The sequence below is a fragment of the Gobio gobio genome (genome assembly GCF_949357685.1).
Source record: "Gobio gobio genome assembly, chromosome: 16".
Taxonomy (NCBI): Eukaryota; Metazoa; Chordata; class Actinopteri; order Cypriniformes; family Gobionidae; genus Gobio; species Gobio gobio.
In genome coordinates, this window is record NC_137109.1 from 43,221,393 (window position 1) to 43,460,128 (window position 238,736).

The 238,736-nt window shown below is 38.9% G+C and overlaps 9 protein-coding genes across 12 annotated transcripts; 2 read left to right on the plus strand and 7 right to left on the minus strand.

Annotated features, from left to right (window-relative positions):
- Positions 1–7,793: 7,793 nt before the first annotated feature.
- atoh1b (atonal bHLH transcription factor 1b) lies at positions 7,794–8,492 on the plus strand (the record flags this gene model as incomplete). Its single annotated transcript, XM_079839272.1, has 1 exon — positions 7,794–8,492. The coding sequence occupies one exon, from the start codon at positions 7,794–7,796 to the stop codon at positions 8,490–8,492; it is 699 nt and encodes a 232-aa protein (XP_079695398.1).
- Positions 8,493–14,450: 5,958 nt separating this feature from the next.
- dok3 (docking protein 3) lies at positions 14,451–27,347 on the minus strand. Its single transcript, XM_079838748.1, has 5 exons — positions 27,127–27,347; positions 24,823–25,131; positions 23,306–23,396; positions 17,756–17,925; positions 14,451–16,180 (listed from the first exon to the last, which is right to left on the minus strand). The coding sequence occupies exons 1-5, from the start codon at positions 27,181–27,183 to the stop codon at positions 14,567–14,569; spliced, it is 2,241 nt and encodes a 746-aa protein (XP_079694874.1). The 5' UTR covers positions 27,184–27,347; the 3' UTR covers positions 14,451–14,566.
- ddx41 (DEAD (Asp-Glu-Ala-Asp) box polypeptide 41) lies at positions 26,805–42,660 on the minus strand. The gene is made up of 17 exons (XM_079838749.1): positions 42,492–42,660; positions 42,036–42,125; positions 41,783–41,936; positions 40,328–40,402; positions 40,170–40,230; positions 39,943–40,079; positions 39,782–39,854; positions 39,404–39,557; positions 37,655–37,791; positions 37,405–37,567; positions 37,086–37,217; positions 33,536–33,607; positions 33,348–33,444; positions 32,845–32,994; positions 30,267–30,338; positions 28,059–28,169; positions 26,805–27,911 (listed from the first exon to the last, which is right to left on the minus strand). The coding sequence occupies exons 1-17, from the start codon at positions 42,516–42,518 to the stop codon at positions 27,775–27,777; spliced, it is 1,842 nt and encodes a 613-aa protein (XP_079694875.1). The 5' UTR covers positions 42,519–42,660; the 3' UTR covers positions 26,805–27,774.
- A 1,405-nt stretch (positions 42,661–44,065) lies between these two features.
- fam193b (family with sequence similarity 193 member B) lies at positions 44,066–63,571 on the minus strand. The gene is made up of 10 exons (XM_079839904.1): positions 63,236–63,571; positions 60,973–61,248; positions 59,488–59,671; positions 58,867–59,082; positions 55,761–56,169; positions 52,780–52,966; positions 52,440–52,673; positions 47,576–48,596; positions 47,386–47,461; positions 44,066–45,861 (listed from the first exon to the last, which is right to left on the minus strand). The coding sequence occupies exons 1-10, from the start codon at positions 63,410–63,412 to the stop codon at positions 45,765–45,767; spliced, it is 2,877 nt and encodes a 958-aa protein (XP_079696030.1). The 5' UTR covers positions 63,413–63,571; the 3' UTR covers positions 44,066–45,764.
- Positions 63,572–66,345: 2,774 nt separating this feature from the next.
- abhd18 (abhydrolase domain containing 18) lies at positions 66,346–87,668 on the minus strand. 2 transcript variants are annotated; one of them, XM_079838751.1, is made up of 13 exons: positions 87,608–87,668; positions 79,577–79,783; positions 77,865–77,974; positions 74,309–74,393; positions 74,075–74,175; positions 73,857–73,932; positions 72,873–72,991; positions 72,528–72,666; positions 72,298–72,387; positions 68,796–68,897; positions 68,264–68,642; positions 68,015–68,177; positions 66,346–67,257 (listed from the first exon to the last, which is right to left on the minus strand). In XM_079838751.1, the coding sequence occupies exons 3-13, from the start codon at positions 77,954–77,956 to the stop codon at positions 67,203–67,205; spliced, it is 1,401 nt and encodes a 466-aa protein (XP_079694877.1). In that variant the 5' UTR covers positions 77,957–77,974; positions 79,577–79,783; positions 87,608–87,668; the 3' UTR covers positions 66,346–67,202. The 2 variants fall into 2 exon arrangements, with proteins under 2 accessions (XP_079694877.1, XP_079694878.1); XM_079838752.1 differs by lacking the exon at positions 87,608–87,668 and adding an exon at positions 72,773–72,798 and having other exon boundaries at positions 72,905–72,991; positions 79,577–79,705.
- On the plus strand, positions 80,537–111,615 carry LOC307139694 (metal cation symporter ZIP8). Its single transcript, XM_079838753.1, has 8 exons — positions 80,537–81,227; positions 81,404–81,566; positions 95,901–96,070; positions 101,158–101,280; positions 101,613–101,747; positions 107,162–107,351; positions 107,530–107,714; positions 111,129–111,615. Exons 1-8 carry the CDS (start codon positions 81,009–81,011, stop codon positions 111,276–111,278), a joined length of 1,335 nt encoding a protein of 444 aa, XP_079694879.1. The 5' UTR covers positions 80,537–81,008; the 3' UTR covers positions 111,279–111,615.
- dgkq (diacylglycerol kinase theta) lies at positions 111,602–166,836 on the minus strand. The gene is made up of 23 exons (XM_079838750.1): positions 166,519–166,836; positions 159,536–159,615; positions 142,491–142,590; positions 140,152–140,237; positions 137,675–137,800; positions 134,791–134,947; positions 129,685–129,759; positions 129,501–129,601; positions 127,881–128,095; positions 124,782–124,872; positions 124,376–124,430; positions 123,127–123,188; positions 122,868–123,018; positions 122,536–122,574; positions 119,982–120,097; positions 118,838–118,989; positions 118,571–118,719; positions 118,285–118,463; positions 117,175–117,275; positions 116,949–117,095; positions 116,729–116,840; positions 115,974–116,126; positions 111,602–113,965 (listed from the first exon to the last, which is right to left on the minus strand). Exons 1-23 carry the CDS (start codon positions 166,724–166,726, stop codon positions 113,864–113,866), a joined length of 2,757 nt encoding a protein of 918 aa, XP_079694876.1. The 5' UTR covers positions 166,727–166,836; the 3' UTR covers positions 111,602–113,863.
- Positions 166,837–174,314: 7,478 nt separating this feature from the next.
- Positions 174,315–219,649, minus strand: nfkb1 (nuclear factor of kappa light polypeptide gene enhancer in B-cells 1). 2 transcript variants are annotated; one of them, XM_079838768.1, is made up of 25 exons: positions 219,275–219,649; positions 219,115–219,164; positions 217,069–217,103; positions 216,069–216,165; positions 206,181–206,221; positions 205,875–205,973; positions 198,626–198,774; positions 198,339–198,502; positions 197,514–197,672; positions 195,591–195,695; positions 193,706–193,797; positions 192,838–192,976; positions 192,357–192,503; positions 192,128–192,223; positions 188,627–188,800; positions 188,412–188,538; positions 188,173–188,287; positions 185,753–185,954; positions 185,501–185,670; positions 182,573–182,675; positions 182,244–182,377; positions 182,085–182,145; positions 179,739–179,905; positions 178,825–178,951; positions 174,315–175,952 (listed from the first exon to the last, which is right to left on the minus strand). In XM_079838768.1, the coding sequence occupies exons 3-25, from the start codon at positions 217,096–217,098 to the stop codon at positions 175,858–175,860; spliced, it is 2,793 nt and encodes a 930-aa protein (XP_079694894.1). In that variant the 5' UTR covers positions 217,099–217,103; positions 219,115–219,164; positions 219,275–219,649; the 3' UTR covers positions 174,315–175,857. The 2 variants fall into 2 exon arrangements, with proteins under 2 accessions (XP_079694894.1, XP_079694893.1); XM_079838767.1 differs by lacking the exon at positions 219,115–219,164 and having other exon boundaries at positions 219,275–219,622.
- An 865-nt stretch (positions 219,650–220,514) lies between these two features.
- On the minus strand, positions 220,515–234,587 carry ube2d2l (ubiquitin-conjugating enzyme E2D 2, like). 2 transcript variants are annotated; one of them, XM_079838584.1, is made up of 8 exons: positions 234,133–234,584; positions 225,592–225,655; positions 225,471–225,502; positions 225,249–225,326; positions 224,957–225,062; positions 224,723–224,816; positions 222,678–222,734; positions 220,515–221,408 (listed from the first exon to the last, which is right to left on the minus strand). In XM_079838584.1, exons 1-7 carry the CDS (start codon positions 234,154–234,156, stop codon positions 222,686–222,688), a joined length of 447 nt encoding a protein of 148 aa, XP_079694710.1. In that variant the 5' UTR covers positions 234,157–234,584; the 3' UTR covers positions 220,515–221,408; positions 222,678–222,685. The 2 variants fall into 2 exon arrangements, with proteins under 2 accessions (XP_079694710.1, XP_079694711.1); XM_079838585.1 differs by lacking the exon at positions 222,678–222,734 and having other exon boundaries at positions 234,133–234,587.
- Between the last annotated feature and the right edge of the window lie 4,149 nt (positions 234,588–238,736).

Here is a 238,736-nt window from a genome sequence, read left to right on the forward strand (position 1 = left end):
ACTGTCAGCGAACTAAACATAGAATCAAGCTTCATTTGATATTCAATTAGTTTGCATTACAGATAATTGCACCTCCTGTTAAATTCCACAGCAAAACAGGTGATGTAATGAGGTTACTAAATAAACCGACGGCGGACAGAAATGAAGACAAATTCAGGGAGAATTGAACAGACAGGGACATGTTTGAAACACAAAAGGGGCATGACACGAGGGCATTTTTGAGAGTCTTCACTGATCAGGAATCCAAGTTTGAAACACCAGGACGCCATGACATTTCTCCCACCATGAATTTAATTACTGGGGTTACTAAGGGCAATAGGAAAAAGACAGAAAAAGAAAGAAATTGACACACAATAACTACAAAGTGGAGCACTACTGCCCTCTGTTGATTTCGTCAGCAAATAAATTTCTTTGAATAGGCCAATAAAACAAACTGAAACTGCACTTGAAAAAAAAAAAATCTGTATGTTTTAATCCTGTAACATAGATGGATTTTAGAAAGTTAATCATATTTGGGGGTCCTTGGCATCATAAAGTTTGATTAGGTAGGTGGTGTGTGTCAAAGTAACATCCACATGGATGGCAGGACCCAAGGTTTCCCAGCAGAACATTGAACATTAGAAAATGTTCAATTGGAGAGTCCGGAATTTTTTTACAGTGCAGCGTTTTGTTTTGACACAACACAAAATTAGATCAAAACTGTTTTGACTGACTAAATCTCACAAATGTTGATATTAAGATGAAATGACAAAATTAAAAATAGTATATTCATTCATCAAAAGTGCTGAGATGAGATTTTGTGTCGTCTATGGTCAGGAGAAAAAATTAGGGCTCAGAGAGTGAGGGAGAGCCCACTGAGCATCAGCCAAATCACACAGTTACATGCTGTCAGTAAAGGTAAGAGTAAGAGTAAGAAAGATGGATAATTTGTATGGACAAGCACCCTGTCCTCGCCCCCAATGCCACCCCACCCCAGTGCCCCTTTCTTTGGTTTGGGCCACTGCCCCTCAAAATGTCTGTGCACGGCCCTGTCCCATAGTGTATGCTGGTGCCATGTGTTCCCCCAGGTAAGGTACCCGGCCATCCACGTGTCGTAAAAGAAAACCTGATTCATCAGACCAGGCCACCTTCTTCCATTGCTCCGTGGTCCAGTTCTGCTTTCGGCGGTGGACAAGGATCAGCATGGGCAGCCTGACTGGTCTGCGGCTATGCAGCCCCATTCAAACTGTGATGCACTGTGTAGCCTGAACAGCCTTTGCTCCCCACTTGCATCAATGAGTTATACAGGAATAAAGCATACTGTAAAAAAATTTAACATTTTTAAACGTGCAGTTATATATATATATTTATAAGAGACCACTTAACATTGATTTCTTGAAGTGGCCTCTTAATTTTTTCCATATGCTATTTTAGAATGTAAATTGATTGATGTGATTGATTACTTACTCAAAATGTGTTAACTAAATAATTAGATGGTTTACCAGACAAAGGGTTGTCAATCTGATTTCTGAAGGCAGAGAGTAAACAGTGTACGGTGTTCATGATTTTTCTCGCAAGCTAGAAGCGAACACGACTGTTTTTTTCTGTCTCAGGCAGTCTCAAGCACGCGCACGCACGGGTGATTGTTTTACGCATGCGTGTTGCTCAAATAGATGATGTCATTGAAGGCACCGAGACCACTTATAGGCCTGTTAATGTCTCTTTTCTGCGAAAAACGAGTGGGTACAGTTTAAAGAAATACCAGCTGTTCTGACTTTTTTCGGATTTTATAATCCTCTGAATAAATGGGTCTGCCTTTTGAGTGTCTTCTGATTGGTAGGCTACATGTTGGGTTTATTAATAAACAACTTTGAGGCAGAATGTTAGGTCTAGGGCCTAGGCTATATCTTTTCTAATAGGCTAAATTAATAAAGAAAACAGAAAACAGTTGATGCAGCAGGAATATAAATTGTACGTGCTGGATACATTGTGGCTCGAATATTGTTTCTTTCGTAATGGCCCTGGTGTTTGGTTAAATCAAATATGTTAAAGGTCTTTGCATGTTCGCAATGTAAAGTTCATCATCATGTCCAAACACTTCGGGAGTTCCGCTATTTTCTCCTCTCTCTGGTAAAGTCTCTAGACGGTACATTACTGCCATCTGTCGGAATGTAGAGAAAACGCCACGGCCATTTGAACTCCTCTACACCAGAGGCATTTCATCCATATTAGTTTTTAAAGAAAACAGATTTGACAAAAAACAGCACAGGTAGGTGTTTTCTTCCTGGTCGAGAATGGTGATGTAGTTTATTATAAGCCACATTCTTATTAGCCTCATTATTAGTCAGTATACAGTCAATGTGTAAGAGAAGACTTGCCTGCTCTTATTACCACCTCTGTTGTTTGCAGCCACATCTTTATTTAAAAAGGACTCATTCATTACCTAAAACTCTACAGGTGTGGATTGTATGCAGGCCTCTCTGGCAATCACATGACAAAGAATGTGTTGTGAAAGCAAAGTTATTTGGAGTTATTGAATTATGGGTGCCACTGCTGAATTGTTTGCCTAGGGTCATGAATGTGCCACGCGCCTCTCGGTGTCCATATGCCATTATGACACGTCAGGTTGAGTTTTACTGATGATCACATATATAATTATAGTTGACTTTCAGTCTAACATAACACTTACTAACTTTCAGTAATCCAACTTTTAAGTCAACATCTACACCACCTTCTTTTTTTTGTCTTACTGTTCTTTTAAGAAATGAATACTTTTTTGAGCAAAGATGCATCAGACTGTTCAAAAGTGAAAGTATAAAGGCATTTTGTTTAAGAAATGTTCTATTTCAAATGAATGCTGTTCTTTTGAAAATGTTATTCATCAAAGAAGCCAAAAAACATATATCACAAGTTTCACAAAAATATTAAAAATATATTATTATGCTGTTTTCAGCATTGATAATAATCAGAAATGAGCTTGTTAGAATCATGTGACACTGAAGACTGGAGTAATGATTCTGAAAATTCCGCTCTGCCATCTCAGAATTACTTTAAATTACATTTTAAAATGTATTAAATTAAAATGAAACAAAAATGCTATTTTAACCATATTTCACAATATTAGGTCTACTGTTTTGCTCTATTTTTTATTCATTTTGAAATGTCAGCCTATAAGAGACTTATCAACCCCAAACTTTAAAAAAAAAAAAATAAATAAAAGAATAATAATATATATATATATATATATGTGATGCAAATTACAGATGCTAATACCTACAATTCCACATTTGCTATGCAAACGTTTGAACGGCATACCTTCCTTGACAACATTTTTATTTTATTTTTTAAACACTGATAGAGAAGAAAACCTTTACATAATCCACCTTTTCACAGAGATATAGCCAAACCCCTGGTGAAAACATTTTATGAAAATATCAATGTTTCAAACTTGCAGTAAAAATTTAAAAGCACTGGATATATATTTGAAAGTGCTCTAGCCTATTAACCCTACTTTACTGCACATATCTGTGTTAATATTGACTGTAGGCAATACAGTGAGTATTGCTAACTTGCACTCCCAAAGTACATATTGTAATAACTGACTTCAGCTGAACAATGTAGAGACGAATTTAACTCTGTTTGCATCCTTGAATCATTTTCCTGTCTGAGAAAAAAGTGTTAGTTTTGTGTTCTAATGATTTTGGTAGCTCATCTGAGCAAAAGTGGCCGCTGTTCTTTAACATCAAAGATCTGAACAATTGAACAATTGCATTGAAAATATGCTTAGGCTACTATTGATCGCATTGATCCATCATAATATAATGTGAATTTTAATGAGCCCTTGGGCTCAACAGAATATTACTTCCCTTCCTAAAAAATAATGAGTCGCTAATTTGCTTAATTTGCGGGTAACCCCCTAAATTAGACTCAGAGTGACAAGTCAGTATCTAAAGGAGCACGTCCGTACCTCGGGCTGAATTGGAATAATTACATGGGGCTGAGATCAAGGGCGGTGTTGAGATAGGCCGAGCGATTTTCACTGTTTCTCTGTGATATTGTCTATTGTGTGAAAAGTGGAAGCGTTCGATCTCGGCGGGTCTTTAATTAACTAAAGAAAAAACAGGCGATGCACGCGCACCCCCGGTCAGACGCGGATCATTCACCCGCGCTTGACTGAGCTCTGAAGAAAGGGTCCATCGTTTCAGGCTCTGCCACCACTACTGGAGTTTATCGGCGTATATTATTATTTATTTATTTCTACATTGGCCTAAACACGAGCCAATGTTCTATTTACAAGCTTTCAAGTTTGTCGTGTCGCGTATTTTCATGTGCGATTTCAACTGCTTAGACCTCAATGAATGACTGACTTTTTAAAGTTAGTTAGCCTACATAAAAAGGCATTATATAAATAGGAAAAGTCAGACGTATTACCTCTTGTCTAGTTGGTCTAACTTCTTAAGACATAGTTAACTATAGCAACTGTTAGGTATAGCTACTCTGGTCTTTTAAATAGGCTACTACACATTCACAAAATCGCGTGTCTGAGGAGGATGCTAGACCTTATTCAGAGCAGCGCCATATGAATTGTATATCACTCCACATGGTGGCAACTGTAGCATAAAGCTTTCAGTGGCAATGTGGATCGGCAAACAGGCAAAACAACAAATTAATATTATTCAACATATCCTAGCTTTTTACAGAACATATTTAGATGTAGGCCTATAGGCTAACCCCCTTTGTAATAGTTAACATTTTCATAGGGTAACTGTAGGCTAATGTAATTACAAATTTTTTATCTCAGTAACTGTAGGCTAACTGATTACATAGTGATAGTAGCCTACAATTATTGTAGTTAAATTATGTAACTCCGTTACATGTAACTATTACGCTACCTACAACATCCAACCCGCATCATGGCAAGACGTGAAACAGTTGGTCCACTTTTGTAAAACGTGTAGATGTCACGGTTTAACCCCTCAAACGTGAAACTTACACGTTTGCGTTAACATGGCTAATGGAGACACGTAATAGCCGTGACATTTCATAAAATTTACAGGTACATCCCACTGAAGAGCTGTCTGTCCCTCACAACCTCGCTTTCGGTTAAAAATCAAAAAGTTGTGAATAAGGTCGGCTATAGCCTAATGTTCGAGCACGTGACACAATATATAAAGCGCTTATTTACTTACTTAATTAACAAACAAATATGTGAAATAAGCTGACATTTGGCGAAGTGTGAGTGGGAGTTTGTGTTGCGCTTGCGCCCTTCCACCGTTCTGGCTGCATGTCTGTCTATCAGGATGACCAGAATTAATCATTTTAGTTGTAGCCTAGTCATACTTCTGTATAGCATACTTTTTTTCTTCATTAACCACTCATTACTATTGCCCCTTTTCTGCCAAAACCTGACTAAACACTGTGCATCAATAACCATGACGCCATGGGGGCTCATAAATTGACCTTTGATATGCTCCCAACACCTTCCGCGGTCCTCCACCGCCACCCCCGTCTCAAGGCCTATACAGCAGATGGGGAGTGTGTCCCTGTCTGCTCAGGGCTGCAGGCTGTTGCGCTGGCAGTAGGGTAGCGAGAATTAAATATTCATGTAAAAAAATGAATGGAGAACCCCTGCACGGAGAGCGTGCCCATTTATTCAGCTCGCGCAAGCCTCATTAACCCGATGACTGGCTAGCAGGTCACGCTGATTTCCTTACCAACATTTAACATCTACCGCCTGTCTCCAAACACATTCACCAACAGAGCGACAGAGAGGAATGTCAGACCTTCCCTTTAGAGTTTCGGAAAATAATTGCATGGCCTATTCAAATAAAACAGGGTAGTGTATCATGTTTTGACTGTGCCTGTTTTGATGTGCAGCACAAATATACAAATATTTAAGCACAGTTATGCCAATACCATTACCATTAAAGAACGATATTAAACAACAAATTACAGAAAGTAAGCAAAATAGAATATTTTCAAAATTAAATTTAAAACTCGTTTAAATTCAGATGCTGCCCATGAGGTAGCCTATAGGTTATTTCACAAAACATTCAGTGCGCTGAAATGGAAAATTCTTTACTATGATTTTAAGGAAGTATAGCCATATTTTGTAAGAACTGCGCGTGAGGCTCAAGAAGAAGAGCTGGCCCCTGTAAATTAAAATGATGATGTTGTAGTGCTCAGTGATTAACACAGTCATGGATGAGGGGGGGAAAGTGTGAAAGTTAAGCGATCCCTGGACGCGTCGCGGCATATGGGAGACGTTAGGGTCGGCCTCTGACTGTGAGACGGGTGCCAGGGGACAACAGCTGACTGGGCTGAAGTTTGCTACTCTATTCAACCATCACGAAGAGCAGCCTCAGAGGGGCCACTGTCATCATGCTCTCTCTCTCTCTCTCTCTCTCTCTCTCTCTCTCTCTCTCTCTCTCTCTCTCTCTCTCTCTCTCTCTCTCTCTCTCTCTCTCTCTCTCTCTCTCTCTCTCTCTCTCTCTCTCTCTCTCTCTCTCTCTCTCTAAAAACAGTCTCGTGTTAAAAGACGTTGTCTTGGACGTTAAAGAAGTTTTTAAAAACAAATGGACAAGAAATAGACCTATAGACAACATCAGTGACTCCCTAGCCCTGCCGTTTACACAACGTTGACATCGTATTTTAGAAAGGATAATAGGATAATACAAACAAAACAAATAAAAACTATAGCCCATAATATAGCCTATAATAACACAATGAAATAAAGAGGTAGCCATATAGGCGACCTTTCAACGACGTTATAAAATGTTTCAGTAGGCCTAATCACAAAGTTAAGTTATAAATACACTCGCGAACTGAAGTCCCCTTCGCCTGCGTTGAGCAGTTTCCGCTCAGACATCGCCACATTCAGTCCCTGTTTATGGCTTATTGTACTAATAAAAACGAAGAAAAAGAAGAATCAATAATTGCATACAATTATTTTTCTTTAAATATGGTCGTTTCGTCTGTTGTTGCTCACTGACCGTCTCCACCTATGATTTGTCCAAATATTGTTTTGCTTCATTGCTATAAATGATTTATGACGAGACTGAAGACACTTATCAGTTTCCCTGGACTTCGCTGACGACAGGTGCGACTCACGACGTGCTTTCCACCTGCTCGTTTTATTGCTGGAGATTTTACAGTTTATTTGAGAAGAAATATGACGCTGCTATGCAAGTTTCTTGTTGGATTTTATTGGATACCAATTCCGTTGCTTATCTTGAATGAAGTGGATAAGGATGTTAGATCAAGACGTCCTCTGAGGTTTGAGATTTGAGTTCTTCGATCTTTTAAGAATCGATGCATAATTCAAAACTCTGGTTAGACTGTTTTTTATTATTTATTTATTTATTATTATAAAACAGCAGACATCACAAAATATGTCACGACTGTTTTAGATAAAAAATAAAATAAATAAGTAAAATATATTAGCCTAGGCTATTTAAATCCACAGTAGCCTAATTTAATTAGGTTATAAAACAAATGTTAAAATGCCAGTTGTGTAAAGTCTAATCTGTGTTGTGATCATTCTTTGGAAACGATCTTCCATCACTCCAGGACGTGTGAGGAAGAGATAAAAAAAAAACTCTTTATTCTATGGAAGTTTGAGGAGCATTTTCTATTGGCTGTGAGCATTCAACAGGAGCTTTGAGGGGAGGAGGGAGGAAGGTGATGCCGCTATAAGGCCGACAAGGATCCTGTCTGAAGGTAAAGGGCCCACTCAAGACAGCAAGATTGAATTCTGTATTCTCCATACTTGATTTTTATTTTTTATTTTTTTTGCAGCCTACGTTATATCAGCAATGACGTCAAAAACCAAACTTTTGCACTGGTCGGATGGAAAATTTCGAGGACGAGCGGATGAGTTTTCTCTCTCTGAACATCCGAGGTTGACCCGCAGTGACCCACGGGCCTGGATTACCTCCACGACCCCCGCGTACTCATCCGCGGGTGACCACTACGCTCACACGTCGGTGGATGCCGCGATGGACAAGTACATGTCTGGAGCCAACAGTCCTTTGACAGCGGAATCTGATCTGGGAGGATCTAAAGCACATGGGGGGACCCAGCAAACTCTCCCCGGACCTCAAAAACACAGACGCGTGGCCGCTAATGCGAGAGAAAGACGGAGGATGCACGGACTGAACCGAGCATTTGACAAACTGAGGAGCGTCATTCCGTCCCTGGAGAACGAGAAAAAACTCTCTAAATATGACACTCTTCAGATGGCGCAGATTTACATCACAGAACTGTCCGAGTTGTTGGATGGTGTTGTGCAGTCGGATTGCCGAGGTCTGAGGGACGGATGCAGCGCATCTGGCAACCATGGTAACCTCGGTCAGAGGAGTTCAGCTCAGTCTCTGAGGACCAGCATCCCTTACGCAATTGACGCGCCTTCTTCGAATTTTGTTCCGGAGAAAAATGATGGCACGTCAAATGCGAGTGATGGCGAATCGTCCCATTTCAGCGACATGGAAGAAGGACAGACTGGAGGACGCTGACGGCTTGCACTCTGATTAATCCTAATTTATTTGTCTGTGTTTTAGTAGACACTGAAGGAACCAAATAGATAGGCCCTGAGGATAATGGTTAGTTATTCTAGACAATGCTTCATTACTTGATTGACAACATTTATAAAAACTCACAAAAAGGGACGGGCGGGGTTGGGGTTGGGGTTGGGGTTGGGGGGGGGGGGGGGGGCATACAAGCCCTTTAGTTGCACTTTAAGACAGATAATTGCCTACATTTTGGGGATTTTTTTTCCATGTGTACAAAACCTCCATCAGTAATGACAAAAAATGCTATTTATGTCTCTTTGTGATTTTTTTATTACCTCAAAAGTTTAATAAAGATTTGTTTTCATATATTTATTGGGATTGCTTCGATTCATACATTGGTTACTGCAATCTGAATGGCAGAAAACGTTTCGTGCAGCCTATTTAAATAGCGGTTGTTTCATCCAATAGCCATATTTTATATTTCATTGATTAACCAGCACTAGCCTACTATTTTTATACAGGTTTGATACAGTTCATGCTATCCCTAATGAGGAAATGAAATTGCATTTGAGCATGATTTATTATTTAATAATTTGAGCATTTGATTTATCATTTGAGCAGCCGTTTTGAGTTTGATTTATTATTTAATAATTTGAGCATTTGATTTATCATTTGAGCAGCTGTTTCGAGAGTTTGATTGATTATTTAATAATTTGAGCATTTGATTTATCATTTGAGTAGCTGTTTTGAGACTTTGATTTATTATTTTATCTTTTTAAGCATTTTAATTTTGTCAGGAAAAACATAGCTATAGCCTACTAGCTTTTCAACCCGTTTACCAAAAAAAAAGTAATTCAGACTCGCTCTTTAATTCTTTAGGTTAGGCTTCATCAGTAGCCTACTAGTTCGCGACAAAGTGCCTTTTTTGTTGTCGTTTAAATTATTCACTCATATTCACGACTGCAACAAGTCATCGTTTAAAATGTCACATGCGTTACCCAAATGTCAACAAAGGCAGTTCATAATTCTCCCTCCCTTTTGGAAGGAAGTATGACTTTTGTTGAACAATACCCCAAGTTTCAGTAGGCTAAATACCACCCTTTCGCCATTTCAATTGAGTTAACACATCCATAATCATTCCGAACCAATCTCTTCGAATGTTTAAATCTCGACTGACTCACATGATGAGCCTCGTTCAGTCGGTCAGCACAGCAGCAGCTCCTCTTCACGAACGAGACTTCATTCAATCAGGTCCCAAATGAGTTTAAAGCCCGCAAGGGGGCGTGTTCGTTCAGTATTAGTCCAATCAATGAAAAATTTATACAAGGCACTGAATTCTTGTGGCTCTTGCTGCTGTGTAGTCAGGGTTTAAAGGCACAGTATGTAAGATTTTTGGATTAAAGTATCCAAAAACCACAAGAACAATGTTACATATTTTGTTAACTTGTGTGCTTCCCAAATGTTTCCAAGAATGTTTAAATCCAGAGAAATAAGCAATTTTAACCAGGACATGGACAGAGTCCGTGTGTCGCCTATCAATGACATCATACCCAAATTGAGTTACTCTCAATTTCCGTTTTATTCTGTAGAAACACCAAAGACACTTTAATATATTATGTGTTTTATTAGACAGGTGAGCAACTGTTTGTTTGCATTAAATCGACAGAAAAATAATCATTGTCTTATTGTCTTGTACATAGTCTTATTGTTTAAATCTCGTTGGGTCTGGGAACACACCATTGGCAAGTCTCAATCCGAGGGGCGGGATCAGGCCCGGTTCTACGTGCTAAGCACCCTCAAACGCAAGCAAAAGCACCATCAGATACTGTAAGAATATTGGCAAAACAGATTTGGCAGATTTGCAAATTTGTGTCCGAGCTCTGGAGAGCATCAAATGCATCTCTTTAGGCTACAGTGTGTTTTTGCAAAGGCGAGTAATGTGGCCAATCGCAGTTGACCTCTTGAACGCGATTAGAGGTGTTTAAGATAAGCCAGAATCTCACCGCTCAAAACGGCAGAGTTTTTATTTAGCGTTGAGTTAATGCAGGCTCGTGAAACCTCACATTATCAAACAAATATGTAAGTAAGAGATTTATTGTTGACATTTTTATAACGTAACTTTGTGAGATTGCGAGATGAACTGACAAAGCAACAGCATTTTAGTGATCGAAGCGATGCTCACTTTCAAGGCTACAGTCTATAAAATTAATTGAATAAAACTATTGCTAAGAGGACCGACGGCCAATTGCATGCTGGAAAGAAATATCCTCCTGACCCAGAATAGAGGTTTTGACATTATTTAAGCAAATTTCTCTGACAACAAACACAGTTTTAAGTCAGGATATTCTTATGCAATATGAGACTTTTTTAATGAAAATATTATTACACGTCTTTTTACATGACATATTGTCCCAAAACACATTAATATGCAGATTAGACACAGTGTCGAGATGCATTGCCTAGAATGGGAATGGCATTTATGGCCATGTTTACACACACGTTGGATAAAGTAAAATTGTATATCAAATTATTCTGTTATCTTTCATTACATTAAGAATCATGTTTTTTACATGGTTTGGATAGAAAAAGAAGAAGCTTGAAGCATAAAAATTGATTGGTGAATGAAAAAGAAAAATCCCACTACAGTGTATCAACAAGAGTCGGAAATGCGTAACAATGAATCAATGTAACAGAATGTCTAAACGTCCCTAATCAAAGCGTGTGTTAGTTACTGTGAGAGCTTCACTACTTGACCATCTAACCAGACACCAAACTCAATAAATATGCCAGTCTGCCTTTACCGACGACAACCAGCAGTCTGCAAATGCAGGGGGAAAAAATAAAGCCACCGCGTCCGCATATATGATGCCCTGAGGTTTTAATTGTCATAAATCGCCTGCTGCTTATCATTTACGATGATTTTCACTTACACAAGCGCCTATATCTTCAGCCTGTAGTAGAGCTCCGGCCAGAGAGAGAAACACACATTCACACGAGCTTCACACCAGCAACCTCAGCGATGGCAAGCCATTTTAATAAGTATACCTTTGACATTTTTTATATATTGGTTAGAAATACACATTTTTGGGGGGGGTGGGTGGGGGTGTTCTAAATTAAAGCAGTAAGTACATAGTTTAGTGTACTGCTTAGGAAGTTTGAGTTATTTATCCTGTATAGTTTCTGGTTTTGGTGTTTTCGTGTGTGTTGTCTTAAGAAAAAAAAAGAAAAAAAAAAGAAATGCACATTTTTACAAAGACTTTAGCATTCATATCATGCAGTTTTCTTTATATTTAATCATTAGCCTATCTCAGTCTGTACATTATACAGTCCCTCCAGAAAAACGTGATTATGCGATCACATGATTTAAAGCATAATCAGCCAAAGTCCGCATATTTATGCAGGGGCCGCATTTTTTTAAATATGCCGCACTTTCGTCGCATAAATTGCCTATTTCCGCGTGCAAAATATGCGGGGCTAGCATGATTTCATAATCCCCGCATTTTCGTGGCAAAAAAAGTCATATATTAGCAGAAAGTTGAAATTTTTTTGTTTACTTCACACAAGAGCCACCATTTCCTCCTATTGCCATGGGAACGTTTTGAAGTGACGTAATTACCCGACGTGAACGTCATCGAAAAGCTGCAAACCCCGTGGTGAAACCATAGATATTGGTGAAACCATGATCAGAGCTGCCAACTTTTCAAAAAAACTTAGAGTGAGATTTGGTGGGGCCAACCAAAATTTTGCCGCGAACAAAGCAAAAATTGCAACAAAAAATAAAATAAATAATAATATTATAATAATAGCTATATATATATATATATATATATATATATATATATATATATATATATATATATATATATATATATATATATATATATATATATATATATATATATATATATATATATATATATATATATATTATATATATATATATATATATATATATATATAAAAAATAGCTATATAGCTACACACACATCACAGAAAACACTCTCTCTGCATCAGCATTTGAATGGGGTAGTATTGGTTTTTGTTGTTGATTTCTTTTTTGCCTTTGATAGATAAGGTTGATAATTAATTATTTCTATTAAGACAAAATGCATCTATATGACGCTTTGTATACAGTATATCCTATAGACACACACACACACACACACACAATTTTAAAGCACTATGTAGAGGCATGGTTTTGTCTAAATAGAACAAATTGATTATACATCAACCTACAGCATAGCCTACTTTTACAGGGAAGAAAAAGGAAAATAACTGTCTGTCCTGTCTGTTGCTCTTCTGTCTGTTGTGTGGTTCTTTTTTGCTGTGGCTGATCTAAAAAAACAGTGTTGTAGTAAAAACTACTTTGAGTAGTTAAGTTATTTTCAAGCTACCCTTTTGAAAATAGCTACACTACAAGTTACTATCAAAAAGTAGCTGGCTACATTGAAACCATGTTTCTTTTTCTTCTTTTTTACAATGAGATTGTTACAAATAACTGAATAATTGTTCATGAAGAATGTTATAATATTTGGGGTTTCAAGCTTCATAATGCAGTGTAATTATGATTTCAAAGAGTATAGGCATTCAGGGTTATTGGGACACTTTTCCCCAGTCATTTCAATGGAAAAAACTGTCAGAATCATTACACACAATACTCAAATATAGCCTATAGGCTATCTCAAACTGGCAGCCCAAGTGCAAAATGGCTACAAATTTAACATCAGTGCAAGAAAAAAATGTATGAAAATCAACTTTGCGATGCTGTTTGCGAACGTTCGTTGGAACTATGGTTTCGGGAAACACGACTCGTTTAACTATGCTTTTAATGATGACGGAACTTGTGTGACCATAGTTAGCGAACGACGCTTTCGGGAAACGCACCCCTGAGCGTCACAGCGCTCCACTTCGCTCATTACAGGCTCGTTCTCGTCAGAACCCAAAACGGAATGTAGCTTTAGGTCGCGCAACACCGTATTTATTTGCCCATTTATCTTGAACCCCCTCACCGAAAGCATGATCGGCTCAACATGTAGATATAGATATATAGATAGATATATAGATATAGATTTGACAGACCGGGTTGGCACTTCAGCGTGAGAAATCGGGGGTGTGGCGTGTGAGCGTGTGAAACCAATCAAATGCGTGTGTCTCACGGCCAATGCGTGAGAGTTGGCAGCTCTGCATGATGAAGCACGCAAATTCCCATTTGCCAACAAAAATAACAGCAAAAGACCGCGCAAAGCAGTTTCCCGGTGTGTTGACCGATTTAAAAACACAGCATCATGAAGCTTCGAAGCGGTATGAATCAGTGAGTCGATTCAGCGGTTTGGATCGCCAAAGTCACGTATTTCAGCGGTTTGACATGCGCTCCGAATCATGAATCGACTCACTGATTCATAACGCTTCGAAGCTTCATGATGCCGTGTTTTGAAATCGGTCATCACTATATAAGTTGTTATTTATTTGCGCACAAAAACTATTCTTGTTGCTTCATAAAGTTATTGTAGAACCACTGTAGTGAGATGGACTTTGTAACAGCGTCTTTAGTGCCTTTTAAGGGTCTTGAGAGTGCACAGTGCATTGTGCCAATGGAGGCCTTTCTGAGCCATCAGATTTCAACTAAAATATCTTCATTTGTATTCCGAAGATGAACGGAGGTCTTACGGGTGTCCAACGACATGAGGGGAACAGAATTTTCATTTTTGGGTGAACTAACCCTTTAAGAGATTGCACTTAGTGCATTGGAAGCACTCAAATGTCTGTTTTGTATAGCTACCTCTGTAAAACAGGAAGTTATTTATTAATTTTTTACAGAAGTTGTAGCATATTCCTTTTGTGAAGCTGTAAAGTTGTAATTGCATAAAATTGCATAAATATCCCGCATTTTTTAAGAAAACGTGCTGCATAATCAAGGATTTTCGCCCGCAACAATCACAAAAAAAGCTGCATTTTCCTGGAAGAACTGATTATTATTAAAAAAAGCTATGTTAAAACTTCATAATCACACAGTATAACACATATCACTTACATTATCAGGCTAGCAGTGACCTCAACTGTAGACACGCACAGAAACCTTAATCAGTCATCTGCTCATCTATACTGTCTAACTGTTCGCAACTTCCTCCATGTGACCTGGAAGGAAACGGGGGTGGCATTTTGGACAGCTCTTTAAACAGAATACTAGAAAGGGCCTGTTTGAAGTCGGCAGGGATTTCGTTTGAAGTGATCCCAGGAGTTTGTTGGTCAGCGCTTGGCTGCTCCTGACGTTCATTGTCCTCAGTTTGTCTGTTCTTAAACTTAGAGGCAAAATTCACTTTGCTATACAGATCCTCGATATTTGGTTGATCCTGCTCGGCAGTAGTCTTAGCAGTCCAGTTAGTGTAGGGAGCCTCCTCATTGCTGCTCTCAGAAGGTTCTTGTGATATTTTCCATTCCCTCTCTTTCTCCGCAATTACATCTGCATCCGGATGAATGTGAAATCCAAAGTGTTGCGGTAGACTGGGAAGTGTTGCAACTTCTGGGAGATTCATTTTTGCTCTTGGTTTTGGTTGTAGAGATACTGTTGAATACAAAACATCATCTGGGCTACTCACAGGGCTTTTGACACAAGAAGGTGGATCCGGTAAGGATATGTTTCTGCGTGGTAGAGCAGGACAGGGTCTTTCTTGAATCAAGTTGGCCGGAGGATGCCAGTCCCGTGGTTTGGTTTTAGGCAAGGGCGACGGCAGTGGAGGGGCTTGTCGAGCAGGTTTGGATGGTGCCAGCAGCTCTTGGACATTGTGGCGTGTGAGAGCTCCTTCCATGACCCTGTGTATTGGCGGCCCATATTTCTGCAGTGGAGGTGGACAAGGTCTTTCCTGATTCTTGTTGACCGGAAAATGCTTATTGCCTTTAGTTTTGTGTTTTGGTGAAATTGGTGGGGTTGGAATGGTTTGTTTAGAGGGTGTGGATGGTGGCAGCAGGTTTTGGGGACTCTGGTGTGCGAGTGCCTCCTCAATGGCTTTGTTTATTGGCTGTCCATATTTCTGCAGTGGAGGTGGACAAGGTCTTTCCTGATTCTTGTTGACCGGAAAATGCTTATTGCCTTTAGTTTTGTGTTTTGGTGAAATTGGTGGGGTTGGAATGGTTTGTTTAGAGGGTGTGGATGGTGGCAGCAGGTTTTGGGGACTCTGGTGTGCGAGTGCCTCCTCAATGGCTTTGTTTATTGGCTGTCCATATTTCTGCAGTGGAGGTGGACAAGGTCTTTCCTGATTCTTGTTGACCGGAAAATGCTTATTGCCTTTAGTTTTGTGTTTTGGTGAAATTGGTGGGGGTGGAATGGTTTGTTTAGAGGGTGTGGATGGTGGCAGCAGGTTTTGGGGACTCTTGTGTGCGAGTACCTCCTCAATGGCTTTGTGTATTGGCTGTCCATATTTGCATTTTAATGCTGGGCGCGGTTGCTCTTGAGTCCTGCTGATTGGAGGAAGCATTTTCACCTTAGGCCTGTCCTGTGGTTTGCTTTTAGGCGAGGGGGGCTTCGGTGCAAACTCTTGCGGAAGAGCAGTAGCTTGTGCCAGCAGGTCTTGGACACTCTGATGCATGATAGCCTCCTCAATGGCCCTGTGTATTTGCGACCCCTGTTTTGACAAGAAAATGAACTGGCCCTCCCCAGTGTGACAGCGACGACCAGCCTCGATCATAATTCCCCCCTGAAAAAAACAGCAACACCATAAATAAATAAATACCATAATTCAATATAATTTTACAATATATATATATATATATATATATATATATATATATATATATATATATATATATATATATATATATATATATATATATATATATATATATATATATATAGTAAGTGGGTATGTAATCTGGATTACACAATCAGTTTCCAAAAACTTTTTAAAATACTTGTAATGAGACTACAGTTACTTTTTTTATTGATTACAAGATTGCAATTCACACAATTATAAATAATTAATAATTGATTGATTCTCCCTAATTCTTCTTTTACATATTTTCCTTTCTAAAAAAATATTATCGCTTAGAAAGATTCAGAAAGGCCTCTAGCTTTGTGAAATTGCACACACACACACACACACACACACACACACACACACACACACACACACACACACACACACACACACACACACACACACACACACACACACACACACACACACACACACACACACACACACACACACACACACACACACACACACACACACACACACACACACACACACACACACACACACACACACACACACACACACACACACACACACACACAAGCCACTAGTCAGCTGGCTATAATTACATGAAAAATTGAGAGGCCACAAAGCATTTGATCACTGGATTTACAGAAATCATTTCACTTTTAAGGAGTATTTTCTCAACTTCGCAACATTGCATATCGATTCAACTCCTGACAAACACTTTCATTATTATAATAAAAAAAGCAGTTCAACTGTTTTCATCATTGTTAACAAAAATAAATGTTTCTTGAGCACTAAATTAGCATATTGTGACACGGAATGCTGAAAATTCAGCTTTGACATCAGATATAAATAATAAAATTTATTTTTATTTTAATATTTCACAATATTACCTTAAACTGTATTTTTGTTCAACAACTAAATGCAACCTTGGTGAGCATAATGCCTTTCAATGGTCCTTTAGGGACCCACCACTCTGCACATTTTATGTCTTCCTTATTTAACACACCTGATTCAGATCATCAGCTCATTAGGTAAAAGTTCTATAAAAGAGAGATATGCAAAATGTGCAGAGTTGTCACATTTGAAAACCACTTCCATAAGACACTTCTTTCAAAAACATTTAAAAAATCTTATTTTTCATACTCAACATTTTTGCTTAAAGCTGCAGTCCATTACATTTTGCGCTCTAGCAGTTAATAAACAGAACTGCATGCGTCTTGCGGAAGAACATTGCAGCCGGAGCTACTTCCCTCTGTTTATGTCTATGGTGAGTCACGCAGGGACTGTGCTCCTCCCTACCAGTCTGTTCTGAAATAGTCCCAATATAAACACTTATTATAAGTGTACCATAATGATTCAAGGACAAAAACACGGTTTGGAAAATGGATTCATGTTGTACATTCTCATTATATATTTTTTGTAAATCTTGAACACAAAAAAAGTTACGGACAGCAGAAGTAAATGATAAAACATAATATGGTTGGTTTGATATAAATCAAACCATCAGTTTAAGGGGTACATATCTCTTTATTCCTCATGAAGCACCTTGACTTGGCCAAATCTCCGGAGCAGCCTGTAGGGCCAGCGGTAGATGGCCTCTCCGGTCTTGAGGTCCAGAAGGGAAATAGTCTCTTTCTCAGAAGACAGCAGGTATGACCCAGATATCCTGCACCTTTGAGACGCATCTGTGCTCTGCACTGTCACCTGGAACTGGCCTGTGGGGTGTAATTCATAAAAACATTAGACCAAAGTCTCTCTGGACAAACCCTGTCAGGTCAGACCACTGGAATGAAAGACTTGAAGTAGTAGTTGTGAAGTAGTAACATTGATTACATGAATGTTTGGTCTAAAAGCAATCTTGCCTCTTGAACAATAGGGAAAAAATTACCTTGGAGGACCTCAGTATATATGTATGTATGTATACAACTATAATAACTAATATACACCAATCAGGCATAACATTATGACCGGGGAAGTGAATAACAATGATTATCTCTTTAACCTGTTAGTTGGTGGGAGACAGTGGGGCAAAAAAGTATTTAGTCAGCCACCAATTGTGCAAGTTCTCCCACTTAAAAAGTTGAAAGAGGCCTGTAATTTTCATCATAGGTACACTTCAACTATGAGAGACAGAATGAGGGAGAACAAATCCAGAAAAGCACATTGTCTGATTTTTAAAGAATTTATTTACAAATTATGGTGGAAAATAAGTATTTGGTCAATAAGGTCAACAAAAGTTCACCTCAATACTTTGTTATATACCCTTTGTTGGCAATGACAGAGGTCAAACGTTTTCTGTAAGTCTCCACAAGATTTTTACACACTGTTGCTGGTAGTTTGGCCCATTCCTCCATGCAGATCTCCTCTAGAGCAGTGATGTTTTGGGGCTGTCGCTGGGCAACACGGATTTTCAACTCCCTCCAAAGATTTTCTAAGGGGTTGCAATCTGGAGACTGGCTAGGCCAGGGGTTTTCAAACTGGGGTCCGGGGACCCCCAGGGGTCATCCAGAAGGTGTAACGCTGTCACAATTCGTCCTGTGTGAGTGCCCATGAGAACCACCTGAGGTCACTCCACTCCAGACTGTCACTCCATCAAGGACTACATCTCCCATAATCCTTTGCCCGGACTCTTCAACACCCATTGATTACATCCACCTGCACCCCATTACCTAGTTAGCTCACCCTATATAAGCCTGTTCATTCTGTCAATCAGTGCTAAGTCTTGTTTGTTTGTCTATACTTCATTTCTGAGCAATCTCCCTAGTTTCATGTCTCTTGGTTTTGGATTTCTTGCCTGTTCCGTGGATTACCCGTTTGCCTGTCTCTCCTGTCTTGTTTGCCTGTTTGCACTTCTTACCTGTTATGACCTCTTGCCTGTTTTTGACTACGAGTGTGGATTACCCCTCCAATAAAGCTGCATTTGGATCTTCTACCTTCTGTCTCAGAGCAGTACATTACAGAAGACTTAGCCAACAATGGATCCAGCAGCAGTCACCCTTGTTCGACTATGCCAAGGGACTCACTCACTCGAGGACCACATCAGAGACTTTCTGAACATCTCAAACACCACCAACCTCCCGGACTTTATGTTGATTGACTTTTTTTGCTATGGACTCAACCAACACATACAAACCAAACTGATCCGTGATGGTCCTCGAGAGTCCTTGAGTGAGTTCCTTGATTATGCCCTTCAGGTGAGCGGTTCTGCATTCACTGTGGGAGTTTCAGATGAGGAACACTGCACTCCCGCAGTACCCACCAGTCCAGAGTCTCATCCAGCTACGTCTCCAATCACTGTCCAGAGCCCAGTGACGTTCCCTGTCTCCATCCAGCGTTCAGAGATGGCTCCAGCCACTGACCAGCATCCAGAGATGGCTCCAGCCACTGACCGACGTCCAGAGTTGGCTCCGGCCACTGACCAGCGTCCAGAGATGGCCCCAGCCACTGACCAGCATCCAGAGATGGCTCCAGCCACTGACCGACGTCCAGAGTTGGCTCCGGCCACTGACCGACGTCCAGAGTTGGCTCCGGCCACTGACCGACGTCCAGAGAGGGCTCCGGCCCGTGTCCCGAGTCCAGAGAGGGCTCCGGCCCGTGTCCCGAGTCCAGAGAGGGCTCCGGCCCGTGTCCCGAGTCCAGAGAGGGCTCCGGCCCGTGTCCCGAGTCCAGAGAGGGCTCCGCCTCCTGTCACGAGTCCAGAGAGGACTCCTACCGGGCCACCTGCTCTGCTGTGGTGGTCGTCTGCTCCGCCGTGGGGGTCTTCAACCTCGTCTGCGCTGCTGTGGTGGTCGTCTGCTCCGCCATGGGGGTCTTCAACCTTGTCTGCGCTGATGTGGTGGTCGTCTGCTCCACCATGGGGGTCTTTAACCTCGTCTGCGCTGATGTGGTGGTCGTCTGCTCCACCATGGGGGTCTTCAACCTCGTCTGCGCTGCTGTGGTTGTCTGCTCCACCATGGGGGTCTTCAACCTCGTCTGCGCTGCTGTGGTGGTCGTCTGCTCCACCGTGGCGGTCTTCAACCTCGTCTGCGCTGATGTGGTGGTCGTCTGCTCCACCGTGGGGGGCTTCAAGACCGTCTGCGCTGCTGTGGTGGTCGTCTGCTCCACCCTGGCTGCCTGCTCTGCCTACGCCAGCCTGGTCATCTGTCCCGCCTACACCACCCTGGCCATCTGTTCAGCCTGCTCCTTTCTGGTCTTCTGCTCTGTCTCCAGGCCCTCTTCCGCTCCATGGGCCTGGCCCTCCATCCCACCCCCGGGTCCGCCTCCGCTCCACCTCCCTCCGGGATTATTATTATAGGAGTGTCTGGAAGCCACTCATTAGGAGGGGGGCTATGTCACAATTTGTCCTGTGTGAGTGCCCATGAGAACCACCTGAGGGCACTCCACTCCAGACTGTCACCCCATCAAGGACTACATCTCCCATAATCCTTTGCCCGGACTCTTCAACACCCATTGATTACATCCACCTGCACCCCATTACCTAGTTAGCTCACCCTATATAAGCCTGTTCATTCTGTCAATCAGTGCTAAGTCTTGTTTGTTTGTCTATACTGCATTTCTGAGCATTCTCCCTGGTTTCATGTCTCTTGGTTTTGGATTTCTTGCCTTTTCCGTGGATTACCCGTTTGCCTGTCTCTCCTGTCTTGTTTGCCTGTTTTGACTGCTTACCTGTTATGACCTCTTGCCTGTTTTTGACTACGAGTGTGGATTACCCCTCCAATAAAGCTGCATTTGGATCTTCTACCTTCTGTCTCAGAGCAGTACATTACAAACGCGCAGCTGACACTCATCATCCAATCACTCACCGGCCTCGCGTCACTCTCTCGCGGCTCTCGCTCGCCCTGCTCGTCACATATAAGTTTGCTGTGTATCTTTCTAGTGAGTTTTCCTCACTATAGTCCCCTTTATTTCACTCACTGGGGTTGTAAGGCGTTATTCTTAACGCAGTACGCAAGCTGCTTGCATACATTTATTGTGAAAATTGCTTATACAAATAATTTTTAATTGAAAATGTCTGCTTCAGGTTTATACATCCAACATTAAGTATAGCCAATTTAAGTTTGGAAACTTACTATTTATCTAACAGTTTGAATGTTTTTTCCATACATACAAAATATAGAGATGGATTTTAGGAAGGGGGTCCCTCATAAAAGGTTCATCATGTTTGGGGGTCCTTGGCATCATAAAGTTTGAAAACCCATGGGCTAGGCCACTCCAGGACCTTGAAATGCTTCTTACGAAGCCAATACTTAGTTGCCCGGGTGGTGTGTTAGGGATCACTGTCATGCTGAAAGACCCAGCCACGTTTCATCTTCAATGTCCTTGCTGATAGAGGAAGGTTTTTACTCAAAATCTCATGATACATGGCCCCATTCATTCTTTCCTTTACACGGATCAGTCGTCCTGGGCCTTTTGCAGAAAAACAGCCCCAAAGCATGTTTCCACCCCTATGAGTTTTTACCAAAAAGTTATATTTTGGTTTCATCTGACCATATGACATTCTCCCAATCCTCTTCTGGATCATCCAAATGCTCTCTAGCAAACTTCAGACGGGCCCGGACATGTACTGGCTTAAGCAGGGGGACACGTCTGGCACTGCAGGATTTGAGTCCCTGGCGGCGTAGTGTGTTACTGATGGTAGCCTTTGTTACTTTGGTCCCAGCTCTCTGCAGGTCATTCACTAGGTGGTTCTGGGATTTTTGCTCACTGTTCTTGTGATCATTTTGACCCCACGGGGTGAGATCTTGCGTGGAGCCCCAGATAGAGGGAGATTATCAGTGGTCTTGTATGTCTTCCATTTTCTAATAATTGCTCCCACAGTTGATTTCTTCACACCAAGCTGCTTACCTATTGCAGATTCAGTCTTTCCAGCCTGGTGCAGGTCTACAATTTTGTTTCTGGTGTCCTTTGACAGCTCTGTGGTCTTGGCCATAGTGGAGTTTGGAGTCTGACTGTTTGAGGTTGTGGACAGGTGTCTTTTATACTGATAACGAGTTCAAACAGGTGACATTAATACAGGTAACGAGTGGAGGTCCGAGGAGCCTCTTAAAAAAGAAGTTACAGGTCTGTGAGACCCAGAAATCTTGCTTTTTTTGTTATTGACCGAATACTTATTTTCCACCATAATTTGCAAATAAATTCTTTAAAACTCAGACATTTCTGGAGTTTTTTTCTCATTCTGTCTCTCATAGTTGAAGTGTACCTATGATGAAAAGCACAGGCCTCTCTCATCTTTTTAAGTGGGAGAACTTGCACAATTGGTGGCTGACTAAATACTTTTTTGCCCCACTGTATATTAGGCAGCAAGTGAACATTTTGTCCTCTAAATTGATGTGTTAGAAGCAGGAAAAATGGTAAGTGTAAGCATTTGAGTGAGTTTGAGAAAGGCCAAATTGTGATGGCTAGACAGCTGGGTCAGAGCATCTCCAGAACTGCAGCTCTTGTGGGTTGTTCCTGCATTAGTGTTATCAGTGTTGCAATTCAGCTTGCGACACACCATCAATTTCTCTGAGACTAAACTAGACTCATCATTCACTAAAGAAAAAAGGAACTTTTTAAAGACCATCCGTTATTTAACGCACCTCTGGGTGAGCATAAGAATATGAAAAACTAGGCATGCACAGCCACAGCGTAATGTTTTAAATACATTTTACAAGTTAATAAAATAAGACCTGTAACAGCTTTCTCACCAGAATACTTCTAAATAAGACAGAAATATGTCAAGATGCTGAAACGAACAGCAAGATATGATGCAACACCAAAGGTGGCCATCTACACAAGTACATAAAACCAACAACAAAACAAAATATAAGACAGATAACAAAAAGAAAAACTGGAACCTGAACACTTTTAGACTTAATGTTCAAAGATACGGAAATAAAACTATATATTTTGACACTTTACATAGATAAAGGACCACTGACCTCAATAAAAGCCCCACGTAATGGAAATAGAAGTACATCTGCATCATTAAAAAAAACACCCTCTTGCTCAACTGCAGCAAACAGTTGGTAACACCCAGATTAACAGATAATCGTTATCGTGGTTCTGGATCAGGCTTCGCTTGTAGCGAAGTGGATTTTCAGAGCCCATTCTCACCTGCTCCCCAGGTGGAGTACAGTTGATTGTCACCCAGTGGCATGAATTTATCTGCCTGGACTTTCCTGGCATCTTCGGTTCCTTTGGTCTTCTAAAAAAATATAAGACAGTTGATAGCAATGTACATTAGTAATTCCTCTTTTTTTTATGCTATCATTCTTTGAAAAGAACTTTTGCACAATCATAAACTCAAAGGTCTCATCAACACTTCCTCTGTGACAGACGAGCTGTTATGTGAAGCTGTAGCTCAAAAACTGAAGTTTGTCATAGATGTGTTTAGTCGTGAGAAAATGTACTTCCATCTAATTATGACTTGCTTTATGAGCTAGGGCTTTCAAAAAAGGTGCAACTAAAATTATTTTAAAAACAGCTTGTTTTACCAGCGCTTCGTCTTTTGCTCCTGGCGAAGAGTTGGTTGATGACTGGCTTGGATATGAGACTAAATGTAGTGTCAACTATTTTAGGGTATCAGACAAACTTTCGGCCCCACTTAATATTAGGTGGCCTTAACTACTATGTACTTACATCAAAAAGTAAGTACTTTGTACTTACTGTGTTCAAAATGTATTGCAAATCACCTTTGCTGATATTGAGGTGGGGTACGGGTAGAGTTAGAGACAGGTGTGGTGGTACGGGTAAGTTTAAGGGTAGGGTTAGGTATAAGGGAAGTGTCATCAGTGTAATTATAAATGTAACTACATAAATTATTTACAGATGTAATTACATGCAGGTATTTTTCAAAATGTAAGTATAATGTAAAAACATGTATGTACACAATAAGTGCAATGTATCAAATGATTAATTAAAATGTTAGTACATAGTAGTTAAGGACACCTAATATAAAGTGGGTCCAAACTTTCTGTAGACTGGTTTTGGGTGTCAGACAAAACTGGTTTTGGATATATGAATGGATCAAAACCGATAACTTCTGAGAGGAGACTGGATCCAACAATATGTTCCTAGATAAACATCCTTGTTCTTAGTTTTTTTAAAAATTGATAATAACAATTTACAATAATATAATGGATTGGTAATTTCCATTTGATTAAAGCAGTAGCTCATAACTTAACAAAATAAGGCAACCACCTATCACACTCAACTTTTTAAAGTGAACTCAACTGGCTCCAATTAAAGTCAACTTAAATACTTTTGTTCATCTAATGAGTAATAGGTAGTCTTTTGAACTTAAAAATTCTTGTCAAGGTAACTATAGAATGTTTAGCATTTAGCAATGCAAGCAGCTACAATCCCTTTTCATCTCCATGTTTGATTTTCAAAGATAACTGCATAACAAGAACATTGTTTGCCTCTTTAAACTAGAAGCACGTTTTTTTTTAAATAGCTCAAACAGTAGAGAATGGGTTTGATTCTCATGGAATGCAATGCAAGTCACAGAATAAAAGCATTAGCCAAATATGTAAATGAAATGTAATTGTTAAAGTTATGGTTAATGATAGAGTTTGTTTGACAGGGATGTTTGATCCAAAGACACATTGTACTTTGCAAAATCACCATACCTGAAATGCTAGCTTACACAGAACAGAGATCCAGTCCTCCCGGGTGGGAGCAGCGACGGTGTAGGTGCATGAGGTGGTGTTTAAAAAGAAGGCAGAGCAATCCGTGGGACAGCTCTCGCCTGGAGCCGGGGTGATGCTCAGACAGTCTGTCAGGCGGATCACCCGTTTGTCCATCTTCCTGATCCCTGCAGGCCTCCCTTTGACGAACCCCTTCAGACCCCCTCCATCACGCATGTCGTACAGCTCCATACGACCAATCCCTGCAGGGCTAGGCTCAAACAGAACCATCCAGGATTTCCGCCATATTTTCTGCAGGAACAAAGGGGGATGTTTTAATTCATGCAAAGGCAGAGTAAGGAAAATAAATGATTTTGTGGCATAACTCAGAAGGGTTTAACATCAGACTGTCTAGTTCAGTACTCCTCCACTGGGACTGGTTAGTATCTGGGAGAACATGCCAGAGGCGGAAGCAGAAGTTCTGAAAAGTTCCTTCATTTTATCTCCTATGCATGATTCATAGCCTTTAAACGCTACCATGAAGATGGAAGCACCTCAGGTGGTTAACCAGCTGCCGTTTCCCTTCTGTTTTAATAATGTACATTTGAAGATATTTGACCACCTATAATTCCCAAAGCTGGTTGTAAATAATTAAAGGGATGCTTTAATGCTGTTATAACTATGATTAGCAATGATTTTCCATTACATCCTACCTAATAAATTGTAATTACATTAAAGACGCAGTTCACCTGAAAATGGAAATTCTGTCGTCATCATTTACTCAAACCTGTATGACCTTTTCTTCTCTAGAACACAAAATATGATATTTTGAAGAACATTAGGAACCAAACAATCTAACTGCAAATATAAAACATTATTAACTACTGAGAACACACACAAAAAATGTATTTGTTACATGTCCCCGGTATCTAAATCTAAACTTTATCATGAAATATAATCATTAAAATCATTCAGAAATCGTACTTTTTTTGCATTGTTGTGTGACTCCATATACCATCTATGCTTAAATAATATATTTTTATTAAAAAATCCATAATATGTAATAAAAATACACATTTGAGTCGTGTCCCCAGGTTTTCACTCAGTCCTGTTATATCCTCACACATTGCCCCCTCTAAAAACTTGGAACATGCCACTTGACAAAAGGATGTTGCATCATCTGAATCTTATGTAAGCCATGGGAAGAACAAAAGTAAGTCCTCTCATTTTTATTTCTGTATATTTGATGAAATTGTAACTTTGACTAAGAAGGTCATAACTCAACGCACTGACCTGTTACCTAAAATATTTCTTAGAGGTTATTTGTTTATTTAAAAATATTAACTTTAGGTAAGTCACTACAATTTTCTCAGTGTCCTCATGCTATTAGCTACTTAGCCAAGTGGCAATTTGGCATGTATTTGCTAATGTTTTGCTTAAAAACCCAATCTTGTTACTCATTTGCAAAATAACAGGACTGAGTGGAGTCCTCTGTTTTGTTTGTGAATATTAGTTGATATAATATTCACCTGATTTATGAGTTTTACAGTTGAAATTACGCAAAAAATTTAGACATTTAGCACACACAGCTATGTACACTCACTCTCTCTCTCTCTCTCTCTCTCTCTCTCTCTCTCTCTCTCTCTCACACACACACACACACACACACACACACACACACACACACACACACATATATATATATAAATATGTATATATATATACACTCATTCCTATTACACAGTCTTCATTCCTGTTACAAAAATTTACTTTAAAAAATAAATAAATAAATAAAAACAATGAGTTTGAGTTATGAGTTTTGGTAACAGGACATCCATCTTCTGCTTAGAAACCTTGTAAATAACTAAATGAACTTACCTGAGATTGACCAATACACATTTTGAAGAGTTAAATATGTGTAGTATTAGATTCAGTGTTGAAAAAAAATAAATAATAAAGTTAAATTTTTAAGAGTTACAACAAGCCAATGTCATCCATTCGATGGAATGGCTCTTTAATATCCTAAAAACATCATATTTATGCATTTGCGTGACATTTTTAATCACAGTGATCACATTTTTTATTAGTATGTGTGTCTCCTGCAAGTTTAACCTGCGACCTCGTCCTGGCTGACTTCACGCTAGTTGAGCAATAAACTATTAATATAAGCAATATAAATACATCAAACTTAAGGCATCAAATATAATAGTAGTACCGGTACTATAATTAAAATAATGAATCAATCAAATTAAAGCCTCACAATTTCCACCTTGAAGTGTCAAATGATACTTTTCAATGAGCCCTTACCTTTCCAAACTTGACACCCTGCAAAAAGAATGGCCCCTCTTTAGAGATTGCATCCATTGTGCTTGTTTGCCTCTAAGTGCTCCAGTTCCTTTATTTTCTACAGAAGGTGACAAAAGAGAAAGAAAGAGAGAGACGGTGTGCTAAATTTGATAGTAATCAAGCTTCTGTGAGGGTGGGGGCCGCGTCATTCACCACCAAGAGGTCTAAAAATGGTCCACACTGGTTTCCTACACGCGCTGAGAGCGTTACATTGACATGCTTCTTTATTAATAATCAGCCAAAGTTGATCATAAACCGGACGTTTGCAAAGAGATGTAATCAGATATTCAAAATACTACGAATTTTATTGCAGTTTGCAAACAAAAAGGGTGCATGAAATGACATTCATATATTTACATGCCCGAGCGGAATTCAGATACATACTGTAACACTTTATCACATAACAAACATCAATATAGAGCTTAAAACTCTAGAGACATTTTATGTATTTTTACTTATACAAAGCTGTATTTTTGACTGTATTTTGCAACAAACAAAAGGTTCATTGAAATGAATAAAAAAACAAAAAATGTGCAGTTCCACGAATAATACATTTGTACAAAATGCCATAAAACATGACACAGATGAAAGATGTGACGGCAAACAGCATTAAAAATCCATGGAGCTGTTGGCCAGGTAGTCTTTGCGGCCGATATTGGTGACCTGTTTTGTCTGCATGGCCTCCAACTTTGGACAGTCTGTGATCCTGTGGCCCAAACCGCCACAAAATGTACAGCCTCTCTCTCCTAGAAATGAAAAGCAGAAGATAAAAATGCCTTTATCTTGTATTTTTGAGCACAGCAGAGCCTCTTTGCACAATCAAGCAAATGTTGCAACAATGCTGGGTACTGTATAAGCACGTTTCAGCAATAATGTGTGTATGTCATTTGTACCTCCGATATCCAGCATGGTCTCGTCTCCCGTTTGGAGGACCTGCAGTACAGGAGGAACCTTCTGTTTGGCTTCAACCAACAGAGCTTTCAGATCCATCAGCACAGACTCATCTATGACACAAAACAAGGGTTTCAGCAAGTCAAATTTAAGACTTTTTAAGACCATTATGAATTAAATTTAAGACCTATATCACGCAATAAAAAAACGTACAAAGGAAATGCAGAATCACAAAATGATTTGCAAAGCAAATTAATTAATTTATTAGTAAACATTCACATCCTCATAGCTCAATCCCACCAGGATAAAAAAAGCCACATTTTTATATTTATATGGTGGTCATTTCCAGAAATGTGCAAGTTCACATTTACCATATTATTATGTTAGATGCACAATAGTCACACGACAAAATGCATGAATCTTGTTTAGTATTACAAAAAAAGGCTAGTCCGGTGGCGTGCTATCTAGCTTTAATAACACTATCGCTTAGGGTGGGAAATATCACCAACATCTTACAAGTAAACCACAGCAATAAGCAATTGTAAGTAAAGTAAACGGTCAGTAATAAAATAAGAACTTATAAACAAATAATAATAATAGGACAAATACAGTGGCATGAAAAAGTATGTGAACCGCTTGCAGAATCTGTGAAAATGGGAATAATTTTAATTAAATAAGAGGGATCATACAAAATGCATGTTATTTTTTATTTAGTACTGTCCTGAATAAGATATTTTACATATAGTCCACAAGACAAAAAAATAGCTGAAAAAACCCTGATAAAAAGTTTATGAACAGGACCTGGAGATAAAATCATACAGTCACTGCTGGAGCGGGTTCAAATATGAAAAAGATGCTGGAAAACTGAAGAATGTGCAGGACCTGGAGGATTTTTCTGAAGAACGTTGGGCAGTTTAACTGCTCAGGACAAACAAGGGACTCGTGAACAACCATCACAAAACAAAAAAACAGCCGTGGATCATCCAGGGAACGACACAGCACTGAGAATCAATGGTTCATAAACTTTTTATCAGGGTTATTTTAATAAATTCGGCTATTTTTTTGTCTTGTGGACTATATGTAAAAAAAATGTTATGTAAAATATCTTATTCAGGACAGTACTAAATAAAAAATAACGTGCATTTTGTATGATCCCTCTTATTTGGTTAAAATTATTCCCATTTTCACAGATTCTGCAAGCGGTTCACATACTTTTTCATGCCACAGTAAAAAACAACATAAATATACAGATACAAACACTGCTTAAAGTTTAGATATGCTACTGATTGTTGTTTTTTTTTTTTAACATTAACACACAGACGGGAGCGGGTATAGGCTATATTAGGTTGCTTTCACTTTAAAACCTGCAGTAAAGCGCCGATCCAATACTGACACACGTCGCACACTTTTTTACGCACAACAGAACCACCAATATGGACATAGGCATAATAATGTGTGTATTTGATCGTTCAAGAGATATGGAACACATTCGGTATACTCGCGCGAGCGCCGACAGGCAGCAAACGTGTGCACAGAATCCACAGCCAGTCTGACACATCGCTCTGTGTCAGTAACGAACTGAGTTCGGGGTTTACATCGCTTTTATTAACTCTTTTTTAGTGCTATCAGGCATATGATACTTTTATTTGGTCATTATGCGAGATTGCAGGTGAAAGAAAGAACTACAACACCCCGAAATAAACACACACACTCACGCGCTGCGGGAGCATTTCAATGAGAATAGAGGTAACGTAGTGTAGGAAAATTAAGACCTGTTTAAAATGATTTAAGACCTAGAACTCAATACTTCAGAGGCCAGTTGCATAAACTTAGCCATTATGTTAAGACTGTGTCTTAAGAACTAATTTGACACACTAGCAATTAGTCAAGAGGTAATCAGTCTAACTTTTCTGATTCAAATTAGGCCAATCTAACTTTAAATGTAACTGACTTTAAAAAGTTAAGAACAGTCTTGAAGAAAAAAAAATAGACGACTAACTTTTAAGACTAGTCTAAGCAGTTTATGCAACCGGCCCCAGCTCATTTAAGACTTTTTAAGACCTAACATTTTTATTTTGAAATTGTAGACTTTTTAAGACCCCGTGGGAACCATATATGCTTTGAAATAAGTATTCACTGGTTGTGGTCATTTAACAAGAAATTAAAATGGAAAGAGAGAAATTAAAGATCAGTCTTTAAAAATAACTTACCACATCCTTTGTTGATAAATGTTGTGGCTATTCCAGTCTTTCCAGATCGACCTGTTCTGCCTATTCTGTGGACTGTGGAATAAACATGTTACATACATTTTAAACAAGTTAACATTCAAAAAACTACAGTTATATTATGCTGGAGATATAATCAGAAATAACTTCACTTTTCTCAATGACATGTAATCAGCTGCTCCAAGGCTGTTTTTAATAATTGTGTAAAAGAGTTTGTACAACCATTATTTCAAATAAAATGCCCCTTTGTTTTGATATCGAAAACATATTCCTGCATGTGTGGCTTCTAAATACTTTTTGAACTGTATGAACCATATTAAACACTTTGTTCAAATGTTTGTGGTTGGTACGAGGGGAGACTGACAGCACATCAACGGCTTCTGATTCAGACCATTTTATTTCACTCTCATTAAAGGGTTAGTTCACCCAAAAATGAAAATTCTGTCATTAATTACTCACCCTCATGTCGTTGGACACCCGTAAGACCTCCGTTCATATTCGGAACACAAATGAAGATATTTTAGTTGAAAGCTGATGGCTGAGAAAGGCTTCAGACAGGCCTCCATTGGCATTCAGTACATTGACACTTCCAAGATCCATGAAAGGCACTTAAAACGTCGTTATAAAGTCCATCTCACCACAGTGGCTCTACAATAATTTTACGATGCGACGACAATAGTTTTTGTGCGCAAAAAAAAAATCAAAATAACACCTTTATCCAACTTGTTCTCGACTTCCGTGTGTGCCTCCAGGACGCATGCGCGAGAATATGACGTAGCGCCAGCGTTCGGGAATCCATGAAATACACACTTTAACCCCATTTTGAGAACTACGCCGAGACGTAAAGCACGATCAATGTAGAATCCAACAGCTTAGACACGCGCGTCTTCCTCTGCTCGTAAACAAATCGCTTCTGGGTCATGTGTCCGAACGCCGGATCTGCGTCATATTCTCGCGCATGCGTCGTGGAGGCATACACGGAAGTCGAGAACAAGTTGGATAAAGGTGTTATTTTGATTTTTTTTGCGCACAAAAACTATTGTCGTCGCATCGTAAAATTATTGTAGAGCCACTGTGGTGAGATAGACTTTGTAACGACGTTTTAAGTGCCTTTTATGGATATTGGAAGTGTCAATGTACTGAATGCCAATGGAGGTCTGTCAGAAGCCTTTCTCAGCCATCAGCTGAAAATATCTTAATTTCTGTTCCGAATATGAACGGAGGTCTTACAGGTGTCCAACGACATGAGGGTGAGTAATTAATGACAGAATTTTCATTTTTGGGTGAACTAACCCTTTAAAAGCATCAAAGCTTCCCACAAATGCACGCTGCAAATGACCATTAAGTTACACGCAACACAATATACACATGGATTTGTAAGCTCACGGTTACACAAATACATATATATCCTGTGACATCCTGTGACCTGTGAATCTGAGAAAACGTCACATCCTATGACGTTGACATCTGCGTTCACACTACAGGGCTTAATGCTCAATTCCGATTTTTTTGAAAAAATTCGATTTTTTTGCAAGGCCGTTCACATTTCCAATTAAATGCGACCTTTTGTGATCTCCTGTGTGAACGTGAAATAACCCAGAAGTGACCCGCATGCGCAGAAGAGTACTCAATGGTCAACGACGTCACTTGTTGTTTACGGAAGTAGCCAAATATGGGTGTCAGCATTGGAGTTCGTTTAGCTTTATTAAAGTTATTTTCGCAACAGAGCCAGCACCATTACAACCTTCTCATGTTCAGAAGAAAATTAAAAAAGAGGAGGAGAGCAAGGTTTTTGGCCATGGCGTTTTGTGGAGCAGTGGTAGCAACGTCAGTACATAGTTGTTTATCTTCTCATTCCCGCTTACTTCAACGTACAATGATGACGTTTGTCGCGTATCAACGACGTGCGGGTCGGATACATGTGACCAGGCAGTTCAGACTGAAGACGCATTTCAAAAGATCGGATATGTATCGGATTTGGACCACATACCCAAGTGGCCTGGGTCGCATTTGAAAAGATTGGATCTGTGTCGTTCAGACTGTCATGAAAAGATCAGATACAGGTCGCATAAGGGCAAAAAAATCGGAATTGGGTCGTTTCAGCCTGCAGTGTGAACGCAGCCATAAAGACGAATTTAAACCGGGAAGTTGAAAATAGAGAAAAAAGGTTTAAAATTAACTCGTTTTCTCCCACATTCAAAACTAACAGATGGTAACATTGTCTTTCACGATTTTCAACACACATACTTCTGTTAAAATCTCAGAAAAATTGGTTTAGGGTTTCATGACCCTTTAAAAAAGTGTCTTATGCTCAACAAGGCTGATCAAAAACACTGTAAAAACAGCTTAAATATTATTACAACATAAAATAAATGGTCTGCTTTAATATATTTTCAAATGAACATATCAATGTTGAAAACAGATGTGTTGCGTCACATTTTTGATTGAATAGAAAGATTAAAAGAATTATAAATGTCTTTGCATGTCTCTTTCTATGTTCATTCATAAAAATCATTTTAATTTATATATATATATAAAAAATCTAAATCATCTGAACACCTACCGTAGTTCTCAATCTCCTCTGGCATGTCATAATTGACTACATGCTGGATAGCTGGGAAATCCAGACCCTTGGAAGCAACATCAGTAGCCACCAAGACGTCTTTCTTTCCCTCTTTGAATGCTTCAATGGCTTTCGTTCTCTCTTCTTGGTCTAAAAAAGCACAAATGGTGTTAATTGAGGAGTGTGTGGCTGAACTGTACGACTTGTTTACTTTTGTGCTGAGCAGTCACATTCATAACAGACTATTGGACATTTTAGGTAACGTGAACAGCATAAGCTAATGCGTATGAGTAGTGTCCAGTGAAGCCACAGAAACTGCAGCGTTCATCGCTCCTTTGAGGTCAAGTGAGATCAACAGTTCTGGTTTAGTATGTTATGATAGAGCCACACCGCAGCAGAAACTGACACCCGGTGGAGAGCGTCTGTAGCTGCAGGAGCCAGCATGCATACAGCTGATTGATGGTGTGTGCTTTACGAGCAGATTGAGATGGATGATGTGGTACCTTTTCCTCCGTGAATAGCCACCGCCTCTACACCTTTCAGCAGAAGATACTCGTGTATGGCATCTACATCTGCTTTCTTCTCCGCAAAGATTAATACCTAAGACACAATGTAAGAATTATGACCTTTAGACGAGGTAATGTAGGGTTCTCAGATGTGGTTTAAAGAGAACAAGAGGCAGGCTACGTACCGGAGGTGGGGTCTTCTGAAGACACTCCAGGAGATAAACCATTTTGGCTTCCTCTTTGACATATTCCACTTCCTAAAACACAGAAATTAAAGTGAGGATGTATATAAGAAAAACGTTCTTTTTTGATGTATTATCATATGCTACTGCTCAAAAGTTTAGGGTTGGTAAGATTTGTTTAATGTTTTTGAAAGAAATCTCTTATGCTCTCCCAAGCTGCATTTATTTGATCAAAATAGAGTAACAACCATTAAAAATCACTGCAAAATATCAGTAACACTTTAAAATAAGGTCTCATTTGTTAACAATTAATGTATTAACTAAGATGAACTAACAATGAGCAATACATTTATAACTATTTATTAATCTTTGATCATTTTAGTTAATACAAATCCAGCTGTTTACTGTTTGTTCATGTTAGTGCATTAACAAATGTAGTAACACTTTACATTAAGGTTCATTAGTTAACTACATTAGTTAACATGAACTAATAATGAACTGCACTTATAAAGCATTTATTTATCTTTGTTAATGTTAATTTCAACATTTACTAATACATTATTAAAATCTGGCAAAGATTAGTTAATGCACTGCGAACTAACCTGAACAGCTGGATTTTTACTAACTAACGTTAACAAAGATTTACAAATACAGTAACAAATGTATTGCTCATGGTTAGTTCATGTTAGTTAATACATTAACTAATGTTAACTAAAGAGACCTTATTGTAAAGCGGTACCTCTAATGTTAACAAATGAAGAGTTCAGATACAAACACTTCTAAGTCCGCCTGACGTTTTTCTTTAAAATAAGTATTTTTGTCAGGCTTCTGTGTATAGGTTTCTACCTAAGCAACGGTCCTTCTGAATGGGCTGAGGCTGGGATTTATTGGGTTTGAAGTGAAAGTATTTTGTGAACGTACACTATATGCGCAGAACATTCACTCAGTATCGTTATCTCATTTTTGAAAGAAGTGGCTTTTAGATAGCCTAAGCCAGACCCACATCAAGATGTTGGGTCTGGGAACACACCATTGGCAGGGCTCAATCCGAGGGGCGGGATAAACGGTTGTCTTTCAAATTCACTCTGCACGCAATAGGATAGCGCTACAACCAACCAGAGCAACGAAGAAGGTGAAGCGGAGCTAGTTGATAGATTAAACTTTTGACGTATCCGGTCGGCAAAACTCCGAACACATCTTCCTTTTTTAAGAATGACTTCAGTGCCGTTCTTTGTTCTTTCTTCAAAGAAAAGCTTAACTCAAGTCTTCCAGAGTCGCGGCCAAAGCCAAAGGCCGCTGTTCGCCAGCTTCTTTGTTTACGAGTAGCACATGGAAACACTGCAACTCTGCCGTCATTATGTTAAGCCCGCCAACTGACTCTATACATGATGTGATTGGCCTGATCAGAGTTTGGTTTTTCCAGCTCGCAAGCCAACAGAGAGTTGCTAGACGACCCTGGCTGCAAATTATATTTGCTGCCTCTAGGGTGCGTCTAGGTTTCTAGGCTAGCTTTTAGAGGCTTGTGCATCTGAACTCTTCAAATACAACTTTGGATTTTAATAATGTATTAGATTAAGATTAATAAATGCTGAAGAAGTATCGTTAATTATTAGTTCATGTTTTCTAAAGTAGTTAACTAATGAAACCTTATTTTTAAGTGTTACCAAAATATGTGTTTTCCATTTTAATATTTAAAAATGTTTTAATTAATTTCTTGTGATGGCAGGAGTTTTCAGCACCATTACTCCAGTCGTCAGTAGGTGCGTTTACATGGAGCACTGTAATCGGTTTAAAAGTCCAATCCGAATGAAAATGCTCCATTATAAACACCTCAATCAGAATAAAAATGGCCAAACCGAATTAAATTGTAATCGGTTTGAGAAGGGGTGGGATAAACCTTTTCATGAACCGATCAAACGAAAAATTCCACCATGTAAAAGATCTGATCTGATTACTTTGAGTGCACGTCTTTCTGTGACGTGATATATAGCGCGCGCCTCCACAACTGAAGAGCGTGCGCCGCGCTCACACCAGGCTAATGTTGACAAGAGAGGAAAGTAAATTTTTCTTAGGTATTAAACTTTTTATTTCGTAACATGTTATGAACATGATGTTGGAATAATGACACAGACATAGCCTGGCTACACCATCTCATCTTGACAGCGTTTGTCCTAGGCTTCAACTGCGCCTGACAGAAGAATTCATTTTTCTGAGGTGATTCTTACACTTTACAACAAATAATGAATAGCTTTTATAAAACTGTATAAGTCCTGGTGGCCGTTGAGAGTTTCCATTGCAACGGGGAACATTCAAGCTGCTGGAGAGGTCGCGTGTCGATATTTTGTTTCTCGTAAGTTAGATATAAAAAAAAGTTAAACAACTGCTTCAAATTGGTTAAGTAACATTACCCACAGTCTACTTTAATTACTTTTGTTAATATTTATACCTTTGTGATTATGGTATCTTTCCTTAATCATCTGAAATATCTATGCGTTTAGTAATGATGCGGAGCACGTCTTGAATGCTTTCATTCTTGTTTCACCGTACATCCTATGTTTTTATTAATAATTTGGGTGCATTATAGTTTATTTTGTGTTTTTCAAAATAAATTAATTGAATTAATTTTGATTCCGCATTCATCACTCACAGCTGTTGAAATAGCCATTGTATAGGACATAAATTAGTTTAAACTACTGCATGTCCGCCCACAGAAAAATAAATAAATATAAAAATTACCAACACAGAACTATTGATCCACGATACTAACGTTACGAATCTGATGTGGCACACAAACTGTGTGTGCATGTCACAAAATTATTCCGACTGAAAGTCCACACATGTAAACACCAGATCGGTTTAGATAACGTCTCATGTAAACAATCCACCGAATCTTTCAATCGGAATGATTTTAATCGGAAGGACAAAAAAGTGCGCATGTAAACGTGGCTAGTGTCACATGATCCTTCAGAAATCATAATATGCTGATTTGTTGCTCAAGAAACATTACGTATTATTATCAAGGTCAAAAAGAGTTGCTTGTTATTTTTGTGTAAACCATAATTCTTAATTTTTTTCTCAGGATATTTGATGAATAGAAAGATCAAAAGAACAGACATTTATTTGAAATAGTAACATCTTAAATGTCGTTATTGTTACATTGAATTGAATGCATTTTTGCTCAATAAAATAACGAACTTCTTCCAAAAGCCCTTTTGAACAGTAGTGTATGATTCACATTAGTCATACTCACCCTCTTGTCATTCCAAATCTGTATTCTTTATGTATTTCTTTCTTCTGCAGAACATAAAGGAAGATGTTTCGAAGAATGTTGGTTACCAAACAGTTTTAGTTCCCAACATTCTTTGAAATATCTTCTCTTTCATACAGGTTTGGAATGACATGAGGCTGAGAAAATGATGATAGAATTCAAATTTTTTGGCTGGAGTATTCCTCTAACAATTCAACTTGGCAAAGCACACAAAACAAGTGAAAGAATCGAATGGAACACGAGGAAAGAATGATGCTGGGCCTTGCATGAAACTTAATGTCTTACCTGGATGACGTCCAAGCTTGCAGCTCCAGCTCTGCCCACATTAATGGTGATGGGTTTCACTAAAGCACTTTTGGCAAAGTTCTGGATCTTCTTGGGCATAGTGGCACTAAAGAGCAGTGTTTGTCTCTGACCCTAAAGCAGACCATAATATTGTGCAAAAAGCATTTGGTGAAATTACCTTTCATTACCCTCGATGATAAAATGATAAAACCACTACATATTCAGGACAACATTGAAAAGGGGGGTGACATTTCAATAAATGTACTGATTAAATGTTCTATGATTGAGTTGTTTAATCATGAGACGTGCAGAAAAGTACCTTAAAGTAAGAGAAGATGGTCCTAATGTCCTCCTCAAAACCCATGTCAATCATCCTGTCGGCCTCGTCCAGAGCCAGATAGCGGCAGATATCCAGACTCACCATCTTCTTGTTCAGCAGGTCCATCAGTCTGCCAGGAGTGGCCACCATCATGTGCACCCCACTTCAATCACACCATCATTCATTAGTTTATAAGGGTTTTCTAAATCAATAAATGTCATGAGGTGCAAATGTAAACAATTTGACTTACTGCTTTACCACCTCCATCTGGTCTTTGACGGACATGCCCCCAATACACAGTGCACAACGCAACTGAGGAGCCCCTTCATCCTCTAGGAGTTTACAGTAGTATTCAATGATACTGTGTGTCTGCCTCGCCAGCTCCCTCTACAGACGAAAAGACATACAATATAAACATACTGCTGCCATCTGACTAAATCTGAATTAAAAAGCTGAATTTTCAGCATCATTACTCCAGTCTTCAGTGTCACATGATCCTCCAGAAATCATTCTAATATGCTGATTTGCTCAATAAACTAATTATTATTATGTTGAAAACAGTTGTGTACATTTTTTCAGGATTCTTTGATGAATAGAAAGCTCAAAAGAACAGGATTTATCTGAAATAGAAAGCTTTTGTAACATCATACACTATCGTTCAAAAGTTTGGGGTCAGTAAACATTTTTTTGGGGAACAGAAATAAACTAAACAAATACTTTTATTCAGCAAGGATGCATTAAATTGGTCAGAAATGACAGTAAAGACATTTTTAATGTTACAGAAGATTATATTTCAAATAAATGCTGTTCTTTTGAACTTTCTATTCATCAAAGAATCCTGAAAGAAAATTGTACACAACTGTTTTCAATATTGATCATTTGTTGAGCACCAAATCAGCATATTAGAATGATTTCTGAAGGATCATGTGACACTGACACTAATGGAAATTCAGATTTGCCATCACAGGATTAAAATACATTTTAAACTATATTCAAATAGTAAATAATAGTAAATTCTAATAATATTTCACAATATTACAGTTTTTTAATCAAATAAATGCAGCCTTGTTGAGCATAAGAAACTTCTTTTAAAAACATTAAAGGATTAGTTCACTTCAAAATGAAAATTTCCTGATAATTTACTCACCCCCATCTCATCCAAGATGTTCATGTCATTCTTCCTTCAGTCGAATTTTTTTTTTTTTTTTTTTGAGGAAAACATTCCAGGATTTTTCTTCACATAATGGTTTTCAATTGCAACCAAAATGTTGAAGGTCCAAATCACATAGAAAATGTCACACTAGACGTCGTAGGTGGAAGCACCGCCCCCATATTTACAAAGCACACATGCGAAGACTAATACAAATGCCCTTTAACAAAAAAAAAAGGTAAAACAACGATGTCGGACGATTTTGAAGTTGAAGATGGATTTTTTTGGGGTAAAGGGAGTTTGTATTAGTCCTTGCACATTTGGTTGGGGCGGTACTTTCGCCTAACTCTAGTGTGACGTCTCAACGTGATTGCGCAATCACTGGCGGCAGTAGAGCAGATGAGCAATTTAGGTGAAAAAGTATATTAATTTGTAATTTTCTTTTTAAATGACCGATCGTTTGGCTAGATAAGACCCTGTTCCTCGCCTGAGATCGCACAGAGCCTCGGAAGCCCTTCGAAGTGCTTTGAAACTGCATTGATTTGGACCTTCAGCATTTTGGTTGCAATTGAAAACCATTATGTGAAGAAAAATCCTGGAATGCTTTCCTCAAAAAACGTATTTTCTTTTCGACTGAAGAAAGAAAGACATGAACTTCTTGGATAAAATAGGGCTGAGTAAATTATCAGGACATTTTCATTTTGAAGTGAACTAATCCTTTAAACATCTTACTGATCCCTAACGGCAGTGTATATGATGAAATATTGTTACATATAGGTAATCTGCTTCTCATTTTCCTGCCGTATTTCTAGCAGATGAGGCAGGATGTGTGAGACAGAGTGGGCTTACAGAAGGGCAAATGATGAGGCCATAGGGTCCCTCTCTCTTACAGAAGGGTAGCCGTTTCTCCTGCTCCAGGCAAAACATAATGATGGGCAGCGTGAAAACCAGGGTTTTCCCTGAGCCGGTGAAGGCAATGCCAATCATGTCCCTGCCATAGAGACTAAACAAAAACAAACATTTCAGTATTAGCTTATAAAAACAATAGAATTGATATTTTGAAATGTTTATAATGTGTTGGTAATCCAGAGCTGTATACATAAATGTTTTACATTTATTTGCACTTTTTTAAATGAACAAAAAGCTAAAAGCATCTAAAGCCCCCCTGACACTGTATGATAATGATTGAATATCGCCCCAAGCAAAACAGCCCCACATGCGACTCACATGGTTGGTATTCCTTGAATCTGAATGGGTGTTGGGTGAACGATTCCTTTCTTCTTCAGTCCTTTCAGGATGGCTGCAAAGACCATTAAAGTTAAGAGCGGGCCATTAGCGTGAAGCTGTGAGTGAGGTGCTGCATGTAAAATAGGTGTGATAGATCTTACCCTGAGGAAGCTTCATCTCTCTGAAGCTCTTAATGGGTGGTGGAATGCCTTCACCTTCAACAAGAATATGGAACTTCTTTCTTACACGCTCATGCCGTGCTGGCGGCATGCCGAGAATGTAACGTGGCGCATTCCAGCTGTAGAGAATATCAGAAGTTATTTGGTGTTGTCTTTATTGCAAACAACACATGATCTGACAATTGAATGGAGAGTGAAAGGCAGCTCACCTTGTTTTTATTGGGTCTTCGTATGTGATTCCTTTGGCCATTTCCTTTACAGACATTAGAGCTGATAAAGATATTGAAAGATGCAGGTTTATGATGATAAATAAATACTTCTTACCAATAAATTTAAAAATCTGGCAAATGATTCTATTTTAGCTTACCTCTGCCTTCAGCCACACTTTCCAGAATTTTTTCTTCCTCTTTCAACTGTTTCTCCTTGGCAGACTCCTTTCGAGCTAGAATTATTCAATTTAAGAATTGAGAATAAATAACAATTATAAAAATAAAAATAAAAGAATTTTCCTTTTGAAATTATACTAAAAGTATAATTTAAGTGAATAAAAAAAAAAAGTGTCCTACTTTCAAAATCCTAGATCTTTTTTTATTTCCAGGTTAAAACTACATTTAGAATCCTCACATTTTACACACAGGTTAAAAAATCTAAAAATTGCGATAAAAATAAAAATTTCTGAAGGTAACTCACAAAAAACTAAATTTAACTATTTAATACCTCAAACACTAAATACCTCAACCAAAAGTTTGAAATGACGGATGGGCCAAAGACAAAGTTGTTTCCGTACATACACATACATATACAGTGCGTGTGTATGTATGTATGTGTATATATATAAATATATTAATATAATATAATATATATATTAAAAAAGTAGGCCTTCTACACTGTAAACAATTAATCATGGGTCTTGTCATTTCACAAAATAAATTGTGTATATTGTCTTAATAAAATTGTGGTTCAGTGTTGTGTAGAAAATATTGAGAACAATTCACTGATAAAACCAAGAGATACATTTTCCTAATTTTTTTTAAAGGAAATGTAAACAATTTTGAGGACTTGATTAAGCTGATACAATTAAGAGAAAAAGGCTACTTCTTTATTTGAAGAGAATTAGTTAAAATTATGCAGTTTTATTTAGAGACACCATTGTTAGTTCCCAGCATGCTTTGCATATGGCTATAGAAATGGAGCATTAATATAGAAAGAAAGTGTTATTGTATGTGTTTTTGAGTGAAGGGAAACAACTGTTAATGTGTAATGTTCAGTTATGTTTGACTTTTGAAAGAGTTTCTGTTATGTTGAAGTTTTGATCGTTGTGCAGAAGAGTACATCTTATGGTTAGGTTGTGGATAACGGCATGCATACTAATATTATAACGCATGTTGCTTTGTCCATTGAGCAATAGTTTTGCCAATGTCAGTGCAGTAATAAGTTTGTTTCTGCTTGTGCTGTGCTAGCATGCAGTCTATTAATTGTATAACGTAATAAGGTAATTTCCATTCACTCTAATTTATACCCTTTTTTAAAAAAAAGTCAACTTAAAATAAATAAGCACATTTCACTAAAAATATTAAATTAATGGTTTCATAGTCTAAATAATCTAGGAGATTTTTCATGATTTATTCAGGTAGGTAGGCCAAAATTACTCAAAAATATTAAGTGTAATATTGTTACCATCATTTTTTTAAGTAAATAGCACATAACATTTTTTACAGTGTAATATTGTGTTAAACAGTGGGACGCCTTCAAGTTAAAAAGGTTGAGAATCACAGCATTAGACTGTAAACAAGTAATGAAGCACAGGGGAGGATGTAAAGACCTTCAGCTTTCTCCTTGAGGTGTTGGTGCTGGTCCAGTAGACTGACATTGGATCGGGGTCCCAGGCCCTCATCCTCATCTTTCTGCTCTCCACCACTGTCTTTCTGTTCCTCTTCCGTGAGCCCTTTCCCACGCAGACGCATCACCTTGTGGAGCTGAGGGTCCCAGCAAAAGAGTTTGACATAGCAAATAGAGAAAACAAAAACACATTTCTCATGACAATTAATGACCGGGCTGTAGTAGAGATTACTTACCATCTGCTGTTTTCTAATCTTAACAGGAACATACGGCACATAGTCGTCATCCTCAGAGCCCTCTGATCCAGACTTCTCCGAGTAGTTTCTCTGACAATTACAGAAGTCACACAGCATTACATATAATAGAAACTGCATACATTACATGTCACACAGCATCACATAACGTTATAAGGCAGTTCAGGAGCACACATTCTCTTCTTATAAGTGCTTATTTACACTGTAAAGCAGTGATTAAATAATCACAGATCTTTTAAAACATAAGCACACACACATTTGCTTAATTTTGACACATTTAACTCGTTATTTAAACTGCTGAAACGTCCTTTTATAATAGATAAATATAGTATCCAGAAGGGGGGGACGAAACGAAATACAATTAATCACGTTTAATACTGTGGATGTGGGTGAACCTGTTAACTTTATCAAGACGCATTTATTTACACAAGTACTCACCTTTTTGGGTCTGTTTTCTGTTTCCATGATGCTCGACGTTATTGGCTTTAGTATAACAATTTAGCGATGATATTTAGAATAAAAATGTAAGATAATGGTTACATTACATCCGATCAAGCATTGTTTATACTCGCTAGCATGCTATGCTGCTACTGCGCAGCAGAAGGGTGACGTACAGGTTACGTACACTACGGTGGCCCAAAGGGACTAAACGAAACGAAAGCATATCGGATCGTCCATATTTTTCACCATAATCTGTGGAACACACAACGAAATGCAAGGCAGAAGGACAATCTCGGTCATCATTAATCATTCCTATGACAAATATTCTGCCTAAAATGTCTTTAAAGTCACACGGTTTTAAAAGAAACGAGTGGAAACATTTTCTTTTTAATTTGACCTTGAAAACAAAACCAAGGTGAATAACTTTCATTTGGAACTGCAATTTTCCAAGTTATCTATATCTATCTATATATATATATATATCTATATATATCTAATAGGAACGCAATAATTCTGACTAAAATATACATATTTCTAAAATATTTGTTGTTGGACAGTAAATGTGCCATATGTGGAATTTTAAACCCACAAGTAAATATATTTTTATGAAAGTGACCATTATGGGGTAATCAAGTATTCTAATAGCCTATGCTTTTTCAAAATTATTAATTTAGTTTTTGGCCACCGTATAAACCCCTTTTTGCACAATGTATTGCATAGCCTACATTACATTCACTGTATTTCAATATCAACATTGCTTTTAGGACATCCGTGGGCAGGATGTGAGATAAAATTATTAAAATAAGTAGATTCGTTTTTTTCCAAATAGAAAAACTTTAAAAAAAAACGGGATATATATCTATATATATTATATACCAGGCTATATACCGTTTTATCACCATTCAGCCAAAAAAGTATTGGGTTTACAAAATCGAATGATTCTGACAGTTTTTGCCATTGAAATGACTGGGGAAAAAGTGTCCCAATAACCCTGAATTCACCCCATACTCTTTGAAATCATAATTGCATTGCATTATGTTGCTTGAAACCCCAAATATTACAACATTCTTCATTAACAATTGTTCAGTTATTTGTAACAATGCCATTGTAAAAATGCTTTTTGATAGTAACTTAGCTATATTTTCAAAAGGGTAGCTTGAATGTAACAACTAGTTTAACGTACAAGTAGCTTGTAAGTTAAAGTAGTTCTATTTAGACAAAATCATGCATCTACATAGTACTTTAAAATTGTGTCTTATAGATGCATTTTGTCTTAATTGACAAAGAAATCAACAACAAAAAAACAATACTACCCCATTCAAATACTGATGCAGAGAGAATGTTTTCTGTGGTGAACCACTGAAGTGTGTGTGTGTGTGTGTGTGTGTATATATTTATGCTGAATGAGGCAAAAAAAAATTAGCTTCGTACCGCGACAAAATTTTGGTTGGCCCCACCAAACCTCACTCCAAGATTATTCGAAAAGTTGGCAGCTCTGTGTGTATATATTAACAGATTTGCAAGATACCAACACAAGCTTAGAAAGCAAACACAACACATTTTTTTGTTTTCTCAAAACTGTCATGTTTTAATCTTTCGGCATGAAAGATTTTCACAGTATCAAAAGTGAATAATAATAATAATTATAATAATAAAAAACAACAAAATAAAACAGAAAGCCAACATACACTTGGCCATTAATGGTATAGTATAAATCTACATTCCAAATGTTTAAGATAATGTTTTCTAGTTGAATATAACCTGGATAGAGTCAAAGATGTCAGAAAAATATGAAAACAAAAACTCGAAACATTTCTTAAGAGATCTCGATCCACCAAAGGAGATTCGGACTATCATAAACCCAGAGACCCTAATTTTCAACATAATGTCATATGTCTGTAGTTGGGATTTTTTTCCAGAAGGGGGTCAGCAAAAAAAAAATATGATGCAGACATACAAAGCTATGGAAAGGGAAGCCAGCCGTACCACTGAGAGGAGACTTAAATCATCATGAAATGATCTTGATTGCGAATATAACGGGCGAAAACAGGTCCGAACTTGTAGCAGAGCTACTGCAAGTGTCTGGGATGAACAAAATGAGGTCATGCAGCCAAAACAAGGGTGCACTGCTGGAGAACCAACTACAAACTGAAACTCACAACAAGAACGTGGTCACAGCACAGAACTATATCCAAACCACCACATGGGAGGATCAGCAGGGACACTACCATAAGATTTTGCTCTGGGAATCAGGGAATTTTGCCAGTCTAAAAGTCAGTTTTGAACAGCATTCCATACAGTGGTGAAGGAGATGGGAGAGGTTTGTAGTAGCCTATACGCGTCAGTTTTACTCATCATCATGCAAAGGAAACGTAGCTCATCTGCTCAACCTTCCAATTTGTGTATAAAAGGGACAGTCAACGGATACAGGTCTTTAAAATCAGGTTCTTTTTAGTGTTTGATACCTTTTTCTTTTCTTGAAAATGTCCAAAGTAATAAAACAAAAGTTCCACACGTCATACATTGTAAGCAAAGGTACTGATAATCTAGTTGTTGTTCTAAAGGACAACAAAGTCCATGTGCACGGCTTTACAAAGTCGACTGTGAAACGACACAGGTGCGGTATAGTCTATCCAGATCTTTGCATTTCACATGGACAAACTACAAACTAAAACACATCAGTGAACACAACAGTCTTTGCTGCCTTTTCACCTCCATTATGACAATCAGACATGATACAGCAATTTGAATTTTGTATTAAAAACCCACATTTTTTGCATCTATTCTAAGACTACAGTATATTTGCAGGGCGAGTGGCGTCTGCAAAATGCATGATGGTGATCTGCAAGCGGAGAAGTACCTTTTAAAATGACCAGCTGAAAAAGGCTTGATGGGTCAAACAGTGCCATTGTTGCAAATTTAAAACATTTTATTGTAAAATAACTGTGTACATACAACATATAGCATAAAGATGAACTGGATCAGTACCCAGACGCACGCGTTTTAGCGACTGTTTTGCAATAACAAGATGCAGGTTTTCGGACTGAGGTCAGGGTGCAGTGTGATCCCCCACGAACAACAGGTATAACGAAAACGTGTTTGATGACTGGTGGTCAAAAATCAAGGTCCCGTGGCATAGAGGCAGAAAGGGCTGTGAGAGGGAGCAACCTTAGGCCGATTGAGTGTTAAGTACAGTAACCAAAGGCCAAACTGGTTTTTAGTACAGTCTTGCTGGGAGGGGAGGGGGGTCTGTTTACCATCACCCATCTGTTACTGAGCTGCATTTGAGGGCATCTTTTTGAGGCTGAAGTTGGACCAGTTCACAGCCACCTTCTGTCGGGTTTGTTTAGCAGAGTCAAGGCAAAACCTACAGGAAAAAAATGGGGATATTAAAAGAATGTCAAGCAACAAGTGGGACATTTACATTCTGGCTCCGAGAATGACATTTTCCTTGTAAATATGACTTCGTGTGAATATGTAAACATGTTCCTTGTTAACATGACTAGCAATGAGCAGCAGGAAGTTTTGGTTACCCTATCTAGATCTTAGTTACTATATCTGCACTTGGTTCATTAACATGAAATCTAATAGGAAAAATGGCAAAATCCCATTTTGCATAACTGTATATAAAGCATCAGATATGTTCTAATTGGCATTAAACAGTAATACTGTGAAATATTATTACCATTAAAAATAACTTTTCTCTTTTAATGTTTGTGATGCAAAGCTACATTTTCAGCACCATTACGTCAGTCTTCAGTGTCACATGACCCTTCAGAAATAATTCTAATATGCTCAAGAAACATTTATTTTTATCAATGTTGAAAACATTTGTGGTGCTTGATATTTTTGTTGACTGATGTATTTTTTTCAGGATTCTTTGATGAATAGGAAGTTGAACAATTTATATGAAATATAGATCTTTTGTAACATTATAAAATGTTTTACTGTCACTTTTGATCAATTTAATGCATCCTTATTGAGTAAAATTATTCATTTCTTTAAAAGAACCTTTGAACTGTAGTGTACCAACAGTTGTCTGTGATCACCATATTAGAGCAGATTTATATTTATACAAATATTTATAAAAAATGTAACTCAACTAAACTTCTGTATTGTATCCTTAATATATATAATAGTGATGCTTGTCTTAAAGGATTAGTTCACTTTAAAATGAAAATTAGCCCATGATTTACTCACCCGCAAGCCATTCTAGGTCTATATGGCTTTCTTCTTTTTGATGAAGACGATAAGAGTTATATTAATAAATATCCTGACGCTTCCACGCTTTATAATGGCAGTGAAGGGGGCTCACGAGTTTGAAGCTCAAAAAAGTGCATAGGGGAGAGATATCCATATCCATATTTAAAACTTTATGAAGTAATATCTAGCTTCCACCAGATCGCCTTCCGTATTCAACTTATGCAGAAAGTGTTATGCAACTCACAGTTCAAAACGCTTGCACTACGTTCTAGCCATATGTCGTGCCAGTAACATAAGTTGAATACGGAAGGCAGCCTGGCGGAAGCTAGACTTTACTTTATAAAGGTTTAAATGTGGATACTTTTCTTACAAAACTTGATTGATTCGCTTTAGAAGGCCTTTATTAACCCCCCGGAGCCGTGTGGAGCACTTTTATAATGGATGGAGGCCCTTTTTTGAGCTTCAAACTCAATGGACCCTGTCACTGCCATTATAAAGCGTGGAAGCGTCAGGATATTTATTAATATAACTCCGACTGTGTTCATCAGAAAGAAGAAAGTCATATAATCCTAGGATGACTTGAGGGTGAGTAACTCATGGGCTAATTTTAATTTTAAATGGAGCTAATCCTTTAAGAAACACAGCTAAGAAACAGAGCAGTTTGTCTTTGGTAATGACTGGGCTTTACCTCTTGAAATATTCAACCTCACGATCGATCTCATCCATTTCCGTAGGGTCAACATCTTTGGGAAGGAACACATCATCTATCAGGGATAAAGAGGGTGAAAAGTAATGAGGACCTGAAAATTGTCAAGATAAAGATGATTAAACAGATCTACAAGATCAGACCAATTTGCTACTTCCCAAAGGTCACTTACCGATTGCATTATTTGACTTTTCTGTCTTGTTTTTGTTCTTATTTTTAGTCTTTCCCTTCGGTTGCTGTACTTGCTGCTGTGAACTGGGAGTGTTGGAGGTGGTTTTAGTGTCTACGTCCCGCGTGTCCGATAGTTCGTTCTTCCCCCTCTGCGTGTTAGACCCTGTATTATGGTGCCCGTTTGAGGCTCCGTTGGATGACTGCTTGCACGCTTTAACCTCTTCTGCTCTCTTATTTCCTGTTTTCTGCGATTCTGCCTGCTGCTGAGTCTGGTGGTTCTGTTTGGATCCACCTTTGGTGCTCTTATCTGAATCAGCTGCCCTCGTTTCCTGCGCTTTGTGCATCTCAGTTTTTGCTGCTTTCGTACTGGTCACCTGCTCCTGAGTCGCCTGGTCCTGCTGCCGCTGATTCTGCTGTTTCTTACCCTTCTTCGTCTTGGGTCCGGCTGCAGTTGAGGTCTTGGTTTCAGGAACTGAATCGTTGGGTTTGCCAGCAGACGTGGTGCCAGGCTGGATGGACTCTGAACCCATGGCTGGGCTTCGTTCTGGTGACCGAACACGGATGAGCTTGGAAAGACTGGGTGTGGAGTTGAGCCTTTGGATGTCTTTGGCTGCAGTTGTGGTGTCCTCCCAACCGTTTACTATGTCTAGGTCTCTCTTGAAGTTCCTCAGCGAGAGCGGTGCCAGATCCAAGTCTATCTGCTGCAGATCAGAAGATCCGTTGAGGTGAGACAGCAGATGGTTTCCTTCCAGTGTCGCCGCCTTCTTTGGGAAGTCGTTGACGTCCAGGTTGAGGTCGTACATGCTGAAGGAGGCACGGATGGAGTCTTTTATGGTGTTTTTGATCTCCTCCAGACGGCTGGTCAGGAAACTGTTAACTCGCTCCAGCTCCAGCTGAGGCCACTCCAACAGTCTGTTCGCCTCCCCATCTCGAGTCGAATCTTCTATGGGGTCGGGGGGAGATGCCGAGCGGGGTTCACTGCTAGATGCCTCAACGCTGCCCTGAAGAGCCCTTTCCTTCTCCTGTTCAAGGTTGAGAATTTTTTTTAAAGAAAGTTGGAAGAGCAAAAGATGCATTTGCATAAAGACTACAACTGGCAAGTTGGCTTCAAAAAAACTATTTCTGGAAATCAAAAAAGCCAGAGCTTCAAAAGGTACAATACAACAGAAGCCTGTTAGAAATCAGTGGCTTATCAGTAACAGAAATTAAAAATAGTAATATTTTTAAGCACATTATTCAAGCGCACATATATACATACACACACACACACACACACAACAACACCATTCAAACATTTTTAAAAGAAAAAAATATTACAATTTTGTAAAAAAATACAGAAATTATTTTAGTTTTAAAAGGCACAATATGTAAGATTTTTTAGATTTAAATATCCAAAAACCACTAGAACAACATCATACATTTTATTAACCTGGGTACTTCCATTATCCCAAATGTTTCCAACAATCCAGAGAAATCAGCTATTTTAACCAGCGTTACGGACCATGTCCTTGTGTCTCCTGTCAATGACGTTATATCCACGCTACTCTTGATTTCCGTAGAAACCATGGAAACACCAAAGACGCTTTAATAGGGCTGGACAATAATTCAATATCAATATATATCGCGATATAAACAGTGATATGATTTTTAAACACATTTCCGATATTTCGATAATATACATTGCAGCATTTCTCATTGACTGACTTTCAGGGCGCAGCCGTCAGAAAGAGCAGAACACGATTGGCTACTTGCGTGATGACGTACACCACAGACACGCAGACCCAAATTTTAGCTACAAAATGATTAGGCCTACCCCTGACCGCAAATGTGACTGAACGAGCCTTCCACAAGTAAGGAGAAACAACCCTCTTAATGGGAGTACACCTTCACTTCTGGGCGACTAAATAATATCTATCATAAATGCTTTGATTTTACTCACCAGTGCGTGTCTAAGAGGCTAAGAGTAAGTTTAGCATAGATATATTTTCACTCGCTGAACACAGTGTTTCGTTCTCCGTCAAGCGATCTGTCTATTTCAGGTCAGCTCCACGGACCGTAAATTCTAGTGTGAAGGCGCACAATTCGCCGTCGCTTTGCTGAGAGCGCTGTTTCTCTCTCTCTCTCTCTCTCACACACACACACACGGGCGCACGTGCACAAAGACAGAGAGTCTTACATACCATGCAGAATCAACGCGCTACATGTGAACGATATTCTTTGTTGTATTTTCCTGTCAAAATAACGGAGTTCATTTGGAATTATTCAGCTTTTAAGAACAAGCGGTTTCTCTGGTAGTGGGCGGTAGAAGTTTGTAGGTACAGACATCCGTTGTGGGTGTTCTTGGTAGTTTTTCTGAAGCTTTTATATAGTTCATATCGATATCGGAATTATATCGTATCGACCGAAATTAAGAAATAAATTGTGATATAAATTTTGGCCATATCGTCCAGCCCTACGCTTTAATATAGTATGTATTTATACAGGCGAGCAACTGTCATCATAAATCGAATCATTGTTATACAGTGCAACACGGTTCGTTTTATTGTTTGAATCGCTTGTTTTCTTATATCACCGCAAGTAACATTTTTACCATGCCTCGGAGACAACACTATTTTGTCAAGTAGCTAACACAGCATAATCAGAGAGAGCTTTCTTCATCATACAATATATTTTACAATTAATTGCATGTCATTTAGTCATCCTGTGTTCATTAATATGATATTCTAATATCGATATAGATTACCGTAGTGTGTAGTCTCTCTTACCAGCCACCGAGTGAATGCACAGAGTAACGTTATAACATAACTTTCAACACACTGAAATGTATTTAGTATGATGTAAAACAGCGCTGCGTTACCCCACATACACGACAAAAGGAGTGTGGAAGCGACTGCAGCATAAGCATAATAAAAGCTCAGAGACCAGTCTTAAGCATTTGCTCCTCCCACGGCTCTCTGCGCGTCCTGCTTCATACCACAGTAGGGCTGGGCGATATGGCTGAAAACTGTATCACGATATAAGGGTTTCATATCGGTCGATATCGATAATTATTTATATGTTTTATGACCTATTCAAAATAAGGACCAGGAGAAAAATATATTACATTTAAACATTTCTATTTTAAACTTAACCTTCTTCGGATTATAATCCCCTCAGTTATAAAGGCAGAAATGTCAACACAACCATGGAAAACACTCAAATAATTAAAATATAAACACAAGTCTAAAATCACAATGAACACTTAACAATTATCTCTTAACATTAAGGTGCAGTGCCTCCGTTATTTATTTGTAACTGTTACTGTTTAGATACTTTGTCATAAGGCACTGATGCAGAGTACCTCTCCATGTAGTTTCAATCGCCCCCTATACCCTTAAATAGGGCACTATTTGAGGGGACAGCCATTTGTAGTGATGTCCAAAACGATAGTGGATGTTATTGAGTGCATTCATTCTATCCCACTTTGCACCGTAATAACAAGTGTACAGCCGATGTACACACAGCGGCTGTCTGAATTCACTCACTTGTTTTCCTTCACTCCTTCAAGTGAACTGTATCAGTGGACTAAAGTAGGGAGTAGTGATTGAGGGTTTAGGGGGCGATTTCGGATTCAGCCAAAGAAGTGAAGTGAAGTGTGGCCAAGTATGGTGACCCATACTTGGAATTTGTGCTCTGCATTTAACCCATCCAAGTGCACACACACAGTGGTGAACACACACACACACCGTGAACACACACCCGGAGCAGTGGGCAGCCATAATGCTGCGGCGCCCGGGGAGCAGTTGGGCGTTCGGTGCCTTGCTCAAGGGTCTCACCTCAGTCGTGGTATTGATGGTGGTGGAGGGTGCTGGTTATTCACTCCCCCCACCAACAATTCCTGCCGGACCTGAGACTTGAACTTGCAACCTTCCGGTTCCAAGTCCGACTCTCTAACCTTTAGGCCACGGCTGCCCCAAAGACAAGAATAGCACAATGGCGAGCGAGTCGAGTATAAACACGTCCCCTTCGCGTGCACGCTGTCAGCGAAGGCTCGCGCTGCAGAGCCAGACGAAAGAATAATCAAGGCATAAGGTGGCAAAACAAGTTCGTGGTATTACCAGTCTTGGTGGGGACGAGTCTTGCAGACGACATTGGTCTGACTACGGTTAGACTTATACAATCCAAAAAACTGCCATACTGGCGAGCTGATTTGTTTTCCTGTTTTACCAACAATTTCCTCGCTCGCTGCAGCACTCATTTTCTACTTATCACTCCACGCCGGTTCTGTTTACTGAAGAATGAATCCAACACGAGAGACAACGATATGGCGCAACCAAACTGGATACAGTTACCAGAGAGTGAGTGCCTTTGTTCATGCAACCAAACTTGCTTCGCAACGTTTTATCGAACACATTTTTTATTGATATCGATTACGTGTCTATCGCGATACATATCGTTATCGTTTTATCGCCCAGCCCAATACCACAGTAACATTAGTAAAACTTGAATCCATTAGCTCATCCATGAACATGATTTCTGCTCAAGTCCATTGGATTCCATTCCTTTACATCGGCTGTGGAGGTGAAGAATCAAGACAACAACTCCCATGATTCCACGCTCATTCACAGTGTCATCAAGCTACGTCTTTGTTCTGAATAAGCGACCTCTAGTGGTGAAACTTACATACTGTGCCTTTAATATATTTCAAAAAGCAAATTTATTTCTGTGATAGCAAAACTGAATTTTTAACAGAAAAAGGTGTAATTTACTTACAATTAGTTATATTCATGTAGCATATTTTGGAATAGCATAGCAACATACTACTCTAACTATTTTTGTAGTTTAAAGTGTCTATATTGCGCACAGTGAACTGGAAAACACAGTACCTTTTTCTTCTGTTTGTGCCGTGCCCGTTTTGCAGCCTTGGCACTGTTGATGGGCTTGGGCTCTGTGCTGTTGATGAAGTCCAGGAGTTCATCCACATCTCGATGGTCTATGGCACTCGGTGCTGCCGGGTCTAGATCCTGCCTCTGAGGAATTTCCTCTTTACGGCGGGTCAGTCTGGACCGAAGCTTCTCCCTGATCTCAGCATAGTTCCGACTGGTGGGGGCAGCCGGAGGCTGTAAAGGGGAATACCAATACTTTTATTTATGGTAGACAGAGCACAAACATAATGTGTCAGAACAATGTCTAAACATTAAAGATGGAGCATTAGTAAAACAGTACCGCGTTGTGGCCGAAGAACTCGCAGTAGCAACAGTCACAGTATTTCCCGTCCTTCTGATTGTTGGAAGAGGAAGCACAGGAGCTGCGCTCTGAGCTGCTGTCCTCATCATCTCCTTCTTCAAGCTCACAGGGCGGAGCGTGACACAACGACCCGTTGGGCAACTTGTGCCCTTTACACGCCTGGTCCCTGTTCAAAACAGAACAACACAACTTAACACAAATTTTCTTGATTCGATTTCAATTCGATTAAATTACGATCGCTATTCAATTTAATTTGATATAGATTCATTTGAAATGGATATATATCAAGTACAGTACATGTCAATTCTTCTCAAGGAAAACAAATGTCTTTCAACTAAAGCTGTGAAATATACGGGGAACCTTGTCAGTTGGTACATGACTGTAATATTTAGGGCTGCAACAACTAGTCGATAAAATCGATAATAATCTTTAATGAAAATCATTGACAATGATTCTCATTATCGATTAATCAGGTCTGCCCTTACACCTGGCTTCCACCAGTCGTGCCAAATTACAGCACTGAATAACGCATTTTGCTTGAAAGCGCGTCCTGACAGTCTGTGTTAAACTTCAAACTTCACTGAAAGAGCGCCGGCGCTGCGGGCGCGCGCATGTGCGTCAAACAGACTATGAACAGAACGGAGTCGAGAGGGAGACGATTAATATTCAGCGCAAAAACACTAATTTAGCTGAAATATCTGCTGTTGGACGCTAAATTTAGGTTTAAAAGTCAACATGTAATTCAAGAATTTTATGAGAGTAGTAACTGTCAAGGGATAACAACGCGTAATTGAATATAAATGCAAGACGTTTCTTATAGCCGGTTAACAGGATAAAGAAATGACAGTAACAGTTTACTGTGTCCATAAATTTACCATGGTTTTATTATAGTAAAACCATTTGTATAACCACACAGATACCATAGTTTAACTATGGATTTGAAGCAAAACCAGGGTTAATTTGAGGTTACCATTGAATAACTACAATAACCCTGTTATTATTATTTTTGTTTGTTTGTTCCTAATCATCCCCATATATATATACAATTGGTATCATCACTCTGTCTCCTCTCCACCATAAGCTGGTGTGTGGTGGGCGTACTGGCGCAATATGGTCATCCAGGTGGATGCTGCACATTGGTGGTGGTTGAGGAGATTCCCCCCTTCTATGTAAAGCGCTTTAAGTGCCTAGAAAAAGCGCTATACAAATGTAACAAATTATTATTATAAATAATTTTTTGTTCATTGTAAAACCATGGTTAATTTTTGTAAGGGTAGATATATTCACTATGTGTGTTTTCATAGCACTCAGTTGACACGTTTGTTTGAAGGACAGCATTGGGCAGGATGTGGAATAGTGTGTTTTATAAATAAAATAAAATAAAAATTGGCTTTTTATCCAATTAATCGAAAAAGTAATCGGCCAACTGATCGATTATCAAAATAATCGTTAGTTGCAGCCCTAGTAATATTATAGGGATAGTTCACCCAAAAATTCACCCTCAAGTTGTTCCAAACCAGTATAAATCTCTTTGTTCTGCTATGTTTGGAAGAATGTTTGTAACCAAGCAGTAAAAATGCAATGAATATGTAATATAGTGCATACATTTATCAAAATTACATTTACATTTATGCATTTGGCAGGCGCTTTTATCCAATGCGACTTACATTGCATTCAAGGTACACATTTTACATTTTGTCAGTTCTTGCTTTTCCCTGGGAATCGAACCCATGACCTTGGCGTTGTTAGCGCCACGCTCTCATGTTTGAGCTACAGGAAAGCCTGTTAGTTCATATTAGTTCATTTTTGCAATCTAACAATTGAGCTGTGGACACTAAATCGCTTTTCTGAGGTAAATATGACGTTACGTGACTGAAATATATTTTATTGACATCCTTCTGCGGTTGAAAGACTTATTGCGTGATTGACACGTGATCCGAATCATGATTCGACACTGATTCATAACGCTCCAAAGCTTCATGAAGCAGTGTTTTGAAATGGGTTATCACTATACAAGTCGTTATTTGGGTTTTTTTAGGCGAAGCAAAAATATTCTCATTGCTTTATAATATTAATATTGAACCACTGTACTCACATGAACTGATTTAAATATGTTTTTAGTACATTAATGGATATTGAGAGAGGAAATGTCATTGCTGGCTATGCAGGCCTCACTGAGCCATCAGATTTCAACAAAAAATTTCTTAATTTGTGTTCCAAAGATGAACAGAGGTTTTACGGGTGTGGAACGGCATGAGGGTGAGGAATAAATTACATTATTTTCATTTTTGGGTGAACTAACCCTTTAACAATCAAGATGTGCATTTATTATTTAAAAATAGCGATGTAACCCCATTGTTGCTGAGAAATATAATGTAGTGATCCAGTAGCGAAGCTATTTTATGACTAAAAGTCGCGGGGCGGCATTAATAACAAGTGTCTGTGCGCGCAGCGCAATCTCCGCGCTCTGCATGCGAGTGACGTGTGTGTGTGCACAGCGCGATCTCCGCGCTCTGTATGTGAGTGACGAAGGCCTATGTGTGTCAGCGCATTAATATAGAACAGTGATTCAACTGACTTGGAACTATCTGTCCTTTAAATTATTTTATTGCGCATCTTCCAACCAATCAGACTCGAGTATTCAGACAGACCATGGCATAAATTACTTCGTTATTGTTACATCACAATGTTAAGGAGTTATGTTATACTTTTACTTTAGATTTTACACCCCTTTATTGAAGGGGAGGCACGCTACAAATAATGTTAGGTGAAGTTTTGTTCATGCATCAACTGAAAACAGCATAGACTAAAAGATCGATTCCTGGGATTTAAGAATAGAATCTATTAAAGAGAACGAGAATCAATAAATCGATATTTTCAACAAAGCCCTACTACTTAACATACAGAAATGTTAAGTAATAAAAACAGCTAATGACCAATGCACGCCCACCGATGCTCACCTGCATGCTCCAGATGTCAGATGGCCAGCATTAGAGGAGGCTACAGGGCTGCCGTTACTGTGTCCATTGCAGGGGTGACTGCAGCCTATGAGTGAGTTGCCGAGTTTGCCGTGTTGCGTGCTAACAGCGGGAATGTGGGAATTCTTGCAGGCGCTGGGCTTGTGCAGGGCCACCGGACTGTCTGCCCCACTCGAGTGCTTGGTTGCGGGAGCGTGAATGTTTGGTACCAACGGAGAGAACGGAGCATGCGAAGGCAGCCCCGGACTAGTGGAGTTGACGTGAACATGCTGACTGGAGTTTTGTTTGGGAGGCAGCAGCGAGGAATGCTGGGATGAGAGACCCGTTGGACTGTTGGGCGGCACTGACAGGTCTGCAGCTTGGTGGTGATCGTTTGGGTGGAACGCTTCACCTGAAGAGAAACACATATTTCATATTTTTATTTAGTTGTCTTTAGGGGACGTACAATTAGTTTGCATCCAGACACAAGTGATAAATCAACTCTTTCATGCTAATTTGAGTGATAGCAACAAGCAATGGGACACTTTATCGGTTGCTTAGTTTCTATTTTTTGCTGCGTCCAGTGGTACTGCCCAGTGAATCTTCATTGGTTCATAATCCCACCTTATGCGGTTTAACAAACATCAAAATGTGCTTGTAATTGTGACACATTGCAGCTACATTTCCTTTCCAGTGATGTGTCTGACACATTCTTGTCACGTTGGGTATGGTTACGAGATGGTGTGAATTTGAACGATTTGCGGCTGGCACCCATTACATAATGCAGTGCAATATGAACAACTGAAAAAGTAAATGGTAAAAGTATATAAATTAATGTATATAATGTATATAAATGTTGTATACATTAAAGCTGAAGTGATTCATACATATGCACCCACACAATCCCCTTTACTCTTTCTACTGCAACACTGCACTAAAATTAGAACAAGCACTTCGATCTGCAATCTATTATCTTCTATCCCTAAACACAACGTCAATACAACCATTGAGATAAAAAAAAACATCTGATATTAACAGATTCCATATGTAAATAAATACACATTAAATGATATGACATTCTAGTAACACTTTAATTTGATTAAGTTAATTAATGCATAAGGTATCATGAACTAACAGTGAACGATACTTTTACAGCCTTTATTAAAGGGTTAGTTCACCCAAAAATGAAAATAATGTCATTTATTACTCACCCTCATGCTGTTCCACACCAGTAAGACCTAAAAAATCTTCGGAACGCAAATTAATATATTTTAGTTGAAATCTGATGGCTCAGTGAGGCCAGCATAGCCAGCAATGACATTTCCTCTCTCAAGATCCATCAATGTACTAAAAACATATTTAAATCAGTTCATGTGAGTCCAGTGGTTTAATATTAATATTGTAAAGCGACGAGAATATTTTTGGTGCACCAAAAAAAAACTAAATAAAGACTTATATAGTGATAACCGATTTCAAAACACTGCTTCATGAAGATTCGGAGTGTTATGAATAAGCGCATCGAATCATGATTCGGATCACGTGTCAAACTGATGAAATCACGTGACTTTGGCGGTCCGATACGCTGATTCATAACAGTTCGAATCTTCATGAATCAGTGTTTTGAAATCGGTTATCACTATATAAGTCGTTATTTTGGGAGGGTTTTCGACACACAAAAAATATTCTCGCCGCTTTATAATATTATTATTGAACCACTGGACTCACATGAACTGATTTAAATATGTTTTTAGAACATTAATGGATCTCGAGAGAGGAAATGTCATTGCTAGCTATGCAGGCCTCACTGAGCCATCAGATTTCAACAAAAATATCGTCATTTGTGTTCCGAAGATGAACGAAGGTCTAATGGGTGTGGAACGGCATGAGGGTGAGTAATAAATGACATTATTTTCATTTTGGGGTGAACTAACCCTTTAATCATGGTTAATATTAATTTCTACAGTCAGTAAATGTTTTCAAAAGAAGAATGTACTGAACTGATCAAACGTGACAGTAAAGCTTTTTATAATGTTCCAAAAGATTTCTATTTTTAAATAAATGCTGCTCTTTTGAACAAATTTATTACGGTTTGCACAAAAATATTAATCAGCACAACTGTTTTCAACACTGATAATGATAAAAAAAAATGTTTCTTAAATCAGTATATTAGAATGATTTCTGAATAATCATATGACTCTGAATACTGGAGTAATGATGCTGAAAATTCAACTTTGTCAAGAATACATAGGAATACATTACATTCTATTAAAACAGAAAACAGTTATTTAGGGTGCTTTCACGCTTGGTTCGTGTGCCTGGACCGAACCGGAGTTTGATTGCTCCCCCCTCCCCCTGCACCCGCTGGACTGTGTTCATATTATATTATTTGTATCATATCAATAATATTATTATTATATTATAATATTTATTCTAAAGCTTCAGTACGTAATGGCACTTGCGTCTATATGCCGCAAATGTACTGAAAATGCTCTAAAGAACGCTGAAGACGAGCAGAAATGAGATCTACAGCTCTCTGCTTGCAGTATGCCAGTCACGCTCGTCAGGAAAATGAGTGACACACACACAAACACACATTTTGATCAAATCATACGTCATTAATAGCGGTTCACTTCCGTGATTTAGTACGATTGAGTTCACATCAGCAGCGAACCGTACCGGAGTTCACATGAACCGTACCCAATACCACCCTTTTTAAGCGGACTCTGGTACGGTTCGCGAGTTCTGAAGACCGCGTTCACATCATCCAAACGTACCGAACTCTGACGTCAATCGAACCCAGGTGCGCACCAAAACTGCTAGTGTGAAAGCACCCTTAAAATGTTCATAATATTTCTCAATATTTCAGTATTATTGATCAAATAAATGCAGCCTTTGTGAGCGACCTTTTGAAAGATACATTTTAACATGAAAAGTAAATTAACATTGGTTAATGTATTATGAATGCACATGAATTAACAATGAACAATATCATATTTATAAATGAATTTATTACAAATGCTGCAAAAAAAGTGTTGCTTGTTGTTAGCTCATGATCCCTACTGCTATAACCAATTCAAACTTTTACCTATATTTCATATTGTGTTCTCACCTGGAGGAGTTGGTCGTCGACACATTGTCTTGAAGTGCTTGGGGTTGGTCTTACATAGATCAGTGGAGGCAGACAGTGTCCCAGGAGAAGCTGCATTGGAATTCTGGGATGAGGGATGACTGTAGGGACAGACTTTAGTCCCGAATGTTTTGGCAGCCTTCCCCGGAGCATCATGAGAAGATCTCTTCTCATGACAAGCTGGTCCCAACGTTCCGCCTACCAGGACAAGAAATAATATAGTTGGTCGGTCTTATTTCTTCAGCCAAATTCTATTTAATACTTAAGAAAACCACTCAGCAGACTACACGAAAAGTTTGATCAGGTCTTATCGACCCTGAAGCGGTTTATTTTGTCACAATGCCCGTCTGACTGTACATTATCCTGCTTATTACACAGCTAAGTACCAAATAAATCAATTAATGAGCATGACATATTGATTTGAGTTTATCATCTGTGAACAAAGACGAAATTACAGAGTGATATGAAACCCGAAACTTGCACAGTTATGCAGAAAATTGGCTGTCTGAGACCATTCAGTGGTACAAAAAATGCTGCATTGACCAATCAGAATCAAGTGTTCCAGAGTGCCATGTAATGAAGTAAAAGAGCAGGGAGACGTACCCTGTGAAAGTGTAGGTGTGCTGTGGTTGCAGTGAGACCCTCCGTTAGAATGAGCCGAATTCCACAGGCCAGACAGTTTGCGCGCAGAGAGGAAGGAGCTGGGGTCCCAATCCACCGAGCTATGCTCCGGATAACCATTCCCGCAGCTCTGAGACTTACATGAGGACGAGTGGGACAGCGGCACCTGGACAACAACACATCCATCTTTTAGACAAGTGACAGAAAGCAAAATGTGAGTCTGCAAAATCTGTTAGGGCTCTATGAAGTGCATGGAAAACTATGTCGCACTAGACATGCGAGCGCTTTTTTTGCCTGTTTTATGTACACAGGATTGTCCTCAATGACCCACTGAGCTTTCCTGTCTAAAGAAGGAACAGTGTCGGTCACACCAGCTATGTTTCCATCTACCTAGTTTTATGCGCATTTTGGGATATCGCATAAAAAGCTGGATGGAAATGCCAAGATACCCATAAAAATGTGCATAAAAAAACGTATGCGCTCAATTGAGGAGGATACATTTTTTATCTGATAAGAAGATATGCACATAAACTATGATGGAAACACATTTACCCAAAAAATCCCTCGATGCACAACAACAACAAAAAAAACGCATGTGACTTTGCCTCAACAGTGGATGTGATTTGATAACTGGACTAAACAGACGACAAATTAGCATCTCATAATTTATCATTCCGAAATGCCTGAGCCAAAGTCTGTCATCAGAATGATTTGGTATAGTGACCTCCCAGAAGTGTCTTGCACGATTGCGTTCCCAAAAACCAGGCATCCCAACCCAAGATAGCATGACAGTGTTTATTGCGTGTCATCTGCGCATTTATGATTAATTACAGATATTTTGCGCCAATTTCCCAGGAAGGGATGATTTTGTTCTCTTGAACACATGGGATGAAAATGATGCTTTATCCAATGTTTTAGCCCATATTAAAATTTTACGCAATTAAGTTAACTTCATGGAAACATAACTACTGTTCTGCATGCAATCAAAGGATAGAAGCAACTTAACATCAGCAAATCTTTATGAACACTGCACAATCAGCTAGTGCAATCTTCCAATAAAAATAAGACAGACAAAATTAACCACTTTATACAGTACAGACTTACACCTCAATGCCTAAACGCATTTGGACACTTAACACACGCGTACTATATGAATGCCACTGAAATAAAATATTACAGTGCATTATATATTTATTTAAATGTAATTTTTCATTATTTTAGACACATTTGGACACTTTCTGGATGTCAAATGTTTGTTAAACACGTGTGTGAACTTAAAGGGAACCGACTTCATGTAGCTACTAATAATCACTACAATACTGAATGATTAAAAATCACAACCAAGAATGGTTTAGAACAGTGAAGTTAGTTTTCAGAAAGGCTTTATCATGATTTGTTTACCACTTGGTCTGTTTTGCCATTCTATAGTCTGTATACAGACCATGTAATATATTCGGCCTCAATTACCTGCGTAGTTTGCTCCTGAACCGTTCTCCTCTCCTCCTCTTCCACACTCTTCCTGCAGCTCTGGCAGATCCACAGTGGCACCTCACCCAACAGCGACTGGGAGAGCGAAGGCACGGCGTCTGCCAGCTTGCGGCCCGGAACCTCCCTCAGCAGGGCCTGGGACAGCGCGGGTACAGCCTCCGCCAGTTTGGACCCGTGACTGGGGAGCCCGTTCACCTGGCCTGCCCCCCAGTCTTTAAACTCCCGATGGCACAGCAAGCAGCACGTGTGCATGGACTGTGTGACCAGAGCAAATGAGTTAACAAGAAGTCGTAATGAGCTCTCCATCTGAAACCATTCAATTATATTCATTCAAATATCTATGACTTATCTAAGACTTTTTCATGCCTGGATTTTTTTGTTTAAAAAAGGCATCCAATGGTTAAACGGGTTCATAAATTTATATATTTTTCAAATATTACGATTAATTTTCTGCAAGGAAATAAGCGCTGCAGTGCAGACATTAAATATTTGCTTGGTTATATCTCAAGCTCGTTTTAATTTGTTCTAGATCTTTAGAGATAATGTTATAGTGTTTAGGAAAGCCTGTCTGAAACCAGTTCATAAAAAATATTCATACAAAAAAGCTGTCTGTCAAGTCAATGCCACTGGTCAACGGGAACAGCTTTTTATAGCAGGAACTAAATAATTAAATTAATTATTCTAGTTATTAAAATGTAAAACAGACCTGTGCACATAAATCAAATGATAAATATTCGTTTTTGAACTGGTTACACAATTATTACAGAAATGTGAAAGGGTTCAGCAAGACTACTGTAACCCACCAAAACAAATACCAACTCCACTGTAAGACAATCCAACCATGGCAAAAGCAGTGTTATATGCATAAGCTCAAAGATTTTAACGTTATTAATATTTTTGTTCATTGCAAGTGTAACGTTTACAGTGTTGCAGATGTCATGTTTGCAGGTTGGTGGTAACGTTAACCATGAAAGGCAGCCAGAATTTAATCGTATGGCAATAATATAACCCTTGACACATAGTAAATACGCCTCTTAAGTCATTTAATGCACAAACACATGGTAATTTATGTCAGCGCATAAAGTGAGACTGTGGCTGGGTTAGTAGTGCCGTTTTAGCTTGAGCTCTAACGTTACAGAAATAATTTAGTAGCCACAGCAATAGACGACAGCAACACTGTTAGCTTTGTGCTTCACGGACTTTCGTTTAGCTTTCTTGAACCAGCTATATCTAAACAATCAGTGTCGTATAAAACATTCAGGTGTAAGGTGCTGCACTGCTTGGGGTTATTCAAAACGCTGTGAAGGCAACACATTTATTTATTTATATCGTTGTATAGGTGGCGAGCGAGCTAGTGCTGCTCCGCCCGTACAGCGCGAGAGCAAGCGTAGTGATGGGAAATTTGACTCGTTTCCGTGAAACGGTTCTTTCGAACAGTTCGTTTCAAAGAACCGGTTCAACAACAGATTCAGAGTTTATTTTACGTCGGGACGTAATTGCGTCATCAAATGGTCCCTCATTGACATTCATAAACAGATAAATATGTCGCTGACATCCCGTTGTGGTATATTATAAGCAAACAGCACATTACTGTTTAATCGATTTTTGTTTAATGGTTTTATTTTTTACGTTTTACTAATAACATAAAAAAAAATCCAAGTGTACTAGCTCAGTTTGTTTTGACATGATTCAGTTAATTAAAACAAATTAATTGTATAATATAAATATAATTTACATGAAACAATAATATATTTAAGTCAAATGTTGTTTAGAGGATGTAATTTAATCATGTTGTAAACATGTTTCCATTACGTTTTTGTAACATTTCTGTTATTGGGCTATACTAAAATAAATAAATGTTCACCCCATCACTCTATCACATTACTTACCGGCTTCAGCTCGAATCGTGCATTTCTGAAAACGAAAGTCAGTCAGTTGTTTTGACCCGAGAACTGATCTGACAGATTCCGTCCGATTCGCGAATGAATCGTTTAAACCGATTTTGAGAATCGGTTCAACCGATTAATAAAAGATCCGACTCCAAAGAACGAGTCGTTCATGAATTGGACATCGCTAATCAGGCGCTACAAAACGTAAAATAAGCGCGAAAACACAAATAACTGCACGTGCAATAAAGCCCTAGATAAAGAGCCCGTTAAAATAGTTTAAAAAATCAAGTCGCTAACAGCGCGAACCGGCTCGAGGTGGTGTGCTGTTGGATGGACGTGTTAGCATTAGCTACCTGATTGGTCCTGCTCGCTCCTGCATCTCCTCCACCGCCAGCGTCGCCGCCTGCCGCCGCTGCTGCTGCTGCTACTCCCGCATCGCCGGGCTTCTTCGACAGGCTCTGCTGCTGCTGCTGTCCCGACACTAAATCCTTGGCCCCGACTCCCTGCTGCTTGCTTTTTTTTCTCGCCATCGCTTTAGTCCGTATTATGCCCGTCGGCTGGTCTCCAAGTTCGGTGTATAAACACAGTTTCGGTTCTTGTGGGCAGTCGCGAATGCTCCCTGTTCTTTCTCAAGGCAAGACAACAGTGAATATGGCGGAGGGCTGGCACGCACACACTCACACACACTCACACACAAACTCACACACTCGAGCAGGTTCAGGGGTCACACGTACTGATGGCAAACGGCTTCAGTAGGGTTGGGGAAAACTGACGACTCCATGTTTAATGAGGGCAAGATTTCCAGGTGACAGACTACACTACAGTGAGTCAAACTACAGTAGTGCAGGATTGAAGGAGAAATATCAACATAGTAGTCACGTGCAGCTTTAATACGTACATGCAAATATGTTCTTTAATGGGAGGTAACGCCAGTAAAATGATTAATAAAACAACAATTTTTATTCGTTTATGTTGTGTTAAGAATATTTTTATGAAAATTTAAATAACTTTATCATTTATATTGTATTAATAGATGCACCATTGTGTTTTTCATACGCTTTATTCATAAAATGTATATATATACACAGTGAGGAAAATAAGTATTTGAACACCCTGCTATTTTGCAAGTTCTCCCACTTAGAAATCATGGAGGGGTCTGAAATTGTCATCATAGGTGCATGTCCACTATGAGAGACATAATCTAAAAAAAAAAAATCCAGAAATCACAATGTATGATTTTTTTTACTATTTATTTGTACGAAACATACAGCTGCAAATAAGTATTTGACCCCCTGAGAAAATCAATGTTAATATTTGGTACAGTAGCCTTTGTTTGCAATTACAGAGGTCAAACGTTTCCTGTAGTTTTTCACCAGGTTTGCACACACTACAGGAGGGATTTTGGCCCACTCCTCCACACAGATCTGCTTTAGATCAGTCAGGTTTCTGGCCTGTCGCTGAGAAACACAGAGTTTGAGCTCCCTCCAAATATTCTCTATTGGGTTTAGGTCTGGAGACTGGCTAGGCCACGCCAGAACCTTGATATGCTTCTTACAGAGCCACTCCTTGGTTATCCTGGCTGTGTGCTTCAGGTCATTGTCATGTTGGAAGACCCTGCCTTGACCCATCTTCAATGCTCTAACTGAGGGAAGGAGGTTGTTCCCCAAAATCTCGCAATACATGGCCCCGGTCATCCTCTCCTTAATGCAGTGCAGTTAGTCGCCCTGTCCCATGTGCAGAAAAACACCCCCAAAGCATGATGCTACCACCCCCATGCTTCACAGAAGGGATGGTGTTCTTGGGATGGTACTCATCATTCTTCTTCCTCCAAACACGTTTAGTGGAATTATGACCAAAAAGTTATATTTTGGTCTCATCTGACCACATGACTTTCTCCCATGACTCCTCTGGATCATCCAAATGGTCATTGGCAAACTTAAGACGGGCCTGGACATGTGCTGGTTTAAGCAGGGGAACCTTCCGTGCCATGCATGATTTCAAACCATGACGTCTTAGTGTATTACCAACAGTAACCTTGGAAACGGTGCTCCCAGCTCTTTTCAGGTCATTGACCAGCTCCTCCCGTGTAGTTCTGGGCTGATTTCTCACCTTTCTTAGGCTCATTGAGACCCCATGAGGTGAGATCTTGCATGGAGCCCCAGTCCGAGGGAGATTGACAGTCATGTTTAGCTTCTTCCATTTTCTAATGATTGCTCCAACAGTGGACCTTTTTTCACCAAGCTCCTTGGCAATTTCCCCGTAGCTTTTTCCAGCCTTGTGGAGGTGTACAATTTTGTCTCTAGTGTCTTTGGACAGCTCTTTGGTCTTGGCCATGTTAGTAGTTGGATTCTTACTGATTGTAGGGGGTGGACAGGTGTCTTTATGCAGCTAACGACCTCAAACAGGTGCATCTAATGCCGCGTTCCAGGCAACCCGTAACCCGTGTTTTTCCAACCTTCTACCCGTGAAAGTGGACTGGAACGGCAGCCAAACCCGTGACTTCCCACCCGTGAACTCGTACTAGATCGATGTACTCCCAGTTACGAGTTTTGACGTCACATAGCCCGCGAAGCAACAATGGCAGCCTCCTACGGATGCAGTGTTTATGAAACAAGTACCGTATACAAATAACGTAAAATAAAAGGTATAACAGCTTTTCTTGCCGTCTGCGCTGTTTTCCTCCTCCGTTTCCCTCAAATAAGCAAGGAGTAAGCACCTTTGGCGAAAGAAATGATTGTCAATGAGCATACACCCCGTACGGTCCGCCATGCTTTGTTTACATCTAACTACCACACAATTCCTTGCACTCAGGCAGTTTGGCGTGACTTTGCCTGGAACGCTATAAAGTCGTGAGTCGTGGTTTGAAGTTGTAATTTACGGGCTCAAAAACCTGCCTGGAACGCAGCATAATTTAGGATAATAAATGGAGTGGAGGTGGACATTTTAAAGGCAGACTAACAGGTCTTTGAGGGTCAGAATTCTAGCTGATAGACAGGTGTTCAAATACTTATTTGCAGCTGTATCATACAAACAAATAGTTTAAAAAATCATACATTGTGATTTCTGGATTTTTTTTTAGATTATGTCTCTCACAGTGGACATGCACCTACGATGACAATTTCTAAGTGGGAGAACTTGCAAAATAGCAAGGTGTTCAAATACTTATTTTCCTCACTGTATATATAGCCTATATATATTATACAGTATACTAATGATTTTCACTCTTCATTTCCCTTTGTCAAACATGACATTTAAAGGCCCCCATATTGTTTCTCCTGTAGTTCTGCATATGTAAAGTTAAAACTTACCATGTCCATTTTGTTTACCATTTTATGTTGTTTGCTGCAGAAAAAAAATATCTGAGAATTCCTGATACTTGACATAATATTGTCTTCCATATTTCACTGTCAGCATTTGTGACTTAGTTTATAAGTTTCATTTTGAAGAAAACAATTACACTCAATACTTAGGATTTCCTTTTTATTTTAGAGTGGAGAAACAAATGGCCCATGATGAATACACGACAGATCAGATCAAGTGACAGTAGTAATATACAAAACATTTAAATCTGTTGAAACACTAGGATTGTTAGTTGTTACTGTAGTATTGGCAGTGATTAGGATTTAAGAGATTGAAATACATGTAGCACTGATTTTTAAGAATGCAGTTCACAGAAAATGTGTATTTTGAATCAAGTCTCAAATGAGCACCAGTCATTGCAAAAGATCTGTTTAAGTACAACTCACTTAAATTTGTTAAACATTATTTCTTTCTTTTCTAAGATTAAAACAATGGTCTGCCCATGCCATGGCCGTTTTCCCGAAGCATTATTTTATAAAAACATGCAAACATTTGCTCTAAAAATGAGGATATTCTATGTAGGTGAAACAAAAATATAGATTGCTAGTTCATTTATTTGCATTACAATTCAAAATACAATATTTTCAGAGATCTGCTCATTAATTAATTGCTCTGTTCATTAATAGTTTTAAAGACACCTTGATGTGTGAGAGAATTATGGTTTGGAGGCACGTCTGTCTCAGTTGGTAAATAATGGCATGATTATATATATGATTAAAGGCAGTGAGGTCACAAAGACAAGGTTTTGTATGGGTTGAGCACATGTAGGTTAGCTTCAGGTCACTGTGAGTTTTTAGGGAAGACAGAGTAACACACTTCTGTCAATCCAACCGCTGCACACTGCCTCCCCTTCCACCAGGTTTGTAGTTCCAGTAACACAGTCTTCGGTAAGAATCACATTCAGTGTTCTAAATCTTCATCCTTTCAAAATGCAATTCTTGTCCCAAAAAAAATCCATGGCTATAAGCTGGAATACTTGTGAAGAAACCGGTCGTAGGCGTCGTAAATTGCTTGCCTGGAAGTCAACAAACATGCATGAAATTCAAAAGTTAATGCATGTATTTAAAAATATTGGGCATACGGTTCATTCACTTGACTACAAGCAATATATGCTATAGTTTAACCACATGATTAACATTGATCACTATTAAAGGAATAATTCACTGAAAAACATGATATACTATATCCCAATGTTCAAATGTTTATGGTCGGTAGATTTTTTTTAAATTTAATGTATTCCTGTGATGTCAAAGCTGAATTTTCAGCATCATTAAGGCTTGTCCTAACCAGCGGATGATATAGTTCTGTTTATTCTGTATTCATTTATTTACTTATATGAATGGTAGTGTAAATAGTAATAACATCCATGTTCTTTTCAATGCAATTACAAAACAAGGACTGAAAAAAAGTTGAAAATGATGCAAAACATAAAAGAATCATGAATGTAGTGCATATGATTTGTGTATATTCAAGTTTTCTGAAGTCAAGCTGTTGTTATTCACTAATAATCTTGACTTCCACACTAGAGAAGCTGGGATTTGTGGACCATTTCTTTGAATTAGGCCTTTTCAATGAATCTGTTGATGTAGTTTATAAAACTACTCTGAATGATTTGTACACTGACTAAAAGCTTAATTTTTTGAAGCTTGAACGCTTCTGCTTCATGTTCTCATTTTGTGTTCCGCAGAAGAAAGAACTCATTCAGGTGTAGGGTAAAATATCTATTTAAACTCCATGGATATTTCCCTTTTCTAACATTCGACTGTGCTTACCGAAACAGTCTTTGTTTGAAAAGGTAGGCGCTGATGTGGCCTCCTTTGAGGTAGCGAACCTCGCAGCCAGGCCAGATTTCCTGTAAGCTGCGAACTCCAGTGCGGGGAATATAAGCGTCTTCCTTTGCCTGGACTATAATGATCAGACTGGGATCCACAGGCACTGGAGACAAAGCATGCAAAAAAAGATACATGATCAAACACAGGAACACAAGCCAAACCATGTCCAAAACCAAACAGATTTAGTACCTGAAAAATTGGCGATGTGTGTGCATTCGTCCATCACGCCCTTCATGAAGCAGAGAGACTCCCGCTGCAGCGACTGCCGCGGGCCAGCCCCGTAGGTAATGTTCTTAGCATGTAGCATGTCCAAATGAGGCCCGCTGCTGCTCACAGCGGATAGCATCTGATCCAGTCCGTCTCTCTCTCTTCGCCCCAACAGCAGGGCTGAGTCTGATGTGTGACCTCCAGTCCCGGGCTGAGAACACGAGGAGTGCAGCCCCATCTGCTGGTCCCTCTCTGGCGAGTGGAGGTCAAGAAGGTCATGGGCAAGATCCAGGTCAGAGAGACTGTCAAAGCTGCCTGGGGCATTTTTTACGAATTCCTGGCCCATCCGGAAAGAGTCTGTCTGAAAATCAAGGGTGTGTCAGTGAGTGATTTGTCAAAAATGTTGCACCTTCAACATCAGTCATGTGATACACAACGCAAGGAACAAATGGTATCTTCCTTTGTGATCTAAAATAAATCACTGCAAAACTCCACCACAGAATAACACACCTACCCCACAATACTCCAGCATACTGATGATTTCTTCCTCATAGACTGTGTGCGCTGCATACTGCTTTTCCAGTTCTCTCCAGTTCACGGCTCGACTTAAAACTCCCTGCAGAATAAAAGATCATATTAATAAATCTGATGTTAAGAAAGACACCCAACGGAGTTATTCATGAATGAGTAATTGTGAATGGGAATGAGTGACACTTGGTGACGTCTGCATTACCATGTTCTGATGCTATCAATTCACTGACACAAGCATGAAGATGTAATGATATTCACAGCTACAAAGTTCAATAGCTAAGTGACTTATACTGCCTTTACGGCCCGGGAAGTCCCTACATACCAGGGTTATTACAGTTAACTAAAACTAAAACCATTAACATAAAACCATTTCATTACTTACAAAATAAAACCTAATTGAAATTAAAAAAAAATATAAGAAAACTGATAGTATATAACAAAGGGATAGTTCACGCTAAAATGTTGTCATCGTTTACAAGTTGTTCCAAACCTGTATGAGTTTCTTTCTTCTGTTGAACACAAAAGAAGATATTTGAATCAATGTTGGTAACCAGACAGTATTCATTGTCTTCCATAGTATTTTTTTTTCCTACTATGGAAGTCAATGGCCACTGTCAACTGTTTGATTACCAACATTCATTTTTGGGTAACCTATCCCTATAAAACTTTAAAAGTGAAATAAAAACAATATAAAGATACAAAAAACCTAATCCCCCCCACAAAATTACTAAAATTAGAATGGAAATTAAAAAATAAAAAGTAATTTACAATATGTCTGAAACTTGGAAGTTTTTCCTTTGCGTTTTTCACGAACAGATGACAACAAAGCGATCCCTGTTCACACGGATCGGTAAAGCGATTAAAATGCTGTATTATGCTGCCAGGCTAGTAGTTGTGTCACTTTGTAAAGAAACCCTATGTGCCCTATAGACTGAACACTTTGGGCCCTATCATACACCCGGCGCAATGCAAGGTGTGACGCAAGTGTTTTTTGCTAGTTTCAGCCCAACGCAGTTATCATTTTCACGTCCAGTGCCAAGTTGTTTAAATAGCACTCGTGCCCATCTGTTCACCCATGGTCTGGTCTGAAAACGAGGTTCAAGTGCATTGTTGGCGCATTGCTATTTTGAGGTATACTGAAATCGCAGTATTTTTTGTGTTATTTAAAGGGTGTGTTAGTAATATTTGCCTATATGCCGATGCATAACGCACGTACACTCTGCTTATTACACACACAGGGATGCGCAGCAGCACACAAACATTTTTAAATATAAAAAAATTAAAGGATTCCTCTCTGGAGAAGTGTTCAGTCTTTCCGCTCGCAAATTCCGCCATGTAAATGGCGAATCCACCATGGTACAAGCGCAACTGTCATTTAAAAGGAATGAGAGATGAGTTGGTTGGTTTATTGCACACACAACACACCCATGACTCATTAAGAGACTAGGTACAACCCTTTTGGACCATGCGTCTGTCGCGCCGACCATTTTTTCCCGACGTTAAACTAGTACAAGTGGATTTCGGACACGCCCTAAGTGCTTCAGCGTTTCAGACCCTGCACTCAGATCGTTAAAATAGGGCCCTTAAAGGGTTAGTTCACCCAGAGTTACTCACCCTCATGCCGTTCCACACCCGAAAGTTCCCATCTTCGGAACGCAAATGAAGATATTTTTGTTGAAATCCGATGGCTCAGTGAGGCCTGCATAGGCATCAATGTAATTTACACTCTCAAGATCCATTAATGTACTAAAAACATATTTAAATCAGTTCATGTGAGTACAGTGGTTCAATATTAATATTATAAAGCGACGAGAATTAAAAAAAAAAACTAAACTAAATAATGACTTATATAGTGGTAACCGATTTCAAAACACTGCTTCATGAAGCTTCGGAGCGGAAACAAATTAGCGAGTCGATTCAGCGAAGTCACGTGGTTTCAGCAGTTTGGCGGTTTGACACGCGATCCAAATCAGGATTCGCTTCACTGATTTGTTTCCGCTCCGAAGCTTCATGAAGCAGTGTTTTGAAATCGGTTCTCACTATACAAGTCATTATTTAGTTTTTTTTTGGCGCACAAAAAATATTCTTGTCGCTTTATAATATTAATATTGAACCACTGTACTCACATGAACTGATTTAAATATGTTTTTAGTACATTAATGGATCTTGAGAGTGTAAATTGCTTTGGTCTCTATGGAGGCCTCACTGAGCCATCGGATTTCAACAAAAATATCTTAATTTGTGTTCCGAAGATGAACGGAGGTCTTACGGGTGTGGAACGGCATGAGGGTGAGTAATAATTTTTTTTAAATGTTTGTGATTTTAGGCCCCCAAAATGCCATTGTCGTGTAAATGAACGACCAATATTCAATATGTAAATGACCCCTAATACTTAAAAATAATAGTATTTTTAAAAACTATTATTACACGGCTCTGTGGAATACTTGATTCTGACTGGTCAATCGCGCATTCCAGTGATATGTTATTCCCAGAGAACAACCGCCAAAGTGAATAACACATCGCTCCTCCAGGTACTACGGCCAGAACCTTACTTTATAAATATGGATATTCTTCTTACACAAACGCATCGATTCTCTTCAGAAGGCCTTTATTAACCCCCCAGAGCCGTGTGGAGCACGTTATTTGATGGACAGGTGCATTTTTTATGGACTTCAAAAACAGAGCAACAACTACTGCTATTATAAAGCTTGGATTAGCCAGGACTTTTTTAATACAACTCCAATTTTATTCGTCTGAAAGAAGAATGTCATATACACCTAGGCTGACTTGAGGGTGAGTAAATCATGGGCTGATTTTCATTTTTGGGTGAACTATCCCTTTCAGCAATAATTTCAACATATATGGTAAAAACAAATCTCTTCAGCAATAGATAAAGGCTTAAAGCAGTTTGGAACTGTTTTTCTTCACGGAAGCTTTGCGTAAAAACTAATAAAATATTTAAACTCAAGACAATATTGTGTGTCTAATTTACTTGAGACAAGTAGCCGTGTAATAAGAGGGATAATGCTTCGCGTCGGGGTCCTGATCACTCTGTCGGGGTTTATTCTGCGATAACAACCGGCTGGAAGTACATTATCCCTTACATAACAGTTTCCGGTGTTGCTAAAATAACACTGATACATACAATCATACTTTCTTTCACTTTTCTATTTTCGTTTTCTTGCACAGATGCTTTATCTATGTGTTTTATCATCACTTACATTCTTGTCCTGCCACATTTCATAAACCTGAGGAATAAGCAGTATTTTCTGGGAGCATTTATAGTTACTGATCATTAAAAGATCAGAAATTGCATTCAAATTAAAAAGTAGATTTTTTAATATTGAGAAATAACAACTGACTTGGTAAATCAGTTTGAGTTTCTCACTGGAAATTATGATTTTGTGGCATCTTATAAACACAGCCAATACAAAATGACTGGTAGGCAGCATTAATATGTTGAAGCATAGTTGTTTAAATCTTACTGTGGTAAAAACACTTGAAGCAGTCGTCCAGGATAAACAAGGTATGAGCGGAATTGGTTTGGGCCAGTTTGTCACAGCTAATGATGCCATCTAGGAAGAAAATGAGTCAACAAACCAAAAATAGATTTTGGATATGTTATGTATAGGATATGGAACAGGTTCTTCTGAACACAATTGATTGGAAACAAAATAAAGTAATCAAAAATGTTAATGAGGAATGCAGAACCTACATGTCCACCCATAGAAATGCCAGTCATGCCCAGAGGCCAGAAACCCTCTCGCTCCAGCCAGTGTAACAGCACAGCAGACTCCAGGATCAGTGCTCCACCCATCACAAACAGGTCCGATACGTTCTTCAGGCTGGAGCGACTGCATTAAACGCAAATCATATACACTGTAAACATGCATTGTTCATACTTACCCTCCATGTATCAAAGACATCCATCACAGCTGCTGCCAATAAACAAACACTCACAGTTGGTCTTTAGGTTTCCTGTATCCATGTATGGCTCAGAGTCAAGGAGGTATCAGATGAGATCTAGTAATATTTGATACCAGGGATCTACATGGCAAACTAGTATGTCTGTAGTTTAGCATTTCCAAGGATATAATAAGGATTCTCCAACAGAAGAGACGCCATCCCTGATTCTTTAACCATCGGACGGGCCATTAGTGTTCGCCTTCTCCAGAAAAACTGTGAAAGATAGAGATGCATCAAATTCAAATAAAATTCTAGCTGACACTGATAAGTCAATAATTATTGCTATAATGGCTGATAATTAATATTAAATACTAAATACTATTTAATAGTTTTAAATTTTTTTTTTAAAGAAATGAAAATAAAAAAGATGAAAAATAAAACATCAAATGCTAGAGATGTACATTATGAAAAATGTATATTTTTTATTTTGCTAAACCGTTAAATGACAGCAAATATAATCAAAATTTAAAAATAAGGAAAATATGCATAACAAGCTATTTAAAATCCAATATTAATTAAAAAAGGGTTACACTTTATTTTAAGGTTTCCTTGTTACAGTGTTATTATACAATGAAGTACTGAATAATATTAAGCAACTAAACTATGCATAATTGACTGTTATTACTATAGTAACTGCATGTGAAATGTGTAACAGTGTTACCATTTTTTTTATAATTTTGAAAGAAGTCTCTTATGCTTACCAAAGCTGCATTTATTAGATCAAAAATATAGTAAAACTGTAATATTATCAAATGTTATTACAATTTAAATGTACTGTTTTCTATTTGAATATATTTTAAAATGTAATGTATTTCTGTGAGGCAAAGTCTCCAGTGTCACATGATCCTTAAATAAATCTAATATGCCGATTTGCTGCTCAAGAAAGATTTCTTATTATTATCAATGTTGAAAACAGTTGTGATGCTTAATATTTTGGAATAGAAATCTTTATTGTCACTTCTAATCAATTTAATGCAACCTTGATGAAAAACAAATCTTACTGACCCCAACTTTTGAAGTTTAAAGCATATTGTGCATCCCAAAAATTCACAAACACAGGCAGTTTTTGCACACTCACATGGTCTCCTGTTCCAGCCAGGTGAATACAGACTGGTCTGTGCCTCTTCCATTTCTTAGGTACAATGAACTGGAATCTGGTTGTAAAGGTGAAACAAAACGTCTTTATTTGAAGGAACTTTGCATAAAAAATGTCATCATTTGAAAGAACTTTGAATACAAGTCACATTAATCCTTCTCATTTGCATTCAGCATTTGTGGGTGATTTGTTTTGGTTACCGGGCTTTGACGGACTCGGCTGGCAAGATGCCCGGGACAAAGTGCTCTAGTGGTGATATGAAATGACCGTTGTGAATTTTGCAGTCAGTTTGATCTTCTACCTTTGGACACAGCAGTAACACAAAGGTTAATGGGTCATTATGCAATTTTCAATAGTGCTGAATAATATACAGTATATTCCTCTACTACAGGTACTATTACTAACAATAAAGAGTTTTAACAAGTGTCTCTTACTTTGTCAATAAATATTGGGTAGTCCCTCTGTACCAGATCTTTGCACCTCTCCCTGTTGCCAATAATCTTCCGGAACTCGAATATTCTGTAATACCCATAAAGCAATTCAAATTAAATTAATTAATATCATTAAAGGTGCACTCAGTGTTTTTTGTTCATTGTCAAGCTGGTTCACAATGTGGATCATCCAAATGCAAAACCGTTCAGAAACTGATGCAATTGTAAAATTGTAGCATTCACGATAAGCCATGATTCATATTTTCTTCCACTAGTGAAAGCTTTCAATAGAAGAAAGAGAAAAAAAATTTCTTAAAGGGATAGTTCACCCAAAAATGAAAATTCTGTCATCATTTACTCACCCTCAGGGGCGGTACTAGACCCTTTTTAGGGGGGCTTCAGCCCTTAACTTCTGCCCAGCCCCCCTAAAAAATGTGTGATTTAACCTTTAAAGCATATGAAACTGGCGGGAGGCTTCAGCTTCGTCCCGTCTTTTAGTCAGCATGTGCTGGGCACAGCGCACGTCAGAAGCAGAGGTGTGTGCGTTCATCTGAGCCTCATTGGTCTGTCATCGCTCGTCAATGTCAAAATATTCGAGAAAACCAATCAAATCAGAGTAGGCGGGCTTTATGTTCACACAGAATCTGCTGAGGCTAAACGCAAATTTTAGCCGCACAACTCGACATCAAGTGAGAGAAATGTAAGATAAGACTCTTTAAGTCAGAAATGTTAACTTCTTAACCCGCACCGGTTCGTGGACGGGGGGGTTGACGGAAGTGGGGGGGTGTGTACTTTTATTTACTTTTGTTTTATACAAAATATTCAATCAACTATCACAAACTATGCATCATTTGAAAGCTAAAACACTCAAGATTCATGTTCTGAACTTGTTTTTGCAATAAATACACCAGAGAGGAAAGGGTTAAATGAAACGCTAAAGGACCGTCCATGTAAACATTAGCATAATATCAGCGTTACTCATCTTTCATCTCCTGTCGTTCAGATCAGATCGGACGAATCCAATAAACACCCGCATACATCTCTGTGTAAGAGTCCATTCTTCAAAATGCATCCCACTTTTTAATCCAAAACAACGAAAAAATAGGGAAAAAACTAAAAATCCTCCGTTGTTTGCAAGAGAGTTTTGAGTTAGCGTGATCAATCATGTCCATTTTCAATGAAATATCGATTCTATTCCGTGTCTGGCAAACTCCCCCTGCTAGAATAGCTTCTCCCACGTATTTTAAACCCTCCCCCGTCTCTCTCCTTCAATCAGAGTCTCTTCTGGGATGCATCATATAGAGGAAGTGCCTTACAGGCTTGGTGAGCTGTCAATCATTGCGCCCATGGTTTTCGTTGGATAAAGGCACTCGGTGCCCAGCCAATGCCTTTCCAACAAAGGTTTGATTGATGGACTTAGTAACCAATCAAAAGGCATTATCTTGCGCAGTTTGCGTAAGTAGGCTTTGGTGAATACTTTTTGTGCACTGGCTGCGCGTTCTCCATGGCGCAACTGCAGTGGAGCGCGCTGTCTCTCACTGACGCTTCCCATCAGCTAAATGAGTTTTTTACACTTTGTAATCTCTGTAAATAGTTGCTTTAGTTTTTCAGTAACTGTTTATCCATTATAATTAGTAGTATATTGCAGTTTATTGCAGATTTATTTGAATGAAAAACTACTCTTTACAATAGCAAATGTTCAGAAATAAATGGCCTTTTTGAAATGACGCCTAGACTTTTCTTGACATAAAAGCTCACAGAAGCTACATTACTGAGAGAATCATCCTCATATTTGAATCATGACATGATTAGACATTCAGTTTTATATTTAAGTTATTTTCAGGCTCTTAACATTAAATTATAATATTTTTTTCCCTAAGTGAAAACAAAAAACAAAAAACGTTAGTCACTTACATGTATATTACTCTGTTCCCATATTACTTTGAGTTATTATGACTCTTGGGTAGCAATATTTCAAGTGTCTAGTTTAAAATAAGACCAGGTTTATGAATATAGACCATAGGGTTTAAGAGCTGCAGACATTTTCATTTGGGTATATCGTTTTCAAAGAATTCCTAAAAAATGGGGCGCTTGTTAAGAGGTTAAACAAAGACAAAAATATTCAGGCAAATGAATAGCCTACACTTTTGTCTAATTTCGCCAATTTGAATTGAAAATAGGCCAATATGTAATTCATAATGTAATTAACAAACAAGAAATATTAACAAAACCGTTTTCTTCAGATTAGGCATAAGATTAATAATGAATGTGTACATATTGTAAATTAATATTATTCCATTTGTAGCCTTCAGTAAATAAATAAAAAAGCTCAGGTATTTCAGCCTGTATTGGGCATAAGATTAGTAATGAATGTGTTTATTTTGTGAATTAATTTAATAAACTTAACTTTAATAAACAGTAAATTAACGTGTCTAAGAAAAGTATTCATAAAACATATAAATATCAGTATGTTAATATGTAAACCATATTTACTTTCTTCTCTGACGAAAATGGAAAAACTATATCAGTTAAAGCTCAGCGTTAGGAGGGGAAGAGACTGGGCATGATAAAAACAGAGAAAAAAGAGATGTGGAGATAAAAAAGACCAGATAAGAGATAATCTACTGCCCAGTGACATGGTTTTCAAGCTACTGTTATCAAATTTTTTGGCCTTCAAAACATCTTAAAATGCACATATGTAGATCAGAGAAATAAACATTTTCTCGGGTGAGCTTTATAAGTATTACTTTATAAGTATTAATAAACAGCCATCCTATGGATATGCATGTTATTAAGCTACTAGTTCATAGCGCAATTTGGACCCTAAAATACCCTCACTGGCGGCTAAGCCCCCCTAAAATGAAAATCCTAGAACCGCCCCTGCTCACCCTCATATTGTTCCAAACCTGTATGAGTTTCTTTCTTCTGCTGAACACAAAAGAAGATATTTAGAAGAATGTTTGTAACCAAGCAGATAGAGCAACTATTGACTACCAAAGTATTTTTCCCCTACTATGGTAGTCAATGGTTGCTCTATATGCTTAGTTACAAACATTTGTCTAAATATCTTCTTTTGTGTTCAGGAGAACAAAGAAACTCATACAGGTTTGGAACAACATGAGGGTGAGTAAATTATGACAGAATTTTCATTTTTGGGTGAACTATCCCTTTAATACAAATTGCAATAAATATTTCCTCAATAAATAATGCTTTTTTATATACAAATGTTGTTTTTCCCCCACTACTATTCATTACCATGTGACTGATCATGTAATATTCCACTGCCTGTACGCAAGACTACATGCTCAAAATGTATTTTTAAGTGTGCTTTTTGGCACATATCCGTTTCTTTTTGTTACAACTATAACTGAGTGCATCTATGCACATTCTATAAGTAAAATATTAACAAATATAATGTTCATTCATACCACTGCTAATTATTATTTTAGCATCAATTACTAATTAGTAATTATCAAAAGTTTCTATACAAGCTTCACCCCACTACCATAAGTGATGAAGTCATACGATGCAATGTGTTTTTATTGTGTCTAGTTTTTACCTTTTCAGGTCCTCTGGCTTCCCCCATCCTTGGATGAAGAGTTTGGTGAGGAGAAGCCTTCTATACAGCACATCAAGCCGACTCACACCCATTGACAAAAAAACATTCTTCTGCAGAGAACAAAATAAACGTAACCAGCACTTGTCACAAGTCATAATCCGTCAGTCAGCTTTATGGCTTTACACATTCCAATATATAAGAACTGAGCAGCTGAGAGGGGTTAACAACAACAACACACACTTAACAGAACACCGGATAGACTGGGGCTTTCCAATCGTTTAGATATCAGGGACCCCCAAATGATCATCCTCGAGTCAGGGACCCCCAACCCTAAAATTTTAAAGTATCTTTCCTTTATGAACACCCAATTTATACAGATAAAATATTATATTATAAGTTACATTATTATATATTTTTTTGTACTCACTATAGTAATGTATGGTTAGGCTTTTCGCAATAATCAATACATCGATATATCGCACAATATATGTACATGACCTCAATAATGTTTTTGTGATGCAATATATCGCCCATTATGTTTACATGATAAAGAATGTCACCAACATTTTACTTGTTTGTGCTGTCATCTTGTATGTTTTCCGTGACAGAGGCTGTTCCTTCATACACAGAGCGGTTCTCGACAGGTGAAAAAAGGCGCCATTTGAGGCGTTCTAGTGTTTTCCTGACAACTACTGACAGTTTGGAAGAATAAGCCCAAATGGACTCGATTTCAAAGCCGCAATCCCCTGTTCCGGTGCACATATAAATGTCAACGCAGAATGACGAGATTAAAAGCCGTTTCACAAGGGAAAATGTTTATTTACTATTTATTCAATTTATTTTATTTTTATTTAGGATATATTTTTTTTACCCTTAATTTCCATGATCTAAAGAATTAAAAGGTTGTCATTTGAAAGTGTGTATGTCTACTTGCATTATTATGCTGTTATATTTGGATTATATATTCAGTGGCATAAAATAGTCTTAAAATGACAATAATATCGTTTATCGCAATTATTTCTGGGACGATATATCGCGAAACAAAAAGTAGTTATCGTGACAGGCCAATGTACGGTTGAATGTATTATTTATTTATTGAATTGTAATCTATTTTTATTTATTTACATTAATCAATGTTTATTTTGATTTAATCTTATCTATTTTAATCACATTTTTATTCATTTATTTGAATCAAATCTATTTAAATTTACTGATTTTAATCGTATTATTTGTTTTTTTTTTACAGTTTTTCTCTAGTCTAGACTTTTCCACAGACCCCCTGTTACTCCTATGGAGCCCAGTTTAAAAAAAAAAAAACCTGTGCTAGACGATATAAAAATGAACCATCTCTGGTCATCAAACTTCACTGGATACTTTCTGAAACAGATCAAGTTAGATATTGGACATGTCAACCTCTCATGCTTAATGAATGACTATTGAGTAACCACAGACAACTGGGCAATAACACTTCAGAAGGTTTGTGTGAAATCTAGTATCTTAAAATGACTATCGGGTTTCTTACATTGTCCCTAAAAGATGAAGTTTTTGAACATCCTACACTGACTGTCTGTTGTGAAAGTAACGTTACTCAGCTGTCAGCGGTGAAGCTGCAGTAGAGTTGTATACAAAGTTACTACCTGCTTGTCTCTTCAAACCCACACATACTTTAAAACAAAGCGCGAATGAATGAACGTAAATAAATAAGTTCATACCTCGAGCTAAAAGGACGGAGATTTGGATTTCTTTGAAGAAACTGGATCAGTGCACATGACAGAGGGCGAATTCCAGTTGATGGTGCAGCGCCATCCCAGCGTTCAACTCACTGCCGGAAGTAACTCTTCTTCTACGCTCATGATCGGTAGTGATGCATTCTTTGGTTGCACCACTAGATGGCGGAGTTGCACAGGTACAGTCGAGCTCTACAAACAACCAATACTAACTATACATCATATTTTTTATAGGATTAGATTCCTATATTAAAATACATTTTTACACAAATTACAGTAGCATTATGATTTCTTATGCCCTGTTGGACATCCAAACGATAATTTTTTTTTTAAAGTCTATTGTTCCAGATGCAGTTTCCTACCCAATCTCATATAATCTAAGAATTATATTTCCTATATATTTATGGTTATAAAGCAGTTTCTATAAGGAATAGTACATTTACGTCACCATTTTGTAAGCTTAATTAAAAGTTTGAACTGAAAATAAGATGAGCGTCACTCTGTATGATAAGCAGATTTAACTTTGGTTTTAGAAATACTGTCAAACATTGAAACAATGCCACTTTTTAAATTATGATAACTTTTCTGTCCTCTCGGCTGATCTTAAAGACACATGCTTTAAAAAAAAATTGTGTTAAAGGATATAACATTTTAATTGTGTCTCCTTAATAACATTTTGACTTTTCAAGCACATGTTGATATGGCATAGTTTTTTTTTTCTTCTTCAAGATTTCAAGTATAAAAGTGCCTCTATCGGCTAATTAATAATGGAAACATATTTGAGTATCTGTTACATGTGGATCCATAAATATTTGAAAATATCCAAATATTGTCATTGAAATTGAAAATGAATTAAATAAATAAATGCACAACGAAAAGCGTTTTAATTACATGCAGGCTCCGCCCACGCCCCGCCCACAAACAATATGCAAAATGTTTGTTAGTGATGAATTTAGCTCTGCGTTTTCATTCGCATGCAGTTTACTGTAGGCTATAAAAAAATTTTTTTTAATTTATTTATTTATTTATTTTTACCCGTGCCAGTGTCTATCTAACGTAAAAGTTAATTAGCCTAAATTATTTTGATGGAGCCACTTCTGGTTGAATTACAGTCAAGATATTTTGACCACAGCAGGTTTGAGAACTAGTTTATTAGTGGGTGAAACATGGTGGGCTGAGTGCCAAATGGAGGCGCGACATATCGGTCAGGTCACCGAGGAGACTATTGGGGAAGAAATAATTAACCCTTGCTTTTAATAGTTCTTATCTTTATTCTTAAGATGCAGCTTTCTTCGTTAGATTCAGCCCCGTGGAGTCGCGCGCCGCTCGTGGGATAATCTCCTGACGGGACCTTTAAAACTCTCGCTGCTGTTGCTTCATTCGGGTCGCTTCAGACTGAAAAGTGTGGTCTGTAAGCATGGCAGGCATTCCCAAAGCCTTTACTCATGTGTTCATAGGCTTTCTAATAACTGTAATCTCAGGATTAAGAGCCAACTCTCTGCATCAGGTTTTCTTGAAGGATATTGTAGCTGTTTACGGAGAAAACGGTTCACTGGATCTCAATGGCATTCGCAGTTTATTGGACACAATTGTGCAAGGCAAGCCCTTGGATCCGAACATTCCTCTGCATGCTCAGGTAATATGGTTAGGCCTACCAAACTATTTACTAAACTTGATAAGAACATTTGACCTTTTATTGTCAGGCATTTGATTATGTCATTTATTTTGAAAACAAGTGAAACACTGATATTCTTACTGTTTAAAAGGACTCGTCATTGTCTTGTTTCATTGACTTGTGGCCCTGTTTATCAGTGTTTGTCTGGAGAAGATATTCTGGTGCATTTTGGGCTACAGAACCTATCTCATCTAACAGAGGAACATCTGGTCACTGTCTGTCCGGCTCTGCTCAACCAAGCCGTGCTTCCACCCTGTTCAACAGAACCTCCAGTCCTCGCTGACCCCACAGAACTTCATAGTGAGTCTTCATACATATGATGAATTTGTCATATCTGAACTTCTGATGATCTTCTTTAGTTGTCAAAGACCTTTCTCCTAAATAAACCAACATATTGTAGATTTTGTATCCTAAAGGCAGAGAATGAATGGAACTGTGCCACGTGATATTAAATTGTACACTTTATATTAAATTATAGTCATGTCAGTTAAAGTAATTCTCTATTTTATTTGTATTAGTACTATTTTTTCTATCTTCTCATGCTATTATAAAATATATTATAAACAAAACACTGCATAGGTTTACCTACAATACATTAAAATGTACTATATGAAAATCAGAGTTGAAAATACATTAGACATAAAATAATTATTTAAAGTAGTATTTTTTATTAGTTCTATTTTGTACTGCTTTTATGCTTTGTTTAAATACAAGAATGATGTATAATAATAGTTTTTACTATCATAGATTAAAAATGCACTGTATCACTGTAATGAAAATCGCTGTTGAGAACGATGTCAATTACAGACAACTGTGTTTGTCTTAAAAAGGAACGAAAACACAACTTTCTTAGTTTATTTAACCTCAGAAGACAAAAAAGAAAGAATTGCTTAACACTTTACAGTAAGGTCCCATTACACATTAACTAATAATGAACTATACATTTGTTACAGTATTTTATTATTCTTTGTTAATGTTAAGCATTAGTGCTGAAAAGCTCATGCATTTTAGCTTATAACTATTTGTCATAAAATGTATGTAGCAGTGTTATTTTAGTAACTCTGGAAACTGTTATTAGTTTTTAAAAAATACTATAATTTTTTAATATAATGATAATTTAATAATACAATGATGGTGTTTTGGGGGCCTGAAAACGTAAACTTTTGAAAACGGGTTTCAATATGCACGTTTTTAAAAAAAAAACGATACCGTTATTGTCTCAGTGTAAACTACAAAAACGCAAATTTGTGACGTCTTGCGCACGTGAATTACATGTTCAGACTATAGGCGTGTATTTTTTCTTCGTTTTCGATGATCCGAGGGAACGGTGATCGTTTTGACTACATTGTCGTCTGTAGGCAAAAAAAATGCAGACGGTCTCCATGTATTTAGGACATTGTTGTTGTGTAAACTAGGGATGCCACAATTCTCAATATAATATTGAAACGTTCGGTACGGCATTCACGGTTCAATACGCGCTTGTGAATTGCGTTTTTGTCGGTTTTGCATTTAATTAATTATTTGTCTACAAATTCTATCATTTGCCTCCATCCCAATACTAAACAATGGACATACATTCACATCACAGGTAAGTGGTAGAGTTATACTCACGGAACGCTATAGTTATTCACAATCAGGAAAGTTCATTATTTGCATGTATTTTAAAATCTTGCCGGTAAACATTTAATTTGCGTGCAATGCACATACGCTTTTCCGAGCACGCGCACTAAACGCCTGTCAAACACGTGATTACTGGACTAAGTAGTCTTAAGGCCTGTACACACCGGGACGAATATCGCGCGCGCTTATTGCCAGCGTTTTTCGTGATGTTTTTCAGCGCGTCTTGAGTGTTCACACCCAAGCGATTTCCACTGCCGATGCGCCGAGTGAACGTGCACATTCAGTAGATAGCGCTCCCGGTACACAAGGTGGTGCTGCGGCACTTTACGCTTCTGGCACTCGCTTGTCACACAGAAAAAGAAGAGAGACAGTATTTACGTGCTTGCCAAAACCATAGATATATTGGCCCTCATTTATCAAAAGTGCGTACACCAAATTTCCAGCGTACACCTGGCGTACACCCAAAACCACGGTGACTTTGAGATTTATCAATATGGACGTTGGCGTACGGCACGCTCAAATCCTACGCCAGCTCAGGAGGTGGTGTACGCACGTTTTGAGTTAGTGCGAAAATGTGCAGAAAAACAATTCCTAACACCACAAAACGCACTGACAAAGATATGCTATATTATGACCCACTGTAAAAAACAACAAAAAAACAACAACAACAAATAAAGCCCTATTCGCACGGGATAAGTAGGCTATTATCTGGGGATTTAGAAATTACTCCCCCACATCTGAATTTTGCTTGGCGCATTCGCACGGGATAAGCTGTGATTTTACTCGAATTTACTGACTTATCTCCCGGATATGATGTTGCTTGAAAATGTTTTTTTCGTTATATAGCTGATAAACAGAATGATATCGATAAACAGTCGTATCGATATCATTTTGATTGTTTTATAGTAATACAAATAATTTCGTTCAGTTAGAGAACAGACGCAATTAAAAACGTAAATAAGCAATATAATAACAATATACGACGGAAGATTCAGTTTCAAAGCTAAATGTAAAAGTGCCCATTAAAGCGAGTTGTCGTTGTACTGTTCTGTTTTTGTGTTTTTCATTAAGAATAATATTAAACACACCATTCAAGCAATTTACTCCCAAATTGTGCTCATTCTAAAGTGAAAGTAGTAGCCTATAATCCTAGCCTGGGAAAACCCAGACAACTTCCGGCAAATTTAGATTTGCTCTGCAAGTAGTCTGGCAAAGAGCACATTCAAACCCATTTCTAATCCCTAGAAATCACGGCACCAATCAGAAACGTTGGGGCGGGCTTTAGACGATGACGACAGCGCAGCGACATTGAAGTAGATTTGTGGAGCATCACTCGTTCGAATCAGCTATCGCGTCTGTTTAAAGCGATTTAAACTTTTCCTTTTCGTTAAAACCCGAGCAAAGAACAACACTCGAAGCCTTCATATCTAAAAAAGATGTTATCGCTGTCTTACCGACTGGATTCGGCAAAAGTCTGATACCAGCTTGGCCCTTTGGTGGCTAAACGAATGGGTCTTAGCGAGAGCCCTCTGGTAGTGTTAATGCTTTACAAAATATAGTTTTAAGTCCTTTTCAGGCGTGAATGTAGTTGTTTAAAGCTCAAATCTGTGGTTTATTTATAAAGAGAGCGCCTTTTTTAAAATTTGATCTGCCGTTAGTTGTGAGTTCCAGTGGTTCAGCGGCGCTCAATCGATCATTGAGCCCGCCGAGAGACGCCTTTCCTCGGCCAGTCCTTCTGCCGTCTGACGCTGGCTCTGATGTCTCTGTAGTGGTTAAACCGTCTCGTCTTGTGTAGATCTAGGCTCGTCTAGGCTGATCTTTGCTCTCATTAATCTATAATTTGTTCCTAGACAGATCGTTTTGTCTGAGGGCAAAGTGAAGTTTCATAACTTTATATTTTTAAGATATTAAACTTTACCGTTGTAGTCTCCTAGCGCTGACTTTGACTGAATTGCTTTATTTATTGTATAGCTTATACCTTTTACTTATACTTTTATAATTGCTATTGATGATCACACATAAACTGACATTTAACAAAAAGAGACTGGGTTGTGTTTTGTGTCATATTTAATTTATTACAGTGATAATCATAGCCTATATTATGTGTGTGTGTTTTTTTAAATGTAAACGAAAAGAGGCTGGGTTTTTTATATTTCGTTTTGTTATAAACATGCATTGAAGATAATATGCATTGCCTGCACTACATATACAAATATATACTGAGTGATACTGTCAGCATTGTAGGCGGACTAGTGTCCTCCCGTCCTCGGGAGTTCGTTCTCCGGAGTCAAACTTGGCAAGTCACGGACGCAAGTCAGAAGTTCGCGTACGAAATATGTCATAAAACACCACTGCCTCATTTCATTAAATTAAAAAAAAAAAAAAAAAACATAAAAGCCACACGAATGTGGTTCAGGCAACGCGTAGCTAGGCCTACATTGATTTTCTTATATATTTATAATAAAACGAAGTATAAAACACGTTGCCTCTTTTCGTTTACATTTAAAAAAATAATTAAACATTAACATGTGGTTTAGGTAAGGTGACCAGATTTCTGAAATGGAAACCGGGGACATTTCCTATTTGAGAACACAAGTACAGACAAGAACGCATATTGAGAAACGGCCAGTCAGATGTTTCTCCGTCGCTCTGCATACATCATCTCCCTCATCGCTCTGATTGGTTTGAGGTCTATCCAATTGCGCCGAGAGGCATTTGAGCGACGCCCGTTGGTGACGCCCCTTTGGAAATGATTTGTCTATGAAGCTTTGCCAGACCATAACTCAGTTACTACTGAGAATGGTCTGGTTTTAACCAGGCTACTATAATCCGCGCGGCCGCACGGGAATTCATAACGGTGCACATATGCAGCCAGCGCCATTCTTCGTGAAAGATAAAGATAGAAATGCTCACAGGACACAAAAACCTTGCAAAAATTATATACGATCTGCCTAATCCCGGCCAAATAGATGCAGATTCGCACGGGACTAATATTATCACCTCGGTGTTCGGCGAAATATGGTAGGTATTTGCGGGGGAATTTTTTACTTTACATATTACAGACATGGCCGATTCGCACGGGATTAAGATCACAGACATTCTCTGCAATTATTAAAAATCACCAGAGCTCCCCGCATATCTGTGCGAATAAGTAATTATAAACTTCAGTGTTTATTTTTGTGCAACATGGACTTCAATGTTTAATTTGTGTGACTTTACCAAAGCATTTGATTTGTAGGCATATGTATTCCTCCAGTTGCGAGCCTGTGCGCTTTACCTGACGGTTCAAGGTTAGGCCCGGCAGCTGCGCACGGACTGGGACTGAAAATAATTCAGACTGACAAAATAATAAAAATGACATTCTTCTTCTTTTAAATAATAATAAAATAAATAATAATAATAAGGACATTCTTCGTCTAAATAGCAATAAGCGTCATTAATAATACAAATCATAATAATAATAATAAGAATCTTACAAATTGTCATGCAATTATATTAATATGAATGAATGGTACTCCACATCACATCATCATCACTATTGTACACCCCAATACATGTGATGTGATACGAAATTAAATGCATATTATTTCAAAACACGTGCTGTAAAATAATGAATTGTGATAGGTAATTTCTCATCCAAACAGCTATTTAAACTGGATTTCCACCGTACACCTTTTTGTGGGCGCCTTTAATCCCACTCTTTAAACTCCCAAATAAAACAATTTAGTTTTTTTTCCACTTCCCTGGTGATGGTCTCGATCTCCACGTCAGAGAAGTTTCGCTTCTTTGCCGTCTTCCGAGTGTCCATGGCGTAAAATGAGGGCGTGGGGGAGGCAGAGACTTGAATATATAGGGGCGTGTTATTCTAATGACGATCATTTTCAGCCGCGGCATTTATCAAGGGCAGGTTTTGCGTACGCCTGGATTTCAGAGGTGCGCACAGCTTCATAAATCAGGCGGTGAGAGGAGTGTAAGCATAATCTTACGCCAACATATACGCCCGTTTCTACGCAAGATTGATAAATGAGGGCCATTATGTCTATGGCCAAAACCATTCGCACACTTTTTGCTAACTGGCAAGCAGCATTAGCAGCTCAACTTCTTCTTTGTCTACTTACTACTTTCTTCATCGTATCAATGTGTGCTCGGCAAGACCGATTTTGTGGTCCAACTTTATTCAGGTGCAAAAAACAACTTGAGCGCGAGTAATAGATGACAGAATTTTCATTTTTGAGTGAACTATCCCTTTAATGTTAATACAACAAGAAAAGACAAAGAGAAAATCACTCACTGCTCTTGACCGAAAAAAACTTTAATACAGTATGTAATGGGGCTCTACTGGTTATGAAAATTAGTCACCAATATGGGGTGTCTAGTCAGGACACGGAAGGCAGGGATATTCATTGAAGGGTTTAATATATATAATTTGAAATACAGATGCACAGGCACTATTCTCTTTGGTGCTTTACAGTGTAAGTATGGTTCTAAAGGAAAGGAATAAACATAGATATTAACTATCATAAGCACAATTGAGGCTAATAACTCTCCCTAGTTACTTAAATAAACAGTGCTAAACATGTCCTGAAATGTAAACTACAATAAGAATAGCATACAAGCTACACATACAGTACAACAGAGATAAAGGCTGTCACTGACTGCAAAACTCAACCATAAATTACTTATATTAACTTATCTATATATGTGATATAATTATAACTTACTTGTGGTCACTGACGCACACGAACACAACCTGAAGCTTAACTTATAAAGTGAAACTAAACTGACAGCCGTTCTCTGCAAGCCAGGACATGTCGCAACATGTCTGAAAGGGGGCGTGGTCTGAGCGAACACTCGCTGTACATGCTCCGTACCGATTCACATCACTTGAGCCTTTTGCACAGCCGCCCCATAATTCACGATGTGAATTATCTTCTAGAAAGGCTCAACTATCCACAGGAACTGTTGTCGAGGCATCATCCGGGATGGCCGGCAGCTCAATGAGCTTGGCCACTGGTCTGGTGTAGGTCCTCTTGTCCACCTGCACCTCAGCAGTCCTTACTTTACCATCAACACTCCTAATGGTCTTGGTGACCCGTCCCACGGGCCACAACGCACGAGGTAACCTTTGGTCAATTACCATCACCACTGTACCTACAGTGAGGTTCCTTGTATCCTTTACCCATTTCTGCCTTGACTGCAAGAAAGGTAAGTAGTTCCGTATGAAATGGGTCCAAAACTGGTCAGCCAACACCTGACTGTGCCGCCATCTTCTCCGACTGAGAATCTCAGACTCAGGGTACACCACTTGAGGAAGTGAAGAGTCGGGCCGCCCCATGAGGAGGTAGTTAGGGGTTACGGGATCCACATCGGCTACATCTGTCGACACATAGCCCAGTGGCTTGGAGTTGAGGATTCCCTCTACCTCAATCAGAACTGTCTGCAAGACTTCTTCGGTCACTGTCTGTGCTCCAAGAGTAACGTAGAGTGCAGCCTTAATGGATCTGACTTCCCGCTCCCAGGCTCCACCAAAGTGAGGTGCATTTGGTGGGTTGAACTGGAAACGGATCTGGTGCTTAGACAACTTGGTCTGCAGCTCTTTGCACATGACCTCAAAACTTGCTTTGATCTCACTCTCCCCTCCACGGAAGTTGGTCCCACAGTCAGAGAGAAGCTCGAAGGGAGTTCCCCGTCTAGCTATGAACCTTCTGAGTGACATAAGGAACGAGTCGGTATCCATGTTGGGCAGCACATCCAAGTGAATGCACCTGGTGGTCATACACTTAAAAACTATTCCCCATCTCTTTTCGGTACTCCGACCTCGCTTGACCTGGAACGGGCCAAAGCAATCTACTCCTGTTGAATAAAATGGAGGCTTCAGGAGGCGGAGACGACAAGGGGGCAGATCTGCCATCTTGGGAATAACAGGCTTTGCTCTCCATTTCTGGCACTCCGGGCAGGATCTCTGATGACGACGCACAGCTTTGCGGCCTTGGAGGATCCAAAACTTGCGTCGGAGTTCTGCAAAGACCCTCTCAGATCCAGAATAGAGTAACTTGTTGTCATACTGTCGTATGATAAGTTTGGTAATATGGTGCTTAGGTTCTAGCACAATTGGGTGTACAACATCTTCTTCCAGACTGGTAGAACGGCGCAACCTACCACCTACTCGTATAAGGCCCCTAGAGACGTCGTACTCTGGAGCAAGTGACAAGAGCCGACTGCTGGATGGAAGTGCTTTCCCTGTTTTTAAGCACTTGACTTTGTCTGGAAAGCTATCATACTGTGCTCTCTGAAGGATTTGGAGTTCTGCTTCTGCATAGTCATCTGCACTGAGGGCGCTTGACTGGGAGGCCGCCCCATGCAGTGACCTACTCGTTGCCTCAAGGAGATCTTCAAAGGTAGAGTGGTCTTCAGCGGCTGGGATCTCTGAAGCAGTAATGACTGACATAATGCCACAGAATGCAGACCTCTTCATTTCTGTCTCACCTTGGACCTCCACGAAAGAAGTTGTGGCTGGCCAACTCTCACGTGGTAGCCGAAGGAAGGCAGGACCTTGGCTGAATTGGTTTGGCTTGGCTAGGTTGGAGAGTGTCATCCCTCTGGTGATAGCGTCGGCAGGGTTATTCTGTGTGTCCACATACCTCCATGACCGGTGATCCGTCAGCTCCTGAATCTCAGATACACGAGTTCCTACAAACACCTTGTATCTGCAGGACTCTGACTGTATCCAGGTAAGTACTGTGGTGGAGTCAGACCACAACACTGTGTCTCTCAACTGAAGGGTGAGCTCTCTCTGGATCATCTGGGCAAGCTGAGCTCCGGTAAGGGCAGCACAGAGCTCAAGGCGTGGTATTGACTGTTGTTTCTTCGGTGCCACTCTTGAGCGTGCTAGCACAAAGGCTACTTGGACTTGGCCATGAGGATCCTCACCTCGTAGGTAAGCAACTGACCCATAAGCAGACTCTGATGCATCACAAAAGACGTGAAGCTCGAGGGTGATGGCACTTACATCCACGGCCTGTGGGAAGTAACTCCGGGAGAGACTGACCATCGGGAGCTGAGGGAGCTCTTCTTCCCATGTAGTCCAAGCTTGCAGGAGGTTGACCGGTAAGTTTGGGTCATCCCAGTCGCGGTCTTTGGTCCACAGTCTCTGGACCAAAACTTTGGCCCTTGTGGTGAAGGGCAGGATATGACCTAGGGGATCATACTGGCTCGCTAATATCTTATAGATATTTCGCATGGTCGTCTTGCTTGGGGCAACCGGGCGATGCCTGTAATGGAGTGTGTCCTGCATGAAGTGCCAACTGAGTCCTAGAGTCATCTCTTGAGCTTCACCATGCCTCTGAGAAACCCATCTTTCGCTGCTGTCAGACTTGGCCTCCTTAGGAAGGTTGCGAATCACCTCTGGCTGGTTACTGGCCCACTGACGAATATTGAAGCCACCTGCAGCTAGAAGGTAAAAATTCTCCCCATGATAAGAATTTGACTTCCCGCGATTATAACGATAAAGCCTAGTTGATAGCGCGACCCATCCGCACCGTGCCACCGCTGGCCGCCTCTTGATGCTTAAAGTGTTTACTTTATGATGGCCACGGTGGCTGCATTCGTCAATTTGTATAGCTGAACGGGGGTTGGAGAGAGAATTTTCTTGTGGTGCCCCCACAGCACTCGGTGCCCTAAGCGCCGCGCAATGGGAGCGGCGGAACTGAATCCGCATCTCACGTGCAGAGCGAAAACAACTATGGTGGAAGCTGCGGAAGAGTTCATAGCTAAACGAGGGGCACCTGAGGGCAATCTGAATCTGTACATACATATGTATTTTCACTCGCTGAGCACTTGGACTGAGCGCTTAAGAGATTCGCTCTGTCTCAATCGATCGGTAAAGCACACTATTTCAGTTCATCTCAATGAATGCGCAGTGCATTTGACGCACATTAAACACTAGTGTGAGGCGCGCGACTGAGAGCGCTCAGTGTTTCACACACACACTCAAAGAGAGAGCGAGAGAGTCTTATACCACACAGAATTGACGTGCTACATGTAAACAATATCCTTTGTTGTATTTTCCTGTAAAATAATGGCGTTTATTTGGAATTATTCAGCCTTTCGTGAACAGGAAGAAACGAATGCACAAACGGGAATCTCATTGGCTGGCGTGCACCTATTACGGTGCCTGTTTTGATTTCAGCAAATCAGTTTGAATGAGCGCTGACAACGTGATTAATATTCATGAACCCAGAAGCTCATTATTCCTTAGTGCAGTTTATTTTTATTAATAGAAGAATTTGGGGTATTATTATCTTATCAACTCAAATTACTAAAAAAGTTCTACTTAAAGTTCTATCATTAAATCATTATTTTCAACTTTTTTGTAATCTGAAGACATTTTTGGGATAATTACTTTTGCTGTTTCTGCTATTTTTACCACTGTTTGCACCATGTATGAATAAATACAGAATCGGTTTACATGTAAAACTTGTCATTGATTTCAAAATTATTATTGTTTGTATTGTGTGATGTTTTTTTAGCACAGTTGCACTATTTAAACATTACCTGCACCTTTACAGAAGACAATTATATCTGCAACTTTTCCATTTCTGAAAAGGCTGATGTGGAATTTTACATAAAAAAAAATGTATTAATGAAATATATATATATATATATATATATATATATATATATATATATATATATATATATATATATATATATATATTTTTTTTTTTTATGTTTTTTTATGTTTTTTATGTATTATAGGAGCCTATTTGATGACATGTACATTTTACTTTAGATCATTGTTTGTTTTTCTGAAACTCGCAAGAATGCATGCAGCTTTCACTTGTATCCAAAAACATGGGGAATGATACTACATTTATCGTCATTGATATCGTTATCGCAATAAATACTAGAAAATATCGGGATACATTTTTAAGTCCATATCGCCCATCCCTACTCTGTGGTGGATATTTTCCCCTGGTTGACTCGTCTCATTGACGTGTTTCTGAAGCGCAAAGATCGCGCAGCAAGGACTGCACGTCGTCCCGAATGGCAGGACCTCCCACTGGTAAACTGATGGTTGTTCGTCCGTCTTTAGATCTCTCCAAAGGAACCTCAACAAGGGCTTGTCTCTATCCAGCAGGTGGACCTGGTGAAACATCCCTTTAATGTCTCCACTTACTGTGACTCGATGCTCTCTGAAGCGCAGGAGGACTCCAAGGAGTGAGGGACCTAAGGCTGGACCAGGAAGTAGGTAATCATTCAGACTTTGTCTGCCAAGCTGGAAGCTGCAGTTGAAAACAATCCGTTCCTTCCCATTGTGTCTGACCATGTGGTGGGGCAGAACCCACGACTCCTCTGATGAGTCCGCCTCGCAGGAGTCAATCTTGGTGACATACCCAGCAATCTCCAGTTTCTTGATCTCCTCTTGGTAGGTAGATGCACGCAGTGGGTCTTGTACTAACCTCTTCTCTGTGTTTCGCAGGTTCTTCATCACAACTTCCTTTGAAACTTGCAGCTTGGGCATGTTTGGGACTCGTAGAAGGGGTGTAGCGTACCGATGCACTCCGTTTACCTCTACACGGATGGTCTCAGACTCTAAAAGGTCCACTGAGTACTTGTCCTGTCTGGATCTAGTCACCAATCTCTCACTTTTGAAAGGCAGTGTATCTATCTGCCACAACCGTTCAACTTGACTGAACAGCTCAAAAGAAGGGGAGGTGGTGAACAAGCACCGTGTGGAGGGAAGCTGTTGCTGTAGGTATTTTGCTGGACCCTGAAGTGTCCATCCGAGCTTAGTCTTGACTGCTGCAGGACCACCAGGGGGACCGAGATGCACTGGCTCAATCGGAACGATCAGATCAGCATTATCCGATCCAATCAGGAGGGTTGGTTGAGCTCCATCGATAGCTGGGATTGCCAGACCTCGTAGATGTCGATATCTTCTCTGGAGCTGGGTAACTGGGTAGCTGTACTGTGAGAGGCCTAGGTGTTCACCTGTGAATGCGCCTTGAATGGAGAACCTCTTTGTTGGTTGGGAAGCTGGAGTGATCGTAAAGGACACACGTGAGCCTGACAGTATCTTGATGTCTTGTCGGATAGTACGGAGTGTGAGGTCTTCTGCTTGACCCTGTACTCCCAGGCGGCGTGCTGCAGACGAAAGCAGGATGGTTCTCTCAGAGCCATCGTCCAGCACTGCATACGTATCGAGCACTTTATCCTGGTATTGCAAATTGACTCTTACAATCTTTAACAGCACATGGCTATCTCTATTTGGCTGATCCAGGTAGTGAGTCTCTGCTGTCGATGTGATGGTGGGCTCGTTCTCACTCCTCTGGTTGACCTTGTGAAGAATGGAAAGGTGTTTCGACTTACAAAGGCGACACGGCTTCTTGAGGTCACAGGCAGAGGTTAGGTGAGATCGTCCGAGATGGATCCGCAGTGGAGTTCCTCATGGCCTTCGCCTCTGAGAGCTTTCAGCATCCCAACAAGCGACTGCACTCTGATGGAGAACTCATCAAGAGCTCTATCATCACGGATGGGGGGTAGGCGTTCCATGTCCTCTATCTCCTTCAGCACAAACTGATATGGTCGTCCATAGCGTTCATCCAGTGATTTCAGAGCTTCAGAGTAGGGCATATTAGATTCTGCATGAGCTAGCACAAGGCGATGTGCAGGTGGCACCTTGACATGCTTCAGCAAGATGGCATACTTGTAATGCTCGGACTGAGAAGGATGAAGGAGTGTGTTAAGGGAAAGGCGTAGCTCCACATATTGAGCTCTATCTTCCTTGTTGAAGTCAGGAAATGTTGGGCCTTCTATATTGGGGGGTGCATGCTGATACCCGTAGGAGGGATAATGGGCCAACATGGCTGGGTTCCCTTGGTAGAAGGGTTGGGGTACATAAGGAGGCTGATGTATTGACTGGTGCACAGGTGAAGGCATAATCTGATCGAGAGCTGGATTTACATGTAGCGATCTGGGAGGGGCAACATGTGTAAGATAGATTTGAGGCTCAGGTGGCACCAGATGTGTATTTCCCAACTGAGATTCCCTAACTTTCTCATGTTGGCTGCCGAGTGTGGCTGCATTGGGCTTACAATTACCTGATATGGGATAGGATGAGAGTGAGCCATATGATGCGGCACCTGCTGACTGCTGTAGGCCCTGGGATGGCCCTTTGGGTGGTTCATGTTCAGTATCTTGCTTGATAGCTTGAACATCATAGCGTGGATCGAGCGTGTGCGGAGGGGGTTGAATGACTCGGCTGAGAGGTGGAGGAAGTGTCATTTGTTCTAGCTGGTGGGTTAACTCTGCAGCTACACTTGGGTGATCCTCAGTTCTGTGGTGGTGAGGAGGAGTAAGGACTGGGAAAGGCTGTGGTTCACCTCCTCTGTCTGTATAGAGTTGGCGTACAGGGGTCTGATGCCGTGATGACCTCCTTGACCACTGAGCTGAGGTCTGAGGGGAATGGTGCTGCAGGAAAAGCTCCAGAAGCTCTGTTTGTTTCTTGGCCGTTTCACTCTGTTGCCGCGCTGTCTCCAAAGCCTGATGAACAATGGCTTCATTTGCAGTCTGCATTGGTGGCATTGAGGATATGCTTTTAGCAGGACTGAGTAGCTCCCTCTCCTCTTCGTGCCTGTGCATCTGCGCTAAGCTATTCTGATCTGTATATTCAACTAAAAAATCATCCAGATATCTTGGGCGTTGCACTGAGCGTTTGGGGCGCACAGGTGAAACAGGTAGGCTGATTCCTTCCTTTCTGGTTGCCATATCATTGACTCTATCCGGCTCGAAGGACCATAAATTGTAATGGGGCTCTACTGTTTATGAAAATTAGTCACCAATATGGGGTGTCTAGTCAGGACACGGAAGGCAGGGATATTCATTGAAGGGTTTAATATATATTTGAAATACAGATGCACAGGCACTATTCTCTTTGGTGCTTTACAGTGTAAGTATGGTTCTAAAGGAAAGGAATAAACATAGATATTAACTATCATAAGCACAATTGAGGCTAATAACTCTCCCTAGTTACTTAAATAAACAGTGCTAAACATGTCCTGAAATGTAAACTACAATAAGAATAGCATACAAGCTACACATACAGTACAACAGAGATAAAGGCTGTCACTGACTGCAAAACTCAACCATAAATTACTTATATTAACTTATCTATATATGTGATATAATTATAACTTACTTGTGGTCACTGACGCACACAAACACAACCTGAAGCTTAACTTATAAAGTGAAACTAAACTGACGGCCGTTCTCTGCAAGCCAGGACATGTCGCAACATGTCTGAAAGGGGGCGTGGTCTGAGCGAACACTCGCTGTACATGCTCCGTACCGATTCACATCACATGAGCCTTTTGCACACAGTAGCTTTAATAAGAATCAATGTATATTTTAGAGTATTGCAATAAAATTTTTTATCTTTTAACTTGCTGTTCCTGTCGCCTAAGAATAGAATAGTAAAAAACTGATGTGACAAGTCTTCAGAACCGAACCGAACCGAAAACCGTGGTTAAAAACCGAGATATGTATTGAACCGTGGACTAACTGTATTGTAGCATCCCTAGTGTAAACGTTCCCTGAGGGTTTAAATACATAGGCCTAAAACATGAAGACTTAAATGAGGAACCAAACAAGACTCAGGTGAACATAATCAATAAGGTATGAGTAACCATAGAAACCAACTAGCAATGGTAACAAAGGGAACAGGAACTAAACACAGGAAGGAAACATAGGAAACAAGGGGAAAATAACATAAGAGTCCACACATAGAACATAACCATTACAATGCTCATACTGCTTTTAATACACCAAACATGCACTGTATTACAGTAATGAAAATCACCATTGAGAATAATTACAGACAATTGTTTAAATGTCTTGAAAATAATGTCACAAAGCAAAAATCTTTCTTTATGCCAATCATTTTGGGGTGAAATATGATTTACCCTTCTGTATAACTTTAACTGTGTGACCTCTCACCTTTCCTTCTGCGTAAAGTATGGGGATATGGCTTCTTGGCTGTTACCATCATTAATCTGGCTTCACTGCTGGGTCTGGCTCTCGTTCCTGTCACTAAAAAGCCCTACTTCCCCAAAGTTCTCACCTTCTTCATTGGTCTGGCTGTTGGCACACTCTTCTCCAACGCTGCTCTCCAACTTATACCTGAGGTGAAATGCTTTTCCATGTTTCAGTTTATTTAATTTACGTTGAAAGTTTTCTTCATGTCATATCCTCTAGGAGGTATACAACACTGGTGGTATAGCAGGCACCCAATAACCTATAATCAACCTACGTTCTTTCTAGTTCATTCTTGCTTCATAGAAGCCCTGAAATCAAACCTCCAACTGATAAGCTACCATTTCATATCTTTAATTGCTTGTCTTATTTATGCTTAGCCTATAGTGATTACATAATAATGAAATGCTTTTTTATTGTTAAAGAAAAGCACATAAACATGTCAAGGCACAGTGCAGATATCGAATTGTATGTATGCATAATACATAAAACATGCATAATAAATGCCCACATACATATGAAAATATAATCACAATAATAAACTGTATGCATATTCATATAAACATCTAAAACACAGTCTCCTTAAAGTAATCTAAAAATGGCCTCCAAGATTTTAAGAAAAGATCAGGTTTCAATCTAACCCCAAATTTAATCTTTTCCAGTTTGGGGGCAAAAAGTAGGTCACAACCCCACTGACGGTAGGTTGGAGGAGATGACAGCTTCCAGTTAATTGGTATAATTTGTCTAGCCAGCAGTGTGCAAAGTGCAATATTATCCATCTCTAAGGCTGTCAGTTTAACATTTTCCGGAAGAACCTAATGAAATGCTCTTTCAACTGGACTTAAATCCAGACATTTTTATTTTCCCGAAGAGTGCAGATGTTTCTTGATATGTGATGGCATGATCTTTGCGTGACGTGATATTTGTTTTGCACTGATTACATGTTTTAATACAGTGCATAGGGAAAGTATTCACAGTGCTTCACTTTTTCCACATTTTGTTATGTTACAGCCTTATTCCAAAATGGATTAAATTCATATTTTTTCTACAAATTCTACAAACAATGAAAGAAGTTTGTTTGAAATCTTTGCAAATTTATTAAAAATAAAAAAACTTTTAAATTAAAAATCACATGTACAGTAAGTATTCACAGCCTTTGTCATGACACTCAAAATTGAGACCAGGTGCATCCTGTTTCCTCTGATCATCCTTGAGATGTTTCTACAACTTGATGGGAGTCCATCTGTGGGAAATTCAGTTGATTGGACATGATTTGGAAAGGCACACACCTGTCTATATAAGGTCCCACAGTTAACAGTGCATGTCAGAGCACAAACCAAGCCATGAAGTCCAAGGAATTGTCTGTAGACCTCTGAGACAGGATTGTATCGAGGCACAGATCTGGGGAAGGGTACAGAAAAAAATTCTGCAGCATTGAATATGCCAATGAACATAGTGGCCTCCATCATCCGTAAATGAAAGAAGTTTGGAACCACCAGGACTCTTCCTAGAGTTGGTCGCCCGGCCAAACTGACTGAGGGGGAGAGAAGGGTCCTAAGCCCCGTTTCCACCGAAATTACCCAGAACAATTTGTACCAGGAACTTTTTTACATGAACCTACTACTGTCTGCGTTTCCACTGTGGTCTAAAGTACCGTGAAGATTAGGCAAATTAGTCCGGTGATGTAGGACTGCGCGCGACTGCTGCTCCCAGTCAGCGATGGACAATAATAATTTTTGCGTGAAACTGTCTGCAACAATAGCAAGTATGGAGGAGATTCAGGCAGCGCTGCTTTTGCTGGTTATGTATTGGTTTACTAAAGAGGGGATTAACAAAACGGCCGAAAAGAGACAAGCACTGATACTAAAGCATAGATTTAAAATAAGACAACATATGTTATTATCAGCCATTATGGACATTGACCGTGAGATGGCTGAGACGAACGCGCGCCATCGGACAGAAAGAGCAAGACTGATATTTACTGAACGCAGAACGAACCTCGCAAAATACTTTTAAAAATGGCAGTTGAAATGAAATGCTGCGTGAGCTCAACAAAACAGCATGTTCAGCGCCCAAGTCCCACCCCCGAAAGTTCCTGAACTTTGAAAAAGTACTACCTCGCGAGCAGGGCCGTTTGGAGGGGGAAATATTTACACGGAACTTCATTTAGACCCTGGTTCCTGCGGTCGAAACACACCGAGTACCACCCCAAAGTTCCTAGTTCCTGGGTAAAGTTCCTGCGGTGGAAACGCGGCTTTAGTCAGGGAAGTAACCAAGAACCCAATGGTCACTCTGACAGAGCTCAAGCGTTTCTCTGTGGAGAGAGGAGAAATTTCCAGAAGAACAACTATCTCTGCGGCACTCCATCAATCAGGCCTGTATGCCAGAGTGGCCAGACGGCACATGACAGCCCGTCTGGAGTTTGCCAAAAGGCACTTGAAGGACTCTCAGACCATGAGAAACAAAATTCTCTGGTCTGATGAAAAAAAGATTGAACTCTGAATGGCTCACCTGAATGGCAAGCATCATGTCGGGAGAAAAACAGGCACCGCTCATCACCTGGCCAATACCATCCCTATAGTGAAGCATTTTGGTGGCAGCATCATGCTGTGGGGATGTTTTTCAGCAGCAGGAATTGGGAGACTAGTCAGGATTGAGGGAAAGATGAACGCAGCAATGTACAGAGACATCCTTGATGAAAACCTGCCTCTGGACTCTGGACCTCTGACTGGGGCGAAGGTTCATCTTCCAACAGGACCACGACCCTAAACACACAGCCAAGATAACAAAGGAGTGGCTACGGGACAACTCTGTTAATGTCCCTGAGTGGCCCAGCCATAGCCCAGACTTGAACCCGATTGAACATCCCTGGAGAGATCTGAAAATGGCTGTGCACCGACGCTCCCCATCCAACCTGATGGAGCTTGAGAGGTCCTGCAAAGAAGAATGAGAGAAACTGCCCAAAAATAGGTGTGCCAAGCTTGTAGCATCATACTCAAAAAGACTTGAGGCTGGTCAAAATGGCTTTGTAAAAGGTAGACAAGCCTTTCATAATATACATTGTGTGTTAAATATCATTCATGCTAAAAAGAAGGAGTCTCATATACAGACTTACTTTCCCTAGATGCCGATAAGGCTTTTGATAGGGGGGATCTCTTTGACACCCTTTCCCGCTTTGGTATCGGCCCTTATTTTAGAAAATGGATTAAAAATGTATATTCAAATTCCACAGCAGAGATATTGACTAATAATATAATCTCGAAACCATTTCTGCTTTATCGAGGTACACGTCAGGGCTGCTCTCTCTCGCCGCTTCTTTTTAAATTGGCTATTAAACCTTTAGCTATCGCAATACGAAGAAATAAGGAAATATCAGGGATTACAATTGGCAGTCTTGAAAATAAACTGGCATGTTATGCAGATGATATTATATTATTTTGATCTAATTTAAGCACATCCGTCCCCTCTTTACTGAGCCTAATTAAAATGTTCTGGATTTTTTTCAGGTTATAAAGTGAATGAGTCAAAATCCATGATCTTATTTCTTAAAGAATCTGAACAGCTCACATCAGTCCCCCTTTAAAAATGCTAAGGAAAGTTTTAAATATCTTGGCATGAATATAACCCCAGATCTAAGCAATTCGGTTTCCTGCAATTATAACTATACAACTAAATTAATCACAGAATCAATTAATAAATGGTCATTCTTACCAATTCCTTAGATTGGACGTATCAATAAATAAAAAATTTATGTTCTCCCAAAATTTTTACACTTATTTCAGTCAATTCCCCTACCCCCACCACATAGTTTTTTCAGTAATATGAGGAAGATTTTTTAAGAATTTAATTTGGGCAAATCGGCGTCCTAAAACTGAGGCTGTCTCTTTTGTATTTGCCATATGAAAGGGAAGGGTTGCAGTTGCCTTAAGTGGTGGGACTACTGGGCAGCTCAACTTAGAGCAGCAATGTTCTGGTTTACAAATGAAAATTCTACCCCTTGGTTATGGGTTGAGGCAAATACCTTTACCTCTAATTTGTATTTGTACTCCGCTCCTCTGACAAATTTAAAAAAGGCCACTTACAATCCCTTTGTTAAAAATACTATTGTGGTATGGTGTGAAGTTTTGAAACATCTTGGAGAGATTCCACAATTATCACAGTTTACCCTTATTTGGGGAAACACTTCTTTTACACCAGGTACACATGATGCTGGTTTTAAAATTTGGGCACTAAAAGGATTGAATAAGGTGGTAGATTTATTCAGCAATAAATCTATGCTCAGTTTTCAGGATTTAAGACAAAAGTTTGATTTACCTAAAACTAAATCTTCAAATTAGGAAGTTTATAAGGATATAATGAGGCACAGCATCACTCTCTTGTCTTACCAGATCTGTCCCCTTTAGAAAAAACAACTTTAAACCACCTCAATTGTGGTAAGCAAATTTCTGTGTTTTATAAACTACTGTCCTCTAACTTTAAGGACAATTCAGAGAACAAGCGTCTGGCATGGTGCCAAGACATAAATGAGAATATAACAGAGGATTTGCCTAAAGGCCCAGACCCAGACAGTTAATACGAGGTTTAAACTTCTACAATACAAATGGATTATGAGAGTATACAGAACTCCAGAATTAATACATAATAGTAATCCCAACATTCCCGATCAATGTATAAAATGCAACCTAGAGAAAGGAACTTTATATCATTGCTTATGGAACTACTTACTTTATCCAGTTCTGGTTAAAAAATGTTGACTTTCTGTTTATTACAAGCAAAACTCACAGTAGCATGTCATTGGGAAAGTACAGAAAGCCCTAATTTTAAACAGTGGTTACAGGAATTGTCATGTCTTGTTTGGCTTTGGAAAAACACAAATACTGTATATGGTTAAAGGTAAATCTGAAAAGTTTTTCAAAGTATGGAATCCTTTTATGTTTTTTTTTTTAAATTTGCAAAGATTTCAAACAAACTTCTTTCAAATTTTCATTATTCGGTATTGTTTGTAGAATTGAGGGAAAAAAAATTATGCATTTAATCCATTTCGTAATAAGGCTGTAACAACAAAATGTGGAAAAAGTGAAGCGCTGTGAAAACTTTCAGGACGCACTTTATTTATTTTGGGTTTGCAATTTAACTTTGAACTAATAAGATGCATGTTTACATGGGAAAATCTGAATATCTGGTGGTTTAACTCGTTTAAAGACTCATGATTACATGATTGATTCCTCTGATTGAACAGGCCTTTGGGTTCGACCCAAAAGCAGATGGTTACGTTCTCCAAGCTGTTGGGATCTTTGGTGGATTCTATGCGCTCTACTTCACTGAAAAAATCCTGAGGATAGTCCTCAAACCAAAAGATGAGGTAGGTTCATCTCAGTATTATGACGACTCAACATTCGAATGAAAAAAAAAAACCCTCAATTGGTTCATTTTGTAATGAGCAGGATAGAGGACAGTCAGTTGGTCATTATCGCTGAATCAACTCCCTCAGGGTGATATATAAAGTTTATTTTGTCATAATGATCTGTTGACTATATTATCTCATACTTAATATGCATATCATATAATTGCATGAAAATGGAAGAGTGGCTGAGCTTCATTGATGGTCAATGTTTTATATCAGCATGTATGTTCTTTAAAATCATATACGGTAATCATACAATCAATTGAATCCTATCCACTTCCATACATCAGCACGGCCACGGACACAGTCACTCCCACCCCTCAGAGAGCATCCAAAAGAACGGCGTCATCATTGCGGCCGATACGGACTGCAACTTTGCCAGCAGCGACAAAGTCAGCATAACCACTGAACCCCCAGTGGAACAGGTACAACTGGTCAGATATCACAGAGAAATATAAATAGTCCGAAGAGATATGCGGATTGGCCTAAATATAGCTGCAAGTTACATAAATGGTTTACAGCTTTATAGCTAATGGTTTGGGGGGAAAACAACAATACTGATTCATTCCCACATGAAATGGAGTAAATGTACTATAGTAAAACTACATTTTTACATTTTGTAAGTGGTACTTGCACATGTAAAACTCGCTAATGGGATGCCAGGATTAGGCCTGTCACGATAACAAATTTTGCTGGACGATAAATTGGCCAAGAAATTATTGCGATAAGCGATAATATTGTCGTTCTGAGACCATTTTCATCTAAAATAATGATAATGGCATAATAATGCAGGTACACCTTTTCAAAGATCAATAAACTTTTATTTCTAAAGACTATTTAACACTGAAAATGGAAATCATTTTAAAAATCCACAATAAATGAACAAAACAACCAAAACAAAAAGCAATGGACTCTCAGTCTATTAACAAAAAAATGCACTTGAATAAACAGCTGGGAAAACTGCAATGGATGATTGTGTTTTAGGTAGTGCTGGGAATCAATAAAAAATTGTTTTACGAATTAATCAAATTTTTTTCTGTAATTAATCACGATTAATACGTTTTTAATGTTTTGATATTGTAATAATTTCAGTTACTCTCCAAATTAACGTAGAAACAATTTATTGACAGCATATTTTAAATATGTGTTGAATGGTCATGTTTTTATGAATGAAGGCCAGTATCACTGATACTAATGTCTCTATGAAACATTAATGTCGTTACATTACAGTATAACTGAAGGCTACCAATTTCAACATTTATTAGGCTTTAAAAAAAAACTTTTAATTTAAGTGAACTTGAAACAATCTTTACATAAATCCATTATAATAAATGTTATTTTTACCTGTGCCTTCCCTGTTAGACATATACAGAAATGCAATAGTTATCAAACACCTTTCTTAACTGCATAAATAATAAATGAAATATAGATTAATCATCATTAAAGCTACAATTTTCTCTGTTCCCGTTGTTCTTTGATGAACATTAATGACAGGCATCATCAGTGCTCCTGTCACTTTAAGAACAGCCGCTGACGAACATGATGCGGATCTCACGCGCTGTCCCGCGCATCTCATTTCCTCACAACTTTTTAAGTTCATTTAAGACGTTATTGAACTATTTTAAGACTCCTAATATGAGAATAAAAAATTATCTGTGTTGTTGTTATTGTTTGTTCATGAGCAAAAGAGAACTCGATACGAGCAGGAGACTGACACGAGTCTGTCTGTGCGTCGAGTGTTTGTGTGTGTGTGTGTCTGTCAGAGTGTCCCTCGATTAGCTGACATGAGACGCAGCCACACAGACAGGACATTGACACACACACACACACACACGCACACACACATAGACAGGACATTGACATACAGCGCGTTCTCTTGTGTCTTGTCACGCTTAGAAGCATTTACATGTATAAGAGCGTGATCATATGATGTAACTCTCGGCAAAAATGGATATAAAAACGGACGCTGGAAATTATCGTGGCCTGAAAAATTATCGAGCTCATTTTTTTTATTGTGCAATTAATTGATTTATTGACTATCCCGACAGGCCTAGCCAGGATGTAGCTTTGTGGTTGCTAGGGTGTTGCTTACTGATCCAAGTAAACAAGGTATAAGTATAATATAAGATATAGGTATAATATAAAATATAGGTATAATAAAAAAAGGATATAATATATACACTACCATTCAAAAGTTTGAGGTCAGTAAAAAAATGTTGTGTTACACTTTTTTCTGATGTTCCCCTTTAGACATTCTGTTGACTATTAGTACCTATGAGTCAACTCTCAGAGTATTTGTAGACTGTAAAGCCAGGGACACACCAAGCCGACGATCGGCCGTCGGGCAATGTCGGGCCAGTTAGTTTTGAACGTCGGTCGACTTAGTTTTTCGGTGTGGTCCGCACATTTGGCTCTAGTCGGACGGCGTCTGTTTTTCTTTTGGCCGATTCACCTCGTAGAATCGGCGTTGAGCCGTCGAAGAGTTTCGCTTTCCCTTTTTGAATGACAAATATAGATGAATATCTGCTTGAAGGTGCACTGTGTACATTTTAGCGGCATCTAGTGTTGAGGCCGCCCACTGCTCACCCCTCTCTTTTGAAGCACATAGACAAGCTACTGTGGCCGACACAGGACATAGATGTCATCGTCTTAGACAGCAGAGAGTAGCTAACGCCCTGTAGAGCATTTCGTCCGTTCAGTGCTACTGTAGAAACATGGCGGCACAAAATGGTGACTTCACTGTAAGGGGACCCGAGGTGTATGTAGATAGAAATAGCTCATTCTAAGTTAATAAAAATAACGGTTCATTATGTAAGGTCTTTATACACCACTGAAGACTGCATTTCTGTCAACAGATCCTCATAAATACTACACACTGTACCTTTAAATAGACAGTTATCTCCTTCACGTGCAGGTGCAGAATGCGTGTGCTAGTTGACAGTCGCCTGTCGTCCTTTTGGGGTGTTCAGGTGCTGTTTTTTGTTTTTTTTGACAGGTGGATAGCCATTTATCTGCTGTCTGTTAGTCATTGCGTCACCTCAGCTCCACCCACGTCCCGCCTCTTTGCCCATTTTCTATTATCCGGGAGTGACGCGCTGACAAGATGGCAACAAAATTCCGTTTAGGAGATATAAGCATTTAAAACTTACAGTCTCCCCTTTCCGTTAAAATGAATCACAGATTTTGATGACATCATCGCAGACTTCATCTTCTCATCACATCTTCTGTCCAGTCAAATGGACTCTAGAATCTGAAGCGCCCACCCCCTACACCATAAATAGACGCTGAAGCTAGAGACACGAGAGCGCAGCGCGGATCATATGCGGCGCAGACAACAAAACATATCGGACCCATTTAAATTCTGCACAGAATGCTGTTTTTCAAAGCGACATGGAGGAGATTATGATGATAAACGGTTAGAGATTAGGAGGAAACTCTGGCTTTACCAAACAGAAAGACTCAAGTCAAACTGTGGTATTGACAAAACGCTATTGGCTGTTTCAAAAAAGGGGAGGAGCTGCTAGTGGTACTCAGGCTCCCTCTTGTGATATGCAGAGGAATCACTAAATTAAAGTCGCTGTAAAGGCGATTCTAAAATTAGTTTCTAAAAGCTTTATAATGTCATTATAAAAGTATTGCTGAAACACGTTACAAAGACTGTGAACTGTGTTGTACTAAAATGTGGCTCGATGACACACTGGAGCCACTGAGCCTGGCCCCTCCCCAAACACGATCATAACTAGAGCACATTCGCATCAGTTCACCCATTCAATCGCGAGTTACTTTCACTGCCGTTAGTTACTACAGAGTTAGCTAGCTAGTTATGCCTTCATCACGTAAATGTATGTTACCTAGTTGTAAAATCGATGATATCAAGAAGAGGTGGATTTTAATTTTGTGAACAGCTACCTTGATCACCACCAACACCTGCCTCTGCAGGGATCGTTTTACACCGGATAGTTTTACAAACGTTCATCGGAGACAACTGGGATACGCAGATAATCCACTGCAGAATGGGGCCTTCATCTGCCGGTCCCGCCAACATCTGGTGCCATCGTTGCAGTGTGCTTACTGCAGCTTTCCCGCTAGTGGGCGTGGTTTCAGCGCAGAGAGCGGACACGCCCCCAGCGTTTGAGAGCAGATAATGCTGCTTATTTTTTCAAGATTTTGTTTGGCTTTTTTTTTATTGTTCAAATTTGGCTGGGTGGTTAATAACGCATTTTTCTGTGGTGTAACAAACTCGGGACAAATATTTAATTTTGACTTTACAGGGACTTTAAATATAAATTAATGTCAAAACAACACATTTTAATTGAATCATTATTTAATTATTTTATTTACCTGTATGTAAGCACAGTGCAGTGTTAATGTACAATCTGTGTATTTACAATGTTAAATTGGCTGACAACAATAAATATTCCTATTAGGAATAAACTGCCTCGTTTTTGAACTGTGCAGAGCTGTAGCTGAATAGTTAGGCCTACAACGCTACTGTATTTTAATGTTGGTCATTATGGTGGTACTTGGAGAGCCAAATATCTTCTGAGGTGGTACTTGGTATAAATAGTTTGAGAACCACTGGCTTAGGGCATCAAGACGGCCAGCAGCGGGACTGATAACAGTTTGTACTGTATTTCTGATCAAAAAAATGCAGCCATGATGAGCATAAAAGACTTCTTTCAAAAACATAATCTTACCAACCTAAAACTTTGGAATGGTATTGTATGACAGAAATATAAAATATCATATATATATAGGCCAGCCATTCCCATGAAAAATAAATCTAGTTAAAGAAACTACATTTTTAAATGTTCTGTGATGCAAAAACAGGATGCCAAAGTGTTGCTTTGTGGTTGCTAAGGTGTTCAGAGTAGTTGTTAGCACATTGTTATGCATTGCATACTCTATAAAGGGTTCAGGAACCTCCTTCAGTGTAAGTCTGTGTGATTTTGTGCCAACCTTAGTGCAACAGTCTCTTCAACAAGCCGTATGATTTGAGGTAACGAACCATTATGTCTGCAGCACAAAGTTACAGGACAAGTTACTGTTTGTTCAAGTTGAGTGATGCTTGGCTTAGCAAACACCTCTAATTACATGTCATCTATAAAGATTATCGCAGCGGTAAGCAATTTATCATTGCACGAATGTGTCTGCAATTATCAAATTAAGATAAATGCTAATTATTTGTCATGACAATCGGGCTATTACATTATTAAGTGTAACATCAGACTGTAGTCAATGGTTAAACCAGATTCCTGGGTCATGTGATAACAGTTGTCCTTGATCCAATAGAGTTATTTGAATGCCTTCAATCAGCTGTTAAAGACTCATTAGCATGTAACACCACACACACACACACACACACACACACACACACACACACACAGACACAGAAAACATCCTCAAAACTGCAAGGTTTTTGATTCGAGTGTTTTGAGTTTTAAAAAGCAGTTTTCGGTACAGAATTAAGAAGTACATAGTGTACGGGTCAGTGCAATTTACAGTACAGGCGTAGACACACACACACACACACACACACACACACACACACACACACACACACACACACACACACACACACACACACACACACACACACACACACACACACACACACACACACACACAGCTGTGTTTACTTTCATCCGTCACAGCTGCCAGCAGAAACAAGATTGTCCTCTGACCTTTGACCCTAAATCGACCCTGTAACAATACAAAAAGTTAGACCTCGGGGCTAAAAGCAAATAGCATTTGAAATATGAACCCAAGCTCAAGAGGGTACAGTCATGTTGTTTGAGAAGAAAGTGAGGTTTTCATTTAAATGTGAATGTGGTCGCAGGGGTCTTGCAGATGGCTCAGAGGAAGACGGCTGTCCAGCGTGAAGACGGTGGCATGGATGATTTCCCTGAGCGATGCTCTACACAACTTCATTGACGGACTGGCCATCGGCGCCTCGTTCACGGTGTCCGTTCTCAGTGGCTTTAGCACCTCTATCGCTATCGTTTGTGAGGAATTCCCTCACGAGCTGGGTAAGAGAAATGCACCTAGTTTTATCCACCTAGAAAACCTTTCAGTTGTCAGCTCTGACCTTTAACCCCTACGCCACACCACCTCTGTGAATACTGCCCTTTGAATGTTGACCTTCACTAAAAGTTTATAGGGAAAAAAAACATGTGAGGCACATTTGCGCTCTGTCTCCCCCTGCAGGCGACTTCATTATCCTGCTGAACTCAGGGTTGAGCGTTCCGCAGGCCATCTTCTTCAACCTGCTGTCTGCGATGACCTGCTACGTGGGCCTGGTCCTGGGCATCTTGTTGGGCAACGCTTTTGCTCCTAACATCATCTTTGCCTTCGCTGGTGGCATGTTCCTTTACATATCCTTGGCTGACATGGTAAGAGCAGACAACGTATAACATTTCACCACATTTTATGTTTGGATTGTCTTCTTGGCGCATGAAAATACACACTATTGTTCATAGGTTTGGGGTCAGTAAGGTTTTTTTATTTTTAAGAAAATAGTTTTATTCAGCAAGACACATTGGATTAAAAGTCACAGAAAAGACAAGTCTTGTTTTCTGGGGGGAAAATCTATCAATCTAACAAGATTTTTCTTACCTCGTTGGCAGATATAATTTCTTGTTTCAAGCAAAACTCACTTAATTTAGATCATTTTGGTCAGAAAACAAGACTTATTAAAGTAAATGCATCTCAATTTAAATTGTTTGAGATATTTGTACTGGAAAACAAGACAAAAACTGAGTAAGAAAAACATTTTTGCAGTAAAACAAATGCTCTTCCTGTAAAATTCTGTTCTTCAAATAATCCAGAAAAAGGTTCAACAAAAATATTCAGCAGCACAGCTGTTTTCAACACTGAGAATAATAATAATAAATGTTTCTTGAGCAGCAAATCAGCATATTAGAATGATTTCTGAAGGATCATGTGATACTAAAGAGCAGAGCAATTATGCTTAAAATTCAGCTTTGCTAATATTTTATAGTCTTGCAGTTTTGATCAAATAAGTGCAGCCTTAGACTGCTTTAAAAACATTTTTAAAAACTTTTGAACAGTAGAATATTTCAATGCTAACATTTTTACTGAGCATATAGGTTTTTGGTGCATGGTTTGAGCTTATACTGACACCTAGAGGTGGGGAGGCAACATAAAAAAGTGTTTTTTTGGTTACAGATTGGAAGTGGGAAGTTCGGATCATTTTACTGACCCGGATCTTTGAATCGCGTTCAGCAAAATGAACAAATCTTTTTTCAAGTCATTTAGTTCTTTTCAGCAGAATCTAATTAAAATGTTACATGCTAAATTTTTCAACACATTTTGTACTTTTGGAATAAAAAATAAACTATAAGCTAATACAGCCAGGGCCAAATTTTGAGAAAGAAATTATTAATGAATTGCTTAGCTTGCTTCAGTCAATGTATGCAGTCTGTTATTTCACCTCACCTCCCGATCCAAATCGTTCTTTCTTTTGTCACTTCACATTTAATCACGTCTGTTCCCTGGAAAGTTTAGTTCACCTCTCGTGTCTTCGGGTATGAGCCGTTAGTTCGGTCATCAAGTCATCTAGGCCGTGACAGCCTCATATGCAATACATGCGTCCGGAAACAGAATTGATTAGTTCACCAGTCTCGAGTCTTCGAGTTTGAGTCATTCGTTCATCAAGTCCCAGACCCATATGCAAGGCTATACAGTCTCCGGAAACAGAAAAGATTAGTTCATCTCTCGAGTCGTTCGTTTAGGTCCTCATAGGCTGAATGCAGAAACACAAATGATTAGTTCTTCTCTCGAGTCTTTTAGTTCAAGTCGTTCGTTCTTTTTTCACATGACCGCTTCCCTAGTGTCTCGCAACATATACAACAAATACAGTCGTATTATTGACCGCATGTTGTAATATATTTATTATTATAAAATCATCAGAAGATATGCGCAATAAACATTTGTTATGCCTATCCGTTCTGAACAACTCAGTGTCTCCAGGCTTCATAGGAAAATCAATTAAAATAGCTAAAAAAACTGAACTAAACAAACATAAAAAAAACTACTCACTTGTTTGTAAGGAATTGACCTATCGGTAAGCCCCGCCCCCCTTAGTTACTGTAGCTAACTCGGACAAACAAACAGAGTTGCTATATCTTACAATGTACAGCTGTCAGTGTGAAAACCTTATCCCAAGATGTTTTTGGACACAAGAATGTAGCGTATACCCCGTCCGAATGATGGCCAAACTTTACTGATGGTTTATCAAGTTTATCATGTCCTTTTCACTCCAAAAAATCATCGTAAGAGCTGAACAAACAAAGCATAAGAAGTCCGCATTAACGTCTCATTCACAAACTCTCTCTCTCTAGCCCTCTCTCCGTGGCATTACCATTAACATACACAGCAAATTACACAAAAACTCTCACAGTAAACAAACATATACACAGACCTTATGCCTTTTCGGGGGTGCAGATAATAACTGGTGAACTTTGTATCTGCAAAACAACTCCGATAAACTGCGTGCGAGCTCTCCCTTTCACTACGCGGAGACTATAATACCCATCAAAATAAGAGTCCTCCTTATAAGACAGATAATGCAGACCTTTAAACATATCTAAACTCACAGAAATCAAATGGGAATAAAATAAATATGGTGAGAGATTCATTTGGAAGCGATGGTTTACATATCTCAATGCAAACGGGAGAAGCCTCTTGTTACGATCGCAGATGATAATAACATACAGGACCAACACTGTTCATGTACTGCAGGGTAAGATTACATAACTAGTGCGTGTTTACAATGGAATAGTAGCGCATTTGAATGAACGAGTCGATAGCTAACAACACAAAGACATTTGAAGCAGTTTTACTCAACGCCTGCTTCCAACACACGAGTCACGACCGTGAACCTTAATCGCTGGAACCGCTCCATCTTTCTGCATTAGACGAGCTACAAATCCGGCGTCGAACTGGGCCCTGTTTATAAAACAATCGTTGCCGAAATGCAGGGAACAAACAAAACCCTTGCACAACTCCGTTGCTGCTCCGGAAAAATAAACTCCATCCACCCCATCTCCTCCGTCCCATTAACGCTGGGTTCTTTGGAAAGCTGTACAGGGTTGTCTTGCCCTGACAACCAAAAACACACTTCCTTGGTGACATTGTTGATGTCGTGTAGTCCTGTGACTGAGCAAAGCGCTTTGATGGGCGTACTGCTTTCGCTCTCTCGCTCTGGTCTATGGGTGCGCGCGCACCCTTCCGGGAGAAGTGCTCTTAGCACCCGTATAAGGAAATTCCGCCCCATTTGACGTCACACAGACCTGTACTCAGAAAAAAAATTCAGAAACTTGTGAGAAACCTGAAGGAGTATTTTTGGCACAGAAATACTCCATCAAATGTCCAACGTAATTTTTGAAACTTTGTCCATCCAAGTCTTTAACAGTGTAAAAAACTCAGTATGCATGAAACAGAATTTCACCCCCCCCCATATTTGGGGGTCCTTGGCATCATAAAGATTGAAAACCCCTGTATTAGAGAAACTCACTGTTCACAGTCTGACACAGATGATGCATTTTCTGTGACCAATAATAGGAGTGTTAACAAGCTGTGTCAGATTGCTATGTCTAAAAATGGCCGCCCCCATGATGTGACCTGCTCCATGTAAAGACTTGATTACATTATTTTAAACCTATACGTATTCATTTATTTAGGGGCATGTGTAAAAAAGAGTTTGACTTCGGCTCCACTTCCCACTGACAAAACATAAACATGTTTTTGTAGAGCAAATACTGAATCCTCTTTCCCTCTCCTAGTTGCCTGAAATGAACATGATTGCCAGTGAACAAGCGCATAGCACGAAGGCCGATGTCATTTTTTTCGCAATCCAGAATGCTGGACTGCTGACAGGATTTACCTTGATTCTTCTCATCACATTGTATGGTGGGAACATTAGCCTGGGCTGATGCATCTTTCATTCTGTGCATGTCCCATTCCTGATACTCTCATTTAAACTATTTATTTGAGAAAAAAAACTACTTCATACTCTTTTTAAAATCATTTGTACTGAGAAAACTTGAAAATCATTAGGTGTAAAGTAATTTGATGATTTGTGTAAGCTGATTATTCTCAATATGTAGCCATTTTATACTGTTGTAAATAAACTGTACTGATCTACTAATCACGGTTTTTTTTTTGATGCATTTGGTGTTAACTGAATGATCAAGTTTGTTACTTTGTACAATAGGAACTTCTAATATCATGCAAAATAAAAACACAGAACAGAACTGTATTAAAAAGTCCAAATTTATGTCTTTTTTCGTCATCGGACACATCCATCTGTTATACAGCCGATTGATATATCTATACATTTAGTTATTTAATATTCATTAAACACAATGTACACTTAAAAACATCTTTAAAACAGTACAATCAGTGCAATATCTTTACAGACCAAATTACTACATTACATTTTCTCTCCAAAAATATACATCTATATAGATCTCAGAACATTAATTCTAACCCATTTTACAAGAAGTAAGAATAAAAGCCAAATCACGCAAAACTTTTGACCGAACAAAGTTATCGGGCGAATCTACATGTCTGGGTCATATTTCATCCCAAAATCAAAAGAGATATTTTGATGTTATTTTCATGATGCTGTCAAGTTTTACAGAATTGTAGTCGTTGTACTGCCTTTAAATAACACAAATAAAAATGGCATAAAAATAAGTCTACGTTAAGGAGAATCTAATCAGTGGGAATTACAAAAAAAAGAAAGAAAAAGTCAAAATGCCAAAAACGTTAATGGTCCTAATAATTTAATATATTTTTTTCTTTTGATTTTTGGGGTAAAATGTGACTCATTTTCGTGAGATTTACCCTATTAGGAGGCACATCAGCTCTAAAAGACCTAGAATAGCACGGTTCTACTTCATAGTCACTGAACCAGCAGAACAAACAGAATGGCATGGAGTTAAACGCACACGTACGGCAATACTGCAGAAGTTCTTGAAGCACTTATATGAGGCACTATACGCAAAGCTCGGGCCAAACCACACCACGGAACAGCACGTTAACCCGAGGGCTTGTCATGGGCGAGAGGCACAACTAATGCAGAAATCACCACTGCACACACTGCTGGCAAATGAACGACACGAGAATTGGCGAATCGGCGAGATCAGATCCAATCAGAGGATTCAATCTTAAAAAAAATGACAGCGAGTCATACTATATATATATATATACCTATATATATATAGGCGCAAGACTTTGGAAGAGCTTGGCGGAACTTGATTCTTGGAGTGATGTGTGCCGGTGAGACGAGGTAGATGATGTCAGACAGCCTGATGGGAAGTGGAGCGTCCAACTGATCATACATACAAAATCTAAGGCCAACCTCACGACTCCATACCGCTGGAGCAGGGCTGACCAGTCACTGTACAGAAACACGCCACTTACTAGCAAAATATTACAGCACTGCGCTCGCCTCTAGCTTTAGCTTTAAAACAGGACGAGTAGCTTTACACAACTGTCTACTATGTCAGAAAACAGTAACATCTTTATTTCCTTGCGCTCGGCTTAAAGGTTCGTATGACCAAACTTGCTACGTGATCTTGCGTGGGAATGTTTCATCAAGTATCGTACAGCGTTATATTACTAATAACACCAAAAGTGGTGCACACGTCCACAAACGTCGCAAGGAATTTACAAACATTCATCGTTCGTAAAATCCACGACTCTTAGAGTCACAGTTTTTTTCGGTACCGCTCCTGTTCGAAAAGCTATTGACGTCTTTTACAAAACGGCTGTGACGACACCAGATTGTTCACTCACGTTTTTGGTGAGGCATGATTGTGCCTCCGGTCTCACAGCTAAGAAAACTACAAAACTCATATACAAAGACGATTATCTCTCCACACTTACACATTCAAACGTGCTCTTAATGAACAAGAACTAGAGTTGTTTGTACATACAGTGTATACTGCATCGTTTTGGTTTGGATACTTGTTGAAAGCTACTTTTGCAAATAAACTTCAAGTAAGACATTAATGATAATCATCGTAAAGACAAAAAAATGACCAGTCACAGTTTTTACCATAAACCAAAAAGGCCGCCGTCATATGCACGATGCGAGTATTAAGTGATAGTCTTAACTTGGCGATGCGATTAAATACTGGTTTCTTACTCATATGTGCCATAGCATTTCAGTGATGGACTACTACAATGTTCCCTTTTTAAAAGAAGATGCAGATTGGCAATCGAAATCAACAAAACCATCTACACCAGCATGAATCTAAGGCAAAAACGGGCCGGAAACAGGCCGAGGGGAAGCTAAAATCCTGAGAAACAGACTGCAGTGCTATCATCTGATGGGGCGTTTTAACACTACAGACTATGAGATGTTAGAGATGTCCGGGTAATACATTCTAGCTCAGCTAAAGTCAATGTCGATACCCACCCAAAGTGAAACAAAGAACAGAGCAAAGACTCAAATAAAAGTTGTCAAGGCGACAGTAAAGGGCTGTCGATGAAGTGTTTGTGCGGGTTGTCACTGCCCACCGTCACTGGGAGCTGGACTGTCGGAACGGCCTTCCTTCAAACTGCCGCTTTGTTTCTTCTGCTTGGTTTTGGACTTTCTTAGCATGCACACCTAGAACAGAAACTTGATATTAGAAGTGAAGGATAACAGATGGTGAGAAAATGTAACACTTGAACCAAATGATGTTTTGGTTACATTAACGAATCTGGAATGTTGAATGCCTGCATTCTTCCGCCGGTGCGCAATCATTTTGTACTCGCCCAATTATTTGTGTACGACAAATAGAGGCCGGGATGGGAATTATGAAAAGTTTTGAATGCCTTGCTCGTATATTGAATGTTAATGTGGTCATAGCTTACTTACAGACGTTTCATGAGTATTCAGTGACAACACACATTTTAGACATATACATATACACATGTGTGTTGGAGGGACACCCCTCCAAATCATTGAATTTAGGTGTTCCAATCACTTCCATGGCCACAGGTGTATCAAATGAAGCACCTAGGCATGCAGACGCTTCTACAAACATTTGTGAAAGAATGGGTCGCTCTCAGGAGCTCAGTGAATTCAAGCGTGGTACCGTGATAAGTTGCCACCTGTGCAATAAGTCCATTCGTGAAATTTCTTCACTACTAAATATTCCACGGTCAACTGTTAGTGGTATTATAACAAAGGAAGCAATTGGGACAACAGCAACTCAGACGCAAAGTGTTAGGCCAAATCACAGAGAGGGGTCAGCGCGTGCTGAGGCTCACAGTGTGCAGAAGTCGCCAACTTTCTCCAGAGTCAATCGCTACAGACCTCCAAACTTCATGTGGCCTTCAGATTAGCTCAAGAACAGTATGTAGAGAGCTTCATGGAATTGGTTTCCATGGGCAAACAGCTGCATCCAAACCTTACATCACCAAGTACAATGCAAAGCGTCGGATGCAGTGTGTAAAGCACGCAGACACTGGACTCTAGAGCAGTGGAGATGTGTTCTCTGGAGTGACCAATCATGCTTCTCTGCCTGGCAATCCGATGGACTAGTCTGGGTTTGGCTGTTGACAGGAGAACGGTACTTGCCTGACTGCATTGTGCCAAGTGTAAAGTGTGTTGGAGGGGGATTATAGTGTGGGGCTGTTTTTCAAGGGTTGGGCTTGGCCCCTTAGTTCCAGTGAAAGGAACTCTTAATGCTTCAGCATACCAAGACATTTTGGACAATTTCATGCTCCCAACTTCGTGGGAAAAGTTTGGGGACGGCCCCTTCCTGTTCCAACATGACTGCGCACCAGTGCACAAAGCAAGGTCCATAAAGACATGGATGAGCGAGTTTGGTGTGGAGGAACTTGACTGGCCTGTGAGCCAGGCCTTCTCATCCAACATCAGTGCCTGACCTCACAAATGCGCTTCTAGAAGAATGGTCTAAAATTTCCATAAACACACTCCTAAACCTTGTGGAAAGCCTTCCCAGAAGAGCTGAAGCTGTTATAGCTGCAAAGAGTGGGCCAACTCCATATTAAACCCTACAGATTAAGAATGAGATGTCATTAAAGTTTATATGCATGTAAAGGCAGGCGTCCCAAAATATTTGGCAATATATACAGCTACTCCAGCACATCCCAAAGATTTTCAATGAATTTAAGGTCATGCCTGCCAATTCATGTGTGAAAATGATTCTTCATGCTCCCTCCCAACCATTCTTTCACAGTCCGAGCCTGATGAATCTTGACATCGTCATCCTGGAATATGGCCATGATGTGTCTTCCTACATGGTTGTTTAAGAAATGAAAAGCTACACACTCCATCCATTAAGGATAGAAGAACTGTTGTCATACACATACCATGCCAGAAACACAAAAATCACTGCAATAATGATCCAATCATAGACTCTTAAGCATTTGCCTATTTAAATCCAAATAGCGGCTTTTATTTTGACCGGGCAGTGTATACACAGAATGTTAATTCAATGAATCAAGCCTCTACCATTCCAAGACTATTAAATTCACATCTGGGAGACTGGGATGTATCCCACGTCATTAACGTTGTTGTCGTTACCCTGCAGCTCTGGAGGTCATGGGAGTTGGCCAAGCAATTTAGGGAATATGACTGTATTAAAAATGATATGTAGAAGTACCTTTGGTCCTGCGGCTGAGATGATGATCTGTCCGGGTGATTGTATCCAGGGTTCTCCGTCCACCTGCACTGGAATGGGTTTGGTCACAGTGATGCGAATGTAGCTGCCCTGAGCGATACGAATCCCAGAGCGCAGCCCACTCTGAACCTGACCCTGAATCAAAGAATTAAACAATGTAAAAATAGAATGCAACATAAAACAAATGTATACTCTGAATTAGAGAAAAAATCTCAAGTTATGTTTAATAAACAATATACAAAAAGCGATTTTTTTATAAAACATAGAAACACTATCATTTTTTTGGGAAACAAAAGTTTTGGGTCAGTAAGTTTTTTTCAGCAAGGATGCATTAAATTGATCAAAAGTGACGGTAAAGACATTTATAATGTTACAAAATATTTCTATTTTAAATAAATGCTGTTCTTTTGAACTGAAATAAACTGTTTTCAGCACTGATAACAATAACCAAATCGGCATATTAGAATGGTTTCTGAAGGATCATGTGACACTGAAGACTGGAGTAATGATGCTGAAAATTCAGCTTTGCCATCACAGGAATAAATAACACTTACATTTTTTTTTTTAAATGTAATAATATTTAACCATATTACTTTTTTTCTGTATTTTTGATCAAATAAATGCAGCCTTGGTGAGAGACTTCTTTCAAAAACAGGAACAAATCTTGCCAACCCCAAACTTTTAAACAGTAGTTTATGCTCTTAAAGGCGAAAATGCTCTTAGAAAGAAGAACTCACCATGTGCACCACACCAGTAACTCCCACAACCTCCAGCATCCCATCATCTAACCTGGGCCGCCCAAACCGAGAGTCACTGTCCGAGCCCCACAGGTCAGCACCAGAACCCCAGCTGGACACACAAACATACAGCAGCTTTAATCTTCTAAAGCAAAAATGTGGAATTGCCACAATGGGACAATGTCTTTACTTTCAATGTGTCAGACTGACGCATGTTTACCTGGGAATGTTGAGGAATATCAGTCCCTCTATACTGGGCAGTTCCACATCCTGTCTGTCCACCTGCAGTCTGATGTCTTTATGAAGGTTCCGTGTGTGACTCAACTTCTGCAGGCCCACCTTCACATACACACCTTTATTGTGGAACCTGCAAGAACAACGACAAAATCAAAATAGCAATGCACCCAGACCTCCCTCTCTTTTAGAGGTGAAAGAACAACACTCACCTGCTATTAAACTTGTCTGGGTCCTCCTCACGTGCGTGATGAAAGTCCAGACTCAGTTCAGCATCAATTCCCAGCCCAAAATAATTATTCATCTGCACAATCTATAGCACAGACAGGTACGCTAGTAACTTGCAAAATGTGTGCAGAGACAAATTCCTTAGCAGAGCCTTAAAAATGTATAATTAAATTATTAAAAATTAAAGTTGAATTAATAAGTATTATAATGATTTATTATAGTATTTTTATTGTTATTGTAATAATTAATTGTATTGTTATTATATGCGTTGATCATAAATATGTCATTATTTATATAGTATATCATTTATCTACATATATATTATTATATGAGTAATGTTAAATAAAAAAATATATATACTGTATTTTATTGTGAAAAATAAATTATAAAATATAATTTGTTAAAATTTTGTTATATTAGTATTTTATATTTTATGATTAAAATATTAATTAAAAATAATTAATATGCAATTGTACATATTATAATAATTACATTAATAATATATATATATATATATATATATATATATATATATATATATATATATATATATATATATATATATATATATATATATATATATATATATATATATATATATATATATATATAATTTATCTACATATATATTATATGACTAATTATGTTAAATTATGTTAAATAAAAAACATGTATATACTGTATTTTATTGTGAAAAATAAATTATAAAATGTAATTTATTGTTAAAATATTGTTATATTTGTATTAATTATTTTAATGATAAAATATATAATATGCAATTGTACATATTATAATAATTGCATTAATTAATTATATATATATATATATATATATATATATATATATATATATATATATATATATATATATATATATATATATATATATATATATATATATATATATATATATATATATATATATATATATATATATATATATATATATATATATAAAATGTTATATAATATGATGTTAAATTAAAAAATATTTTTTAAAAATGTAATAATAAAATAAGAATTTTACATAGGTGCATGCATTCATGATGAAATCATATTTATTATAATTTGAAGTCCCAGGGATCGATTGTGTACCTTGGGCGGCTCTAGGAAGCCGTTCTCTTTGCCGTCCTCTGTCATCTCCTGTGCGTCCAGAAGAATTGTCCAGCGGTCCATTTGCACTTCCTCTGCCTCGTCCACAGACACCAGGATGTTGTAAGGGTCCTCGCCGCTGTAGCCCGCCCCCCATCGCAACACCCGAGCCAGATCGTTCCCTGACAAACACATTCAACATAACGGAACATAAATAAATGACAGTGGATGCAAATAGTCAAACCTACAGTAAAGAATTACATTTGAAACATTTCCCTCCATCACGCACCTGTGCCCAGCGGTATGATGCTAATCGCTGGCTCAGGACAGGCAATCTTATGTCGGATGGACTCCAGAACCCCCAGCACCCATCCCACTGTGCCGTCTCCTCCACACACCAGGATACGGAAGTGAGGGACTTCCCTGAATGCGTGCAGCCTGGACAAAACACACACACGGTCATGCATGTGAGAAGGGAACATACAACATTCATTCATACATATTCTTATCAAGTCATATCAGTTTGACCATCATTTAAAAGGAGAGGAGGTCTAACCCAGGAAGTGGTCCTCCGCTGGTCAGCTCAAACACTTGGTGAGGGTTCAGAAGTTTCCGGAAACTGTATAAGATCTCTCTGCCCTTTAGTCCACCACTTTTAGGGTTGACAAAGACCAGCAGGGGGCAGCTTCCTTTGGCCAGCTTGCTCTGCTTTAGGGAGAGAAAAGAACATTTGTTGTTGTTGAATTGTACTGTAGTTTCTGACTGGGCCACTAGAGGGCAGATGCATCTAAAGCTTGGGCCAGCATTATGAACTTTAAAGAACAGCCTTCTATTGTTGCAATGGACAGCATGTGACCTTCTGATCACAATGAAGTCAATACAGCCGATTATTTTGAATCTGATATTTGGACGCAAAGGGAAAAATCTAAAATCTGTCATACTATCATGTCATTCCAAGCCTACTATGATATGGTGATGGAAAAATGAGATGCAAGGAAAATTATATTTCAATGCTTTATGCAAAACATTTGTGTTCTTCCGAGAAATCAATGAAATACATTTTTCCCTCCCACTTCACTATTTCCATCACAAAAGTGTTGCGAACGCAAATTTTCTTGATGGAACAATTTTTGCCATCCATTTTTTTTACCATCCCCATGTCCCTTTAGGGCAGGGGTGTCCAACCCTGCTCCTGGAGAGCTACTGGTCCTGCAGATTTCAGTTCCAACCCTGCTCCAACACACCTGTCTGTAATTATCTAGCACATCTGAACACCATGTTTAGCTGGTTCAGGTGTGTTTGTTTGAGGTTGGAGCTAAAATCTGCAGGGTGGTAGCTCTCCAGGACCAGGGTTGGACACCCCTGCTTTAGGGGCTCTGTCCAAACCCATACAACTTCGGTCCAAACAAAACACTGGAGCCCAATTTAAAAAAAAAAAAGATCTGTTTTGCAGAAGAAATAAGCCATAGAGGTTTGGAATGACATTGGGGTAAGTAAATAATGACATTGAGTGACCTATCCCTTTGAGCCTCACTTAAAAACGCCACATCAATGTATAAATCACACTGCATTAAATGATAAAATATCAAACCAATGGCATTTGTTTTAAAGAAAGAGCACAAGAACAATTTCTATATTCACAAAATATCTGAGTGTCACTATCAGATGTATGGCTGCTTTATAGTAAAAAGAAGTTGTACCATGATCTCAGGTACGACAAGTGAGTAGAGCTGTTTGCCGCTGATGCTGATGTCTTTGGCCAGCATGTAAATCCTCTCTGCCTCTGAGAAACAGCTGATCTGCAGAACCACAGCACCTGAGAACAGCACACCCGCTTAATTAAACAAACACACTCACCAACACCTGCTCACACCTGGGAAACTATTATTTTGAGCTCTGAGCACAATTATTTTTACTACCTATCATGATTTGATGGAACAAGACAAAGAGACAAAAATCCCAATGCAAGCCTTTATTATAATCACAACTAGACTAGAAATGTTTGAGGTCAGTAAGGTTTTTTTTTGTAACACTTTTATAATGTTATAAAAAAATATATATTTAAAACAAATTTCTATTCATCAAAGAATCATAAAGTGTCAGTTTAAACAAAAGTGCAGTGCAACTTTCAACTGAAAATAAGTAACGTTTTTAGAGCAGCAAATCTGCATATTAGAATAATTTCTGACATAAAAGTGTTGCTGGACTTCTCTTTGTTTCTATATTGATTTCTGAAGGATCATGTGATGCTGAAGACTGGAGTAATGATGCTAAAAATTCAGCTTTGCCATCACAGGAATAAACTACATTTTCAAATTTAATTGAATAAGAAAATAGAACATTTTAAATTGTAATAATATTTCACAATATTACTGTTTTTACTTTGTCGTTTAAATAAATGCAGCATTGGTGAGCATAATAGACTGCTCACTGACCCCAAACTTTTGAACAGTATATTATAGTATTATAGATGAATTATTAAATACAATAATATAATAAAAAAAAATAAAAAAATAATACATATACACATATACATATACACTGATCAGGCATAACATTATGACCACTGAAGTGAATTACACTGATTATCTCTTCATCATGGCACTTGTTAGTGGGTGTGATATATTAGTCAGCAAGTGAACATTTTGTCCTTAAAGTTGATGTGTTAGAAGCAGGAAAATATGGGCAAGCATAAGGATTTGAGCGAGTTTGACAAGAGCCAAATTGTGATGGCTAGACGACTGGGTCTGAGCATCTCCAAAACTGCAGCTCTTGTGGGGTGTTCCCGGTCTGCAGTGGTCAGTCTCTATCAAAAGTGGTCCAAAGAAGTAACAGTGGTGAACCGGTGACAGGGTCATGGGCTGCCAAGGCTCATTGATGCACGTGAGGAGCGAAGGCTGGCCCGTGTGGTCCGATCAAACAGATGAGCTACTGTAGCTCAAATTGCTCAAGAAGTTAATGCTGGTTCTGACAGAAAGGTGTCAGAATACACAGTGCATCTCAGTTTGTTGTGTATGGGGCGTCATAGCCGCAGACCAGTCAGGGTGCCCATGCTGACCCCTGTCCACCGCCGAAAGCCCCAACAAGTGGGCACGTGAGAATCAGAACTGGACCACTGAGCAATGGAAGAAGGTGGCCTGGTCTGATGAATCACACTTTTACATCACGTGGATGGCCGGGTGCGTGTGCGTCGCTTACCTGGGGAACACATGGCACCAGGACGCACTATGGGAAGAAGGCATGTACACCCTTTCATGGAAACTGTATTTCCTGGTGAGTGTAGCCTCTTTATCAGGATAATCCACAAAGCAAAAGTGGTTCAGGAATGGTTTGAGGAGCAAAACGAGTGTGAGGCTCCACAGAGGCCCCACCTAGCAACTTACATGACTTAAAGGATCTGCTGCTAACATCTTGGTTTTGGGGGTCTATTGGAGTCCATGCCTCGTTTTGGCAGCAAAAGGGGGACCAACACAATATTAGGTCATAATGTTATGCTTGATCAGTGTATATGAAAGGGATTTTTCTTCAACATCTTCAACATATAGAAATGCTTCAAAAAGTGTGGAATACTTTCATGATATCCTAACCTTGTTTTTCTTACATAATGTTATGCCTTATTGGTGTATATATAATACACAGAAAAGGAACACAAATTCTCTAAAATCAAATTAACATTTATTTTGCATAATATTTACTCTCACTAAAACAAAACATTCTAGAAGAAAGTTTCTAGGAGAAATACCACTTCTATTCATAGGCCACTTAGCACCCATACACACACTTTGTACTACTTTTACTAGTATAGTAGCAATGACAGGAAATAATAATAAGTAAAGAGTAAAAGCTCTAGGTGTCAGAGCTAACCGCTACATATTTGAAGACTTCTACACAAACCACACCGCTGTTACAACATAATAAATACATTTAAAGCATCAAGGCGAGTTAGCCAGTGGGCATGTTGTGGATGACTGAAAACAAGCAGCAGCTCTGAGCATTTGTGTGCAGGACAAGGGCTTTCATTTACAGAGCGCTGAGAGTAGGCCAGACCATGGCCCATGGACACAGCGAGCGGTTTGTTCTGCAGCATGCACCAGCGACCTTCAGTGTTATCAAATAAAGTCATGCAGTTTAGTTGAACTCGGAACAAAGACGGACATTATGAGTCGCCTCTAATAGAAAGATGCATTTCCTGTGAGGAGGAAACGGCCCGTTCTCCCAGAGAACCTTAGGATTTATGGATGTGGTCACTCTTACCTTGTCCGGCATACATGTGAGTGATGGTGACCAAGTGACCTGGATGAGGGAGAGAGAGATGATTAGTGTTAACCCTGCAATCACAAGAAATCATCAGCAGTCACTACATCATCTGTTCTAATCCCTCCCTGCAGAGCGGTGTCTGGCATATTTACAATGAGTACACAAGATGACTTATGTCAGACTTATAGGTCAGCAATGTTTAAGGACAATTTCAGGGAAAGATGAATAAAATCCAAGAGATTGACAGGATGAATGGCTAAAATCAGAAGGATCGGAGCAGTTTAAATCCTGAGCTTATCATTCAAGCATACAGAGATGTGCAGACTCACTTTTGATGGCGAGGTGTTCGGTTAGCAGGTGTGAGTATTCCTCTTTGCTGAGCTGTGTCTGAAAGCCTCCCAAAAGCAGACTGACCTGCACCACTCGATTCCTGCTTTCCTCGATGTAAAACCGTGTCTGATTCATCTGTCGCAATGATGTCTGAAAGACACAGAATCAGAGTTTGAGACGACTAAGAAACTCTCTCAAGACTGTAAAACTAGTGTGGTGTGGTCACTTATATTGAGTGTTTTCCAAATGTCCTCATACCTTCCGTATCTCCAGCAGTTTGTCCAGTAAAAGCTCCTGACCACTGAGGACTTGCCGTTGAACTAAAGATGTGTAAGAAAAACAAGGTTAGGATATCATGAAAGTATTCCACACTTTTTGAAGCATTTCTATATGTTGAAGGGGTTGAAGCAAAATCCCTTTCATATACACCGATCAAGCATAACATTATGACCTAATATTGTGTTGGTTCCAATTTTGCTGCCAAAACAGCCCTGACCCGTCGAGGCGTGGACTCCATTAGATCCCTGAAGGTGTGCTGTGGTATCTGGCATCAAGATGTTGGCCGCAGATTCTTTAAATCCTGTAAGTTGCGAGGTGGGACCTCCATGGATCGGACTTGTCTGTTCAGCATATCCCAACGATGCTCGATTGGATTGAGATCTGGGGAATTTGGAGGCCAAGTTTCCATGAAAGGGTGTACAAGGTCTGCAACAATGCTTAGGTAGGTGGTGCGTCTCAAAGTAACATCCGCATCGATGGCAGGACCCAAGGTTTCCCAGCAGAACATTACTCATAGCATCACACTGCCTCCGCCGGCTTGCATTCTTCCCATAGTGCATCCTGGTGCCATGTGTTCCCCAGGTAAGTGACGCACACGGCCATCCGTGATTCATCAGACCAGGGCACCTTCTTCCATTGCTCCGTGGTCCAGTTCTGATGCTTGCATGCCCACTGTTGGCGCTTTCGGCGGTGGACAGGGGTCAGCATGGGCACCCTGACTTGTCTGCGGCTATACAGCCCCATACACAACAAACTGAGATGCACTGTGTATTCTGACACCTTTCTATCAAAACCAGCATTAACTTCCAAAGTAGCTGTTTGATCAGATCACACAGTCAAGCCTTTGCTCCCCACGTGCATCAATGAGCCTTGGCCGCCCATGACCCTGTCACCGGTTCACCACTGTTCCTTCCTTGGACCACTTTTCATAGATACTGACCACTGCAGACAAGGAACACCCCACAAGAGTTGCAGTTTTGGAGACGAATCACTATTTGGCCCTTGTCAAACTCGCTCAAATCCTTATGCTTGCCCATTTTTCCTGCTTCTAACACATCAACTTTAAGGACCAAATGTTCACTTGCTGCCTAATATATCCCACCCACTCACAAGTGCCATGATGAAGAGATAATCAGTGTTATTCACTTCACCTGTCAGTGGTCATAATGTTATGCCGGATCGGTGTATTTATATATATATGTATTATAATACATGTAAGAAATCTTACCTTGTTTGCTGCTCATGAAAACTTCTACAAGGCTAAAGTCAGCAGGGTTTTCATTCTACAGACATTTGCGAAAAACATGAGGATTAACATACAAATTGTGCATAGAAATGAAAAACAACCAGATTTTAGCATTTTATGAAGAATCTATTGCGGTCTTCGGCTGTGCAAAAGCTGCAATGAATACACAAGGGTGTTACTTGCATGAAGTCATGTAAGTGGTTGCTATGTGGTATGCAAAAATCACAAGTTTGATTGCTTATAAAAGTTTTGTTTATAAAAGTAATGGCACACATGTTTTGAGGCATCATAATGTTTTTTGCACCAATAAGTTCTGTCAGTACTAATACGTAGGGTTAAAGGGTTTGTTCAAATAACCCTTGCTTTTGAAAAGTGAAATCAAAGTTACCAGTTTTCCTAGTTGTGAGAGCACTTCCTTTATGACAGAGTCGACCGTGCTGCTTTTCCCAGCAGTCACTGAGATGTAGGCGACTCCGACCCTGAAACCCAACCGTTCCTCATTACACCATCATCATCACAAAAACATTCCATCACATGATTCACCAGCGGTTTGGCACTGTATAAATCATCCGCTGGTCTGCCACTGAAACTTCAGACAACATTTTGATTGACTGTGGTCAACATTACATAAGAACTTGAACGTTTGATTGTGGCACTAACTGGCAGCATGTGTTAAGCCTGACTCAATCCCTCCCTGACTCTAAACTATGTTAATAAAACATAAAATACTTAATTAGTTCCAGTCTCATGTTAACAAAACACCTCATCTAATGGAAACACGAGTGGCACAGCTCTTCTAAAGAAATCTAAAGGAATTTTGTAGGCGATGAGGGCCCATTAGCATTTGTGATCCATTTTCTGCTTGCATGGCAACAACATCTTAGGTAAACCATGGATGCCGTCTCACTTCTGCGGTGTCATCTCCATGGCAACTGGACACACAACAGCAAGACTGTCATCAGTTGAGCCATGTGTGTTTTGATGGGTTTCATATACACGTCGTGCCCTCACTGAGTGGTACACGACACAACAATTGTCCATTTCCTTGCAATGCCTGGAGATGATATATGGTTTGTTTGGAAAAGCGAGACGATTGATGTGCCATAAAACCCTTATATAAGTAAACTGTAAGCTAGAATCTCCGTTCTGACGCAAGAACTGAGCATCTTTACGATGTGTCTGTATGTAAAATACACTTTCCCTTCCTGCTTATCTATATAAAGCTAACTTCTTCTAAATAGGGGTGTGTAATATGTATTGTCTACGATAATATAAAGTGCAAGCTGACACTAAGTAGCCTATTAGTATACAGAACACTCTCACAATTCAAGATGGGTGCTTCAAATGCCTTTCTATGTTTTTTGTGTTTTTGTCTTAAAGGGGTCATGAATTGAGAAATCAACGTTCCCTTGAGATTTTGATATATAAAAGGTCATGGTAATATAAGAAAATCCTGTATGTTTCTGAGCTGAAAACGTCCTTGTTAGTCAAGAAAAGCTTTTATAGACACCAGGCCCAGCAAACGATCAATTTCAGAATATGCCACACCTTGACGTCATTGGGTGAAGCACCGCCTCAACGCCTACTTCATCACTGCCTGTTTAGCCCCGCCCACCGTTTCGCGCATGTAACATAGGCCTAGTGTTAAACCATCGAGCTACAAACAAAGCAATAAACATGCCGTTGAGGATTACAAAATATTGTGCAGTGACTGGGTTCAACAGTAATGAAACATGTAAGTAACTGTGTTCATTCTAATGCCTGATCTGAAATGTGATGATTCATGTAGTCAGATGTTCTTTGTCTGTGTGTCAGTAAATCAGACCAGTGACTAAACATCAACTTGCGTTGTTTCTCTTAGTAGGATGAAAATAATCTGCTATTTAACGTTGATTCAATTCTATAAAGAAAGCGATCAAAGAAAGCTCCCTTTGCAATCGTTTGAGCAGCACACGCTGAACCTGTCAATCAAACAGGTGACTTTATCGGTGACTCCCGTTTTATTCAACGAATCTCTTAACTATATTACGTTTGCACTGTTAGTGAAGATGAAAGCATTCGTTAGTGTACAGAAACTGAGTTGCAATGACGAAATCACTGCTTTCATGCGCTCAGCATTTGTGTGTGATCGGCTACAATGATCATCACTGCAACCTTTCATGCCACCATCCGACTATAATGCCATAGATCTAAATATATAATGCCATAGATCTAAATATAATGCCATAGATCTAAATGTATTGCAACACCTTTCACGATTAGTTAACCATGAGAGCTGTAATTGTAAAAACGAGCTAAAAGAGGGAGTAATACTATTTCAAATGGAAAGACGTTAGCCAATCACAGCAGTGGGTGTTTACACTGAAGTCTCACAGCGGACACGCCCCTTAAAACGGAGCGTACAGGACAGAAGGCTAAAATCAGGGTAGGAAAAAGGCCTTTTATTTATAAATTATGACAATTTTTGATGTAAAAAGCATTCTAACATTATAAGTGCACCCCAGGAAACATCATAAAACAATAAAAAAAAACGCAGTTCATGACCCCTTTAACTATATCATATGACATAAATATAAGTCATATCACATGAGCAAACATGCTGTTTTCCCGAATATCGGCATGATTGCAAATGTGAAATTGATTGAATTGATACAAAAGTTAATATTGCGAGTTACATTTTAGACACTATGTTGTTTCTTGCTTTATTTCCCAAATGGAAATATTTGCAAACAAAGCCACAGCAAAACTCATTCATAAAGACATTTACTTGCTCTGTTCCAGAATGAATCAGCCCTTTCAACGAATCGGGAGAATTAATGTCGTTTTAGCATGTTGTTAGCATGATTTAGCATTTTGCTAGCATTTTTTTAACATGTTGTTACCATGAATTAATATGTTGCTTGCACAATTTAGTTTCATATTTATAGCATTTCCTTTTTTTCAATCAAAAACACAAATAGTTTGTAAGTCTCGCACATTCCTACTTCTGCATTTTCTCTGTGGGTTATTTAAAGGAATTGTATGGTTTAAACACAATATAAAATAATTTACTTTCTTAATACACATTACTAATTGTGCATGAGTCATGACTAATCATCTTTTTTCAAATTATAATAAAATATATAATACAAATGTAATAAATAAAACGACTTCGCTTTCCAGCTGATGTCACCAAGTCTTCTGAATTTTCAGTCAATTCCTTGTATATAAAATCAAGGCCCATACTAAACATTTTTTCTCATTAAATATTCAATTTCAGTTCAAATGTATTGGATTATGGAAGTAAAATTGGTAGCGGACACTGTTTAATGTTGACTTTAAACACCATGCCACAGGTGGTTTTGACAGAACTTGAATTGAACCTGTTACATTGCTTTAAAGAATGCGTTTCCTCTACATTCTTGTACACTTCCTTGTAAATCTATATATTTATGGCAGTCAGACAACACTAAACAAAATGGCACAACATAATGCACTAAAAACTCACTTGAGCCAGCTGGGGTAAATCTTCACCACCTCGGTTTCTCTGAGTTTTGCTCTGAGCACCCAGGAATCAGACACGGTGTCCTTAAAAACGGGCTTGTTGTCTGGGGTGCCGTTACGGTTGATGATGTCATCTGTAAACATTCCCTGTTGGCCGTAACTCTGTAGCTCATAATCCTGCGGCTCATCTGGTATGTAGAATGCTCTGAGTGCTGCTTCCTGTCAGGACAGGAAATCAGAAACAACAGGATCACACTGACAATAAAGTTTGAGTGTTGTTCAAGCATGATCTTTATTTAAAGGGGTCATGAACTGACTTTTTAAAAAAATGTATACTGTTGTCTGAGGTCAGCTGATGACGTTTGCGTGGTTTTTACATTCAAAAACATCATAATGAATAAGTAATAGGCTATTTTCTACCCTAGTTTTGAGCCTAGCTCCTGGAGCGCTCGGTTTTTATGGCCATGCCGCATTGAAGACTTGGAAGTAAACGCCCACTGCTATGATTGGATAACAGTTTGGCATATTATAATGAGCTTCGGCTCCCCCGTCATTACACTTGGGGAATTGTTTTGAAAACTTCCAAAGTGGAGAAACAGCAACCACCCACAGGGCTCGCAAAATGTCTTTATAAAAGAAACCCAATGATTTCTCTCTCATCCACCCGCGATTAATTGTGATGTTATTTTTTATTACTTGGCCGGCCCGGTCGTGGATATAACCGCGAACCATGCATTACTAACACACACACACACGCACAAGCCTCACTGCAGACAAATCAGCATGTTCAAAACTTCCGCGATTGTATTTTCCTTCAAATTACCAGTCAAGAGAGTGAACAACGCACATCACGAAAGGAATGTTATTTCACTATTTAAGATAGCCCGTCATTAGCCCCGGGACGTCAGACTTTGCGAGCCCTGTCCCATCTTAGTCTGACCACGAATCGCAGCACAATGAACCAACAACACCTCAAATACAAAAGATACTCCAGCCTGTGACAGCGTGGAAACTATGTTTAGTTAGATTCCTGTCAGATCCAGAAGCCACAGCATAATTTTTTTATCTCGTCCTGTCTGCAAATCCAGTCTCTGGTTTACAAACGAATCCGGTGAAATGAAGCGAACAAATGCGCAATGTCTTCCCTAGGTGAGCTGGATCTTCATTAAAAATAAAGTTCAACCATGCATTGCTAATACTGGAATCCGAAAGAAGCTTATGGCATGTTTATTGCTTTGGAAGTTCGATCCGGTTTAGCTCCACGTAGGCCTATGTTATTTATCTATAACATGTCAGGCACGAGTCGGTGGGCGGGGCTACAGAACCAGGCGTTTGTCTTGAGGCGGCGTTTCACTGCACATTGACGTCACTGGTAAGAACATCCGCAGATCGATCGTTTGCTGGGCCTGGTGTCAGTAAAAGCTTTTCTTTGACTAACAAGGAAATTTTCAGCTCTGAAACTTACAGGATATTCTTATATTAAGATGACCTTTTATAAATCAAAAGCTCAAGGGAAAGTTGATTTCTCAATTCATGACCCCTTTAACACTTGATGTTTTCTGTACATTGTTTAAGTATTACATTGTAATTCGGGTGAAATCTGATCAGGGAAAAAACATCTCACCACCACTTCCTCATTCTTGATTATTCGAGGGATTGAAACCAAACGAAACTGATTGCGCTTGGCTGCATCGTCACCATCGAAAACTTTCAGCGTCTGTTTACCTGTAGGCCAAAAGATGGAAGATTTCCTTGAGCACAAGGGTGATTACCATTAGCCATTATGTAATTGTTGGCTAGGTTTGTACCCGTGTCAGGTGATCCCGTGGACTGAGTCTCCTTTGATGCTACTGGACTCTGAGTATCGTCATCATCCAGGTTATCTGGAAAAAACACACTTCTCTATGAGCATTTCCAGACATGTGATCATGTTATTTGATATTCAAAGGTGAATAGGATGAATTATAGGACTACATTTAAAATGTGCAATTCCCCAACCATCTCATTTTCAAGGCTTACACATTTAATGGTAGAAAACGGTCATTAAAACAGAACAGGATTATTGTGCTCATTGACATTGAAGAAATGTTCCGGGTTTAATACAAGTTCAATACATCGGTGACACGCAGTCGAGTACCGAAGAAAATAATTGTGACATGCCTCCTAGTTTGTAAAAACAAGCCAAAATCATGTTCAGTAATGCACTTAAAATGGAAATCTATAGGGTACTGCAGCAGGATATAAAACACAACATTTCTAAAGTATAGCCACCAGACTTGCCAATTATGGGTGTAATCATAAGACTTGATTGATAAACTGTGCAAAGTTATATCAAGTAACTTATAAAGTATCCAATAACAATAACTAAGTAAAGTATAAAGTATCCAATAACTTATAAAGTTTCACATGACATGCAGGGATACCATAAAGACAAAAAAATCTGTCTAGAGTTCCACAACGAAAAGGATAATTTGGACAACTTTTGACTTTTGAACAGTAGTGTGCATAGTCAGAAATAATGTTTTCCCATGTTTTTGAAAGACATTTAAATGTTCACCAAGGCTGCATTTATTTGATCAAAAACACAGTGAAAACAGTAATACTGTGAAATATTATTATTAGTGCTGTGAATCTGTGCTGTGAAAAAAAAAACGAATTAATCAAAACATTTTCTGTAATTATTCATGATTAATCGCAAGTAAAAAATATTTTTGGGGAGTTTTTAATATTTTGTTATTGTAATAATTTCAGTTACTCTCCAAATGAATCAAGAAACAATTTAAAGACAGCATATTTTGTAATGGCATCTTTTTATGAATGAAGGCCAGTATCACTGATACTAATGTCTCTATGAAACATTAATGACGTTACATTACAGAATAACTGAAAGCTCCCAATTTCAAAATTTATTAGGCTTTAAAAAATAACAACTTTTAATTTAATTGAACTTAAAACAATCTTTACATAAACCCATTATAATAAATGTTATATTTACCCATGGCCTTCCCTGTTAGACATAGTCTACCAGGTTAAAAAAAATATATAAAAATATATAATTTCCCAGTTTAGTCAACCCAAATTGAATAAAGTTATCAACACCTTTCTAAACTGCATAAATAATAAATGAAAGATAGATTAATCATCATTAAAGCTACACTCTAAAAAATGCTGGGTTCAAAATAACCCAAGTTGGGTTGAAAATGGACTAACCCAGCAATTGGGTTGTTTTAAACCAGCGATTTTGTTGTTTTAACCCAGCAATTGGGTTGTTTTAAGCAGACATTTAACCCAACCGCTGGGTTATAACAACCCAATTGTTGGGTTAAAACAACCCAATTGCTGGGTTAAAGGTCCCATGGCATGAAATTTTCATTTTATGAGGTATTTCAACATTAATATGAGTTCCCCTAGCCTGAATATTGTCCCCAAGTGGATAGAAATGTTGATCGGTGTAAACCCGAGTTCTGGCTGTCTCTCTCTGCCTTTGAGAAAATGACAGGCCAGACTAGCCAATCCTGAAGCCTCCTGGTTTGACGTCCAAGCAGGCACGGTTTCCTCCCTTTCCCCCGCCCAGAGAATCTGCCACGCCCATGCAAACACTCGAGATCATTAACGTTACTTGTGAACGAGTGAACTGGCAGTTTCTCAGTGTTTGGATGTACAAATGAAAACAGAAGTCTTTCTTCAGTTCCTTCTGATCTGTGATCATTGATTTCTGATGTGTAGCTAATTATTTATTATTCGTGCACACGCTGCGGCTTCTCTCTCTCCCGACAGAACGGTGTTTTCGTGTTTTCTATCTTGTGAGTCAGTGTTTTGTACGTCCTCGTCGCGTCTATCTGTTCTAAAATGTGCATACAGTCTTTTCTGTTTAACATCAGCAGTAACATCTTTAGAGATAAACCTCACACACGCCGAAGCTCGGCCTTCAACATCCCCGACCCCCAGTACTGCATCTGGCCCACAGCGGAGGCACCAAACGCGGCGTGAGATTAAGCAGAAGGGGGGTAAGCGTGAGGGTATCTGGGCTAGGCTAGCCAGCTTTCCCCACAATAAACTGGATTACATTCGATTACTGCTGTTGTGTCTTTGTTTGCGCTGTGTAAGTTACTCAATGCGCATCACTGACGCTATTCATATGATTGGAACATATCTAGAAATAATGCTTTAATCAAACTTACTAACTCGTTCATCTCGCTGTAATGGTACATTGCATGTGTTACAAAGTTGGTAGAATAATGATGAAGAGGACTCGGTGTGACTGGGACTCGTGTTTATTCAGAACTCTCAGATACAAACACAATAAACTCGCGCTGACAGACAACGCTCTCATAACTCAGTAGTTACTATAAATAACTTTGTTAGCAATCGCTCCGTCTCCGTGATGTCCTGTTCGCGAACGAATCATTCTTTTGAATCGGTTCTTTTTAGTGAACCGAACCAGTTCACCAAATCGGACTGAATCGTTCTAAACGGTTCGCGTCTCGAGTCAGCGCTGATCCATAATTTACTAACTTTCTGACATGAGTGACAGCCCCTCTGACTAGAAATAAACTAATAACCTGAAGTATATTCTAGTAACTACAACAGTTCACCCTGAACTGAGACATGCTGAGAGAACTGATGTGAAGTGAACACAGGTCCATCTGTCTCTGGCAGACTCGTGCCTGCTCGTGCCTCGTTAAACCACGCCCCCTCCGCTCATTTAAAATGCAAAGATGTCAGCCAATCACAACAGTGGGCGTTTTTCCTGAAGTCTCACAGCAGACACGCCTCTTGAAGCAGGGCAGTCAGCCACAGGGCAAACAGCAGTATAGAAAAAATGCCTTTTATTTCTAAATTATGACATTTTATGATGTAAAAATCATACTAACAATATAAGTACACCTCAGGAAACACTATAAAATAATAGAAAAATGCCATGCCATGGGACCTTTAAGGCCTGTACACACCGGGACGAATATCGCACGCGATATTCACACCCAAGCGATTTTCACTGGCGATGCGCCGAGTGAACGTGCACATTCAGTAGATGCGCTCCCGGTACACAAGGTGGTGCTGCGGCACTTTACGCTTCTGACACTCGCTTGTCACACAGAAGAAGAAGAGAGACAGTATTTACGTGCTTGCCAAAACCATAGATATATTATGTCTATGGCCAAAACCATTCACACACTTTTTGCTAACTGGCAAGCAGCATTAGCAGCCCATCTTCTTCTTTGTCTACTTACTACTTCTTCGTCGTATCAATGTGTGCTCGGCAAGACCGATTTTGTGCTTGAGCGCCACCAAGTTGTGTTTTACTGTCACTTCAGCAGCTCCAGGCACGTGAACAAACTGGCGGATCTCATTGGTCGGCCAGTTTTTAACGCGCCGCGTCAAAATAAAAAAATGAACCCGAGGCAGTTTTTTTTAAATGACGCTTTTACGGCTGGCGTTTTACGCGTCGGTGTGCACACTCACATTGGTGCCCAGTGTTTAGTCACGAGGCGTTAAATGTCGGCAATAAACGTGCGCGAAAATCGTCCCGGTGTGAACAGGCCTTTAGTCCAGTTTCAACCCAACTTGGGTTATTTTGAACCCAGCATTTTTTTAGAGTGTAACATTGTATCTGTTCCCATTGTTCTTTGATGAACATTAATGACAGACATCATCAGTGCCGGGTCACTTTAAGATCGGCTGCTGCCGAACATGACGCGGATCTGACGTGCTGTCCCGCTCATGTCATTTTCTCACGAGTTCATTTAAGACGTTATTTAACTAATGTAAGACTCCTAATATGAGAATAGTCAACAAAACTGGCGTTTTGGCAAAATTCTCTGTGTTGTTGTTATTTTTTTGTTCAAAAGCAAAAGAGAACTCGGTGTGTGCACGAGACTGACGTGAGTCTGTCTGTGTGTGTGTGTCAGGGTGTCCCTCAATGAGCTGACTGAGACGCACCCACACAGACGTGACATTAACATACAGCACATTCTCTTGTGTCTTCTTGCACAGATGATTTAAAAGCATTTACATGAATAAGAGCGTGATCATATAATGTAACGCTGGGCCAAAATGGATAAAAAAACGGACGCTGCGTTAATTGCGTTTTTAATGCGTTAAACTGAAAAAATGAATCGCCCGCGTTAACGCGTTAATTTGCCCAGCACTAATTATTATACTTTAAAACAACTGTTTTCTATGGAAGCTTGTTTCTGTCACGGAATAAAACAATTTAAAAGATAATTGCCCCTTTTTTTTCTCGCATTGCAAGGTTATATCTTGCAATTCTGGCTTTATAACTCGCAATTATGACCTTTTTTTTTCTCGCAGTCTTTGCAAGTTAGATAGTCCTACTCTGAGGGGATTTTTTTTTTGTTTGTTTGTTTGTTTTTTTAGAATTGTGAGTTATTACAATTCTGACTTTATAACATTTCTGAGCAATAAAGGCAGAATTGTGAGATATAAACCCTTTATACCCTTTAAAGTCAGAATTGTGAGAAAACCTTTGTTATTCTTTAATCTTATTTATTATCATTTTTATTCTGTGGCAAAAACAAGCTTCCATAGTTTTCTGTTTAAATATATTTTAAAATGTAATTTATTCCTGTGATAGCAAAGCTGCATTTTCTCATTCAAAGCTAATTCATTCTAGTATGGTGATTCTGTAATCAAGAAACTTTTCCCATTATTATTATCATCATCATTATTATCATTATTATATTTTCTTGGGACCCCAAAGCCTATAATTAAGTGCAAACACATTTTGTGCTTGTTTTTACCACCTTGATGAACAAGTCAAAAAGATTGCCTGCGCTAATGAACAGCATATGAACAGACGCTGTGCACAGAACATGCTGTGAATCAGAACATTCCTTTAATTTTAAGGTGTCCGCTCAGATTTCAGTGAGAATGTGAGAGTGTCTAGGCATTACCCATCTCGCAGTGCTGGGAATTTTCGGAGATTCTGTAACAGTGCATCTTGCTGAAGTTCCGCGAGCAGATCCACACGCAGCTGGGGTGAAGAATCATGTTCCGCAGTCGTCCCAGGCTGCACTCCGGGGACATGATTATGTAACATGACGCATGTGCCTGCAAACGTATAAACACAGATAAGCTGTCGAGCCAAAAGCTCACAAGCTATAGTACAGCTTTATGACAGCTGCAATTTTTCAAATAATAATGACAGCAGATGGTTCATTTATTTATCCAAAGCAACATATAGCGAGATTGTTCCTGTATTAAGTATGCTATATTAACCAGCAGTTAGGTGGCATGCAGGTGGTCTACAATTCATGGATTGACCTCTGCATGGTTTCAACCAACAACCTTTTGGTTACCAGTCCTTTGACCACTAGATCACACCACCCCGACTAAAAATAAAAGAAAGCTACAGTCTGTGTGTATAAGTCCTCTACTTGTGTCTTTGTTCTCAAAATCCCTTTAAATCCTAGAGGTTTGTGCTTTCAAAGTATTAGAGCTGCAAACAGCCATTTCATGCATTTACCCTAAAGCCTCTGTCCTCAAAAATAATTTTGCTCAGGCAGTACTGCTTACATCATCTACTAACCTACATTACACGCTGAAAAACTTGAGAGCTGGGGAGGGGATGGAATGGAATGGATGCTAGAGTTCAGAAGGGAAATGCTGTGGTAGCTGGAGTGCATTGTAGAGCATTTTATCACCCTGGAGCTAAATAAAACAATGCGGGAAAAAGGTAGAGAGTGAGCCATTGGTACAGTATGTAATTGCATTGACAAAGTGGCTCTCTTGCAAAACCTGCATCATTGCATATGTACGCCGGGCAAGTGACTTCTAAGTCAGCATCCTAACTGAAATGGAAACTCATAAGTGAGTGATTTGGAACATGGCCATACAATTAGTGAAAGTGACTGACTCAGCTGATTTAAATATAGGCACTTGTTCACAATAGGAACAAGCAGCAACATAACAACAAGCATATATTATAAACCATCTTTAAAAAATTTGGGCTGAGTACGATTTTTCTCTTTCGCTTTTATTCAGCATTACATTGATCAAATGTGATACTAAAGACACGTATAATGTTAGAAAACCATTTAAAATAAATGCTATTATTTTGAACTTTCGGTCACACTTTAGATTAGGGTCCAATTCTCACTATTAACTAACTGTTAACTACAACTTTTGCCTCAAACTCCTGATTGCTGCTTATTAATAGTTAGTAAGATAGTTGTTCAGTTTAGGGATTTGGTAGGAATCGGGAAGGATTAAGGGATGTAGAATATGGTCATGCAGAATAAGGTATTAATATGTGCTTTATAAGCACTAATAAACAGCCAATAACTAGTTAAAGGGTTAGTTCACCCAAAAATGAAAATTCTGTCATTAATGACTTCCCCTCATGTCGTGCGACACCCGCAAGACCTCCGTTCGTCTTCGGAACACAAATCAAGATATTTTAGTTGAAATCCGATGGCTCAGAAAGGCCTCCATTGGCATAATGCACTACACTCTCAAGACCCTTAAAAGGTACCAAAGTCCATCTCACTACAGTGGTTCTGCAATAACTTTATGAAGCGATGAGAATAGTTTTTGTGCGCAAAAAAAACGAAATAATGACTTGTATAGTGATGACCGATTTCAAAACACAGCATCATGAAGCTTCGAAGCGTTATGAATCAGCGAGTCGAATCATGATTTGGATCGCGTGTCAAACCGCCAAACTGCTGAAATGGTGTGACTTTGGCGATCCAAACCACTGAATCGACTCACTGATTCATAACGCTTCGAAGCTGAATCATGATGCTGTGTTTTGAAATCGGTCATCACTATATAAGTCGTTATTTAGGTTTTTGTGCACAAAAACTATTCTCGTTGCTTCATAAAGTTATTGTAGAACCACTTTAGTGAGATGGACTTTGTAACGGCGTCTTTAATACCTTTTATGGGTCTTGAGAGTGTGAGTGCATTGTGCCAATGGTGGCCTTTCTGAGCCATCGGATTTCAACTAAAATATCTTAATTTGTGTTCAGAAGATCTTTTCTTACGGGTGTCGAACGACATGAGGGTAAGTAAAATAGAAAACTGTTATTTAAAATTGAAATATTTCAAAATATTTCTGTTTACATTACTGTATTTCCATCACAAATTGTGGGTAAAATGAACTATTTAACTATTTAAAACTATTTCATTGATTTTTATTTCATTTTGATTGTATTATTGTTTAATGCATCACGATCAACATTTCTCTTGCATCATTCATCTGCCATCTTGGAATTAATTTTTCATTTCAGGCCAGAGTAATGCATTCTGGGATTGCCTTCTCTGCGAAAAATATAAGAGATGTTGGGATCTTAGGCTCTGAAAAAAGAAACATCTTAAGAGGCAACATAATTAGGTTGCCTACCTTTTGATGCCTTAAAATGTTATGTATGGAGGAAGCTTGATTGGTTTTGGAACAAAAGGTAATGCAGCAACCACCTATAATCAAAACCAGCAAACTAGGCCAGGCAACAGAAAAAAATAGCCACTGCCAAGATGACAGAGGAATAAAAACAGAGCAAGCTTACTAGACATTTTTTTTCCCCGTATTCAACTTTGACCGAGAACAATTGTGTGAGTGCTGACAGGAGCTGCATCCCACATTGCACCTGTTAAATAATTGATCGATTCTTTGCGAAACACGACAGCCTAAGAGCCCACTCACCTTCATTCTTATAACTAAATAATGAAGCTTTTTGTGTGATGAATACAGCCGACAACAGGCAAACTGAAAGCGCTGAATGCAAAGACAAGTAAAGTTTGGGTGCACTGTAAAAAGGAGACGCGAAAACTTACCGTAACGCCACACCACTCACATCTCATGCCAGCCAGGACGTCTGAGGAGCTGCATGTGCGACGGCAGACCTCACAGCGGGCACCTGAGGACATGTTGCCCTCCCGCCAGTGGTGCCGGTAAGTGTCCTATCAGAGCAGGAGGGGATGATGGGTTAGGAAAAGCCATGTGGCCAATAACACAATTAAGAGCAATAATGCAGCTATGTGATTTTCCCAGGCTCCTGGATTAACATCCTAGTTATGCTTTCTGTTGGGGACATTCTTATCAACCAATCATTTCCATCCGATAGAGTTTGATCTACATTTAGAAATTATCGAATTATATAATTCTAAGTAGAAGGGCAGCTGATTTGTTGCCTCACTGCCCTATAAGGCAATGACTTTGCAGACAGCGTTTGTGCACGAAGGAGGGTACCTTGTGAGGTAGCATAATGGTTTAATGATATACAACAAATTGTTGGTAATAACCAAGCAAATATTTAATTACTACAATAGTTATTTCTGGCTAGTGGAAAATGTTGGCCAAAAAAGTACATTTGCACACAAACTGACCACCAACCACAACTTTCAGAAGCCATCTTAATTTTTTAGCTCAAATGTCATGGAATGGACTGCACAGGATTGTGGGATATCAAAGGCAGCGATGGATACATCGATGCTACCTTCAAAAGGCAACCAGATGAAGGTATCTCAGTTGAAAGGAAGAAGCAAACATTGGATTCAGAGGTGCCTTGATGCATTCCTACTTTGGAATGCAGCCTCCGAAGGCAAAACTCCCAAGCGCGTGGAAAACAATAACATTAGGCGAATTCCAAACAACGTTTTTGCAACCTTGAAGGTGCGAAAGGAGTGCCTTCCTGATGACATTTGAAGGGATAACTGAATTCCTTCAAAAAGGGCCCTTCCACAGGTCCGTTATCAAAGGGAACATATGATGTTCACTTCAGGAAGTAATTGAATCATATATGGTGAAGTTTTGCCCTTCAGAGTGAGTAGGGCACAGGGATGCTCATTCCGATTGGAATTTTTGTGTAAACAAATAACAGTAAGTAGGCTACATGTAGTGTAATAATGTAGTATTAATCAGTACTAATGTCATTAAAATCTACCAAATGACAACATTTCAAGTGTGAAAAAAAGCTTCTGACAATCAGTACTAATGTTAGCCTAGCTTAGGACAAAGACTGGCGATTAACGGCTCCAGCTAGCCTACTGCTCAATAAGTGACAAAATAACGCCAACATTTTCCTATTTACATGTTGTGATCAAGCGGCAACCTCCCGCAGTTTCTCTTGAAGCCAATATGGAAGTGACAAACTGCAATTCATCGACTGGCCACTAGGGACAGGCTCCAGAAGGGAGCAGAATCTCATTGAGCCCCATGTTAAAATGCCCAAATTTACAGCAGAATAAAACATGTTTACAGCCTGGTACAAATTGTGGTTTTGGTCTATATAGCTAATTTTGCCCTTCATGACAACTGTGAGGGGGGTGCATTTTTTTTATAACTCACTAGAACTCACATTATATAAAGCCTTAAAGTTCTGCATAATTAAGGGCGTGGCCACTTTATCTGCTGTTTGTTAGTCATTGCGTCACTTCAGCTCCGCCCAAGTCCCGCCTTTTTGCCCATTTTCTATTATCCGGGAGTGACGCGTGATGACGCGCTGCCAAGATGGCAACGGACAGCTCGTCCCTACTTTACGCTTCAAAACTGCTCATCAGAACCCTTTGGGTGACGTCATGAATATTTTTTTAAAGTCTATGGTTGTGATGTGTATAGTTACATCGTGTTCTAAGGCAGACGGAAAATTAAAAGTTACGATTTTCTAGACCGATATGTCTAAGAACTATACTCTCATTCCTGCGTAGTAATCAAGGAACTTTGCTGCCGTATCATGGGTTCAGCGGTGCAGTGATATTACACAGCACCTGAAAATAGTCCCCAGCGCACTCTCTGTACAAGCAGGTTGTCACGTTGGTTTTGTTGACGGAAGTCAGCCTATTTTCAGGCGCTGTGTAATATCATTGTGCTGCTGCACCCATGGTACAGCACAAATTTCCTTGATTATTACACAGGAATGAGTGTATAGCTCTATATAGAGTATAGCTATCCTAGACATATCGGTCTAGAAAATCGCAACTTTTCATTGTCCGTCAGTCTTAGTATACGATGTAACTATACACATCACAACATGTAAATAGGAAAATGTTGTTGTTATTTTGTCACTTATTGAGCAGTAGGCTAGCTGGAGCCGTTTACCTCCAGTCTTTGTGCTAAGCTAGGCTAGCGGTGTGTGCGTCAGATAGAGTTATTGCACGCACTGAGATGAAAATGGTATGTATTGACTTATCTAACTCTGGGGGATATGGTGAATAAGCTAAAGTCCCAAAAATTTGGCATGTTCCTTTAAATGTCAGGTTAACATATCAGTAGAAACAGGAGGAGATGGTGCAGTCCTAGTTCTCATACTCACAATGTCTTGCCCTCCATCTTGGTGGCAGAAACGGCAATCGCTTACGCTGAACGGGGCACAGTCGCTGTGGACGTGTAGCTCACACACTGAAAGACATGTGAGGTAAGGTTATTAAAAGAATATGGAGATGCTTTATGTGATATATCCACTAAGCGAGCATCTGAGGTAAAACAGTTGGTATTTTCATGTTATTAGTGCAGGCACTATTAGTACTGCCTGTGAAGTGTTAAAGGCCTGATAGAGGAAAAAGCCACTTCATTTATATTATTGTATCAACTCTTTGAGCGGGTGTGGGAATTAAAGACAGGCTTTTCTTGTGAGCTTCATTTGTGCCTTTTGTATGCGAGAGGAAGAGAGATAGAAAGACAGAGTTGGAGTGTGATGTTTTTCTTTTCAGCTCGGTTCTTAGAATTCAGCCCACTGCAAAAGGCCATTCTGCCATTTCCATAGCAACAGCAGCTTTCCAAACAGGAACAGCCAGCACAGACAAATGAGCAATAACTGCCAAGTGTTTGGGGAGAAACACTGAGAGAGCCTGATTATTAAAATACGGGAAAAGATATTTTGAGTGCTGAAGATAACCACAACACTGCAGAAAAACAACTCTATCTGTACCTAGTTTCACACGTAACGTAACGAGACTTAACGTGAATCAAAGCCCCGATATACACACGGCGAAGTTCTTTTTCGTTTTGGTCAAGTAAAAAGAAGTTGAAAATACCTTTGCAGTGATTTACTGTTAACAAACATCCATGCTGCTGAGAGCTCCGTTTAGAAGAATATGTAAATATGTGCGTCATCACACAACAAAAATAATAGCAGTGAGCAGCCATGTGGATATGTTTGCACAAGCTCTGCAATCCACCGGCCTCATGTCGACAGATGAGGTCATTGAAATTACACTGCTATGATAGTTTGATTATAAAGTATATTTGAGAATATATAGACTATATGAGACTATAGTTTGAAATAATCCCATTTCTTTGCATGACACACTGGTATTACAGTACAGAATGGCTCTTTCGGCATAATCCTTAACATAAGCATTTATTTCATGTGTCATTGAACGGAAAAGCGAGTGTAAAATGTCACATCCTTTTGATTTTCCTGGCAAAAAAGTCGGGGAGGGCCTCGTTTTTTAAGTTTGGTTACAAGCGGTTCACACATTGGCAATTAAAAAGCATGAAAATTCATACATATAGCCCCTTTAAGCTTGTTTGCATCTAGCTGAGCTGTTGTGGAGCTGGTTTAGTTGGTCAGCCGTACAGTGCCCAAAACCTCTCTAAAACTAGCAAAAGAAATCAGCCTGAACAGCAAACCATATTAATGTGCATCAGCAATGGAAATATATTTAGCCCACAGCAGCTGACAGACTTCAAAAAGGCCATTTCATACAGCTTTCTAACAATTTTGGTTATTTTCCTAGATCAATTCTGAGTCAAGACTTTAATTTAAGGCAGAAAGTATTTGCACTAAGTGCATCTATTTGCACAAATAACGATAGATTCTATTTACACTAAGTGAAAATAGCACATTTTCTTTGCAATAAGTGTAAACAGTAGTTTGATACTATCTGCACCTCAGTATTTTAGTACATGATTAACCAGTATGCAATAATAACATATGAGTGTAAATTATTATATTTATTAAATACATTCCACCTTATTGGGACAATAAAGCCATCCCTGCAACTACCCCAAATCCTACCCGATAAACACTTTGGAATTAAAGTACCTAACGGTTATTTAATAATACACTAATACTACGGAGTTAGTGTAAATAGTGTCTGCCAACAGGGCAGGCTATTTGCACTCAGTGTAAATAGACACTCTGTTATTTAATTGAATGTGTACATTTTCCACCCCCTGTCTGACCCTACGGATTAACTGTTTTTGCTACTACACACATAAAGAGATAGTTCAACCAAAAATACAATTTCTTTCCTCATGTTGTTCCAAACCTTTCTTCTGTAGAACATATTCTGAAGAATGTTGCTGATCAAACAGTTGTGGTGCTCATTGACTTCCATTGCATGAACTATCCCTAAATTACCTATTTGAACTAAATGACAAATTTGCATCAAATGCATCAATTCTGCCAGTGAAAAAAAAAATTGTCATATGACCCCCAAATGAGTTTAGGGTTTCATCAACACTTTGTTTATTCTGACTTTGCAGCTGTTTGTGGCAAAATATGTCAGCTCATGTCATGTGAACAGTGCTCTTAAATTAGGTGTTTTTATTCATTAGTGGGGCAAAAACATCCTGACGCCATTATGCCGTTTAAAATAAATCTCATAACACCTTTCTTCACTCACACACACACACACACACACACACCTTCACAGCGCAGAGCCGAACTGCCTTCCAGATGCTTCCGGCAAACACAGCAGAACCTCTTCTTCTGACCAGCGGGACCGAAGCAATGTGCTACAGGAACCTGGATCAAAAACAAGGAGAAGAATGATTAATACAATAAAATCTGGGAGTTGTGCTGCCTTCAAAAGCAACTTGTTCCTCAGAGTCAGGTGTTTGTTATTACAAAATGTCACATATTCAAGTCGGCCTAAACAAAATTATACTGTTTTGTGAACAATAAACCCAAATAGCTACATCTGAATTCAAAATATCACAACTGCAAACTATGAAAGCTGAGTGATTAACATAATTTTTGACAGACTTGCTTTCCGCTAATTGATCTATCTATCTATCTATCTATCTATCTATCTATCTATCTATCTATCTATCTATCTATCTATCTATCTATCTATCTATCTATCTATCTATCTATCTATCTATCTATCTATCTATCTATCTATCTATCTATCTATCTATCTATCTATCTATCTATCTATCTATCTATCTATCTATCTATCTCTTCTATATTATAGCTCAGTGTTTTCGGTTTCCACAATGTATCAAATCCAACATCACAACTTTCCCACAACTTGATCATTCATGTGCTTAGAATTGATATTTCTGACATCAATTAAAGGATGAGTTGACTTCAAAATGAAAATTTCCTGATAATTTACTCACCCCCATCTCATCCAAGATGTTCTTGTCTTTCTTTCTTCAGTCGAAAAGAAATACATTTTTTGGAGGAAAACATTCCAGGATTTTTCTCCCCATCATAGACTTCCATTGCAAACAAAATGTTGAAAGTCCAAATCCATGCAGTTTCAAAGCGCTTCGAAGGGCTTCAGAGGCTCTGCGCAATCCCAGACGAGGAATAGGATCTTATCTAGCCAAACGGCTCGGTCATTTAAAGTAAAAAAAAAAAAGTTATATACTTTTTAACCTAAATTGCTCATCTCGCGCTGCTCTACGACGCGCCAAGGATTGAGCAATCATGTCGAAAAAGGTCACCCCAGACGTAGACGGAAGCCCCGCCCCAAGTGAACGTGCGAGGACGAATACAAACTCTCTTTACGAAAAAACACTCCATCTTCAACTTCAAAATCGTCCGACATCGTTGGTTTACCTTTTTTTGCTAAAGGACGTTTTGCATGTGTGCTTTGTAAACACGGGACAGTACTTCCGCCTACGTCTGGCGTGACCTTTTTGATATGATGAGCAATTTAGGTTAAAAAGTATATACAATTTTTATTTTTAATGACCGATCGTTTGGCTAGATGAGACCCTATTCCTCGTCTGGGATCGTGCAGAGCCTCTGAGGCCCTTCGAAGCGCTTTGAAACTGCATTGATTTGGACCTTTAACATTTTGGTTGCCATGGAAGTCTCTGATGGGGAGAAAAATCCTGGAATGTTTTCCTCAAAAAACGTAATTTCTTTTCGACTGAAGAAAGACATGAACATTTTGGATGAGATGGGGGTGAGTAAAATATCAGGAAATGGCACATTTCTAGTATCCACACCGAAACTAACTTACACCATTTTAATTGGCTTAATTTAACTATTAGTCGCAAATCGGACATGACTAATGGGCTAGTCGTGTGTCAGGGAGCACACTGGCATATCTGTGCCTCCATGTGACATCACTTCCTGTCTGAGTGATGGGAATGGTGGGAAAGTACGCAGATGCCTGCACTTCCTTCCTGTCTGGGGGAGGGAAGTAAAGAATTTAAGGATTTAAATAGCTGATTTCTTTTCCCTTTGACCTCATGTACCAGCATCACAGACCACAAATAGACAGATTTATAAATATAATAGAGGAAGATTTCAATGTACAGTATGTGTAAAAATAATCAAATAAAGAATGGGAAGTGCCGTATACCCCTACCAAGGTGATTCATGTTTCAGCAAACAGCAAATCACATTCCGATAAAAGTGAACATAATACAACAGTGAAACCTTATCCTTCCTCTCTGAAAGCAATAGCATGCATTCAAGCTTTATATTTAAAAGTGTTTAACCTGTTTAACCAAACATATACAATTACATGCACTCAAAGAAAGGGTAAATGGCCTGAGAGCAGTTTCCCTTTCCTTCCACACACTTACTTCCTACAGACGTCCCCTTTACATCTAACATGCGATTGCATTTATCGAATCACAATCAGGTAGCACTTGACCACTTTGTCCAAGTTTAAATGGAGCACGGATCACGTCAACTGCATATGAATCAAAATGCGAGATTCCTACTTCTAACTGGAAATGGAATCCAGCTAAATAACATCCAGTTACTATCTGGATATGACTGGAGCTTTCAAAGACCCAGAGCAAGATGTTCTGATATAGTGAAGAGAGATGTGGTGACAAATCCCAGCTGGGCTGTCACGATGCGTGTGCCCATCTGTAACGACTGATTTCACGGGAACACTTTGTGAATCACACAGAAGATTGTGACAGCAGAGAAATGGGGGAGGAGAAGTCAGCCTTTCTGCCCTCTCCTTCCCATTCTCTCGCTTGTGGTGCATGTAATGTGATGCTTGTGACACACCGTGATAAATATCTCCTGGTCTTTGGTAGGGCTGGTCCGAATACCATTTTTTTGAGCTTCGAAGCTTCGGTAGTAATCAACATCGAATATTCGAAGCTCTAATAAAAGCAGGAATCTCTAGAAGCGGCGCACATCAAGCGGGCAGGGCTTATATGCTCCGAGAATGGACACTGTACAACTTGTATCAGTGATACATAACACACAGGTCTGTTACGTCCCAGTTTTGATATATTATAGTAGTAAAAATAATTTTGTTCAGAGAACAGATTAACTACAATTAAAAACTGAACGTGCAGCGTGAGCCGAATGAGAGTCGCAGCACAAACGCAGGAGGAGTCAGATCTCATTTATCACGAGAGTGAGGAGCCGAAGGACAAGATGATCGCCGAAGATTTGGTTTCAAAACGAAATGTAAAAGCGCCTATTTAAGGGAGTTTGTCATTGTACTGTTTTGTTGTTGTGGTTTTCATTAAGAATAGGCTAATGAACCCACAATTCAAGCAACCCGCTCCCGAATTGGCAAACCGAAAGTAAACTGCGCACGGCTGCACTGTCATTCGTTCACAGCCGTTCAGTGCACAAGCACTGTAATGTGACGGTGAGGGAAGCTTTTCACACAGTCACATCCCTAACAGGTAAGAAGGATAGTACATTTTGATTCTATTATTCTATTTTCCTAGCCTAGAAATCTAGACACACCCTAGAGGCAGTGAATCTAATTTGCAGCCAGGGTAGTCTAGCAACTCTCCGTTGGCTTGCGAGCTGGAAAAACCAAACTCTGATCAGGCCAATCACATCGTGTATAGAGTCGGTGGGCGGGCTTAACATAATGATAGCAGAGTTGTGGCGGTTCTGCGTGCTACATGTAAGCAAAGAAGCTGGCGAACAGCGGTCTTTCGAATCAGCTTTGGCCGCAACTCTGGAAGACTTGAGTTAAGCTTTTCTTTGAGAAAAGAACAAAGAACGGCACTGAAGTCATTCTTAAGAAAGGAAGATGTGTAAAGAGTTTTGTCGACCGGATACGGAGAAAGTTAAATCTATCAACTAGCTCCGCTTCACTTTCTTCATTGCTCTGTTTGGTTGTAGCGCTATCCTATTGCGTGCAGAGGGAATTTGAAAGACAACCGTTTATCCCGCCCCTCGGATTGAGCCCTGCCAATGGTGTGTTCCCAGACCCAACATCTTGATGTGGGTCTGGCTTGTCAGGCTACTATTTTCCACAATGTGAAAACAAACCCGGCTTAACCCAAAATGCCAGCTCTTTTTTCGCAAAAAAAAAACTAATATTCGAATCCCGAAATAGAAAATCGAATACCAACCCATCGAATGGATATTCAAATATTCTGGTCCAGCCCTAGTCTTTGGTTGCTTGATGTGCAGGTTGGTAAAAATGATACAAATATTTTGGTGGGGTAGTGAATTAGTGGTTAGAGGTGTGTTCTGTTCGCAAATCAAACAGCTAAGGCATTTTGAGTAGTGAGAGTGAGCAACATCTGGAGAGCCATAATTTTGCACTGCCTCCATCATGCTCTTGAGCTGATGGTCTCCATTCGCCTAAGTCATGCTGCAAAAAACAAACAAACATCCTTTTAATTCCTGCACACAGGAAAAACTCCCTTTAATTGACGGAAAACTCCCTTTAGGATGTCTATGCTGCTGAACATTTCCATTAAGCGTGTCATTTTTCCCCATCCCAGTTTCTCCTGCCCCAGTTTAAAATGCAGAAAAACTATATATAGGGTGCAACGGGGCCAAAGGCACACCTTAAGGAAAATGTGCTTTATTACTCCCATAGTGTATGACTGCAGAAAAAATATATACTGTGTTTGTATTGAACATTGATGGAGCAACAGATTTTGTGTGAAAATAAATCATAAAAGAAGTTTATTTTGTTTAAAAATCGTATAAATGTATGGGGTGGTGAGGGGGGCCTTTTTCCCCAAAACAGCATTGTTATTTATACAAATACTTTTGCGAATATAATAAGTTAATACTTGTTCAAAACAATTATTTTGGCAAAGTTTGAACTATTTTCTGTTTATTTTGATAAATAAAAGAATACATTTTTGTTCAATAAATATGCAGTCATTAAAATACGTTAATATAGAACTATATTTTTAAAATATATAAACAAGATCATTTTAAAAAGCAAAGATTCTAAAAGTATTGAAGGAGATCCCATAATAATTTAATATAGATTTACAGTAGTAACAATAAATGATATTTTGTTATATAATATAATTAATATAATATTTTTAAATATGATGGTGATTATCTCTAAGGTGGACACCCAACTTAATATATGATATTTACAATCTGAATCTAATTTCATGTCAACAAATGGAAAAGTCTGCTATTTATATCTATTTATAGTTATTTATAGATAATTTATATCTATTAAAACAATTTATTATCAAGTTAAATATGGTGCCTTTTACCCCAGATACCATAAACTCAAAATATATTCAATAATTTAGCGATTCTTATTTGCTATACTTGAATCTACAACATTTTAAAAAAACATCAAATATTAGATCAAACTAGCGCCGACTCAACTTGCCCACGACCACGTCAAAGATCACACAAATTTCCATATGCATCTTGAAAAGCAATGTTTTGAAAAGCGGTGAGGCAAGTTGTGGTGCCATCTAGTGGTTTAGAGGAAAATAAAATCAAAGGAGCTTTTTACCCCGTGGAGCCTTTAGCCCATAGACCGTAAAAAAAATATGGATGACGCGACTTCGTTGACTTCCCCTGACGAGAGTTGAAGCTTTCGGAGGCCCGCACACGGTGCTGACATCTTGCGCAGATTTGAGACCGGGAAGAGAACAGGAAGTAGAGGCGCGATTATCAAAAGCCTGCCCACACTCTCACAGATGCAGAACAATGCATTATGTTGGTGTGAAATAAACAGTTATGGAAATATAGAAATTAAAGCTTAAGCTCCAATCTCCTCCCAAAGTGTCATTTAATTTTTTAGTTTGTCTTGCAATATAAGGAGTCCATTGTAATACAAGGAGGGGTGGGGTTTATGAGCTAAACTGGGACCAACCACCGGGGGGCGATCGAGGCGCGGAGGCTTCAGTTTCTGAGAGGAGTGCTACAGGCTTGCTTTAGCCCTGTTGTACTCTATATACTGATCAGGCATAACATTATGACCTAATATTGTGTTTTTGCTCGCAAAACAGCTCTGACCCGCTGAGGCATGGACTCCACTAAGACCCCTGAAGGTGTGCGGTGATATCTGGCACCAAGATGTTAGCAGCGGATCCTTTAAGTCCTGTAAGTTGCGAGGTGGGGCCTCCATGGATCGGACTTGTTTGTTCAGCACATCCCACAGATGCTCGATTGGATTGAGATCCGGGGAATTTGGAGGCCAAGTCAACACCTCAAACTCGTTGTTGTTCTCCTCAAACCATTCCTGAACCGTTTTTGCTTTGTGGCAGGTACATTGTCCTGCTGAAAGAGGCACAGCCACCAGGGAATACCGTTTCCATGAACGGGTGTACATGGTCTGCAACAATGCTTAGGTAGGTGGTGCATGTCAAAGTAACATCCACATGGATGCAGGACCCAAGGTTTCCCAGTAGAACATTGCCCCCAAGCATCACACTGCCTCCGCCGTTTTGCCTTCTTCCCATAGTGCACCTGGTGCCATGTGTTCGCGTGTTAACATGACGCACACGCACCTGGCCATCCACGTTAAAGAAAACGTGATTCATCAGACCAGGCCACCTTCTTCCCTGTCGCTGGTTCACCACTGTTCCTTCTTTGGACCACTTTTGATAGATACTGACCACTGCAAATCGGAAACACCCCACAAGAGCTGCAGTTTTGGAGATGCTCTGACCCAGTCGTCTAGCCATCACAACTTGGCTCTTGTCAAATCCTTACGCTTGCCTTTTTTCCCTGCTTCTAACACATCAATTTTGAGGACAAAATTTTCACTTGCTGACTAATATATCCCACCCACTAACAGGTGCCGTGATGAAGACATAATCAATCAGTTTTATTTACTTCATAATGTTATGCCTGTTCAATGTCATAATGCCTGATCAGTACATCCATATATACATATATACATATATACATATATACATATATATATATATATATATATATATATATATATATATATATATATATATATATATATATATATATATATATATATATATATATATATATATATATATATATACATATACATATATATACACATATATACATATACATATATATATATACACATATATACATATACATATATATATATATATATATATATATATATATATATATATATATATATATATATGCACATACATACATACATACATACATACATACATACATACATATATATATATATACATACATACATATATATATATATATATTTATATGGCATACCAGTCAACTTCAGTGTAAAACTAAAGATGATATTTAAGAGCAGACGTTCTTGCGACAGCACACAGCGCAGTGAACGACGGGACAGATTTTCATGTTTTACTCAAGATTTGAATTTATGGCTCGGGAACACAAATAAAAACAGCTTGACATTTGCTCAAGCAAATCAGGATATTTAGACGCTTGACAGGGTGCCAGAAATCGAACCCGCTGATGTCTGTGAGCTCACAGACACGGAACAGCTGTTTAGAAGTCTGGACTGCCTTACTAAGAAATGTCACAAACCAAAATAATGCCACTGAACTGAAAATACCTAAACTCTAGGGACATGAAATATAATTCCACATAATACAGAGAAAAATATGGTGAAGTTTTGTTTAAGGTTGCCAAGGTACTCTGCTGATGAGGCCCCAAACACACACACACAGCATGTGTCCTTGAGCTGCGGCCCATCTCTCCCTCCTGCAGTGGACACATCCTTACTGGCTCTTGTCCTCCCAAGGGAGTCGCAACAGTAGACTGCAGAGCATCCTACCGGACATGACCTCGTTTCCTGTCATTAGCTGTCATCTCTCTGATCCTAAAGGTGATTGGCTCCTGAAAATGGCTACTGCTGAGGTACTCGGCTCAGAGTACTTTCAGAACAAATGGATGAAAATAACAGTGTTTGCTAAAATGCAAACTGTTTGTTTCTGGAGGTTGGGATGAGAGATATTACACACTATTCTCTCTTTTTTTGCTGTTGTTTTAGATGGTTTTCAAGATTAATATTCATATTATAGATTAAGATTCATAATTCATCAAACTTCCTGCCCAGGGACCACATTTGCAAATTAGCTATCTAGCTAACTCTGGCACAACATTTGTGTTGAGCATGGTCCCTGTTAAATAAATTAAATAAAAATAAATAAATAAACTTAAATTGTAAGTAATCACTTTAAAGACAAAATTAAATAAAAAAAATGGCAATATTTACTTCCTCAATAAATGTCTCTGGAAGTGCTGTTATTTGTAATTACAACTCAAACTATTAAAATTGTTTTCAGGAATTGTTTTGTTAATACTTTAACGGAATCACAGATTCTACGTCTTGGAAGTACGACCAAAATAAAATATTTTCACCGGAAAATGTCATCTAAAAAAGTAACATGTCTGCCACTTTTGTTCTGACCAACTGAGAAAAAAAGGCATTACAAGAAATCGTGCCAACGATGACTGAATCTAACGATCGTTTAGCTCATATCACATCAAACCATGCAAATTATTATTATACTTTGTTCTCAAATTGTTAAAGGGTGACTTCAGCGATTAGCATTAAGCTTTGTATCAGTGGAAACCCGGTAGTATATTCAAATGATGGTACTTTTCCCCTCATGTCCCCCTGAGACGAGAGAATTATGCATTTTATTTCTGGCCAAAAAATCCTCCGATGATGCAAATGTCGTAATTTTGCGTCATCTGAGGATTTTTTGGCCAGAGGCTAGAGACTACAGCCAGTAGTAGGAGCTAGTTCCTCATGTTATCAACCCGCACATAGGGGTGGGATCTCACTCACACAATGTAAATGCGCACGGCCGCTCGGCTCGGGCATTAATAACGGAGCGGTACGGAGCAAAGTGAGTGTTTCAACTTTTCAAAGAATTCCTATGAAAGTTAAGCTTCCATTGGCATGATCTGAAAACACGCCAGACTGGACAGGCGTCGTGAATGATTGCTGCGCTTACCTCAGCTCTGCTCTGCTCTTCGCTCTCGTGATGAATGAAACCTGACTCCTGCTGCGTTTGTGCTGTGACTTTCGTTCAGCTCACTAACACTTTATTGAAAAGACACGTTCAGTTTTTAATTGTAGTAATGTCTATTCTCTAACTGAACGAAATGATTGTATTACTATGAAAATCAAAACGACGGTGGGGGCGGTGTCATGGTGGGCAAGTGATAACCAGTAGCCGTGGCTTTGGGAGTGGCCTTGTAGGGCAGCGAAGAAAGTGCATTCTACTACATAAATGACCCAGTTTAAATACACATTCATCTTCCCAGCACTGAAGTTCCCCTTTAATGTTAACAATATCAGCATTGTGTGACTATTTGGTGTGTATTGCGTTACCTGTAGAAGTATAGATTTCAATTTCTGTACAGTCTAATCTTTTGCTTTTGACTATGGGTGAATCTCCAGTTGTCACTGATGATTGTTGTTTGGTCCTTTCTGGATTACAATCCGCAATCAAAATGATAAATTGAATTAGGGCTGCCAACTTCTTAAAAAGTGAGATTGTCACGTACAAAGCAATTTTTTTTTTGTCTCATTCAGCATCATTACCGTACACAGAATTTTTTTGATTTATATATATGCACACACACACAGATATATCAGTGGTTCACCACAGAAAACCCTCTGCATCAGCATTTGAATGGGGTAGTATTGTTTTTTTTCTCTATTACTGTAAGACAAAATCCATCTATATGACACTTTGTATATACAGTATTTCCTATACACATCAAAATATTAAAACATTATGCAGAAGCATGATTTTGTCTAAATAGAACAAGCTACTTGTAAGTTAAAGTGGCTAAGTTATATTCAAGTTATCCTTATTAAAAAATAGTTACACAAGTTACTATCAAAAAGTAGCTAGCTACATTGAAACTACTTTTCTTTTTGTTCTTTCTTTTTTTACAATGACATTGTTACAAATAACTGAATAATTGTTAATGAAGAATGTTATAATATTTGGGATTTAAAACAGCATAATGCTTTTTTTCCCCCCAGTCATTTCAATGACAATTGCAGCATTCTGATCATAAACACTCTGAGAGGCCAGTCATGAGCTGCTCGCGTGAACACAGCGCATTGCTTAACTGTTTCTTTTCGTTTTGTTTAAAAGTGGACATTTCAAGCTTTCTATACACATATTTCTCATGTCTGTGAGGGAAGTAGCCTGTTGAGTTTGGGTTTATTTATAAGACGTGCGCTCCAGTTCATGTGCAATGCGAGTGATCGTTCCGGCGCCTCCGTCACGATTATTGTCTGCTATAGTCTATTTGCTTCTTATTTATTAAATCCAGGCAATTTAAACATTGATTAAAATTAAGATACAATTTATACAAAATGAAATTGACTTTAAAGAAAGGCTTTCTACAAAACAAAACTTAATAAAGTCTTTGACATATTACGCATCTTTGCACTTTTCATGATAGCCTAAGATTAACTTTTAAAATAGCATTATAATATTTAAACATAAATATGAAACAAAATAAATTGTTTAGTGGCAACAACAAGTAGCCTAGGCTACAGATAATTGTCATGTCTGAGCAGGATTTGAGCGAGCGTTTTACTGTTGAGCACGCAGTTCATGAGTGGAGCGCGCCTGCATAGAGTGAATTATTGAGCGAGGCGTCACACCGCACCGCTTCGCTCATTATAGGCTCTTTCTCGTCAGAATCCAAAACGGAATGTAGCTTTTGGTCGCACTACACCGTATTTATCTTGAACCCCCTCACCGAAAGCAGATCAACTATAGATAAACTTATCTTTCAGGCATTTGACCGACCGGGTTGACACTTCAGCGTGAGAAATCGGGGGTGTGGCGTGTGAAAAAAAAATCAAATGCATGTGTCTCGCGGCCAATGCGTGAGAGTTGGCAGCTCTGCAGACGAATTATAAAATTATCAAATTATTACACATTTTTACAAGATTACCGTTGTGAATGGGGCTAAGGTAAGGAGATAGTTTTGAACACTGGCTTTTTATGTATTTGCTCAAAAATTATTTTGGATCATTTTTAACCAAAAAAAAACAAACAAACAAAAAAAAACATTTAAGGACTGCAGCTTTAAATGACCTATTAATTCCACAAACATAAATCAACGCTGTCCAGACAAAGGAAACATAATATTAACCAAAATTATAAGAGCCTAAAAATCCCAATCTCTACACTTAAGTTCCAACCTAAATCATGTCCACTACGCCAAATATTCTGTTTCACATGGAAATAAGTCACATTCCAGAAGTTAAATGTGTTCTCTCCACATGCAGTCTTCAAAAATGTATATAACAGTAATAAGGGTGTTGAATGGCTGCAACTGTTGTGTTTGTATTTCCTCAGATGTGGTTCAGAGAGATTGTTGAGTAAAGGTTAATGGAGCAGTTGGCTCGGAGACTGACTCACTCCTACACCACCCACCCACCTACGCACACATATTTCACACACACACACACACACACACACACACACACACACACACACACACACACACACACACACACACACACACACACACACACACACATACACACACACACACACACACACACACACATACACACACACGCACACACACGCACAGCTGAGAAAAGTCTTCAGCCAGTACAGAAAAAGTCACATCCACTTCCTTTTCAAACTGAATGCATCACTCTTAAAGCCTAAGAAACTAGAAAAAGACAATTAAAACACTGCATCCACTTTCTTGTTTTGTCTCTTCATTCATTATGCATGGAGGCAAACTTCCAGTATATTCTCTGAGGGTCCGTCTTTGATTCAGACCAGTGGTTTCTGTTCCACCTCATTATCTTTTGGTCTAAATTAAGTTTTGCTGTGGCATGGTGCTTGACTCAGCCTCCTGTCATGCCCTGCAGCTGCTCTGATGCAATTGGCCGGTCAGTGTTACCTATGTGCCATTTGGCTAAAGCAAGGCGGGTTTGAGAGCACATTGAGAGGATGCAGTTTCTAAGCAGCGAACATCTCATGTGGTTACTTTTTCACTAGCTGATACCAGCAAGATGTGTTATTTTCACATGCTAAATGTGCATCCTGTTTTAAAAAAACAATATAGCAGTTTTTCTTCGCAGCAACTGTTCAATGTGGAGTATACAGACATAAAAAAAGAGCCTGATAAATCCCAATTACTACATTCCAATCCCTTCATTGTTATTTAAATTACAAATAAATAAATAATGAAATGCATGCACTTTAATTATTGATTTTAGATCAAATTATTTTATTATGCAAGTAAGTAATTGTCCATTACAATGTAAAAAACAACTGGCCTAGCAACAAGACAACAGCTGTAATTGTTTACTAACACTAAAACTCGGAAAAAAAAAAAAAAATTGGTAAAATATTAGATATAAAATGTAAAAAAAAAAAAAAGAAGTTACATGTTGCCTTGGCAACTAACTGAATAAAAGTTTAAGTACTAAAATGACTAAAACTAAAACTTAAAGCTAAATAGAAATGTAAAAAAAACGAATACAAACAACAATAAAATAACTGTAAATAAAAATAAAAGCCAACTCAAAATAATAATAAACACTATAATAATATATACCAAAATGACAATGGACAAACACTGCAACAATATTACAATATTATAATATAGGTTTTTTATAATTATTCATTTTGAATACATTTTCTATGGACTAGTTAGCTACTGTAAGACATTTATCTGCACTGTATATTATGATTAGGGACTGGGATTATATAAAAATACAATAAAGTAGCTGCAGGATTCTGGATAAATTGAGTATCAGGATATTTTTGTTTCCAACAGAGATCGCTTATCCCGCGATTCTGAACAAACAACTAAACAAAATAACTAAAATATTATAAACTATAGTAAACTATACATTTACTAGAGGTTTTGACAAAATATTAATTGCTGCATATTTAAAATGTGGGTAACACTTTACAATAAGGTTGTATTAGTTAACATTAGTTAATGCATTAATCGACATGAACTAACCATGAACAATAAATGTTCAGCATTAGTTCATCTCTGTTAGCGTTAGTTAATAAATATCCAGCTGTTCATGGTTTGTTCATGTTAGTTCACAGTGCATTAACTAATGTTAACAAGATTTTAATAAAGTATTAGTAAATGTTAAAATTAACATTAACAAAGATAAATAAATGCTTTATAAGTGCAGTTCATTATTAGTTCATGTTAACTAATGTAAACTAATGAACCTTATTGTAAAGTGTTACCCAAAATGTGAATGAATCTGAATGTTTGAATCAATGATTTAACGACTCGCTCAAACACTTCACTTGTTTTATTACTGGATGAATCAGCGTTATTTGAACGAATCTCGTGAATGAATGATTCAATGACAATATTTTTTTACAGTCACTAGTCGCCACCTGGTGGCGTAACAATGTAGGCCTAATTGATACAATCGTTGAAGTGCAACTTTTTAGAAGGTGATTGACTGATTTGCTATAATGTGATCGCTTCCGTAGACATCAGTGTTTATATCCGACCTAACGCAGATTTGAATGTTCGCTGTGATTTTGTCAAAGGTTTAATAGACATAGCAAATTTTTCTCATTTAGGAATGAGATCGGCGTGGGTGTTTGAACCAAGATCGCAATCTTTTAACGATGAATCGTGCCGCTCTAATTAGCACCAGCAAGTTACAACACATTTTAACACCGGCGCTACGTCATATTCTCGCGCATGCGTCGTGGAGGCACACACGGAAGACAATAACAAGTTGGATAAAGGTGTTATTTTGATTTTTTTTTTTCGCACAAAAACTATTGTCGTCGCATCGTAAAATTATTGTAGAGTCACTGTGGTGAGATGGACTTTGTAACAATGTTTTAAGTGCCTTTTATGCGTCTTGGTACTGTATGCGTAAATGTACTGAATGCCAATGGAGGCCTATCTGAAGCCTTTCTCAGCCATCAGCTTTCAACTAAAATATCTTCATTTGTGTTCCGAATATGAACGGAGGTCTTACGGGTGTCCAACGACATGAGGGTGAGTAATTAATGACAGAGTTTTCATTTTTGGGTGAACTAACCCTTTAACAGTTTAGCGGTAATTATAAAACTATTTTAATGTCTCACATGTGACTAACCAATCAGAATCAAGTATTCCAGAGCAAATGTAATAAACCAAATCAGCATACCAACACAAAATGTTCATATCAGCAAGGCCACTGATAAAATTCACAGGGCTCGTGAGTCGTGACCTGCACTACATTAGCACAATGAGTTTATCAACTATAGATTGGGTTTGTAATCAGAATCAGTAGTGAGAACACTGGGTGGGAAAAAACTTCCAGTCTAGGCTGATAGCAGCTCATCTAGATTGCTAGATGAGCTGCTATCAAAAGCACAAAGGCTGGTTGACAGTTGGCCTTCATGAAAGACCACAACGCGACAGGAAGTCATCAGTAATTCATTATGAAGGCTGGACAAAGGGCTACGCTGACTGCTGTGTCACTGAGCAAAACGGCTCCAGTCAGTATGTGAGAACTAAATTATTTAATGTAGATTCGGTGCATAATGTACTTCCTGTTTTTGTAATACAAAGCCATGGAGAAGACAGGTAACATCAACAGCTAATTATGATCTTTCTTGCATGATCATACTCAGACAAACAGTTTGATCATTCTTTATTAACAGCATAACTGTTCTTCATGAGACTTCATGTCCTGTATTTTCAGAGCATCCATCCAGGGTTGCGATGCCTCAATAATATCGTTAGTGGGATGTCCGAATAAATAAACCCTGTCTCGCCTTATGTGTGTAAGTGTAATATCCACAGGGCAATATTTGGATGAATGAATTAATCCAAGTAACATTTCACGAATATTATATATATATATATATATATATATATATATATATATATATATATATACTCTCAGCTAAAGGATTATTAGGAACACCATACTAATACTGTGTTTGACCCCCTTTCGCCTTCAGAACTTCCTTAATTCTACGTGGCATTGATTCAACAAGGTGCTGAATCAAATGTTGTACCAAATGTTGGCCCATATTGATAGGATAGCATCTTGCAGTTGATGGAGATTTGTGGGATGCACATCCAGGGCACGAAGCTCCCGTTACACCACATCCCAAAGATGCTCTACTGGGTTGAGATCTGGTGACTGTGGGGGCCATTTTAGTACAGTGAACTCATTGTCATGTTCAAGAAACCAATTTGAAATGATTCGAGCTTTGTGACATGGTGCATTATCCTGCTGGAAGTAGCCATCAGAGGATGGGGACATGGTGGGCATAAAGGGATGGACATGGTCAGAAACAATGCTCAGGTAGGCCGTGGCATTTCAACGATGCCCAATTGGCACTAAGGGGCCTAAAGTGTGCCAAGAAAACATCCCCCACACCATTACACCACCACCACCAGCCTGCACAGTGGTAACAAGGCATGATGGATCCATGTTCTCATTCTGTTTACGCCAAATTCTGACTCTACCATCTGAATGTCTCAACAGAAATCGAGACTCATCAGACCAGGCAACATTTTTCCAGTCTTCAACTGTCCAATTTTGGTGAGCTCGTGCAAATTGTAAATTGTAAATTGTAGCCTCTTTTTCCTATTTGTAGTGGAGATGAGTGGTACCCAGTGGGGTCTTCTGCTGTTGTAGCCCATCTGCCTCAAGGTTGTGCGTGTTGTGGCTTCACAAATGCTTTGCTGCATACCTCGGTTGTATCGAGTGGTTATTTCAGTCAAAGTTGCTCTTCTATCAGCTTGAATCAGTCGGCCCATTCTCCTCTGACCTCTAGCATCAACAAGGCATTTTCGCCCACAGGACTGCCGCATACTGGATGTTTTTCTCTTTTCACACCATTCTTTGTAAACCCTAGAAATGGTTGTGCGTGAAAATCCCAGTAACTGAGCAGATTGTGAAATACTCAGACAGGCCCGTCTGGCACCAACAACCATGCCACGCTCAAAATTGCTTAAATCACCTTTCTTTCCCATTCTGACATTCAGTTTGGAGTTCAGGAGATTGTCTTGACCAGGACCACACCCCTAAATGCATTGAAGCAACTGCCATGTGATTGGTTGCATTTGCATTATGCATTAATGAGAAATTGAACAGGTGTTCCTAATAATCCTTTAGATGAGTGTGTGTATATATATATATATATATATATATAACAAAGAAAATGAAGCCTTAAATGATTTTGCATCCCTAAGTTTGACTTTATAGGAAGACTTATTTTTAAAGAGGGCATAACACACACAGTTTCAGCCAATCTCATGTTAATCTTGAGTACCTATAGAGTAGTATTGCATACTTCATATCTCTGAAGAGTCTTTTGTTTTTATCCTATTTATAAAAGACATATACGCTGTACAGATTCTTTCCGAAAACAGCCAAGCTTGTGGAGGGGTGCAGTGGGTGGAGCTAAAGAAACACGAGCACACACACACACGAAATACATCACAACATTATCCCTGGAAAACTTTTGATTCACTGTACGTTCATGTTGTTTACATTATATACACTTACGCGCCAATTGCCAACAAAACACAGACATTTGATGCAGTTTCACTCACGCCTGCGGTTTCGACTCATCACTTGCAGAACTCTTTCCTTAATTTCCTTAACACTGGGTTATTTGGGAAGCTGAACAAGGTTATATTTACCTCACAACCAAAAACACACTTCTTTAGTGACATTGTTGATTTCGTGGTCTAAAAACAAAATGACAGCGTTGCCGACGGCTACCGTAACCGAACAAAGCTCGTTGATGAGCGCATGTTCTTGCTCTCGCTTTGATTGATGCGTGCACACGCTCATCCCGGGAGAAGTGCATATATTGGAAGTTCCACCCTTTATGAAGTCATACAGGGCCATACTCGAAAAAAAAACTTTCCGAAACGTATTCGAATCCTGAAGGAGTGTATTTGGCACAGAAATACTCCATCATACGTCCAACTCGTGTTTTGGCCATGTTTAGCATGAGAATCCAACTCTTTAACAATGTAAATAAGTCAGAATGCATGATCATTTTTATTTGAATAGCGATTCTCATTCAAGTTTTAATTCAATTCAAATATATTTTTGTATTACTGTAATGATTTTTAGTTACAGTAACAATAATTTTTGGGAGAAAATGTGCTTAATTGTGCAGAAAAAACTGTCACAATGCAAAAAATGTATGTGAAAATATCCTTCAAGCATTTTTAATAAAAAAAATTATTTAAATGTTTGGGGTAAAATATGACCAGGACATGTTCCTTACAGATTCCATGAGATTTACCCACATAGTTACTGACGTTTGTCCGTTCTTCAGAATGTGTCACTCACCCGAATTTGTGTGGGAGCCATACAGGAACACACGGTCCTGACGTGCTTCAAACACTTCTCATGTGACATGAAGTTACACACTGCAGACAAAGAGAGAGAGAGAGAGATTTAGTGCAGGGCACAGAATTAAGATATGCAGGTACAGCAGCTTTAGCAAAAAGAAAACCCGCCATTCTTTTTCAGCAGTGAATTCACAGCCATAATTTTCACAATTTAGAGCCGATGTCACTTTGTAAAAAAAAATTTGGTAACACTTTACAATAAGGTTGTATTAGTTAACATTAGTTAATGCATTAGTTAACATGAACAACACCTCTTTTCAGCATTAGTTAATCTTTGTTAACATTAGCTAATATAAATCCAGCTGTTCATGGTTTGTTCATGTTAGTTCAAGTATTAACTAATGTTAACAAGATGTTAATAATGCATTAGTAAATGTTGAAATTAACATTAACAAAGATAAATAAATGCTTTAAAAGTGCAGTTCATTATTAGTTCATGCTAACTAATGCATTAACTAATGTTAACTAATACAACCTTATTGTAAAGTGTTACCCAAACATTTTTTTATAGCACCATAAGGATTTGCAAAATAGCATTTCTAAACCGGATTGCCATACTCATCTGCCATTCTTGAGGCAGAACCTTTGAGGCAGAATGGTTCTCTTGAAGTTCTAAACTCATTTCATTAGTTGAGTCCAAAGTCGACCCGTTGGACTGCTCAAAAAAACAAAGTAATGCTTATACTCTTCTTAGGAAAGGTCAATCTATGACTGAACAAAATTTCAGTTATTTACAAACATTATGAGCCATGGCATTTATAGCTCAAGAGAGCAATTTGCACCAAAGACAACAGCACCGATTGACTGTCTCTATGGTCGGTGACTGCTGGATCATTGTGTGCCCAATTTATGCTGCTGTTAGAGCCCACTTTGGCCCTCGGTACAGACTGAACCTCACTGATGCATTTGTTGGTTGTTCATGCTTACCAGAGACAGGAAGTGATATCGCTGGCCAGGCTGAGCTCCTCTCACTATCACAACCACAAGAGCAAGAAAAACATTCTAAAGTTTAACGTACCACAGGCACGTTCTCACGCACACTGTAATGCCCACCACGCTTGTGAAATCAGAAACGGTTAGACATGACATGCACACGCTGCTAAAGACAGCACAAAGACGGTTCCGTTCACACATTCTTAATCAACACAAACATTTGTCATATGAGCCCATGCAACTGTTTTAGCAGGCTGCATTTTTGTGAAGTCTAACATGCACTAGTGACAGACCATTTAACCAGAGTTTCACCTCATGTTAATTGCAAAAAATATAGTCAGAGGACTATCAGTGGACAAAAAAAATTCTACTTTTTATTTGTTTCATTTTCCCCCCATTTCATTTTCAGGGACAAAAATGTCTATGCCAATTTCTGCAACTGCTAACTTAAATAGCTATCTGTACCCTGGGGGGTGTACAAGTTCCAGTTCTATTGTAGTAGTTATGAAGTAAACTATTTGCAAATAATGTTGCATTGAAATTCGCACAGTCAGCCCCGCCTTCTTTGATTTGATTGGCCATCTCACTCATTCTGACAGTGACGAGTGCTGTTAGATCGCTAAGGCAGACCAACTTAAAAAAAAAATAACATTTTACTTTTGTCATCCTAGCAACAAACGGAACGGTGTGTAATGAAGTACAGCAGAGCAGCATCAAGAATATATATATATTTTTTAATGTTTGTTGCGGGGGGGGCAATTTGGCCATTTCTAATTATACGGGGGGACTTGTCCCCCTCAATGTCTATGGTGGTTACTGCCCTGTCTGTACCCGATTTAACCCATATAAATTAGTTTAGTTGGTGTAAATTAATGTATTTAGGTCGATGTAGTGATGAAGTGATGTTAAAATTTTAACTTGAAACCAGTTCATTTAGATGTTACCATTTGTTTTAAGGGACACCAAATATCTTGGCTTAAACAATTTTTTCCTTCCACACTTTGGTGAATTATAAAAAATTATAAGCGAGTCTTGAGTGGCCTAACCGGCATCGTGTGTAAACAACATTTCCAGACATCAAGCAGCAGTACACCAAATATCTTGGCTGAAACTGTGATCCCCCCCACCCCTTTCCTTTAAAACTATTCAAGCTTCTTTGCTTATGTTATGAGAGCCAGGTTTAGTTATTCCAAAATAAAACTAAAAGATGTTTAAGAATTATTATTTTTTTTTTTTAATTAAATAAAACATGGATTTTCCAAGATAGACCATATTTATACTGGCTAATTAATAAAGAGCATGCTTGAACAGACTGCACAAATGCTATTATTTGCAGTATATCCAAATATTATTTAGAGAGTTATTTTAAGGTCATCTTGATATTTAGAGTTTGATTGATGTAATATTGATTTTAAACAAGCATGCTACATGGACAAATAAAAACTTAAACAATATTTTAAAAATTTGATAAAGCCTATTGCACAACCACAACAAATTAAAAGAAGTTATGATCACGACTTCAGAAGTGAAAAGTAGGACATTTCCAATACCACATGAAGGCAGCATTAGTTATGAAAGCACAAAATCCCATTCTCCCTTCAGAACGTCTCCAAAGCCACGCCTCCTTCAAAACACATGAACGCACACAGCAGAGTCTGCAAAGCAAGACGGCGTTACCTTACCTCATGTCTCAAAGCACATAACATTACAATAATAATGAATGCAAACAACTTAGAGCTCTGACTTGTACAACCTGACTGCTGCAGATTTACATTTTACATTTAGTCATTTAGCAGACACTTTAATCCAAAGCGACTTACAAATGAGTGCAATAGATTCATGATAGTGTTGACAGAAACATACTTCTGAGTCCAAGGATGTGAACATTTACATTTACATTTATGAACAGCTCTGAGAAGAATGTCACGGGTTGCCATCTCGTGATTTTGGTTATGGCATGGCGTGGCGTGAACGCAGCATAAGCTCATTGTTTTGGTTCTGTAAAAGGTGGCTGCTGTTTGTTTACGGCGCTCGGTGACTGTCTGTCCACAACTACATAGACTCGAACACGCTGATGACGTGTGATGTCTGCGCAAACAAGTGTGCGGAGGTATGGAAATACAGGTTGAGGTTTTTGGCAGAATATGGGTGGTTGTGTGTGGAGTGATGAATCACAATGAAACATGAGTTACTTGGTGATGCTCCAGAGCGGTGTCTTCGAACATCTGGTGAGAAATATAATAATTAATGCTATAGTGAAGCATGGAGAAAGCATCATTGGGTGGGGAGCCTTTTTAGCTGCTTGTATTGGTGAAATACTTCCCTGTGAAAAGTCATTTAATGCTTTGGAGTACAGGAGAATATTGCAGAATGGCTTGCTTCACACAGTTGAAAAGTTGTTAACTAAAGAGACATGATCAGACAAGCAATGCTCCTGCTCAAACTGCAAAGACAACCAAGATGTGGCTTGAGAACAAGTCCATCAGGCTCATGTTTTACTTCATCTAGAGTTTCAATTGGCAATTCTTACCAATTTCCTGATCAGTGATTTGTGATTAAAATGGTTAAGACCATTAAAGTACCACTAAATATTTAGCTATTTTTGGCTTTGCCCAATTTGTTTTGCCCAGGAGTTTATGTGCGTGTTTTAATATTTAGACCACTTTTATTATTGATTGCTGTCAGGAGTTCAACCAGTATAACAAAACGTTTTTTATGAAAAACATTATCTACCCTACCTTTAAATTATTATTATTATATTTCTAACATTCATAGAATAGAATAGATAATTATTCCAAATAGTAACTAATTTAATGTAATGTTAAGATTTTTTTTCTTTCTAAGCCTGACAAGCCAGACCCACATCAAGATGTTGGGTCTGGGAACACACCATTGGCAGGGCTCAATCCGAGGGGCGGGATAACGGTTGTCTTTCAAATTCCCTCTGCACGCAATAGGATAGCGCGGAGCTAGTTGATAGATTAAACTTTCGCCGTATCCGGTCGACAAAACTCTGAACACATCTTCCTTTCAAAAGAATGACTTCAGTGCCGTTTCTATGTTCTTTTCTCAAAGAAAAGCTTAACTCAAGTCTTCCAGAGTCGCGGCCAAAGCCGATTCGAAAGACCGCTGTTCGCCAGCTTCTTTGTTTACGAGTAGCACGCAGAACCGCCGCAACTCTACCGTCATTATGTTAAGCCCGCCCACCGACTCTATACACGATGTGATTGGCCTGACCAGAGTTTCGTCTTTCCAGCTCGCAAGCCAACGGAGAGTTGCTAGACTACCCTGACTGCAAATTAGATTTGCTGCCGCTAGGGTGCGTCTAGATTTATAGGCTACATCAGTAGATCACATTGCACATATTTTGCTTTTAAAAAATTGTGAATTTATTTGTATTAAAGTCTGAAATGTTAATTTGGCAATTTTAATTACATCTTATTATCATAGAGCTCTGGAAAAATTAAGAGACCACTACAAAATTAGCAATTTCTCTGGATTTATTATTTATATGTATCTGTTTGAGTAAAATGAAGGACTGGTTTTCCGTGCAGGAAAATACTTCATTCCACACAGCCAGGCCAATCAAGGCGTGGAGGACCACCAGATGAAGACCCTGTCATGGCCAACACAATCTCCAGACTTGAACCCCACTGAAAACCTCAAGAATGTAAGCAAGAGGGTCACCAGGGATTAAATAAAGCCAAGGAGCCAGGAGTGGCATAAAGTCGCCCAACAGCAATGTGACCGACTGATAGGGGGCATGACGCATGAAAGCTGTGATTGGAAATACGCCAAATATTGATTTCTGAACTCTTTCGAAGTTAAAACATTACTATTAAAAATTAAAATAAACTTGTTGTCTTTGCATTATTCAAGGTCTGAATACATGGATTCCTTTTCCATTATTTTGTAACATAATTATTTTCTTAAAATAAATATTTGTATTTGAAATTTGGAAGATATATTGTCAGTAGTTTGTAGAATAAACAAAAAAATATATTTTACTCAAACAGATACATATAATTTCTTAATTTTGTAGTGTTCGCTTAATTTTTTCAGAGCTGTATATCAGCATTATATAATTCGACCCCTACATGTCTGCCATCAATGGCAACAATAATGAATACAACTGAATAATGACATGAATGCATTAGTCGGAGCCTGGCACGTTACTAGTCTCTTCACCAGTGCAATAAACACACAATGAGCATTAGAACATAGAGCATGCGTGTGTGTTTATGTTCTACTCTCAGTCCGTCTGGCTACAGCATCCAGCCTGCCGCTTTACTCCATTGGACTATGTGTTGCCATGACAACCTAGAAGAGTCAATCACGACTTCACTGCAGCATATTACGTAACAAACGTCTCATTTCTCCCCAACTCTGCCTGGTAACATCCACATTGTCAATCAACATCTGCTTTCCTGCCATGCCAATCTCATATGGCGACATAAATCCAGTCCAGTTGTCTCTAAAGTAATGCTGCTTGTTGCCATAATCATTCATAGAGGAATTGTGGTGAAATCTCTGTGAATAGCATAACATTGTGGATTAATCTCTCCCTACGAAACAGCAACAGGCTTTAAAAGGGCAAAACCAGCTGATATAGTTGACATTCATTCAATGTGTATGAGGGAAAAAAACATGTTATCCTTATAGAAATCAGATGGAAGGGGATTTGGCTCCATCAATGATTCATTTTGAAGTCATTGGCAGACCATAAAAGTTTAAAACCTACAGATCCGCAGCATTGTGATGACTCCTCATAAAGAGTCAAAAGAAATGAGCTCAGGCGTAGATTACGCTCTGGTTTTTAGAGAAGATATTCTATCACAGATTCTGCAAGGCCAAGGGTTACTAAACCAGTACTGAAAACAAAAGGAGAAAAAACAATTGCTTTTTTCTATGCATTACAATAAAAACTGTCAAGCTTCAAAAAGGACACAAAAGCATTATAAAAGTCGTCTATAGGCTATATGACTCTATATGGCAGTATATTCCAAGCCTTGCTTTGTGTTGTAAATTTAAGTCGATATTCACTGAAAATATAGATATCCACCCTATAACTTTCATTCATGAGAGTTTATGAGAGAAGTAGACGTAAATGATTCATTTGCTAACTGACCTGATCAAGTTGACAAGTTCAACTCATTTGCTCAATTATTTGTTTGCAGTCATTGACAACTGACTGGATGGGAAGATCATCAGTGAATAAGGATTAAATGTTGATCTGCTCAATACACAAAGCTATGACTTCAGAAAACTTGGAATATGCTGTCATATGGACCACTTTTATGATCCTTTTTTGTCTTTTCAGACTGATTGTCCACGGGTTGCTTTGAATTAAAGCCTAATCTAAAGAGCTTGCATATTGTTTACCCAACTGAGCAGCTCTGAAAAGAAAAAAAAACTGACGCTTGACGTCTAACTAACAGAAGTGAGAATGGTACAGATCTTCTCTCACTCTCACCGGCCTCCATCAATTAGATGGATTGTCCTCCTGCACAGATCCCTGTCCAACAGGAGGAGTGTGCTGTATCGATCTGCATCAATCTGTCTTCCCCAGTAAGTAGACAAGCGCTTCGATCATTTTGTCAGGAGGGAGGTGTATAGGAGAGAGACTGATATGCTTGACATCCTCCATCTGTTTTCTAACATACCAACCTTCTTCATCCCTTCCCTTTCCAGGATGGCACGTGCACAGATAATAATCTGTCAATCAAAACTGTCAATCAAAGTGGTATGGGAAAATTCCATTTTGAACAAAATCACTTGAACTTTAAATTAAATAGTTAAATGACCCAAAATAAATTCAGAAGACCACCTAACAAATATTATGAGAGTGTTTATCCAATACTATGGTATTAGTATTGTCTTCTAAAACCATCACTGTGCCTACTACCACAGCAGTTTTGTGTACGAGACACTTTGTTGACATTGCTTTGCTGAATGAAACATGCCAAGTGAATCCATAAAGCGTCTTACCTTCACAAATAAACCCAACAATCCCCCATATGAAGTCGCTGCAGTGATGGCAGAAGGTCGGCTTGGTCAGGGTCACTTTCCGAAAGCAGTGCCCGGGAGCGTGGACAGAGTACCGCGCCTTTGACCCGGGCGACTGCTGTGCCTTTTTCCTCCCGGGTCCGGGGCTCGAGCTCGGGCTGTCGTGCTTCACCCGACCGCTGTCTGCCATCTCTGTCAGTTCCAATGAAAAATCCAGCGCAAAACGCCAAGAGAAAAGGCTCCACGGGATTGGTTGTTGTGGAAGTCACATATGTGATTTAGCGGTTATGTTAAACCCAATCGAGTCATCACTGAATAAAGGGAATGTTCCTTCTCTCCCGTTACAGTGTATCCACAAGAGTCGGAAATGCGTAACAATGAATCAATGTAACAGAATGTCTAAACGTCCCTAATCAAAGCGTGTGTTAGTTACTGTGAGAGCTTCACTACTTGACCATCTAACCAGACACCAAACTCAATAAATATGCCAGTCTGCCTTTACCGACGACAACCAGCAGTCTGCAAATGCAGGGGAAAAAATAAAGCCACCGCGTCCACATATATGACGCGCTGAGGTTTTAATTGTCATAAATCGCCTGCTGCTTATCATTTACGATGATTTTCACTTTCCCAGCAGAGCAGATTTTCACTAACACAAGCGCCTATAACTTCCGCCTGTAGTAGAGCTCCGGCCAGAGAGAGAAACACACATTCACACGAGCTTCACACCAGCAACCTCAGCTATGGCAAGCCATTTGAATAAGTATTCCCTTGACATTACACTAATAGCCTATCTATCTGTTAATTGTACTTCCAGTAGAGACTAGTATCTTTTTTAAATTGAACTATATTCATAGGCTACTAGTATTTTTTCCAACAGTTACTAATATCTATTCAAATATTCACTAGTAATTTTCCTTACATAAGCAAAAACAATTACAAACAAACAAAAACACATAGGCTGCTGACTATGGAAGCTTGTTTCCGCCACAGAATAAAGAATACAAATTGTATAAGTGACTTTTTATTTCACATTTCTGACTTTATTTTCTCACACTTGCAAGTTTACATCTCAGAATTGTGTGATATAAAGTCGCAATTGCGAGTTCAATTCAGACTTTTTTTCTCAGAATTAAAGAATCACGCAATTCTGACTTTATAACACGCAATTGTGAGATATAAAGTCATAATTGTAAGATATAAACTCGTAATTCTGAGAAAAAAGTCAGTCTTTTTTCCCTCTGAATTGGACTTTTTATTTTGCAATTCTGACTTTACAACTCGCAATTCTTACTTTACAACTCGCAATTCAGACTTTACAACTCGCAAATTCGGACTTTACAACTCACAATTCGGACTTTAAAAACTCACAATTCGGACTTTACAACTCACAATTCTTACTTTACAACTCGCAATTCAGACTTTACAACTCGCAAATTCGGACTTTACAACTCACAATTCGGACTTTAAAAACTCACAATTCGGACTTTACAACTCGCAATTCTGACTTTACAACTCACAATTCGGACTTTACAACTTACAATTCTGACTTTACAACTCACAATTCTGACTTTAAAATTCGCAATTCTGAACTGGCAATTTTGACTTTACAATTCGCAATTCTGAACTCACAATTCTGACTTTCCAACTCACAATTCTGACTTTACAACTCACAATTCTGACTTTACAACTCACAATTCTGTTCACAATTCAGCACCTGTTGAAACTGCAGCTGCAGAACGTGAGCCACACACGGCGACACCCCCGTCCTTCGACGGCGACCCCAACATCTGTCGGGCCTTCCTGCAGCAGTGTTCCCTTGTCTTCGCCCTCCAGCCACGGCGCTTCGCTGCTTCAACATCTAAGGTGGCATATGTGTTGACACTCGAGACATCCGCCGGTCGTTTCGTCATCTCGCCGTCTCTGAGCTGGACGAATTCACAGCGCCTTCTTCTCTCCAAACGGAGGAACCGATGCAACTGGGCAAGCTCCGTCTTACCGCCACTGAAAGACATCGTCATCTGTCCTGTAGTTTGTGCTTGTATTGCGGTAAGGTGTCCGGTAAAAGGGTACTGCCCGCCGAAGACTTCGGGAGTTTCGGTGGACGTGTCGTCAGTGAAGTCTTCCGTAAGCTGCACCACACTACCTGTAATCATTGACTATAAGCTGTCTTTTCATTCACAGGCGTTGCTGGATTCCGGTGCGGAGGCAAGTTTTCTGGATGCCGGTTTAGCCGAATCGTGGGATATTCCTTTTATCTCTCTGTCTTCCTCTCTCTCCGCTTGGACTTTAAAGGGACAGCATATGGCTGTTATCACCCATCGCACACCCCCTGTGAGTTTGTTTGTCTCTGGCAATCATCGTGAGGAGATCGAATTCTATTTATTAGAACAGTCTCAATCGCCGGTCATTTTAGGGAATGACTGGCTGACCAAACATAATCCTCACGTTGATTGGCAGAACGGTGTTGTGTTATCTTGGAAGTCTTCGTGTCATGTTTCATGTCTCGGTCCTGCTACTTCTCCTGTTGTTTGTTCTACATTCAGGTTCCGGATGTTGATCTCTCGGGAGTTCCGGCGGAGTACTCTGATCTGTATCGGGTGTTCAGTAAGGCCCGGGCTACTTCCCTACCTCCTCACCGGTCGTATGATTGCGAGATTAAACTTCTCTCAGACACTTCTCCGCCTAAGGGTCGTATATTTTCCAAATATATATATATAAACCAGAGAGAGAGGCTATGGATAAGTACATTAATGAATCTCTAAATGCCGGTCTCATTCGCCGCTCCTCGTCTCCAGCTGGCGCTGGATTTTTCTTTGTCAAAAAGAAAGGACGGGTCTCTTCGTCCGTGCATTAATTATAGAGGGCTGAATGACATTACTGTTAAGAATAAATACCCCTTGCCTTTAATGTCAGCGTTTGAGTTATCACAGGGAGCGCACGTGTTTACCAAGTTAGATCTGTGCAACACTTATCACTTGGTACGTATCAAAGAGGGCGATGAGTGGAAGACAGCTTTTAATACACCATCAAGGCACTGGGAATACTGCGTTCTTCCGTTCGGTCTTTGTATCGCACCGGCTGTCTTCCAAACCATGGTCAATGAAGTGCTGGATGACATGATTAACAAATTTGTCTTTGTGTATCTCGATGACATTCTCATCTTTTCTCCCTCTATGCAGATACACACCCAGCATGTTCGCCAGGTTTTACAACGGTTGTTAGAGAATCAGCTCTTTGCGGAGAAGTGCGAGTTCCACAAGGAGTCGGTTTCGTTTCTGGGTTTCGTTATAGCCGAGGGAGAGATTTGTCCTGATCCCGCTAAAGTTACAGCGGTCGCCGAATGGCCAGTGCCCGACACTCGTAAAGAGCTTCAGCGATTTCTGGGTTTCGCCAACTTTTATCTGCGTTTCATCAGAAACTTTGGTCAGATCGCTAAACCTCTTACCCCTCTTACTTCCTCTAAAGTTTGTTTCCGTTGGAATACAAAAGCTCAGGAAGCCTTTGATGAATTAAAGTCCCGTTTCATCTCTGCACCTGTTCTTTCTATTCCCGATGCGGCTAAACAATTTATAGTGGAAGTGGATGCATCTGATGTCGGGGTAGGCACCGTTTTATCTCAGTGGTCTTCCGTTGACGGGAGAGTGCATCTGTGCGCTTTTTTCTCTCATCGGTTAAACCCAGCGGAACGAAATTACGACATAGGTAATCGGGAGCTGCTGGCGGTTAGACTCGCTCTGGGTGAGTGGCGTCACTGGTTGGAGGGAACCTCAGAACCCTTTCTGGTCTGGACGGATCATAAAAATTTGGAATATATCCGTTCAGCGGGAGGTTAACATCTAGACAGGCTCGCTGGGCACTTTTCTCGAACGTTTTAACTTCACCCTCTCGTACCGGCCGGGGTCTAAAAACACTAAACCTGACGCTCTCTCCCGTCTGTTCGAGGGTTCCGGGTCTGAGCGGACCGAAACCATTCTCCCGGAGGGGAGGGTGGTCGGTACCCTCGTGTGGGGAATCGAACAGCGGGTGAGAAAGGCCGGCCGAGAGGGGGAACTTCCGGAGGGGTGTCCGGCGGGTCGTCTATGGGTTCCTGAGTGTTTACGTTCCGATGTCATCTGGGGGGGTCGCGAATCCAAGTTTGTCGGCCATCCGGGAATGCGGAGAACGTTGGCTGCCATCCGTCAACGTTTTTGGTGGTCTTCTATGGTTTCGGACATCAGACAATTTGTATTAGCCTGTTCAGTCTGTGCTTGTAATAAAGCATCTAATCAACCTCCCGCTGGTCTGCTTAAATCTTTGCCCGTGCCCTCCCGCCCCTGGTCTCAAATAGCCCTTGATTTTGTCACCAGCTTACCGGCATCTAATGGTAACACTGTCGTATTGACTGTGGTGGATCGTTTTTCTAAAGCGGTTCATTTTATTCCCCTGCCTAAACTTCCTTCTGCCAAGGAGATGGCTCAGGTTTTGATTAATCACGTCTTTCGGTTACACGGTATTCCGACTGATGTAGTTTCAGATAGGGGTCCTCAGTTCATCTCTCGTTTTTGGCAGGAGTTTTGTAGACAGATTGGCGCTACAGCCAGCCTGTCTTCTGGTTATCATCCACAGACCAATGGGCAATGCGAACGGGCTAATCAGGATCTCGGTCGAACGCTTCGCTGTCTGTCGTCACAATATCCGAATTCTTGGTGCCAACAGCTTCCTTGGGTCGAGTATTCTCATAATTCTCTTCCCGTCACATCTACTAATTTGTCTCCGTTTGAATTATCTGTCGGTTATCAACCTCCCCTGCCCGACGCAGCGGTTCAATCTGCTTTAGCTTTCGTGCGCAGGTGCAGACGCACTTGGAGGAAAGCTAAAAACACTTTTATTACAAAACTCCAGACGAACCAAAGCTGCGGCTGACCGTCACCGGCGACCTCCACCCCGTTATGTGTGTGGACAAAAGGTATGGCTTTCCACCAAGGATCTGCCTCTCCGTGAGCCTTCTCGTAAGCTGGCTCCTCGTTTCATTGGGCCATACAGTATATCTAAGGTCATTAATCCGTTAGTGGTTAAGCTTAAGTTACCTCCTATTCTTGGTCGGGTTCACCCAGTTTTTTTTTTTGCACTGTAACATGTTCATGCTTTGTTTTAAAAAAAATTGCATTATTTTTCATATATTTGACCTTTATTCTACACTGCTCTGTCCCTCCTTGTAAAACGGTCTGATGCTTTCCGGGTTGTATGAAGCCAGTCCCTCAAAAATACGCAATGGGCTCAGATTGGTTAGCTGGCCCAGTGTGTTGTGATTCGCTAATCGCCTATAGCATGTTTGTAGGAAACGTCACGCCCCTTACCTTTACCGGTAGACTGTGCTTTGGTCAGTATTAGAAACAATGGCATCAATAAAACCATACCAATCTGAGCCCGAATCAGACCCAGAACATTTTAGTGAAGATGATCGAGCAGAACCTGTTCAGTCCTCAAGAGTAAAGACTGCGGATCTACAGTGATCGCTACTGAATGGCACTGTTACTTTTGTATTTTTTGAACGATTATAGCCAAATATCTGTCGCAAGAATTAATAACCCAAAACGAACACTAAACACTGGCTTTACTATAGTAGCCAAATCACACACAGAACCATGTTTAGCATGCCTGTAGATAAACAATACATAAAAGCTTTAATCAAAGAATAATTTACACTAATGCCAAGTTCGCTGTTGAGATTTTAACGTTAGGTGTTTGTAACGTTAGGTGTTCGTCGGATAACGTTATGAATGAGCATTTAACAAACTGGTTTGCAGAACAGCGTTGTCATCTGTTTACTTCCTTGCTACAACGTACAATTAACCTATTACAGGAAAACACATTGATGAAAAATAAATCAGACTTACAGGTTGTGGCCCGTAAACAGCTTCTGTTTTTAAATCCATCTTTCAGGACAAGCCGTTGTGCGAATCCTGCATTGAACTCGCGAAGATTGTGGAAGCTAATTCCTCCGTGAAATGTGCTGCGGGAGCCACGAGCGCGTCGTGCATCCACACACTGGCAGTGTTTGTCTCGCGCAACTGACGTTGTGCAAATCCTGCATTGAACTTACGAACATTGTGGATGTTTTCCTCCGTGAAATGTGCAGCGGGAGCCGCGAGCCCGTCGTGCATGAACCGCGGCTCATGAATTGCAAATACAGATGAATATTGTCCATTATGTCACATTTTCCAGTCTTCTCCTCCGACCCTTGTCTGTCTCGTGATTTATGATGGGCAGCATCTGCGACCTGTTCCCCTCTGTCTCATACACACATGCTGTATGTTAAACGCACTGCAACGCACCCCCATCCCTAGGAAGGCTGAACAAAGCAAGTACCCCAGACCTGCAATCCGGATGAAAATAACAGCGTTTTGTCGGCATTGCAGCAACACCACTCCAGCCTAACTATACCACAACAACACAGCGATACAAAATGACCTCACCCCCCCTTATTTAATATTCTCGGAGGAGGGGTTTATGTAAATATTGAGGCTGGTGATGTCACCAACCCTGGAGGAATGTCTGTAGTCGCCTACTGGCCGTTTGCTGTAGTCCTTAGAAATTGATTTCTTTAAAAGCAAATATCTCCCTTTGCTTTAAACTTTGAGCGTTGTAACTTTGCAGATGTTGCTATTTTGTCGTTGCTATTAACACTTTTATTCTCCTTTATTTTTATTCAGTGGCGAAAAACAGACTTGCATAGACTGCTAAGTAGTAATTCAAAAATAAGACCTAGTTTATGATAATATACTGGAGTTGTAAGGCGTAATGTTCAAACAGCTTGCCACACAAAAGAGCTCCAAACAGGATCCACAGGCTGTTTTTAGAATGCGGAATTCCGTTGTGACGTCGACGTTCGCAGCACATTATGATGTTCTGCAGATGTTGAGGGTTCCACGCCCTCCTGTCTGCTTACTTACTGTCATAATAAGTGTTTTATGTCATAGAGTACAATAATAAAAAGTTGTGAATCTTTTTTTCCTTTTTAACTTGTGAGGACATCCCCAAAAGGAGGTTTTGTCAGTTTAGCTCATTTCTGTAGGCGGTTTGTTCTCCGAAGTGTAGCTAAAAACACCTTCAGAAAGATACAATCGACTACAGATGGGGTGGTCGCAGCTCATTGTATGCTTCCTGTTATCATACAAATTTCTACGCGTCACTCGCTAAACACGTCGATGACACGCCTTTAACACACCTGGAATAATACGCAATAGTGTACATACCTAAATTTGAATGGGTGAGCTATCCGAACACAAATGGTTTGGCTATGTAAACTGTAAAACGGACGAATAATACAAGTTTAAAATAGTCACCTGAAGATTTTTTTTATAGAAAGAAAATAAACTAATGCTTAAAATGTTTTCATGGTAGACTATGCTAATTTGTGAGTCGTTTTTCACTCAGTATCAGATGCTAATATGGACAAAACTATAGGCTATGTAAACATAGCTACTTCCGGCAATTAAATAGCTAAAATAATGGTTGAAAAAGTTAATTGTATTGTTAGGCTTAGAGTTAGCTTATTGCAATTATAATTAGCTAAAGACTATAATAAAAAGGTGAAAAGACATGAGGTAGGCCTATTCGAGAATTCAAAGAATTGAAATACAAAATAATTGGATGTTTAAAAAGGTAAGATCTGACACCATCTGCTGGTGGTTTTACGTAACACATCACAACAACCAGCAAATTGAAAATTGCTGCATCAATTATGGAGTGGAAACAAATTTGTGTGCAAAATGATGTAAAATAATACTTCAAAACAGTAGTACACAATGGATCGTTTTATTATAAAAGTATCACAATAAAACCAATTACAAAGCACACACAATTTCCCTCTGTACAACACTGCTTCACAGGGTACAGACATAAATACCAATTTACAGCCAAAAAATACATTACAGTGCCTGTCAAACCTTTAGTCTGGGGTTTTGTTGCTCTTTTTTTTAACAGTATTTACTATAGTATGAAAATATGACGGCGGCTAAAAGCATTTTGGTGACACGCGAGTCCCCAAGTCAGTTCAAAGGTCAGAGGTAAAGCTTAGAACAAAGCAAGAAGATACATAGCTGATCTGGGATCAGTTCTAAATGTTGATTCTAGATCAGCATATTATCTGAGTGATATTTTGTCTTATACAGCCTGAGTTCACACACAACAGAAGGGAATGAGATTTAACAGAAAGATAAAAATGTAACTACAAAAAAATAAAATGTCCTAAAGGGCACTTGAGGCATCTGGTTAAAGCAATCCTCATACACACATCCTGTAAAGCTTAAAGCCACACACACACACACACACACACACACACACAATCATACACTCACACACAAACAATCAAAATCTAGTCAAACACACTCCAATCACTGCTCAGGACTGACCCTCCTGTTTTTTTTTAATCAATCAAACAAGTGGAAGAGAGACTATTCTCTCAAAGCTTATGATTTTTTTCTTTATCAGAACCCGTGAGCAAACATTTGGAATTACAGGTAGCACCACTAAATGCGAAATAAATTCCATCGCCAACCTAAATAACAGCTGAAAGGATGAGGGATGACAGCAGAACAGATCTTTTTGGAGGGCCTTTAATGGAGGGAAGAGCTTTTTCTATCATCCGACAGATTTGACTTAAAGACCAGTAGTCCTTCTCTTCCTCTTCCTGCATTGCAGCTCCAAATAAAAACCTTTTGTAAGCAAATGACTATGAGGAAGTCTGCATAATAGGTCATCTAAACTGAAGGTGCCGTTCTTAAATTGGATTGTTAAAATATATTAACAAATAGTTGAGGCCAGGCTTATCAAACCAGACATTAAAACATGTATTTATAAACAAATCAGGCACTCGTTGTTTTTTTGGGTTTTTTTGCAAATCAGGCCTGAGAATCTCAAAAATGACATCATAGACCACCTAAATATTTAGTTTCTTGATGTAACTTTTAGGCATCTGGACGTCATTGCTCAGCTTAACCACAAATGAAAACATGACCAAGACAATATAGCTCTTATAAAAGGAAAAAAATAAAATGTTCAAATAAGTGCTTTTTGGCATTATTCATATTAAAAGCTAAAAAAGAAAATCCCCATGGCTAGAGGACTCCCCAGCTTAAGGGCTCCTCAGAGTTCAGAGCTCATTTGCATTTTGGGTGTTGCTGAGGCACAGTGGGCGGTGGCCAGTCAAAGATTCTGGAGGCGTGTCCTGAGTTTGAGCGCCGCTGCTGCTGTAGTGAGGAGGGAGAAGCTGGTCTCTAGAGTCAGGCCTCAGTTTGTGCGATTGTGTTTGGAGTCGGCGAAACCGAGGCTGGGGCTCTAGAAAGAGGTCTCCACCCCGCTGTCGCATATCCCACTCTCCTCCTGATGGGGGCCGAGTGTCAAACCCTGAATGGATTTGCAGAGCACTGGACCTGAGAAATGGTTTGTTTTGAGGGGGGAAAAAAGGCAATTATTAATATGACAGTAGAAGCATTTCAAATCTTTTCCCTAATTGAAGACTGCATATAAATTTGTATTATAAAATTATAAAAGAAAATAGAATAGATTATGGAATTAATACAGTTTTATAATTCATTTTATGACATTTTTGTTCTATATAAAATATTAAATTATATTATATATATATACAATTTCACATAGAATAAAAATGTCATAAAATGAATTATAATACTGTGCCAAAATTCTCTCTTTTTTAAGATAAATCGCAAACCACAGAGTCGCAAACAATCTTAATGTTTATTTTTTATTTGACTATTATTAAATTTAAAATGATAAAAATCTTAATAAATCACCAGGTTAATTACTTGAGTGACAAGTGAAAAAAAATTAAATAAAAATAATATTTGGTTTGTCCCTATTTTGCTTTAATAACAACAATACTCAGAATATGATACATTTTTCACATTTTACATCATAATATTTTCCTAAAATGTAATCCTTCCCTAATCCTTCATTTTATGTGGCCTCAGACTTTTGAACCTCACTATATTTATTGACCATTGTCATCTTTTTAACCACACGTGGCACAACAATATGGACAACCACGAGAAGGAAACCGAAATAAACCAAAATAAACTTCCCCCTGCTGGCTTACACGCACAAACTCAATCAACCCTGACGATGAACCTTTGAATCAGACAGCAAGGTGGAAAGACTTGTTTCAAAGAAACTGCGCCAGAGACAAAAACCAGAAGTGCCGTATGGCTTTCACTTCTGTACCTGGGAATCCCCCTCTCAAGTGTCCACTTCCCCCTGAAACATCGCCATCACTACAGAAACTATATGTGAACACTGCAGCAGTGTGACGGGTCACCCTGAGACCGAGGGGAACTCCCTTAGAATGCAGTGGTAGTGCTGTTTTGTTGACATCATGCTTGAGTTCACATGAGGTAATGTCAGAGAGGACCACAACGTGATATTATTGTTAAGGAGAGGGGGCAGGGGACCGAGATTGACAGTGATTTAATCTGGGGGTTTTGCAAACCATATTGTGGGACAAAAAAAAAAACTCCCCAACAAAGGTTTGTTGTAAAAAAAACTTGCTCATACTACGAAATGCCACAATGGCGACGTGAAAGATCCAAAGATCCAAAATGCCTCACCAATGAGCAAAAAAGACATGTTTCGAAAAGATGATTCATTGAGGTTTATGCTCTGGTGCACAAAACAAATTAAATATTGTTTCATTATTGGACAATGGTTCAAATGTTATCTAGCATTGTGGGTGGTTGTACCTTTAGCAAATGCAAATTAAAGCAATAAATAAAGCAGTCAAGGCCATGTTTTACTGTGATTTACCATAGTTGAATCTTTGGCACGGTGGACTTGAGTGGCTTACTGGTTTTGTAAAATGGTTACAACAGAAATACGATTCAAATATGATCAAAATGAAATGTAGTCATAATGTATTAATCAAATCATAATAAACCCTTTTTCTGCCAGATCATTTATTAGCCTAACTGTATGCGGTTTATGCGATGTAGCAATTTGCATTCCGCTACCATTCAAAAGTTTGTAGTCAGTATGTTTTTTTGTCAGCATATTAGAATGATTTCTGAAGGATCATGTGACACTGAAGACTGGACTAATGATGCGGAAAATTCAGCTTTGATCACAGGAATGAATACAATTTTAAAATGCATTAAAGAGCACCTATTATGGCATTTAAAATGTTCCAAATATTGTTTTAGAAGTCCCCAACAACAGTTTTGCATGCAAGCAATGACAAAAAAGACTTTAGTTTTCTTATAATATGCATTTATTTTTACCTGTTTTGACAGCGATTCTCAAATGATTCCTTTAGTGATTCACTTTTCAAAACCCCGCCTTTACGTGACGCTAATCTGCGGTGATTGGTCCGATGACCCAGTCAGTTGTGATTGGTATAGTCTGTGCAGATATTTTCGGAAACGGAACGTCCATCACCATAAATGGTTTTCGGAACCTCTTAACTGGAACCGCATTCGTCCTCAAGCTTTATTTGTTTAAATTAGCTCAAATGACTGTCAGATGTAAGTAATTACCATGTCAATCTATACATCATTTAAAAGATCTAAGAGTCAAGCTTCCATTTTTTACCTCTGTTTTATTCTCAAAGTCTTATAGTGACAGTCATTTGTTAATATGTGTCAGGAGTTATGAATATGAAAACCGCGTCGGTACCGTTTGATTGTAATATGAGCCTCAGCTGATCTCATTCATAAAAAAAAACTCTATTCTCCTCACGAAGACTCGCGACAAATCAACATCCCTCAGGGCTTTTAGTTCAAAAGTATGCAGATGAGGAGAAATATTGATAGATTCTCATATGTCTGTGTCAAATTTCTAAACAGAGGAGTATTTTTTATTCAATACTTCCTCAAAATGCGCAGATGTAGCCTAATCATGAGCGATTGAGTCTCTTATGTGTTGTTTTCAATTCATACTGGCAGCCGGAGGGCGCTCTGTGCACATGTAGTCCATATGGTACAGACAGACGAAGAAGATACCATGTGCCATAATAGAAGTCCATAATAAAAGCTTCCTGAGATCGCGAAACATGCAAATAGAGACATTTGAAAAAAGTTTGCTTTTGAGTCGCACTTCAGAACACAGCGTCTCATCGCCATGATGTTTTCTAGTTTTCACTGGCATCTTGGAGCGCAATCTGTGCTTATGCATACTGAAGGGCACAATCATTGATAGCCCCTTGTGGGCTAGAACCAACAACTTTTGGCTTCCCAGCCCAAATGTTCGACCACTTAGGCCACATCACTCAGAAATGCACATATCAAACAATATTACCTGTGAGCTGAGGTGTGGTGTGGACAGCTTCCGGCTCCTTACACACAGCCTGGAGTAAACTGAGAGCACTGCTGTTCCCAACATGCTTCAGTCCCTCCACCAGCTCACACACTGTTCCCCCAGACACCTGCAGGAGACACATATTGGCAGCTGAAACCAGAGCAACTACAGGATGCACAAAAAATGATATATGATATGATATTGCCTGCCACAATCATGAATTTTGTGCTGATGATTATTTGTCATACAATAATCGATTTAATTCTGTTCAGTTCATGTCACTTACAATGTAAGCCTTTTTTTTAACATACTTTAACATAACATAACAAACACAAGCCTTCATTTTGTATGAAGGAAGACCTTTGACTATCTTTGCGTACTTTATAACAGTAAAAGTATATAAGTATAAGTTTGTGTCCTTTCTTTTATATTCTTTATGCTTTACTCCCTGCCAGATTATCATTCCCTTGCTTCTATAGAATAACTACAATTATAAAATTAATGATTGTGATATGCCATAATAATATAATATAATTAATGGGCCAATAGGTTTAGCCCTAAACTAGGTTGAACCCCAAGCATAAATAATACAAAAAAAACTTTTTTCAGTCCCAAAACATTTGAAGTATTCAGATTAAATAGATTTCAAATACAAATTAATCTCCTAAAGTGCTATGAAATATTGAATACACTTCACATCGGTTTAGGAAAATCAATTCTCTGTTACAAAAATATCTAATTTGTTTTACGGCTCCACTTTAAAAGCAATGTACATTAGTTGACTTAGTTCATAACAACTGCACGATCCTTCTGCAGGATTGCGGTAAGTGAACATCAGATTAAAAAGTCAACTACTTTTTCTTACTACTCTCCAGTGCTTATGTAAGATTAAAAAAGGAAGTGAATTTGTTTACCTCGTAGCTGTCCAGCAGCTTTCCAGCAGGGCAGGAGCTGAGTTTGAAGGCGCTGGTCAGGATACCAAGGCCCAGAGCATGAGCCAGACTCTCCCAGCCTCCCGTCTGCCCCTCCAGTGCCTGGCAAAGCTCCTGCTTTGTGTCAGAGCTCAAGCTCTTCATGTCACCTGCCAACACGAGCCAAACACATTTAAATGCACCCAAACACAAAACATCTGTGTGTTCTTAACATACACTAACTTTTGGGGTCAGTACGTTTTTGATACTTCTGTTCAGCAAAGATGCATTAAATTGATCAAAATTGACAGTTAAGACATTTACAAAGTTATATTTCAAATAAATGTTCTTTTGAACTTTTGATTCCTAAAGAAATCCTGAAAACAAGCATTTTGGTTTCCACATACATTTTAAGCAGTACAACGATAATAATGAGAAATGTTTCTTGACTTCTGAAGGATCATGTGATGCTGAAAATTCAGCTTTGCCATCACAGGAATATATTATAGAAAACACATTTTATATTGTAATAATATTTCACAACATTGCACTATTTTTGATTACATAAATACAGCCTTGATCGGCATAAGAATCTTCTTAAAAAAATATAAAAAAATCCAAAAGAATTTAAAAAGTGTAAATAATAGTGGTGTAACCGGTACGAAATACGAATAAAGTCAGTCACAGGCGATCCACACTCCAATTCAGAAGGGAGCACGCGTGGTAATGAAATGCTGTTTTGCTAACCGCCACAACAGGATAAAGAGCAGAAAAAGAGATGATCTATGCACCAACCCAAAAGAGTTGGCACGCAAGAGCTTGCTAGTAGCCTTTACGCTGACATGATTCATTCTTGTCACACGCTCCACAAGCTTCACGGAAAGGAACCCAAGATGGCATCCTGTTTGTTTTCTTTATTTTACAAAAGCACATTGATTAATTTTTATTGTGAGTGTACACAAATAAAAATAAACTGTTTACAGTTATTTGTATGACCATAAATGACATAGTTGTTTCCGCTGTTATAATGAGACAAAATAATTTGGCGTTGTGCCTATTTTTGTGTGGTGACCCATGGAAGTCTCACTACTACATTCCAGTGATGAAATATGTGTGTCCTGGAAATGGGAAGCCTCAGGTGCCACTTCACTCGCTGCCTCCTCGTAGAAACCATTGCCCCCCCCCATGGTTATATCACGCGTAAAGACAATGACAGTGTAGGCTACGCACAACATGCTAATCATTTTACCGACCAGCATTGATCAATCTATCAATTATTTTTTTTTAAAGGAACACGCCGACTTTTTGGGACTTTAGCTTATTCAACACATAGAGTTAGATAAGTCCATACATGCCATTCTAATGGGTGCAGCGGCGCAATGATATTAAGCAGTGCCTGAAAATAGTCCCCAGTACGTTCTCTGTGCAAGCAGGTTGTCACGTTGGTTATGTTGACGGAAGTTAGCCTATTTTCAGGTGCTGTGTAATATCATTGCGCCGCTGAACCCATGGTACGGCAGCAAAGTTCCTTGATTATTACGCATGGATGAGAGAATAGTTCCTAGACATATCGGTCTAGAAAATCGCAAATTTTCATTTTCCGTCGGGCTTAGTACACAATGTAACTATACACATCACAACATGTAAATAGGAAAATGTTGGCGTTATTTTGTCACTTATTGAGCAGTAGGCTAGCTGGAGCCATTAACCTCCAGTCTTTGTGCTAAGCTAGGCTAGCGGTGGGTGCGTCAGACAGAGTTATGGCACGCACGGAGATGAGAATGGTATGTATGGACTTCCTTTAAGTAAACAGGAATCTGGGGGCGCCGGACTCGTATCGAACTGTGACCCCAAAACCGAGGTACGTACTAAACCGTGACTTCTGAGTACCGTTACACCCCTAGTAAATAGTAGTTGAATAATTTTGTTAAAAGTATTTCAGCAGCCAGTAATTATGTTAAAAATAAACAATCAGTCTGTCACGTTCAACGTTACGTCAGAGTGATGTAATGGGGACCCCATTACGTCCGTTCCACATAACGTCTCGGTTCCCTCCTTACATACATAACCTAGACATTCCCACACCTTCAAATTAATTTCCATGATTTTTACAGTTTTCTAGTCTACTGACTTCATGATAACTGGATAAGGGTTTTTATTTATTTTTTAATGAGTAATTCCTAGCTGATTAAATATTTAGAGCTGGGCATAATTATGTTATTATATTTCCACTATAAACATGACTTCCATGCCAAGATTTTATTGATTAACATACCAGCTCAAACCTAAAAAGCACTGAACAATACAAAAACACAAACATTGCAAGAATACAAAGACTGGAGCTCATACCCTGCGGTGAAACGACGATGGTGGTGGGCTTATACTCTTCTCCATTAAGAATATCATACACCTGACAGCACAAACCAGACCACACATTATTATTTTCACAACCTGCAGTACAATTGCGTTACATATTACATATAACCCTGTAACAGGGGTTAAACCCACCTCTGGGGAAATTGCCATGTTTAGAGGGGACGTCCCGGGAATATAGCCTTCATCCTCCTCCTCATCCTCTGTGCCACACAGCTCATCATCTTTAAAGAACAGCGGTTCAAAGTTCTCCTTATGAGGATCTGCTCCTAAAAGCAAAGCACACAACACTAGCTGGTTATACCATGTAAAGGTAAATTAATCTACTGACTATGGACACAAATATAACATTTTTGACGTATATGGACTCATGGATGAGTGGTGCAAATCATTTAAATGGCAGCAGGCAATAGTTATTATTGACCTGTCATGTTATTTATAAATTAACACGCATAATTCCTCACCTGCAGCCATTAGCAGTGCGCTCAGTTTGGTTGAGTTCCGTCCTGCAGCAATGTGCAGAGGAGTGGAGCCGTTATAGGTGACGCTGTCGACATCTGCGTTACCCTGCACAGACAAAATGTTACACATGTAGTGTGATTCATCAAGAGATGACTTCATGAGCACATCGTTTCTGCATTCACGTTTGTATTCGTCTCCTCACTTTCAAAGGGATATACGGAAAACAAGATTGTCCATGTTCTTTTAATATATAAGATATGATATACTATGAAGACATGTTGAAAGTTTTTCCACAGTCCAGCTTGACTGGATGATTTAAAAAATATATATTTTTAAAGAAATTACTCTTCACGGAAGAAGAGTCTCAGGGGGACATGAGGGGAAAAGTACCATAATTCGAATATACTACCGGGTTTCTACTGATACAAAGCTTAATTCTAAATCACTGAAGTGACCCTTTAAGCTTTGTATCAGTAGAAACCAAGTAGTATATTCAAATTATGGTACTTTCCCCCCTCATGTCCCCCTGAGACAAGAGAATTATGTATTTTATTTCTGGAAAAAATCCTCAGATGATGCAAATATCGTCATTTTGCGTCATCGGAGGATTCTTTTGGCCAGAGGCTAGAGACTACAGCCAGTAGTAGGAGCTAGTTCCTCATGTTATAAACCCGCACATAGGGGTGGGATCTCACTCACAGAATGTAAATGCAAAATTATTTTATTACAATGAAAATCAAAACGACGGTGGGGCCAGTGTCTTGGTGGGCAAGTGATAACCAATAGCTGTGGCTTTGGGAGTGTCCTCGTAGGGCTGCGAAGCAAGTGCATTCTGGGAGTTGTTGTCTTTCATCCACATGAGACAAAAATACATTTTCTGTCTTTTCTCAGTCTAGAAGGCACCAAATTCAAAAATAATTTTCACATTTCTACTACATAAATGACCCAATTTAAATACATATTCATCTTCCCAGCACCTTAAAGCTACACTGTAATTTTTTAGTTTATTCTTAGCTAAAAACACTTAGTTCTTTCAAAAACATATGTGCTCATTAATGTATATTTACTTCTTTCAAGTAATAAAGTATTCTCGTAAGTTTATAATATGCCATTTAAAATACATACGGGTAGGGGTTCGAATGCGGGTCGCCATATTGCCCCTCCATCTTAAAAGTACATTAGCCAAAGAGGGACATAACCGTAAATTCAAGCTTCGCCTTTCGCGTTTTAACACTCGATGGCACTGTACAAAATTCCCTGCCTCGCGCATGTGCGCGTCAACTTGTTCAGACTTGTCTGGTGCATGCGCAGAGAGTTTTCATCTCAGCAGTGTCCAGTAACAGAGTTATACAGAGTTTTCCTGGCTTGTTTATTCCTCAAATGTCTGTTTTTCCTTGTGTGGTATTTCTGTGCGTTAATAACTCCGTAAGTAATAATAGTTATTGGCATTGTAGATGTGTTTCAGAGTGTCATCGCGTAATTCAGTTGATGTCACCTCAGAAGTATTTTTGTGTCAACATACAATAGCGTAATGTTCACCGATTTGAATTATCATTCAGTTATTTTGTTTTCAAAAATGTTTATTCGTTTATAGAAAATATTTGCTTGTAATGTATGTTGATGGAAATATGCATCAGGTCTGATCGGCATATTAACAATTGTTATTTAGAGCGCACTGCAGTGCTAAAGCTGCGCACACACTTTTGTAATTCGACAAAAGTATATAAGTATATAAGTATAGTTATACAGTTCTTAACTGTGTATCTTCTGTCATGTCATTATCATGTATATTTACCATCCTTATTTGTTCTCTCACAGAAACCACATTTATGTACATATCCACGCAAACCTGTTTGTGCCTTGCAATTGGATGACTGAATAAACATTACTATCATCAAAGTTCACTCTGGATTAGCTGCAGTTCTTTCTAGCCGAATAATTAGGCCAGTTGAGTTCCAACCATCCCACTGCGCACAGAATATCCCACAGGCACCGTGTCGAATGTGGACGAGGTCGAACTGGAAGCCATGTTAATCTTGGACTAAATCGGCCACCATAGGAGTTAAAACGAAATCGGAATTGAGAGGAAAAGAAACTAAAATTCACTGGATGGTCATATACCTTTTCACCGCTAGATGGGTAAAAAAATCTCACACAGTGTAGCTTTAAAGACATTTTTCTCAATATTTCGATTTTTTGGCACCCTCAGATTCCAGATTTTCAAATAGTTGTATCTCATTTGTCCTATCCTAACAAACCATACATCAATTGAAAGCTTATTCATTCAGCTTTCAGATAATGTATAAATCTAAAAAAAATAAAATAAAATAAAAAAACTCCTCCTTATGATTTGTTTTGTGGTCCAGGGTCACAAAAGTTAAGCAGCACAACTGTGTTTAACATTGATAATAATAGTATTAGAATGATTTCTGAAGGATCATGTGACTGCTACTGAATATTCATCTTTGCCTTAAATAAAGAATAAAATAGAAAAAGAAAAAAGTTATTTTAAATATTACACAATAATAATAATACATATTTTATTTTATATTACAGTCTTGTGAGGATAAGAGACTCTTTAAAATAAACACATACCGACCAATATTTTGAACAGCAGTGTAAACATGCATTCAGCATTTATTATTTGGTAATATTGTTACTCATTTCACATAAAATGAGTTTAGCCAATCATGATAGAGCTTATTAAGCTGTAAAAATCTTAAAGAGACAGTAGAATTTCAACTTTTTAATTCTAACAGTTAGTGAGGTTATGACAGACTAAAATATACACTAATTAACATAATAAGTGGGCTTCAGAGGAAAAACAGTACAAAAAAGGTGCACTTTAAAATAGTAGAAATATGCAGTATTCACTGAGGTAACATCCATGAATTGGTGCATGCAATTATGGAGGGAGGTGTTAGTAGTACCTCCAGCAGGAGGCAGCCGGCGAGGGAAAGGTTGCCCAGCTCTGTGGCCAGATGAAGTGCTGTGCGGCCACACGTAAGCTCCTGAACCTCCACATCTGCCTCGCCATCCAGCAGGGCCCGCACACAACTCAAACTGTTCGCCTGTACAGCCAGGTGAAGCGCACATAGACCTGAACGAACACATATAAACAAATCAGCGCCCCAAAAAAATGTGAACGCATTAATGGATCGCAGATAGTTAGTCCAGCGTACCTGCTGTGTTGGGGATGCTAGTTAACTGCGCCACTGACTTGTGCTTTAGCAGCAACCGCAGCATGCCGTCCTCTTTCTGTGTAGCCGCCAGGTGAAGTGCCGTGTTTCCATGGCGATCTGTCAGCGTGACGTCCACCTTGGCCTCCAATAAGGCCTCGACTGCCTCTTTCTGCTGCGTCAACACTGCTAGGTGCAGAGGAGTCTGGGATAGAAGTAGCAGAGGATTTTATTGGTTACCAAGTTTTACCAGAAATGTCACAGGCCTCGGTTGTAGTGGAAAACAAAATCTGGTTTTAAAGTATTTTTTTAGTTTTTAGTATACCTGGTAGTAGGGCTGTGCAATTAATCGAAATTGATTTTCAATTTCGATTTTGGCTTCCAATATTTTGAAAACAAGGTAATCGAGGTAAAACGATTATTGTGCCGCTGCCGCGACATCCTTTCCTTCACAGCTGTGTGCTTTCGTTCCTGCCTAAGCCAAACTTAATTCATATTCATACAGAAATTCATACAGGTTTGGAACAATTTGAGGGTGAGTGTATGATGATAGAATTTTCATTTTTGAGTGAACTATCCCTTTAATGTATGTATATAATGTACGTAACTGGCGCGACAGCTATGATAGCCCTGAACACTGCAGCAGGAGTTCACATGCAGGTGTTCTGCTTGCGTCGCGTGTGAAATGTCTTCATCCCAGGTACAGTGGCATATGTTTCAGCATGTCATATGAATATAATTTCATTGGTTTTATTTTTTTTCAAACGCCAAATGATCGCGATGCTCACGTTTACAAGCCTGCGACATTATAGTAGCCTAGTCTATTGGTTACCGTTTTACAGAATCTATATGATACTTCAATTCAATGTTTGAGTGGTAGGTAATAACCATATATCGTCAATATTATAATATCAAGATACCATAGATTAATCTGCAAATTTGAAAAATCGATTTGCATTATAGCTTGAGGCAAGACAAATAAACAAATATCACAGACATGTTAGGTATCCTAAAATATGATTTTGTACGTCTTACGTATTTACTTGCAAGAATGTAGCCCCTCCTCCTTCAGCTCACGCCAACGAGCAAACGCTGGCCCAATGTTGATCCTCGTCCTGCCTTTAATCCGATCACTTTCTCGTTTCCTCTTTTTGCTTTCCTCCGACAAAACCTTTGCTTTCTTATTTTTCTGTGCTGCTTCGGCCATGACTATAACATTCGGCAAACAAATGATAGTTGGGCTCGCACGTCCGAATTTAAGGAAGTGGGGTTGGTGGTGGAAGTGACGTATATGCCGTAAACCAGTCGAATTTTGTAGTTCTTTTTTTTCTCTGGTTACTACCCGAAACCCGAAGTTTAAAAGTACGATTAAAAATGATACAGACCCCGTCAGGCTATGTCCGACGTGTCATTCAACCTATTGTAAGTCGATGTATCATCACAAGAGTCTTGAAAATATATTATAAAGGTTGAAAAGTTACCTAGTGCTGCTTTAATATAAGTCAGATTGTATTTGTCAGAAAGAAGAATGTCACATATACCTAGGATGGCTTGATGGTGAGTAAATGACGGGATAATTTTTCATTTTTGGGTGAACTCTGGATGCACTTGGCAGAAAACCGAAAATGTTTTTTTTTTAACTAAAGATTAATTTTTTTTTTGTATGTTTGTATTAATTCTAGACTTTTTAATTCAATTCACTAGTGGTGTTATTAAATCTTAAAAAAAAAAAAAACAAGCCAATAAAACACTTATTATTTTTATTTTATTTAAAGTAACACCAAAATTGGACTTAAAATTAATGTATTCAATAAATATTAAATATCTAAATATTATTCTTCATTCAGTTCTATGCAACAGAATCAGATACATTTTTTGACCAATTATCAAAATAATGTATAGTTCAACATAGCTATTATTACCAGAGCATGTGAGCAGATGTGAGCGTCATTTTACCAACATTACCCAGCATGTCTAAACCACACCATGTTACAGCACAGTAGCGCTATTGCAAACAGAAACAAGTCTACACGTTATTTGAGCAGTCTTTGCCTTTCCGGTGAGCGTGAGCGGTACATGAGTAGAGCGTTCGCTTGGGTGCCGGTATAGAGTCGCTTTAAATTTGTGCATCTTCGGAAGCGATCCCACTTGCAAAGTTACAAAAAATGCTGTGCGAGAGTGAAACCTGAGCACTAAACACTGCAGGGAGAGGCGGAATATATTTTCATCTCATATTTTCGGCCTTTTTTCCTCTTTCGGCCAAAAACTGAACATTTTCGACGGCCGAAATGTCGGTGCATCCCTATTAAAATGACTTGCATCATGAAATAAGACTTTGATCATATCACCCACCAATAATCATGATTTCAGTATTGACCAAAATAATTGTGTTTATGATTTTTGCCATAATCGAGCAGCCCTACCTGGTAGAGATCATTCCTCATGTTGAGTACATCCTCTCCAGGGAGAGCAGAGACGACTTGTGCTAGATTTCGCACGGCATCTGTCTGACTGTGGATCACTCCCAAATGTAAACCCCTAAAAACACAAATTTCAGTAAATTAACCTTCAATCAATAATTTATTACCATTTGTCATGAGAAGAGGATATTTTATGTAAATGGAGCATTTACAAAAACATGAGGTTGGTTTGTCTGACTTACGTGTCTCCGTTCTCATCTTGAGTGGTCATGAGGGGGCGCTGTGGAGCCAGAAGCATTCTAGCATCACCGCTTAATGCGTAATAGAAGAGAGCTTGAGCCTGTCTTCCAGCTAGCTCTAACACACAGCCTAAAAAGACAAATGCACAAATTTACCCAGAGGTAAGTTGAAAGATTTAGCTTCATTGTCTACAGCGGGAAGTCAAACTCAGTCTAACCTGTGGCTTGTAACTCGAAATCTTCCGTAGGCTGTGTGTCATCACTTGCCACTCCCAGATTCAGGGGAACAGGTTCAGACGGGGGACAGATTCGCACCCCTCCACCTGAAGCCGAATCATCATCTGTATCACTGTCGCTATCATCTTCACCGTCTTCTACTGGGTCTTGATACTCTAAAAGAGGAAGGAAAACATTGTTTATCCTATCCTAATTTTTTCTTTTTTTTCTTCTACAATTTGTACACTACTGTTTGTTCTTAGGGGCCAGTAAGATACATTTTTAGGCAACGACACAAAAAAGCACATCATGGTACAAAAATACATCATGATTTAAGCGGCATAAAAATCAGCTTTTTGGAATGATTTCTGAAGGATCATGTGACACTGAAGACTGGAGTAATTATGCTGAAAATTCAGCTTTACCATCACAGGAATAAATTACATTTTTAAATATATTCAAATTAGGGCTGTCAATCGTTGTTTGATTAATCACATCTTTGTTCACTTATTGTGAAATTAAGTATTCGCCATTTATCTCATTAAACACATTCATTTTGTCATAATTTGCTATATCCAGCAAAGTAAACAATCAGATCAAAATTGTATTTTCTGCAAGCTTCAAGGATCATTGGAGACTCCAAAAGGACAACAAAATTATATAAGGAGTCCATATAAATCTATTATATAATAATTTTACACAATTAAGCACCCATGAAAAAAAAAACATTACAGAAAAAAAACTTTACAAAATTCACAGCGTATAGTATGTGCACAGAACAACAACGAGATTTTATTAATTTATTTTTCATTTTAGACGAGTCAAGCTGAGATACCGAACAGGACCACACGGAGATAATAATAATTTGTTACATTTTATATAGCGCTTTTCTAGACACTCAAAGCGCTTTACATGGAAGGGGGGAATCTCCTCAACCACCACCAATGTGCAGCATCCACCTGGATGATGCGACGGCGGCCATATTGCGCCAGAACGCCCACCACACACCAGCTTATGGTGGAGAGGAGACCGAGTGATGAAGCCAATCTTATATATATATGATTAGGAGGCCATGATGGACAGAGGCCAATGGGCAAATTTGGCCAGGATGCCGGGGTTACACCCCTACTCTTTATCAAAGGACATCCTGGGATTTTGAATGACCACAGAGAGTCAGGACCTTGGTTTAACGTCTCATCTGAAGGACGGTGCTCTCTGACAGTATAGTGACCCACACAGACCACAGGGTGAGCACCCCCTGCTGGCCTCACTAACACCTCTACCAGCAGCAACCTAGTTTTCCCAGTTGGTCTCCCATCCAGGTACTGACCAGGCTCAGCCCTGCTTAGCTTAAAGGTAGGGTAGGTAAGAATGATCGAAAACACTTTTGTCCAAATTTGTTTAAACTTTCTTTATATGTCAATACATAATTAAAATGTAAGTACTCTGAAAAAGAGAGTATAAAAATCGAGTGACTCTAGACATTTTAATCTGCAATAAACACCGCTCATTATTTTCGTCCGGGACGAAACAAGTGATTGGCTTGGGCGACTGTCACTCTCTCTCGCTACCACCGCTTTTGCTATAGGATCTGCCCACATGCGCGCACCCCAGTGTTGCCAAGTCGGGCTACTTCAACACTGTTGCCGCGGGCTGTTTTTCATGTCCGCGGGTTGAAGCGACCCCAATTATGTGACATTTTGCCCCGGGATTTTTTTGAATTTTAGCAGGCAGCCCTACCAAAAAGACACATATTTTACCCCCCAAATGCGGTTTTTACCGGAGAAACACGATTGGGCTTGTTTTGGGCTAGTTTTGAGTAGCAATTGGGCGGATTTTGTTGTGAAAACCTGGCAACCCTGGCGCACCCGTTTGATTTGAGGAGTTCAAGAGGCTGTATTCCTGCTGGACAGGTAATCTTTCATTTTAATTATACATTTTTTTGGTTTATGTTTTCATGAAGCATGTCTCACTAGCACACGTAGCTGCCTAATATAGCTAACATAACATTACTTAGCATAAAGTTACAATGTTATACACTTAGCGAACCATTAGTAGAGATGATAAATATTCAATATGCTTAGCTCAAGTTGATCGCTGTCGTGTTGAATTTCGCAAAATGTAACTTTAGATAACAAAATGCAACTTCAGATAACAAAATGCATGTGTAAAAGCTAGTACACCGCATCCAGGAACCTTTTTAGAACTAAGTCAGCTTTAGCTACTACCCTCTGTCTAAACTCTTTTACCATGTTCACCGGGAACTTTACCTGCACGTTTATTTCGGCCCTTGGTTTGTTTTTATATTCTCTATCTATGTTTACTGATGTTTTTATCTTGTATCTGTGTGTGTCGTAGACACTGTGTTGTGTGTGTATTTTAAACTTTACCAGTATCGTTATTCTAGCTTGATAGTGAGTACTAAAAGACATCTTATTTGTTTATATTCATAATGATAAAGTTAGATTTTTTTTATTACATGTGATTCTGACATGATGTCACTACATGCACTTCTTCTCCGCTTGTCTCAGGTAAATAATGCGTCTTTCAGCTGAGCTGATCGCGGTCGGCGTAGTAGCGCGTTCATGTGTTTTGGGGGTGTGGCTTTGGAAAGAGCCCAGAAGGGAGAAGGTGGAGTGAATGGAAATAATGAGCTGTCTTTAAAACAGTCGTGAGAGGTCTACAGACACTCAATTTTTATACTTTCTTTTTCAGAGTACTTACATTTTAATTATGTATTGATATATAAAGAAAGTTTAAACAAATTTGGAAAAATAATTTTTAACCAAATCTTACCTACCCTACCTTTAAGTGAGAAACCAGTCTTGGGCTACAGGGTGATATGGCTGCCGGCGTGCCAAAAAAACTAAATCAACCGCTTTGACTGCATAAACCTACGATTACTAAACACAACAACGTACACATGACAAATCAAACATTATCCTTCCTGAGTGTGTGTGGAAACAACGAAATGTGTCTGTACATGAATGCAGCATGCGATCAGTGATCGAGAGCGTGCACATACACAGTTTGTTCTATGTGCATCAGACACCCACACGATTACTGTACGACTCCTGCACGTCACCAAAATTGCGCTCTTCAGGAACAAATCTCAGAATACGACAGAGCTCATGTTTTAGAGCAAATTGGGTTAAAGAGTTTGAATGGAAACGTCCTCCTACCATGGTACAGATAGATGCTCAGTGTGATTGTGATAAACTCCCAACTTCTAACATCATCTAACTGCGTGACGAAAGTTACGCTAATGACGCAGCTTCACGTACTTCTGTAATTTATTTGCGTTCTATTATTTTAACGTGTTAAGGACTTTAGATTAATCGCATGCATTAACGCGTTAACGTTGACAGCACTAATTCAAATAAGAAAGAAAAAAGTTATTGACTTTTCATAATCAACCCCAAACTTTTAAATGGTAGTATATGTGAGTGTACAGCCCAAGATGCTCCGATAAAGGCAGCTTGATTGACAACTGGAACACTCACTATGCTTGATGCTGGTCCCGCCTCCTCCCATGCCTGAGGAGAAGTTGTATCCAGACCCATAATTGTTATAATTTTGATATCCCTGGAAAAAATGTCCTAGAAGACAAATGAAAAAACATGAAATATTTTGATCTAAAAGAGTATATTCAGCCAACATCACTGCATCAAAGCAGTGCATGGTGGGATTAAAAAATAAATACATTTGAAGTACAATGCAATATCGATGTACCTCCTCCTCCTCCTCCACTGGGACCACCTCCTGCAGTAGAGCCACCCCCTCCTCCTCTAAACATGCCTCCAGCTCCGCCTCCTGCTCCGCTGTAGTCCTGGAAGTTTGGCAGGGTCTTTTGTCTCTTTCTCTGGACTTCTTCTTTGTCTAAAAACAGTTTGAAAGAGAAATTCAATGGAAAATAAACCAATATATGGGCAGACGTTGGACTTTTTACTCAATTGCTATGCAGTAAAAAAAAAAAATCTCAAATTTCAAACATCCAAAATAGAAGCATTGGCACTTTTGGACACCACTCAAACAATTTGTTTTATAGTTGGGTTAGGGTTATAGGTTTTATAGTTGGGCTTGTGACAATAGACATTTTTTCTGTCTGCAATTTTTGTCTTAGCTTGCAAAATTGTGGCAAAAATCCTACAAAAAAGGAGTTGATGTTGCACAGTTCCAATCAAAACTTTAGGGAGATGGGTAAAGACTGTACCTATAATCTGTGGATGGTAGGTGAAAGGCTTGGGTTCGCTCGTTTCATTGTCTGACTTCCTCTTGAGCTGCACAAACACAGAGATGGGCTTCTGGAGGTTCTGGTCCCGATATTTAGGCGTCTTGAAGACGATGGCAAACTAAGGAATGAAATGAAAGGTGGATTATTTATTCAGCCAGAATATTTATTTTATATTACTATATGATTACAGTCGTTTAAAGTCAATATGTAACCGCGACTTGATGAATAATTTTTTTTCAGCAAGGATGCATTAAATTTATCAAAAGTGACAGTAAAAACATTTATAATGTAACAAAAGCTTTCCATTTCAAATAAACACTGTTCTTTTGAACTACAGCTAAAACCTTGTATCAAGGTTTACACAAAAATATGAATTGTTTCCAACACTGATAATAATAATAAATGTTTATTGAGCAGCAATCTTAGAATCAGCGTATTAAAATGATCATGTGACAATGAAGAGTAAAGTTGCTGAAAATTCAGCTTTGCATCAAAGGAATAAATTACATTTTAAAATGATTAAATACATATTAAAATAGAAATTCATTATTTTAAATTGTACTGTATGCTTTTACTGTATCAAATAAATGCAGCCTCTGTGAGCATAAAAGACTTCTTTCAAAAACATTTTAAAAATCCAAACTTTCAAACAGTAGTGTTTAAAGAAAGGAAACAGAATCAGTTTTGATTCGATGCTGCCTTAATAAATCCTCAATAGCTGAGCTTCTCCAATTATTTATTCCAGAGAAGTCAGGGTTTGTCCATAAGAAACAGATTGAAGGCATCATCAAACCACAAAGCATGTCACTAAACATAAAGGACAAGGCGGACAAGTTCCTGTGCTGACCTGTCTGTGGACGTCAGTGGGGGAGAAATCCCCATAGGCCTCCCATGTTAGACCTGAATCATCATCTTCATAAAACCGCACCTGGATGTCATCTGTCACAACAACAAAAACAAACAATGACATCACATATGAGGAAAACAAGAAAATTAAAATTACCGTGAGCCAACAAGGAAAGAAAGAGGAAACAACTGTTGTCACACACACACACACAGTAAAATTTGAATATCTCTGTCATCACCACACGGCACCCTCTTACTTCCGCAAAAGCCACATTTTAATATAATACAAACTTCATTTAATGGCACAACAGATATGCACATTACAGACACATGATCCAGAAACATATCAGATCAGCTATCATTAGGAAATACCACGGTACTACTTTGATATACAGTATAACATGATACCAAACAATAAAATAATCATGCAAGACTGTCTGTCCATATTAGGGCTGGGGATCACCAATGCCCCCGCAAAATGATTCACGCAGCAACACTTGTCATTGTATCCCAATATCATAAACGGATCATGACTGAAACTGTGATATGAATATTATTCCTCATTTTAAAGCACTTAAGAGATTGTTGTCAATGTTTCAGAGGATTTAGTGGGAAGTAATGGTAAACAATGTTTATTTTGTATTTCAGGTTCAACCAGAATCCGAATGATCATCTTTCAATCATAATTAATGTGACTTGTCCATGAAGAGACGTCTTCTTCGCAAGGGGAGGATATGAGAGAAGAGAAATGGCAAGTAGGTCGTTGAAAAACTAACTTTGTCCTGCCTCCGAATTTGCATATGAAATGGGGAATTCCCTACAGCTGGAAATCTGCAGTGAAAACTTCCTTTAAGTGTGGCACAGGGCAACTACAGCAGGAGAACAAGGTTCCGTATCACCTGTAGGGCAAATGCTAAAACTGTTTGAGGCTGATTTCATTCAGATAATATTACAACATGGCTTTTTTCAAATGTTACTGATCCTTAAAGCATTCACCTTTATATCAAGGTCACTACTTCGTTTTAAAAGACTATTCTTCAAACTCTCTTTCTGGCCCATAGCAAAGTTCCTTTTAAAACAAGTCGGTTTCCTCGGCGGCCATCTTGTTAATGCCCCGGTACAGCTCATGTCTACACTAATGGCAAAAGACGGAAATCTCTGAAAGTGCTTGTCAATATTACGTGTAAATGACATTTCAAATGAGGAATAAAATCAGACAAATATAGGCTCATAAACTACGCTTTTTTGGATGAAATCATGCAAATTGTGTGCATTATTCAAGCTCAATTTTGATTTAAATTCAATAGTAAAACAAACTGATTATGGCTCTATCAAAAAGCGAACTGGCTCTTTAAACGTTTTCTTTTAAAAAAATAATTTTCCAGGACATTTTCTCAAATTTTCCATGTGTTTTTCAGGACTGGAAAATGTGTCAATGTCCCAGGACGAGTGGGAACCCTGAGCACTGTTCAAAAGTTTAGGGATAGTAAGATTTTGTTAAGAAATCTGCTATGCTCACCAAGGCTCCAGTCGTCAGTGTCACATGATCCTTCAGAAATCATTCTAATACGTTGATTTGCTGCTCAAGAAACATCTCTTATTATTATCAATGCTGAAAACAGTTGTGCTGCTTAATATTTTTGTGGGACCTGTGATCCTTGCTGAATAAAAGTATTAATTTCTTTAAAAAAAAGATCTTACTAACCCCAAACTTTCGAACAGTATAGCATATGCAAATGATCTGGATGACTGGCTAAAGAGCTTTCATTGTGAATGTTAAAAACCCTTTATTTCAAAGTGCTTTTTTCCCCATTACGTCCTTAATTCTGTTCAGCAATAACATACAGGCAGAGCATGCCATGACCGTAATGATATGGCTCTCTGACCTTTCTGGACTTTGTCACACAGCAGATAGACCTCTTCTCCTCCCGTGACGCAGCCGGCCGTCCGATCCATCCGCACTATCTTCAGATTGGAGGCATTTGGGGCTTCTAAAAAGCCACAAGAGAGACAGAGGTATCAAAAAAAGTTTCCTTATTTTTCCTTTCGTTTGCAGTCTCGTTTTGAACATGAACTCGAAATGGAGTCAGAGATTATAAGAAAAGGGAGGGGAAATTGAAAGTGTAGGCCTAGTTTCAGGGAGGAAGCAATATCTGACAGTTCTCTGACAGAGAGCGAGAGAGACAGAATAAGAAAAAGAGAATGAAAACGAGATTGAGAGTGAGACTTAATAATAATCATTATTAGCCACAACCTCAAAATCATGTGACCACTCCGTTGTCAAACACTTTTCTTTCTCTTCTTTGTCCCCGGTAGTTTCTATTGCTAAATTATACATATTGGGCTAAAGGCTATGATTTCTAATGACTATGAATTAGGGTTATTATAGTTAACTAAAACTAATACTAAAACCATTAAAGAAAACTATGTTGTTACTTGAAATAAAATAAATGTAAGCTTATGTTGTTTCAGCTAGTTTACAAGGCAACATTTCTCATTTTCATGTAGTTTAACTTGATGTGCTAAAATAACTCAATTTCGAAACACTTCAGCTTGTGATTCTTATTAAGTGTGGGACACATTTCAGGATTCTTTACCACAGCAAAGTCTGAGACCATGACACAGAGACTAAAGGGTTCCTGATGGGTTCACACCTAATTCTTCACCTTCATTTCGTTTTGCAGTTAACATGTGTCTTTTCTTCTTGGCCTGTTTTTGTATGATCCTGCTGAACCAATGAGTCAAGTCAAGTCAAGTCAACTTTATTTATATAGCGCTTTTAACAATGTAGATTGTTTCAAAGCAGCTTTACAGTGTTAAACAGGAAAATAATGCAGCATAATTTTATTCAGCTGTATAGCCATTCTGGAAAAATTTCAAGTATCATACAGTGACAGTGTGGGCTTTAGATCAATAATTTGATCAGTAATTTAGTTTAAATGGTTAATTTAGTTTATTATTTAGATGTATTTCGATGTTTAGTTGAAAAATTTAGTCTCCCCAACTGAGCACGCCAAGCCAGAGGCAACAGTGGCAAGGAAACCAAAACCCCATTAGGTGACCTAATGGAGAAAAATAAACCTTGGGAGAAACCAGGCTCAGTCGGGGTGCCAGTTCTCCTCTGGCCAATTAACAATTGAGCGTGAGCAACAATGAGCGTATTGCTGTCCCTTGGTCACGCCTTAATTGAGCAATTTCTAGTATTGCATCCTTCTCATGAGCATTTCATAATTTTTGACTTTTCAGTGCGAGTTAAAGCTCTTTTTTTTGGCCCATTTCTATGCACACCTGCATAAAGGGCGTTTTTACTTCCAGCCTCCCTTAACAAATAAATATATATCACTTATAAATGATTAAATACAAAATGTTATTAAGATAGATGTGGCTTGGAATTGGTAAAATGTAAGAAAAAAAAAATACGATCACAATATCAACTTGCAAAATTTTGCACGCACGGTAGTTAACATGAACAATTAACAATATTGTTATAGTTTATCAATCTTTAAAAACATAATTTTCAACATTTACTAATACGTTTTTAAAATCCAAAGTTGTGTCTGTTAACATCAATGCACTGTGAACTAACACGAACAAACAATGAGCGGTTGTATTTTTATTAACAAACATTAACAACGATTAATAAATGCTGTAAAAAAATACATCGCTCATTGGTAGTTCATGTAAGCTAATGAGATCTTACTGTTATTGTGTTAACATAAAGACTATAATTGTATCTCAATTATACTAAAACATCACTGTTATGAATGTTTCTGATTGACACGGTCAGTATTAAGGAGGATGATACTCACTGCTGTCATAGATGGGGTCAGAAATGACTGGTTCCAGTCTGCGGGAGAAGCCTCCATCACTGTCGGGCAGGAAGGCTGTGAACATGAGCCGTACCACGCTCAGGTCCATCTCCTTCGACTGATTAATGGCTGCACTGCTAATCAGGTTCCTCTCAGGATCTGAAATGCATGTACACACAGTCACAATGTGCTGAACATCTCAAGCATTCATAAAAAGAATCCTTCATCTCTTAAACCTTACTGTTGAGTTTTTTCAGATCATCAGGAGACATGTCAATTCCTATTTAAATCCATTGTGATTTAAAGGACATTTTTTTTATAGGGCCACTGCCCTCAGACCAAACTGGGGTTAATTGTCTTGGTACAAAGTGAAAAGTGATCTCTCCTTGTGGAGTTTGAACCTACAGCCTTTTGGTTACTATTCCAGATCTTCAAGCTAGAACGAACACAAGCAATATCAGGGCTCCAGAATAGGTTTGGTCACTTGTATTTTTGAGTTGAAAAGTACAAATCAGTCAGTAACATTGGTCACACAGCATGCCATCGATTTCCAGCAAAAATGTATTTCAATAAAAAAAATGTGGGTATATTCTATCCCCTTACACTAACCCTACCCCTAAACCTACCCACCACAAAAAAAAACTTTCTGCATTTTTTGATTTTCAAAAAAACTCATTCTGGATGATTTATAAACTTGTTTCCTCATGGGACCTAAATTTAGGTCCCCACAGTGATATGAGTTCCCATGAGTCATTGTGCATTCAGGTTGAAGTCGCCACCGGGATAGAAAAACATGAACAAACACACACACAAACAAACTTCTACCTGTGAGTTCCCTTGGTATGCGGACTTCTCCTTGTAGGGCATCTATGTCAGCATGGATGGATATGCCATAGTTATATCCCATCCTGTAGGCCTCAATCATCCTCTCCTCCAAAACTTTACTAACATTCTTCTTTGTCACATGCAGAATGCCCAAGTTAGGAAAACTGTGAAACACGTGCAAGCGAATATTAATTATGACCATCATTGTTATCATCACTGCATGTAGCAATAGTTTTGTTGCTCAGAAAGAAGTATTCTCAATAACTAGATGAGGGACAAATTCAGACCTGATACTTGAGTCTTTGGGCTGCAAGTCGGCAATGCAGATTCCTTTATCGCACTGTTTGCCCACCAGACTGTGAGCATGGAGATGGGGCTCTGGAGAGTTAGTCACCAGCTGAACAACCACTCGTGCTGCTCCCAGGTAGTTACGGATCTGTTGCCCCACAAACAAACAGAATTTAAAAAAAAGAATGACACAATACAGTTTTTCTAAACAGTCAGTTTCAGATAAAAAACTTGCTAAGAATTTGCCACTTTGCCATAATCATCAGCATCAGCATCTATCAATAAAAACAAGCATCATAATTTCACAATAAAAAAATAATTTATTGTGAAATAATAATAAGCATGTATAAATAAAACAATTATTATTATTGATAGCTTATTATAAATTATTTCACAATAAATATAATAATTTATATCATGCATTGTGAAAATAATAAGCATCCTAATTAACTATAAAATGATTATCTATCTATCTATAAAACAATTAGTATTGATCAATTAATAATTAATACATTGACAATGATCATTATTATCTTATGATTTATATAATAATATATATAATTTAATGTGGAAAATAATAATCTAATCAATAAAAACAATTATAATTCATTTATCATCATCATAATTATTATTGTATAATAATATATTAATTTATTGTGAAAAAAAATCATGTATAAATAAAACATTATTATCAATAGATTATTGTGAAATAATATAAATAAAAACAATTATTGATCAATTAATAATTGATAAATTGACAAATATCATTTTTATCTCAAGAAAGTCTAAAAGGCAAACCAGAAGATATTAATGGCATAGGAATGTCACAGGTATGCTAATCTCATTTCGGTGGGGGAAATCCCAGCATTCACAGGGAAAGTGGGCGGAACATTTGTGTACTTTTCCACAACATAATTTGGCCATTCTTATCAACGCCATCCTTAATAAACACACAGAAGACTTCAAAGAAAAACAAAAGAGTGCCACGGTAGCTTGAATTACAAGTAAATCCCAAATACTAATAAGAAAAGACTTAAAATCATCTCTTCTTGACTCATAAGCCAGGGTGTGTGGTTTTCCTGCTTCTATAGGCCAAGTTCAAATGTGGCTCATAAAGACACTTTCTCTGGGACGAAAATGACTCATGCACATAGAAATATCAACCCCCAGAAAAAAATACCCAGCGAATATCAAAGAATATGAACGAGAGCCCCTCTAGAAAGATCGTTTGATGATATCATGAAAGCACTGATGATGCCGCACATGAAAACATGCAAGTGTGCGAATACGTGAATAATTATTGATATAAAATTCATCAACACGGAAATCCCTACAATAAACCTGTATGATGTACACAGGACAGTGATCAAATTAATTGTAGACCACAAAATAAGTATCAACATCAAAAACAGGGGGATTCCAGCACATGCGTTAGGATTTCCAAAACAGCCAGATTTAAAACAATAGACTATTATTGCTGTAGAGAAGTAGTGGTCACGGTGTTACATTTCTATACACAGTTGAGAATGAGAAGTTTTAAAAAGGCCATATTATGCCTTTTAAAAAGTCTTGATTTTGATTTTCATGCTTGAGGGCCCTGTCATACCCCCGGCGCAATGCGATTAGGGATGTTAACCGATGACCGTTTGACCTATGGTTGACCGTATCAACGTTAACCGATCAAAGTTGTTGGTTGTCGGTTAAAAAAAAAAAAGTGATCTCTAAATTAGGCTATTATAGACAGTGGACTAAACGCTACTACAGTTAGCCATCTCATTCCAAAATCTTTTTGTGTGAAGTGAACAAATCCCTCACACTCAATTTTTCATAACTCGACTGTTTGTACTTAATAAACCAATAAAAACATTTGGCGCGAGGTCACAGCGTTTGGGTTTGCGCGCTCACAAGGTTTGCGGTTAGAGCCAGGGCAGACGACAGTATGAAGTGTGATAAAGAAAAGTAGTGTGTGGGTAGGGATGAAACAATTACCGGTTTCACGATAAACCATGATAAAATTTAGTGACGGTTAGTAATATCGTATAAAATGTAATTATCATTAAAACCGCGTGTGATTATCACGATTGTGAAAACTCGCGGTAAATCTTGTCCAGTCAGCGTCAGGCTGTTTTTTGAATGAAAAGAAATGGCAGAAGGCAATGACAGGACTCGGGAGATTGTTCAGCCTCTAAAAGGACCAAATCTGAGGCGTTGTCATTTTTTGGCTTTTACAAAAGTCCTGAGGGAAACTTAATCGAAGATGGTCACCCTGTCTGAAGAACATGCCAGAAGAAAGTCGCTGTAATAGGGGGAAACACTTCAAAACTACGAACGCAAGGCAAGTGGACTTTGACCTGAATACCAAAACTACGTCTGGGAAATAATAACGTGAAGCGAACGAACAAGTTCAGACAAGACTAGGGTGACATTTAAGGGATAATAATCAGGGCTTGACATTAAAAACCGCCATTTGCGGGTGTAACTTAACGTTATTTCGGCTGCACACTAGCCAATCTGGCTGTTGAACTTATTATACTCTTCTCAAAAGCCATCTGTTATAATCGCGTTGCGCATTATAACCACTCACACGTGTTTATATTGAGTATAATCAGAGGCGTTCAGATTAGCCGGAGTTTTGTTCGGAGCGCGCGCCACTCTCACTCACTGAAATCTGCACTCAAAGCAGAGAGAAACATGCGATGTACGCAGGAGATTCACTCATCATACAGAGGTTGACTGTTTCTGTTCTATTTCAGCAGCGAAAATAGTTTCAAACAAACACAGCAGAACCACAGCGCATCTGATATGACTGGCATAACGCTGGCGAATTTAGGGACCGTCTCTAAAGTTACATACAACATTAGTAACGTTACACGTTTTAAACTTCAATAGCATTTGAAGAGAATGACAGTCATAAAACTGACTGTTAAGTGATCATCTAGGTGTCAGGTATCATGCACACATTTTGATATTTAAGAAAATAAACTGTCAAATCATATGGAAATATGGATATGCATTATTTCACTAGGATACTGTTTGGGCTCTTACACAAAATATGCTAGATTTAAATGCGTCATTGCTGAACACTGATGAGAATATTGCTTGAGAATATATTTACAGAGATAATATTAGAGATTATATTTATGACAAATTATTATTATTTATGCGTTATGCGTTGCTATTGACGACGGCCATTATAAGGAAGGAAATCCCACAGAATAGAATCTAGCATAAAAAAGTGCATAGAGCTGCTTTAGTTATTTGTTGTTTGTTGATTTTCAAATATAAAACTTGTTGAAATGTTTTAAGTGTGTGCATCTGTTCTTTTTGAACACTTTCATCTCGTTTGAACAAAACCGTGATAATATTGATAACCGTGATAATTTGGGTCACTATAATCGTGATGTTAAATTTCCATACCGTTTCATCCCTATGTGTGGGACCATTTCACCAAAAAGGACGACACAGATGTAAGTTGCAACTTGTGTGATACAGTGCTTAATTAGAAGGCACACAGTGAGTTAGACCTGCCTTGGCCGGTGCGTCTTTTACGCATTCTGAAGGTGCCTGTTTTATCCATTGGTTTTATCGTGTTGCAGTCTATTAGACAACATTCTGCATAAGATGGGCTAACATTTGGAAATATATTACATCTACATATCAGTGGTAACACATAAGGTGTTGATCATCATCTTTCTTTATTATTGTTAGCACAACCTTGAACTAAAGCGGCGTCTCTTCGGAGCTGTCATTTTCTTAAATGAGCCGCGGCAATGTTTCAAATGAGCTTCTCACGCTAGACAAATGCCTTTATTTTCAACGCGATCACCTTGTACCCAAACCATTTCGAAACTAAGGAGCCATTAGTCCTCCGATTACAAACAAGCTCCTCGGCGCCGCGTTTGCGGGACTCATGTTTCGCGCTGTAGGGGATTTTAAAAAAGTGACGTGAGTGGAAGGGAGGCGGCGGCGCCGGGACAGTGTGTGTGTGAGAGCGGGAGGCAGAGCGGCAGAGAGATGCGACAGAGTTGCAAAATTGCAGGCGCGGCTCGCGGCTGTTATTTCAAATAGCGCAGCATATTTTAAACGAATCGGTTAACCGGTTTCAACCGGCTAATGAGGCTCGGTTGTCGGTCAAGAAAATGTTTAGTTTTCGCCATCCCTAAATGCGATGCCAGGCGCAAGTGTTTTTTGCTAGTTTCAGCCCGACTAAGTTATTTTCACATCCAGCGCTATGTTGTTTAAATAGCAAATGCACTCGCACCCATCTGTTCGCCCATGGGCGTGCTGGTCTAAATCCGAGGTGTGTTCAGGTGCATTGTTGGCGTGTTGCTATTTTGAGGCAATTGAAAATATTTTGGCAACTGACTTGATATTGAGGCAACTGACTGCACCATTAACCAACAAAAACCCGATCTAAAGTGAGACTCTGATTATTTTATTGCACGTTACGCCCAAAACACACCCATGACTCGTTAAAAGACTACGTACAACCTTTTTGGACCATGGGCCTGTCAAGCCGACCGTTTTTTCCATCGTTAAACAAGCAAAAGTGGATTCGGACATGCCCTAAGTGCACCTGCGGCATGCGCTTCAGACCGTGCGCTCAGAATGTTAAAATAGGCCCCTAGTTCAAAAAACATTACATTGTTGCAGCACCTCTCTTTCCAGTCTGTCAGTAACACTCTTTTTAGTTCCTGTCTCTATAAAGCCCCTCCTTCCTAAAAGCGCAATATGCTTTGATTGGTGGGCTGGACCAGTGTATTATGATTGGTCAACCGTTTTGAGCATGTTTTTGAAATGCCACGCCCGTTTACCATAACTGCGAGTTTCAACACAGTACTAACGCAACTCAACCAGGCCTCCTCGCCCCAGACCAGTTTCCTCTTACTCTGCTTTCAAAAGTCATCAATATTGCGTGGATTGAAGGGGAAATAAAAATTCAGTTTATGGTCTATGATGCTCCTTAGCAAAGAAAGTACATTCACTTATCCGGTTAAATGTAATAAGCCCATCATAGTGCCACCTATTGTCAGATAAATGTGTGTGTACATCTGAGTAGTCAGGTGAAATCTGGGACCATTCTACCAAATTTGGGGTCTGTATGTTTAATGGCACTTCTAAAAAATGAATAAAGCATATAAACAACATTATCAATTCATAACAAATCAAATTAATCTGATCAAGGACTTGGAGTCCCAGATAAGCCCACACTTACTCGTAGGTGTATGTGCAAAGTACACACACACACACACACACACACACACACACACACCTCTTTAATGTGCGCTTGTGTGTTGCATGTCAGAGTGTGTCGGGGCGAGAGGGGGCGAGCTGCCGCTCACTCGGTTTCCCATCTCTGACGCCACATTACACAGAACGATTCTTCCCACTAATTACCCCAGTGACACACTGAGGAAATTCCCAAACAGACTGCCGTCATGAAGGAGAACATGATAATAGAACAGAGTCCTTCTTCTTTCATTTCTCTCCTCGCTTTCCTTGTTTTTTTTCACTCACTTTCTAAACCTTCAGCCACCGTGATCCCAAAATAACTGCCCTGGCACAGACAGGCAGTTGTAAGAGAAAGCAGCTACTATTTTTAGTCGAGAGCGCCAGCAAATATTGCATCATTGGGATTTATCACCTGATGAAAGTGACTTTTACCAACAAGCCTTAGAAAAAAACATTACTGATGTGTGTGAGACAAAACAATGGCACTGACATATTTTTAGTATCTTTCAGTTAAAACAGGTCAAACATGCATTTTAGTCGGGACTAGGCTTAAGCCTTGTCTGTGAAACCAGGAGATTGTGTTAAATTAACACAATTATTTTCTATTGGAATATATTTTAAAATGGAATTTATTCCTGTGGTGCAAAGCTGAATTTTCAGCATCATTACTCCAGTCTTCAGCGTCACATGATCCTTCAGAAATCATTCTAATATGCCGATTTGGTGCTCAAGAAACATTTCTTCTTCTTCTCCTACTTATTATAATATTGAAAACAGTTGTGCTGCTTTATAGTTTAGTGGAAACTGTGATACATATTTTTCCAGGATTCTTTGATGAATAAAAAGAACAGCATTTATTTTAAATAGAAATCTTTTGTAACATTATAAATGTCTTTACCGCCACTTTTGATCCATTTAATTATGGATGCACCGAAATGAAAAATCTTGGCCGAAGCCGAATAATAATAAAACACTTGGCCGAAGGCCGAAGCCGAATACCGTACGTGGATTTTAGATTTTTTTCCATTTATTTTGCCAATTTTTTCCACCATCTTCTGCCATCTTATCTTATCTTTGGCCTATTATGCCTACAGGTATCATAATCAAATCACTGAGGGTGCTTCTGAAATCACTGAGGGTGCTCTAGTGCAGATGTAGACTGAGTGTACAGTGAGACATTTAAGATTATTTACAATTTCAAAAATATTTTGCAACGAATATTTTTCGATTAATCTATTAGTCTGCCTATACATTGCTTTAATGCATTACTTTTTCTCTATGTCACTTCCGAAACTTTGCAGCGTGCAATTGGCCATTAATCCTTTTTGCAACATGAAAAACAATAGTTTTATTCAATGGATTATATAGACTGTAGACTCAAAAGTGAGCCAAAACCGCTCCATTTACGATCACTAAACGCTGTCGCTGTCAGTTCGTCGTGATCGCACCTCTGTTTGTTTGTTCATGAGAGGTTTTGCGAGCCTGTCACCGCTGCAGAAACACGTTATAAATGGATACATTTGACGTTCTACAGACACAAATATGCACTGGAGCATTTGCCAATACATTATTACAGTATCAACTGAGGGTGCTCTCTTGCTTGCATTTGAGGGTGCTTAGACAGTGTCAGCAAACGGCCATTTCTCGGACACTTTAATGATTCCACACTTCCGACATGTTTGCTGCATTTGAAATTTCAATTTTTGCTACAGTTCGGTTGCCGAACAATCGTGCATCCCTACATTTAATGCATCCTTGCTGATTAAAAGTACTAATAAAAAATAAAATCTCACTGACCCAAAACTATTGGACGTAGTGCAAGTCAAAGAAAGATTTTCAACCTTTATTTTTGTAATTTCTTTAATATGACAATGTCTGCCAAGACCAAAAATAAATAACAGCCAACTAAGCACTGGAGGAATAAAACAGCAGAAAATCGAAACCCTATTGCCCAACCAGACGTGAATGGTTTGTTTAACGTCGGGCATCAGCAAAGCTTTAACTGGTTGAACCTACCTTCACTTGTGGGTAAGACTTCCTGTTCTTCTCGCTGGAGGCCCCAGGGAGTCCTCCATGGGAGGGGCCTTCACATCCATAGCGGAACCTGAAGCCCCTCTGGAGATGACAATGTCAGACTTAATGTTGTGCTATAATGAGCCTGTTACCAGTCTCTTCTGTGACTTTGTGCCATTACGCTGTATTTAGCTTAAAAACATGTTAGGAAAAACACTTGAAGAATCAAGACAACATTTCAGTGGTGTCGTTATTTGACTAGTTCAAATGATTTAACAAGAGCATTTACCAAAATATTATGTGCATTACCTGTTTTGGTTGTTCGATGATTTGCAGACAAGGTCCATCGACTGCAAAAGGAGAGATATTAAAAAATATTAAAGGGGCACTTCAGCGCTGTGAAGATGAGTGTGTATTTAAACTGAGTCATTTATGTAGTAGAAATGTGAAATTATTTTTGAATTTGGTGCCTTCTAGACTAAGAAAAGACAGAAAATGTATTTTTGTCTCATGTGGAAGACAACAACTCCCAGAATGCACTTGCTTCGCTGCCCAACAAGGCCACTCCCAGCGTCGTTTTGATCTTCATAATAAATAAAATAATTTTGTTCAGTTAGAGAATAAACACTACAATTAAAAACTGAACGTGTCTTTTTAATAAAGTGTGAGGGGGCCGAATGAAAGTCACAGGACAAATGCAGTAGGAGTCAGATTTCATTCATCACGAGAGGAAGAAAGAGCTGAGCAGAGCTGAGGTAAGCGTGGCTGTCATTCTCAGCGCACGTGTCCAGTCTGGCGCGTTTTCTGATCGCATATGGAAGCTAAACTTTCATAGGAATTCATTGAAAAGTTTAAACACTCACTTTGCTCTGCACCCCTCCGTTATGAATGCCGAGGCAGAGCCGAGCGCATTTACATTCTGTGTGCGAGATCTCTCCCCTGTGGGCGGGTTGAAAACATACGGAACAGCTCCTTCAACTGGCTGTAGTTTTTAGCCTCTGGCCAAAAAATAATAATTCTCTCATCTCAGGGGGACATGAGGAGGGAAAGTACCATAATTAAAATATACTATGGGGTTTCTACTGATACAAAGCTTAATGTTAAAATCACTGAAGTTACCCTTAAATGAACTGTAAAATGAAAATTCCCTTGTTTGTTCTATTAATCTTCCACTTTGCAGTCTCTCTTAAAAATATATTTAAACTTGCTGGATCATAACTGGTTTTAACAGACAACCAATCACAACCAATGCTGTTAAGCATCATCTGTATGCATCATATTTCAAAATGAAAATTCAAATTTGTGAGGTGCAGCAAACAACAACTTAAATATCAGTCTGTTCCTCACACAAAGCAATCACATGGCAAAAGGGCAGCGTGAACATGGTGTCAAATATCTCCTTTTGTGTTCTATGAGAGAAAGGAACTAATACGGGTTTGGAACGACATGTTTTCATTTAAACTTTAAAGGGATAGTTCACCCAAAAATAATAATCCTGTCATCATTTACTCACCCTCAAGTTGTTCCAAACCTGTATGAATTTCTTTCTTCTGCTGAACACAAAAGAAGATATTTTGAAGAATACAGTTAACCAAACAGTTGACGGACACATTGACTTAAAATACTATGGAGGTCAATGGGGTCCATCAACTGTTTAGTTACCGACATTCTTCAAAATATCTTATTTTGTGTTTAGCAAAGAAAAGAAATTCATACTGTTTGGAATTTTTTTTGGGGGGGGAAATGTAAACAGGTTTGGAACAATTTGAGGGTGAGTCTCCAGTTTCATTAAAGGCACAAAATGTAAGATTTTTGGATTTAAAATATCCAAAAGCCACTAGACCAATGTTATACATTTTGTGTACTTTTACATTATCCCAAATGTTTCAAAGAATGTTTATATCCAGAGAAATAAGCTATTTTAACCAGGACACGGACTGCGTCGCCTATCAATGACATCATACCTGCGTTACCCTCGATTTCCATTTTATTTTGTAGAAACCATGGAAACACCATGGGTGAAGGACGCTTTAATATATTATGTTTTATTAGTCAGAAGAGCAACTGTTTAGATACATTCATCGACAGAAAACGTTGTTATATAGCTCAACTTTTTTTTCATGATTTACCACAAGTCCATGTTTTACCATGCCTAGTATCGATCTAGCCTAGTATCGTGTAACACTATAACATAACTTTACACTCAGATGTATGTAATGCGATAAAACAGCATTGCGTTGACCCACATACGCATGACCGTGAAAAGCGGAAGCGTTTGTCTGCGGCATAATAAAAGCTCAGCGAAATCAAGGCATCATCAAGCTATGCCTTTGTTTTGAATAAGCAACCTCTAGCGGCGAAAAATTACATATTGTGGCTTTAAGTACTCATTTGCAGATTCTGTGATTTATTTAGATTTATTTTTTTATTTTTTTAAAGAAATTAATACTTTTATTCAGCAAAAGCGCATTAAATTGATCAAAAGTGACAGTAATGAACATGACAAAAATTTTTTTTTTTTTCGAACTTCCTACTTATTACTGAAAAAGATGTCACGGTTTCCACAAAAATATTAAATCAACAACTTTTTCGACATTGATAATAATCAGAAATGTTTGTGGTTTGTTTGAGAACGGTTTGTGGTTTTTCCCTAGTATTTGGCTTATAATATAAATATCACACTGCAATTTACACAGCAATAAAAGCAAACATGACTAGCTAAAAGGCCCCAAAAGTAATTTAATTCAACCAGGTGTGGGAAACTCAAATTCAATCTTATAATGCAGACATTCTGGCCATCAAGCATATCAAAACATTCGCTGTGAGGCTGGTGTTCTGCAGATATGTCAAGGCCAGAGCTCTCGCCGTATCACGTGTTTCCACAGAAGCGCAAGCCTCTTCCTCTTCCTGTGCACTACAAGGACTAAGACCACATCCTTGGTGAAGCATAGCTAAATCAATCTGCAGCCAAATTTGCAGAATGTAACTTAGAGCCCAACTTTAACGTGTCCACCTCCGCCAAAGCACTGACATTATGGTACGGTCCAGATTTATAAATGTTCTTAAGTGTTGACATCACAGCAGGGACAGGCCATTTATTTGGTTGGATATGACATAATGTACATTATATTTCCAACATTACTCATCTGACATTACACATCAAGTCTAGAGCAAAACCACAGGTGCACTGAACTCTAAAAAGAAATACAGTATTCAATTGTCACACTGAACACACCATCTCAAAACAGAGTAGTAAGCTTGAAGCAACTCAACTGACTTCAAGTTGACCGAATAAAGCTGAACTCTGCTCTGGATCTTTGTCTAACTGGCTAGACTCTCTGTTGCTCATGTCGCCTCTACCAACTCTCATTGAAAATAAATGATGCTGGTCGCTTTCTTCCATGATAACCCCAGCAGTTGAAACTTGAAGTTAGAATGAAACAGAAGCTGCGATAGTCCCTATTGTGACATACAGCTGGGTGAAACAGCTTCTCGAACAAGAAAAAATGTAGGGCGGGACTTGATTTTGATTGGATGTTTGTGGTTTGCTATTGCTGTGATGTCATTTGAGTGACAGCTTGTCCCGCCCTCATGCCAGTAAACACATCATCAGAGAAGAGAACAGATGTCGCTGCAAGAGGGAGGGGAAGATATTTTGATTAATGATCAAGGGCCAGATTTACTAAATGGCAAATTAGCATGTGACCGCAAATCCAAAATAGCGCCGATTGGGAGTGGAAATTTCTGCGAGTGATCTACTGACAACCAGAGAAAGTACACAGACGCAGCCGGATCATTCCCATAATGACCAATGCAATCTACCAACAGCACGAGTTAAGGCTGATTTATACTTCTGCGTCGGACCTACGCCATATCCTCTACACCGCAAGTTACGCATTGGACTTTTGCGCTGTTGTCCGCGTCAATGTGCAATTACACACGCAGACCGCTAGTAGGCAGTCTCCACCGGCATGTTGATGGTGTAACCCACAGTATCAAAGCAAAATCCAAAGAAGAAGCAGCTTCTTGTGTCATTGGCTGCGTCTGAAACCTGGAAAATCCTGCCTTCGGAGGACACATTTCCAGGCAGGAAGGCATCAAGGCATGTCCGAATCTAATGTTAGCTTCACGAAGTTCCTGTCTCCAGAGATACCTTCATCTGATCGATTTTTGAAGGCAGCATATTTGTATCCTTCGCTGCCTTTGATATCCCACAATCATGTGCTTTCCTTTCTGTGACAGTTGAGCTGGAAAAAAAAGATGACGTCCGAAAGTTGCGTTTGCTGGGCAGTTTGTGTGTAAATGTAAAATTTTTTACCAACATTTTCTAATTCTGATATCATTTCTAGCGAGAAATTACTAATGTAGTAATTAAATATTTGTTTAGTTCTCACCAAAGCTCTTTCTATTTTGCTGTAGATCATTAAGCGGTTACACTGCCTGAGAAGTCGGTCCGAAATTAGTTTTGCGAGGTGCCTTCATGCACAAACGCTGCCTTACAAGCCATTGTCTGATAAGGCAGCGAGGCAACGAGTCAGCTGCCTAGGTTTCCGGACACAGCCATTGTCGGAGTAGCAGAAGCAGTGATGGCGGCAAATAGATAGCGACTTTTCTTGCAGCTTGAGTTTTTGTATCTAATACAAATGAAGCATCTCTAGTTGATTAGTAGAGGTAAATAAGAGGCGATCTGGCACTGGAATGCGTTTTTGAAATCATGCCGAGTGCTCGTGGCCGCTGTTTCAATCGATTGCTGTTGCGGAGACTATTTGTTCCGTTGAAATCAAAATGCACCCAAATGTGTCCCTGTTCTTGATATACAATCACTGATTAACATCTTTGGTTTTAATGAGAAAATAAATCAACTATACACAGCGGATCTATGCATTTATTCACTAACATCAAGAATCTCTGGACTACAAAATATTGTGTCATATAGCAGATGTAAGGATGAAACTATCATCCCATTTCTGGACACATACACACTCCTATCGCAGATTTTTTTATTTATTGAGGGAGTGGTTCTGGCAGAGCAATTACAGCGCTTGCAGTCCGCGTAGAATTGATGCGTTGTTAAATTTTTGGAGAGGTGCACATCAGGGTACGTCATAGGCTACGCGTGCAACAAACAGCCTACGAAGTAGCTACGGCGCACACTTTGACACAGAAGTGTAAATCGGGCTTTAGCATCTGGATTAAGACACGCTTTTTTGGGCAATAAATAATGGCGCAAATTCCCGTAAATTGACGTACGCAAACCTTAGTAAATCACCATGCATGATTCAAAGCCTTTTCTACGCTAATTTTTCACGGTCTTTAGTAAATCCAGACAGTAGTTTTTTAACATCAAAAGAGGTGTCTGGCGCGAGTGATTTCCATGTTAAGTCAATGGAAAGGCGCGTTGACGCGCGTCTGGAGGTCCTGCGGCGTGATAGACGCGTTTCGTGCAGCACGATGGACGCGATTCCGCCTTGTTCATGCGAATGACGCGAATTGGACGCAAACTGAGCATCTTGTGCGAGTGGTGTTTTTTGTGCATTCACGTGTTTGAAGCGAATTCGCGTCTGACGCCCGAGTTGAAAAATCTGAACTTTGCCGTCAATTCGCGCCGCGTTAACCAATCAGGAGCCTGCTTGCTGCTGTCACATGGTAAAGTGACGTGATGAGAAACCCTGCATAAATTAAAAATATTACTGTGTCACAAAATGTAGTTTTAAGACTTTTTCAGGTCGAACGTAGTTGTTTAAAGCTCAACTCTGTGGTTTATTTATAAAGAGAGCGCCTATTTAAAAAAAATTATCTTGTGTTTTTGGAGTTGTGAGATCATTAACCCCGGCGAGAGCAGCCTTTCCTCGGCCAGTCCTTCTGATGTTTGCCGCTGGCTCTGACGTCTCTGTTGTGGTTCGTCTTGTGTGGATCTAACGGGTGATCTTTGGTGTCATGAATCTTTAATTTGTTGTCTGCCAAATCGTTTTGACTGAGGGCAAAGAGAAGTTTCATAACTTTATTTTTTAAGGATATTTAAATATACATGCAGTGAAGATAATGTAGGAGTTGCCTGGACCACATTTGTGTGGCTATTAATGTTTAATATATATTTTTATAATGAAACCGAAAAGAGGCAGAGTGGTGTTTTATGAAATATTTTTCCTGGAGTGGAACGCGCGTCTATTTCGCTTCAAACGCTCAATTTATACGCGCGTCCAATTCGCTGTGGACGCGTGCAAATGGATTCAAAATGTTTAAGCTTCCAACTAGATGCGGTAGACGCGATTTTGACGCTCTATTCACGTTTGGTGTGAATGCAGCATAAGAGGGCACATAAAAAAATTTAAAAAGATGGATAAATAAATTTTAATAAATAATGTAATATTCCATAAGAAAAAAAAATAATAATAATAGTCCATTTTGATTTCATTATGACTTTAAAGCAAATATAAAGACTTCAAAACTCATTCTTTAAGGGATGGGTCATCCAAAAATGAAAATTGTCATGTCATGTCGTTCTAAAACTGTACGACTTTCCTCCTTCTGTGAAATATTTTCACAGAAATATCTGAGATATTTTGGGGTAAAAAAAATATATAGTTTTGCCTACACAATGCAAGTAAATGGAATCCAAAACGAAGGACTTTCAATGTGTTCATTTGTGTGCGTCAAAACTATTTTTTATTACAAATGTAGATTTTTTCAAAATATCTTTTTTTTTGTACCACAGAGAAAGAATCTCTCACAAATTTGGAATTTTCTTTGTTTTTTTTTTTGGGTGAACTATCCCTTTAAGTGTGCCTTTTTGATAGTCTTTCATTCAAAACTGAAAGTACATTTTTAACCAAAACTGTCAAGATTTGTTCTGAGCTGTAAAAGCATGCTCAGGTAGATCAAGAGAGGTGGCACCCCCAGAACTGCACTTATCTCAGAGCGGGTTTCTCATGTAACCGCATGACAGTGAAGGGCTGTTCATGGTTTTCAGCCCTGTCTCTGCAATCCAATGAGGAAGTGAAAAGTGCGGGGAAAAATAGATCTGCTCCTGTAGTGCCAACCGACATAGTGCACAAATGACTGCATGTGACACTGAAACAAGGAGTGAGAGTTTCTGGGATCTTTATAGTGTCTACACTTCTCAGCGCTACAGTATGCGCTGTATTGAATTTAGACTTCTTACTGAATGTTAAGGTGCAGGGTTACTTTTTTCTTGAGGAAGGAATAGAGAAAGAAGAAAAAACAGGGAAATGAGGGCTAGTGTTACTGCATCAATTCTGCAAAGTATCTCATTATTAATACAATTTTTAGGGCTATAATCAAACAAAAAAAGAAAATCTTGGTCGACTGAAGTCCTGAAATTTTCGACTAAAAATGGCGTTAGGAAAAAATGCGAATTAATTAGCTGTGCACTGTGCGCAGAACTTGGTAGCCTTGTTCTCTGCCTAAATGAATTATAAATAACCATAAAAAACTAGTAGGCCATTTGCAGTATATTAAATAGTTTTAGACCTAATTATTTTGCACTGAAACGAGTCTGACACACGAGTCTGTCGGCTCTGACAGCGTTGCATCACGTGCACCTGCGCAATATCATAGCCTATGATTTCCGAAAATATAGTACTATGTTGTTAACTAGTGATATCATCACAAGAACTTTTGAGCAATATGCAACATAATTTAGACAATTGTTTTTGTCATATGTATTATAATAACTGACAGACATTATCATTGCAGCCGCTCTGTGCAGCTTGAACATATAGGAGCTCAGCTCAGCGGTTGAGACACGAATAGACGGTTAACTTAAAGCTTTTACTCTTAAACACAAAAGGCACGTCCACTTTAATAAAAAAGGAATATTTATTAAACAAGCCAGATCAAGAGCAGAAACAAAAAGTGCATAACTGAAAAATAAAGCATATAGGCTCAAAACTAATACAAACAGTGGGCACAGCGCATCGCGCATTAGGCTCCATATAAAAAATAAAATAATAAAGTGCCCAAATCCAATAAATAATACTAGAAATACATTTGCAGTTTGCACAATAATAAAAGGGACGGGGCAACTCAAAACAGACGGGGCAACCTAACGCAGACAAGTTAGTTTACCGTTTTTAGGTGATATGACATGTTTGTCGTCGAGCTGTGATATGCAAACTATTGCTTGCAAAATTTGCATTTGACTTTTTTCCCCATTTTCCATTTTTAAAAAATGCTGACACACTGCCGATGTCTTTGTTGACATGGTAGAAGAGGACTGACTAGGAAAACGCTCTCACAATTAAATAATATAACAGCAAAGTAGCCTACTTCAATCTGTCTCTTCTCCAGTGGGTTGGGCTAATCCAAAAGAAGTGAAAACAATGGGGGTGTTCTGAAGACAGACTGTTACCTGTGAAACAGGGGTGCTCTGAAAACACCCCCATTAGCAATTAGTGCTTTCCACCTGATTAAATGAACGCGGCAAAACTGACGAAATGAACGCGGGAAAAAAAATCAACCAATCAGAATTTTGGTCGAGCCAGAACGTATCGACTAATCGACTCGGAGATTACAGCCATAAAAATTTTAAAATAAAATTTGACAATTATTATAGCAGTATTTATTATAAAAGATTTCTCTGTGCACATCGTTATTTTTCTAAAATGAATGTGCCCACGTAATCCTTAAAGGATAAGTTGACTTCAAAATGAAAATTTCCTGATATTTTACTCACCCCCATCTCATCCAAGATGTTGATGTCTTTCTTTCTTCAGTCGAAAAGAAATTAAGTTTTTTGAGGAAAACATTCCAGGATTTTTCTCCACACCATAGACAGATTTTTTTAGAGTTTTCCATTGCAACCAAAATGGTGAAAGTCCAAATCAATGCAGTTTCAAAGCGTTTCGAAGGGCTTCAGAGGCTCTGCGCGATCCCAGACGAGGAATTGGGTCTTATCAAGCCAAACGATCATCATTTCTCAAAAAAAAATTAACGAATATACTTTTTAACCTAAATTGCTCATCTTGCGCTGGTCTGCGACATGCCAAGGATTGCGTAATCATATCGAAAAGGTCACGCCAGACGTAGGCGGAAGTACCGCCCCGTGTTTACAAAGCACACATGCGAAGACTAATACGAACACCCTTTCACGAGTTCACTTACATATAATTTATGGAGAGTAAATTTAAATGTGTATTTGGCGTGCTGTCCGGGGGGAGGGCTTCGAGATCGGAATTTGGCCCGAACCCAGAGTACCCCCGTGTTATGTAAGTGATTAGAACTGAAAGTGTGGAGAAGGGGTGATGGAGGGATGCTGATAGACTGCCAATGGACAGAGGTAAGACTGCTGAGTATATATATATATATACACACCTTTATTGATGAGTGCTCTCCACTTGTGTCAATTATCTGAAACTGATCCTCCCGAACTTTGTTACTAAAACACCATTTAGCAAAAAAAGGTAAACCAACGATGTCGGACAATCTTGAAGTTGAAGATAGAGTGTTTTTTGGTAAAGGGAGTTTGTATTAGTCCTCGCACGTTCGCTTGGGGCGGGACTTCCGCCTACGTCTTGCGTGACCTTTCCGCCATGATTGCGCAATCCTTGGCGTGTCGCAGAGCAGTGCAAGATGAGCAATTTAGGTTAAAAAGTATATTCATTTTTTGTTTTTTGTTTTTTAAATGACCAATCATTTGGCTAGATAAGACCCTATTCCTCATCTGGGTTGGTGCAGAACCTCTGAAGCGCTTTGAAACTGCATTGATTTGGAACTTCACCATTTTGGCTGCCATGGAAGTCAATGATGTGGAGAAAAATCCAGGAATGTTTTCCTCAAAAAACTTAATTTATTTTCGACTGAAGGAAGAAAGACATCAACATCTTGGATGAGATGGGGGTGAGTAAATTATCAGGACATTTTCATTTTGAAGTCAACTTATCCTTTAATCAAAATATCTTCCCCTCCCTCTTGCAGCGACATCTGTTCTCTTCTCTGATGATGTGGGACAACCTATCACTCAAATGACAACACAGCAATAGCAAACCACAACCATCCAACCAATTCCTGAGGGGCAAAATCAAGTCCCGCCCTACAGTTTTTCTTGTTCAAGAAGCCACTTCACTCAGATATACATCACAATAGGGGAAACAAATATTATAACAACTTCTGTTTCAATGGTGAATTTAAGACCTTGATTGAACGACAAGTCGAATGAAACATGAATGGAACTCTTACCTGTCCTCATAACATTATTGTTGTGCATGCCCGGATATGTTGTCGGGTCCATGGTCATCCATATTGTGTCGTTACCGAACTCAAGTGGTTCCATGAACTTCAGAGTATAAAAACAAAAACAATTAGACACACTTGATTAGGTTATATGCACAATAATAGTCTTATTATTATACATATATTTAGAATTTGGTCATATCCAGATTATGTATGTGTCATGGTAACATATTAAACCACATTAAAAGGAATAGTTCACGCAAAAATGACAATTCTGTCATCATTTAGTCATGCTCAAGTTGTTTCAGACCTGTATGAATGTCTTTGTTCTGCTGAACACAAAGGAAGATATTTGTAAGATAAATCATGACCTTTGTAAACGCTTCGAATCCAACCCATGTAACAACATACTTTAGAAAACGCTTCATGACTTTGTGTCATAAAGACACAAAGGACAGAGTTTGAATTTAGGAGTCAGATTAGCAAAGGTGTAAGATAAATGAAGTCAGTGAAGACAAATGTGGATACAAAACTGTAGTCTACATCTTAATTTGCTGCTGTGTTAAAGTTGAAATAACAACCACAACAGGCAGGAAGAAGGAAAACCTCCTCAGCTTTCTAAGAGAAACTTCCTGTGTGATGCTGTGGTATTTACAGAAATGAATATGTCCTTTTCAAATTTATTAATCATTTACTATCAGGCTTTATATGCGTTCAAAGGCATACAACACTACAAAGCTCTGAGGTCTATGCTTATCTTGTGAAGATAATTATACATGAGCTGTCAGTCTGCCATCTATGTGATCTTCATGACAATAAACATTTTCTTAAATAAATTAGCAGCCAGGTAGCAACGGAAGCTTAAAGTCAACATGAAATCAAAACTGAGCCTATGAACTCCCTGGTCTTACAGCAGACACCAAAGGCAAAAATGTCCGATTCCTGAAGTAAAATAAGTTTCGAATGGCAATTGTGACTCCAAAGGTTGTAGAAAACATTTCCTCACCCCTGTATGGTATGGGTCCTCTCCAGCCATGATTCCTAAGGAGAAAAAAAAACCTAATTCATGATTCATATTCAGAAAATAGTCACTGACTCACATTTTCTTTACCTGAAGTTACCCCTTTTTGAAGCTGCATTCCTGTCATCAAAGATGACATTTTTCTGAATCAGTCAGTCTTGAATCTGCACAAGACTCAAAGTGGCACTAAGCTAGACATGTTGTTCATGAGCAAACTAAATGAACAAGCCAGCTTGTTTTTGATTGTGAATGACAATTTGCAAGGAAAGGAGGCAAACGCTTTAAAGTCACCATGAAATCAAAAAGGTTTTATGGAATAACTGTATTAAATGACTGATGGACAACCGACAATACACATTTAAATGTTTAGTTCATCTAAAAATGAAAATTCTAAATTCTGTCATTACTCGCCCTCATGTCGTTCCATACAAGACTTTCGTTCATCTTCGGAACGCAAATGAAGATCTTTTTGATGCAATCTGAGCGATTTCTGTCCTAATTAATCCATATGAATTCAGCAGTTTAGTCCAACATTTTCTGAAGAGACACGATCACTTTATATGATGAACAGATTGAATTTATGCTTTTATTCACATATAAACATTCATCAACTTGCACATCAGTTGTGGTAAACGGAAGCTCAAGCATGTTTACTTGAGTTTGCGCAAGAACCAATGAGGTTCATTCTAGTGTTACGCAGCACGTTTGAGCTTCCTCAAGAACCAATGAGGTTCATTCTCAAGTTACGCAGCACGTTTGAGCTTCCTCAAGAACCAATGAGGTTCATTCTCAAGTTACGCAGCACGTTTGAGCTTCCTCAAGAACCAATGAGGTTCATTGTTGTGTTACGCAGCACGTTTGAGCTTCCTCAAGAACCAATGAGGTTCATCCTCGTGTTACGCAGCACGTTTGAGCTTCCTCAAGAACCAATGAGGTTCATTCTTGTGTTACGCAGCACGTTTGAGCTTCCTCAAGAACCAATGAGGTTCATTCTTGTGTTACGCAGCACGTTTGAGCTTCCTCAAGAACCAATGAGGTTCATTCTCATGTTACGCAGCACGTTTGAGCTTCAGCAAGAACCAATGAGGTTTGGTTGAGCATCTGTGTATGTGAATAAAAGCCTAAATTCGATCAGTTAATCATATTAGCGATCGAGTTTCTTCAGAAAATTTTGACTAACCAGCTCAATTCATATGGATTAGTTTTGCAATCTCTTTATGAACTTTTTGAAGCATCAAAGGATAAGTTGTGTGTCTATGGAGGGACAGAAAGCTCTCAGATTTCATCAAAAAGATCTTGATTTGTGTTCAGAAGATGAATGAAAGTCTTATGGGGTTGGAACCACATCAACTTTATTTGTATAGCGCTTTTTACAATGCAGATTGTTTCAAAGCAGCTTCACAGTGTTAAACAGGACAATATGAAGGTGAGTAATTAATAATAAAAAAATGGGTTAACTATCCCTTTAAGATGCAGGGATGCGATTATTTGTGTCTTTATATATAAAAATTGCAGTTGTGATGGATGAAAATGCAAATCTGTTTTGTTGTCTTTGTAGGGAATCAGTTGAGTGAAAGATCAAGTGAATCACTCACAGCAAAGCAAAGAAAATGTCTGTCTCGCCACCTTCTGGCGTTGTGACCTGTTGAGTCGGTCACTGAACGAACCAGTGAGCAATTCTTTGATTTATTCGTTTCATTAAAGTTTTAAAACATTATTAGCGTTATTGGAATGAGGAAAAATCCCAACAACACTGTTTGTCTCAAACACTGAATGACACCCGAATAAAACAAACTATCTCGCGCGTTTGGAACATTAGAATCGAAATTGGAATAAAACTTAAATTCTAGTCAACTCCGGATGTTCGGACCGAACGCGTCTTGATAGCCAAATATACTGTATTGATAGATTTTGACACAAGGCCAGCACAACACATAGCAGTCACTTCTCACAAACTTTCTATTGTCTATCCTGAGCAACTTCAAAAACACACTATTAATGTGCATCATGAGTTGTTCGTGGGCTACTCACCTAAACGAGTTTATCAAAAGTCCTTGAGAGCTGAAATGTGCATTTGGCCTCTGAGGCAGAAATAGGAAGTTCAGTAGCACAAAGTATCACAACAACCTTTAGATGGCAACATGGGCAACTCAAAGACAACAAGCATGGCTGGATCTACGAGGGTGCTTACCTTTCCTGACAGATATTCGAAGTTCAGGATCAACATCAAACAGCTGGGATCTGGGGTTCCGAGTCAAGTTTTCTTATTCGTTACGACTTATTTCTCCATGTTGCGCTGAAGTCAACTAACGTAAGCTCATAGAAAGTCAGTTCAAGGCAGGTTCCTTATTCAGGATGATTTTTGCGTCTAACGTTACTAGACATGGATATGCAGAAGACCCTCTGAGGTTAAAAAGGCACATGGACCGATCAATCGATTTTAATCGCCCGTCGCGAATGATCACAGTAAATCATGTCGAGATCAACGCGACGTTTGAATAGACAGCTTGACTTCCTTACTGGAAATTCCCTGTGACGTAACTCCTGTTTAACATGTCTTGCTCTCAAAAACGTCTCGCTTGCGCCCACTTGGGGACAATGCTGTATTTGAACATGAAAACAAAAAGTCTAAAATGGTTTACAAACCTCCTACCCTTGTCAGGGTGATCTGCTGGCTGGTTTTAAAGAGGTTTGGGTCATATTTGAGCTCGTCAGGAGGCTCTTTAAAGGGATCAGTTTACCCAACAATTTTAATTCTGTCATTTACTCGCCCTTAAGTTGTTCCAAACCTGTGTGAGTTTTTTGTTCTGCTGAACACAAAAGAAGATATTTTGAAGAATGTTTGTTACAAAGCAGATAGAGCAACCATTGACTACAATAGTATTTTTACCTACTATGGTAGACAATGGTTGCTCTATCTGCTTGGTTACAAACATTCTTCAAAATATCTTCTTTTGTGTTGAGCTTAAACTTGAGGGTGAGTAAATGATGACAATTTTCATTTTTGGGGGAATCCCTTTAAACCATCCATGTTCAGTAAATAAATACTTTGGACCTGGGAATGCAGGTTTCTGCAGGATTTTTTTAAATAAGTGCCTTAAAAAACTCAATAAATTGCGCTTTTTGAACACGTTGACCGCTCTACACATGTCCATATATAAAGTCAATGGTGTTAGTTAGCTGCTCTTCACCTCACAACTGGGGTCCCTCCTTCAGAGAACTAATTATAGTCCAGCAGTTGTTGAGAGATCTCAATTGAACGATAGGTCATGCATGTTAGCAACATGGTCGAACAACTAGAGTATCAAATTCCGTCCATTCGCGTAACATTATTGTCCCAGATATTGAATACAGTGAACTGAATAAAGTGCAATTGGTGCAACGTTCTCAAACGGACTCCTCTCAGTGGTACCGCAGAAGGAAACACAAAATGATAGTTTAGCAACTTTATTGAGCAAACAAAATGAACAGCTAGTAGAGCTATTAGTTGATCAGTCATCCGTTGAGAGCTTCCAATCACATATATTCAGTGCAATGAGAGAACAGTGTTTAGGAGGATAGACAAACTAATAGCTCCCCATTCTAAAAACATCAAAAAGAGGAGAGAAAAGGAGTAACAAAATAAGTTCTCAGACTCTAAGAGTGGACATGTATTTGCTTAACATCGTCTGCAGATATTCATTTTTGGCAGACCACAGACCAATTACTTTAGTTGTTCCATTAACATGCAAAATATATATTTTCCGTAACTGCTGATACAATGACGTGACTGATTTGGTAAGAAACAGTCAGATATAAGCAAGAATATATTTCACAGACCATAGTTCTTCTCATTGCTATTGTAAAAGCATATAAAAACATGAAGGCCAACCGCGCAAAAGATCGACTTTGAGGTACGCTGGCACCTGCGGAATCCTTGTTTCTTTTTCTGAAATAGCACCTCTAGCCAGTGGCGTGAGTCAGAAGCGTTCGATGGTTTCACCTTAGTTATGTTTTTTTCTTTTCTTATCTCAATAAAAAAGGTCTGAGCTCGTAGTTAAAACATGCTTCTTTGACACGAGCATTTTCTGAACATAAAAGTTGGTGATCTTTGCAATATCGTGGTCTTTTTTTACAGCATGTGAATGAAGGTTGAAAGGGGTCAAAATAACCAAGCAGAACTGATATCGTCTGAATACATGGGGAAATGTCAATTCATTGAGGGGGAAGAAAAAAAAATAAAGTTGTTCAATTTTTTTTCTCCAGCTATACTGCAGATTGGTCTGATGTTCCTCGGGTATCACATGGCGTACTTTTGAGTCCATTCCCGAGCTATTCTGTTGTACCTGTGCAAGAGAAAGAAAGAGAAATGAAGTGTGGCATTGGCGCAGACGCTGTTGCAGAGGCACGGTCACACACACGCTGTGTAAGCGGTGCGTCTGCCAACTCGGCTCAGGCCAACATAAACACACAGAGTGCAGAAACAGCTCAAGGTCAAACACAGTGGCATCTTCGCCGTGTCTACACTGCAACTCTAAACATTACTTCTATTATTTACTTTGATGCTAGCCTGAACTGTTTACCTCAACCAAACCTTTTGTCATCAAACCTATGATAAAACCAGACATATTTAGATCTGATTTTTATATGCATGGCCTTTGAAAAGTAAACATTTAAAAATGTGAATGGGCTGTAACTGGCTGGTTTGTATGAGAAAAAAACTAAATTCAATGAAATGAATCACAATCAAAATAATAACGCATAAAAAAAGTCAGAAATCGTCAACATTCAAAGTGAGTTAGATTCACAAATGTATTTTTCTTTATCTTGTTGTATGCGTGTCTGTGTGTATACACACATCTATCCATCCATCCATGGTATATGCGCACACACACACACACACACACACACACACACACACAATATATTACAAATCACTCCCATTTATATGCAAACATTTCCCATGCATCATGTTCATTTCAGTAGCAAGAAAACAAATTCATTTTCAAAATAAAATGACATTTTTACCAGTCATACACTACCGTTCAAAAGTTTGGGGTTGGAATTCTCTTATGCTCATAAGGCTGCATTTATTTAATGAAAAATACAGTAAAAACTGTAATATTTTGAAATATTACTATAATTTAAGAGTACTGTTTCTATTTAAATATATTTAAAAATGTAATTTGTAAATAAATGTACATTTTTAAATGTCAAAGCTGAATTTTCAGCATAATTAGTCCAGTCTTCAGTGTCACATGATCATTCTAATATGATTTGCAGCATTTTTTGTAGCATTCTCTCATGAGTAGAACATTTAAAAGAACATTTACTTACTTAAATTATTTTTTTTGTTGTCTTCTTTTATCGATTTAGAGCGTCCTTGCTGAATAAAAGGTCATTTCTTTTTAAAAACAAAATATCTTACTGAACCAAAATTTTTGACCGGTAGCGTATGTGTCTAATGTGTAATATGATTTTCTTTTTGAAAAGCAACATCCAGTTATGAACACCATCAATAACATTAGCACTGTACTGCACAATGGTGACGTCCAGAGATTAGTAAGCCTTTTTCATGCTCACACAAACACACTTTCCCACGATACCTTGCTCACCTTAAGCCCTATAACATGGCATATTTCTCTGTCCATTCCCTGGCTAGTTTATTATACCTGAGAGGAGAAATCAAACTATTTACACTATCTAAAAGTAGGGGTGTGATGATACACTTAGCGCACAAGACGATACACGATATTGGGCTCACAAGAACGAGATCATATTTTAACAGTTGTTTTTTTAAATGCTGAAATATGTGACTGGAAAAATTATCTTTTATTCGACTGAAAGTAACAAAATGCAAAACAATGCAGGTGCATTTTGAAATATTTAAACTAATCATCTTTTATAAACTCCACAGGGTTTTATAAATACAGACGTCCCAAAATTTGAGCTTGATAGGAGAGTTGGTGAAAATTACTTTGTTAATGTTTCATATCGTCAAATTGACAGTAACAAATTACATGAATCACGTAAATGATACATCTTCAATTCAAAATAGCAAAATTAGACAAAAGTTTCTGTGAGTTCTTTACCAGTTATATCGTTTTACAGCGGTCAAATATTAAACGTTTAGTTTAGCTACTTGCATCTTACTTTGCACTTATGACCGTTAACTGAAGCATCACGCTGTGATTCGCGCTCAGCCGGCTGTGAACAAAGCCCGCCTACTTTGATTTGATTGATCATCTCAAACATCTTGACATTGGAGCGCGGTGTTAGACCACTGAAGCAGCTCAGATGAAAAGGTCGGTTGTCTTGGCGATGTACGAAATCTTTGCAGCGCCAAAGTAGAGTTAACATTAGGCAAGTATTTTACAACCTTTATTATATACACTTCGGAAAAATACAGAGGTCCGGACCTCAATGGTAGGTAGGGTACAGCCCTGTATGCAAGCACTGTAAATTTTTGCCACAAATTCAATTCCGTCATGCTGATATTGCGAGATTCTTTTCAACCTCGCAAGAGCTTGTGGCATGAGACCTGACATGAGATCGTCTCTAATCTTTAATATCAAAAAGGTATCTCTTATTTTTTACACCAGCTAAAGACCAAACAGCCTGGATTAAAGGTGCAGTGTGTAATATTTATGAGGATCTATTGACAGAAACGCAATATAATATACATAATGTTTTCAGTGGTGTATAAAGACGTTACATAAGGAACCGTGATGTTATTACCTTAAGGCCTGTACACTCCGGGACGAATATCGTGCGTGCTTATCGCCAGCGTTTTTCGGCGCATATTGAGTGTTCACACCGAAGCGATTTTCACTGGCGATACGCCGAGTGCAAATTCAGTAGATGGCGCTCCCGGTACACAAGGTAGTGCTGCGCCACTTTACACTTCTGACACTCGCTTGTCACACAGAAGAAGAAGAGACTTGCTTGCAAAAACCATTCGCACACTTTTTTTCTAACTGGCAAGCAGCATTAGCAGCTCATCTTCTTTGTGTACGTTCTTCTTCTTCGTCGTATCAATGTGTGCTCTGCAAGACCGTTTTGTGCTTGAGCGCCACCAAGTTGTGTTTTACTTTAACTGCAGCAGCTCCAGGCACGTGAACAAAAGTGCCGATCTCGATCTCATTGGTCGGCCAGTTTTTAACTCGCCGTGTCAAAACCAAAAAAACGAACCTAAGGTTTTTTTTTTAAATGACGCTTTTACGCCTGGCGTTTTGCGAGTTGGTGTGAACACTCACACTGGCGCCCTTTGTTCAGTCACGAGGCGTTAAGCATACGCGAAAATCATCCCGGTGTGAACAGGCCTTTAGAATTAAAGTTAGCCATTTCTATCTACATACACCAGGGCTCCCCTTACAGTGAAGTCCCCATTTTGCGCCGCCATGTTTCTACAGTAGCCCTAAACGGACAAACTGCTCTACAGAGCGCCAACTACTCTTTGCCGTCTCAGACGACGACATCTTTGTCCTGTGTCGGCCACCGTAGCTTCTCTATGTCCTCCGAAAAGGAAGGGGTAAGCGGTGGGCGGTTGCAATTCCGCTAAAATTTACACAGTGCACCTTTAAACTGTAAAAATGCTTTTTTTAAAGATTTAATTTTGAACATATTAATGATAAGGCTTAAGACAAACAAATACACTTACTTTTCATTGTCTGTTTTATAGATACGTGCTATCTCTGGCACTAATGGATCATCTGGGTTTGGATCACATAACAGTGAGCAGATGGACAATAGAACTGCAACAGAAAGAGAACGGTTGGCACACGGTATAAACAATATTAATGCATATCTCGCCCATCCAATAAAATGACTCTTAAGAAAAAAGGATTACATTAAGGTCAATGATTTTGTTCTCTGTTATTTTGTATTGGCTCACCTTTAGAGATAGTTAACGCAGGAGACCACTGCGACCTTAGAATATCCAAACAGATGCTGCCATTACTGTTAATATTTGGGTGATAAATTCTTGTGGTGAACGCAACCTGCAAATGAGAGGGTGAAACAGACGATCAGACAGCATACATTTCAAACATACCAACTGATATTTTACTGTAGATCTCTAGAATGTGACCGTGTGCAAAATACTGCTAAAAATGCCACAATCTTGTTAAAATCTATTCTTTAGAGACCGATTAAACCTGTAGGTTGTTTAAATACTTGATTCTTGCCTTAGGTGGTTTGAAAGGGTAGTCTGTAGGAAAATGAATGGTCAAGAAAAACACCCCCCCCTGATATGGACTGTCATTCTGTAAAGAAACAAAGAAAAAACAACAGAGTTACACGATTCCTTTAGTGAATTCAGTGCTATAACAATACAGACACTGCATGCAAATAAATGCCACAATCAATCATTAATATGCATATGCAAATAAGGACATATATCCACTTACAGGTCCCATAATTGTTGCTTGCCAGTGAAACACTGCAAATAAAGAGCGAGAAACGTCTCATTACAGTGAGCTCTGTGATATGCTCGGAGACAGGTAATGAAAACAGAGCAAAATAACTCACAGTCATCTCCAACCGGTCCTGCGGAGCATTGCGCTGGGGGGTCCCGGCCCAGATCAGTCAGCTCCTAAAGACAAAGAGGATGCATCAGTATTGAACAGTATGGTGGTTAAAAATGAAAAATCTTCTTGAATAACCAATAAACTGCTTGGTTTTAAGCAATAAATGCAAGCAATAAGACACTGTGCAAACTCTCAATGAAGTTGAACAGATGGTTCATAAATGTTAAGTATGTATAATAATTTAGTTAAAAAAACAAAACGTTCTCTTTTTTATTATTCCGGGTATCAACTACGTCATCTTCCATCCATCCATACAGTTTCTATACATTTCTAAACACTTTCCATTGCTCCCAGGTTCCATGTCACTTATGATAAATAAATGCTCATATTTTTAATTATACAAATTATTGATAGCATTATATAAAGCTAGTTGACATAAAATTACCTTTGGAAGCTAACATGTCCTGCAGCATGCTATAATGAATCTTAAACATTTATAACTACATAGAACGTGTCAAAAAAATGTCAATTTCATCTCTTATGCAGTAGGGCTATTTAAAAATTGGATAATCTTCTTGAATAATCAATAAACAGCTTGGTTTAAAGCAATACATGTAAGCAATATATAAGACACACACTGTGCAAACGTTTAGTGGGTGTCAAGGAAGTTGCACAGCTGGTTTATAATGTTATGTATAATAATTGAGCTAATTTACAAATAAAAATGTAAGTCTTATGCCACTATCAGGACAAGTAAGGCATGAGACCAGATATAATGTACCATGCTCTAATGGATAGTCTTTTGTAATGTACTGAATGAGCAATCTGATCTTGATTCCAAGTACATTATCTGTCATTGTGCCAGTTAACTGGTTCTATTTAAATTCACATTTAGCCACTTAAACAGCTGAAATCTAAAATGTCTCTGTAGGAGTCCTTTCATTTGAATCCAGATGCATTCCTCATCCAGACGGATAACGCAATTAATGAACTGTCACAACTATACGCTCTTCTGCCCCCAAGGCCCAAACTGTTGACCCTGGAGAACAATCAGAGCAGAGACTCATGTGTCATCAGGATTAGATAGGAACCGTGGACAGATTATCCTTTAAATTCACATGCTCTCAACCTTCACTGATGTGAACACTGACAGATTTCTCAACTCTTGACAAAACAGACAGGAAATGACGGTCCTGTTGTCTTCTTAATGCAACTTTACAAAGAACATCAGAAGTTGATTGAGCAAAATGTTCTTTTGGTTTCCTCACAGTCACCTAAAAGTCACAAACTCCAGCAAAAAAGGATCACTTCAAACCGTTTTAATTTTAGCCTCAGAATATGGTTCATATTCAGAGAAATCTGCTGCAATGTATGTATGTATGCCCTTGTACTTAGTTAATATACTTGTGAATCATGTGATTTCAAGCACAACATGCTCCTGGATCAACATCTTTGTTGATCCTGGAACAACATTACAATCAACCAATCAGATTCGAGGGACAAGTTTCCAGTTTAAGTCAAGTTTAGGCTTGCGATCAGGGTTAGGTGCTTCTACATCAGTGTTATTCACCTAGCATTTCCCTCTGATTTTATGGATAAGTTATGGCAAAATAACTTATCCATAAAGTTATGTCTTACCCCTTTTCCACCAAGGCAGTGCTGGTGCTGGTTCGGAGCCAGAGCCTGAACCAGGAAAAGTGGTTCTTAAAGGTGCACTATGTAACTTTTCCGTCAATCATGTTCATGGATGTGATTATTAACGTTACTGTAGTATGAAGCAGAGCAGGGCCGAGTGTTGTGGAGCTGAGCAAGGCCGCTGGAACGATTGTTAAGAAGATGAACGCAACACATGCCTCGTGAGCAGCAGGACTTTTATTATGACACAGTTGCCGGCGCCACTTCCGCTTTTCCGGTCATGAGTATGAGGTAACGCAGCTCTGTTGATCATATTAGAAACATCTGAGTGTGTTGAAAATTAAGTTAGGACGTTACTCTGTGTGTTCACTCGGCGGCTGCTATGACACTTGTTCACACTGCAGTGAGAGTAGGATTGGGTACCGAAACCCGGTGCCATATTATATAACCGGTATGTACCGGACCGAATCAGAACGCAGATTTCGGTTCCTCATTTCGGTGCCAAAATTCAAACGTGCTTTCGCGCTTTGGCTGAGCCAGAGACAGACGCTCAGCGCTGGTCACATCACAACTCATGACTATTCAGTGTTTTCAACCACATCATGTTTATTTCAGGTTTCAGACATTTAAATGCTCATAAGTAGGCTACTAGCAAAAAACACACACTGATGTCTATGAAAGCGGCAATGACAATCCTTTCAGACGGTTATAATTTGACTTACGTTACATGTTTTATTCACATGAGATACATGCACATTATACAGTAACTATATAGTTTACTCAATTCTTCTTCCAGTTCACTGGTCACTTACTTTCATGTATTTCGTGAGACGAGAATGAACTCAAGTGTTGTAAATCCGACAGATCCGATTCTGAGGCGCAAACTAACATGGCGCCGCTCATTGCGTTTTATAGATCAACTAACACACATTCACTCACACATTTGAACATCAGATAGTTCGTGACACAGTTAAGTAGTATGTGAATATTTTGAATTTTTAAAAAAAACAAAATAAACCCGATACAGCTGAGCTGTCAGCGCTATTGCGGCTGCTGTGTGTCATGTGAGAAACAAGACGCGTCGCCAAGGAAACATTAAGGCGATGCGTTCTAAAATATTTAGCCAGAGAATATGAACATATTTCAAAATAAAGCTGAAGCTTGAAGCTGGTTTGTAGCATACCAAGAATACAGACTAGACGACTGCTGTTATTACTGTAACTGTTATTTAGAGTTATATTAGGCTTGTTGTAGTTGGGTTAGGTGGCTTAGGTTTTACTGTGAATTTGTACATAAGTCAATAATAATTTGTAAATAAGTAAATTGTGTTTTGTATATATTTATATTCATACATTTAAGTATACATTAAACTTTTAATAAATGGTTCAATTTAAATAAAAAATAAATAAATAAAAAGCCATTTAATGTCATCCACCTCGTTTTGTGGCCTTTTTTTTTTTTTTGTATTGGTTCAGGCACCGGTACCGTTTTAAAAGTATCGGTTTGGCACCGGAATCGAAAAAAACCCAAACGATACCCAACCCTAAGTGAGAGTAAAGCGTTTCTGCAAAATAAAACTGGAAACCGAGGGTAACGCAGATATGACGCCATTGACAGGCGACTCCCTCACACGTCCCAGTTCCTTGGTTTAAATAGCAATTTCTCACAAATTTAAAAATAGTTGGAAACATTTGGAATATTGTAAGTACTCAACTGAACAAAAAACACTGGCCTAGTGGTTTTTGGATATTTTACTGAATCTTTAAGTAGCACCAAAACACTGCTGGTCTAAAAGTAAGAACCGCGTGCGTCAGGGGCTGGGGGCTGGGTTACCGTGACCAACAAGACGAACACAAATTTGTGACCACCATTTTTGAAATAGCAGCTAATCAAGCTAAAAGCTGCTCGATTGTAATCTCCGTCTATACAAATGACGGCGAGCTGCACGAATGCGTTGGATTCGCTGTGTTTTAATGCCGATGTAGGATCATAAAGCCATGTGCATCAATAGTAACGCAATGTTCCCCATTGTTGATGGAAGGCTTGTTCGATATGCATCGTGCTGCGCAGACTGAGTGCCATATGACATCAAAGTGCTTTTGAATCGCACATGCTGTATTTTGATATCATACGCTGATCGTCTGCGCAGCGCCAATGCATCTCGAACAAGCCTGGTGTGTTTGTGTTTCCCGCTGCCTCTCTAGCATTGCTGAGAAAGATGAGACGTATACAGTGATGTAAGACCTGGCTCTGCAGTGGCTCTCTAGCCCGTGGAAAGGCAAAGCGGTTCTAAGAAGGCTCGTCAGTCGAACCAACTCCGAACCAGCACTAGCTCTAGCACCCGGTTCATTCTGGTGGAAAAGGGGTATCTTACTTGGCAAAATCACAGTGACCAGACCTGAAAATAAAGAGATCAGCCAGAAATCAATTTCTTAACGGGACATATAAAATCACAGTGTGGGATCTCAGCTGTCGTTAATGTCAGACTGTATGACAGTCAAGACACGTTAAAAATGTGCACATGAAAACTTGTCCAGTTTTACATCAACACATTCACGTTCAGTGATTGTGAGCTGCAGTACACATGGGACTGAAATGGTGGCTAACAAAGAAATCTTTAGCGTTAATTTTGATCATGGCTTGTCTTGAAAAACAAGTCAATTTGATGGTCGTCGTAGGAGAAGTCGTCTGACACTGACAGAATTTCGTTGGAGGTAAAATTTGAGCGCAACGGTCATTAATCGGCTGTCGGGGAACATGTCAAACTAACGACCAAAGAATAAAGATTTTAGCATAGGATCAGAGGAATCTTTTAGGATTTTCAAAATTTGTCTCAGATGACCAAATTGTGGCCAAAACCCACGCTGTCAATGCATTTGAATGGCTTAAGCGGATACACAACAGTTTTACTATACAGGTATTTGCAGCAATTTTTTATTACGTCAACCATATTTACAGGATCATTTTATTATGGAAAGTGATGGAGATGCAACATTGTTAACATTAATGTTAATGTTTTTTCTTGTATTTAGCCCTCAGGTATTCCTTACTAATTGGTCACACTCATACTCATTGGTGGTCAAATGTGACCATACACCTTAGCCATTTTTCAATTAAATAAATGTTCTATATTTTAGTTTAATAATATTTATTGAATATTTCGAGGATATATTTCGGTACTAAATAGTCCTACTATTTGTGCAATAATTATGGTCCATTAATGGCCACTTCAAATATGTTTTTTATTATTTATTTTACAATTAGTGTTGTAATTAAGGTTAGAATAGAGAATTCCAATGCAAAGAGGAAAATTAGAGTCATTTTGTGGCTGGAAAAATAATACTTTTCAATTGTAAAGCCATGGTTTATCCACTATAGGTGCATGTATGGCTCTTTAATAAATACACATGTAGTCTAGTTGCTCTTAAAAGTAATGCAGATCATAACTGCTTAGTTTTGCATTTGAATAAATATTTAGACATGATCAAAGACTAGATTTCTTTAAATAAGAAATTTAAAAAAGTTAATAAATTACATCCTAATATTTTTAATGATACTTATATAAGCACACACAAGTGAATATTAATGAATGCAAGCAAATATAATTTAACCCAAGAAAAGTTTAAAATAGTGCTAAAAAGGCAAACTTATTTTTCCTTATAAGTACAGAAGGCTATATACATCAAGATTAATTAAAAATTAAATCGATATTTGTATATATCGAAATCGATATTTATCGACTGATATGAAACACTTATATCGTGATACAGTTTCAGCCATATCGCCCAGCCCTATTGGAAAACATCACATTTTGACTAATTTTTAGCTCAAATTGTATCTTCACTTTATGAAGTAGGCCTTTATTAAAATCAAGATCTCAGAGACCCGTTTCGTGACAGAACCTTTTGAACAGATTTTTTTTTAATCAACTGGTTCACAAATAACATTGAATGATTAATTTGTGAAATCGACGGACATTTAGAGTTGTTAACAAAAACACCTGAAAATGTCTCAGATTCTCAGATTAAGTCTAGGTCAACATTTCAAGCTCTATCTTATTTGTCTGGCATTAGAAACCTCTTTTTTTTTTACAGTTTTGTAACTATTTGCTCATCAATCCATGCACTACTCTGCCTACACCGAGTACAAACACATTTTCTATCATGTATGCCTATGAAAGAAGATCGAGCCAATAGGAATAGGTATGCGCCCCAGGTGCAGCCCCGCCCCGATCTGCAGGCTGCAGCCAGGTGCACTTGGGAAAAACTATCGGTATGGATTTTTGCCGATAACCGATTGTTCCACCAATCATCTATCGGTACCGAATTATCACAAAACCGATGAATCGGTCGACCTCTAAGCCATGCATGTTTATTATCGTAATGTATGGTATTACCGTATACCGGCACATGTCTGTGTAACATTATATTAAATCCATGCATTAGTTCTTAATATAATAAACCTGCTGCTCATTAATGTTAATCAAGCACCAAAAGAAAAGAGGGAATCACTCAATGTTCTTGACTGAATAACTTTTGTAGCTTTAATAATACTACATTTATTTGTAATTAATACACTAAATTCAATTTCTGTATTATTTCTTACCCGGATGTTTCTATAAAATAGATGACAAATGCAATTTAATTAGTCTCTAATATTCTACCGTGTTATTTGCATCTTTGTTCTTATTTTCTTAATAATTTTTTTTTATTATATTGTGATTATTAATACAGTGATTATTATTAATAAAATAATTGGATGAAAAGATGCAGAGAGAATAGTTTTCAAATCAAATCGTGAGGCAAGTGAAGATTCACGCCTCTAATAAGGTGTAGTACACTTGCACTGGTTTAAGAAATAATGAAGAACGTTGGCATAATAAACTAGTCCTGTGATCTCTGGCCACACCTAGTAATTAAGACAACAAGGAAATAACAACCGTTCTAGATCTTTCGGTCTCTCTTTATGGGAAAATACAGTGACTATATAAACCACTTCTAAGAAAATAGCAAATTTCTGAGAATTCATGTATGAAGTGCAGGCAACCCTCTGGCAGTGCTTGCCTGTGCATGTGAGCATGTGACCATACAGGAAGTAGAGGTCAGAGGTTTCTTTGATGATGAGGGTGTCTGAGATGGAAACATCGAAACAAACACAGGTAGACTGTTTAGTTCATAATATTGTTGGCAGGTTGCACATCTCTGAATACAAAACCAGCTGACCGACATACAAATGCCTATGAGAAAATCAGTCACTCAGACTCGAGGGATTATGGGTAGAAATTAAAACCACAGACTGATATTGTTTTTTTTTTACCGATTTCATACCAACTAATTATTTCCTCCTACAACCAATTTGATTTATTATAAGAAAATTGAATGTGAATTCTTAGTCAAGATCAACCAAAATGCTGTATGAAGTATGAACTTGTTGAAACGTCTTGGCTGCAATGTGCAAAATAAACAACTTGGATCTGAGATTCTCTTCCGAGCTACTAATGAGGAACTTAACCAGTCTAAACTAGGAACTTACAGTCAGTGTCACAAACCTAATGAGAACAACAAGGTTGGAAGAGTTAAATCAATGCCATTCTTCGTAAATAACGTTTCAGCTTATTGTCAATTGACAGAATAATGCATGATCAACAAAAAAAATAATTCTCTGTCATCCTCAAAGCTGCCATGAGTGGTGGAAGTCAATGTACGACACCATTCAGCCAACCAATATAGGACAGTGTGAACATTAGCACTAACAGTGGCAGCTATTTTTACGCCTGCATACTTCAGATGAGGGTGTGGGGAATAAACTAGCCCTGCCATCACCTGTGAGATACATTGCTGGTATTTTCAACCGGTTGTCTGTGTGCCCACTTGGCATTTGCAGTCTTAAAATTCTCAGCTGAACTTCGAATATATCTGCCATAGTTTTTAATTTCCCTAGCCCCAAAAACTGCTTGATATGGGTACAACAAGCCACAGAAAGTGGGACCAACTAAGTATTTGGCTGTCTGCCCGCAAACAATCTGCTGTGTCAGTCTAAATCATAGAAGCTCTCAAAGTCAGCGAAACAGGTAAAAAGGATCCTTTCGCCAAGTTCAACAACTAATGTGCAACTACTTCACGCTGGTATGGGCTGGATATTTCTAACTGGAGTATTACGTGCTTGTAGTAGCCTTCCAGGAAGCACTTCTAGCAATGACGCAAAGTTATTGTTGTGTTTACCAAAATGAAAGAACGTCACTATTACAAGCGATAAGAATAACCCAAAGAACTATTAAGTAACCATTATATGCCCACAGGATTTACTCTAAACCAGTAAGGCAAATCCTATCCCAACCAGTACTTCTGTGGCAGAGATGATTCATAAATACTATTCACCTGAATGAGTTCCAGCATGAGAAATCACATAAGGTTGTGTTTATATGGATGTGATTCACTGAGGAAACACATCCACATAAAATCCCCGTTCTAACATCTGATTCCAGTATGTCCTCCTTTTTTGACCAGTATCTAATATGAGAAATGTCGTTATTTTAGCTTTAAACTATGTATTACAATGTGGCACTTGTCTTTATGGGTATTACATGTGAGATAGATAGATAGATAGATAGATAGATAGATAGATAGATAGATAGATAGATAGATAGATAGATAGATAGATAGATAATACAATGTCAGCATTCCTTTTGAGGAAACAATAATATAATAAACAACATTAAAATAATAATAATAATACAAATCGAAATATAAAAAATAATAAAAACAAAATCAGCCTACCTTCATAGCCAAGCCTGCTATCCTCATAGCATTTGTTAACATCTATCTTTCGAACATACATATCAAGCGTTCTAACACAACACGGGTTAAGGCAGTGAATTTAAAATTATTAACAAAATATAATAATTTACCTTGTGAATTCGTTTTAATGCCATTCTGTGTGTGTACTGGACTCCTGAGGCCGAGGAAAAAGGAGATTTATCCGGCTAGCTGCGGTTAGCTGTGCTCGCTAGCCAGACACTAAAGATCCAACAGAAACCCGACGAGACAGAAACGGAAACGAACAAAATAAGCCTTTAAAATGGACCAACGGAATCCCAGCTGTCCGACCGATAATAATCCTGACAAGAATTAAAGTTATATTTGAGTATGAACGGGAAGGCCTGTATTTCAATACTGAACACTTGTATAGGTATGTGTGTGTCTCCACCTCTCTCTCTCTCTCTCTCTCTCTCTCTCTCTCTCTCTCTCTCTCTCTCTCTCTCTCTCTCTCTCTCTCTCTCTCACACACACACACACACACACACACACACACAAAATGTCCTCTTTCTCACTCCCTCTATCTTTCCTGATGTCTATGCACAGCATCGGTTTACGGAAATGTTGTGTTAAAAGCTGGAAGTGACTAACAGAGAGGAAAAGACATTTTGAAAATGTCTTACAAAATATGAGGATTTGTGTCAGGGTTACTTTCTCTCTCTTCAGTGGTTGTGTCTCAAAACAGTGCATATAGACCTCAAGTTAAAGTCACTGTGAAATCAAAATGGACTATTCTTTTATATATTTCGAATATTGCTGTATTTTTAATATAAATTATACATCTCTGCACATCATTATTTATTTGTTTATCTTTTTAATTTATGTGTTAAATCTCAGAATTGCCAAAAAACTTCCCTTGATCTTGCATCAACCTGTCACTCACATGACATCACACAATAGGAAAGAAAAGACTGTCGCAAATTCTGTTTCTCAAGTCAAATTTATTGTTCCATATATAAATATAAAACTACATGATTAGATCAACACAGCCAGATAACCTCATTGTGAAATCCACTATAAAGGGGCAGTGATGGCATTCCTTCCTTCCTTCTGAAAAATCACTGACAACCACGGATGGATTGGATCATTGGGGCCAGTTTCCCGGGGCCTCAAACTTCCAGGGGTTGTCAATCATCATCTGGCAGAAGGTCCCTGGTTGGTTAGTAAGATCTCAAATTATTTTGTTATACCCTTGCCAGATATTTTGTGAACTACAGGAACAATATCATCTTGGGAATTTAAATTTATATTGACCCATATAGGCTAGCTAGTAGCTACTGTGCTCTAACTCTTCTGAGCTGTAAAAATATTACACAATCGTAATACCAATATGTTGTGGAACATCCTCCTCCTCTCTGTTATCTTGGGGTCTTAAACGGGAATTGCATACAAATTGGTATAATTTTGAGCTTTACATTAATTCATTCATTCAATTGTGAGACAGCATTTTTCTATAAATATCTCCTATGAACTTGGCCTGAAAAATTCTGCCATTTTTGCATGGTAGTCTACTTCTTGAAGTGTCTGCAATGAATTAAAGACTATATACAATGTTTATATTTTTCTTCTCATGCAGGCGATTTCGGTAGAAGCATTTCTGCCTGCTTTATTTTCAGTTTCTACATTTTTTAGCATTAAATATGGTGCTTAATTTCTGTCGCTCTGTGCGCATGCGTGAGCATCGGAATGTGGCTGTACACTCTAAAAAAAAGGCTCGTAATCATAGGGGAACCTTTTTTAGTGCTATATAGCACCAATTTTGGTGCTTCAGTGGTTCTTCAGCGGTTCTTCAGAGGTGCTATATAGCACCTTAGTCAAAGAACCGGTGAAGAACCTCTGAAGAACCGCTGAAGAACCACTCAAGCACCAAAATTGGTGCTATATAGCACTAAAAAAGGTTCCCCTATGATTACGAGCCAAGAACCATTTTTGGTGCAATATAGAACCTTTTTTTTTTTAGAGTGTAGCGGTTCCTCTCGACTTTAATGGTTAGTCAGTTTTCTGTGTTTCGCCATAACTTTCATTCTTCATAAAGCAATATATGTATTTTGTTGTTGTTTTGGTGGTTGTCAGGCAGTATTAAACTGGCCTTCAGCCGTTCAGCGGGGAATGTTTGGGATAGCCGTGTCACGAGCAGATCACCAGAGGTGCGTTTCAGAAAGGAGGTTAAGTGAAAACTCTGAGTATGTTAACCCTGGAATGAGGGAAACTCTGGGTTTTCTGTTTCAGAATAGAAGGTATGTCAAACCAGAGGAAGCAGGGTAAGTCAAGCCAGTTTCTGAAAGAGAGGTAACTTTTATACTCAGAGTCAGTTACCATGGTAACTTAATCTGTGAACCTAAGCTGGGGGGTATTCCAAAGCAGGCTATGTGACATACCCGGGTATATTTAGGAGTAAGTAAGCGGATAACCTCAACTTTTGGTTCCAAAAACTGAGGTAACTTTCAGGGTATGTAAGTAGCCATAGCAACTCACTCTCTGAACATAACCTGCTCCGGAGCAGGGGGGTATTCCAGAAAGCAAGGTTAACTTACCGTCACATATACCTTGAACTCTTGGTTGATTAACCAAAACCTTGGGTATGCTGGTTCCAAAAACGAGTCCGGGAAACTCAGAGTATGTTCCCGGTTAACACACAAGACATTCTCAACAGAGCGAAAAATCGATGATTCACCATGGAAACACACACTGTAAAAAAAAATCAGGTCTCCAATTGAAAACTTTCTAGTGACTGATCACATTTAAATTTTTTAGTTGGCCAAATTGAATATTTGTGAATCAATTCTAATTCAATATACATAACCTACTTAGTGCACATCGCCACCTATTTGGTGGTTGTGCAATCAATTTTTCAATCTGTTCGTTTAATAAGTAATCTTTATTCACTAAGAATAAGGATTATATTGATTGTTTGATGCTAATTGAATGCAGATCCATGTGTGAGATGACAATAAAATAAATTATAAATATATTTGAATTGAATTACCATTTAAACATTACATTTAGAAATAATATATAATATTGTATATTATATAACTGTAGCTATATAATAAAATGTGGTTATATTAATAAAACTACATTAATTATATAAAACACATGAATACATCTTAAGCAAACTAACCCTGGATCTCCAGCTGCTCCAGAGCAGGTTATGTTCAGAGAGTGAGTTGTTATATGGCTACTTACATACCCTGAAAGCTACCTCCGTTTTTGGAACCGAAAGTTGAGGTTATCCGCTTGCTCACTCTTATACACACCCAGGTATGTCACATAACCTGCTTTCTGGAATACCCCCCAGGTTATGTTCCAGGGTCAGTTTGCTTAAGAGGTATTCAGATGTGTGTTACAGTATATGATTAATATAGTTATTAATATAACCAAATTTGTTTCATTTATATAATATACAAATGCTGAGTATTTCTGTCTTCCAAGTACAAGTGGGGTAAGAAAAATAATCCTAATGCAAACGGAAACAAGATATTTTTTTCTTACCCCATCTGGCAGATCATTTGCAAAATAAGAAACAATCACTTAAATTAGTTCCTTAAGAATCTTTACATATTTTGACTGGAAACAACAAGACAAAAATACAAAGTAAGAAAAGCATTCTTTGCAGTGCAGGTAGGCCTACATTCATTTATTGCACATAATATTTCATCAGGAGGACACCGTCAAAGTGATCTTGTACCATGGTAACTTACACTACACGGCTAACCTGCTCTGGAGCAGGTTTTATTCTGGGTTAGAGATCGAAAACCCAAACTGGGCCAATCAGCTGCAAGTAAAGATGCAATAAAGCCACACCCCCTGTATCTCTCGTTCCAAATTAAAGCTGTTTATAGTGGAAAAACTTTAGAGACAAAATTGCTCGTCTTTTGGTGCTAATTATTTATTATATTATAGTAATTATAATTACTTTTAATTCATATAATATATTCATATAATTATTATATTAATTGACAAGTAGCCTAATATTAATATAAATATAATACACGCATTCATAATTCTTTTAAACAACTTGTATTCATTTGAGCTCTTTGTGAACCTATAATTATTAGGCATATTTCTTTGATTCACATCATGCCTTGTAAACGCATTTAATTTCATGATAATTTTCAAAACGATCTCTCAATATTCAGAAGAGAAGTGAATTGAATCAAACGGACACTGTGATTGGCTGTTTGCCGCACGTGTCACATGCGCTTCAGAGTTAGGCCCTAGGCCGCTTTGACTGCCAGGAAGTAGTCCGCTGCGCACCAGTCGCTCGCGAGCACCCTTCTGAGACCTAAAATGACAAATGGGACACCCTACGGTCTCGTGGACTTAACGGACACACGCACGCAGCGGCCATTGTAAGTCCACAAGATCGAAAGTGCACATGAAGTGGGCCATTTGGGACAGGGCCATAATCACAAACTCTGGATTAAACCTGAGTTGACAGAGAAAGTTTATACCAAGCTTTGAGAGACCGGTGAACTTGATCTAAACCTGGTTGGATTTATCTGGATTTGTCAACTCTAAACCTACTCTGAAACGAAGAGTTGGTTCAGCTAGCTTCATGCAACAGGCCTCTGAGCTCCGTTGATTGTGGCTTTTTATAGTGGTGGTGCATGTGAGTCAGTCTACTCAGAGTTGATTGAACTAGCTCAATTCAGCTGTTCTGAAACCCAAAACTCAGAGTTTCCCATCTCAGGGT

Coding starts and splice junctions, on each gene's coding strand:
- abhd18 (XM_079838751.1), bottom strand. CDS start 77,956: ATGGGTGTGAGTCGGCTTGATGTGCTGTATAGAAGGCTTCTCCTCACC. Junction 72,992..73,856: donor TGGCTGGAACAGGAGACCAT/GTGAGTGTGCAA, acceptor TATCTTTCACAG/TTTTTCTGGAGAAGGCGAAC. Junction 68,898..72,297: donor CTTCAAGTGTTTTTACCACA/GTAAGATTTAAA, acceptor TTTATTCTGCAG/GGAGTTTTAAGTCGAGCCGT.
- dgkq (XM_079838750.1), bottom strand. CDS start 166,726: ATGGCAGACAGCGGTCGGGTGAAGCACGACAGCCCGAGCTCGAGCCCC. Junction 142,591..159,535: donor TGGCTCCCACACAAATTCGG/GTGAGTGACACA, acceptor TTTTTGATCCAG/GTTCCTGTAGCACATTGCTT. Junction 113,966..115,973: donor TCTCAGCCGCAGGACCAAAG/GTACTTCTACAT, acceptor TTTCTGTTCTAG/GTGTGCATGCTAAGAAAGTC.
- ddx41 (XM_079838749.1), bottom strand. CDS start 42,518: ATGGAAACAGAAAACAGACCCAAAAAG. Junction 40,231..40,327: donor AAGTGTGGCTGAAGGCAGAG/GTAAGCTAAAAT, acceptor TATCTTTATCAG/CTCTAATGTCTGTAAAGGAA. Junction 37,792..39,403: donor GCCTCATCATTTGCCCTTCT/GTAAGCCCACTC, acceptor TTTCGTCTGTAG/AGGGAGCTGGCGAGGCAGAC.
- LOC307139694 (XM_079838753.1), top strand. CDS start 81,009: ATGGCAGGCATTCCCAAAGCCTTTACTCATGTGTTCATAGGCTTTCTA. Junction 81,228..81,403: donor ACATTCCTCTGCATGCTCAG/GTAATATGGTTA, acceptor CCTGTTTATCAG/TGTTTGTCTGGAGAAGATAT. Junction 107,352..107,529: donor GGAATTCCCTCACGAGCTGG/GTAAGAGAAATG, acceptor CTCCCCCTGCAG/GCGACTTCATTATCCTGCTG.
- ube2d2l (XM_079838584.1), bottom strand. CDS start 234,156: ATGGCATTAAAACGAATTCACAAG. Junction 225,327..225,470: donor AAGCAACAATTATGGGACCT/GTAAGTGGATAT, acceptor GTTTCTTTACAG/AATGACAGTCCATATCAGGG. Junction 225,063..225,248: donor ACCCTTTCAAACCACCTAAG/GCAAGAATCAAG, acceptor TCTCATTTGCAG/GTTGCGTTCACCACAAGAAT.
- nfkb1 (XM_079838768.1), bottom strand. CDS start 217,098: ATGGCTGGAGAGGACCCATACCATACAGGG. Junction 206,222..216,068: donor CAATAATGTTATGAGGACAG/GTAAGAGTTCCA, acceptor CTCCTTTTGCAG/TCGATGGACCTTGTCTGCAA. Junction 192,224..192,356: donor CAGTGGAGGAGGAGGAGGAG/GTACATCGATAT, acceptor TTTGTCTTCTAG/GACATTTTTTCCAGGGATAT.
- fam193b (XM_079839904.1), bottom strand. CDS start 63,412: ATGGCGAGAAAAAAAAGCAAGCAGCAGGGAGTCGGGGCCAAGGATTTA. Junction 52,967..55,760: donor CTGACATCTGGAGCATGCAG/GTGAGCATCGGT, acceptor TGTTTTGAACAG/GGACCAGGCGTGTAAAGGGC. Junction 47,462..47,575: donor AAAGTCAAATAATGCAATCG/GTAAGTGACCTT, acceptor TATCCCTGATAG/ATGATGTGTTCCTTCCCAAA.
- dok3 (XM_079838748.1), bottom strand. CDS start 27,183: ATGGATGCAATCTCTAAAGAGGGGCCATTCTTTTTGCAGGGTGTCAAG. Junction 17,926..23,305: donor GTACTCCACCTGGGGAGCAG/GTGAGAATGGGC, acceptor TACACCCCACAG/GCCAGTTCCAGGTGACAGTG. Junction 16,181..17,755: donor GGAGATTTGGCCAAGTCAAG/GTGCTTCATGAG, acceptor TGTTTTTTTCAG/GGGGGAATTATGATCGAGGC.